This window comes from Aulonocara sp. 'chitande type north' Nkhata Bay, linkage group LG16, assembly GCF_057382095.1.
Source record: "Aulonocara sp. 'chitande type north' Nkhata Bay isolate Kocher_YH1m ecotype deep benthic linkage group LG16, A_spYH_male_GT1.1, whole genome shotgun sequence".
Lineage (NCBI taxonomy): Eukaryota > Metazoa > Chordata > Actinopteri > Cichliformes > Cichlidae > Aulonocara > Aulonocara sp. 'chitande type north' Nkhata Bay.
In genome coordinates, this window is record NC_141359.1 from 15248241 (window position 1) to 15518388 (window position 270148).

General features: G+C 41.8%; 21 protein-coding genes across 35 annotated transcripts; 9 read left to right on the forward strand and 12 right to left on the reverse strand.

Annotated features, from left to right (window-relative positions):
• Positions 1 to 657: 657 nt before the first annotated feature.
• LOC147311178 (gamma-crystallin M3-like) lies at positions 658 to 1463 on the forward strand. The gene is made up of 3 exons (XM_086267728.1): positions 658 to 716; positions 809 to 1051; positions 1142 to 1463. The coding sequence occupies exons 1-3, from the start codon at positions 684 to 686 to the stop codon at positions 1418 to 1420; spliced, it is 555 nt and encodes a 184-aa protein (XP_086123854.1). The 5' UTR covers positions 658 to 683; the 3' UTR covers positions 1421 to 1463.
• A 14623-nt stretch (positions 1464 to 16086) lies between these two features.
• Positions 16087 to 16976, forward strand: LOC147311179 (gamma-crystallin M3-like). Its single transcript, XM_086267727.1, has 3 exons — positions 16087 to 16229; positions 16322 to 16564; positions 16655 to 16976. The coding sequence occupies exons 1-3, from the start codon at positions 16197 to 16199 to the stop codon at positions 16931 to 16933; spliced, it is 555 nt and encodes a 184-aa protein (XP_086123853.1). The 5' UTR covers positions 16087 to 16196; the 3' UTR covers positions 16934 to 16976.
• Positions 16977 to 18604: 1628 nt separating this feature from the next.
• Positions 18605 to 19427, forward strand: LOC147311180 (gamma-crystallin M3-like). The gene is made up of 3 exons (XM_086265453.1): positions 18605 to 18674; positions 18788 to 19030; positions 19113 to 19427. The coding sequence occupies exons 1-3, from the start codon at positions 18645 to 18647 to the stop codon at positions 19386 to 19388; spliced, it is 549 nt and encodes a 182-aa protein (XP_086121579.1). The 5' UTR covers positions 18605 to 18644; the 3' UTR covers positions 19389 to 19427.
• An 867-nt stretch (positions 19428 to 20294) lies between these two features.
• LOC147311181 (gamma-crystallin M3-like) lies at positions 20295 to 21634 on the forward strand. Its single transcript, XM_086265454.1, has 3 exons — positions 20295 to 20411; positions 20518 to 20760; positions 21201 to 21634. Exons 1-3 carry the CDS (start codon positions 20400 to 20402, stop codon positions 21474 to 21476), a joined length of 531 nt encoding a protein of 176 aa, XP_086121580.1. The 5' UTR covers positions 20295 to 20399; the 3' UTR covers positions 21477 to 21634.
• A 2354-nt stretch (positions 21635 to 23988) lies between these two features.
• Positions 23989 to 24875, forward strand: LOC147311182 (gamma-crystallin M3-like). Its single transcript, XM_086265861.1, has 3 exons — positions 23989 to 24057; positions 24187 to 24426; positions 24542 to 24875. Exons 1-3 carry the CDS (start codon positions 24043 to 24045, stop codon positions 24818 to 24820), a joined length of 534 nt encoding a protein of 177 aa, XP_086121987.1. The 5' UTR covers positions 23989 to 24042; the 3' UTR covers positions 24821 to 24875.
• A 2307-nt stretch (positions 24876 to 27182) lies between these two features.
• Positions 27183 to 28044, reverse strand: LOC147311183 (gamma-crystallin M1). Its single transcript, XM_086265860.1, has 3 exons — positions 27943 to 28044; positions 27608 to 27859; positions 27183 to 27505 (listed from the first exon to the last, which is right to left on the reverse strand). The coding sequence occupies exons 1-3, from the start codon at positions 28042 to 28044 to the stop codon at positions 27230 to 27232; spliced, it is 630 nt and encodes a 209-aa protein (XP_086121986.1). The 3' UTR covers positions 27183 to 27229.
• Positions 28045 to 29859: 1815 nt separating this feature from the next.
• On the reverse strand, positions 29860 to 30717 carry LOC147311184 (gamma-crystallin M2). Its single transcript, XM_086266505.1, has 3 exons — positions 30675 to 30717; positions 30298 to 30540; positions 29860 to 30196 (listed from the first exon to the last, which is right to left on the reverse strand). Exons 1-3 carry the CDS (start codon positions 30681 to 30683, stop codon positions 29924 to 29926), a joined length of 525 nt encoding a protein of 174 aa, XP_086122631.1. The 5' UTR covers positions 30684 to 30717; the 3' UTR covers positions 29860 to 29923.
• A 1379-nt stretch (positions 30718 to 32096) lies between these two features.
• LOC147311185 (gamma-crystallin M2-like) lies at positions 32097 to 33244 on the reverse strand. The gene is made up of 3 exons (XM_086265497.1): positions 33099 to 33244; positions 32756 to 32998; positions 32097 to 32437 (listed from the first exon to the last, which is right to left on the reverse strand). The coding sequence occupies exons 1-3, from the start codon at positions 33105 to 33107 to the stop codon at positions 32162 to 32164; spliced, it is 528 nt and encodes a 175-aa protein (XP_086121623.1). The 5' UTR covers positions 33108 to 33244; the 3' UTR covers positions 32097 to 32161.
• A 447-nt stretch (positions 33245 to 33691) lies between these two features.
• On the reverse strand, positions 33692 to 35810 carry LOC147311186 (gamma-crystallin S-1-like). Its single transcript, XM_086265496.1, has 3 exons — positions 35688 to 35810; positions 35247 to 35489; positions 33692 to 34155 (listed from the first exon to the last, which is right to left on the reverse strand). Exons 1-3 carry the CDS (start codon positions 35808 to 35810, stop codon positions 33883 to 33885), a joined length of 639 nt encoding a protein of 212 aa, XP_086121622.1. The 3' UTR covers positions 33692 to 33882.
• Positions 35811 to 36443: 633 nt separating this feature from the next.
• On the reverse strand, positions 36444 to 38197 carry LOC147311187 (gamma-crystallin M2-like). Its single transcript, XM_086267965.1, has 3 exons — positions 38010 to 38197; positions 37690 to 37932; positions 36444 to 36789 (listed from the first exon to the last, which is right to left on the reverse strand). The coding sequence occupies exons 1-3, from the start codon at positions 38016 to 38018 to the stop codon at positions 36517 to 36519; spliced, it is 525 nt and encodes a 174-aa protein (XP_086124091.1). The 5' UTR covers positions 38019 to 38197; the 3' UTR covers positions 36444 to 36516.
• A 645-nt stretch (positions 38198 to 38842) lies between these two features.
• Positions 38843 to 40659, reverse strand: LOC147311188 (gamma-crystallin M2-like). The gene is made up of 3 exons (XM_086267964.1): positions 40504 to 40659; positions 39995 to 40237; positions 38843 to 39229 (listed from the first exon to the last, which is right to left on the reverse strand). The coding sequence occupies exons 1-3, from the start codon at positions 40513 to 40515 to the stop codon at positions 38954 to 38956; spliced, it is 531 nt and encodes a 176-aa protein (XP_086124090.1). The 5' UTR covers positions 40516 to 40659; the 3' UTR covers positions 38843 to 38953.
• A 1779-nt stretch (positions 40660 to 42438) lies between these two features.
• Positions 42439 to 49604, reverse strand: c9h2orf80 (chromosome 9 C2orf80 homolog). Of its 2 annotated transcripts, none has more exons than XM_086267962.1 (9): positions 49538 to 49604; positions 47025 to 47096; positions 46856 to 46937; positions 46684 to 46766; positions 46363 to 46453; positions 46147 to 46224; positions 45953 to 46040; positions 44901 to 45001; positions 42439 to 42941 (listed from the first exon to the last, which is right to left on the reverse strand). In XM_086267962.1, the coding sequence occupies exons 2-9, from the start codon at positions 47063 to 47065 to the stop codon at positions 42873 to 42875; spliced, it is 633 nt and encodes a 210-aa protein (XP_086124088.1). In that variant the 5' UTR covers positions 47066 to 47096; positions 49538 to 49604; the 3' UTR covers positions 42439 to 42872. The 2 variants fall into 2 exon arrangements, with proteins under 2 accessions (XP_086124088.1, XP_086124089.1); XM_086267963.1 differs by lacking the exon at positions 49538 to 49604 and adding an exon at positions 47403 to 47476.
• Positions 49605 to 51230: 1626 nt separating this feature from the next.
• Positions 51231 to 66380, reverse strand: sgo2 (shugoshin 2). Of its 3 annotated transcripts, none has more exons than XM_086265840.1 (9): positions 66008 to 66380; positions 58779 to 58895; positions 58509 to 58684; positions 58292 to 58366; positions 57123 to 57196; positions 54709 to 54851; positions 52794 to 54620; positions 51575 to 51695; positions 51231 to 51491 (listed from the first exon to the last, which is right to left on the reverse strand). In XM_086265840.1, exons 2-9 carry the CDS (start codon positions 58861 to 58863, stop codon positions 51389 to 51391), a joined length of 2604 nt encoding a protein of 867 aa, XP_086121966.1. In that variant the 5' UTR covers positions 58864 to 58895; positions 66008 to 66380; the 3' UTR covers positions 51231 to 51388. The 3 variants fall into 3 exon arrangements, with proteins under 3 accessions (XP_086121966.1, XP_086121964.1, XP_086121965.1); XM_086265838.1 differs by lacking the exon at positions 66008 to 66380 and adding an exon at positions 62969 to 63218; XM_086265839.1 differs by lacking the exon at positions 66008 to 66380 and adding an exon at positions 62834 to 62972.
• Positions 66067 to 99055, forward strand: pikfyve (phosphoinositide kinase, FYVE finger containing). Of its 8 annotated transcripts, none has more exons than XM_086265828.1 (43): positions 66067 to 66210; positions 68624 to 68820; positions 70382 to 70537; positions 72614 to 72723; positions 73605 to 73776; positions 74013 to 74220; positions 75584 to 75610; positions 75834 to 75923; positions 77136 to 77292; positions 77395 to 77552; positions 78061 to 78172; positions 78410 to 78557; positions 78798 to 78962; positions 79358 to 79417; positions 79501 to 79630; positions 80992 to 81172; positions 81302 to 81376; positions 81508 to 81615; positions 81701 to 81841; positions 82883 to 83009; positions 83090 to 83967; positions 84068 to 84475; positions 86451 to 86551; positions 86638 to 86709; positions 86810 to 86981; positions 87217 to 87395; positions 88622 to 88735; positions 88999 to 89107; positions 89179 to 89333; positions 89448 to 89544; positions 90062 to 90119; positions 91397 to 91528; positions 91611 to 91731; positions 92202 to 92297; positions 92393 to 92473; positions 93204 to 93298; positions 93397 to 93456; positions 93712 to 93888; positions 95594 to 95697; positions 95772 to 95900; positions 96141 to 96402; positions 96484 to 96558; positions 97986 to 99054. In XM_086265828.1, the coding sequence occupies exons 1-43, from the start codon at positions 66071 to 66073 to the stop codon at positions 98099 to 98101; spliced, it is 6453 nt and encodes a 2150-aa protein (XP_086121954.1). In that variant the 5' UTR covers positions 66067 to 66070; the 3' UTR covers positions 98102 to 99054. The 8 variants fall into 8 exon arrangements, with proteins under 8 accessions (XP_086121954.1, XP_086121961.1, XP_086121956.1 ...); XM_086265829.1 differs by having other exon boundaries at positions 66069 to 66210; positions 84068 to 84466; XM_086265836.1 differs by having other exon boundaries at positions 66085 to 66232.
• Positions 99056 to 100963: 1908 nt separating this feature from the next.
• On the reverse strand, positions 100964 to 133507 carry ankrd44 (ankyrin repeat domain 44). Of its 3 annotated transcripts, none has more exons than XM_086265822.1 (28): positions 132948 to 133507; positions 125942 to 126025; positions 124689 to 124767; positions 124215 to 124285; positions 121087 to 121287; positions 120508 to 120595; positions 120157 to 120299; positions 119219 to 119431; positions 118188 to 118266; positions 117982 to 118096; positions 117807 to 117889; positions 114864 to 114927; positions 114341 to 114409; positions 113827 to 113967; positions 112673 to 112738; positions 111939 to 112050; positions 111017 to 111088; positions 110725 to 110926; positions 109815 to 109902; positions 109600 to 109717; positions 109131 to 109353; positions 108868 to 108955; positions 108671 to 108754; positions 108437 to 108582; positions 108267 to 108349; positions 108017 to 108099; positions 107665 to 107756; positions 100964 to 105181 (listed from the first exon to the last, which is right to left on the reverse strand). In XM_086265822.1, the coding sequence occupies exons 1-28, from the start codon at positions 132972 to 132974 to the stop codon at positions 104922 to 104924; spliced, it is 3174 nt and encodes a 1057-aa protein (XP_086121948.1). In that variant the 5' UTR covers positions 132975 to 133507; the 3' UTR covers positions 100964 to 104921. The 3 variants fall into 3 exon arrangements, with proteins under 3 accessions (XP_086121948.1, XP_086121947.1, XP_086121949.1); XM_086265821.1 differs by having other exon boundaries at positions 114864 to 114972; XM_086265823.1 differs by lacking the exon at positions 132948 to 133507 and adding an exon at positions 126751 to 126984 and having other exon boundaries at positions 114864 to 114972.
• Positions 133508 to 138495: 4988 nt separating this feature from the next.
• sf3b1 (splicing factor 3b, subunit 1) lies at positions 138496 to 156387 on the reverse strand. Of its 3 annotated transcripts, XM_086266751.1 has the most exons (24): positions 156255 to 156387; positions 154733 to 154905; positions 154418 to 154519; positions 154177 to 154291; positions 150813 to 150892; positions 149295 to 149480; positions 148746 to 149208; positions 148550 to 148662; positions 148257 to 148454; positions 148064 to 148165; positions 147345 to 147524; positions 147159 to 147245; positions 146546 to 146816; positions 146130 to 146275; positions 145727 to 145873; positions 145365 to 145490; positions 143516 to 143737; positions 143246 to 143428; positions 143050 to 143161; positions 140959 to 141079; positions 140750 to 140881; positions 140358 to 140630; positions 139976 to 140192; positions 138496 to 139118 (listed from the first exon to the last, which is right to left on the reverse strand). In XM_086266751.1, exons 1-24 carry the CDS (start codon positions 156280 to 156282, stop codon positions 138960 to 138962), a joined length of 3936 nt encoding a protein of 1311 aa, XP_086122877.1. In that variant the 5' UTR covers positions 156283 to 156387; the 3' UTR covers positions 138496 to 138959. The 3 variants fall into 3 exon arrangements, with proteins under 3 accessions (XP_086122877.1, XP_086122878.1, XP_086122879.1); XM_086266752.1 differs by lacking the exons at positions 154733 to 154905; positions 156255 to 156387 and having other exon boundaries at positions 151238 to 154291; positions 154418 to 154453; XM_086266753.1 differs by lacking the exons at positions 154418 to 154519; positions 154733 to 154905; positions 156255 to 156387 and adding an exon at positions 151238 to 151292 and having other exon boundaries at positions 154177 to 154192.
• Positions 156388 to 158384: 1997 nt separating this feature from the next.
• Positions 158385 to 170880, forward strand: coq10b (coenzyme Q10B). The gene is made up of 5 exons (XM_086265952.1): positions 158385 to 158591; positions 163220 to 163375; positions 164625 to 164817; positions 166665 to 166766; positions 166904 to 170880. Exons 1-5 carry the CDS (start codon positions 158494 to 158496, stop codon positions 167069 to 167071), a joined length of 717 nt encoding a protein of 238 aa, XP_086122078.1. The 5' UTR covers positions 158385 to 158493; the 3' UTR covers positions 167072 to 170880.
• A 7218-nt stretch (positions 170881 to 178098) lies between these two features.
• hspd1 (heat shock 60 protein 1) lies at positions 178099 to 187082 on the reverse strand. The gene is made up of 11 exons (XM_086265890.1): positions 186936 to 187082; positions 185116 to 185291; positions 183060 to 183395; positions 182885 to 182980; positions 182680 to 182773; positions 180699 to 180867; positions 180481 to 180580; positions 180149 to 180394; positions 179896 to 180070; positions 179625 to 179803; positions 178099 to 179507 (listed from the first exon to the last, which is right to left on the reverse strand). The coding sequence occupies exons 2-11, from the start codon at positions 185287 to 185289 to the stop codon at positions 179349 to 179351; spliced, it is 1728 nt and encodes a 575-aa protein (XP_086122016.1). The 5' UTR covers positions 185290 to 185291; positions 186936 to 187082; the 3' UTR covers positions 178099 to 179348.
• Positions 187083 to 187476: 394 nt separating this feature from the next.
• Positions 187477 to 191160, forward strand: hspe1 (heat shock 10 protein 1). The gene is made up of 4 exons (XM_086265891.1): positions 187477 to 187627; positions 189549 to 189704; positions 190794 to 190883; positions 190964 to 191160. The coding sequence occupies exons 1-4, from the start codon at positions 187508 to 187510 to the stop codon at positions 191012 to 191014; spliced, it is 417 nt and encodes a 138-aa protein (XP_086122017.1). The 5' UTR covers positions 187477 to 187507; the 3' UTR covers positions 191015 to 191160.
• A 1266-nt stretch (positions 191161 to 192426) lies between these two features.
• Positions 192427 to 204340, forward strand: mob4 (MOB family member 4, phocein). The gene is made up of 8 exons (XM_086265481.1): positions 192427 to 192572; positions 193245 to 193307; positions 198451 to 198551; positions 199007 to 199049; positions 199347 to 199433; positions 199530 to 199609; positions 200279 to 200390; positions 202553 to 204340. Exons 1-8 carry the CDS (start codon positions 192513 to 192515, stop codon positions 202685 to 202687), a joined length of 681 nt encoding a protein of 226 aa, XP_086121607.1. The 5' UTR covers positions 192427 to 192512; the 3' UTR covers positions 202688 to 204340.
• On the reverse strand, positions 202922 to 230799 carry rftn2 (raftlin family member 2). The gene is made up of 9 exons (XM_086265479.1): positions 230188 to 230799; positions 215936 to 216116; positions 213687 to 213795; positions 213283 to 213457; positions 212869 to 213087; positions 209774 to 209880; positions 208470 to 208573; positions 208301 to 208382; positions 202922 to 207393 (listed from the first exon to the last, which is right to left on the reverse strand). The coding sequence occupies exons 1-9, from the start codon at positions 230324 to 230326 to the stop codon at positions 207208 to 207210; spliced, it is 1302 nt and encodes a 433-aa protein (XP_086121605.1). The 5' UTR covers positions 230327 to 230799; the 3' UTR covers positions 202922 to 207207.
• Positions 230800 to 270148: the final 39349 nt, after the last annotated feature.

Below are 270148 nucleotides of genomic sequence, written 5' to 3' on the forward strand. Positions count from 1 at the left end.
CATCACACATTGTACAGTTAGAGTTAGTGTTAAGGTGGGGTCATCACCTACCCAAAGGTCAAACGATCAAAAACATCAAACAAACACTCTGTAATTAACACTAATCTCACAGTTACATGATATCATACTTGCATTTGTCTAACACAGTCAATATTTTGTTGATGTATTCTTCCTCCTCTTTATCCGTTTGAGGATTTATAACCAAAATACAATATAAACAATTTCTGATGGAGTACGATGTAGTTGTATGTAAATGTATCAGCAACTAATTTAAAATGTCTTGTTGCTACAGTCAATTTATTTTTCATATTCTACAGTGGAAACAAGCATGTTCACCGTGAAAAACAATTCAAACACCCAGTTTTGACAGTTTATGTGTGACACGGGTCATAAACACAATTCTTAACAATTACATGGGCCAACCTATTCACATTTCACAAGCACGGTTGAAAATGCATTCTGTAAAAAGAGAAAAGGCCTTTCTAAAGACTGCTGGTGCCCAGTGTCTATAAAAAAAATGGACCTAACCTTTGCTTTCTGTGGGCCTCACTAGCAAGTTGCTGAGTAATGGGTTCTCTGGTGTAGGGGAGGGGTTTCTTTACGTTTGGTCAGGTATAAAAGAAAAGGGTTAAACCAGGTAGAGAACAGGACAGAACAGGAGTAACTACTCACTGGCAGGCAACATGAGCAACACTGGCATGAACATGAGGGGCAAGGTACAGATTTCTTTCTTTTTTAATCAACAGTGATTACTGCTTCCAAATAACTGCTGCTTTTTAAAGAAGGATTTTATTTTGCTGTTTTTCAGATCATCTTCTACGAGGACAGGAACTTCCAGGGTCGCTCCTATGAGTGCATGAGCGACTGCTCTGACATGACCTCCTACCTGAGCAGGTGTCACTCCTGCAGGGTGGAGAGCGGCTGCTTCATGGTCTATGACCGCCCCAACTACATGGGAAACCAGTATTTCATGAGGAGGGGCGAGTACGCTGACTACATGAGCATGATGGGCATGTCAGACTGCATCAGGTCTTGCCGTATGATCCACATGGTAGGAAAGCTGTGCTGTGGATATCATTTTCCTCCAGATAGGCTTGAATTATATATTCAAATTCTTTGTTGTGAACTGTTTCCCCTACAGTACAGAGGCCAGTTCAGGATGAGGATCTATGAGAGGGAGAACTTCGGTGGTCAGATGTACGAGCTGATGGACGACTGCGACAACATCATGGACCGCTACCGCATGTCCGACTGCATGTCCTGCAACGTGATGGATGGCCACTGGCTGATGTACGAGCAGCCCCACTACAGAGGCAGGATGATGTACATGAGGCCCGGAGAGTACAGGAGCTTCAGGGAGATGGGAATGAGCGGGATGAGGTTCATGAGCATGAGGCGCATCATGGACTCCTGTTACTAAATGTTCACTGTCCAATGCCACTAAATAAAATAATTTTACAGTACTTTGACCTTTGTCGAGATTATTAATTAACTCATCATGAAAAAAATGATACATTGTTGTGATACATATATATACTGAAAATATTTGAAGTTTTATAATTTTATCTGCAACAAACACAATAGCAAGCAAATATTGATTCTAAATTGTATTCAGCTGATGATACCTGATAATATAAAGTGTGATCTTGAATAGAATACCAATTAGCATTTTCAAAAACTGAAAGATAAAATCAAAATAAGGGAATTTTCAAACAATTGTCAAAGTAACATGTTTTCTGTTTATGTACAAAAGGCCAGCCAGTTCGCAGAACTCACGAACGGAGCCGCATCTGCGGAGTAAGATATCAGCATACGGCTGCCGTTTAGCCAATGAGCGGTGAGGCAACCCATTCTCTTCACCAATCAGAAGACACAATTCTACCTCATCATTACGCACATGTCGACGCAGAGAGTTCGGTCAGAGCTGCAGGTGGGAAGAGTCAGCAGAGTTTTACTCACCGTGTGGATTTTCATTCCTCTAATGCTGTTAGCGGTGTGCGTCCATGAGACTGTAAGTTTCTGTGTTTTATCGTGTTTGTTCTTTGCTGCGGCCATTATCCTCCCTTGTTTAATCCTTGGCGCACACTTTGTTTACCGATTGTTACTGCCGTTTACTGCGAAGCAGCCTCTGCCGTGCGGTCATTAAGGGACCGTCACTAATTTCTCATGTTAGCTCTAATGTAAAGTGCCTAGTTAGGATTTATGTAAATAGTAAAATTAGCATTTGTTGACACTCCCTTATTTTGGTTGAATGTTCCACTATCCAGTATTGTTTGTATTGTTGTATTACACATTTAATTCACTCTGTTCACCTAATTATGGAAGACTTTTATGTTCTTTCCAACAGAAACCACACCATCACTCACCACACGGCATATAGCATTTTACAGTCTGTTAAATCCCCTCACTCACATTATGGATGTGTGCTTCGGATTCTTGCTAAATAAATGAGTGAACGACAGATACCTGAGTGGCAGTGGATTTTGTGGATATGCCATCTGTTCTTATCGGACAACCCTGTTGAGATTGTGGATTCTTAGAGTCAGCACCTTATCATCTACATCAGTCATAGTCAGGAGGTCAAGTCCATCCCACTTACAGTGACCTCCTCCATTACATGGTCCTTCGAGCCGGATTTACAGTTTCACAGGCAAGATGGCTTTCTCATCCACTCCTCGTCCTCGTCGCGATGGTCATCGGCCTCGTTACCTCGATGACTTCTTGGTGCAGTTGCCAAGGAGATCACTACCACAGGTGCATGTGTCGCACAACCAGTCCCCTGATGACCATGGGGCACATCCCAACACCTCAGCCACTCCAGCTGACCAGACTTCTCAGCATGGCACCTCAGACGTGGTATTATCAGCACTGAGAGAAATGCAGGAAGATAATAATCAGCTCAGACGAGAGGTTCAGACTCTGCTTGGTGCCCTCTCTCTCCGGTCCTCAGCCCTCCAGACGTCACCAGCTCCCCAACCTTCTGCATTAAGCCCCAGTACCCAGGACCAGAGGCAGTCCTTGTGGACTGATTCCATGCCTCAGTCTCCTCATCCTGACCATGCCTCCAGACACTACCCACACACGGTACGTTCCTTTCACATACCAGAGGATGACATACAGGATTTACCTTGGCCAGAGGCATCACTTCCACTTGATCCTCAGAGTGCTGAGCCATTCCCTGTTCCACCACCTCCGGTATCAGAAATTCCTGCTAGTGCAGCAGCCTCAGGTCCTTTCAGATGTACGTCACCTTATCAGTACAGTCAACTTCCTGTGACTGAACAGGTCGGGAAAATTAACGTGAAGGACGAGTATGGGCCTGGAGCATGTGTGAAGAGGCAGGTCACCCCTGAATATGCAGAGCCATACACCTTTCAGCGCCAACAACCAGAAAGCTTCCGGGAGATGACTGGGGACCCGCCTCGCTGGCCGCCAACTGATTCCAAAGCCTGGAGGAAATATGGTCAGCACGAACCTCTACCAAGTACAGAGACCGTGTACCGGGGACCAACACCACACATTCCATACTTCACGTCTGATGACCCCAGCCAGTTCGCTCGTTTGCGAATGGCCCTTGACAATATCCTGCCTCACGATGCAACTGAACGTTTCAAGTACCAGATCCTAGTCGATCACCTCAAGTTGGAAGACGCCCTCCTTATTGCCGATTCCTACAGCAATAGTCGCTATCCATACAGCCAGACCATGTCATCCCTGATAGAGCTGTATGGTCAACCTCACAAACTTGCCCTGCAGCGGATCACTGACGTGTTGTCAGAATCTCCGGTGCGAAGTGGTGACAGCCGAGCGTTCCGTCTTTTCGCCCTGAAAGTGAGGGCTCTCGTGGGAATGTTAGAACAGCTTGGGAAAGAGGGGAGAGCAGAACTAGAGTGTGGGTCACACGTCACCAGACTGCTGTCCAAACTGCCACACAGTCTTCGAGCGCAGTTTAAGCGGTTCATCAGTCCTCTTCAGACACCCATCCCAACCTTAGCAGATTTGGCAGAGTGGCTTGAATATGAAGTCCGCATCCAAGATGATGATGTGTATTTCCATCATCATCAGCAACCTCGAGAGCCACGTGTGGATCGTGGGAAGGGTGCCAGACCCAAGCAGAGATCTGCAGCGGCAACCACAACCGTCTTATTGGGCTACAACCCTCCTGCTAAAGGCCCAGAGCCTCCAAAACAGGCATCACGTCCAGTTTCCCAAATTGGGGAAGCCAAAGAAATTCTGCCCCTTCTGTAATAATCTTCAGCACTATTTCAATCAGTGCACAGATTTCAAGAAGCTCAATATAGAGCAGAAGTTGTCTTGGATTCAGACAGGCAAGCGGTGCTGGAGATGTGGAAGGGACCATCCAGAGGCGCAATGCTACCTGAAAGCTAGATGCCAGCAATGCAATCAGGTGCATTTGGAGACACTCCATGAGATTAATGCATCGCGATCCACTAGTTCTGACAGACCGGCGGAGGAAGCTGTCCAACCCGTCACGTACTACGTTGATCCAACATGGGGGACCAGCTGTGTGCTACTGAAAATGGTCAGGGTGTGCCTCTATAATGGCAAAATGAAGCTAGAGACATATGCCATCCTAGATGATGGGTCAGAGCGCACAATCCTTCTTCACAGTGCTGGGCCTTCAGGGAAAGAGGGAGGAGTTGGCGCTCCGAACCATCCGACAAGATATTAGAACGGTGGAAGGACATTCCGTTTCCTTCTCTATAGCCTCCGCCACTGACCCTCGGAGACGGTTCCGGATCCAAAGAGCATTCACTGCCACTGAGCTTGGGCTTGCCAAACACTCACATCCAGCTGATGCACTGCAAAGGTCCTACCGCCACCTGCGAAGTCTTCCACTTCATTCGTTCCACCAAGCTCAACCATTATTGCTGATTGGCTCTGACTACCCACATCTCCTGACTCCAATAGAGCCTGTCCATCTGGGTCCACGGGGAGGACCAGCTGCACTCAAGACACGGCTGGGTTGGACTCTGCAGGGTCCAGCCAAGGTTCTTCTACATCAAGCCTCCACTCCTCAGTGTCTACTCACAAGCACCCTGACTCCCAGTGCTGAACTTCTCAGTAATGTAGCCAAGCTCTGGCAGATGGATGTTCTCCCATACCAGAATGAGAAGGTGGCCACACGTTCAAAACAGGATACCATGGCTGTCAAGATGCTAGAGGAGAAGACCATTAGAGTGGAGGTGGATGGTATCAACCGGTATGCCACCCCGTTGCTGTGGAAAGAAGAACCAGTCCCGCTTCATTCCACTAAGGACTCTGTCTTGGGTCACCTGCGAGCTACGGAGAAGCGCCTCCTGAAGACGCCTGTACAAGCAGCCACCTATAACCAGGAAATTCAGAAGCTGGTGGATGCAAGCTATGTGAGTAAACTGACCATCGCAGACATGGAGATGGATGGTAGCACCTGGTACATACCACACCACATGGTTCAGCATAATGGCAAGGATCGCGTTGTCTTCAACTGTTCTTTCGTGCACAATGGTAACAGCCTGAATCAGCATCTCCTACCTGGTCCTACCCTGGGCTCGACGCTCCTGGGTGTGTTACTTCGCTTCCGGGAGTATCCCATTGCAGTGAGCAGTGACATCAAGGGGATGTTTCATCAGGTCCACCTCTTGACTCAGGACAAGCCCTTCCTCCGGTTCCTCTGGAGAGATATGGATCGCACGAGGCAACCAGAGGTTTACGAATGGCAAGTGTTGCCTTTCGGGACGACATGCAGTCCCTGCTGTGCCACCTATGCTCTGCAGCGGCACGTTCTGGATCACAGCAGCCCCAGCGAGGATACCCGTCACACAGTGGAGAAATGTTTCTATGTTGACAATCTCCTCCAGAGCTTCGCATCATTTCCCGAAGCCCAGCAACTGGTTAACAAAATCCAGCAGTTGCTGCTCACCGGTGGCTTCGAATTACGACAGTGGGCTTCCAACTACCCAGAACTCATCAGTCATATGCCACCTGGATCAGTCTCACAGAGCAGTGAACTGTGGTTTTCCCCCGATGGGACTGATGTACCAGAGCGGACTCTGGGCCTGCAATGGCACTGTCAGTCTGACGAACTCAGATATCAGATTCGGCACACTGAGCAGTTGGTGGAGCCCACAATGCGCAACATCTATCGGGTTCTGGCCAAGCAGTATGATCCGCTTGGCCTTCTCATTCCTTACACCACTCGGGCCAAAATCCTGGTGCAGCATCTCTGGAGGAAAAGGAGAGACTGGGATGATCCAAATCTGCCAATCGACCTGCTGCAGCTGTGGCATGCATGGGAAAGTGAATTGATTCAGCTCCCTGATGTCTCCCTGCCACGTTGTTACGTGCAGCCAGAGACAGACCCATCCCTTTGCAAGCAGAGCATCCACATCTTCTCCGATGCATCTGAGAAGGCATATGGAGCTGTAGCCTACCTTCGGACAGAAGATCATATGGGGGGAATCCAGGTAGCCTTCCTAGCTGCCCGATCTCGAGTTGCTCCCGTCCGTCAACAGTCCATTCCGAGGTTGGAGCTCTGTGCTGCTCATGTGGGAGCCCAGCTTGCTGCCGTCCTCAAGAGGGAACTCACCCTTCATATCTCAAGCATTGTCTATTGGACCGACTCCACTACAGTCCTGAACTGGCTCCAGTCCCAATCCTGCCGCTACAAGATCTTTGTGGGCTCTAGAGTTGCAGATATTCAAGAGCTAACTGAAGGGAGCCTGTGGAGATATGTCAGATCAGGCGACAATCCTGCCGACGACATCACTCGAGGATTACGGCTCTCACAGCTCACCTCTCATCATCGGTGGCGCCGGGGCCCACCTTTTCTCTGGCAGGCGGCATCATACTGCCCGGAGCTCCCGAACCACGTTTCCCTTGATGATTCATCAGAGCTGCGGAAGGAGAGCTTCTGTGGGAACATCACCAGAATACCTGATCCACATCTACCTGATGTTGGTTCTTTCAGTGGCTACCAGATCTTGCTGGAAGCTTACGTTCGAGCTGTCCATGGGACAGCTGCTGACTCGATACCCACGGCAGAGGATTACAGGCAAGCGGAGTTAGCACTCCTCCGGAAGGTACAGGAAGACAGTTTCCCTGAAGATTTTGTTCGGCTGTCATCTCACAAACCGGTAGCTGCCAGCAGTCGCCTACTTGCCTTAGCTCCTGAGTATGACCCAGAGGCTCAACTGATTCGGGTAGGGGGGCGGCTTCGCAGATGTGAAACCCTCAGTCAAGACATCTTGCATCCTGTCGTTCTTGACCCTCAGCATCCTATCACAAAGCTCATCGTCCAGGATTGCGATCGCCAGCTTGCTCACCCGGGCTCCGAGAGGGTCTTTGCTGAGCTCCGGCGCAGATTCTGGATACTTCGAGGACGAGAGGCCGTCCGGAAGCACCAGTACAACTGTCCTGAATGCAGGAGGTGGCGCAGCCAGCCGGTCATTCCCAAGATGGCTGACCTTCCATTATCCAGTTTAAGACTTCATCGCCCAGCCTTCTATTCAACTGGGGTGGATTGCTTTGGCCCATACCTTGTCAAGATGGGGCGGCGTACAGAGAAACGGTGGGGGATCATCTTCAAATGCCTAACGACCCACGCAGTCTACCTTGATCTGCTTGCCAGCATGGACACTGACTCATTCCTGATGGGACTGCGTCGTTTCATCTCGAGACGTGGGAAGCCCTTCGAACTGCTGTCGGATCAAGGTACCAACTTCAGAGGTGGTAGCTCTGAACTCCAGGAGGCTTTCAACGCACTCGGCCCAGCTCTGAAGTCACAGTTGGCCAGCCAGCAGATTCATTTTCGTTTCAACCGTCCACAGGCTCCACATTTTGGTGGTTCCTGGGAACGGGAGATTCGTTCCATCAAGTCTGCGCTGCATACCATTCTCGGCTCGCAGCATGTCACCGAGGAAGTCTTTAGGACGATACTCAGCGAGGTAGAGAGCATCATCAACTCTAAGCCGCTAGGTTATGTCTCCTCAGACGTAGCAGACGTTGATCCGATCACTCCCAACATGTTGTTGATGGGGCGGCCTGATTCCGGTATGCCACAGGTCGTCTACCCAGAAGCCGAACTCCTGAGCCGTCGTAGGTGGAGACAATGTCAAGCCTTGGCGGATCAATTCTGGATCCACTACATCCGGAATTATCTACCTTCACTCCAGATGCGGCACAAATGGCAGCAGGAAAGAGATGAGTTGACTGTTGGCACTATCGTTCTCATTGTGGACCAGCAGCTCCCTCGTGCCCTATGGCCAGTTGGTAAGGTCAGCCAAGTAATCCCTGGAGCAGATGGCAGGGTTCGAACCGTTCAGATACAGGTTGGAGACAAGACATATACACGATCAGTGGGACGACTTATCAGACTTCCAGCTCTTCCACCGGAGTCTACTGCCTGACCTTCCTAAGTGAAGTGCACCTTTGCTCCGCAAAGTTGGGGGCGGCTGTACAAAAGGCCAGCCAGTTCGCAGAACTCACGAACGGAGCCGCATCTGCGGAGTAAGATATCAGCATACGGCTGCCGTTTAGCCAATGAGCGGTGAGGCAACCCATTCTCTTCACCAATCAGAAGACACAATTCTACCTCATCATTACGCACATGTCGACGCAGAGAGTTCGGTCAGAGCTGCAGGTGGGAAGAGTCAGCAGAGTTTTACTCACCGTGTGGATTTTCATTCCTCTAATGCTGTTAGCGGTGTGCGTCCATGAGACTGTAAGTTTCTGTGTTTTATCGTGTTTGTTCTTTGCTGCGGCCATTATCCTCCCTTGTTTAATCCTTGGCGCACACTTTGTTTACCGATTGTTACTGCCGTTTACTGCGAAGCAGCCTCTGCCGTGCGGTCATTAAGGGACCGTCACTAATTTCTCATGTTAGCTCTAATGTAAAGTGCCTAGTTAGGATTTATGTAAATAGTAAAATTAGCATTTGTTGACACTCCCTTATTTTGGTTGAATGTTCCACTATCCAGTATTGTTTGTATTGTTGTATTACACATTTAATTCACTCTGTTCACCTAATTATGGAAGACTTTTATGTTCTTTCCAACAGAAACCACACCATCACTCACCACACGGCATATAGCATTTTACAGTCTGTTAAATCCCCTCACTCACATTATGGATGTGTGCTTCGGATTCTTGCTAAATAAATGAGTGAACGACAGATACCTGAGTGGCAGTGGATTTTGTGGATATGCCATCTGTTCTTATCGGACAACCCTGTTGAGATTGTGGATTCTTAGAGTCAGCACCTTATCATCTACATCAGTCATAGTCAGGAGGTCAAGTCCATCCCACTTACAGTGACCTCCTCCATTACAGTTTATGTCATGTGTAAGTGTCATCTGACTGACACTAACTTGGTCATAAAAACATCTGATGATGCTAATCTATGTTAAATTTTTTAGCTTAAAATTTGGTTTTATGCATCATTAATAGTTTAAGTTTCTTTTATTCTTATTTTCTTATTTTTAATCACTAAATGAATTCTGAAACTATCTGTCCAGTATTTAGCTACAAGCTACAAGTGCTTAAAAATTGCTTGAGGATACGGTTGAAGTGACTCAGACCTACACCCTATAATGAAGTTGTAAATACTGTGACATGTTGTATATTTCTTAATAAAAAATTTGTTGCCATCATATACATGTATTGGGGTTTGTTTGTTTTTTCGTTTTAAAGGTGATGTGTCTAATATAAACAATCCCAGAAATTATTCAGTTTTTAACAATGACTCTGTTTGCATCAGGAACAATACAGACAGTGAGTCATTATTTACTGTGTTTGGATAATTGGTCATTGTGGTTTTACTCCTGAAGTTAAAAACAAGACACTTAAAAAAAATCAGACATTTATTTAGATTGTTGTACTGTGAAAGTTAATTCTAACATGTTGCATATTAAGAAAATACTGATTGTGCCATCTGTTTCCACTTGTATTATTATTTTTATTTATTATTTGGTGCAAGAAAAGACAATGGTTGCCATAAGCTCAATTCATAAATAAAGAGCCAAAAGGTTCTAAAAGGCTAAATCTAAATACAGAGTATTTATACAATTATCAATTTGAGAAATATTTATATTATTTAAGAAGGCAATCAAATCAGATACTACAAGAATCGAACACTGCAAAATTATGCAAACATAATGTTAAAAACAGACACATAAACCATGCTAAAACTGAATATATCTATAATCCTCCAAATAAATGATCATGATGATGACAATTAATAGTGCAAATTCTACAAAATGTTTTTCAGTTTCTGAGTTGCTGATTTTAACTTATGTCCAGAAAAAAATGTGCAATAAACATCTACATTCCATTAGCATGCACTGTGAGTTCTTTCTACTTTACAAAACCTTAATCAATTATTTTTATGTTACTCTGATTGAAGGTCTCTGGTTTAATGCATCTAAATGGGCACGACAACCTTAGAGCTGAGAATAGAGGCTTTGTGTTACTCGTCAAAAGGTTTTGATTGATTGATTGATTGAATCTTTATTTTGAACATGTTGAAAAAGTATAAAAAAATAGAATTAAAAGAGACAAATGAACAAAGCAAACAAAAGGAAAACGAGCAACCACAACTCCAAATAACGTCCATGTTCAAAAAGGAGCAGGAAGAAGCATAAGCTCATTTAATCCCACCCCTTTTCCACTATCTAGTATCAATAGACTACAGAAATACCTCCTTGTAATTACATTATATGTTATGTGTAATTTTTTTTTTTTTTTTTTAATATATACACATATATGTTTCTATCTATCCATACCTACGTATATACACACATACGCACATATACACATTTTCAATAACCCTATTAACACCTGAAGGATACACAACCTACAATTTTATATATATTTAATATATATATATATATATATATACATATATATATATATATACATATATACATATATATATATATATACATATATATATACACACATACATACACACACATACACATATATATATATACATATATATACATATACATATATACATATACACATATATATATATACACATGCATACATACATACATATACATACATATACACATACATATATACCCATACCAACAAACCCGTGCATGCGCACACACATGAAAATATTAGACAAGAACACCCTATCAAATCTCTACCTTTTCCCTGTACCCTGTAAAAACCATATCCTTAAACCGCTTTTTAAACTGCGCCATGCTTGGACATTGCTTCATATCTTTACTTAGTCTGTTCCACAGCTTCACTCCACACACAGAGATGCAAAAACTTTTTAATGTTGTACGGATACGAGGATGTTTTAAATTTAATTCCCCCCTCAAATTGTATCCCCGTTCCCTTTTAGAAAACATTTTTAGAATATTGTCAGGAAGCAGGTTATTTATTGCTTTATATATAATTTGTGCTGTGAGAAAATGAACCAGATCTGTGAATTTTAGAATTTTTGATTTTAAGAATAGTGGATTTGTATGATCTCTGTAACCAGTTTTATGGATTATCCTTATGGCCCTTTTTTGTAATATAAAGATTGATGATAGCGAACATTTGTAAGTATTGCCCCAAACCTCTGCACAGTAATTCAAATACGGTGCAATCAGGGAACAATAGAGAATGTGGAGTGATTTGTGGTCCAGAATGTGTTTTACTTTACTCAAGATTGAGACACTTCTTGAAATTTTGTTATGTATATGATTTATATGAGACTTCCAGTTTAATTTATCATCTATAATCACACCAAGAAACTTATGTTCAAGTACTCTTTCAATTTCCACACCATCTACATGAATCTGCACTTGTGCATTTCTAAGGGAATTCCCAAATAAGATAATTTTAGTTTTACTTAGATTTAGCGATAGTTTGTTCCTGTTAAACCATTTTTTAATTTTGCACATTTCTGAAGTAATTGTATCCAGCAGCTCCTTTAGATTCCCCCCAGAACAAAAAATATTTGTGTCATCTGCAAATAATACTAATTTTAATATATCAGATGCCTTACAAATATCATTTATATAAATAATAAATAATTTTGGACCCAGTACAGAGCCTTGTGGAACACCACAAGCAATGTCCAAGCATGATGAGGAATGGACACCCAGCTTCACAAATTGTTTCCGGTCACTTAAATAATTTTTCACCCATTGCAGTACAACCCCCCTAATCCCATACCGTTCCAGTTTATTAATTAATATGTCATGATTGATTGTGTCGAATGCTTTCTTGAGATCCAGAAATACTCCAGCTGCATACTGTTTCTGATCTATAGCATTCGTAATCTCCTCAATTGATTCGATTAATGCCAGAGATGTTGATCTTTTTGATCTGAATCCATATTGACTGTCAGAGAGTAATTTATATTTATCTAAGAATTTGTCTAATCGTTTATTAAACAGGTTTTCTAGGATTTTGGAGAATTGTGGTAGTAAAGAAACAGGCCTGTAATTTGTGAAGTGGCGTCTATCCCCGGTTTTATACAGCGGCACAACTTTAGCTATTTTCATTTTGTTTGGCACTTTTCCCGTCTGAAATGATAAGTTGCAAATATATGTTAGAGGTCCTACAATTCCTTCAATCACCTTCTTGACGATTTTCATGTCAATATCATTACAATCAGTGGATGTTTTATATTTACACATGTGTACAATGTCAATTATTTCTTTTTCCTCCACTGATGTGAGGAACATTGAGTTAGGGTTCCTATCAATCAGGTTTTCACTACATTCTACTGATGGCAGTGACTCAGGAATTTGTTCTGCCAGTTTTGGTCCAATATTTACAAAATAATGATTAAAGCTGTTGACCTTATCAGCAGTGTTTTCCATAATATTGCCATTATCGATAAAGTATTGTGGATAACTTTGTTGTCCAGAATTATTTTTAATGATACCGTTTAAAACATCCCATATTCCTTTCATATTATGTTTATTGTTGTTCAATATTTTACTATAATACTCCTTTCTACATACACGTATAATATTGGTCAACTTATTTTTGTATTTTTTATATTTATTTTCAGCTTCTTTTGTTCTTTGTTTTAGGTATTCCCTATAGAGTGTATTTTTCTTTTTACATGCATTTTGTAAACCCTTAGTGAGCCATGGTCTATCTGAATATTTGTGCTTTCTGTTGTATTTTATTGTTGGACAGTTTTTATCGTACAACTCCATGAATATTCTTAAAAATATGCCATATGCAATATCAATATCAGCTTCTTTGTACACCTTGTCCCAGTCCTGATTTAATAGATCGTTCTTAAATGCAGTCATCGTTTCTTCCGTCCTTACACGTCTGTATCTCAGTTGTTCTTCATGCTGATTTTTCTTATAATTAGTGTCATAAACTGCAAAAACTGGTAGGTGATCACTGATGTCATTAATTAATATTCCGCTCACAATGTTGTTTTCCATATTGTTAGTGAAAATATTGTCAAGTAAGGTGGCACAATGTGGTGTAATTCTGCTAGGCCTGGTTATTTTAGGATGTAAACTCAAACTGTACATAGTGTTTAGGAATTCGTCGGTCATTTTATGCTTTTTTGGATTCAACAGGTCAATATTAAAATCACCACAGATAAACATAACTTTTTGATTTGTTTTAGAGAATATTTCCTCTATGAAGTCATTAAATACTTGAATACTAGAGCCAGGTGTTCTATATATACAGCTAATTATTACATTTTTTTCTTTTTCCTTATAAATTTCAATTGTTATACATTCTAGTAAATTATCAATTACAGTTGTCATACTTTCTACCACCTTGTAGTTTAGGTTTTTATCCACATACACAGCTACTCCCCCTCCACTCTTGTTCCTTCTATTTACAAAATTCACTTCATATCCCTCCAGTCCAAAGTCCATTCCTTTCTCCGCATTGATCCATGTTTCAGAAATGGCAATAATTCCAAATGGATTTGTCAACTCATTTAGATATTCCTTTATATTGTTGAAGTTGGCATACAGACTTCTGCTATTAAAATGGATTATTGATAATTAGCTTTCCGTGTTGATGGTGTGCTTAAACTGTTCATCAGTGAAGTAGCAGCAGTTACAGCTGATGTTGTAGAAGAAATTATTTTCCGGGTCTATATCCTTTTCTAAGTCTAGAACATTATGGTCTGTGTATCGAAATGTTCTCAGTTCCAGATTATCATAAAGAGAATTCCAATGAGTTATGTTGATATTGTTGCCGGATGCAGATGAAGTTCTTTTGGACTGTGCCATGTGTTGTGTTGTGTGTCACGTCACATGTGTATTCATACCTCCAGAGTAAGTTGACCTCAGTATTTGTCCAGCTCTTCCATATTTCTGATGACCAACACTTTGGCTTGTTCCGGTGTTCCATTGAGTTTAATGAATACTTTGCAGTTGGTGGTCCATGTATTTTGAATTTTTCCCTGTTTCTTCAAGTAACGTGCTTTCCTGGCAATGTCCGCATTTCTTTTTATCAGATGTTCGTTCATGAAGACATCGGATCCTTTCAGTTTCCTTCCTTGTTTTAACAGTGCTGTTTTCTGTTTTCTGATTGCAAATCTCACAATGATGGCTGGTTTGTTACTGTCATTTTTTCGGGGTAGAGGGTGGCAAGCCTCAATGTTGTTATAATCCACTTCCACACCTTTGGACCGTAGAAAGGTAACCACTTGATGCTCCGTGGAGTTGACATCTTCCTCTCCTGACATCTTCCTTATGTTACTCTGATTGAAGGTCTCTGGTTTAATGCATCTAAATGGGCACGACAACCTTAGAGCTGAGAATAGAGGCTTTGTGTTACTCGTCAAAAGATACTACAAGAATCGAACACTGCAAAATTATGCAAACATAATGTTAAAAACAGACACATAAACCATGCTAAAACTGAATATATCTATAATCCTCCAAATAAATGATCATGATGATGACAATTAATAGTGCAAATTCTACAAAATGTTTTTCAGTTTCTGAGTTGCTGATTTTAACTTATGTCCAGAAAAAAATGTGCAATAAACATCTACATTCCATTAGCATGCACTGTGAGTTCTTTCTACTTTACAAAACCTTAATCAATTATTTTTATGTTACTCTGATTGAAGGTCTCTGGTTTAATGCATCTAAATGGGCACGACAACCTTAGAGCTGAGAATAGAGGCTTTGTGTTACTCGTCAAAAGGTTTTGATTGATTGATTGATTGAATCTTTATTTTGAACATGTTGAAAAAGTATAAAAAAATAGAATTAAAAGAGACAAATGAACAAAGCAAACAAAAGGAAAACGAGCAACCACAACTCCAAATAACGTCCATGTTGTTATAAGTGAGGGATAAAACAGCTTCAGTTTTTACAGAATGAAGGCAAAATTGTACACGGCTTCTTTAGTTATGGTAAGGGTATAACAAACATTAAGCCATAGGTAAAAAATCTCTCCTTTATTTTGGAGAAAGCCAAAACTGACTTTTTGGGGGTAAAGTTTGTGGTGTTTTCTTTGTGCCCTTGACTAAGACTGGGAGAATAATTTAATAAAAAGAAACATCACACATTGTACAGTTAGAGTTAGTGTTAAGGTGGGGTCATCACCTACCCAAAGGTCAAACGATCAAAAACATCAAACAAACACTCTGTAATTAACACTAATCTCACAGTTACATGATATCATACTTGCATTTGTCTAACACAGTCAATATTTTGTTGATGTATTCTTCCTCCTCTTTATCCGTTTGAGGATTTATAACCAAAATACAATATAAACAATTTCTGATGGAGTACGATGTAGTTGTATGTAAATGTATCAGCAACTAATTTAAAATGTCTTGTTGCTACAGTCAATTTATTTTTCATATTCTACAGTGGAAACAAGCATGTTCACCGTGAAAAACAATTCAAACACCCAGTTTTGACAGTTTATGTGTGACACGGGTCATAAACACAATTCTTAACAATTACATGGGCCAACCTATTCACATTTCACAAGCACGGTTGAAAATGCATTCTGTAAAAAGAGAAAAGGCCTTTCTAAAGACTGCTGGTGCCCAGTGTCTATAAAAAAAATGGACCTAACCTTTGCTTTCTGTGGGCCTCACTAGCAAGTTGCTGAGTAATGGGTTCTCTGGTGTAGGGGAGGGGTTTCTTTACGTTTGGTCAGGTATAAAAGAAAAGGGTTAAACCAGGTAGAGAACAGGACAGAACAGGAGTAACTACTCACTTGCAGGCAACATGAGCAACACTGGCATGAACATGAGGGGCAAGGTACAGATTTCTTTCTTTTTTAATCAACAGTGATTACTGCTTCCAAATAACTGCTGCTTTTTAAAGAAGGATTTTATTTTGCTGTTTTTCAGATCATCTTCTACGAGGACAGGAACTTCCAGGGTCGCTCCTATGAGTGCATGAGCGACTGCTCTGACATGACCTCCTACCTGAGCAGGTGTCACTCCTGCAGGGTGGAGAGCGGCTGCTTCATGGTCTATGACCGCCCCAACTACATGGGAAACCAGTATTTCATGAGGAGGGGCGAGTACGCTGACTACATGAGCATGATGGGCATGTCAGACTGCATCAGGTCTTGCCGTATGATCCACATGGTAGGAAAGCTGTGCTGTGGATATCATTTTCCTCCAGATAGGCTTGAATTATATATTCAAATTCTTTGTTGTGAACTGTTTCCCCTACAGTACAGAGGCCAGTTCAGGATGAGGATCTATGAGAGGGAGAACTTCGGTGGTCAGATGTACGAGCTGATGGACGACTGCGACAGCATCATGGACCGCTACCGCATGTCCGACTGCATGTCCTGCAACGTGATGGATGGCCACTGGCTGATGTACGAGCAGCCCCACTACAGAGGCAGGATGATGTACATGAGGCCCGGAGAGTACAGGAGCTTCAGGGAGATGGGAATGAGCGGGATGAGGTTCATGAGCATGAGGCGCATCATGGACTCCTGTTACTAAATGTTCACTGTCCAATGCCACTAAATAAAATAATTTTACAGTACTTTGACCTTTGTCGAGATTATTAATTAACTCATCATGAAAAAAATGATACATTGTTGTGATACATATATATACTGAAAATATTTGAAGTTTTATAATTTTATCTGCAACAAACACAATAGCAAGCAAATATTGATTCTAAATTGTATTCAGCTGATGATACCTGATAATATAAAGTGTGATCTTGAATAGAATACCAATTAGCATTTTCAAAAACTGAAAGATAAAATCAAAATAAGGGAATTTTCAAACAATTGTCAAAGTAACATGTTTTCTGTTTATGTCATGTGTAAGTGTCATCTGACTGACACTAACTTGGTCATAAAAACATCTGATGATGCTAATCTAGGTTAAATTTTTTAGCTTAAAATTTGGTTTTATGCATCATTAATAGTTTACGTTTCTTTTATTCTTATTTTCTTATTTTTAATCACTAAATGAATTCTGAAACTATCTGTCCAGTATTTAGCTACAAGCTACAAGTGCTTAAAAATTGCTTGAGGATACGGTTGAAGTGACTCAGACCTACACCCTATAATGAAGTTGTAAATACTGTGACATGTTGTATATTTCTTAATAAAAAATTTGTTGCCATCATATACATGTATTGGGGTTTGTTTGTTTTTTCGTTTTAAAGGTGATGTGTCTAATATAAACAATCCCAGAAATTATTCAGTTTTTAACAATGACTCTGTTTGCATCAGGAACAATACAGACAGTGAGTCATTATTTACTGTGTTTGGATAATTGGTCATTGTGGTTTTACTCCTGAAGTTAAAAACAAGACACTTAAAAAAAATCAGACATTTATTTAGATTGTTGTACTGTGAAAGTTAATTCTAACATGTTGCATATTAAGAAAATACTGATTGTGCCATCTGTTTCCACTTGTATTATTATTTTTATTTATTATTTGGTGCAAGAAAAGACAATGGTTGCCATAAGCTCAATTCATAAATAAAGAGCCAAAAGGTTCTAAAAGGCTAAATCTAAATACAGAGTATTTAGATTTAGCCTTTTTACAGAGTAAAATACAATTATCAATTTGAGAAATATTTATATTATTTAAGAAGGCAATCAAATCAGATACTACAAGAATCGAACACTGCAAAATTATGCAAACATAATGTTAAAAACAGACACATAAACCATGCTAAAACTGAATATATCTATAATCCTCCAAATAAATGATCATGATGATGACAATTAATAGTGCAAATTCTACAAAATGTTTTTCAGTTTCTGAGTTGCTGATTTTAACTTATGTCCAGAAAAAAATGTGCAATAAACATCTACATTCCATTAGCATGCACTGTGAGTTCTTTCTACTTTACAAAACCTTAATCAATTATTTTTATGTTACTCTGATTGAAGGTCTCTGGTTTAATGCATCTAAATGGGCACGACAACCTTAGAGCTGAGAATAGAGGCTTTGTGTTACTCGTCAAAAGGTCAAATTTCTAAAGTCTTCGCTTGCCCAATCATGTGATTATATGACACAGTACCGCATGCTGGTACAGCTCTCTATACCATGTTGCTGGGTCAGGGGTTTAAACAATGGGGGCCCACTGACTCTGTAGGGTTTGGTCAGGTATAAAAGCAAGGGTTAAACCAAAGAGGACAGCAGTGCAGCAGTAGCAGTAGCAACAGCAGCAGCTCATCATTAAGTATGTCCACCACTGACATGAGCATGGGCAAGGTGAGCTTATGAACGTCATGAACGTCATATGCACTGATGTTGTAGAGCATACAGAATATAGATCGTATTATTTCGGTGAACTCTAAATGAACTAATGCACTCCTTTTTTCCAGATCATCTTCTACGAGGACAGGAACTTCCAGGGTCGCTCCTATGAGTGCATGAGCGATTGCGCCGACATGTCCTCCTACCTGAGCAGGTGTCACTCCTGCAGGGTGGAGAGCGGCTGCTTCATGGTCTATGACCGCCCCAACTACATGGGAAACCAGTATTTCATGAGGAGGGGCGAGTACGCTGACTACATGAGCATGATGGGCATGAGCGGTGGTATCAGGTCTTGCCGTATGATCCCCATGGTAGGTAGAATGCAGCATGAAATCCTGTTTCTAGTACAAGTGCAAACTCCATAACACATTATTTTTCCATTCTCTCTAACAGTACAGAGGCCAGTTCAGGATGAGGATCTATGAGAGGGAGAACTTTGGTGGTCAGATGTACGAGCTGATGGACGACTGCGACAGCATCATGGACCGCTACCGCATGTCCGACTGCCAGTCGTGCCACGTGATGGATGGCCACTGGCTGATGTACGAGCAAGCCCACTACAGAGGCAGGATGATGTACATGAGGCCCGGAGAGTACAGGAGCTTCAGGGAGATGGGAATGAGCGGGATGAGGTTCATGAGCATGAGGCGCATCATGGACATGTGCTAAACAAATTCACAAAAAATAAAAGATAAAGACAAAATCTTACATCAGTGACTTTTTCTGTTGTTCTTTATTATCTCCTCTAATATAGTGAATAAACGATCATTAAAGGGGTTTGAAAGGGGAAAAACACAATGAAATGGTTACATTATTCTCTAGAGACACACACCATCACCATCAACTTAATAAAATAATAAATACACCACATGAACTTGGGGGAAAAATTTAATTCTCTATAAATAATCAAAAAGTGTGCCACAGTTTTATAAACTAATCCCAGTATTATACACAGCACACATTAAATATTGTTGTTCTATTAAACCACGTCAAAGTCTAGTTTTGATTAAAAACCTCTTTATTGCAGATCAGTAAGTTATTAAGCAGTGTTAACTTAAAACCCCAAACAAAGTAAATATAATATTTAATTTAATCGTTTTTTCCACTTAAACTTTCACTGAAATGTTATATTATAGTATGCCACATAATACCTTCAGATTACGCCTGAAATGAATGTTAAATACAAACCAAAGAAAAGCACCACCTTGTTATAAGTAAGCATGTGTGTATGTGTCTAACATCAACCAATTATTTGCTACAGTATAGATAAAAAAAAAAAAAACATGAACCTTTATAAATTAGCTTAAGCACCATTGCATTACCATTTACATACATTCAGGGTGTAGTATCAGTTTAACAACAGCATTTGTGGTACTAGCACAAATAACTACATTTAAATACGGCTCTACTACTTTTTGAGTATATCACCACAAAATAAAAACACTAAATCATTTTCAAGGTAATCACAAAGAAACTCTTTTGATCTAGAATAATAGAGCCTGTCAGAGGATGCATAACAACCCTTTGCCATCAGCATTCACAGAGGGACTAACATTGGATGCTGCTGACTCATGGTTTCCATACAATGGTGACATCAACTGTCTGGATGTCACGTTAGCTATAAAAAAGGCTTAAATCTGGGATAGGATTGCTATAGCGTCATTCAGTCTATCAGCCACGATGCACGGCAAGGTACGTGTATTAGAGAAAATAGATCAAAATTTTTATCTTTCTGACCTAAAACAAAAGCTATGATTTTAAAATGTTTACTGAATTCTGCCTCGTCTGTTGGATCCAGATCATCTTCTACGAGGACAAGAACTTCCAGGGTCGCTCCTATGAGACCAGCAGCGACTGTGCTGATATGTCCTCTCACCTGAGCAGGTGTCACTCCTGCAGGGTGGAGAGCGGCTGCTTCATGGTCTACGACCGCCCAAACTTCATCGGAAACCAGTATTTCATGAGGAGGGGCGAGTACTCAGACTACCAACGTATGATAGGTTTCAGCGATTGCATCAGATCCTGTCGTATGATCCCCATGGTACAGTACCGAGATTGCTAAACTTTCATATATAAACTAATACGGCCTAATAATAATAATAACATATGTGTCATATGTGATATGGCTTTTGCAAAATGTCCATCAACATAGTTCACAGAATGAATAGTATATCAAAACCTTCGTCTCTTACATACGCTGGTCTGGGTTCCTTAAATTGGTAATAAGGCTTAGCTGGTTTGGGGCCTCTGTCATTAACTCTCTCACACTGTGGGACAGTTCGTCCATTGAAATCAGAATAGCAACTTAAATATTTTCTTGAAGCACTATTTTAAAACTTTTAGGAAATTTTTTTATGTCTCTCTTTTCAATTTCTTTCTTTGAAGCACTTTGTAACTTGGTTTAAAGAATACTTTATAAATAAGGTTTATTGCTAAGATTATTATATAAAATAATTCATCCTTACATTGTAATATTAACAGCACAAAGGGTCCTACAGAGTAAGGATATATGAGAGGGAGAACTTCGGAGGTCAGATGTATGAGCTCATGGACGACTGCGACAACTTCCAAGACCGCTACCGCATGTCCGACTGCCAGTCCTGCAACGTGATGGATGGCCACTGGCTGATGTACGAGCAGCCCCACTACAGAGGCAGGATGATGTACCTGAGGCCCGGAGAGTACAGGAGCTTCAGGGACATGGGATATGACGGAATGAGATTCAGCTCCATCAGACGCATCAATGAATCCTGTTAACAACAAATACATTTTAATCTCGTAAAGAAATAAAAGAATTTTCATGCACCAGATGGCATACACAATTTGTAATAGTGGTAATCAATTAATGTGATTTAACTATCCTTTTACATTGTGTTATGTGATTCCAAAATTGAAATAAACAGTAGAAAATAAGATTTGGTAAAGTCTTGCTCCCCATCATTATTTTCTCCTAGGCATTATTCAAATATACATACATCTTCCAGGTTTTCCAGGCGACCTCGTCTCTTCTGAAGATTATTGTAAATATGGTTGGAGTTATTGATGATTTTTAAAAAGTGATTAAGAATATTTTCAAGTATCTTTGAACATTTTCAGTTAGACTCATATAGTTATTTAATTATGCCTGATTTGTTTTGTAGCATATAATGTAGTGACTGATCAGTTCTTAAAGGCACAGTCCATGAAGCGTTCATTCTACCTTAACATAACGGACTCCATCAACATGTGCTAACACAGATTTGTGGCATGTGAAAAAAATGTCCTTCTCTTTCCTTGTACTGCACTTTTAATATAATGGCAATATTCAAGTCTGTACACATATTCATTTGATAGCATCAGTTGACTCAGAAGTTAGTTATTTGTTTTGACGTGACCATCAAAAAGGAAACTTGGTCTTTGTGACTCCAATTAAAAGCCAAAGGTTGTTGCACGAAAGTATTTTTCACATCAAAAAATGAAAGATGTTTTTCTTGCGACTTGCGACATCAGATTTCTTCCAATAAATATTCACAGTAAGAGCACTGTTTCGGTCATTCTTGTCACTTTCAGAAGAAAATACAATCTAGTTCTGATCCAGTTATATGGCCATGTATCACCATTGGCCTTATAACAAACCTTGTTTTTCACATCATATCCGAGAGCGAACACTTATATCTGACCCATCTGTATCAGACTGCCTGAAAAAGGCAAACAATGCTTGTTGTTGTCTAAAAATTATTATTATAAGTCAGAAATAATCTCATAAGAAAACAGCAGCTGGAAATGTGTTAAACTGTAAAGAAAACTAAAATATGTAGAATTTAAAGCTAGGAAACCTTAAAAGAAGAAAGCAATAGTTACTCTACCTCACCGAGGATCTTACTATCTTACTTTGATTTTTAGAGATTTTGATTTATTGTTTTAATGGCTTAAGTCAAAGAGTATAACTCCAGATCGTAACAACCTACATCTATACCCAGTGTATTGTTTTTATGTGAGAAATTACAGTAATATAGAAAAAGTCTTTTTTTTCTCATACAAACATATGAAGGAAAGTCATGGGAGGACTGCATGGACATCCACTGTTAATTTGTCAATGACAATTTCATTAACAAATAAAACATTTCATCAGCTATAAAACATTAACATTTCCACTTTGAGGTCACCCACTGGTTTTGGAACACATTTTAAGACGTTAGTGCTAATGTTTTGGCCAATGTTTGTTTGTTTGTTTGTTTGCTTGCTTGCTTGCTTGGGGAGCCAAAAGTGACCAGGTTTGGATGACAGAGTGGAATCCTAAGCCAGGTAGAAATGTGGAAAAGCCTGGTTAGCATGCTGTACAAATAATTCAATTTCAGTTCAGTTCAATTTTATTTATATAGCTCCAAGTCACAGCAGCAGTTATCTGCTACTCAGTGCTAACAGCCTAATAAAGCACTATAACTTCCCTCATCAAAATGCCCACATTTAATGGAAGTGAGACCATACTGTACATCACATGAAAACATTTGCCAAGTAATTCCATTAAAAAAGCTCCAGAAGACACCAACAAAACAAATGCAGTTGAGAGGTCCAGTTCAGACAACAGCCATTGTCTACAGCTAATAGTGTCAAGAGACATGTCAATCACACAGCCATGCATATAACTCCAGTATTCAAGTTAATGGGTTAAAAAAGAAGAAATCACCTGCAGTACACTTGTTATGAAAGGGCTTGAATATCATCTACAAATTATGTAAGGATTAGCTTCATGAATAAATCACCATGATATCCATGAAATTCATTGGCAACATCTCATTCATTACATTAAACTAAATGAGGGCCAAAAAATACTTGATGGAGACATATTTAGACTAACATATCAGTAGATTATCTGTCCCTTATAGGTTTTATAGGTTTACTCAGTTTTAATGAATTGATTCAATCCTCTATTGAGTCCAATTAAATTTTAACAGATTTTAAAGATTTGGTTTTTGGCTAATTTTGGCAAAAAGAACAAAAAAACAGAATGTTCTTTCACCTGTGAAACATTAGAGATGAAAACTTTAATGAGGCCTTCAAAGAATGCTATGTTTGTGGAAAACACGCTCTCTCTGTTATTCAGCTGCAAAGACAATACACAGCGGGGCCTCTTCTCACAAATGCAACCCCTGCAAATCACGATCCGTTGAAGGTCCCTTTGAATTGAAACGTACACGGGGGGCCTCTGCTCCATGTTGCTCTGTCAGGAATTTGAACAATGGGGTCATGTATCTTTCGGCGTGAGGTCAGGTATAAAAGCAACTCGTGGGATGTCGTGAAAACTGTGCAGTCCTTCTGAGCCTAAAGAGTCCTAACTGAAACCATGACCATGGGAAAGGTGTGTGCAGCTTTGGCTATTTCATTGTTCGGATTTTTTGCATTTGATTGGATGCTGAACAAATGTGGATGCGATGCAAAAAGTACGATATCAAATAGTCCTTGTTTTTTCTCTTTTTTTCAATTTCAGATCATCTTCTATGAGGACAGGAACTTCCAGGGTCGTTCCTATGAGACCAGCAGCGACTGTGCTGACATGTCCTCCTACCTGAGCAGGTGCCACTCCTGCAGGGTGGAGAGCGGCTGCTTCATGGTCTACGACCGTACCAACTACATGGGAAATCAGTTCTTTGTCAGGAGGGGAGAGTACTCTGACTACCAGCGTATGGGCATGAGTGATTGCATTAGGTCCTGCCGCATGATCCCCATGGTACTGTAAATTGAAAACTCCTTCTAATATTTGACATATGGTGTAAGATGCTGAACCTGGCGAAAGCATATTAACGAGATCTCTTTGATTCATTGTTATTCATTTCAATTTACAGCACAGAGGCCAGTTCAGGATGAGGATCTATGAGAGGGAGAACTTCGGAGGTCAGATGTACGAACTGATGGACGACTGCGAGAACATGATGGATCGCTACCGCATGTCCGACTGCCAGTCGTGCAACGTGATGGATGGCCACTGGCTGATGTACGAGCAGCCCCACTACAGAGGCAGGATGATGTACCTGAGGCCCGGAGAGTACAGGAGCTTCAGGGAGATGGGAATGAGCGGGATGAGGTTCAATAGCATGAGGCGCATCATGGATTCCTGTTATTAGAGCACCAGTGTATAAAAGCATGATTTTAAATAAAAATCTAATAATTCTCTTTTAATTGAATTTGTCACTGAGTGATCGGAAACTTGCACAACAAACCAAAATAAGACACGCAAATATAGGCTACATTTTTGTATAAATTAGCAACAGCTAACTTTTAAGTGCTATGCTGTGTATTCAGTTTAACAGCAAACCTTTAGGGTCACTATGCTGCACACCACCAGATGACAGCATATCACCATTTTTATTGATATCTGTAAATGTAACCACAGTAAATGGTTACATTTAGGCAAATTATAAATACATTAAATACACCGCAATATTAGAAATGCAGAATATGTGAATGCAGTCCTTCTGTTCTGCAACATTTGCCTTTTTATTCATGCAACGACCTGTAAAAAGGCACAACAATTTAAATTACACATAATTTATTAATTGTGCCAATGTAATTTTGAATATGAGGAAATGTATGCATAAAAAGCAGCATACAGAATAAATGGCAACTAATTCTTTAATATTTTTCAATAGCATATGCTGTTTCCCTTCTAGTTAGAATAATTACAATTTAATTAAATTAAAGCTGGCAGGTTATAACACATAGTCACATATATAGGACATGCTATTCATAAAATGCATTTACGGGTTCAGCAGAGTTGAGTATATGAGTTTTTAATATGTCATCGTGATGTGCAGTATATCATCAAAAGGTTGTGTGTAGTTGTGCAACGTGTGACCTTCAGGCAGCTTCATGGAAATGCACTGTATGGGCTCAGGAACTCTTCCAGAAATCATTGTCTCTGAGCACAGTTTGCTGTGCCATCCGCAAATATAGGTTAATGAAACATATCATCAGGAAAAACACTGAAAGCTGATTAAAATGGACTGAAGCAAATTGAAAATTTCCTCTGTTAGAGGTCAGATAAATCAAAATTTGAAATTATTTTTGCATTACAAAAAGATCTTCGTTTGATGTTACTGTCATGTTCCCTTTGTCCTCTCCAGTTGGCTCACTACTTTCTATCTATCTCTCTCTTATAAGCACTCTACCTCTCCTCTGTCTATGTGTGTGTGTGTGTGCGTCTGTGTGTGTGTGTGTGTGTGTGTCTCACTCAGTCTCACAGTTGCTCCTGATGTCGTTGTTGTGACAACTTTTTAAGGCAGTGGTGGCTGACCTTCAGTCCTCGCTGGTTTGTTTTACAGCTTCTGTACATGTTCCTACTTTCCTCCAAGGAAGAATCTCACTCATTGTTTCCCTGTGAACTTGTGATCCTCCCAGAGAAACCTGTGTTGGTGATCTGTAGAGAGAATCTGTGGGAAAGTGTGGCTCTGTGGAAAACCTTGCCTGAGGGGACTGGGACCATCGCTACTGTTGATCTTCTGTGTTACGCATTATTCACTGTAAATAAATGCACTGAACTTGATATTGAGTCCTGTGTTTGAGTCGACCTAGATCTGTGATATTCCTTGTTTGTTTGTTTGTTTGTTTTCATTTTACCAAATTAAACAATTAAAGAAAAGCTATTGAATTTACTTTTTTATTAGATCATTTTTATTTTTTTATTTTAATAAAATAAAACGTAAATATTAATATAGTTTATTTTGCTAAATTAGGCTAATTAGGCAAATAATTATTTTGGTGTTTTTCAATAGGAAAAAAACGGGGGAAAAAATCGAAAATCGAAAAAAATTTGTTTATTCTCAATAGACCTCTATATATTTCTATCTATATATTTCTTCTCCTCCTCCTCCTTTGTGTGTGTGTGTTCAATGAAAAATGGGTAAATTAGGTGTATTTTTCTTTGGTGCTACAAACAAGAGTGTAGATATTTTGATTAGTTGTTTAGTTGTTCAGTTTTTAATTAAATATAATATTTATAATCCAAAAAAGTACATTTTTGGAAAAATATTGACAATGCATGATGAAGTGAAATATTAAGTCACGTTCTGGGCTAATACATCAGTTTTAACAACATTACTGTATCTGAGCTTCGTAGGTCAGTTATTGCAGATTTGAATGCTTATGCTGTTGTTGTATTTACAGTCTTATTTGTCCTAGTTGTTATAGTCTTTAGTTCCAGAATAAAAGTTCGTATGCTAACTGAGGATGGCTAAACGCAAAAGCCTAGGGTTGTTCTATAGACTTAGCCTCATCATTTACTGAATGGAAGCTGTCTTGACTTTGCTATGAAACTGCTGATCGTTCTTATTATTTTTTAAGTTGAACCTGATAATTATGTATATATTTAGTTATTGAGTAACACGGAATTTGGGGTATAGTTAGGGAATGCTTTCTTGCAGTTAGGTACATAGATGTAGCTACATAAAAAATGTAGCAAGATAAAGAAAGTGCATGTGACAAATGTGGTTATGAAGTACACATTGCTTTTATTTACTGAAGTCAAATACAGAAGTCTAGCACATATCAGTGATACGCCTCATGCTCATGAACCTCATCCCGCTCATGCCCATGTCCCTGAAGCTCCTGTACTCTCCGGGCCTCATGTACATCATCCTGCCTCTGTAGTGGGCTTGCTCGTACATCAGCCAGTGGCCATCCATCACGTTGCAGGACATGCAGTCGGACATGCGGTAGCGGTCCATGATGCTGTCGCAGTCGTCCATCAGCTCGTACATCTGACCACCGAAGTTCTCCCTCTCATAGATCCTCATCCTGAACTGGCCTCTGTGCTGTAATTAAATGTAGAGAAAATGTAAGTATGATTACTAAGGCGCATTTTAAAAGTTAATAATGAATCAAAATTATAGTAGCAAAAGTGAAGCACGTCTTACAAAGGGGATCATTCTGCAGGATCTGATGGAATCAAACATCATTCCCATGCTCATCATGCGCTGCATGTCATGGTACTCGCCCCTCCTAAGGAAGAACTGCATGCCCATGTAGTTGGGACGCTCATAGACCATGAAGCAGCCGCTCTCCACCCTGCAGGACTGGCACCTGCTCAGGTAGGAGGACATGTCAGAGCAGTCGCTCGTGCACTCATAGGAGCGACCCTGGAAGTTCCTGTCCTCGTAGAAGACGATCTGAAAAAACAAAATGATAAATCAGTAAATCGATTAAAGAAGATTATTTTTGCTTCCTTTTACAGTAAAAATCATCCCATTACCTTGCCCATGATGGTGGTTAAGGTTGTTCCCAGTGGATGGTTCAACTTGCTCTGCCAACTCCATGATTCCAGGGCCTTTTTATACAAAATCCCAGGGGCCATGATGTGTTGTTATTCAAATGTGCAAAGCTGATGAATTAGCAGTATTACTTTTGCTGAACGGGGCCTATAAATGACTAACAATGGTTCTCCATCCATACATTTCTGGCAGCAGTCATCCGTATTGTCTATTATAAGCATATGCTTTGTGTGTGTTCCATTTTGAGTCAGAAGGCTCTTCACATACAGTTAGTAATCAGGGATGGAAAGAACATGACATCAAGCTACATCTGTGGTAAACTTCTGACAAACTGTGGAAAGATTCCGTTAATACAAAGAAATAAATATACTAACTGCCGGCTTTCAGGACTCTCGATAATAAGAAATATGTTCCGTAACTTAAAAGACTGAGCTTCATTTAAAGGACAATCTGCATGTTTTATTAAGTTCTTACGGATGTTATTATACTATAAGATTAAAGTGGGATAAATAATCATGAGATGAAAGGCCATACACAAGCTACAGTAAGATACACAGACACAGCTATCAACATTCTAATCTCATAAAATATAGTAACTAATTATTCAGTATTCTTACTTTTGATGAGTTACTAAAAAAGTTTAAAAAGTAGGTTAGCAGTAGATGGATTTATGCAATATTAAAAGTTCAGACAGTTTATGTACATATACCTATGGAGAATACTTTAATTTGCATTCACACAGCTTAATTCTAAAGAAATTAAAATTAAAAATGTGTCACTCCTCTAATTCCATCATGCAACATCTGGTTGTTCCTTTTTTGCAATACTTTAACAGCAGCTGGCTGGAGAAAAAGCATTAGCAATATGGTGATATTGCACCAATTCATTTCAGTTGCATTAATTTACTTTTTCATTTGCAGGCATTTGTTTAAACGTTTTTGCAAATTTGGATCAGAAACACTCATTTCTATCACTGATCTGCCTCTTCTTCTTGCACTGTAACTAAAATTATATAAAGACACTCAGTTCCCTTATTTTGAAAAGTTGAGTTTATTAGGAAGTCCTGAAAAAAGACTCTGTTGTTATGATTGGGTTCTAGGCTATATAATAACTATACAGTTGTTCAAGTGAGACGTATATATTAGACGGTTCTTCCAAATTCAATTCAACTAGTTTGTCGTAAGTAGAAATACTGATGAGCCATCGTGAACATCGTGAGCTGGGATTTTGAAGAAGGATTGCTCCATGTGGTCTACAACTTTGATAAGAAAAATCTAAAAGAAAATCACATCTGGAAACATATATCTCCTGACTGACATTAGGGCTTTGTTTAACTTTGACCTAAAGAGTGGAATTTGGGCGATTTCAAAAGAAATTACAATATTAAGTTAATAATATTAATATAAAAATTCAAACATAAGAAAAGAAGTTATTTTATTAAGTTTATAAATACTTATGATTACCAACATAATAAGGGATTCAGCAATGTCGATAAGAAATAATGGTACAAATACCTAGTATTAGTATGTAGAATATGACAGATAGTCATGAAATTAATGTATCATTGTGTTATACACAGATTCTTTCTTTTATTCCAGAAAGTACAACAAGTGAGTCCAAACAATAATGCTGTAGATGATTTTGTTGTTGCCTACTTGATGTATAGTTTATTTGTTTAAGATCAGCTGGACTGGCCAGGGTGTTTTTTTTAATTACATCTAATTTAATAAACAAAAGTAGGTATTGTTCTTCACAGTACCTACAGAGTAAGTACAGGATCTGCAGACCAAACAGTCAACATGTTACCAGTCTTTTGATGGGTCCCGTTATGTACCCGCAACAAAGCAATCACAGTTTCAAAGCTGAACAACTCAATCAAAACAAATTCACAAGACGAGTTAAAAATTCAACATCTTTAATAAACAAAGTGCTTTATATTTACAGCAAGGTTTCAGTTGATGGCTAAAATTCGGTGACTCTCCTGAAGGAGCCGACAATGGCGCAGGTGGCGCACCAATCGCGGTACCTCCTGTACTCCCCGGGTCTTAGGAAGTACTGTCTGCCTCGGTAGTTGGGGTACTCGTAGAAGATCCAGTAGCCATTCATAACATTACTGGAGTAGACATGGCGGTGATGGAAACGGTCAGACACACAGGGACAGTCATCCATGAACTCCATCATGTGACCACTGAAGTCAGGCTTCTCATAGATACGCAATCTGTAGGAACCTCGATACTGTGGGGCCAGAAGAGAATCAGCAACATGTTCAAACCTTTGCCATATTTCAGTGAAACCATTATGTCTAGGTGTATTTTTCAGCGTTATGTCTGTCTTACCACTGGAATCATCCTACAGGAGCGGATACAGCTGCTGAAGCCCATCCACCTCTGGTAGTCAGGATACTCTCCCCTCCTCATGAAATACTGGTGGCCCATGAAGTTAGGGCGCTCATAGATCATAAAGCAGCCACTCTCTACCCTGATGGAGTTGCAGCGGCTGAAGTACAAGTGAAGGTCTGTGCAGTCATTACTGCACTCATAGGAGCGACCCTGGAAGTTCTTGTCCTCGTAAAAGATAATCTAATGAAAAATAAAAGAGTCGTAGCTTCAACTGCTCAGTTAAGACTTTCCAGCAAAAAAAAAAAGTGTAAAAGACCACCAACAAATTTAACTAACATTCAATGTGAGCAGAGAGAGACAAAACCAGTACTTACCTTGCCCATGGTCTCCGTTGGAGAGATTCCCCATGTTTTCAGGGCTTTTTATACTACCTTGCGACAAACAAATGCATTGTTATTCAAATTATCTCATAGTTATAATTGAAGGCTACTAGCACATGTTTACCTTTTTGTTAGAGCCCAACATTGGGTGAGAAATATGGATCTGTATTTGAAAAAAAGGATAAATTAACTGGTTTGGTTTTGACATGCATGGACAAAGGAAAAGACTAGTATGGTATCCACACATCCAGTGGACAATAGCTGCAGAACAATATGGAACAGGGCTTTGGCATTAAATATGTTGTGTAACAGAGCAGGAAGCCATTTACTCTCCCTCTACCTGAGCAACCCTACCATATGCAAATAAACAAGCGTGTGTATACTGTGCTGCCAGTCTTCATGTGACATAGAAGATAACAGAAGTTTTGTATATACTTTTACAGTTTACTGTATGTTAAGCAATGTAAAATTCACTATTTTTAAATGATTTAGGACTTTCACGATTACTTACTCACAGTAATTTGACTTTCTGAAGACTCCCCCTACAGGAGAAATGGACCTGGACACATAACTCCTATTATTTTTATTTCTTGGTATTACCACCAGCCACTAGTCAAATATAATTAATTACTTATAACATTTTGTTATGCTGAAAACTGTGCAATAGTAAATTTCACCTTGATTTGAGCCTTTTTTTCCTCTCCCTCTCTCTTCAAATGTAAGACTTATGTGAAAATGTTACGGTTTCTGTATTTAATATCACTTAGCAGTGTAGTTTATCAATCACTAAAAAAGTTAAAGTTTATATTATACTTATTTTCCAGATAAATTTTGTTTAACTTTTACGTTTTTTGTTGTTTGTTTAAAATCTTTAAGACAATCTTTAGCATAATGAATGTTTTTGGTCCTTGTGAGCTGTTTCAAAGCAACTGTCAATCATAACAGTGTAATGTGTCTGACATTATATTTAAACTGTTTAAAAAACATGTGCTTATGTTACCATCTTTGCCAGATCAATCTCATTCTTACATTGTTTATTCCATATTTTGTCATTTGTTGTCAGAGGTGTCCAGGATCAGTTTCCTCTCCTACACCGTGCAGCGTAGTGTTTAACACTAATCGTATGGATAAATTCTCCCACCGCAGACCAGCTAATCCTATCGAGCCAACCAACTGGGAGAGGTATTGTTTGCCATGGTATGCCTAAGCATAGAGGAGATTAAACTATAGTGCCCAGTTACCCAGAAGCTGGTAGATAAATTGTTTCACCACTGGCCCCAAAGAGTACTTATTTTCCATTCTGTAACATTTGATTGCAAGAAAAAACTCATCTGCCATCTTAAGGGTCCTTTGCAAAATATTAATGAAGTTTTGTAGTGATACATGGAAATAAAAGATGCTTGTTTTATTAAGCAGTTAAAGTTTATTGGGAATACAGACAATTCAAGTCACTGAAAGATGCATTTAAATGAAGCTTGACTTCAGTTGAAGTCAGTGATTCTTCTGATGGAGCCGATCCTTGGGCTGATGCCTCCCCAGTCACTGTACCTCCGATACTCTCCAGGCCTCAGGTAGTACACTCTGCCCTTGTAGTTAGGTTGGTCGTACAGTAGCCAGTGGCCGTCCATCACATTGCAGGAGTTGAAATCAGACATGCTGAGTTGGTCTTGGACATTTGGACAGTCATCGACCAGCTCATGCATCTGCCCGGTCATGTCAGCACGCTCGTAAAGCCTCATCCTGTAGGAACCCTGGTGCTAGCAAAGAAATTAAAAAAAAACTCTTATAATCTCCCCAATCAGGCCCTTCTTTACATGCATTTAATTACTTAAAACATTTTTGAAAAGCAAGAGTTGACCGGGTAACCTATAAGGATTTAAAAACTAGTCCCTTAATATAATATTTTTGTCTATTAACATCTTGCAAAAGAGCTTTCAGTAAACTCTATGGTGCTAAAATTAATTTATAGTTTCTGAATATCTGCCCATTTAGCAGTAACCCAATATGGGTTTCTGGTAACCTGATGGATATTATGGGGTTATAACAGAGTCTTAAAGCAAGTCATTATGACCTACCTGTGGGATCATACGGCAAGATCTGACACAGTCATTAATGCCAATCATACGCTGGTTATCAGAGTACTCTCCTCTCCTCAGATAGTACTGATTGCCCATGTAGTTGGGCCTCTCATACACCATGAAGCAGCCACTCTCCACCCTGATGGAGTTGCATCTGTTGAAGTAGGTGTGAAGATCGGCACAGTCGCTGCTGCACTCATGAGAGCGCCCTTGGAAGTTTCTGTCTTCGTAAAAAATGATCTGCAAAAGCAACAGGCACACACGGACACTTTTTTACAGAGTGCTGTTAGAAGCCACAAAAACAGGAGTTTTGTAAAACCACAACATTTAGTTTCTTTACCTTTCCCATGGTTGTGTTGGCATCAGACTCTATTACCAGTGCTGTCCCTGAGCCAAGCTACTGTGCTTTATAAAAAAGAAAGAAAGAAAGGACTGCTGTGTGATTGCACAGCATAAAGTATTGTCATTTAAATATATCCCCACAGTGATGATGGATCACAAGTGGGGGTGGGCAGATAGGAAAATCTGTTTATGTATAGATGACTCTTGGTGTGTGTCGTTATTGTTCTTTCCTCCATGTTCATCACAATTTCTTCCCGAAAATGCTGTTGTACAATAGGATGATAGTCACATAGTCCTGCACAACATCAGCAGAATAATACTGATATTTAATAGAGCCAGCACATAATTTGCACAAGCTGCCAGCTGTTTGCTTGTTGGGGTTTTTTTTTTATGTGAGTCAACATTTCTAAAGTATCAAACATGTTGGCTATGACTTCATATGAAGGACTTACAAAAATGTCTTACTCAGATCAGGTTACCACCATGGACTAATCTGTTTGTTTGAAACGTTACAGTACTAACAAATCATGCTTTGATAAATGAGGTCCTCCTCACAACTGAATGGACTATGACGACTCCATTTTGCAATTGCTTTATTACAATGGTGAGTCCAATGGTGAGCCCAAGCTTTACATAAGGGAATGTTCTGATGCAGGACAGTAGTATTTTGATTAAGTGACAAAAACTGTTTTCTGTTTCTTTCTTTAGTGTTGCAAGCATAATTATCTGAGTATGAAGGCTCTCTAAAATGTTCATGTAGCTCTGGCAACTACCAAAAGTGGTCAATAGTCCATGATGCGTTTGATGGATCCGACTCTGGCACTCCTGCCACCCCACTCACTGAACCTCTTATACTCTCCAGGCCTTATCAGGTACATCTTGCCCCGGTAGTTTGGGTGCTCGTAGAAGAGCCAGTTGCCATTTTTCACGTTGCAGGAGAAGATGTCATTAACGTGGAAGCGATCCATGACACTGGGACAGTCATCCACAAGGTCCATCACCTGACCCCCAAACTCGATCCGCTCATACAGGCGCATGTTGAACATCCCAGGGTCCTAGTTTTGAATCAAAGATGGTCATCATTTACTCAGCTGCACCTTCAGGAACTACCTCTACAAAAAAAAAGTTGTTATATTTGTAATGACTCTCGAATGTAATTATGGAATCTTCTATTTTGCTACAAGGAAATAATACTGAATGAGTTTGGGAAACTGATTTTTTGAACGACAATGAAATAATATGTTTTTAGCTTGCTAGCTAACCTAGCTAAACATGCTAATGTACCTACTTTGGTCAAAATGAAAGACACAGTTCCACTTCCTCAGATTGCACAAAAAGTGAAGGCAAAAAATACTTAAAGTGGACTTTAAAACATGTGTTAATGGCTCATTTACAACTAGAGTCTGCAAAACCTGTGAGTGGAAATCCAGTACCTGGGCCAGCCCATCTTCAAGACTCTAAAAACTGTGGTACAGATTGACTGGATGGATATTTTCATTATAAAGTGTTTTGATAGGCATTAGATTTGTGTCAGCATTTATTCACCTTTATAGAGCAGATTAATTCTGTAGTTATTTAAATAAAGTTATAATTAGCAAAACGTCATGTATTCATATCTGATTTGACCATTTTCATGGTAAAAGTTACCCTCTTTTTACATTTTCTTCAAAGAAAATCCAAAGTAAAATTAAATTCAAATACTGATTTAGCCTTTCTTTAAGGTGAAAGAACAGTGAAATCATGCTAACATTTAAAATATATTACACCAAAGGCAAAATTAGTCCTACAACAGTTGTTTTTGGAAGATCAATAGCAACAATTAAGATGCACCCTCTTGTATAAAGATCCATTTGATTTATATAACAGCTTGGAATAAGTAAATTAGACATAATATGCTATTACTTAGAAAATATTAAAAACAGAACGGCAGCTAAGATTATAAATGAGTCTATAATGGAGACTGTTTTTAAACCTGTAGGTTAAAAAGTGTTTGCAAAATCTTGAAATACATTTTAAAAACAAAGGTTTAAAAATTGTTTCAATAAAAGTTAGGTCTGGTTAGTTTACATTCTCACAATCTATCAAGAGGCAGTGTGAACTCTAGCGAATGTATAAGGCTGGGTTTGGCCAACTAACAGTAGCTCACCGTAGGGATGTGACGACAGGAGCTGACAGACTCGTTGACACCCATCCAGTGATGGAAGTCCGGATACTCTCCTCTCTTCAGGTAGTACTGGTTACCAGAGTAATTGGGTTTTTCATAGATCATGAAGCAACCACTCTCCACCTTGATTGAGTTGCAGCGGCTGAGTCGGCTTAACAAGTCCTCACAGTCATTACAGCACTCAAAATGGTGCCCAGAGAAGTTGTTGTCCTCATAGAAGATAATCTAAACATACAAATCATATATTTTTCAGTGTTTGCACTGCAAATATGTTCATTGGAAACAAATATTATCATATTTGCTTGAGTATTACAAGCATTTTCATGGTTTTAATGGACATCTCGGTACAAGTTGTGAACACTCAGGAAGCCTATTAGCATTTCGTACCCCACCTGCTTGTTTGCCCAAAACTGTCATTTTTACCTTCCCCATGTTGGCTGCTTCTCCTGCCCTGTGCCTAGTCTCTGTATGATCCATCCAGCTCTTTGAAGACTCAAACCTGTTACATATATAGTGAATGTGAAATGCAGACTCTGCACGTGTCATTCATATTGTAATGCCAGGAATCTTTGGCATTTGTGCCGTTGTGTTATCCTGAAGAGATGTTTGGGGATTATGTATGTACAGGTGAGCGCTGACTGGTCCAATGTCAACTCTGAATGGGTGCTGTTTGTTGTTGCACTGCTAAAATTTACCTCAGACTGAGGGTTTATGCTCCACCCACATTCACCAAGATATCTTCTAAATGTTTACATTCATAAAAACCTCCAGTTTTTTGTTTGGAGCTACTTGATTAGAATATTTTTTCCCATGGTAGAAATGAGTCTGTCTGTGTTTTTGTCAACAGAATGATAGTTTGTGTTTTATGTAATTTTTATTCTACCACTGCCATCTGGTGGTGAGCTTTATTTCTGACCAAAATAGAAACAATGTTTACATTTTTACTGACAACCTTTCAAAATGCTTGTGTTAATTTGTAGGATATTTGCTCATGTCTAAACAAACACAAAGGTCCAATAGATAACACTTGAGCCTGGGTGAGAAAAGTGTTAGTGCTTGAATGATTTTATTCAATCCTCTTATGAGAGTTAGGATGTCAGGCCACAAGCCCAGCACATTCTCCTGGGGAAAGATGCCCTCTAGATGCAGAGAGCAAAAACAAAACGGAGTACACTTGAGCACTGATGCCATTTTATTCAGTGTGTAAAACAAGGCAAAGAGTAGACATTTCACAAGAACTGTCCTTCCGTCTTTATAAATCCATGAGACGTCGGATGGACCCAACCCTGGAGCTAATGGCGTTCCAGTTGCTGAAGCTCCTATAATGGCCAGGTGAGAGGTAGTAGTGGCGCCCCCTGTAGTGGTGTTGCTCATACATCAGCCAGTGGCCATCTATCACATTGCAGGAGTTGAAGTTGGAGAGGCGGAAACGGTCCATGAGATTAGGACAGTCATCCGTCAGTTCCATCATTCCACCTTCCATGTCGAAATGCTCATACAGCCTCATCCTGAAGCTGCCACTGTGCTGCAGAGGTCAGGAAAGTCAAACGGTCACATTAGGTTTGTTTTTTGTGAAATCTGTTCATGTGCATAGCTGTGAGTTAGATGATGCACCACATACCTAATAAAATATCTGCAATAAGCTGCTTAGCCTAGCTTAGCATAGATACTGGCACTAAAAGAAGAGAGTAAACACTGATGCCTGTTTCTAGGCCATTTCTACTCTACACCACTGGTAGGCATGGTACGTGTTAATTAATGTTAACATACCAGTACCACCATACTTTTTAAAAATGAAATATTAATATCAAGTATTATGTATTACAAGTATCACAAGTATCTGATAATGTAAACCAGTGCAATTAACAGACTGATTTTCACTCTAATACATCTTAACAATTTACCCAGCTTGCCACTGTCCATAAAACGGGAGAAAAAAGACAGTAACAAGCTAGCGTGTGGCTACTATGGTTGACGAAAAGGATATTACATCATGGTCCTCTACCCAGAAAACAAAAGTTCTCTGGTGGGATAGGATAGTTTATATTTTTTAAACCAAAAACACCTCTGAACACAGATTGCTGTAGCAAAATTAGCCCATTTATTGGCTGATGCTACATGCTAAAAGTCAAGTATACAGTCTGCTGCTTGGCAGTTATGTTGGAGGACAAGCAAGCAAAATTTAAAACATTAGAATTAACAGAAGAGCACAAAAGCAGCACTTTATCAGCTTTGGAGCAGTCAGCAGTGACCTCTTTAGTTTAAGTGAAATCACCTTCATTTCTAATTTCAGAGTAGTTACTTTTTTAATCGAAAAAGAAAATCATTGAATAGTTTGTGTATGTTTTTCTGTGCGCTGAATCTATTATTGTAAGAGGTTAAGATGCAGTATGACACAGTGATGGTATTTTACTGAGGTTCTTACCGAGGGGATCATGCGACAAGATCTGACACAGTCATTCATGCCGGTCATGCCCATGTAGTCAGAGTACTCTCCCCTCCTCATGAAGTATTGGTTTCCCGCGTAGCCCGGACGGTCATAGATCATAAACATGCCACTTTCCACTCTAATGGAGCGGCAGTGGTCAAACATAGAGTGCAAGTTGGCACAGTCGCTCATGCACTCATAGTAACGGCCTCCAAAGTTCTTGTCCTCATAGAAGATGATCTGACCGAGGGACAGAAAAAGGCATGTAAGCTCATTTTTGATCTACAGATATCCGTCATGTAAAACGACATACAAACCTTTCCCATAATGCCTGCTGTTGTTGGTCAAACTTCTTCCTGCGTTTTTAAATCCTAAAATTAGCTTCCATCTTTATATACAATACCCTTTTAGGAGCAGTTGGTGTTATTTAAATGAGGCGTGGTGTCAGCAGAAATATTACAAGAGTCTTCCCACTCCTGTTTGTCATGTCCTGTGTTCAGGTTAACAGATGCCATACAGCTTCCAGCAAGAGCTACAACATGTGCAGGCGCTGGAACAGTCACAGGTCTTTCAATCTTCATGTGTTTGCTTTAAATGGGCTGGATTCAGAGTATGAAGGGTGAGTAAATGCCTATAAAACGTTTCTTTTTGCTGGTGTGTGTTGATATTGATTTATAATTTTCTGTAGGAGTGAGACTGACTACTAGAAAAACTAAAAACCGTACTTCCAACAAACATTACACCAAAAATTAGCCCTTTTTTTAATCAGGAGAATTCAGAAAGTAAATAATTACCTTATTACAAAGAGTTAGAGACACTCGTGCCAGTGAGTGTGTTCTAAAACTCTCTGCTGCAATTTCACTAAATTTTATGCAGTAAAAATTAAGCAGAACAATGCCATGTTCATTTTAATTATATTAATGCCACATGGCAACCTCCTTATTGAATGTGCAAGTATGTCAAAATGAGATAAAGGCTCATTCTGGCACAGGAAACTATTAAGGTTTCAAATAAATGTGTCAATGTGTGGAATGTCCATATAATAAATGATGATACTTAAATGCTGGAAATGTTTCCACAAAATTTATGTGTCATTTCATGTGATGTTAGTTAAATCAGTCAGTAACAAAGAAAGCACAGAAAGTAGTTTAACAACAGCTCCATTTATTTAGGAAGTTATATCTTAATAATGCCAAGTCAATCGCTGAGACACGTTACCATTTTTATTTCGTTTTGTTTTTCTATAGCGATTCAATCCAGATTAGAACTCTGTGATTCTGCGGAAGGAGCCAGTGGTGGCGCAGGTGGCCCCCCAGTCACTGAACTTGCGGTACTCCCCGGGCTTCATGAAGTACTGCCTGCCACGGTAGTTTGGGTGCTCGTAGAGGGTCCAGTAGCCGTCCATGACATTGCAGGAATAGATGTCACGGCTCCGAAAATGATCCTGCACCGACTCGCAGTCCTCACTGAACTCCATCATCTGACCCTGGAAGTTGGGTCGCTCGTAGATGCGCATGCGGTAGGGCCCCTCGCTGGTCTGGATGAACATAGCAGTAAGGTAAAACACAAAATTAGAGTAGCATCAGTACCTCTGCAGCTCTGTATGGGTGTGTGTGAGGGGAAGATTTATTGGAAATTGACATAGCTTACTCTTAAAAAATAAATGTGTCTAAAAAAAAAAAAAATGTCAAAACCATTGGGGTTTTTTTTATTTTAAATTTGTAGGACTGCATTAATATATCATCTAAATGTTGGCCTACATTGGCCTTGTTCAGTGATATCTGCATGTGAGCAAATAAAATTTCATTAAGTAATGTCAGAGGCTGGTATTTATTTGTCGTGCCACATCAAAAGAATAGTTAAACATAGACGTGCTTAAAATAAAAAATAATAATATACAGATAATACATGGAACCTGATTTAATACAGTTTTACAATGTGTCATAATTATGAGAAAACAGCAACAACAACTTATTTGACATTTATAATTGACTTTTATTTACTTGTTTGCCAAACATTACCTTCTCCTACACCTGACCTTGAACTATTTCATGTAGATTCTTTACAGGGAAAGCACTTTTCAGCAACTAAATCTAAACTCTTATTAAAGTGCAACTTTAGTTGGAAGGAAAAAATATCTAATATTTTAATCATGTTATTTGGCTTGTGCACATAGAAAACAGTAAAAATCAGTGGTTTAATCATCTAAATAATGACATAAAACCACTTCTAAGTCAGAAAATGTAATTCTCAAATGACATTTTTCATAGTATTAACTGCACATAGTTTCCTGTTCACTCACATAGGAGAAGGTACGGCAGGAGCGGATGGTGTCGTTGTAGCCCATCCAGCGCTGGTAGTCTGGGTACTCGCCTCTGGTCAGAACATACTGGTAGCCAGTGTAGTTGGGCTTCTCATACAGCACCCAGCAACCACTTTCCACCTTGATAGAGTTGCAGCGGCTGAAGTGGGGGTGCATGTCAGGGCAGTCGGTGTCGCACTCATACGAGCGACCCTGGAAGTTTCTGTCCTCATAGAATATGATCTAAAGCCAGGGGAGGAGGAGGAGGGTGGACAGAGGCAGTCACAGCCAAGTCTGGTGATGCTGTACTACAGATTTCAGTCGAGCCTGTATGTGTGATTCTGGTAGTGTTGATCATGTCATGGGTTGTTAAAGTCAGTTAAAGGCACTGTCAGTTTGTCGGTGTGTCTGGCAGTTTAGTTTTTAGAACCTAATCATTATTTGAGAAGCTGCAACACAACTTGTCAGCTTGAAGAAGCCCACTTCTAAACAAAATGAATCTCTCTTACCTTACTACTCATCCTGCAGTGTGCTGGAGCCAGTCACCTACAGAAAAATGGTGGTCTCACAAAGCGGCACCAGAGCCCCGCTATATAAACCTCAATCAAAGGGTTAGTAGATCCCACTTTAGCTGTTTTTTCAATGAGTGGGGATTTAACGTACTGGCATCGTTGCCAAGAGTCTTGATCCTGCGCATACAGCGAAAATCCCTGAATCATCAATGTAAAAGTCCTACCAGGCAAATTACTGACCCACTGTGCCCTCTTTATTGATATGGACATTAGAGACACATTTTATCCACTCATCAAGGAGATTAATCTTTGCTCGCAGAATGTCAGAGGTAATCACAAAATGAATCAGCCTCTATAAACATTTGCAGAAATTCCAAAAAAGAAAAATGTGGATTTGTGTGTTTTATTTGTATGAGGAAAATGGGACCAGGCACCTTCAGTGTAAAGTCAATATCAGTACCAAAGTGATATTTAGGTGCTTTTACTTTGTGTCACTTTGGAGTTTGTATTCAGGTACACTTATTTGACAGTTTTAGTAACTCTACAAACAATCTGATATGTAATTGTAAAGAGATACCAAATATCCAGTTTTTCTCTTACAATGGTAACGAATGCTTCTAAATATTACTGGGCATGGATTAGGACTGATTCTAAAAGTCAATCATTTGAGATTTTCTTACATTTCTATAACAATTCAATTGTATTTATATAGCCGCAACAACAGTTGCATCAGGGTAGTTTATACTGCAAGGTAACAAACCTACAATAATCATTTATCCACAAACTGATTCTCTAAATTAATAACATAACCCGAGGTAACAAAAATGATTTCATTGTTTTCATCAAAGACAAAACTGGAATGTTTAACAGGTAATAAGTGAATCTTGTCAAAAGCATAAACTTATATTGCTGTATGCTATGAGGAGTGCCTAGACTTGTACATGGGAGAAACCAAACAGCCACTCCACAAACGCATGCCACCTCGACGGGACAAGGCTCAGCTGTATATCTGCACCTAAAGGATAGAGTTCACTCTTTTAAAGGTTCCCGGCGTTCACATTTTGGACAGAGAAGAAAGATGGTTTGAAAAAGGACTGAAACAGGCCTCTATGTCTACTGTGAATGACCGTCATTGAACAGAGGCCTACGACACACTGTCTGCCACCTACAATCCAGTTTTGAGATCCCTTCCCAGGCGCCTCAACCCCAACTCATCAGGTGACTTCAATAGGTACATGAGAGGTTGAGGTTGTCACACAGGTGTCTCCCGAAACCTCTGTTGGTAATGACCCACGCCTTTTTTTCACACCCTGGACCTTTTGATGACATACATGATCAATAGTGTTTCAACGACCCTTCACAGAATCGATCCTGAGGGTGGCTGTAGCTCAGGTGGTAGAGCAGGTCACCTACTAACTAACTGGGAGGTTTGCGGTTTGATCGCAGTCTACATGCCAAATATCCTTGGGCAAGATACTAACCCCATGTTGCTCTCTGATGCATCCATCGGGGTATGTAGGAATGTTAGATAGTAAGTGCTTAGGGGGGAAAAGTACTGGTGTGACAAGTTGTGTAAAGCACTTTGAGTGCTCAGATAGAGTAGAAAATTGCTATATAAGGATCAGTCCATTTACCAATCCCTACTAGGGTTTAAATATCCAGGACTCTCCACCTTTTGGTTTTAGAACTGAAGAAACCTCTTGGATGAGAAATAAAAACGTCTTCAAACAACTTAAAGAAGTCCAGTCCAGATAGATACCAGTGACAGGTTGAGCCAATTTAATTTTGATGAAAATTAGGTCAAGGTCATATCAAATATGAAAATCAGTAAACCCTGACCTTGTGTATGAGCTGTGTCTTTCTTGGTGAGGACAAGCCATTTTTAACTCCAAGAGTTGTATTTTTCCTGGGTAAATAATATATTTTTAAAAATCTCTGACTCCAGTGAGACCATCAGTAGTTTGAGTCATTGCACATCTCCAGCATCACCAAAGGCTGTTTGACCAAGAAGCATGGAGTTGTGCTTCAGGTCATCAGACCTCCATAATCGCATAAACTCCACCAACACAGTCTGGTATGGCACTTTGCGAGGAGTACAGAGTGAAGGAAACACATTAAAGCATGACATTGAATGTAGTAACAACTTATTCATATAATGCATTATCAAATAACACAGAGCCCAGTTGACAGAAAATACTTCTCTGTTTATGTCTCTTTTATTTCTGAGTACTTCAAGTGCATTTTTGAGTTTAAGTGACATTTTTAGTTGAGTACGTTAACATTCAACTGAGCAGTTTTACCATTTCATGTTAGTATTATTGCTCCAGCTCAATGTCTCTACTTCTGGCAGCTGCTGGAGGTTGACGTCAGTTGTGCAGAGACTCTTGCGAGCTTTCATAGTGCTCAGTCCTTTCCTGGTGAACATCACTGCTTTTCTAAAAGTGAAGCAGAGCGTATGGGAGGTCTTTTTAGATCCACAGGGTGGCAGCAGAGGATTTTCAATGCAGACGTTGGAAAAAGAAATTACTGTTCAAATATTTCCTTCTTGGCTTTGGCCATTTCAAAGCCTAGTCTTTTCTCTGAAATATTTCTGGACTGATGTTGAACATTTCAAAATTACTTCCTATCGCTTTTCCTAATCACTTTTCCTTAACTTAGACTGAAAATGCCATGAGGTCAGGGAAATGTGGGAATACTAAGAAAAAAAGAACCGCATTACCCAAACTGTATTTACAGGAGACTAAGAGGGCCTACAACAGTGGCACTGAGGACCACCTGACATGTAACAACTCAAGAAAGGTCTGATGAAGACTACAACAACAAAGGGAACATCTGCAACATCTGAATGGCAACACGGAGGAACTAAATTGTTTCTTCTTCCAATTTGAGGCCAAAAGATTTCATAGATTCACTCTGCAGGAATAGGATGTGCGTTCAGGTCAGTCAGCTCTAGAAATGCATAAAGTCAGCTACATTTACCTAACTGATTAAGAGGTGATTTGAGACACTGGTCCTGCATCATATCAAAACCAGCCTCTCTTCCACATTTAGCTCACATCAGTTTGCACACAAAGCTAACAGACCCACCGAAGAGGCCATCACCATCCACACAGCACTAAACCACCTGGAACACAGAGCTGGACATCCTGTGGACATGCTAATCAGCATGCTACATGACTTGGCCTCTCGATCCCCATCAGCAACAGGACCAAAGACTTCCTCACCAGCCGTTCACAGACAGTCAAACTAGGTCCTCACCTCTACTACTCCATCACCGCGTACCTGTCCGCTCCTATAACACCATAATTAAATTAGACACAACCATCATTAAGCTTATCACAAGAAATGAGTCAGCATACAGAGAAGAGCTATGAAGACTATCTGAGTGATTCTTGGTGAATAACCAGAGACTCATCACCACAAAGACAACTGCATTATTAGTGGAGGAAATATGACACAGTTCTGCCCCTCTCTGTATAAATGGAGCACGCGTAGGAAGGGTGCAGACATCCTGGGGGTTTCATATACGAGGACCTCTCCTGGTCGGCCAACACCACTGCAACTTCCAAAAGAAAGTGCAGGAATGAGCGATAAGAACTGCACAGAAAAGAACTGACTGCTTGTTTCTGGAGGAGAGTGCCATATCACGCTACCTCAGCAGAAATACCAAAATTGTCCAGGACTTCACTCACCCGGGCCATCATCTATGGCAGGTGTTATAGGCCAAGACTCACACGTCCAGATTTAGCAAAAGGTTGTTTCAGCAGGCGGTGCGGATGTTAAATAAGAAAAAAACCTAAAAGGTGTGATTTTATTTATTCTACGTGCTACCGTCTCGTGTTTTAGTCAACATCTTGTCTTATACCATGGCACCATAGAGTATTATTTTAATTTGGCTCTATGTACAATAAAGGCAGTCTTTAATAATCTGCTTGATGTCAGATTATTAAATATCGAGGTGTGTCTGATGTGCTGAAGCTACTGTCTCTTGAAGATGCAACCTTCACTTTACTTTCATCATTGAAATAAAGCTGCTTGTCTTTATTTGTAATTGGGGGGGGAGGTGGGGGTTGCACACAACGAGACTTAGTAAGCAGCAGGTGTTAATAAAACAGAGTATGCAGCTGAGTTTAGCAAGTGGTTAAAAGTTTAAAACATATCTGCATGTTGTATATGGTATATGATGGGAAACACAGGAGCCATTTACATGATTTGTACTGACTACTGAAGTATTTTTCCTTGGTATTTAGAGATCTTTTAGAGTTCTTATTTTGCCTACCACACATATCGTTAGCTTCATAGCATAATTGCCTAAGTCATTTGACTAAGTCAATGACTTAGGCACTTATGCTATGAAGCTAACGATATGGTGATTGCTCAGATACGGTACTCACACTGATGAAGGACTGAGATGAAGTGGAAAACGAAGATGAAACTTGCTTCGGTGGAGCACTTGCCTTTGTCTGCCCGGACAGCCATCGTTTCAGCTTCTGATCTGCAAGAGTTTCGTTTTGGGGTTTTCAAAAAACAAAACAAAAAACAGTCCTTCAGAATATTAATGGCTCAGTCACACTAGATTGAAAAACCTCCCAGGATGATTGGAATGAATTTTCTTTCACATTTGGCATTTGAAGCAACCAACTGGTTTGAAACCATTTTTGCTCACTGGTCACCTGGTAGGAGCAAACCTGCCTCCCAGCAAATAACTGCTGTCAATTGCAGTCAGCCTGAGTCTGCAGAATAGCTTTACTCAGTCACTACTGAACTGAAGTACATGTTTGAGTGCTTCTGTTTTGTATTCCTTATATTTCTACTTGGCTCAAAAATCAAACATTCTGCAAACTGATAAATACTTTTAAAGAATAACGTTTGGCAAAAGAGCACTTTTTGCAAAAAATCAAAGAAAAAACAAAACAGAAGTCATAAAAGTTCATGTAGACAGAATAGTACATTGTTGATGATGTTGTCTATATTGTTTAAAGAAACAAAACACAGATCAAAGAAGATTAAAACTCAAAAGAAGGAAAAGTTCTTGCTTTTGTTTTTTTTGTTTTGTTTTTTTACTTAAAGTTTCCCAGGAAACTCAAGATAAATACTGCTGAGTACACTACTAAGAGGTCAGAGAGGTTTTGCTATACTCATTTATCTGTTGAGGAGTGTGTCTCCAGAAAGAGTAAAAAAAAGAAAAGAAAATCTTATTTTAAGTTGCTTATATTTTATATGTACTCATAAAATCTAAATATTCTTGCCAAGCACCAGACGCACTCCGTTTTGAGACTTGTTTCAAGTATAGACTGTATTAAAGTTGCCAGCAACTCGCGCCCGCTTTGGTTGTACAAAGCAGTTTAATTGTATAGAAATCTATTTGATTCCCATTTGAGAAACAATTTGTATCTTTATTCTCTTGTCACTACCATAAAGGCTAAACCAGACAACACACACTTACTGTGTTTCTTGGAGTGGTACACGGCCTTGTAGGATCCAAGTATTGCAAAAGGATGATAGGACAGAGTGATGGGATAGACAATTGAGCCCTTGGGTTAAGAAAAAGAAAAAGGAATGAAATGTTTTTAGGCAAAATTATGTTTCAAAAAGGATAAAACAGTTGCAGCCACTTTCCTAACTAGGACACTTTTGTACCTTGGACTTCTGGTTGGGGTATGAAGCGGCTGGTTTACACCTGTACAGAGTCAAGATTTCCTCCACTGGCAGGCTACTCTAAACAGAAACACACAACAGCTAAAATAAGCAGTTTAGGCATTAAGTGCATCAAAGTACTTTCAGGAAGGTTTTTCGAGAGTTTACCTTCAGCTTTTAGATTTATTAAAAGTTGCATTTACATGTAAAAATCCTTACCATAATAATCCCAGCAAAGGATGACAAGATCATAGCCTCCCGCTCTAAGCGATTAGGATACTGGGCACTTCCTAAACTGCATGTTGCTCCACTGTGGTGCAGGAGGAAGGTGATGAAAGGCAACCAATCCACCAACTGACTCTATTCATTTGCCTTTGTAAAAGCACTGTACGGCATCATGTGTTATTACAGCTGCTTTTACCAAAGTTTTGTTTATTTTTATACTTGTTATTTAATTTTTACTAAATTTTGTGAGCATAATAAACATAATTCAGGATTATCAATGATAGAACGTTTAACTTTAAAAAACAGAAAACGTACATGATCTCTCTGTCGAGCACATGTCGTCCTTCCTTCTTCTCCAGCCACCAAAGGGCAACACTGATTGCAAGATCATAGTGAGCCTACAACATGTCACACAGAAGTTGCCAGCTCTACTTAGTTATACATTAAAACATTATTTTAGCATTGGTTGCTTCTGCTGAGTTTTTACCAAGTCATCCAGCGCTGTGAAAGTTCCCTTGCCCTTCGGATCAAAGGCGTCTTCCCTAAGTTTCTGTCCAATGTAGTTGTCTCTGTTTGGGAACAGGAGAAAATGAACCAGTTGCCAGTTTACTTACCGACTGCACGGTATGCTTTGTAACATTTTAGCATCCACTCACATAAGGGCCTCAACATCTCTTTTGAGCTTGTTTGCCTCCATTTTCTGAATGAAATCCTTTCATCTAGGACTCCTGCAGAGAAATCAACACATGTAGAGTCCACAGTACATCTTCTACATCTTAACTAGTCACCTCAGAGTTTTGTGCAATTTGTTGTTTTATTCATTTTTGAATGATTAAAGTGTAATTTTCCTAACAACATGTAACCTAACTGAATGTGAAACCATGCTTTTAATGTTTCAGTTAACATATTCAGACCCTTTGATGTGCCTCCTGTTCATTTTTATTGAATTCTCCAGTCACTGGGAGACTTCATAGAGATGGGCATCTGGCCAGTTTGAGCAGAAATAGTGCACACCAGGGAAAGGACCAACTTACCAGGAACCAATCCTCGATAAACAGAAGACTGTGCAAGAAAGTTATAGAATTCGATGTTGCATGCATGATGGCTTCTCTATGTGTGCGGCTGCTGAGTTCTACACCTGCAAGTTATTGAATTTATACACAAAGAATGTAATTGATTGAGTGGCAATGAATATCTGCACCCATGAAATGAAATTATTTGCTCCTGGCTGCGTTTTTTCTCACCTGCAGTTTTTGACATGAATATAATTCCTTAACAGGGTACCGTATCAGCTTTTGTGTTTGTCAGAAAGCTCTGAAAGGCCTCTGTGAGCACATGGAAAAGGATTACAAAAAATATAAACTCTTTGCACTAATAAACTAGAGGCAGTGTGTGTGCTGATACCATCCTTAGAGTGAAGCAAGGTAGTGGTAGTATAACGCCAATGCTTTAAACCAGGGGTGTGTAACTCCAGGCCTCGAGGGCTGGTGTCTTGCAGCTTTTAGATAGCACCCTGGGTCAACACACCTTAATCAAATGATTAGTTCATTACCAGGCTTCTGGAGAACTTCATGACATGTTGAGGAGGTAGTTTAGCCATTTGAATCAGCTGTGTTGGATTGGATCAAGGACACATCGAAAACCTGCAGCACACTGGCCCTTTAACACCTGTGCTTTAAACCTACAGACCACGTTAGAGCAGGGGTCTCAAACTCCACTCCTCGAGGGCCGGTATCCTGAAACTTCATGTGTTCCTGTTGCAACACACCTGAATACAGTTAATAGGTCATTACCAGGACTCTATAGAAGTATAGAGCATGCTGAGGTGGCAGTTCAGTCAAGTTCTAGACTCTTGCTAATGACCTACTAATTGTATTCAGGTGTGTTGCAACAGGGACATGTGGAAAGGTTTCAGAACACCAGCCCTCGAGGACTGGAGTTTGAGACCCCTGCGTTAGAGAGACTTATGATGCCAGTTTACTGACACCACCCATCCTATGTGAAGGAGCTCAAGAAGTTTTGTCATGGGAAATAAGATATACTGTCCGCAACCAGGCGTGCAAATCCTCTAGACAACTTAAGGTCTTGGTCTATAGGCAGTCACCATTCTGCCGGCACTCAAAGCCATCATGGCTCAAGTTTGCACTGTCGTCTTCCTGCAGGACTGCTCACTGATGTGCCCAACCAGCCTCTGCATTGGTTAAGTTCCCAGAATGATCTATGCAAACAGGCAACACAAGACCAAAACGCAAAGTGGCTTCCAAAAATTTCTCAACTAAAGGTCTAAATACCTTTATAAATTAGATATTTTAGTTGTTGATTTTTAATACATTTGCAACATTTTGTTATTAACGATTAGTATGCAAAAACTGACGTGGGACAAATAGCCATTTCAATCCTTTAAAATTAATACCAAAACATACTTTAGTGGAACAAAGCAAGTAGATGTGAATTCTATCAGATGAGATTGGATAGTTTATCTCTTAATCCAGTGGTCCCCAAGGAAAGGCTTAATCTCAGACAGTATTTCCGCGGACCGGCCTTAAAGGTGTCGCAGACAAATACAACAAAATAAAATGTTACGACCAAGCAAAAACTGTGGTATTTTGTAAATATAATGATAAACGCGAGTTCACTGTGTCACTTTATTATCAGCTTCCCCCTGAGATGCGCCAACTCTCAATGTTGTTGGCGCATTTCAGGAGGAGCATTTCCTCTCTGCCCCATAATGGTCTCTAGTCGCTATGGTAACGTGTAAACATTTCTTTCAGAATAATACACACAACTACACGGGTAAAGAACCAGGGAAACCGAGCTAACGATAAAAAAACCACGAAAACCATAAATATCACAGCCTCAACTCTCGCGGCCCAGTACCAAACGACTCATGGACCGGTACTGGTCCGTGGCCCGGGTGGTGGAGACCGCTGTCTTAATCTATCAGGGTGGCAATGAGCTTGCATCAGGCAGTTCACTTAAAATACAGGATTGATTAACTGATGATCTCACAGACAACCTGACACCCTTACTGGGCTCACTTCCTCTCTAATCAATGATTTCCGAATCCAAACTAGAATTCCTTTTCCCCGTGTAGCACATTTTAGATAAAGACAAAGAACAAACAGCAACACATTAAACACATGCACGTGTTTTCAAGAAAGATACTCACTCAACTGGTCAAAAGGAGATTACAGTACTTCACCTGACACGATCATACAAAATCCTAAACATAGACGACTGCAGTCATGCGACACTGAATGCTTTAACCTTTCTAGGTGGGACACAAGCTTTTAACATCAACGTCCAGCAGACTTCTCAGATGAACAGCATAGCCTGAATAATTTACAACAGACCTGTCAGTCTGATCATTACCAAACCAGACATCCCAAGGAAACAAGTGAAGCAGGGTAGGTAGAAACACAGAGAGCAGTGACGTGCATAAATGTGCCTATTGCAATCAATATAGGAGCAAGGGGAGAAAAACAACATAATAGCATATTGTAACTTTGGTACAAGGCTAAATTAGTACTTACACAAATGTATGTATGTATGTATAAGGAGGAAAATATCAGAATACTACAAACCAGTACTGAAGTAGGACCTGGCATCCAGATATGTGGACATCACATTTTGGGTTGTCTAGACCAAAATACAAAATTTTGCTCTACAAGGGCCTGATATCCACTTGCAAGGACAGTATACTGCCACTGCTCTATCGAAATTTAAAACGGATGTCCTCATATGTGGATCTCATTTTTCTCAGAACCAAAAATCTGGTTTAAAAAAATCTGGTAATTATTTGTTTCTACATTCATCAGGTCCCAATCAGCCCAAATAGCAAAGAGAAATTAAAAATGCATGCTGTGGAAGAGTTCAGGTCTTAGGAGGTTAAGGAAACCTATATATTGTATATATATTTATTAGTTTCAGATGTAGCCATTCTTGTATTTTGCTTGTTTACATTATTGTATTTTGCACAACTCTGTTGCTTGTGAAGCTCGCACACAAGAACTTCACTCACATGTGCTGTACCAATGTACCTGCACATGTGATGTGACAATAAAAGTGATTTGATTTGATTTGAAACCGCAGCATTTTAGCAATGTAGTGACTGAGGTAAACCTTATTGTCTCTGCATGTCATCATTCTGTCTGTAAACATGATAGATCAAGAAGTTTTGAATGAATTCTAATAAAACTTTATAGGAGTGTAGATCATGTTAACAATCCATTAAAATCTGTCAACTTAATGACTCAGCTGTTGTCATAAACAAAGCCTTGTAACTTTGTACTTGTGTTAAACATTCTCAACACAAGTACTGTAAAAGGATTCAAACTATTATTTCATATTTGATCCCCGACCTCTCCTTCAAGGTCACTCGACTGTTCTGAATGTCAACGATAGCGCAGAGCTATTTATCAAAACAATGTTTCTTACTGCTGTTGTTTGTATTACCAACATACAGCAATGATACATGGCGATTCTAAATATCAGATTACTTTATTATGACTTTGACTGTCGATTACAGTAACAGGTTCTAATTATTTGAACATTTAACAATATGACAATGTCCCTGAGGTATATATTTTTTCCTTTTTGATGCCAGTTTGACATTACTAAAAATTACACAAATTTTACTAAATGCTATACATGTGATATATGTGCATAAACAAAAAACCCAAATCCCTAAAAGTCCATCAACTGAGCTGTGCTAGCATTAAAGATAAGATATACATTTTAAACCAGATTTGGGAAATTCTCTTTACAGAAGTTAACAATAATGACTATAATAGTTTTTTAGTGACACTTTGTCTTGTTGAGTGTCAGCAGAACACAGCTTGAAGAAAAGACTCAAGAACAAATACTTCAAATTTCTACTTTAATGTGAAATGTAAAGCACTTAAAGACACACAATACTTTCTGGTCGAATCTGTAGAAAAATGATTTTAGCAAACAACTTTAATAAGAAAACAGCTTAAAATCACTTTTAAAAACAGTAAAATGGAAAAAAGACAAATTATCATTTGGCAGTCGTCGTCATCTTCTTCTTCTTCCGGCCATCCTTAAACACAGGAGAACTCAGGAATGTGGTGTCAGTGAATTTATCTCCACGCCTTATTTTGCTGATAGAAAACATAAATGAGGTTAATACTGTGCTGTTCTGGGTTTTCGCAGGGCCACAGATTTTAGACAGAAACATCCTCACCTGTTGAGAGGCGGCTCCTTGTAACTCACGGCACCCTTCCCAGGTCTCCGTCTCCTGCTTCTCTCTCCATTTTCACAGTCTGGTGTTGTCAAAGTGTTGGTTACTGTCGATAAGACTCTGCCTGCGGGGACAAACAGGTACTGCTAAGCACAGCATCATAGCATGCTGCATGCATATTACTCTGTGCTTTGCTTCTCAGCTACCCTCTACATTTACTCATACTGCATTAGGGCTGTTCGATATAACGATATATATCGGATGACGATATAAAAACGTCTATCGTTTCATTTTACACTATCGTTCGTTTTGTGGTGTCGCAAAATAAACTGTTTACGGCAATATTTTTTCATGGATTTGATGGTCACTGTAGTGGCTATATTAATTTGTTAAAGTTCTCTCTTTCTCTTATATTTTATATAACCACACTACGGACGGACAAGAGCCTGTTTTTATGCGTTGTCATTAGCAACAACGACGGTAAAACCATCGCGTGTCCGCTTGTTTATTTTCCACATAAACCTTTCACAATAAAGCTCAAGATCCTGTTGAGACTTTTCAAAATAAACTGGATCATGTGAAAGAGTATGCAGAGTGTTTACGGATGAGAAGCAAAAAAGAGCCGTCAGGTGCTAAAAAATAAACCTTAGACTCAAACGTTAGAACAGGCTTTTCCCCGCAGCACGCCGTGTAATAAATACTCACAAAGAAAATGGCGGCCGTTACAACTTATGTCTAAAAATGTATCGTTTCATACATTGGTTAAAACACTCGACTCCAGGTACGCGACGCCCAGCTGGAAACACTTCACGCAAGTCGAGCTGCCCGAGATTCACAGAATTTACAGAAAATGTTACATTTTTGTGATTTATATCGTTATTGGGACGATAGATGGATATGAGGATATGAGATTTTGATCATATCGCACAGCCCTATACTGCATTATGATAGCCAAATTCACAATCTGTCCTTATGTATATACTTTTCTGTTCAGATAAATGTTTTGGGGACATTTGCCATTTGGGGACATTAATGTCTTAAAGTGACAGGGTATTGAACCTTTGACCTTTGTCTGCTATGACCTCAGTGATAAACAAAGTACAATTATTACCCATCTGTCACAAATGAAAGCTAAAAATGTACAAACTCAGTAACATAAGAGCTGATGACAGAGCTGTGCTTGCATTAGACTGCACTGCTGTAAATAAAGACTGTTCCACACCTGGAGAGGCTTCAGCCGTTCCAATTGTCGCGAGCCTGCCTGGTGTTTCCCTGCTTGGAGTGGCGGGTAGAGAGTCCACATCGAAGTGAGCTGTGCTGTTATCCACGTCCAGCCACGGCGGCAGCTCATCCATCAGCAGGTCGCCCACATTCTGATGAACTGCCTGGTCGCTGGTGTCCACCGTGTGACTGCAGGTGTCCGATGCATTCGACATCCTGGTGATGTTTTCAGAACTACATCCACTTCTGTTCTTAGTTTTTCGTCTGTAGACAACAAAAGTCTTCCTGGGATATCTGGTTTCCGTGGCTGTGTTCAGCATGAATACATTTCTAGATGATGTGGGACTCGAATCCCTCCTGGACTGCGAATCATTCAGATGTTCAAAGATTTCATGCTTTTCGCTGATGACAGACTGTGAGTCGAGCATTTGTAAATCATGTAATTGATCTTTAGCAATTTCAGAATCAAGGCAGAGAGCGGAGGCGTCTCTAGGGTCAGGAAGATAACATGTTTCACTCTCAGATCTTAAGTCTTTGTTGTCTTTTTTCTTCGTCTTGTCATCTAACAAGTCATCACCCTCTTCTCGCTGCACCACTTTGTTCCTGCTGGGCTGCCCTGTTTTGTCTCTCCTGGATTTTTTAGGTTTTTGAAACTGTGATCCTAAAGCCGCCTGCCAGTCTAGTGGCAGTGCTTCACCACTGTCACCGCTACTTGAGTCTTCTTGACAGTTCCCAGAGTCCTGAGTGGCCACCCAGGATCGCTTCCCAGAGCGCCGAGTCTTTGAACGATTGCTTGATTCTAAACGTCCAACAACGCTTTTCCTCATGACTGCTTCTTCTGCCTGAAAACTGGATCCTGTAGGAGGCGCCACATCATGCTCTGGTGAGTCACTGTCGCCGGTTATTGAGATAACAAATGTCTCCCTGCATCTTGATTTGTGACCTCCCCTAGAATTAGTCACAGTATTAGTTTTGCTAAAGGACAGACGCTCCGCATGCTCTGACTCTGGTTGTGCACAAAGCAGAGCGTCCTCAGAGACTTGAGACTGTAAGCTTTCGTCTCCCGCTTTAGGTTTTTGGACTTTCTCCTGGTGGGATTGGCTGCCCTCACTTTCACCAGACGGCACAGTGAAAAAACTTTTCCTGGTTACTGAAGAGGCCCACTTTCCTTTAGCTCTGGACTTCCTGCATGTTATTTTGGAACTTGTTTCTTCAGCCACACTTCTGCTGGTGCTTGAAAACCTCATTTTAGGATCAGAGAAGTAATCTTCCACATCCATTTGGTCTACATTTGAGATGTTAGTGCGGTCAGAAGATTTGACTTTATCCTTTGATACTTTCTGATGCTTGCCCAGTTTAGGAATGCGAGTGACAGTGGCAGTACTTTGATCCTTCAGCGGCTTTTTATGTGCTTGTAACAAAGATGCAGACTTCTGCACTTCTATACTTGAGCTGCAGCTTTGCTCCTTGTCCTTTCTGCCAGAGCTGACTTTTTTTTTCGCTTTGGTTTCCACAGTGACTATCTCAGTGGCTTCACTTAAGGTCATCTCCATGGTTGCATTGAGCAAAACAGTTTTCTCTTGATTTTTGCCAAGCTGTGTTTCACTTTCCATGGTGGAGACACTGGGAAGATTCTGATCTCCAGAAAGGGATGGTGTGGATTTTTCACAAGTCTGACTGTTCTGAACAGAGACGACGGAATGAATATCAGCCTGGGACTGAGAGGGATTCTCCACATCTTCCCTCGGAGTATTAGCCATGCCAGACGCTTCTATGTGGGCAGCCTGTGCACACTGGGTGGACAGCCTTTTTTCAGCTTCTGTGTTATCTGCACAAAAAGCAGAGTACATCAGCATTTCACATCATCAACATTTTACAGTTAACACTAAAACTTTCAATGCTTAAATCACGCCTACCGTTGCAAACATCAGTCGACTTTTCACATGTATTCGGAAAAGTGGAGACGTCCTCGTTGATGGTTTTTTCAAGCAGGGCAGATGTTGTGATTTTGCTGGTACACCACAAATTCCTTGAAACATCTGTCTGCAGCGGTAACTGACTAAAATGGGACAAAAAGGCAAGATATTAAAAAATATATATAATTTTTTTTTCTTTCAACTCACTAGTGAATGCAGGTGCCACCCTTTCAGCCTCCTGGTAGACTCGAACTTGTCTGAGATTTTTAGGAGATGCATCTGTGGAATCAACTGTGAAATCCTACATTGCATTCACAAGCTTGGGTCCACCTGACAGGGCGATGACAACACTCCATCAGCTCTTTTGCAGCTGAGAGGTAAAAAAAAATTTCACACTCTGGTTTAGTGACAGCAGTCTGACACTGTTATTTTTATTATTATTATCATCATTTCTCACAGCTTCTCTCCACACTGTTAATGGAAGTAGTAGAGCAACTTTTCACAGTGCATCAGGTAACATATATTGAGATGTCTTGCAGCTATATTTTGGGGGACCCTATGCAACTATAAGAATGTCTCCCAAACTTGACAAATATTACCGTAACCTACAGTATACAGTAGGTTAGCATAAACAGAACGTGTGATAATCCACTTGTCACTTGTTGTTATAGAGCAAGATCTCGCTCTATGTCGAGGCTAAGGTATTTTAAGTAAATGCTAAATTGACCACTGTTAGGCCGTGTGCATGCGCAAACATTTCTGTCACTGAAAACAGAATTTTACAGTCAAGTCCTAAAGTATTTGGACAATGACACACTTTGCACAGGCTCAAAAGTAATTTGACAAGCTACCAATTATAAGATTGCTTTTAATACTCAAATTTGTTGAAAATCCTTTTTAGTTAATGACCGCCTAAAGTCTAGAACTGGCAGACATCACCAAATGCTGTGTTTCCTTTTTGGAGTTGAAAAGTTAAATGCTCCATATTCCTCAAGCAAAATGAAGGTAGCACATAGCTCACACGTTTGATCTAAACGCAAACTCAATGGCATGACGCTGCAGGATGCTGTGGTAGCCATGCTGTTTCAGTGTGGCTTCAGTTTTGAATGAATCCCTAACAGTGTCACCAGCAAAGCACCATCACACCTCCTCCTCTATGCTTCACAGTGGGAACCATGAATGTAAAGAACATCCATTCATCTTTTCTGCACAAAGACACAGGTGGAACCAAAGATCTCACATTTGGACTCATCAGACCAAAGCACAGATATCCACTGGTCTAATGTCCATTCCTTGTGTTTCTTGGCCCAAACAAATCTGTTCTGCTTGTTGCTTTTCCTTAGTTGTGGTTTCTTAGCAGCTGTTTGACCATAAAGACCTGATTCACACAGTCTCCTCTGAACAGCTGATGTAGAGATGTGTCTTCTACTGCAACTCTGTGTGGCATCTATCTGGGCTCTAATCCAAGGTTCAACACAACTTCTGCACAACACAACTGATGGTCCCAACCTCATTAAGAATCAACTCTGACAGGCACACCTGTGAGGTGAAACCATTTCAGGTGACTACATAATGAAGCGCACTGAGAGAAGGCCGAGGGTTTGCAGCGCTGTCAACAAAACAAAGAGTGTATACTTTGAGGAATCTAAAAAATAAGACATATTTAGATGTTTTTTTAAGATTTTTTGCTAAATAATTCCACATATCTTGCTTGGTATATTTGATGTCTTCAGTTTTTATCTACAATATTATTTTTACTACAAAAAGTAGTAAAAATAAAGACAAACCATTAAATGAGGTAGTGTATAACACTAAAATGGGTCTTAAAGTGTGAAAAATAAAACCCTGGTTTTTCCCCTTGTACCATTAAGGCCATTCTCCCAACACTTAATCTCGATTTAACGGGTGGGTTGAGGCTGATACTTTTTCACATAAATCTGGGTGGGTTTGGATAGTTTCCCTGAATAAATCATCATTTAGAAACTGCATTTTTTATTTACTTTGCCCAACATTAAAATTTGTTTGATGACCTGAAAAATGTTTTTTTGGTTTTTTATTTTTGCAAATATGCAAAAAACAGGGAGGGGCAAATACGTTCTCACAGCACTGTGTAAGAAAAGCAACTGAAGCTGTCAGTAAGATATAAACATTGTATTCTTGTCCGTGTCTATTCAATAATGTGCTGTTTTTAAAAGTGATAAATGTTACTAAGTCTGTCACTGACTTTTATGGAAACATGACCAGGCTACACATTCTGACACACTTAGGTGGCGTCACTGAAGTGACCTTAATAAAAAAGGAGTGCAAGTCTGAAAAGTGTAAAAGAAATGTCAATGCCATTCAGAGATGCCTAAGCTAAATCAGTGGTTCTCATTGCAAAGAGCCGATCACTGTGAACTCAGTTCATTTCTGACCTTCCAGCTGCAAGATTTTCCATTCTGATGTCACCAGATGAGATCCGGGAATCTCCTGAAAGGCTCTGAGAATCCTGTGAGAAGCAAATGTTAGTATGGTTTGATATTGCAATGCATTTTCTTCTACTTTTGTTCAAACTTAAGTGGCTTTCCGTCTAAACTTTTCCTAGGATCCAAGAAATGTTCACACAGGAAGCGATTCACTTGTACCGCATCATTTCATAGCTGACAGTTGGTCACTCGTTGACATTCCAGGCTTAGTTGTCCAGATAATCCTCCAATGCAATTACCAATCAATCTTAAAGTCTCACTGTGAAATTAAGTATAGTTCAAGTTGGGACCCAAACACTGCACACCAGCAGCAGTTATTTCATGCTGTTTCTGAATGTCACTGACTGTCTATGGTCTCCAGTTGCCAAGTCACTGCTAATCTTTTCCTTGGTGCATCATTAACCCCTCAGAGGATGAATGTTTGACTGCCAGCGCTACATTACAGAGTGTGTGTGATGCTAAATTGCAGAAGTGCAGCCAATATTTCATTACAATCACTGCAAGCCAGCACACATCATGCGCAGCTTCTTACACATCTGAAGTAGCTATGGGAAACTTTTAGAGCCCGACCGATATATCAGCCAATATTAGCAATCTGTTGATAATCATTTTCATTTATCTGCTGATAAATTAAAATGTATAATAACCGTTCAACCAGTTATAGTAGTGACACTGAATAGTTTGTCCGTCAGCGGTCAGGCAGAACTCAAACAAGTAATCCACGACTTGTTGTGCATACTATCGTCATAAGGACTCATAATTAGCTACAAAGGATCAGTTTAGGGAAATTTGTTTTCTGTGCCTGAAATTAAAAAACAAATATGGATTTTTAAATAATCAAATATCAGTATCATTACATGTCTTTCAAATCCTGTATTGGTGAGGCTCTAAAAAAAAAATCATCTGTCAGCTGACAAGTTGTAAAGATTAAAGATAAGTTGTAGAGTTGTAGAAGTTAAGAGTTTGTCAGCCTTGAACAGTTCTGAAGTTATGTGCATCAGTAGGAAACCCTGCATTGTGCCAGTTTTAAGTAAATTTTTCAGCAGCGCTCACCAAAATGTCACAAATATGTCAATATGCCGCAGAAACTGTAAATATGTATTGAATGAAATCCTTACGCTGTCAGAGAACAGGTCTGCCACCATGTCCAGGTGCTGCAAAGCATTACTACGGAAGTTGTTCAAGATAAGGAGCTGCAAGAGGAAAACAAGACGCTCTGCAGTCAATGCAATCAATCCAGCGGAGCATCGCTGCACTCTTCTTTGCATCATGACCAGTAACTGTCTACTCAGAATTTTAGTGCTGTAGAAGAACACAAGCAAACGACAAACGCACCAGTTTTCTGTGCTTGTATTTCTTGGTGGCTAATTCAAAGCAGAGAGCGTCCACTTGTTTCTGCAGGTACATGACCTCCATCTCCAGCTGGCTGCTTCTCCTCCTCTGAGCTTGCAAGGCCAGAGCTAAGGCTTTGTTGTTGGTCTTCAAAGAGACCTTGAAGAAGGACGAGGTATCTGGTGCGGAAACACGACAGTATTTGTGTTTGGCATTTACATGAACTCTTCTTTCAGCAAATTTCTGAGATCCAAAAAAAGCAAACAGACTCACTGAGAAGCTTATTTTTTATCTTGGATGCTGCAGTTGAAGTCTGCTTGGTAGCCTTCGAGGCCATCATAGTCTTCAAAGAAAACATTATCAGATGAACAGGAAGACTCGATCAAAAACCTGAAAAAGATACACACGTTAGTCATTGTACACAGTAATTAAGAACACCCAGCAGCATGCATGTGTTTGTCTTTCCTGTGATGCTGTCAAGTCACCAGAAACCTGATCATCTTGGCATTTTCAAATCGGACATGACAGTGGATCTATGGAGGGAAATTAGGCTACGTTCACACTGCAGGTCTTAATGCTCAATTCCGATTTTTTGATCAAATCTGATTTTTTTGTCTGCTTGTTCACACTACAAATAAAATGTGACAGCAAACGCGCTCTAGTGTGAACGCTCAAAGCAGCCCGCATGCACAAAAGAAGACGTCACACACAACGCGCTCTGTTTAGACCCAGACCAAACAGGATTGTTTGACTGATGGACCTTAATATAAAGACGTGTTTCAGACTTTACGTTTCCCAATTTAGCTTTAAGTTGTAAAGTTATTTTGTTATTTACATAATAATGTAAATAACCTAATAATGATCCTTATTGCTGTTTTAGAGGAGCGGTGCTTCAAAGGATGCAGATTTCTGTCAGAATCTGCAGATTATACAGTATAAATAAAATGTTCACATTTCTCCAACGTTGTCTTCCCAACAGTTTCACTGGTTGGCCAGGAAGCGTTCGCGAGGGCGCTGATAATTGGCGTCTGTCTTGTGTCAGTGACGTAAAAGACGGATTTAATGCGACATGACCGTTCAAACAGCAGTCGCTTTCTAAAACATCAGATATGTATCGGACTCAGCACCACATACGAAAGTGACCCAGGTCGGATTTGAAAATATCGGATTTGTGCCGTTCACACTGTCAAACCATGATCGGATATGGGTCGCACAGGGTCAAAAAAGTCAGAATTGATGCGCTTTCGCCTGCAGTGTGAACATAGCCTTAGTCTCAAAAGTGTTACAGCCATGTAAGATATGATCCACAAGCATAAACACAGATTTGTGTGTAACTTTGAGTACCCACAAATCCCACACACAAATACAGAGCAATTTGAACGCACAAAACTATTGTACAAACGCATGTATCAAACCCTTAATAAACAGTGACCATTTATGCACACATTTTCAAGTTCAACTTATCAAAACTGATTGTTTTTGTTTACTACAAATATTTGCAATGTTCATTTCCTTTGCTTACAGATCGCTAAATACACGTGCAAGAAACACCTGATGTGTACAAGTCACGCTGCATGTGCATGTGGAGTTTTGAGACATATTTCACACTGCCAGCTTGCACGTCCAAAAGTGAAAGCTGGATTCAAGTGCTATTGGAAAACTGGGACATCTGGGCTTCCAGCGGATTCTTGTTGTTTCAAATAAAACACATATTTATTTCTAAATAAGCAAAACAGTTCATTACCCCTCATCCACTTTACCAATTTACCAGTTAAATGTGCCATACGTTAGCATGTATGGCATATGTCTTAACTAACCTATCGCCACTTAGTGGACGATCTTCTGCTGGGAAAAGGGTCAGAGCACAGCTGAAGATGGGAGAGCACCCTGGTTGAACATTCCTGTGGCTCATCCTCTGAAGTGAATATGTGCTAGCTAAGCTGTTGTATATTTTGAATATAGAAATGATCCCAGTGATGTGAGATAACACTTTCATATTCATCCAATCATTCCTCAATAACAGCAGATTAATGTTAACATTATCTGAATGCGTAATAAACAGTCGTGATGTTCTATGTGTATCATGCAATATGTGCATTCATATTTTTGTGAGCAAAAATCCCAAAGCAAATAACTTTAGGCATTTTACATGCAGGGAGTTTTCCGAAAGAGAAAATGATTAGATTTGTGGAGCTAAACTTAAATGTGTGCGTAAATATCACTCAGGTTTTGCATTTGTAAAATAGTTTTCTGTGTGTTCACACTGCCCTACATTTGTGTGTGGATTGGACCATTTTTTGTGAGTATTCAGAATTACAACCAAATCTTTACAGACATTTGTAACTTAATGCATGCTTGCCAATCATATCACATACATTTGTCAACCTTTTGAGACTAATTTCACACAATATTGCTCTGAGAAACTAACATTGGTTTTGATAGGTTATTGGCTAAAAGTTGCTTCACTCTGTTTTATCTTCTCTTCTGACTCAAATGGGATAAAAATAGTAGAAAATGAAAAACATACTGTATTTAATATGACGTAAAACTAGTGACTGAGACAATAAACTCAACAAAAAATGTTTATAGATGTCATAAATCAGTGAAATTCTAGAATCCGACCAATATATTAAATATTAGTCTAACTTAGCTCTTATAACAGCATTTATAACAGCTATGAAATTAAACTGTTAAGAGTGTTGACGTTGTACAATGTGTAGAACACCACAAAGACAACAACCAGCTGATCCAAGCAGAGTCGGACAGAATGCAGACGCATAATTCACAGCTAGTTGTGACAGTAAACAAAACTATTTTTAAAATGCACTGTTATATTATCTTAGTAAGGATTCATAAGGAATATTAGGGAAACTTGTTTATATTTTGTGTGTCTGGATGAAAGAAAGCTTTTTAAATCATCAAACATTAATATCAGTATTGATCTTTAAAAATCCTATATCAGTCAGGCTCTGCTGTCTTCAAGTCAATTTCTCTGAAACCAGACTTCTTTTTTTTTTTTTTTTTACAAAAATAGTGGTCACCTTTTGATGGCTAATAGAAAAAACATGCAGGTTTCTGACTTGCTAACTGGATATCACCAGTTAAGTCATATCATAAGGGACATCCACACAGGAAAAGGTGATTCGAATTTTATTGAAATAATAATAATAATAATAATAATAATAATAATAATAATGGATTGCATTTATATAGTGCTTTTCGGGGCCCTCAAAGCGCTTTACAATACCACTATTCATTCACTCTCACATTCACACACTGGTGGAGGCAAGCTACAGTTGTAGCCACAGCTGCTCTGGGGCAGACTATTTGTGGCCATCTAAATAGGTGTGGGCAATGAATTATCCAAAGGGGACACATGACAGACTGGGACTGTTTTGGAGGCCCACAGCAATAAGATTAACTCGGTTCTGCTCAAAATTGATTTTATCTCTTTATAGGCTTATTGCTGCAGTCTACCACAACAGTGCCAAATTTTTATGTGGTCCTTTGGGAAAACTAATTACCCACCGCTGCCGTATAAAGTATAGAGAAATGATGGTGACTTAATAATGGGGGCAAATCACGAGTTAAACTTTTCTCAGCTTTAAAACGACCCACTGAGGCAGGCAGCAATGAGGGTAAAAGGTACTGTTGACTGGTATGTGAGGGAGTGCATATGCCAGATGGTTACCTAGGCAACCAGAGGATGGTATAGCCACTAACAACCAAACGTTATCTTAAAAAAATGACTATAAAATTTGAAAAGTGCTTGTCATTAACAGTTTGGGGTTTCTTTTCATAAGAATAACTTATTAATACTCTGTATCTACTACATTAACCATCACAAACAAACGGGTCACAATATAAAGGAAAAACGAGGCGAATCTTATAAAGATGTAGCCCACCGCATGCCACCACAGCAGCTTGTAGTGTCCCCTCCCTCTGCTTGAAGGATGAAACAATTCTTCCAAAATGTATTCTGTCATTAGATCTTTCATCCCATCACTGTCAAACTTCCCATAAGCGAAGTTATCATATAAGTTATAGTATATAACTTATTCAATATGTACCTCTCAATGGGTGAAGATTTGCAGTGACTCTTCTCTATTACAAGACACGTCGACCCAAATCATGCAGTAGCATAACTAAACCGACACATTCTTTCATTGTACGTTGTCAAGGATTCATGTTTTCCTTAAACTGTCTGGATATCTTTTTTCTTACATAACTCGTCTTGTACCTGCTTTCAACAATAAAAAAATACCCATGTAACCCACTGTGATTAAGTAATAGTTTTTAAATAAAACAATCATAAGATATGTGATTACCTCAGCTCACAATCCGGAAGTTTTTTATAATTTGTCTGCACTGCGCTTCTGTTAACATTAGCTTAGCTTACTTAGGCTAAATCTGCTAGCACGTTCGTGTAACCGGCGTATTCTTGCAATTTGGTCAAAACTTACGGTAACTTCAGCCACTGGTAAGACTTGCCTCTGGAAAATCTTAGTAACTACCCTTCATAGCCACGTAAACTGACGTTCAAATCGATTCAAACAAGGCTAATCGTGACTTTACTGAATAAAAATGTTACGCTGCTGATTGCATTTTAAACATAAACAAAAAGTCAGCCGGGCTTCCACGCAAGCGTTACAGGGCGTGTCCAACAATCTGAAAACCAATCAGAAACGATGTATGCTGTTCCCCGAACTTGTTTTGTCAGGCAGCTCAAAGCTAAAAGTCACCAGGTTTTAGCGCAGATGTTTAACTTTACTGACAAACTTAAGTTAAGAGCAGAGGCGGAGCCAGACATTTGAAACACCCAGGGCTTAGCCCTAAAGGATAGTATGCATGTGGGATTTTTTTTTTTTTTTTTTTTTTTGGGGGGGGGGGGGGGGGGTAGAAATGACTGAAAGATTAATAGGCTCTGTTTTGAGTTTTGTTCAAAAAAGAATGACTTCATATAGGGAAAAAAAATATATCACATATGCAGGACACCTTAAACTAGTTTTTTAATTAAGCAAGGCAGAACAAGGCCAGGGCTGTATCAAGGCACGAGGACTAAACCCCAATTCAACCAGACCCAGAACTGATCCGGAATTAAAACAGGACTACAACAGTTCAAAATCAGGACTACTGAGGACTTAACCAAGACAGAACCAGAATCAGAACTAGATGATAGTAGCACTAAAAATCATCATAGACCTGCACTACACTTATTTTTTAATTCTACCAAAGTCCACTATTTAGATTGAGAAAAGTTTATATAATTATTTAGCCTTGTTGTGCAAACAAGCCTGCATAACTTAATAAATGTATAACTTGAAAAATAACAAACCTAAAAAGAAACACTAGGTACGAGATACATGAGTACCTATGATACGGTGATACTTTTGGTAAACGACCATTTGACTAACATGTGTGTCTCATCTGCTCTTGTTCCATCTCTGTTCTGTCCTCATTCTCTCTCTCCCTCTCTGTTCCTCTCTCTCCATCTCTGTTCCTCTCTCTCCCTCTTTGTGCTGACAATCATCAAATATACAGTTGAAACCAGATATTTACAAACTCTTCAGATCAAAACACAAACACTTTTTTAATTGTAACATCAAATCAGACTAAATGTTTATTTTTTTAGATTGATAAATATAAAAAACGTATTTGTTAACTTTAAGAGTAAAGAGAGAAACTATCTGTATTTCTTAATGGCACCAAATTGTATTCAAAACTGAGCCACACTTATGGAGCTCCACAATTCTTTTCCTGTTGTTTTGGTTGATAGCTCTTGATTTTCCCATTTCAAAGAAACAGGTTCTGTGTTTTGCCTTATATGCATCCACAGCTGTGCCACCAATTTACTCACATGGACTCTACTAACCTATCAGAAGCTTCTTCAGTTCAGAATGGAACGTCTGGAGTTTCTAATTAATTAACAATAAACTTAGTGTATATGTACTCCTAAATTTGATATAAGTGATAAAAATAGAGAGCTCTGTCTCTCTTTATTCTGACATTTAACTAATTCAAAAGATATTTCAATATTTATTTATCCAAAACAAAACAAGTTTACTCTAAATTGATGTTGTACAGTAAAAAAATGTTCTTGTGTCTTCCATAAAGTGTATGTAAATATCTGGTTTAAACTGTGAATATACTGCTGTGTATTGAAATTCCTCTTGTTTTCAATACATGAAATATACTGAACAACATACAAAGCATAATATATAAAATACTACCAGAGTTTTTTCTTTGAAAGACGCTCCTTATGTCCATTCTTGTATATCAGTACATTACTGAAACCGATTTATTTAGCCGTGGAGGGTAACAACTGAAAATATGAAATAAACACACATGTAAGCTAAGACTCTCTAAAGAAACAGCATTGTTGTTTTTCAGCTTTTCATTTCACCATTTGTTGATTCACTTGAAGAGCAAGTAAGTAATATGGGTCAAGTGCAGTATAAATGATTTGCTTTGGAACCTGGTCAAACTTCAGTTCTTGTCTGTCTGCCTAGCTCCGTTTCTCCAACAGCGCACTGGCAGGCAGCAGCTGTCTGAGCTCGGATCATACCAATATTAGGGGGGATTTACACACAGTCCTAAATTCCCACAGTGTGCACTATGTGCTTCGAATATTGTGTGTAGTTTTTTGTTTTATACAGTTGTCAGCCAGGCATCTAACTATGAAAAAATTACACTCCAAAAGACCCCGGGCTTCTGAAAAAACAACCCGGGCTTAAGCCCAGTAAGCCACCCCCCCGCTCCGCCACTGGTTAAGAGTGAACTAATATTAAAAATAAACCGATAACAACTTATTTCATATAAAAGACTAAATTCAGAGGTTTAGTCTTCGAACAGTTTGGCTACACAAAGTTTGTCTGACAAAGCTGAATGTAGGAAAAGACAAAAATGATAAAATTGAAAGTTTTAGCTCACAGAAGAGACACTTTTGTGACATTAAATAAATAAAAATAGAAATAATCCACAAAATGTTCCCCTTTTCACTCAAAAAATGCAATTTTACATTGTATGAGTTATCCATTTACAAAAGGAAAAACAAAAGAAGAAATTACATGAAGAACAATAAGAATAAGTACAGCGGCATTTTTTAACAACATAAATACCACAACATTTTTAGTAAAAGTTGGTCAGACTTTGTAGTTTTCTACAAAAACCTCTTATTTGGTTGTACTGACTTTAGCGAGAAGCGTTTTACCTTATCAGCTTGACTGCTGTTGTGGTTTAGACTGTTGTAGACTTTTTTTCTTTCCCCTATTTGTATGTGTGTTTATATACATCTCTTAATTGTAATTATTTTGTAATTTGCTTATTTTGCTTACTGTCTTTCATATAGCTATGTGACTCAGTCTGCTACCCTGTGTATCTGTTACTGTTTATTTGTATGGAGAATCAAATAGCCATAAAAATGTAATAGAAGTAAGGTAATGGCTGAATGTGTTTAGCTGCACTTGAGACATCCCTGTTCAAACAACATTGCTTTTAGTCACCGCTAAAGTAGGAGACTGCCGCCTGGCTGCCATCCTCTAATGAACGCCTCCATCGCCGTCTCTATGTTCGGCTTTTGCGCCTGGCTGGTCACAACCAGTGGTGGGAGTCGATTGGATAGGTCTGTCTGGTGTTTCAAAGGAGTCGGGGTTTCCTCCAGGTGTTTTACAGCTGCCTTGAAAGCGGAGGTGCTCCATACAGTGATGTCAGTCTCCTATAGTGAACGGGTAATTCATAGTTTTTGCTGTCACGGCAGTTACCCAGATTTTACGACCAGTAGAGCCTACCGGCTAGTTAGCATACGAAGCTAGTACTAACTAGCTTGGCTAAAAACAGTTGTAGCTGCTTCTGTACTGTTCGTCAAGCTAGTTGATCAGCACGGCTTGAGTTGAGTCATAGTTTCCGCCTACAAAAAACAACTAATTCGTTAAAAGACATTTCAAGATACTTGTAATTATAAAGTCAATATGCTACAATTAAAATCTGGTGATATAAGATACGTAAAAGGTATTAGTTTAGGTAGTTAATAGCGAGCTAGTGGCTAACTTTGACGACTAGTGAAAAAAAATGTGGAAAATGGTGATGGATATCTGTGCAGTCTATGAGCGTATCCAAACGACAGCAATCTTTAGCTCTTTGATGGGGCTGAGGGCTTGGTCGTGTCAGGACACTGTAGTGACGCTTCGGCCTATTTTGATCACATGATAAGGTGGTGGATGTGGTGCCTCTGCTACTTCTGCTTTCACTACTAGTATCTAAAATGGCTTGTATTGCAAACTCAAAGTCCGTGGCCTTCTTGAGTAGGTAAGTAAAAAAGAGATTGGTATCGGCTTTTAAGCTTTGATCACGGAGAATTTTAAGAAGCGGATGCGGACCAGCCGAGAGTCTTTCTTGTCACGAGGTCGAGTTCATGTGTGGGACCGTCAGCGATCAAATGTTAGATATGTCAGCTTTAGGTTGCAACAGCAGTGTGTGAAAGGAGATACAAAGATGTTGTTCCCGTTGATGAAAAAAAAGAAATTTCAGAATTACAGAAAAAAAATCAAAGTAAAAAACCTGATAATTTCTTCTTTTTTTTTTCTTTTTTTTTTTTTTTCTTCTTTTTTGGAAGTGATAATTTCTTCTTTATTAGCAGACTCTTTTCCAAATATACTATTTGAAAGAAATTAAACAGGTTGCCCTAAAATGTGGACTTCCTTGTTCACTGTGGTATACATTGAAATGGTTGCTGGAGTTGAGTGGTTACACCACAGAGTGAGGATCTGAGCTCTTGTTTTGAAGTTTGCAGTCACAAGGTTGTGTGTCATCAGTTTCAACATTGGTGGTGATGGTGTTGGGCATACAGACTTCCTGTCACCACTATTACAATTGTTGGTCACGCTGAGCCTATTTCAACAGGTTTACTGGGTACAATCTGAGGGGACCCAGCATGGACAGATTATCCTATAACACAGACTCAGTTCAGACTCAGCTACCAGGTCATGCAAATTGTATACACTGCACATACCCTCCCTAAGCAAAGACTTTGGTTGCACAATAACACAAGGATTTAAAGTCACCACTAAGGATGGAAAAGTCAGAAAATGAATAGAAGGAGACACAAAAGCATAAAGCTCAACAGTTTTCATCTTGTTTTCAATGTCAGGCTGTAATTGTAGTTTTTAATGCCCTAAAGTTGGGCATTTTGACATTGGAGTCTTTGGATTTGACTTGCTTATGGTGAGTAGCTACGTGAGGAACTACCATTCTGGCAGGTCTGTCTTGGCTTCATTTTCAGCCTGGAGTTTGCCACTTGGCATATTCCTGCTATTTCTTGTCATTCAATAAATAAACATATATGTTATGCTTGAGGAAATGAAAAGCAAAAACAAATGGCTAAAATACTTTTATTACCATGGTCATCATTTTTTCCTTTTTCCTGGGTAGCTTATCCCTGTTAGCATCCACTAATATGTGGTTAAATATCTCATACCAAGTTTTAACTTTTGATAACCATCAGCAAGCTTCTGGTATAATTCTGGCTGAATATTTAACCACTCTTCTTGACAGAATTCATTTAAATTTGTTGGCTTCCTGCCACAGAACTGGCTTTTAAGCATAGTTTTAAGTATAGGACTTTGAGAAGGCAATTCCAGCAGCTCAATATTAACCTCCTTTGTCCATGGTAAAATCAGCTTTGATGTATGTTTTGGATCATTTTCCTGTTGGAACACCCAGCTGTGTCTAAGTTTAAACTGTCAGAAGCCCTCGGACAGTTAGACCCTTTCAACCAGTCCGAAGATGTTAATTGTAAACTGAGAGGAGCTTAAACAGCTTGTTTCAGAAAGTGGACAAACTGTAAGATATATAAGGATTATTTTGAACTTTGAATCATGCAAAACTGCTCTCGTAGAAAAACAGTGTAGTCCTTGAAATGTGTAATGTGTATTAGATGACAGAGCGTGCAATTTGATTGTTTTTAGGCAGGGTAGGTGCAAGAATCTTGGAATTAAAATAGTCAGCAGTTACTGATATTTTTGCAGGTAAGTTTCTAGGAACTGACTAAAGACTGAATAAGCTAAATGTGTTCTTGCTTACATGTGCATTCTTCAGTGCATACCTTTTTCCCTCTATGGCAGGAGGAACAGTGACATGGCTACAGATGACAAGTCCTCGTCCTCATCCTCAACGGACTGGAGCGTGGAGCCAGCTGGCATCTCACCCACCAGCCCCTCCCACCTGACTCACTTCAAGCCACTGACTCCAGAGCAGGATGAACCTCCCCTCCGCTCTGCATACAGCTCCTTTGTCAACCTGTTTCGGTTTAACAACAAAGGTGAGGAAATGCACAATATAATCAAATAGAAGCCCAAGAATTTCACTTGAGTTAGTCCAAAAGCTACACTCTGTATTGATTTTTATTTCTTTAATGTTTGAAAGTTAGAGAAAAGTGAGACCGCTCACTGATTAACAGAGATTACATATAGATATTTTGCCTACCACTGTAAACACAGTGTGATAAATCTGTAGTGGAAATTACATCTTACAGTATTTTTGACTCGACACAGTATTTTATAGAAGATGTTTATCTGAACCGGAGCCAGGACCCAGTTAGCTGCACAAGTCATGAATTAAAATTCTCCAATAAGTCTGGTCCCCTAATTTTAGTCATGTGATGCAGTCATGTGACCAGTTGTTTTGTTTGCTCTGAGTTTTGACAGCCCTATTAAAGATCAATATGAGTGTGTACATGCTCCAGATAGCTTTTCTTCAAATTCTTTAATTCTCACTCACTTTTGCAACTTTGTACTTTTTTTTTTTTTTGTTACTCACAGCAACAACTCCACCTCATTGTTACGGTAGTCCATTTAAAAAACTCGGTGCTTTTCCTCGACATTTTGCCGCGACGTTTCAAAGAGCCGGAAAGTAAATAAACGGCAGTCGAATCGTCTTGCGTCTCACGCATGCGCAGTACTGGAACGTAAGCGTTTTCGGCTGTTTCAATGTGGACACGCAACTCTGTGAAAACAACTGAAAACGATAGTGTGGACGTGGAGCGTTTTCAGATGAAAACGCTGTTTTCAAACGTATATTTGATCATTTTGAATTGGCTGCCAGCAACATATATAACAAAACAAGGGCAACAAACTGGAGAAGTTGTGTAATATTGAACACATCAGTAATATTGCATTTCAGAAAAGCTGATGCGTTCACTACTCTTGTTAACCGGTACATAATTTGATTACAGATTCAGAAATTTCCACACAAAGAAGAGTTTTTATACATAAGGGACAGTGAAAGTCCCGTGACGGCTGTGATCTGTGTGACTGTTGTAGAAATCACAGCACAGACTCAGGGGTACTCCTCTAAGCCGCTGTCAGTAAAAGAACTTCAGCACTGCATATGCAAATGTCTCATGTTAAGATTTTACCATGCAAAGAGTTTAGTTAAAAACTTTTTGCATGGTTTAGTTAAAATGGAGCTATTAAACTACCCTGTCATCTGACCAGTTGAAATCCGTTTTTTGTTGTTGTTGTTGTTGTTGTTTTTTTGCATCATTCTGTTTGTTATCAGCACACAGTTAAAGAGTGAATCCGATAGAGTGCCTTATTGCACCCGGCCCATCTGTGAAGGCGCCTCTATTGCTCAACAAAATATGCAGATTTTGGAGTCACATGAGTCTGTAGTAAAAGAGGTTGGATTCACTCACATTAGAGAGAAACCTTTTTGTGGTTGCATTTAATGCATTTAATTTTCTAATATCCTGATCTTTAGACTGAACAACAGTCCTTTACTGTCAGATTTCTTATCTTGAAATTGATGACTTTTTACAATTGGCTTTGATTTAACTGCAAACTACTGGACTTAATTATTCAGCACATTCTCTGTGTGTTCAGATGAGGGACGCCCTCCTTCAACAGCCTCAGAGAAGCCAGACATTCCAGCCCCTTCTCCTCAATCAGAGAGGAGAAGCTGGTCCACCAGTCCCTCTCACTCGAGGACGCATCGAAAGCAACATCCCGACCACTACAGACGCACCTCAACAGCCTCAGGTAAAAGTCACACACTGGACACTTCCTGATATTCGAGACAGGTTTGGTTTTTTTATGCTTACAAATTAGTCAAACTCTTTGAAAGCTTTCAAATTCAGCTCCACACTCTGTTGAAAATGAACAGATAGCTGTGAGACGAGAAGAACAGGATCATTTCCAGTGCTGCAAACCTCTTAAACATTTTGATCTTGTGCAAAACCAATAAAACATGTTTTATTGTCACAAGATCATAAAATGCATTTCACAATATTGAATTGAACTGCATCCTGCATTTGGTTCCAGTTTTTGATGGGGAAGAATAATAAGAGTCGTCTCATCCAATAAAGCAACAGAAGCAACAACCATATTGCATATTATAACATAAGAATACAAACAAGTCATTTGCCTGTCACGGGCTATAGTGTCTGCACGTGTTGTGGTTGTGATGATCAGTACAACTGATAAGGTTTTTGTCTTCTCAACTAAAATGCTGAGTAAATATTATTGTGTGGTCTGTTCTGGTAAGACTGCTTGGCTGTCATCTGTGAAGAAACACTGCACACTCCTTAAACACTGTTAGTTTTGTACATGCCAACAATGACACTTAAATGACAACAAAACACTGATTCAAACAAAGGAAATTTATAAAGAATTCATAGAAGTGGTCAGGAAAGTGGAGCAAAAATAAAGCTCATGGCAGGAAAAAAGTGTCTGTCTTGTTGTTTTTTGTGATTAAGTTAAAATGTCTTCTGCCTGACGACACCACCAAACTCCCCTAATTACAGTTTCAGAGGCAAAAAACATGTTCTGTGTAAACCTTTATTAGTGTTAACTCAGTAGAGAAACAGGTGTCTGACTAGAAATGTCTTTGTTAATGAAGCACCAGCTTCTGTGTTTCTTTTTTTGAACGAAAACCTGCAGATTTGAATGTGAGTTGATCACAGAAACAATTCTGTGAGCGTTTGTGTAACTGTCTTGATGCATGCTCAATCATCCAGGTAAGTAAGTGCCAAAAAGTTGATTCTGTTCATCTGGACGTAGTGTTTTCAGACGAAGTGACTTCTTCATCCAAGGACTGAAGAAGTCACTTGGATGAGTGACCAAACGTTTCTCCCACTGAAAACGTTACATCCAGAAGAACAGAATCAACTTTTTGGTGTTTGTGTAACTGGTTGTGTTTGAAATCATTCCCTGCTGCTTGTGTCAGGGGTTCTGTGTAGCAGACGAGATATGAACTCATTGGCAAAATGACACAAACACTTTTGGAAACTTGTCGAGTCACTTTGAATCATGTCACTGTCATGCAGTGAAGTTGTGACAAATCAGCATCAACAAGTTCCTTCTTCCTCACAGTGCGTGATGGTATACAATCCCTGGATAGTGACCTGCTCAGAAGAGCTTTCAGAGCACCGTATTTACACTTACTGTACGATCAGACGGCAATACAAAATATCTAATGGAAGTGAGTGATTTGGGACACAGCCATTGTTATGTTGGAAAGAGAAAACAAAAAAATGATGCACATGAGCGCTGTAACATCCATTCTCGTGTCTTTTCTGATTGCAGTGGATTGGCCAGGTGAGGGCTCTTCTGCACTGTGTGGTTTTACTAAAGCTATTTTGTCTGGACTGTAGCTGCTCAGTCTGAAAAAATAGCCTGTGTGTGTGTGTGTGTGTGTGTGTGTGAGATTTGCCTTTTAAAACAAAGCGCTTCCTTTTAGTGTTTGGTTTGCCTCTCAGGTACTAATAATTGGAATGTAATTTGTTATGATTGATTTTTAAGCTAACATTTCTAGTCATCATGCTTTTTTGCCAAGTTATTTATTTTTTGTTTTTTTATTTTTTTATTAACTTGGATTGTGTCATGTCACATTTGCAACTTTAAAGGTAGTTGTTCATTGTCAAATGTTTCTCATTTAGCTGTGTAATTACATTACCTAAGAGAAGCCAATGTAGCATTTATTCAGATTAAATATATATATATGTATTTTCTTTTTTAAAAGAGGAATATTTGACAATGCGGCAGGACTTATTTATAGACTTATTTATTGTGCTCACTTGTTCTGTTTGTTCATTTGTTTGCATGGATGATTTTTAGAGGGAAGCGGGAAATCTGTTGCATCTCTAAGTAATCATGACCCTCGTACTGCTGTGCAACTTCGCACTGCACTGAAGCGGCTGAAGGAGATCATGGAGGGAAAGAGCCAGGTAAAACAAACTCCTCTATATTTGGAAACATTTGTTTACCTTTGGTATTTCATTATAATATGCCTTTTCTAGGAAAAGTGTGAATGTTCAGTCCAGTTCAAAGGTTTTGAGCGCTAAAAGTGAACTGAGTTTGTCTGTTTTTAATCAACAATGTCATAAATATGGCCCAAGCCATGCAATACCTCTCTAGGGCTGTGCCATATCATCCTCGATAATACAGTAAGCATCTTTACCCGATGCAAAAACAGCATATTGCAAAGTTTTTGTTGTAGCGATGCCATGCATTTATCTTCCCCATTGTGCACAACAATAAGATAACCCTGGTGTACATAAAACAGAGCACACTACTACAAATGATGTCACTGAAGCACTTGGTAGTATGACCAAACACTGGATGGAAATGACTGCAGTTACATGGTGGGAAAGCAGGGCCCAAGATATGACATTATGTCACAATCTTGCACAACTCCTGAAGACAGGGTTAGCTTATTTTAGTTATTATTGAACTACAGTGTTCAGTAGTAATTTTGTACTTTTACTGCTGCATAATGCTGCTGCATTTTTACTTAAATACAAAGGTGGTAAAGCTTCTGGGCTGCTATCCCTCAAGACTTTCTCCTTTGAAGCAATGTACTATCTGGGATTGTAACATCTAGTTCTTTTATTGAATGAGAATGCTGCTGGGACTTTTTTTTTTTTTTTTTTTTTTTTTTTTTTTTTAAGAGAATTAGGAAGTGAATTAGGAACTCAATTTTTCCCTATATTATCAAAAATGTGGTTCTTGCAAATTTCCTTGGACTATCGTGATGTCATCTTAAGGTCATATCACCCATACGTCTCTGTGGATGAAAGCAGCATGCTGTGATGTTGTCCCCCTTCAGGACAGCGATCTGAAGCAGTACTGGATGCCAGATAGCCAGTGTAAGGAGTGCTATGACTGCAACGAGAAGTTTACCACCTTTCGCCGCAGACATCACTGCAGGCTGTGTGGGCAGATCTTCTGCAGCCGCTGCTGCAACCAGGAAATTCCCGGAAAGTTCATGGGCTACACAGGTAGGGTCCAGATATTACTTGGTTACGAATGTATCAGAAAACTGTTTGTAATCCACCAGAATATCTTGCATTGTCATTTTACATCATCCTACATTAATGTTAACCTTGGTGGAAACGTTCCTCTATCTAAGCACTCGTGACACTTTTGTGAGAATAATTCCTCCCATTTCTATTATCTGTCACTCTTTCCTTCTTTACGCCTCTTCCTGTCTTGGTCGGCCTCTCTGTGTTGCCAGGAGACCTGCGGGCGTGTACATACTGCCGTAAATTAGCATTAAACTACGCTCACTCAGCTGACTCGGGCTCCATCGGCGAGGATCTGAGCGCCTTGTCTGACTCTCCCTCCTCTGTGTGTGTGCTGGAGCCCAGTGAACCACGGACGCCATTGGGTGGGCGCAAGTCCAGCAGGAACATCTTCCTTGAGGAGGACCTGACCTGGCAGAGGTGACACAAATGCACACTTGGTGGCAAGTTATATCTGAGAAATTTTAATTTACATACCCAGATGGAATTGAGCTTGTAATATACTGTATGTAAAACCTGATTTCTGGCACTTATGTTTGAATGATTTCCAGTTGAGTTTGAACAAACGCAGGTAGAATACAGGCTTTCTGCATGATTCCTTCACTATCAGCTCTGAACTGATGGTTACAGTCAAAGAGTCAAAAAAGTGTCCTCCTGTCTTTTCCTGACCACTCTTATAAAAATACTTCATGTTGTAAAGTTTGAGTACTCACAGGGACATAAAAGAAGAGACACGCACTGCTCAGAGAATCAGACTGGGCAGTCATGTGACACCTGTTTTTAATGCTGCTCTGATGAGGGCTACTGGAACAAGGCTTTACATAGACATGGGAACATGGAAGTGTTGGAATGCTACTATGCCAGCCAACTCAGAGACTTGGCTGGCACAGGTAGTAACTATGAATGAGAACAAGTCTGTAATGACTATGAAGTACCTGGTAGCTCATTAGAAGAAACCTGCTGTCAAAGCAGGAGATTCAGGGGAATAATAGTGGTCAGTATGGACATAATGACCCAACCCTGGTTAGAAGAGAGCAGTGTGGCTGAGAGAGATGATGCTTAACCACCTGCAGCAACAGATGTATCTATTGAGGGCGCAGCTCCCCCAGCTCACCGACAAGGCCCTGTCAGAGGAGATGCTTCAATCCAATTCAGTTTTATTTATATAGCACCAAATCACAACAACAGTCGCCTCAAGACACTTTATATTGTCAAGTAAAGACCCTACAATGGCAATCGGACACTGTTTGACTGTAGCCCAGTTCCTCCTGCCTCCACGCTGCACCTCCAGCCGTCATACTTCTTCCTGTTCACTAAAGCCTGTCATGAAGGGTCCGTCTCTTAGTGGAATCATGCTGTTTGATGTCTGCTCATCTTTTCCTTGCTGGATTTTCTGCTTCAATGTGAAGTTTGTAGATTCTGTACTATGTGCTTGGTTAAGACCCATCAAGCTGAATCATATTGCACATGCCTTTAACATGTGATTCTAATTATTTAAGAATCTGCTTAAAGCATAACTAATCTCAACTTTCCTTTTGAAAAATGGTTGACGATCTTTTTTTTTTTTTTTTAAAAGATATCTTTAGCGTGCACAGAACAGACCAGACAAATTGTTAAATGAGTCTTCAAAGACTTATCTGTTTCAAACTTTCTCCAAGCATATGTGCATTTTACAACTTGTGCTTGTTTGGTTGCAGTTTTAAGCCTGTGTGCTCCCCTGCTTTTTCTCTGTCAACTTCCTTCAAAGAAAATCTGTTTCCTCTCTCTCTCTCTTCTGGCATAGAAAAACTCCTATTGGGATGAGAAAGACGTGAGTCTTGCTGTTTGTTTCATTCTTTTTCTTTTCGTTTCTTCTTTTTTTCCACATGTGTCTCAGCTTTAGCGGTCAGTTAGCAGAGGCTAATGCTTTCTAGCTCTGTAAAGAAAATAGTCTTCTGCATTCTGAAATCTACTGATCATAAATGTGGGCGGAGAACAGAAAGGAAATGCAAGGACTGCAGGAAGAGTCTAAATCCAAGTTTGTGTGTTGTTAGTATGATTCACCAGGAGCCTCAGAACAGCGGCCTCACTTCAAGGCTGACCACACTGCAGGAAGACGTAGGAAAATCACCTGTGAGGAAGAGGTCAGTCGCTGCTTTTTGTTTGCTTGTACAAATTACATTATGCACAGTGTGTTCCAGCCTCGTTCTGCACAGGTAAAGAAGAATTTTGGTTTTCTCCGTGTTTTCTTCATGCCAGCAGGGTCTGAAGTTTTTTTTTTTTTTTTTTTTAGATCACCTCAATCTTTATCCAAAAACAACAAGCTATCCAGATCATTGCCACATCGAATAATTCTGTTTCCTACTTCATTCCTACATTTCTCTGTCTCCATTTGTTACTGTTATTTTTGTTATTATCGTTCAGTCTTCATTTAGTAAGGTCATCTAATGGAAATTGAGTTCTAGGACTGGATTTTCCAAAGCTGCAGTCACACTGGGGGAAACGGTTATTGTAGACTGTGGCACAAACAGAATTGCTGTGACTGAGTGCGAAGAGCTTGTGATCTTGTTGCATTTTAAATGGTTGCTTTGAAGCCAAGGGTCAGGGCTGCGACCACTCTGAGACAGTTGCTGTCTTCAAAGAAACTTTGGTGCATCAAGAGGACAATAAAATATCAATAAGTCTGAGTCAGACTGCTGTCAGTTTGAGATTGAATTGAGTTAATTTGGTAATTCCACGCATCTGTTTGTGGTAACAATTGTAATACACTGGTGAAAAGCATAGTAGTATTTCTGTCTATTGCAAATCTGTTGCCACGTACATGCACATAAATTCACACTAAACATAAATCCACACGAGTCCTGCCAGAACCTCCGAGATTTGAAATCAAATTTTCTCCACCAATAGTGACGTTGCTGCAGGACAGCAGCTGAACTGCAAAAACACACATGCTCAGCAACCTATACGAGTATTACGAGAATGCAAGCAGTTGAACTGAGTCGTTTGTTGCGACTGAAGTTGGGCTCGTCGGTGCAGACTGACTCAGAGTGATTTCAGGGAGTCAGTGTTTCTAAATAAGACAGGAATTATTTTTGATAACTGTCACCAGTTTGTCTGAGAGTGTTTCCACTCACTGCAACATGAAATATTGAGATCATGACCAGAGAAGTAATTTTCCAGAGGCAACACAGTTAATTGTATCTTCTGTTCTTAGCAGTAGAAGTTTATAAAAAAAGATTATTGAGCTCAGTTTTTCAGCTTATTTGTGTCTCAGTCCAGAACAACCTTGGGTAAAAACATCTGTACAGTTTAAATAGCTAGAAGCCATGAATGTGAGTGGTTCCCGTTTCTCTCAGATCTGCCAGTGTGACCACCATGACGCTGGATCGCTCTGTATCCTCTATGGTGCCTTCCTACGACAGCTCAGTCAGCCCGCCAACCAGTCGATCCATGTCGGGGACCAAGAGCGGCACCAAGCTGGACCACAGTGAGGAGGAGCGAAAGATCCTGCTGGTAGCTGATTTTTCCTTTCTCTTCTTCTGATTTCATGGTTCACGGTTCCTCGTTGTTGTAACACCATCTGAGTGATGCCAACCAGTACAACATGTCTTGTAGGATTCATCTCAGCTGAAGGATCTGTGGAAGAAAATCTGCCACAATAGCACAGGAATGGAGTTTCAGGACCACAGATACTGGCTCAGGACTTACCCAAACTGCATTGTGGGAAAGGAGCTTGTCAACTGGCTGCTGAGAAATGGAACCATCTCCACCAGGTACGATTGCATTGGAGCAGGGCTGAGGAACTCGAGGCCTCGAGGGCCAGTGTCCTGCAGGTTTTAGATCTCACCCTGGGTAGACACACCTTAATCAAATGATTAGTTCATTACCAGGCCTCTGGAGAACTTCAAGACATGTTGAGGAGGTCATTTAGCCATCTAAATCAGCTGTGTTGGATCAAGGACACATCTAAAACCTGCAGGACACCGGCCCTCGAGGCCTGGAGTTGGACACCCCTGCCCTGGAGAAACAACAATGCTTATTTTCTTCTAGTGCGTTAAAGGTGTGTGTTTCATAAACATCGTTGGACAGGTCTTTGGCATCTGCATCTGCATGCACATGATTAGGAATTCTTCTAAAAGTTTCTAATAGTTTGGTAAATTACTTTTTATGTGTACATGCATGAACGGTTGACTGACTTCCCCTGCTCATTTTGATAAAAATATATTAACATGTTAAAAGCTGCTCTCTCTCATGTTTTACTCCGGTTTTTCCATGTTGCAGGGCACAGGCTATTGCAATAGGCCAGGCATTAGTAGACGGTCGCTGGATCGACTGCGTCACACACCACGACCAGCTGTTCAGGGACGAGTATGCACTCTACCGACCTCTTCAGGTGAGAGCTGCTTCCTGCTGATACGCAAAGCCTGCAGATAGTGAGGGAAAGCCGAATTACAGAAATATTTTAGGATACCGTCTAAGTTGTTTTACATTTGCTGTAATCCGCATTGACTCATTGCAGCAGTGATATTGATTCAATGGGGTGGGCTTGATTGCTCAAGGGGGTCATACCACTGATTATTTCAGTGAAGGTTAATGTGCAGACTTTGACGTCACGCTGTTTGATCTTTAGAGCACAGAGTTCTCAGAAACCCCATCTCCAGACAGCGATAGTGTCAACTCACTGGAGGGACATTCAGAGCCATCTTGGTTTAAAGACATCAAGTTTGATGACAGCGACACAGAGCAGCTTGCAGATGAGACTGAGTACGCCATGCCCAGTACGTATCTGTGTGACACTTTATTCAGTGTTTTATCTTTGCAACTGAAGCCTCTTTGCATGGGGTTTGGTTTTAATGAATGTAAATATGTTGCAAACTGTGGGAGATTTTTGTATTTCTACTAATTTTTTAATTGACACATGTCATCTACAAGCTCTCACATTTTACACCGTATTTACCTTCATATCGTTTCTCTGCATTCCAATCTGTGTGTGTGTGTGTGTGTATGCATGCATCTAGACTCTGCCAGCCCCAGCAAGAGGACGTCAGTTAGCAGTTCCCATTCTGTGGTGGATAGTGACTCCGCCGCCTCTATAAACCTTAACATGGAGCAAAACAATGTCAACTTTCATGTTAAGAAGCAGTCCAAATATCCACACGTGCCTCCTGCTGCTGAGCAGAAAGGTAAATATTCCCTGCTGCGATATGACCTGTACGTGAGGATCCTTGGCCACAGTGACATCGTCTGTCATTAGGAGTTTGTAAATTGGCCATAGGTGTGAATATGAGTGTGAATGGTTGTCTGTCTCTTTGTGTTAGCCCTGCGACAGTCTCTGCAATGAAATTGTTTTGTGAAGCAAAGTATTTATGCTGGGTCTGTGGTAGAAGCAGGGCCTATTTTCTTCCACAGAAGTGCAGATAACATGCAGGTAATTCCACGTGCTGTCTCAGTTTTTTGTGCTGATGGATTTCATTTCCTGTTTTTTAGATTTTTTAACAAAAGGAAATGCCTGAGTGAAAATCTAATAGTTGTTTGGGAGTGTTTAAAAATAACACTTTCTTTTTGTTTTTTTAAACAGAATTTCTTTTGTCCGAGGATGGAGTGCAGAACATTGTCATAACTGATGCATTCATCAAAGGTACGAACTCTGCAGATCCTCACTGATTTAATTAGTAACTCACTGGCATATCTGACCAGGCAAACTTATTATTCTTGCCACAGAGTCTCTGTTCAACCGTCGTGTGGAGGAAAAGGCTAAAGAGATGATGTTCACCCCACTGGGTTGGCACCACAGCTCTTTGGATCAGCTCAGAGAGGAAAACGGGGAGAAGAAGGCCATGGAGAGGCTGCTGTGAGTGGATATGGCACCACTGTGATTATAGAGCAATAGTGTCAAAACTAGGGCTGCAAACCACAAACTACCAGTTTGCATTCACTATTTACTTGCTATAGAATAGTCATTTGATATTGGCATGTAATAGATATAGACATATAACATTAACTCACAAGAAGAGGTACAAATAGATAAATAAATATAAACAAAAACACAAGCGTATCAAATTAAATCAGATGTAATTTAGGACACCATGTTCGAACCTAAGGGTGTCCATAAGTGGACATGGCACCAGGACACCCTAGGCTGCAGGTCGATGATCGATTTTGTCGATGACCAGACCTGCGGCCATATGTGCTGATAAAGAGAGGGGCTGAGCTGTCAACTGATCGCCACCTGGTGGTGAGTTGGATCAGGTGGATGCTAAACGTATAGTGAGAGTGCGCTGGGAATGCCTGGCAGAGGCCCCGGTCCGAGAGATCTTCGATACGCACTTTCGGCAGAGCTTCAACAGCTTTCCGAGGGAGACTGGGGACATTGAGCCCCAATAGGCCATGTTCTGCACCTCCATCGTCGAAGCCCCTGCACGGAGCTTGGGTCGTAAGGTGGTTGGTGCCTGTCGTGGTGGTATTCCCCGAACTAAATGGTGGACACCAGAGGTGAAGGGAGCCACCAAGCTGAAGAAGGAGTCCTATCGGGCTTAGTTAGCCTGCGGGACTGTAGACAGCCAAACAGAACGCAGCTCAGGCAGTGACTGAATCCAAAACTCGGGCGTGGGAGGAGTTCGGGGAGGCCATGGAAAAAGACTTTCGGACTGCCTTGATGAGATTCTGGCAAACCGTTAGGTGACTCACGAGGAGAACTGCTGCTGACTTAGACTGAGAACATTGTTGGGCGGTGGAAGGAAAGCTTCGAGGACCTCCACTGGCACGTCTTCCATAGTCTGGGGACAATGAGGAGAACTCGTCTATCTCTGGGGACGAGGTCACTGAGGCAGTTAAACAACTCCTTTTATGGCAGGGCCCCTGGCGTGGATGAGGTTCGCCCTGAGTTCCTGAAGGCTCTGGATATAGTAGGGCTGTCTTGGTTTATATGCCTCTACAATGTTGTGTGGACATCAGGGGCGGTACCTCTGGATTGGCAGAGACTGGGGTGGTGGTTCCCATGTTTAAGGAGGGGGAAGTGTTCCAACTGTTCGGGGATCACAGTAGTCGGCAATAAGTCAGACTTTCAGGTGGGTGATGGATTCCAGAGAAGAATTCGGTAAAAATAAGGTAAAAAGCTCCAAAAAATGGTTTGAAGATGACAGTAACTTAGAAGGTAAGCTGCTGGCATTTCTACATGGTAGAAGGTTTCTAACCACCTGCCTGTCTGTTTAGTTCAGCCAACCACAGCCACATGATGGCGCTGCTGCAGCAGCTGCTCTATAGTGAGTCGCTATCTCTGTCCTGGCGGGATATCATCGTACCCGTGGTCCGGCAGGTCGTGCAGACGGTGCGGCCCGACGTTCGCAACTGCGATGACGACATGGACATCCGGCAGCTGGTCCACATCAAGAAGGTTGAAGCCAAACTTTAGCCGCAACCACTGTATTCATATTTTGTCTAATTAACTAAATAAACAGTATAGTCAGCTCTATGAGTAGCTGAGTTACATACAGTTATAACTGAATCTTTATTTGTGGTTCAGATTCCTGGAGGCAAGAAGTTTGACTCAATGGTCGTAAATGGCTTTGTGTGCACAAAAAACATCGCCCACAAGAAGGTAGGGTCAACTATTGTGATCATATGAATCTGCAGTTATATCAAGAAATACAGTAAAGGAATGTACCAGTTGTTGAATGAAATATGTGAAGAATAGCTGATAGTAAACTAATCCGTCTGACCTGCAACCAGATGAACCCCTACATCAAGAACCCCAGGATCCTGATGCTCAAGTGTTCCATAGAGTACCTGTACAGAGAGGAGACCAAGTTTACCTCCATTGACCCCATCGTCCTACAAGTGAGTCACTCCAGCAGTGAAACAGCAGAGGAAACGAGCCTTTTCTGTGCTTTTCTGAAAGAAGCTTTCTTTGTCTCTACCTCAGGAGCGAGAGTTTTTGAAGAACTATGTGCAGCGCATCGTGGATGTCCGTCCAAACCTGGTGTTGGTGGAGAAGACGGTTTCTCGTATTGCTCAAGACATGCTGTTAGAGCATGGCATCACACTGGTCATCAACGTCAAACCGGTCAGTTTAACGTCAGTGTTCCACTCGAAATATATAGTTTACTTTCTCTAGTTTTACCTTTACCAACAACAGTTTCACCATTAATGCCACTGTCACAGTGGCATTAATGGTGAACTGAGAAAAAAGTATTCATATAACATGTTGTATGCACATTTAATACACCGAGAAATAAAATTCTTTCAGTTGGTAAGATTATAAAATTTCTGTCACCTGCTCATTTTTATCACAGTTTTGGGTTTTGAGTGCAGCCAAAATCACAGCAGATTGGTAGAGGCATCACATCCTGCCTTGATAAATGTTGTGGAAAGGTGCTGGACATGCAGGTCTGAAATAAATAAATCACTGTGATGCACTTAGGTGGGCATTAAGTTAAATTTGTCAACTTTGAGATGTAATCTGCATGTAAAAAATGGATGTAGTCATGACGACTGACCAAATCACAACAACAGTCGCCTTGAGCTGCTTTATATTGTAAGGTAAAGACCCTACGATGACGCAAAACCCCATTAATCACATGACCTCTGTGATCCAGCACTTGGCGACACTGGATCTGAGAGGGAGATGCCTGTGACCATGTAAACGTTGGCAGTGTAACACATAACTTGTCGATCACAAGGTGGGACAGCCCCAAAGAATGCCATGTATCCCGTCTTCCTGTACTCTAAGCGGAAAGTGTTTACCGAGGTCATGGATCAAAGGAGCCGAAGGGTCATTTTCTCATAGACGTCGGTATAACCAGATTTCTCTTCGCAACCAGAGAAATTACCCTCTACTGTCTTTTTCTTAACTTTTGAGACTCATTTTTCTCCATCTTTAGTAAAAAGTCTGTGCTGTGAGATGAAACAATTGCTAGTGTATAATGTACGTGGTCACCTCATTGCTTCTTGACTTTTCTTGTGTGTATGCTCTTTTACTCTGATTCATACATTTTAAAGAAACAAAGCTTGGTCTGGAACATCATCATCATCTAATGGACCTGCTAGAAATGTCTTTGAGGAGATGTCTTTGCTCAAGTGTTCATTTTTTTCCCCTCCTTTTTAGCAAGTTTTGGACAGAGTGAGTCATATGACTCAGGGAGACCTGGTAATGTCCATGGACCAGCTCCTCACCAAACCTCGTCTGGGGACCTGCCACAAGTTCTACATGCAGCCCTTTATACTGGCAAACAGTAAGAAGCACACACTCCTCTCAGTGGACCCTGCTGCAATGATAGGTCATTGCTGTCATTCTCTCTCTTTGTCCTTCCAGGTGAGGTGAAGACATTGATGTTCTTTGAGGGCTGCCCTCCTCATCTTGGATGCTCCATAAAACTGCGTGGTGCTTCAGAGTACGAGCTGGCCAGGGTGAAGGAGATCATCATGCTGATGGTATGCGTGGCCTACCACTCCCAGCTGGAGATCTCGTTCCTCATGGATGAGTTCGCCATGCCGCCCAGCTTGGCACAAAGCACTTCGTTCCCCTGTCTGCTGGAAGGCGCCGCTGCTTCAGAGGAAGAGGAAGATGGAGAGAGTCCAGGGAGCGAGAACAATGAAGAGAGCCCAGGGAAAACTGCAGGAAGTGAAGATTCTGCATCTGCAGCACAGACTGAGGATGAAGGGCTTCTCTTAGACTCTTCATCTAAAAATGGAGACCTAGAAGCTCTCCAAGACAAATTGAACCCAAAATCACCTACCCCATCTGTCCGAAAGGATGAGGCTCCTGCAGAGACGAGGACCTCCTCTCCATTTTCCAACCCTCCTGCACCGCCCTTTTCTGTGTCCCCTCCATTCCTCATGGAAGAAGACCAAGAGATGACAGGCTCCGACACGCTGATCGCAGCATCTGATGGGGATATGGGGGGAGAGGCAACGCTGCTGAAGCAGGAGTCGTTAGGTTTAGAGGATGGTGATGGATCAGAGACACCAACTCCTAAGTTGTTCAGAGACCCCCTGCAGGATGACACGGGGATGTTTTTCGCAGAGCAGGTGGCTTCATCTGACGACCGCCTGAAGTCCATCTCTGCAGTGTTCAAGCAGGAGCTCAAGGACGTCATCCTGTGCATTTCCCCCTTCATCACATTTAAAGAACCATTCCTTCTCACACCAGCTGGCATGCACTGCCCCAGCAGGGACTACTTTCCTGAGCAGGTACCTTAGTTTACTTAGTTTCCTGCCTGCACTTTGGCGCTGTTTCCGAATTTTTCCCTGATTCACAGACCACTAATTTGAGTTTTTCCACGCCTTGTAGGTCTACCTTTCTCCTCTCCTCAACAAGGACCTGAAGGAACTGGACGTGCGCAGAAAACGGCAGCTCCTTAAAGACTCAGCCCCCTCCTCACTGGTTGGAGGACAGACCAACGGCGTTGTGCAACCGAGGCCCATTGAGTTCCTGCCTTGCCACAGTCTGACCAGCACCCGCATTGTAGAGCAGCTGAGCAATAGTCAGAATTTGGCCGAGATGTTGGCGGACTACAGAGCAAAGGGGGGTCGCATCCGGCAGAAAGAAACCCATGACCCCTTCAACTCTGCCGCAGCTGCTGCCAGTAGCCAGAGCCGGGGGGCTGATATACCAGGCAAACCATCAGTGAAGAGCGAAGGAGAAGAGGAGAGGCCGAGCAAACAGAGCGAGATGAACTGGGCCCCCAAGGTGAGCAACGTAAGGCCGATCATTCTTCACCAGAACAGAATTTCAAACCATCAAAATGTTTTAATCTGACACTGCCAAGCACAGTGAGACACTATTTGTTTAGCCTCCATATATTTGTAACTTCTGATAAATGATGTATGCTTGTGTGATGTGTATTTACTGCCTGAACATGAGTTCCAGCCTTGAGGTTTCAATTTCTCAATCGTTATCTGGTGAATTCAGCTGAGGAACAGAATCTAAACGGATACTAAAAGTCTGATGTTGTTCCTTTGTGAAGTTGTCTATTGTTTGTTTATTTCCTTGTCATTATTTCTCAGAGGTTTGTTGAGGTGAACTAGGTTTAAATCTTCAAAAAGAGTATTTACTTGTAGATATTTAAAAACAACAGTTTGAAGGACGCAGCCTACTAGGGTCTATTTAGGGCAAAAACATGTCCATATATGGAGCTATATTGATACAAATGCTCTTATCATTTAAAATATTTTCTCACCACACACCAAATTTCAATCAGAGGAAATGCAGAGGAAAAGGTGGGTTTAGTGCACAAGATTCTGTATTTGCCGTATTTGGGAATATCTTTCTTTGTGAAATTTTAGTGAATTGACTGTTGGAGGTTTAAATGAACTGCAGTAATGCAAACACACACTATGTGCTCAAAAGTCGGGCTGTGCGATATGACCAAATTCTCATATCCCGCTATAAGACATTTACCGTCTCGACAACGATATCTATTACAAAATTTTACATTTTGTGTAAATTCTGTGAATCTCAGGCAACTCGACTGTGTGAAGTGTTTTGAGCTGGGCTCGTGTACCTGGAGTCGAGTGTTACATAAGTTGAAACAGCCGCAGTTTTCTTTGTATTTATTACACAGCGTGCTGTGGGGAAAAGCCTGTTCTAAGGTTTATTTTTTAGCACCTGACGGCTCTTTTTAGCTTCTCTGTAAACACTGCATAGTATTTCGCGTGATTCGGTTTATTTTGAAAAATCTCAACAGGATCTACAGCTTTATGTGGAAAATAAGCAAGCGGACGGCGGAGCCACTCAATGGTTTTACCGTCGTTGTTGTTAATGACAAGGCATGAAAACAGTCGCTTGTCTGTCCGTAGTGTGGTTATATTAAATATAAGAGAAAGAGAGAAACTTAAGAAATTCTACAGTGACCCATCAAAACCATGAAAACATATTACCGTAAACAAACGATAGCGTAATATGAAACGATAGATGTTTTCATATCGTCATCCGATATATATCTTTATGTGGAACAGCCCTACTCAAAAGTACTGGGCGAGACCTTTGAATTCAGGTTTTTGCAGTTCAATTTAGGTATTTAAAATCAAGCAGCTGGCAACAGTGTCTGTCATTACAAGCATTAATAAAGAATGGGTGATTCTAAAGAGTTCACTGAATTAGAGTGCGATACTGTAACAGGATGCTTCTGTTGCCACAGGTCAGTTTGTGAAATGCCTTTTTTTTTCTAGATATTTTACAATCAATGCTTTGAGTGGTATTGCAGACTGGATGCATGTAGGAACCAAAGCAACGCTGCCATGAAGTGGCAGACTCTATAAAGATACAGATGTTGTCACTGAGCGCTGACATCATAGTAAAAGTAAAATTTGTGTTTCAAACCGCTTCCGACATTAACATCAGCACAAAACCGCTTCATGTCATGGGTTTTCATGGCTGAGCAGCATCTGTAGACGTCACGTGTAGGTGTCCCAGTACTTTTGACCGTATAGTATATTTGTAGTACAAATTGCTCAGCATTATGCTTGATGCTGTCACTGGTTCGTGTGTTTAGCTGCCTGTCTGTAGGGGTATTAAAAACGGCTGAACTAATGTGCAAAAGCACATTCAAGAGAACCTTTTAGTAGAAAGTGCCTTTGCATCCTAGTTGCACTGCTGAGCCAGGACTCCTCAGCTTTGATTTAAGAAGTGTATCGAGGTGTTTGAACTTATTCTTTACTTTTCTCATCCTCAGCTGGACTGCCTGAATCCCATCAACCATCAGAGGTTGTGTGTGCTTTTCAGTAGTTCATCTATTCAGTCCAACAATGCACCCAACCCCTGTGTCAGCCCATGGTAAACCGGTCATACAGAGATAACCTGTAAATATGATCCGAAATAAAAGAGAGAACCTGGAGTCACTGCCCTGTGTTTGTCAACAGGATTGTCACGATGGAGTTTTATGGCAAGAACGACCTCTCTCTGGGTGTTTTCCTGGAACGATATTGTTTCAGGTACGACAACAAAGACGTGCCTTAGATTAATGAGATGAGATTTAAAAAGTTGGATTCTTGGAACATGTTGTAATGTGTTTGTGTGGATGTTCACCTGCAGGCCATCCTACCAGTGCCCCAGCATGTTCTGTGAGACTCCCATGGTGCATCACGTCCGTCGGTTTGTGCACGGCAACGGCTGTGTGCAGATTGTGTTGAAGGAGTTGGACTCCCCTGTGCCTGGTTATCAGCACACAATTCTCAACTACTCCTGGTGCCGAATCTGCAAGCAGGTCAGTAACAGTTCAGATAGACCATCTGGGGCCTTACTGTATGGTGTGTGTGTTCGTTTTCTATGGTCGAGCAATTAATCAGTCAAAAGCAGCTTAAAGTGTCCTCTGCTGTGTTTGTATCTTAGGTGTACTCTGCCAAATGTGATGCCACTGAAAATTCCACTATTTGTATGAATGAATGAATGAAAGTGGTGACCCGGTCTTCTCACCATGCTTCTCTTCTCTCTGTCTGTAGGTGACACCGGTGGTTCCTCTCTCCAATGACTCGTGGTGTATGTCTTTTGCCAAATACCTGGAACTTCGCTTCTATGGTCACCAGTACTCCAGACGGGCTAATGCAGAGCCCTGCGGGCACTCCATCCACAAAGACTACCACCAGTACTTCTCATATAACCAGATGGTGGCTTCCTTCAGGTAGTCATTCACACTACTGCATTATAGCCATTATAGTGTCAAACAACAAATGGGTCAGAGAACAGAATGCAATGATCTCATGAATCTCATAAAACCTGTATTTTATTCACAGTTTACATGACGTTTACACCGGGAAAATGTTGCATTTTAAATTTGATGTCAGCAACAAGTCTGAAAAAAGTGGGGACAGGGCCATGTTTGACATCCACTCTTGTTTTAACAGTTCTTAAATGTTTGGTAACTGAGGCGAACAGTTGCTCAGCAGCCTTCTTTTGCCTATTTTTCATTTCATGATGAGCCAAATGTTTTCAGTATGTGAAGGTTCTGGACTGCAGGCAAGTTCAGCACCCGGACTCTTTACTACAAAACTATACTGTTGTAATACATGCAGTATGCAGTTCACTATTGTCTCGCTGCAATATGCCAGCAATTCCCTGCAGAAGACCTGCTCTCTAAAACTTGTATATACCCTTCCCAATGTGAAAGCTGCCAATTCCAGGTTACCTTTTGGATTTGTCTGACTCCAGAACAGTTTTCATTTTCTCCCGAGTCATTTTGAAACAAGCTTTGAGCTCTGGCTTCTGTTTAGCTTCTTCATTGCATGATAGAGTTGCGTTTGTGGATGGCATGGTGAGTTCACAGACGTGCAGTGACAGAATCATGCCTGTTTTTAACGCAGGGCCTCTGAGGACCTGAAGATCACAGGCATCCAGTATTGATTCTCTTAATAAAACAATGACGAAACACACACGTTTGACAATAATATACATTACACCACATCTCATGATAGACAGTACAGCTACTAAAGTACACAGACACACAAAAACACACATTTCAGTAATTTGTTGTTCACTCCCTTTTAAATCCAGTTTACAGGTTAATTGTGTTGTCCACCTTCTATACTCCATGGCCCAATAAATGTTTGTTTGCATGATTTGATTACTTCTTTGTAGCAATAGTAATTCTGATAAACACATAATACATAAATAGCACCAGAAACTGTACATATCCTTACCTTATAATTACCAAATTCCATCATAACTATTTATTGATAATATCTATGATAATAACCAGGAGTTTGGCCTTAATGTAGTAATTATTTACACATGGCTATTCATTTAAGTTAAAGTGTATTTGTATAAATGGTTCACAACAATACTTGTCTTAAAGCACTTTTAATGACAACAGTTTCAAATATGGGACTCTGTTTTTTCCTGTTTCTTCAGCTACACGTCTATAAAGTTGTTGGAGATTTGTCTTCCTCGGCCCAAGATCTTCATCAGGAACCTGGGACCATCCAAAACCAACCTGCAGCAGGACCTGAAGGACTTCACTCAGAAGTAAATACCACTGACCTAGCTTCAGCTCAAGAAATTAGTGTATTTCTACCACTACATCCTATGTAACAGCTGTAATGTTAAGAGAATTGCAGATATGAGATCTGATATACCTCAACTTCAGATAATTGATATGACTATTATGGAGGGTACCCTTTAGATTGTTACGGTTTTTACTTACTTAAACACTGGAACAAGGTCTCAGTGCATGAGGTAGGGGTGTAGTAGCATGTTTACAGTAACCTGCAAATATCCCCCCCCCCTAGAGTCACACAGGTGTACTTGGCCATCGATGACCGCCTCACATCCCTGAAAACTGAAACCTTCAGTAAGACACGTGAAGAAAAGATGGAGGACATTTTCGCTCAGAAAGATGTAGGTTCTCCCCACATCAGCGTCTCTTGTTGCAGGGGGTGTCTTGGGCTCATGTTGGTATTTATGTGCAGATGGAAGAGGCAGAGCTGCGGAGCTGGATCGAAAAGCTTCAGGTTCGACTGCAGGTGTGCGGCTCAGATTCTCCTCAGCAGCTGCAGGCTGTTCTCGAGTCGCTGGTGGTGAAGAAACAGAGTCTGTGCGAGATGCTGCAGTCCTGGAACAGCAGGTGAGAGTCGGAGAATATCTGACACGTGCTTTATTACATCATCCATGCAATATAAATGTCATGTCACCATAGCAACACCAACACTTGGTTTTAATCCTGATTTCATACTTTCAGACTTCAGGATTTGTTCCAGCAGGAGAAAGGCAAGAAGCGCTTGTCTGTACCCCCCAGCCCAGGCAGACACAGGCCAAACACCACTGACGACAGCAAGGTCTGTAGCATCATTCAGTGAATGTTTGCATGCACTTCACTCAGTCACCCGTTTGCTTTACACGCTGTGTAGTCAGAGACCTGGGCTGTTTGTGTTTCTTAACCATGTAGTCTTGTCCTTACGACATAATGTTTTATAACTATGATGTAATATTATTGACTATAGTGACAGGAGTCAGCATCAGTATTGGGACACTGTGGATGGGTGGTGCATCCAAAACTCAACCTAAAAATCTGAGTTTACATCACTTTTCACAGAACAAAGGTTTTCAAGGTGTGAGGGACGCGTGAAAGGGACGTTCATGAAGGTTAATGTTAATGATCCGGTTTCTATTGAAGGCTCCTAAAGGGAATTCTTCTCCACATCTTCTTCCTCACTGTGTAACTTGACAACAAACCAATTAGAAAGAATTTGAGACGTTCTTTCTGTTTTGTTTGTGGGTTTGAACAAAGCTTAGATTGTAGCTTCATGGTCCCCGTACATGCGATATAACAATAATCTTTTTGTGTTTTAATAGAGTGCTGTGGAGTCCTCCCCTCGTAACCCATCACCGGTGGTACAAAATGGTGAGAAAGGTGAGTTACTGCTTTACTGAGTGTGCTTTTGTGACTTCTCATTTAAAGTATTAATGTGAAGTCTTCACTTTACAATGTAAATCACCTCGAGGTGACTGTTGTTGTGTTTTGGCGCTATAAAAATAAAACAGAATTGAATTCAATTGTTTGGATTTCAGATTTTTGTGTGTTTGTTTAGATTTGACAATTTTATTTTAAAAAAAGAACCAGTGGGATACTTGGTGCATATTGTCCCAGGAGTCCCAAGCATTTACGTTATAAGAAGGTAGTATCCCAAAAGGTTGATTCTGTTCCTCTGGACGCAGCGTTTTCATTGGGAGAAACGTTTCGTCACTCATCTCAGCTGAGCGTTTCTCCCACTGAAAGTGCTACGTCCAGATGAACTAACCCTTTACTTACCTGGATGATTGAGCCTGCATCAAGATGAAAAGGCAGTGTCCTCTTGAGGGGAGGTGTAGGCAATCCATTTCTTCCACTTTTGTAAAAAGTTATTTCCTTTCTCAGCGACAGAGTCATCTTCTCCATTAAAAAGAGGTCCCTCCCTCGCTAGACTTGGAAGGTTAGGTTTATACCAGAGCAGCCAATCAAAATAGATCTACTAGAAAGGGAGTGGAAAGTGACAAAGAAGCCAGGGCACAGTAGGAATGTTTTTAAATTGTCAGTCGTGAAAAGCTGCTCTTGTAAAGCTTTAAGATAAACATGAAGCTGGAAATAATAATAGGTCTCGTTTGAAGTAGAGTTGAGATAAAGAGTTAAAACAACAGTAAAGAAAAAAGCATGTAAATATAAAAGTCAAGGATCATCGTGGTAAAAGCTCTGTTTCATTTTAACTCTTCGCCCCATAAAGACGACATTTGACGATCTCGTTGTAATGACGGAGTTTGACACCACGGTACATATCAATAAAGATGTGCTTTGGCGACCATTAGAATATTTTTTGCGTTTTTTTTTTTTTCCCCCCCCCCAAGGGTAACTGTGTAGGCAGAGACCACCCTCACTAACTTCTGATGCAAAGCAGCCATCGCGTTATGTAGACGAGCCTAGAATATGAAAAACGCTCAGTTCCGAAAAGAACTTCAAGAGACAGCAACTGTTTTTATTCATGTCAGAAAGCGGGGAGCTTTGAGATTTCAGAAGATAAAAGCATAAATAATTTTTTCTACAATTTCCAGGTTAGGGTGAGATCTGCTCAATCAGTAATATCCCTCCATGTTAAACCTTACTCAATGAAGCTGTTTGCGACACTTTGTTTTTTCTTCCCCTCTCTTGTCTGGCAGAGGACCGTCACCTCAGTACGCTGTCCTCCTCCACTGTTTCCTCCTTGCTGCCATCACCAGGAGATCCTGGAGCCGAGCCGGTCACACCTGTCCCCTCCTTTATCGAGCAGGACTCTGTCAGCATGTCAGAAGGTTCGCACTCCTCCTCTAATCTTTATCGTATTTCGTGCACCGTTACCCCTGCTCTACATGCCGTGTGCGTGCTCACTTTCAGACGTCTTTGACGGACACCTGCTGGGCTCCACTGACAGCCAGGTGAAGGAAAAATCCACCATGAAAGCAATCCTCGCCAACTTCCTCCCAGGAAACAGCTACAATCCCATCCCTTTCCCATTGTAAGTACTGTGCTCTAGGTCTGCGGGACGTTCACTTAGTCACTGATCACATATTGGCTGAAGTGGTAGATATATTTGATACTAAATAGAGAATTAGATACTTGTATAGTAAACAATACCATTAGGAAAAATAGTGTACTGTACTTAAAAGATGGACAAGGCCACTATGACATAAGCCATTTGTGTTTGGACTAGACTCAGCGTTAGCATTTTAGCTTCCACTATGTTGCTTTTTGATCCAGAAGTGATCCAGTTTAGATGAGAGGGTGGAGCGCTAGATTATCATCTAAGGCTAGGAAGCTATTGCTAAAGGGTGGGGTGTTATTATAAATGAAGAAAATGTGATTGTTGAAGCCAGTTAAAATAATTCCCAACTTTGCTTTAGCCATCCAAAATAAAACCCCAAAGAGGCGTGGACCACCTCACGTTCAGCAGGCGTTGTTTCTGACTGCTGTGTCACATGTTTACAGTGATCCAGATAAGCACTACCTCATGTACGAACATGAGCGGGTTCCCATCGCAGTGTGCGAGAGAGAGCCAAGCTCCATCATCGCCTTCGCCCTCAGGTGACCACCTGCTTCCCTCCTCTCTGTTTTTAAATTGGCACTATTGATGTCACGTTTGGAAAAATATGCTAAAATATACGATTGTCACCATTCAGCTGCAAGGAGTACAAAACAGCACTGGATGATCTGTCTAAGGTGTCGAACGCAGGAGGAGAGGAGACTTCACAGCCCAGCAGGTACGCTGCATTCCCACCGGAGCTTCAACTCTGTGCCTCAAAATCCACTGTGCAGCTGTTAGCTTATTTCTGTTATCTATTAATTATGTTTGCACTTAATTAATGAACACAATACATCAGAATATGGTGAATAATTAAAGGTAACGTCCTTATTGTTAACAATCATTTAAAATGCTAAGGTACTTTAATTTCATATATCCTCTTTAACCCCAGTTTAATTACGGAGCATCTCTCGCAGCTTTCCAATCCCATTATTTTCGTTTGTGACGAAGTGGCATCATCACACAAATCAAAAGAGAATAATCTGGCTGTTGGCTCTCTTCTTCCAGCCAACAGCCCAAGTGCCAATTTCTCACAATCTACATTTTTAAAATAGTTATTTTTATATATGTATTGATTGTGGTTAAATAGGAGCATTTAGCACCTTTAGACCCTCGGGAGATGGGGGAGACCAAAATTGATACTGGACTCTAAGTGAATGTTGGATAATAAAGTGATGACGATAAGCCAAGCATATCAACTGAAGTCATTAACATGACTCTTCAGGACTTGTTTCTGCTGCCCCCAAGTGGCCAAACCAGCCACACCAGAGTTGTGTTGTGTTAGAGGATAGTAATGGTTTGAAAAGCCCAGCAGTGTAAGAGCAAAACGTACTCTAAAACTCAAATGATTCAAATTTTAAACAAATGAATTCAAATGTGAGTCGAGTTTTCTACTGTCTGGTCCTCAGTGGTGGAGAGAGCCGGGTTAAGAGCAGCCCTGCCAGGCCCACCGAGACGACAGCATCACAGCAGAGTCGCAGCAGCACAGACACAGATTCTCTCAGTAAGTGTTCACATACAACACAAAGTCAGTGAAAGAGCAAAGGCTGTAGAGGCGTACCTGGAGGTGCAATGTTTCAATTCTGTCTCTGTTTTGTGCAGAAGAGGCCGACTCAGCAGATAAGCAGAAGAAACAGGCCCTAAATCCACACGTTGAGCTGCGTGAGTGTTTTATTATTACTGTTTTCTTAACTGCTTTTCCAGTCGGGGGCTGAGAGTGGTGCACACTGGACAGGTCACCTCACGGCTTCACGCTTACTGTGGCAGAACGTGCAGACGTCAAACCAAACCTTGTTGGTTAGGACACAATGCTAACCACTGCATTACTGTGTTGCACACTCTTTGGTTCAAGCTGAATGCTATCCCTCTGATAAATGTGTCTAAGCCTGCTGTTCCTGACTGCCTTCTTATTTTCAGAGTTCTCCGATGCCAACGCCAAGTTCTACTGTCGGGTCTACTACGCCAAGGAGTTTCACAAGATGCGAGAGGAGATCATGGAGAGCAGTGAGGAGGATTTCGTCCGCTCGCTGTCCCACTGCGTTAACTGGCAGGCTCGTGGGGGGAAATCTGGAGCTGTGTTCTACGCAACAGAAGGTTGGGGCTGATATCCTCACAGATACAACATAGATATAAAAGGGGCACATGAGCTTGCACAAGTATGTATGTGCACATGTGTAAAAGGAAGCGTGCTTGTGCTTTTCTAAATAAAATAGTAAGTACAAAATGGATGCAAAACATCGTGACACTTGTGAATATGGCAAATAATAAAGTAAACACTATATCTGTGTGTGGCAGGCACTGAGGTGTCCTGCTTTATTAGGACTGTGTAATGATGGTGGCTGTAGCTCAGGTGTAGAGCAGGTCATCTACTAACCAGAAACACAGCCGCTGTGCACAAAGCAGACTTTCCTGTAAACGCCTGGCTGAGAGCTAGAAGCACACTGGACCTTGTAAATCTTTAAGAATGGTGCAGGCTAAATCCTGACAGACAGCAGTGTCATTCCAGCAGAGCCAGCACTCTGCATCCGTGGCATTATGAAAACAGTCTAGAACATTCAGTTTTATCCCAGTATAATCAGGTTCTAATGACTAACCCTCTGGATTCCTCTTATTTTATAATTAGTGCCATGAGTGGAGCCACTGACGGTAGTCGCTGTGGCAGTTTTAGTTTGTTAAAAAGACTCATTCATGTAATTTAAAATTTGTAAATGTAAAGAGATTATGTAACTATTAAAAGGTTCTTATCAATATCTTCTGTTTCCACTGATGTTAATGAAGATAGATGCACGAATATAGAATAGAATAAACCTTTATTATCCCCCAGATGAGAAATGTCGGAGTTACAGAGCTCTTACAGCAAGGGAAAAATGAAAAATAAAAGGAAGACACAAGGTGGTCCTATAAACATAAGCAACCGAAGTTTGTTTAAACATGTTGTCACCTCAGCCCTCAACATACATCTATGTTGCAATGGCTCGTCTTAACTGCACTCTTTATCAGACAGAGAACTGAAAGACAATCAAAAATACTTCCGGCTTCTTGCTGGGGATCATTTTCTGTTTTTAATATTATTTCATTCATTTCACAGGATCGAAAACAGGGTTTAACCAATCATGAGAGTTTCAGTTACACTGGATGCTGTTAAAGGATGAGTGATGAATGAATGGGACCGTTAAAGTACTTTACTTGAGAGTCCTCACCCAGTTCTTCTCAGCACTGTGGAACTTTTTCGTGTCTTTCAGCTTGTTTTGGGGTTTTGGGGTTGGTGGTTTCATCCCTGGCTACCGTGTTATGGACAAGTTGTTGGTCAGTGAGTGTGCGGCGTCCCTCGGGTTCCCCCACGCTCGTAATGTTCAATTTGAAAGTCACCAAGATGGCAACAGTGAAAACCCTACGGCTACTTACTAACCACAAAAGCCATGTCACGGTGGCTGTGCCCATTGTTTATATACAGTCTGTTTATGCCCCACACGTTGAGTCACCTCTCCCACATTTTGATTGGCTCTAATGGGCCTGATTAGAAATATGCTCCCACCTATGAATGCAGCCCTACCAAACCTACGGATCAGCTAAAGGCAAAGTTAAAAAGAATACGAAAATGAATACAAGGACCATAAAATAACCTTTATTTGTTTTAAAAACACGTCTGGTATGCTCCACACCTGCTCTCCGATTTAGGGACCTGGTCACTAACTATTTTGATAATGGAAACGACGCCAAACCTCTGCTAGCTTCAGACACTTCAGGATGCATGTTTTGTTCTTTCCTCTGATGTAAGTCCTGCTGTGTGTCTTGTCAGACGACCGCTTCATCCTGAAGCAGATGCCCAGACTGGAGGTCCAGTCCTTCCTGGACTTTGCACCCCACTACTTTACCTACATCACAGGAGCTGTGCAGCAGAAAGTATGCATCATAAACACTCGCACCGTTTCTAACCATCTGATTGCAAATGAGTAACGAGCGTGTTTGCACCACAGCGGCCGACGGCGTTGGCGAAGATCCTGGGTGTGTACAGGATTGGCTACAAGAACTCTCAGAACAACACGGAGAAGAAGCTGGACCTCCTTGTTATGGAAAACCTGTTTTATGGACGCAAGATGGCTCAGGTCAGAGATGTGGTGTCACTCTGCCTCTCAGTGCAGATAGGACAGGACACACTGTTTATTCTTGATGTAGAACATGGAAAGGACAATACTTGTAACATGTTTGTCCATAATTCATCAAAGTGTGAACAAACGTGTTTACAGGTCTAACACAAATCTTAGATCCATCACAGTTTCCTCAGTAGTGGCTGTTCGGATCATGAGGACCTTTTGACCTCTGTTGATGCTGTGCCGTCCCTGCAGGTATTCGACCTCAAAGGCTCGCTGAGAAACCGCAATGTGAAGACAGAATCGGGCAAGGAAAGCTGCGAGGTGGTTCTACTGGACGAGAACTTGCTGAAGCTGATCCACGACAACCCGCTCTACATCCGCTCCCACTGCAAGTCCATCTTACGAGCTGCCATTCACAGCGACGCCTACTTCCTGTCTAGCCACCTCATCATCGACTACTCCCTGCTGGTTGGGCGGGACGACGCCACCGAGCAGCTGGTCGTTGGGATTATAGGTGAGAGGAGGAGGAGAAGTGTTTTTTGGAGACTTTTGTTGGGGTTTTGTTTTAATTTGTTCCCCTCTCTCGTTTCTGCAGATTACATCAGGACGTTCACCTGGGACAAGAGACTGGAAATGGTTGTTAAATCCACTGGAATCCTCGGAGGCCAAGGTAAATGTCATAAAGCCCACAGAAAGTATGGCTGCATATGGAGGGATGGATTACTTAGGCTACGTTCACACTGCAGGCGAAAGCACATCAAATCTGACTTTTCTGACCCTGTGCGACCCATATCCCATCATGGTATGACAGTGTGAACGGCACAAATCCGATATTTTCAAATCCGATCTGGGTCACTTTCATATGTGGTGCTGAGTCCGATACATATCTGATGTTTTAGAAAGCGACTGCTGTTTGAACGGTCAAGTCGCATTAAATCCGTCTTTTACGTCACTGACACAAGACAGACGCCAATTATCAGCGCCCGAGAAGACATCGTGAACGCTTCCTGGCCATCCAGTGTAGATGTCAGTGAAACTGTTGGGAAGACAACGTTGGAGAAACGTGAACATTTTATTTGTACTGTATAATCTGCAGATTCTGACAGAAATCTGCAGCTATCCTTTGAAGCACCGCTCCTCTAAAACAGCAATAAGGATCATTATTAGGCCATTTGTAAATAACAAAATAACTTTACAACTTGAAGCTAAATTGGGAAACGGTAAATGGTAAATGGCCTGTATTTGTGTAGCGCTTTGCTAGTCCCTAAGGATCCCAAAGCGCTTTACACAACCAGTCATCCACCCATGCACACACACATTCACACACTGGTGATGGCAAGCTACATTGTAGCCACAGCCACCCTGGGGCGCACTGACAGGGGCGAGGCTGCCGGACACTGGCGCCACCGGGCCCTCTGACCACCACCAGTAGGCAACGGATGAAGTGTCTCACCCAAGGACACAACGACCGAGACTGTCCAAGCCGGGGCTCGAACCGGCAACCTTCCAATTTCAAGGCAAATACTGTTTGTTCTGGGTCTAAACAGAGCGCGTTGTGTGTGACGTCTTCTTTTGCACATGCGGGCCGCTTTGAGGGTTCACACTAGAGCGCGTCTGCTGTCACATTTTAATTGTAGTGTGAACACGCAGACAAAAAAAATCGGAATTGAGCATTAAGACCTGCAGTGTGAACGTAGCCTTAGATATTTGTGTCCAGCTCGTGTAGGGGCTGTGAAACGTCAAGTCACCCTTAGTGTTAAAGCTCGGTGTCAAATCTGAGCACATAGACGTGAAACCTAAGATAAATAAACTTTAACACAAAGCCAATGAGAACAACAGAGAGAAAGTGGCAATAGTGGAGTTACTCTCCAACATATGAAGCCTGAGCTTTTAGCTCACAGGAGGTTCATGTGTTGGCTTCAATAATTTAAACTTCAGCCAGTTTTATAAAACACTTTGAGTGCTTAGGTAGAGTTGAATATAAATGTATATGTGTATATATGACAGAATGCTTTTGTTTTTCTTCTTCATCGGTGTACTTCCAGCTGAATTACAATCCTCCTTCTCCTCTGACGTGTTGCTATGCTTTGTTTCCAGGGAAGATGCCCACTGTGGTTTCTCCGGAGCTGTACAGAGCTCGCTTCTGCGAAGCCATGGACAAATACTTCCTGATGGTCCCTGACCACTGGACTGGTCTGGGAACTAACTGCTGAGACTGAGTACTGATCAACAGAAACACAGCCGCTGTGCACAAAGCAGACTTTCCTGTAAACGCCTGGCTGAGAGCTAGAAGCACACTGGACCTTGTAAATCTTTAAGAATGGTGCAGGCTAAATCCTGACAGACAGCAGTGTCATTCCAGCAGAGCCAGCACTCTGCATCCGTGGCATTATGAAAACAGTCTAGAACATTCAGTTTTATCCCAGTATAATCAGGTTCTAATGACTAACCCTCTGGATTCCTCTTATTTTATAATTAGTGCCATGAGTGGAGCCACTGACGGTAGTCGCTGTGGCAGTTTTAGTTTGTTAAAAAGACTCATTCATGTAATTTAAAATTTGTAAATGTAAAGAGATTATGTAACTATTAAAAGGTTCTTATCAATATCTTCTGTTTCCACTGATGTTAATGAAGATAGATGCACGAATATAGAATAGAATAAACCTTTATTATCCCCCAGATGAGAAATGTCGGAGTTACAGAGCTCTTACAGCAAGGGAAAAATGAAAAATAAAAGGAAGACACAAGGTGGTCCTATAAACATAAGCAAGTTTGTATATACATGTTGTCACCTCAGCCCTCAACATACATCTATGTTGCAATGGCTCGTCTTAACTGCACTCTTTATCAGACAGAGAACTGAAAGACAATCAAAAATACTTCCGGCTTCTTGCTGGGGATCATTTTCTGTTTTTAATATTATTTCATTCATTTCACAGGATCGAAAACAGGGTTTAACCAATCATGAGAGTTTCAGTTACACTGGATGCTGTTAAAGGATGAGTGATGAATGAATGGGACCGTTAAAGTACTTTACTTGAGAGTCCTCACCCAGTTCTTCTCAGCACTGTGGAACTTTTTCGTGTCTTTCAGCTTGTTTTGGGGTTTTCAGGCTTTCCCAAACCACTTCATCACATTAATTGACCTGTTTCTAATAATTAAATCTGACAATAAGCACACTGTCAGACATTTCTGTTTTCTTCTGTGGGAAATGAGAAACAAGTGTTTTTGTGTTGTTTTTAAATAGTCCATACATTAATCCTCTTAATGCCCCTTTACTTGTGATTGGCTAACATCTGGGAGCCTAGTGAGAGGTAGCAAGCATTGCAACCTGTCTGTACTTCATGGGTGTGCTGTGCCTGTAGCATTGACCATATAAAGCATATGCTCTGAGAAACATGAACACGGACAGTGTAACGCAGGTGTCAAACCTAAAGCCCAGGGACCAGAATCAGCCCAACAATCAGACCAATGAGGAGCACGACGTCCGAGCAGCATTGAGGAGAATTGAGGCAGACGGCATCACTGGCTGTCTGCTGCGCTGACCAGCTAGCAGGTGTGTTCTCTTCCATCGTCAATGAGTCCCTGGCGAAGTCTGTGGTCCCCACATGCTTCAAAAGATCCACCATCATCCCTGTGCCCAAGAACAGCAAACCCTCATCCCTGAACGATTACCGGCCAGTTGCACTGACCTCGGTAGTAATGAAGGTGTTCGAGAGGCTGCTGAAGAACATCATCTCCTCCTCCATCCCAGACACCACAGATCTGCTCCAGTTCGCCTACCGACCCAACAGATCCACAGAGGACGCCATCGCCCACGACCTGCACACCACCCTCAGCCACGTGGACAAGAAACAGGGTAACTATGTGCGAATGCTGTTTGTTGATTACAGTTCAGCGTTTAACACAATAGTGCCCTGCAGACTGTTCACAAAGCTGAGGGATCTGGGACTCAACAGCCGTCTGTGTGCATGGGTGTTGGACTTCCCCACTGGCAGAACTCAGGTGGTGAGGGTGGGTAGATGTGTCTCTGACAGCATCACCATGAACACAGGAGCACCACAGTGGGGTGTGTCCTCTCGCCACTGCTCTACTCCCTCTACACTTCAGACTGTGTGGCCACCCACGGCTACAACACCATTGTGAAGTTTGGTGACGACACAGTGGTGTTGGGCACCATCTCCAACAATGATGAGGCGGCCTACATGGATGAAGTGAAGAATCTGGCATCGTGGTGCCAGGACAACCACCTCCAGCTGAACGTCAGCAAGACCAAGGAGCTGGTGGTGGACTTCAGAAGGAGTCAGCACAGAGACTACAAGCCCATTATCATCAATGGAGCTCCAGTGGAGAGGGTGCAGTCCTTCAAGTATCTCGGTGTCCACATCTCCTCAGACCTGACATGGTCTGCCCACATTCAGGTCCAGACCAAAAAGGCCAGGCAGCGCCTGTATCACCTACGACAACTGAGGAAGGTCAGGGTGTCTCCAGAGATCCTCAGGACTTTCTATGCAGGTGCTGTGGAGAGCATCCTCACACAGAACATCACATCCTGGTCAAGGAGTGTGTCAGGTTACATTTCACTCTGTGTTATACTTGTATAACTATGCATGTGACGAATAAAGAACCATTAACCTCCAATCAGGCCCGCTAGGGAGCTCTGGAAAATGTGAAGGACAGAAATGTCGGACTTTTAACTGTATTTTCAGCTTTTCCTACTGATAAAGACCCCACGGTCACTTACAGTATACTGAAGTAATTCAGTTACACACATCTGTAATTTTACACATTTAAAATCTGTAAGCACAACTTGTGCTTTCTTTCATTTACTACAGCAGCATTTCTTTATCATGTAGAGACATATTGTTGAAATTACTCTTCTCTACTCATGTAATCTAATCATTGATTACATGAGTAGTTAGGTTTCTTTACACTGACAGAAACTGGGTTTTCACTGGTCTGGCCAGATCAAAACAGGTTGTATGTGACCCACAATGTAAGATGAGTCTGACATCTCTGGTGTAATGAGTCTCCTCACAGATTGATGGAAAAAGAAAAGAATTGGCATGTTTTTAACTCCAAACAGATTTTTATTGTTGTACAGTTAATATAAAACAAAGTGGAGGTGACAAACAGCCCTCAGCATGCCGTACTGCATCAGGAACTGCTATGAAAATCACACGACGATTGTCAGGCCTGCTGAAGCTCATTTTCTGGTTGAATACTGGCGGACAGGCTCTGTCTCTCAGGGACAGCGGAGGCAGTAAAGACTGTGCTTGCTAACAATATGTGTGCTTATCTGGCAGCTAACAGGATTCACAACTCATTACATTTTAAATCCAAAGTCAAACAAAACCATCTGGGATGGAGATTTCTTCATACAAAGCTTTCCCTTACAGTACATAATGTAAAAAGCAGGTGGATTTCATATCAGTACCTAAGCTAGTGCGCACACACACACACGCACACACACACGGCTGGAGATATTGTCTTTTTTTCTTATTGTCAACAAATGACTGATAACTAAGTCCTTGCTCTGAGCCGCAGGCCTCGACTGTTGTTGCAAAGTTGAAATCGATCTTGCTGTAGTAAGACTCACTCGTGTAACAATAACAGAAGACTAAAAGGCTTTCCACTCGGAATACGTTGGAAATCAAAGGCTTCCAAATACTCACTCAACTGGGTGAGTATTACGAGTTAATCATCTAGCAGGAAGAGTATGAGGTCTGACGGTAAAACCTCCTTAATTTATTGCATGAGGAACAAAAGGATTTATGGAGCAGTGGATTTGTTGACAATAAAATTAGGGGGATTAAATCTCCAGCCTTTAACTCTCTCGGGTCTAAGTTGTCACAGGTGGTGACCCCGACCCTACCCTAGGCAAGCAAACATCATTTTTTCCTTTTTATTACTTTGTTCTCCAAAATCTTGGCAATCAGGGGCCAAAGAAAAAATCAGTTCAACTGACAACACGAAAAACAATTCACATTTTTTGCAAAAACTCAAAAGCAAAATGATGACTTAGACCTCAGAGGTTTAAGGTGACAAAACAACCAAAACTGTGTCAAACACTGTCATTCAATACAACATAACCACTCATATTTAGCTCAACGCATTAAAGAATAATTTCACACAATTTCAAAAAAACTGGTGGTACCTGGTGGTGCTCAGCCACGCCTAGTTTTCGTTTGTCCAGGTTTTAAGATTTGCACCTCCACAGAGAGGAGAAAGAGCTCGCTGTTTTCACGGTTTCAGTCATTTCCCAACTTAAACGATGAATCAAGTATTCCTTCTTTCTTCTTGCAGTGAGATTTATATTTATAGGTCCATTCAGTAACTGTGCTTTCAGTCACATCATATGACCACAGCAGCACATCAAGTCTGGTTTTACAAGTTTGACCTTCAAATCCATTTAGCAGCTCCTCATAACTGACGGCTGGTTTGGAACTTTCTTCTCACTTTTAAAAGTGTCTGGTGTGTACAAAAGGCGAAAAACCTACACAAACAATAAAACGGTAGAGGTCTGAGGTAAATCTCTCAAAGCATGGCTAAAATCTGCACCACTGTACCACCAACACTTTTCCTATTTTGCAATAATAGTGAACTCATCCTTTCCAACTACTAGCACAGGATATGTCATAAAAGAAAAAAAGACTCATCAAGGCACTGGACACATTCGAAACAATGGCACATAGCTGGCAGAGCGACAAACAGTGGGGAGGAATGTGAGGAAAGTGGTCAAAGCCCTGTGTTAATTTACATTTAAGTGCTGGCATTGTTTGTACCATCGTGTAATGGATCATATATAGCACAACAGAGCTAAACAGAGCTTTTCATTGCCTCAGAAATTTGGTCTTTGTTGAGAATCTGGGCATTTACGATTAAACATTAAAGTACAAAAAAAGAAGCTTTGCCTGGAAGTGTGCAAGCATGCACAACACAACAGGTAGGGATGCAAATGGAGTGAAAACAGTGCAGATGGCCATTCAAGGCCAGAGGACAAAATGCATAAATCTTAGTCATAATCTCATCTTTCAATCTGATCTCCACAGACCTTATATTCATCACTAGGTACATCCCCATTACCTTATCACATCACTCCATTAAAAGTACAGATGGTGCTTCAAAGAATCAAGAGAACAGCCTTTGTTTCATGGCCACAGGAAGTCATTCAAGTGGTGGACACAAGCGTCTTTATCTCTTCAGTCTGGTTTTAAACTGGAAGAACCCCCAGGCTGGTTTTAGCATAGCAGCAATGCTAACCCCCATGGTTGATATCTACAACTCCACCTGTGATACATTAGTTCTTGACTTTACACCACATACTGACAATACTGAATGTTTTCAAAAATGTCCCGAACAACAACATTAGATACCACTAGCTTTGATCTAATATAGTAAAAACACTTTGTGCTAATGTAGCAGCTATTTTCTTTAGGCTAACAGCACTGCTAATGCAATCCTTTTTTTAATTGAACTAGGATTTTGACTTATCTGTGTAGCTACTATACTACCATAAAATGTACCACGCTTTGATTAATATAAAATTAAATCAGATATAAATGCATCCTTCAACATGAAACATGAAATGGCTAACATAGCAAAAGATTTGTCAGGATTATGCTAACGTAGCATGTATCTATGTCCTCTTGAGGCTAACGTTAACTTATTTAACATTAACAGACTATCATTATTACTGTTCAGCTCTTCTGAACACAGCTTTGTGCCTCAGTGTTTGCATTAGCATTTAAATTTATGCTGAAACACGTGACTGTGGAACTGAAACGAACTTGGGATATTTATTTATTAATTGACGTGAGGGAATGTGGAAAGAAGTGGAAAAACTTCAGGGACAAATATGTTTACCCAGGATGTTTCCATCAGCTGGAAACATCAGTGGACATACCCACTTGGTAATTAACATGTAATGAACCAGCACAAGCATAAATGCTGACGGCCACTTACGTGGGTTACACATGGTAAGCTCTACCATGATTTACCACAGAACTCTAAATCAGGCTTGAGGAATCTTTCGTCAGGGCTGTGTCATCTGGATTTCTCGATGTAAAGGTCATTGAGATGTACCTAGTGTTTCGTATCCTCTATTCTGGTCCACAGTTGAACTAGGAACGTCTTTCGGAGAGGCCACACAATTCCCATTCTATCCAAACGTCATCCAAACCAAACAAAAACCTACAAATTTGTGCTTCAGCTGTTAAACAGTTACCGTAAAAACAAGCTCTATGTACCTGTTTATGTGACCTTTTGTCACATGTTCATTATTTACTCGTGGAAGTCAAATATTTGGTACAACAAGCCTAAAATCATAAAAAGTTTAAAATTACACTCTGATTTCTTAATAGTCTCCTTCGTTTTGTACAAACAGTTAAAAATGGCTTTTTTTAAAAAGACAACACGAGTCTCCGCAGCGAGCTGCTGTGCCGTGCAGAGACTAAGTACCGAGGTCGTTTGGATTTAAGCACCCGTGAGTAGAAAGAATGAACCGTGGTGTAAATTAACACAAGCATGCAGACCCAAACTGGTCCAGATCGAGTTCTTGTTCACGGAGCGACTCGTTGGGCTCCAGTCAGTCAGTCCTGGGCAGTGCAGCTGCTCCCATCTTGGTTTTTCTTTTAAAAAAAGAGCATTACAAAAAAAGAAGCTGCAGGGTCTCCAGCCTGGCGTCAAAGCAGAGCGATTCAGTTCGTGTTCATGTTCCCAACATGGGGAACAGAAGATATAGACACTGCATGTGGAGCACCAAAGGTTCAATATTAAACAAACAGAAGACATGAGAAATATGAATATTATTTAACCATCTATTAGAAAATATTCCAACTCATCTTACGATTAATTATTGTCCACAAGTTATTTATTTAATATTGAACTTTTATGGGCTCTATGAATGACCAAGTCTCTATCCTTCTCCCTCAGTTGTGCACTCAAACACTGCATCATTCCTCGCCGAGGAGAGAGGTAAGACGTTCACGTGCACTCTTGGAGGTAGGAAGCTAGAGAGTCGGTTTAGAGGGGTCAGAAAGTTTCGGAATCCTCTGAGTCGTTCTCTGTGGTTCCCTCGCTGGATGGTCCCGAGGGGTTCCTGGGGCTGCGTGTCGCCCGAGGGCCAGTGGATAGGCCTTTACCCCCCTGGTGGGGTATATGCCTCAACAAGGACCCTGGGGAGGGAGCTCCAGAGCTGCAAGGTGAGCAGAAAGGCATCATGGTAGCCAGAATGAGAGCCAAACAGTCAGCCACCTCTCTACTAGGAGCACAAGCCAGAGCAGGCGTCAGACCTGAGGTAGAGCGACAGAGAGAAAGAATGGAGACAGAGGGAGGGAGGACGACAAAAACGGACAAAAAGGAGGAACAGAGCGAGACGTGGACAAGGAGGAAGCGGAGGAAGGCAAAGCAGCATCGGAGCAGCATCCCGTTAGAGTTCAGCCAGTTGACAGTGTGAGCAGACAGAAGGGGACAGCGACAACAACAGCAGCCCGACACCAAAGTGGACAATAAATAAACAAAGCGCAGTATAGTCACAAAATAAAATAAAAACTGGAGACCTCATCTCATCTAGCTGCAAAACAGACTCCCATATTAAAAATATGACTTTATATCAAAAAATGATGTGTTTACTTGCAGGAAAAGATGTTGGTTTTTCATTTCCATTGTATTTATACAGCACCAAATCACAACAGTCACCTCAAGGCATTTTATATTGTGAGGTAAAGACTCCACCATGACAGAAAGAAAACCCCGATAATTAGACAAAACCTTATGAACAAGCACTTGGCAACAGTGGAGAGGAAAAACTCCCTTTTAACAGGAAGTAACCTCTGGCAGAGAGCGCATCCACCTGCTGTGATTGGTTGGGGATGAGCAGAAGGAACTGTACAGGAGGTTTGTATTCTGTGTTTTTATATTTTAAAGTTTAAGTTTCATTACAACTTTACCAATCTCATCCGAGCCTTGTTTTCCCACAGGTTTCTTCCTGTTAAAAGAGTGTTCTTCCTTCCCACTGTCGCAAAGTGCTTGTTTATAGGGGGTCAGCTGATTGTCGGGGTTTCTCTCTGATATTAAAGAGTTTTTAAACATTTTAAACATATGATTTGGTGTCATATAAATTAGGGCTGTTCGATATAACGATATATATCGGATGACGATATAAAAACATCTGTCATTTCATTTTACACTATCGTTCGTTTTGTGGTGTCGCAAAATAAACTGTCTACGGCAATATTTTTCATGGTTTTGATGGTCACTGTAGTGGCTATATTAATTTGTTAAAGTTCTCTCTTTCTCTTATATTTTATATAACCACACTACGGACGGACAAGCGCCTGTTTTTATGCGTTGTCATTAGCAACAACGATGGTAAAACCATTGTTTATTTTCCACATAAACCTTTCACAATAAAGCTCAAGATCCTGTTGAGACTTTTCAAAATAAACTGAATCACGTGAAAGAGTATGCAGAGTATTTACGGATGAGAAGCAAAAAAGAGCCGCCAGGTGCTAAAAAATAAACCTTAGACTCAAACGTTAGAACAGGCTTTTCCCCGCCGCACGCCGTGTAATAAATACAAAGAAAATGGCGGCCATTTCAACTTATGTCTAAAAATGTATCGTTTCATGCATCGGTTAAAACACTCGACTCCAGGTACGCGACGCCCAGCTGGAAACACTTCACGCAAGTCGAGCTGCCCGAGATTCACAGAATTTACAGAAAATGTTCAATTTTGTGATTTATATCGTTATCGGGACGATAGATGTCTCATATTGGGATATGAGATTTTAGTCATATTGCACAGCCCTAATATAAATACAATTTTATTCATTCAGGGTATGGAGACACTATTTTTTCAGTGACATTAGCAAAAAGCTGTCCACGTGTAGCTCTACGAACAGCGTGTATTATTATATTCAGTGAAAATGAATCTTTTGTTTTTATAGCTTAACTATTTTTGTTCTTACAATTACCCTTAATAAAACAAATCCTTAGGCCATAGTAGTGAAAAGAAATGGGGTTACAACTTAATCTAAAACTCCAGTAACTGAATATATACAAAAGTACTTCATCCAGTATTGCTGATCTAAGCTAATCAATTATGGACTTTCAGGTTTAAATTGATCTATAGCCAACAAAACAAAGAACAAAGAACAAAGAAAGCTCACAAAAAACACATGAACAGCTTTAATCCGGGTTTCCACAGCTTCATATAAAAACTACTGGCCCCCAGTCGCCTGGTATCAAACACCTGTGGTATCACAGTCCTATGTATCGCATTCACATGATTTTCCTGGCCTCTGACCTTCCCGTAGAGCTCAGATTTGAACTTGTGATTTTTAGTAGATACACCTGAAGTATCAATTTCTAAATCTTATGTCAATTCATGCTCTTCTTTCATTTCCTGCCATCAAATAAAAGCCAAAAAATATCACTCCATCAAAGATTTACTTTGATCATTACGTTTTCCTAGATATGGGTGGACTAGTTATTGTGCCGACCTCGAACAGTAACAGGCCTGCTTTCTATACCCATCCTGTCTGTCTGTTGCTATGTAACAAACCCCAAATTCACTTGAAAACCCTTCCTGCACTCTATAAAACTCACCTAACTCTACAACGAGTGGTAACCCTTTTAAAAACTGTTTTGTCTGCAGCAAACGTGGAAAACAGCATTAAAGCTTTTCAGTAGACAAGCTGAGTCCATGCTGAGAGAAGGAAGACATTCATGCAGGTGTGCAGTCAGGCCCTGATAAGTACTGAGTTTACCGTACCGTTCTCATCCACCGTCTGAACGTTGGCTCCTCTGGACAGCAGCTCCTGGACCACCTGCTTAAGACCGCTACGAGCCGCCAGGTGCAGAGGACTGACAGAAAGTTACACATAATGTCACTCATGGTTACACAAGTACTCTTGTTTAACTGAACTACATCACCTCTAGTGAAACAGGTTTTCAAATTTGTTTAATAAAATGTTCACAGTATCTGAAAAACTAATTTTATTTATTTTACTTGGACTGATCCTGGACCAAATCTTTACATACATCATTTCAAAAGCTCTTGTTTACAGTGACACATGTGTTTCCTATATGTACAGACATGAGGGCCAAAGTATTTTCACACTCACGTTTGCAGCGCTGCATTCGTGGCATTAATGAGCGCAGTGTCAGACAGCTTCTCGAGGATCAGCAACACACAGTCTTCCTTCCCCTGGAAGAAGAAGGACTCAAGTTAAAAAGTCCTCCAGAGTTCTGCATAAGTAAACAGCACTGAGGTCTCATCTGTGAGCCTTCCTTTCAGTAAAACAGGTAAACAAAGGTCCCACAAAACTGGGCCAAACACTAATGCTGGAGCGTGGTGCCCCCTTGTAGACGTACATTACTGCAAGCCAGGTGCAGGGCGGTGTTGCCGTCCTTGTCAGTCAGACTGAGGTTGGCACTGGCGCTGGTCAACAGCACCTCTGTACGAGACAGAATACAGAGCACGTATAAAAAACAAAATCACTGCTCATTTTCTGAACATAAGCACATGTAAAACAACCCCGTACCAAGAGCCCCGACCCTGCCCCTCTGAGCCGCCATCATCAGCGCAGTGCGACCCGACTGTTCTGCGACGTCCACAGGTGCATCGTGGGAAAGGAGCAACTGGACACAATCGACATGACCGGCAAATGCTGCAGCATGAAGAGGAGTCCTGAAAGAGAGAGGATGGAATGAGAACATATGGTGCTCGGCAGCGTGGGAGGAGCTGCGCTGGCGACATGTCCACACTCGCTTCTTACCTGCTCTTAGCATCGCAGCAGCCAGCAATGTCTGAACCCATCGCCTCCAGCAACAGCGATGCACATGGCTCGTGATCATTGGTTCTGAAAGACAAAACACAAACAGGAGTTCAGCGACTGAAATCGGCCTCTGAAAAGCAGGAAAAACACTATTCCAGTAGCAAAAAAGACGACTCCGGGATATCAGTGTGACTTACACAGCGCAGTGCAGAGGGGTGAAGGGGTTCCCATCAATACAGCGGCAGCCTTTCTGTTCTAGCAGGACCTCCACACACCCTTCATGACCTACACACAAACACACACTTTAGGGAAAAGTTTCCTAACTGGAGGTCTCGTCCTGTTAAATGGGAGTTCTTCCTCCCCACTATCACCAAGTGCTGCTCACAAAGGATTGTCTGTTTTGAACTGAATTTACTTTTTTTTTTTTAAATTTAAAAACGTGTCGGCAGGTGCCACTAACCATAATAACAGGCCCAGTGCAGCGGTGTGTACCCGCTGTGGTCTCTCAGCGGGGGCAAGGATGGCGCCTCAGAGCAGGCGATGCTCAACAGCTCACTCAGCCAGGAAGCGTGGCCTCGGGCAGCGGCCAAGTGGATGGCTGTACGACCGCGCGAGTCGCCGAGCAAAACCGAAGCCTCCTGCTCCAGCAGACACTGGATGCACTCCTCCTGACCACACAGCAGCTGAGACAACAGAGCAGAAGCTATATAAGAATCTATAATACAAATCTGAAAGAACATTTCCTGTTTGTCTCTTTTTACAAGTCTTCTAATGAATAAAGCACATTTCCAAGAAGGTCCCTCCTAAAAATGTTAATGGGAGTCTAATAGGCCCTAATATAAAACTTATTGCTTCTTTCTTGTCACAAATGAAAGAAATTATAAATAGAGACTGCACTAAATCCACACAAACACAAGTTCCGCGCTCACCCCAAGGTGCAGCGCTGTGAGGCCGTGGTTATCGGCCACATTGACATTGGCTTCCCTTTCCAGCAGCAGTGACACGGCGTCGACGTGACCTCCGGCCACCGCGAGCATTAGAGGAGTCCTGCAGACGAGGACAACATATTTAAGAGGGAAAACGGAAAGGGACAAATCGCACGAAGCAAACAGGATGTGTGGGGGCGGGAGCGAGGGTCACTCACTGTCCCTGAGAGTCAGCAACATCCACGAGGTCTGAATTATCCGATTCATCCAGCAGGAGGCGCACACACGTAGTATGACCATTCATCACTGCAAAGAGAACAAAACACAAGGTGTCACAAACGTACAAATCAGCTCTGTGACACAAAGGTTGTGATGACTTCTGTCGCCACAGTAGAAAAAAAAGTATTTAACCACCTGTTTTTTCAGCCACATGGGGAACAAACTCTAAATTTAGTTCATCTGAACTGTAGTTATAGGCAACCCAGGCTCGTGAGCGGCACATACATGTGCTTCAAATGAACAATAAGGACTCTTCCATTCTAAGACTGCAGATATCTGAAGCTACAGAGAGCTACATTCAGTCCAAAGGTTAGGCATCTCAAGTATGTTCAAATGATGCTCACATTGCTGGAATAAGAGGACACAATAACTAAGATGACCTTTGATACACTAAAGAATCCTGCCCAGAGGTGCACGAAAAACAAGTGTTTCCTATGATTCTGAAGTAATGAGTTAAGGCTGGAGGAAGAGGCCAAAGCAATTTCAAACATAAGAGACCCAATAAAGCTTTTCCACATAAATAACACATCTTATACTTGGATTTCCATCTAAATAAACAACCATCCCAGGGTTTGGTAATCAGCTGTTTGTAGTTTCACAGTCCACATGTGTTTAAAAAAGCTTTGGCAGAGGGATTAAAGTGTTATATACACCGACCATATGCTGATTTCACTACAAATTTTCACATATAGAAATTATATTTTTGATTAATTTTTTTATCTTTTGGAACAAAATAACAACATCCTTGCTCTTGTTTTGAAAATTCAGTCTCCCAGACCAGCTATCTTATTTCTATTCCTGTTTTTCTACAAATTGCCAAATTGCATGCTTCCATGTTTCTAAGCTCACCTGCAAGGTGCACCGGGGTGCGTCCATACTGCTTATCAGTAGTGCGTGGCGATGCTCCCTGGCTGAGGAGGGTGTGAACGCAGTCAGAGTGACCACGGAGAGCAGCCAGCGCCAGAGCTGTCCTCCCCATCTCGTCCCCTTGGTCTACCTCTCTCTCCCCCTGCAGCAGCACCTCCAGGGCCTGAGCATGGCCATGGTACGCCTGAAGAGAGAAATTACTGTTTAAAAATGTAAATTAAAAAAATAAAATAGGATAACCTACTACAAATCCTTTTATCCGTTTAATACTGACAGCGAGGTGCAGCGGGCTCCTGGCATGTGGAGATTCAGAGTCATCTTGGTGACCGCCATCTCTGTCCAGCAGCTGGAGGTCAAAACAAAAACAACGTGAACACAGTCACAGTCTGTTCATGTGCTTTATCAAATTTAAGTAGCTCTGTTTTTCAGGGATTTACTCAGAGCTCTTTTTTGTTTGTTTGTTACATAAAAGACTTGATGCTCTAACTTAAAACACCCAGATTTCTGGCATGTGGTGAAAAAGTGATAGGCCATGATAGGCCAGCAGAGAAAGAAACTCCCTCCAGACACTCCCCAACAGTACAAGCATTTCCTCAGTAAGGCTTCAACCATATTCAACAACATGTGACAGGAGTGTGAGCATCTGTGTGAGGACTTTAGTCTGGAGACATCCTGTTTGTGCAGAGTGAAGGCAGTTTGATTCAGTCAGGGTTCAGAAATAGGGTCCAATCGAAATGACTTCATTACTGACCATTACCTTTTTATACTTTTGCTACCCATTTAAACCATTGTTTTTAGTCAGCTGTTTTTAGCAAATTATATTAAACTAATCAGTAAATTTGTTGTTTTTAGCCTGCTACTTTTTCAAAGACAATTAGTTTGTTGGCAAATTGTAACAAGCTAACTTACATTTAGCTAGCTGTTAGCTTACCTGTTACTGTCAGCTAGCTAATACTATGTCAGATTTGTTTCGGGGCTCTTTGGTTTTTATTAGATTTGACTGACTGAGAGAGCTAGGAAAGGGGGGCAGAGAGCGGGGACAATATAAAGCAAATTTTCAGTGACTCTCAGAGGCTACGGTGACCACCGGTCTATCCCTAGCTGATGCTACTCTTTCCCCATTAATAGCCCTGGTTGGGGCACACTGGGGTAAGGGGCTAAGGTGTGCTATGTGTCACACGTTTGTGTAAACTGACCAGTTCTAGACAGTGCCTGTGTCCATAGGCTGCGGCGTAGTGGACAGGGTTGTAACCCTGTTTGTCTTTCAGTGAGGCCGTAGCACCGCTCTGAAGCAGGAACTCCAAACATCTGCAACACAAACATGTCATTTCAGAAGGCAGCTCGAACCACAGAGAACATGCTTAAAGCACACAAGCTTATGACATCAAGATAACACCGTTTTAAATGTTTTATGTGTTTTAAATGTATAGTGGTGAGTCTTGACTGGAGCTAAATGTCAGTTACACATCACACATGTATGCTATAGACTTTGTGTTTAATGATAGTCTTTTATCGCCATTTGTTCTTTTTATTTATCCAATTTTGTTTTCTTTTTTTTACTTTTTTGTTTCTTTTTTTCATTAATAAACTTTGAGAAAACTGTGAAAATCACCTGTTATATTTCCTGTTCCATTTTTTAACATTACTATTTACTTTGATATAATCACATTTGGCTACATAGTAATAGAATTTATTAATTTTCTATACTACTATATGCTAATCATTTATTCATTACCTTCAGTGAATCAGTTTTTTTTTTAATCTAAGTATTCAGTCTATTTCATCTCTTTTTGGAGATGTCTCAAAAATGTCGTTTTTGTTGTTTACAATTTCATTTAAACAGATGCGGTTCTACCTTTCAGTTTTTGGCATGTATTGTAGATTTGTGCATAGCTTTGGTCAAATTTCAGTAGATTTTGTTCCCACTCACAGTGCTGCCTCCTTCTCCCTTTCTGCCTGAACGCCTTCACTCTCTGGCTCCAGAGCAACACGACGTCTATGAGGGAGGAGACAAACAGAGGATCAGGGTAAAAATCAGATGGGCGCAGAGATAGGATGACATTAAGTATCAATATACTACATACATACAACACGCATTAACAAAACAAAAACAAAACAGCCTAACTATGTGCTAACACGCTAACTGAACTAATACTGAACGTAAACCTGCAGACCATGCATGACTCAGTGACAGCATCACCTCTGGTTACCATGGAAACAGTAGGTATGGCTCAGCAGGTTTCTTTATGTGGTAACATAGGACAGCTAGCCAGATTTGTGATGCACCATGGAGGGGGTGTGAAGAGCTCAGCTCAGCTCCCAGCCAGGCGCTGGATAACCTGTTAACGTCTGTCTCCACTCATTTTTGTGACTGAGGTAAACGTGGAGGACTCTGCTCAACACATCTACTGAGATGCACTGATAACTTCTTCCACCTTGTGGAAACCCAACAGTGAAATGCTGCTTATACACTGATCAGCATTAGTATTTATCATTGTAATATAGTAACCAGACGTATACTGTTTCTACACAAATGCATGCAGCGTCTTTGAATGCTTGTATTGGTGCATTTATTTCTTCAGCGTTACCGTGACAGTATTAGCCAATGTGCTCATTTTAAACTAGTTGGCCTTCTCCTTTAAATGTTAAATTAACTTTTAAACCAGATGTAGTGAAGATGGTTTAATGTCAATGCAATACTTTAAAGAAATGTGTGAATACAATGTGAAAAAAGGATCATTGCCTGAAGCTTTATTTTAGCAGTACATCCAGCTGCAAACTCAGGCTCTCAAAGGAGCATTCTGCTGTTTTAAAAGCCACAGTGTGCTCAGTACAAAGATCAGAGCAGCTAATAAACAGAGTGAAGCAACAAGAGAGTCACATAGTCCCCCAAGGAACTGTCTACAACACAGCATTTTAGACTTAAACTCAAAATCAAACCGAAATAAAAAAATAATATGAATATAAATATAATTAGATAACTTTGGATTGAAAATGCCAACAACTTGACCAAGTTCAGCATATAAGAAGAAAAAAGAAAGAAGTGACTGCAGCTTTATGTAAAGTTTTTGAATGCTTGCTCACCTTCTATCCAGATCTGAGGCAGCAGCATAGTGCAGGGCGGAGCGCCCCCACTGGTCTGTGGCATTTATGGCAGTGCCACATGCCAACAGAGTCTCCAGACACTGATAGTGACGGCTGGCAGCCGCATAGTGAAGAGGAGTCCTGGAAGTGAGAGAAATTCAAATGAAGACAACAAAAGTAACTTCATTCAAAATGCAATCAAAGGGAAACAGATAAGATAAGATAAGATAAGATAAGATAAGATAACCTTTATTAGTCCCACACGTGGGAAATTTGTTTTGTCACAGCAGGAAGTGGACAGTGCAAAAGTTATGTATCAAAAATTAGAATATAATCAGAATAAATAAAGTACACAACTGTACAGAATAGAATAAAATACTATATACAGTAGAATAAAATAGAACAAAATATACCATACACAAGAATTTGAAGACCTGCTTTTTTTCTTTCCTTTTTATTTTGACGTTTCTTAAAAAGTTTAGAAAGCTGTTCTCCACACAGCAACATGAAGTACCTGCCACACTTATCTCTCCTGTTGTGGTCTCCTCCACTGCTCAGGAGCAACTTGACACAATCCACATTACTGCACAAAAACACAGAGACGGCAGTTATTACTCAAAATGACGCTTACAGGTGAAGGATTTATGATCCTTAGGCAAAAGGAAAATGTTTGGTTACTGAAAAACATGCAGCATAACACTGAACTGCTGAGCCAGGTTCTGGCAGAGGCTCCTGCCCATAGGGGGCCATGTGATTGTTGTAAGGTCTTAACATAATCAATAAATAAAACATAATCAAATTAATGCCATTAACACCATGACTTGTTCTCATATTTAGACCATCATGCCGAGGCTAACACAGGCACTGGTTTTATTCCGTTACCACAGCAGCTAATGTTATCATGTCCTGGCTGATGTCAGAACACAAATGATTTTCCATTTCTGGAAGATTTTATCATATTTGTTCCACCTGGCAATTTCTCCTCAGACCTTTGCTGCACTGACTATATTCTCATATCTGGAAAGTAATGGACTCACCCTCCGGCAGCAGCAGCGTGGAGGCAGGTCCTCCCCAGCGTATCTGGAGTGTCTATCTGAAAGCCTGCAGACAGGACCGAGTCGTTACACATTATGCTAAACCTCCGACCTGATGGGAGCAGCGCAGGGAAACGAAGGAGGGCCAGACAAGACAGCAGCAGCCATCACAGAGAGAGAGGAAGAGAAGGAGGCGGAGAGGGAGACAGGGGTTAGTGTGACAGGTGGGGAAACGAGGGTTACACAGACGATCATGCACATAGAGGAAAATACAAGGACAGGTTACACACAGAGAGAGCCACACATTTTATCTTCAGGTCAGAGACACATTCAGACAGCCTCACAGGATAAAGTGCAACAAGACAAACGGCGCAACGCAACACAGCTTGAATTAAATGGACGTTTGACACTGTAGGGTGATTAGGATTTTTACAGATACGCAGATAAATAAAGTCATCATCAAATTAATCCATTATTATGGTTCTGCAATGTTTACATGGGACGTTTTAATCAGAGGAAACGTACATTTATTTAGAGGTAAAGCTCGTTTACATTTATAGGGTTCACCTTTTGTCTGCTAATAATCCAGCAGATTACTCTGATTGTTCATCTATAGACATATTCTGCCTTTGCATTAAATATAATGGAATGAAGTAAGCACCACAAAAACTGAACAAAACTCAACAGTCATTTCTTTTTTGAAACATTGTGATTACTTAGTAGTTTCATGTAGGAACTGGGATTTCTTTTGGCACACCACCCCGTGCTAAAGTCACCACGGCACCATGAAAACACCAAAGTCACCCAGTAAAGATGGCGTCCACCATGAAACTGCTCACAACTACGTTTTTTGGAGTAACCTAGTTATTATTCCTGGAGGAGAAATTACTAGTAAATTTTTGGATGCATTTCCGAGAAGGCATTTTCTCTAAAACTGGTGGACTCGTGCTAAAGTCGTGCACATTTCTTTCCATCCTGAAACATTTACTCAGTTTAGCTTCTTAAATATGATCATTTTCAGTTTCTCCTCCGAACTGCTCATTTTAATGTTATTCTTTAGACAAAACAAGCCATGCAAAGTCATAATTTGAAAGAAATTGTGGAAATGAACAAAAAGGCCTTTAAAGAATATTTGAAACTTGTAACGGGCTGTTTCTATAGCACTGAATTATAAGTCTTACCGAGTCCAGGCTCAGATTGGCACAGGCTGCACGTACACGTGTACGCTTTCTTTCACATCCACATGATTATCAGAGTTAGACCTACAATTGCATAGCTGACAGGAAATCACTCTTGAGATCCACGGTATGAAGGATTTTGAAATCCAAGATTTAGCTGTGGGTGCAGCAAACACAGCATTCCTGACCAAACCCAGTACTGCAGCTGCACAACACACAAACACATGTAAATGACTTCTTTGTTGTTCGCTGCAGCAGCTCAGCAGAGCCATGTGAGGAGCCCAGTTTCATCCACACACAAGCGCTGGCGCCTTGTTAAATCATCAAGTTAACTGGAAGCACGAAGAAGTCGGGTCTTTTCTCAACTTTTGTTTAATGCAAAGTTTCTTCGTCTGTTTTCAGAAATAAAAGTTTAGCAGATGATATGAGAAGAAAATTATTTTACAGCACAACCAGCAGATTACTCTGATTGTTCATCTATAGACATATAGATATAAAGCAACACGGAAACTTTCTGATGTAAACAAGATAACTGCTGATAGAGGAGAATTCACAGGGATGCACTGTGTCCGGAGGGAAAATGAGTAATGAGACTGAGGCCTTGTCTTTTCAGGAGCATTGTGACCTGAATTTGGCTGGAGCTGAACGTGCCTGTGCAGAACAACAGCTGGACTCAACGCTCACTGAAGTTACACTCCAAGATGAAATTAAGACAACAGAAGTCCTCAGTCAGCACACTGAGGGCAACGTGCACATACGTAGAAATGCTGACTCGGCGTTCTTGGAACAACAAACAATAGCAAATAATTTCACTTTTTTAGACAAAAGCACATAAAACACTGTTTGTGTTTGATTGACTCAAAATGCTGTTAATGAAAATAGCATCCGTTCATGCATTTTTCATCAGCTGTTGCTAGCTAGTTATTTTTTTTTTTCAGAAACAACCAGTTCACCCTCCTCTGCTCTGTAGGCGCTTGTTGAGCAGCTACACTCTGTGCTCGTGAACTCGACTTCCTGTTCTCTGTGGACACGCTGTGATGTAGCTGACGAGTACATATAAAGAATGCTTCCTGTGACACCAGGAAAAAAAGGACCACGTAGTGCAGGCTAAAGACCAACCAATGTATCAGCTGATGTTATCTATATGCCAGTCTATCAATGTCTGCATTTATTTTTTTTAATAAATAAGAGATGGGAGAAACCTTCTTCAGGGAACTTATGAGTGTTGAAGTTGGATAGTTTGTCCACCAGAGGATGTGCCACATGTTGCCCACACCTGTTTGAAGTCCCACAAACACAACAGCCAGCTGATCGTATCAGGTCAGGCAGACAAATATTAGAGAGATCTTTTTATGTTTTGTACGTCTCAATAAGACAGGAAACATCATAGGACAATATATCTGAATTTTGAATTTTAAATCAGCTAATTTTGTTACTAATGTTAGAAAATACTGGCAATCACCAAGGTCACCACTCAGGTATCAATTTCAGAATACTAGCTGACTTCCTTCTTGTGTTATTGCATTCAGAAAATGTTCAGAAAACATGACCTCTGACATTGAGGTCAAACTCGTCCGAGATTATTATTAGACACACTTATGGTATCAATTTGAGCTTCTACATTGCCTCATTCTCAACTTTTCGCATTTACAAACATTTACTTTATTTCAAGCTTTGACTAACTTTGAAACTGTAGCACCACAGGGCAGAAAATAAGGCAAAGCTAAGTTTAACTAAATCCATCATGCACCATTTCCCAGTTAGCTACCTGACGACAGCAGCTTCCGGCAGCAGTCAGAGTGCGCATTCAAGGCAGCCAGGTGAAGAGGAAACATCCCGTGGACTCCTCGCCTTTGGAGAAAGACATGGGTATCTCTTTATCTGCATAACACGTCATTGTAACCAATAAAATTCTCAACAAGTCAACAAATAAACAAACAAACCTGGTGCAGTCGGCTCCGCTGGTGATAAGCGTGTTGATGAGGAGCTCGTGGCCATAGCGAGCAGCAATGTGAAGGGGAGTGTTGCCATCCTTGTCCACACTGTCGATCTCTCCGCCTGAAACAAAACGCAAAAAAAATAATGACCCAGTGGAGTTAAGGCAGCTTTAAGACACCGCGAGACAAACACAAGCATAAAGAAGTCTCACCGTTCTGGATGAGGGTCTGGGAGCGAGTGAACCGTCCGTGAACCGCAGTCATGTGGAGAGGACTCTTTCCATCCCGACTCTAACGTGGACAGAGAAGAAAAAAAGCTTTCAAATGAAACACGGACTTCAGACTTCAGTGTTTTTAATGAGCACCCTTAGCAGAAGAACACCCCCAAAGCGTAATGTTGCCACTTCTGTGCTCGACTCTGGGGACGGTGTTCTTTGGGTCACATTCAGTATTTTCTAGAATATTTTTACATTTCGTAATCCTCTCATTCGACATTCTAGAATCCTGGTAATATTTATCATTTAACATTCTGCAACTTCCCTGTTGCCTTTGGTGGACAAATTATGCAACATCAGCACTCATAAGATAACTGAAGGGTATTTCTCCTGTCTCTGCTTTACTTTGCAAAATTTAATTAATCAGCAAATAGCCACAGTTCATTTATTTAAACACTTTAAAATCATTTTCAAGAAAGCCCAAAATATTGACTAAAAAAGTTTTTAGCTTTAGCATTTAGCATGTTGTACCAACTAGCATGTCCACAGCATGTCTTTATCCTGTCTTCCTGCTCTCACCCCAACCGGTTGCAGCAGATGGCCCCGCCCCTCCCTGAGCCTGGTTCTGCCGGAGGTTTCTTCCTGTTAAAAGGGAGTTTTTCCTTCCCACTTTCGCCAAAGTGCTTGCTCACAGGGGGTCATATGATTGTTGGGTTTTTCTCTGTACGTATTATTGTAGGGTCTACCTTACAATATAAAGCGCCTTGAGGCGACTGTCGCTGTGATTTGGCGCTGTATAGATAAAATGAAATTGAACTGAGCTGAACTACTCGAACTGTCGACACAGACACTTCAGGTTCAATTGCAGCAGCACTCGTTTACCACAGAATACTAAAACACCTCTTAATGTGTCTAAACTTAAGTCTGTATTTTTTTGTTCCATAAAAATAAAAATAAACATCACCATTACCCTCGATATACAATAATAGCTGGGCTCCAGTCTTGCCAGTAACTATATTTCTCTGTACCTGTACATTGACTTCGGCCCCATTGTTGACCAGGAACTCCAGGCAGAGCGCTCCGTGTGTGGAGGCAGCAGCAAAGTGCAGCGGGGTGAAGCCTTTGTTGTTGGCCTGGCTGACATTGGCCCCATAATCAATCAGCTCACTGACAACAGCGTCCTGACCATTGAAACAGGCCACGTGGAGAGGCGTGTTTCCAAATGCATTGGGCTCATCTATCTGTGGTCAGAGAAAACAGAAACATATAAAGACTAGGTAAACTCTTTCAAGGTGCAAAGGGAAAACGGCACAATCAGCTCAACGTGACTAGTACTTGTCAAATCAGTTATAACGCCATTAAAAAGCAATAAAGCTAGTAAAAATATTTAGGGCATATTTGGGTTAGATAATAGTTTATGTTTAGATAAAAGTAATAGACTGTATGCTTATGCTATATGCTAGCTAAAAGAAGTGAACGAAATGGTTCACTTACTGAGGTCAGCAGCATATTTCTGAGGTATATAAGAATGAGCTGGCTCTAACTTGTGAACGATGCAATGAATGCTGGTCATGTTAGGATTGGTCTGTTCACTCAAGAAGGGACTGTCTGTCTATCTCTGTAGGGCATTCTGAAGTAAACAAGCAGGCGTATGAGTGACACGCAGAAGGAATGTTTTGAGGATTTCTTTTTAGATTCAAGGAAAATCTGACTCTATGTATCCTTTTTTTCCCTCTTTTATTTAGTTAGTGGTAGTTTTCACATTGAAACAGCAGAGCTACAGTGATGGCATTTTGAAAAGCTGGAGTGGGATCTAACTACTCTCCACAACATCCTCTCTACTGTGAGGGATCACTCGAAGCACTCGGAGTGAAAGTAAACTTCTGAATGTATTTTTGTTTGCAATGTGGACTGTTTGAAAATTAGGGACAAAAGCGTGTGTTTACGTGGGTGTATGTGTCCTGACCTCAACAGATAGGTTGAGCAGGTGTTTGACGACGGCAATCTGTCCACTGGAGGCTGCCGTGTGAAGCGGAGTGTATCCTCGTTTGTCTTTGCAGCTGATCTCTGCGCCTTTGTTTACCAGCAGGCACACCACATCCAAGTGACCTGAAGGGGGATTATAAGAAACACTGACACTCAGCTGATTGGTCGTCCTTTTCACCGAAGCACTGCTCCGATGAACCGCTGATGTCTTTGTAGACCTTAGAGGTTGTTGTTATGTTTTTGTTGGTAGGTTTTTGTTATGTTTGGACTGGTTTTCCATTTCCTTTATCTCTGTGACATGTGCTTAACAACCTTCACTTCTGTCTCTTACCCATGAAAGCTGCCCAGTGCAGAGCTCGGCCATCCTTTTTATCAAAGGCATTGATGTTGGCTCCTTTAGTGAGGAGAAGGTTTACCATCTAACAAATAAACAGAAAGGACATGAGAAGGAAATATTAGAGGGAGGTGTGCGCAACAGGATGTGTGAGCGGGCGGGTCTTTTTATAACAGCATTGTAAATCCATCTCATCTCTCAGCCCAGTCGCCGCATAAACACACCGGAGGGCCTATCGAGCAGAAATGAAGGCACCGTCCATTCAGCTCCGCTCCACAAATCTGCCGCCTCTCATTGTTAATTTTAGATCTGGCACGCTGGTGAATGATTCTGTCTAAGATGAGGAGTGCTTCAAAATGCACAGCCCACTTAATAATCCCAGTGACACAGCTGCACTCGCCCACCTGTTTCCTTCAACCAAGCTATTCAACCAGAACAGCACAAAGGACGGTTACGTCACAGCCTGTTTATTTGTGAACTGCAGTGTGAAGTGCAACCGAATGCGGCCCCACTCTGCAGCTTACGTGCTGATCATTTACTTCCAGTGCTTAAAAAGACGGCTCCAGGCTGCTTTACCTCAGTGTGGCCGTTGAGGGCAGCGTGGTGGAGAGCAGTGCGTCCACCACGATCTGACACGTTGACGCTGCTCAGCAGTGGGATGATGATCTCAGCGCATCGCAGCGCGTTATTCGCTGCTGCGACATGCAGCGGCGTCTGCCAGTTCTTGTCCCGCGCGTTCACGTCAGCAGAGTGGCGGATCAAGACTCGAACAGCCTCCTGAGGAAGAATTTGGAATTTTGCACATACCTGAATCATGTGACACCTGAATAAATGCAGTCCAAGCCTGCAGATAAACTGATCAGTCAACTGATATCTCAGAACATTATTTAACTAATGAAAGTAACGCCATTAAAACAGGGTAAGCTTCCTCTTTGTAAATCCCCTCCTGACTAACGTACTGAGACAGTTTTTACTTCAGCTCTTTTCTTTAGCTAGCGCTATCTAAGTGGTGCTAATCTTTGAAATGGGAGGAATTTTTTTAAAGTGGCTTTGAAACAAATAAATAAAGAGTTTTCTTGTAATGATGTGAGTTTATAGGTTTTTTAACGGAAGACACTCCCACTGAGATGTCACATGAAGCTCCGCATAGGCATCAATGATTTTACAATTAGCCTTAATGTTCTAATTAATATTAAAATTATCAGATATTATTTATTCTAATCTTTTTAGTATATTCACCTCATTTAGGGATTTCCTCATACTTCATGCTGTTGTTCCTACAACAGTATTTATTCTCAGTAATCAGCACATCAGTGAGAACACAGTTAAACCTGTAACACGTCCTAGGACTGTTTAACATTAACTGAGCAACATATTTTCTGTATATACAGCTGTGCAAAAGTCTTGAACCACAACTTATTTCCTTATATTTTGCTTTCAGGGAACCAGACTTGGACTACTTAATCGAATTAGAAGAAAGTACATGATAAATGGACCGATTCTTACATAGCGCTTTTCTACTCTACTGGTCTGCAGTACGGGGGCCCCACAGGGAACTGTGCTGGCACCGTTCCTCTTCACCCTGTACACTGCAGACTTCTCCATCAACTCCCCACGCTGCCACCTACAGAAGTTCTCTGATGACTCTGCCATAGTCGGCCTCATCACAGGTGAGGACGACTCAGAGTACAGACAGTGGACTGTGGACTTTGTGGACTGGTGTCAGCAGAACCACCTGCTGATCAACGCCGGGAAAACCAAGGAGTTGGTGGTGGACTACCGGAGACGCAGACCCACCACACTGACACCGGTGAACATCCAGGGAGTGGACATTGAGATAGTGGACTCTTATAGGTACCTGGGTGTTCACCTGAATAATAAACTGGACTGGAGCCACAACACTGATGCTCTTTACAGGAAGGGTCAGAGCAGACTCCACCTGCTGAGGCGGCTGAGGTCATTTGGAGTCCAGGGAGCGCTTTTAAAGACCTTCTATGACTCTGTGGTGGCATCTGTCATTTTTTTACAGTGTGGTATGTTGGAGCAGCAGTTTATCGGCAGCTGAGAGGAAGGGGTTGGATAAACTCATCAGGAAGGTCAGCTCTGTTCTGGGATGCACCTGGATCCAGTGCAGGTGGTGGGAGACAGAAGGACTCTGGCCAAAATAACATCTCTGATGGACAGAGTCTCCCACCCCATGCATGTTGCTGAACTGCAGAGCTCCTTCAGTGACAGACCGCTGCATCCTCGATGCATGAAGGAGCGTTTCCGCAGGTCCTTCCTCCCTGCAGCTGTCAGACTGTACAATCAGAACTGCTCCCAACAAACAGATGTTTACATCTGCGCTGTAACTGCAATAATTTAATCAACCAATTCGCACTACAACCTGCTTTGCCTCTTATCTGTAGTTATTTTTATTTCACTTAATAATAGTACAGTACTCTGTTTATAGTAACCATTATCCTTAATCTAAATATGTAAGAAAAATTGTGTATGTTTCTGTTCTGTGTCCTGTGTACTGTTTGTTTGTATATGTGTCTTTCTGGCTGCTGTTACAGCCAAATTTCCCCTTGTGGGACAATTAAAGGATTATTCTGTTCTACTCTGAGTACTCAAAGCACTTTACACAACTTGTACATTCACTTGAGTACTTTTGGTGTCGAACTCCTCGAGGGCCGGCGTCCTGTAACTTTTCCATGTGTCCCTGCTGCAACACAGCTAAATAATATTAGTTGGTCATTAGAAAGACTGTATAGAACTGGACTGCAGGTGGCAATTCAGCCATTTGATTCATGTCACAGCAGCTCCTGAGTGAATGAATAAGGTGCAATAAAAGTACTTTTAGAAATACATTTTTTCTTTAAAACTTGCACTTTTATTTAAATATACTTGAGTAGGGTTAGGTGTCAGGTGTGTTGCAGCAGGGACACATGGAAACACTTCAGGATACCGGCCCTCGTCATTGTCATTCCTGTGCTTACTATCTAACATTCATATGCATTCATACTCCGATGGATGCATCGGCGTTAGCATCTTGCTCAGGGATATTTGGCATGCAGACTGGAGCAGACTGAGATCGAACCCCTGACCTGCTCTACCACCTGAGCTACAGCCAACCCCAGAAGCTTGCCAAAGAGAGCTCAGGCTATGTTGGTGAATTAGGATGTTCATTCCAGACATTGACTTTCAGCCTTGTAAGAATTGTACAAACTCTGCTTTATCCTTACAAACTATATTTCCCTGGTTGTTTGGTCATGTTTCAACTTCCCATTTCCCTGGCAAAGAAATGAGGGGTGGATCAAGACTTCTGAACAGTTGGAATATCTTGCACTTAAATGTAAAGACAGTGATCAGAATTTGAAAATAAAGTTAATCTGTCACATAAATACATACAGTCTAATAAGCAAGAGCTTGCTAAAACTCTAACCACTCTTAACGTGTACATATAAACCCATGATACTTGGTATCTATAAATGGGCACACAGCCAGTGGATCCTTCAGCTAGTCCTGCTATGATGAATTACCAGTATGGATACTGGGAGTTATGCAGCCAATGAACTGCTGTAACCCAGATTCCTTAAGATGGAGAACAGCGTGAGTTCTGGTTGAGACCTGAAAAGAAAAGTCATCTGTCTGCTTTCATGTAAAACACACCGAGGTTCCCTGACTGCACTGCCTGTGTGTGTGTGTGTGTGTGTTTTCACCTCACTCCGAGATGCAACAGCGCGATGGAGAGGGGTCAGCCACATGTTATCTTTGGCGTTGACACGTGCCCCTGCAGAGCAGAAACACAGCATGGCAAACACGGAAAAGATGTAACTTCACGTTTACAAAGCACTCTGGAAATTTCCTCACAGCTCCAGGAAACACCAGCCTTCCACTTCCATCAACTAACATGAGCCTTAGATGCATCCATACGGTGATTACTTTCACCAGAAAATGATGAAGCATATTGAGGGCGACAGTCAGGACGCTAGTGGCCGGGCTACGTAAAGTTTTAGCCAATTTAATATTATCAAAACAATGTAGGGGTTTGTTTGTGTGTTTGTTTTTAAATTGGACACGAGCTAACTGTATTTTATCTGGGATGCTTTAAATGTCATAAAGCTCCACATCTACATTCATTCAATAAAAAACAACAACAAAAACAGCTGAAATCTGCAAGAAAGACGTTTTACCCGAGAGGATGAGGAGTTCGGTGATCTCGCCATCGCCCAGGAAGGCTGCTGCATGCAGCGGAGTGCGCTTCTCTGCATCCTGATGGAGGAACAGTGGTGCGTTATGAGACAAGTGACCCTCCCACATATGAGCACATGTCACACAGTTACAGTCCTAATTGTCTTCTGGCAATTTTCCCTCTGTGATGGTTTCTGTTATCTGCTTGTATGACTTTGCGGCTGTTTGATCGAGTCTCTGTGGTTGTTGTCGTGGGGGGGGTTGCCCCTTTGTGGTCGTTTCTGTGTCTCTGTGTGGCAGTTATATGTGTCTTTATGTTTCTTTGGGGGTGTTTTTTGTCTATGTGTGGCTCTTTTGTACATGCTTGCAGTTGTTCTGCATTTTTCTCGAAGGCAAAGCCAGTCTGCACAGCAACATTTAGAGCGCTCTGTGGAGTTTTCCTGTAAACACAAAAGCCTCTGTTTACATTTACCAAACATACAGCGTACCATCAACAGATGGATCTGATAACGAAATCTATAAGTATTTAAATCCAGTGCTATTTCCATTCATGCAGCTGGTATGAAGTCACAGATGAGTAGAGGATCAGTGACCTCGTGCTCAGAGCGTCTCATTGAATAAATGCCCATCACACTGGCTGAGTGGGCTGACATAAGCAGAGAGGACAGCCCCGACATGTGTTGTGTATTTATACCCATATGAGCAGATGTGTAAATAAACACTCACCCTGAACTCTGGTTTTACTGATTCTTAACTCGGAGCCCTAATTCCCTCATTCTAAAACAGGAAGTGGGGGTTGGAACGAAGAAAAAGGTGGTTGCCACCGAGTCCAGTTTTATTTCCCTAAAAGCTGACTTTGGGCAAAGGAAACTTTTTCTGCACTAAAACATGCACGCTTACAGACGATGGCGAGAACACAAGTGCTTTGTGTGAATATTTGTGTCCTGGATGAACAGAGTTATGGTGAAACCACTTAAATTAGATTGATATTCTTTATAAATTCAGCACATGCAGGGTGAACTTTTTATCATGTGTCACTTATACACATCTGTCATGTTTATAAATGTAGAAACCAAGAGCTAAAAAAAAAAAAAGAGCTCACTCTTCCTCCACTTCACAGCAGCAGCCAGTGAGGTAAATACCTGCATACAGTTTATTTGTGAATACAAACCATCTGCTCTGTGGAAAATATGAATAGGTGAGTGTTTCACATGCACAGAGACAGAATGCCTGTTTGGTGTACATGTGACCATACCAGAGCGTTGATGTCTTCAGACTTGTATATGAGCATACGGATCTCTTCAGAATCTCCACTGAAGATTGCCTGGATGAGAGGAGGCTGTGGGGACGAGAAAGAACAGTCACGTGACCACTACGGCCGTTACAAAAGGCTATGATCCTTCCCACGGTATGAAGTGCTGCCTATGTGTGCAGTACTTAAAGCTGCAGCGTGTACAAAAACTGCAGACTGTACACAAAAGAAATGCAAGCCTTCCCTTACTTCTTATATCTCCCGTTTCTCTGTGAGACAGAGAAACTACTGTGGAAAATTTTTGGTAGATACACATCACAAAAATAAAAAAGGGCTCAGTGTCTCCGATGCCCCTATTATTCTTTTCAGGATGAGAGAGGTGAGGTAAATACAGGCCCAAACAGCAGATATCAGAGGCTTTTGAGGAATGCAAAAACACAGAAAACTGGGACAACATGTGGCGGACTTAAAGGCCAGTTTTTAGGTTCAGGTTCATGCAGGTTTTGCTAAACAGTATTAAAGCCAAATATGTTCTTTAAATGTTTGTATTAAATAAATAAATAAATTTAACAATCAAAATTGTCACGAGTGAAACAGCAGCCAATGTCCAAAGGCAAACCCTGAAAAGGAAGATTCTGACAAATTAGAACAAGTTCTGGTTCTTTGGAAGCAAAGTATGGGAATATCATTTTTCCTGATTACATTTCTGTTAACGATTAACCTGTTTTGAAACAAGCATGGATTAAATTCTGAAACACAATCATGATCTATGCACTGACATTATATAAACTCATGACTTTTTAAAACTGTACCTCTATTTTCTACTTTAGCCTATGAGGATTGCAGGTAATGTACCCAGTTTAGGTTCAGTTTATCTCATTCTGCTTAATCTATTAAATTATCAGCTAGCTTTATTTTGTTTAGGTTATTGTATCTAATGTACAATAACCTAAACAAAATAAAGTCATTATCACTGGTGTTATACTATTTGGGCTAAAATAGCAGGTGATGTTAGCTTGTTCAGGCTAGCAAAGGAGCTAACTATTCTTTTTTTTAGGCTAGTATGTTATGTTGCTATGATATCATTGTCATAGCAACATCAGTAGCAGGTTAATATCATTACAAAAAATTTTAAGCATTAATATCTAAATATGTTTCTTTATTGTTATTTTTATAAATTATTAATATTCTGAAGGCGGCAAATTTGTATTGGAGAACAAGAGTAACAGGATGCTAAGGACTACCAGTTTTTAGAAAATGATTTTTTTAAAGACAACAGCAAATGCTCCCATTTGAAAACGTGAAAAACAAACAGATATAGCTCCTTTACTTAAAAAAATACTAAAAACACAATTACAAATATAGTCAAAATGTCTCAATTTAAAATTTTGCAAAATTGAAACCGAAATGTAGATGATGTGTAGATTGTGCTCATTGTGTTATTTATGAACCAGGCTGAGCAGAGGGAGGCCTCACTTCACTTCCTGTGCGTTTCTGCTACTCCTGCCTCACTTCCTGTTACACAGTCTCTCCTTCTCAGAAACCTGAGAGAGGAACCAACCACAGAGAAGTTTTTCACTTCTGCTTTAAAAAATACAGCACGCCACAACACTTCTTCCTCATCTGACTGTTTCATTCCCCTGAATGTAATTTTGCTGCAGCATCCATCATCTCACTCACTGCTGAGAGTGAAGGCAGACACGTGTGCACAGCATGTCGCAGGACTGTAGCTGTTACTTTTACTTGCAGTACACAGGAGTTGCTTTTCTACCACACTAATGTTTAAAGCTGCTAGTTCAGATCAGATCTAATGTGTAACACTGACAGAGTCACACAATAATGCAAATGAGCTCATCTATGCTCGTTCCCACACTCACAAAGTTGCAGTGATGGAGTCAGGATTATAGGCATATTTAGCTCGATGCTTAGTGGCTGTAACAAAAACACTCAGCTGGCATCTCTCAGGAGTTGGCTGGTACTGCCACAAGAAGGCAACGATTCATAGGATGTGTCAGGGGAATACCTTAGTAGAAAAGCTAGTGTCCTCTGTTGGGAACTCTAGTAAATAAATCCAATAACTCAGAGAAATGCTAAGTGAGAAATGCAGTGAAGCTTGAGGAAGACAGGTTTAGACAGGAAATGACATCAGGACTTGGCTTTCTGCACTAGTCTTCCTGGTATATCATCCCCACAGGCTATTTCAAACACAGGAGCTCATTATTGCAGCTTGCACACATACACGCACGCAAACACAAACACACACACACACACACTTCCCATTAGCCTTAAGGCAGAACCAATGTGACCAACATCCCGTTAGTAACCAATAACAATGAGAAAATGCTCTTCAACGTGCAGTGTCAGCCTGCCGGTAACAGCCAAACATATTTGGCCATAACATATGCCTTTTTGTGTTAAGGATCTAATAATTATATATTTTAAATAAAAAGTCACACTTCTTCTATTCTCAAGTTCAAGTATGTCAACTGTTTAAAAGGCCCAAACTCTATAAATCAGAGAAATCGAACACGTGCTCACACAAGAGCTACTAGAAGAAAATTTTTGCAGTAACTCTGAAAGCTGATGAATATTTTTACTACTTTTTTGGTGGTGACTACAGACCAAAGAAAGTCAGTGACGTTCAGCAGTTTCAAGTGACTACTGGCAAAAAAACAAAACCACTAGTGCCTTGAAGTAGGCATGTCCCAATATAAACCTATCTCAACTTTGAGGTGTGCAACCAATGAGACTGCAGAACACATATGACTCTGTAATAAATACTTTAAAGGTTCTCCATTCACTAAAATTAAAAACAAAAGACAATGTTGATCTCTTTAAATGTTACTGTTTTATGACATCTACACCTGGTGTAATCCTCTACAAAGCCTGGATTTAACAACAGGTTATAGGGATGCGGGAGATGTTTTTAACACTAGTTACTAGTCAGGAGCCATTGTTGTTTGTGGAGTAGCAATGCTTCCAAAGGCTAATGTTAGCTTAACATTTATGAAAGCACCTGACCTTATTTTTCTTTGGTCTAAATCAGTAATTAATAGAACCCTGTTTGGGCCACAAACAGCAGAAGACGTGGAAATTCACTGAGCTTTATTTGTTGGTGCAAAAATGAAGCCAAGATGAAAGTTCCTTAAACCTAAATTCCACGTGAAGGCCAAAGACGTGGTTGCAAGACGACTAATGTTGTCCAGTTTAGATTCATCAATCAGCTACCATTAACATGTTTTGGCTTGTGCTATCCTGTTTAAGCTAATGGAGTGCTGCTTCTAAAAGCAAGCTGGGTCATTAGCATTCAGTACATGTGTTTTTTGGGGGAATTTCTGAACACTGATTTTACTAATCGTGAACAAGAACCGAGTGGAACCAGCTATTAGAACCTGAGGTTCTGGGCCGGTGCAGGACAATCCTCTCTCCACCTTATACTGCACAAACATCCTGCATCTGATTACCAATGTTTTCATTCCACTGGCATCCTCCAAACACACTAGCAGGCTAATCTGAAATATATGTGCTCTGCAACAATGCCTTCATTTCCGCTGATGCCTGAGGTAACAGGCCTCATACTGGCTCAGTCTCTTCTCCTCAGGCTCAGTGGCACACTTCAGACTTCCTCAAACAGTGAAAGCGTAACAAGTTTCGTTTTGTCCTTGTAATTACCTGGAAACGTTCCTTGTAATTTCCTGAACACGATCCACTATTCAGCTTTGTAAAGACAATCCTATGGTTTGGGGCTAATTATAAAGAAAGTTGAGAACGTTTTGAAAGTTGAGTTTAACACGAACAATTACGTATTTGAAAAGGACAAAATCGTTCCCATTTACTTCTGTTTGCAGTCATTTTTAAAGAGGTCTCAATGTTTCACCTGCTTCAAATCGTGTGCAAATCTACAACAGACACATAACTGTGCTTTGGCACAAAGTCAGAAGTCAACGACTTCCTGTACTTCCTTTGTGTTCTGCGATGAGTTTTTTTTTTACCCCACAGAGTCTTTCATTTCCACGCACGCACAAAAAACGAGAGAGAAAAAAAAAGTTGATGTTTATTCACAAACACATCCGAGGAATTTTAGACATGACGTCAACCTCGGAATCAATTCAGCAGATGACAAGTTAAAAGCGACGTTACAGCAGTGGGATTGTTATGGTACCCGCTGTTGATAAGCCCGGGATGAAAAGAAAAAAGTTTGAGGCATCCAGTTATCAGGCATCATCAGCATGTCTGAAAATAACAGGAAGTGCTACACTTCTAGGTCATACACACAGACACACACACACACACTCTGACAGCAGCTCTTGCTTCCCTCAAGACATATCTCACATGGCCACATGAGAGCTCTGCAGAGAGATGCTGAGTCAGTTAACGTTGAAAAAAAATCTTAATGTGAGATTATGAAGGACCTCTGAGGGTCGTGATTCTCAAAGTCCTGTTTTAATAGGTGGTGTTGCTTTTGAATTTTTATTTACAAAATCACGTACTTTTACACTTCCATGCTCACATCTGCTCAGAGAGGTGTGTATCTGTGCTGCTGCCCACAGAGAGATCTTTGTAGTCACTGTGTATCTCTTCATTTTCTGCCCATATGTAGCTGGTTGTCTATGTGCAGCCATCATTTGTCTATTTGTAGCTGTTGTGTGTCTTTGTTATCAACAACTATCTCTTTGTAGCCAGTAAGTGTCTCTTTGTAGCAATATTGTGTCCTGTAGCTGTTACAAGTTTCTTTGTAGCCTTTAAATGTTTCTTTGTCACGTTTGTGATTCTTTTTGTAGCAGTTTGTCTAATTGTACTTTTTAACCAGTGTGTGACTGTAAAGTAACATAACAGTCGCAGACTGTGCCCGAGTTTTAAATGTAAATGTTCAAATTTATATTTCTCTGAACACCTTTAGGGCTGCTTGTTTATGACTTGTTTAAATAAAAATTCTTATTTTTCCACCTCTGCTGAAGAGTACTGTACACATCATGTCAAGTATGTCTCCTTGGGACAATTTAAATTTTTGGAGTTGGAGGTCATTTTGGAGGTCCTTCACAAGGAATCTGAAACATTACAGCACTGCTGATATACAGCCAGTAAGCATTTCTAACATTTTCATTGTGGGGCACAGGTACAGGGACCATACAAATGCACTCTTTGTCAAAATGCAAGCTATTAAATTCCAAGGCTTGGTGCAGCTTAAAACAGTGCAAATAATGTATAAAGTAAGAAATAAATTGCTTCCAAAAGAAATCTGTAAATTGTTCATAGAAAGAGAAAGTGGGTATAACTTAAGAGGGAAATGGAATTTAAAAATACAAAGTGCTAGAACAACTTTAAAAACTACGTCTATCTCAATTGCAGGAGTTAAATTATGGAACAGTCTAACAGAAAAGAAAGTAAAAACATAAACCAGTTTAAATTAAAATATAAAAACCTAATTTTAAATAAGTATAAGAATGAAGAAAACAGGGTTAACCCAGGACGGTAATGTTGCTGGAAATGCTGTTTCAGTTCTTTTTGGGGTTTTTTTTGTTTGTTTGTTTGTTTTTCCATAACTTGTGAATCTGCAAAGTTACACATTCTGTATTTTTCATATGAAAGAAACTATACTGTGGTGGGGTTTGCTTATTTCTTGTTTTTGATTTATGTATGTTTGTTTTGTTTTGCTTTATTTTTGTTTCATATGTTGTTTGTTTAATTTAAGACTAAAAGAATTTGCTCGATTTGTTGATATCTTGAAATTAACAAGAGCCAAACTGATAGCTGTGAATGACTTCAACTAATAATTCAAACCTCAAATTTAGTCTGTGTACTTTAAATTTAAAGAAAAAAGAAAAAAAAGAAACACTGTGGTTGAAAAATTGAGTTTCAAAAAAATGGACAGGTTAAAATCATTTTAATATTATACTGAATAATTCATCAAGTAAATATTTCAGCCAGAATTCTACATAAAAATTGTCTGATTAAATCGCCTTCAAAGTAAAATATTCTCTAAGCTCCTCTTCGACATGTTCAAGGTGAAACAATCAGTCAATAAACAGAAAAAGAATTTCTTTAAGAAAAATTTTAAAACAATACCCACTGAACGAAGATTTTAGCTTTTTCAAAGACAACTTTAAATTTTGCGGTTTAATTACAGAGCACAATAGCTTCTGATTATCAGCTAGTTCATTAATTCACAGTTTACCACTGAACAGATTAGAAAAGCACTATATAAGAAGAAAAGCAGGATCTATAAGAACAAAAGACATACTTGGCTTTTGTTCATTTTTACCAAGAAGCAAGTTTAATAAGTCAGTTACAGATTAATTACACTATACTGTGTGCACCAAAATGCACATTTTATATGAGTGTTTTTAAAAGATTTTAAATGAAATGATGATAAATCATCTCATGGGCAAAAGATGGCCCAGAAGTAGAAGCAATACAATTTACATGGGCTGAGTGTTACTACTCTGCAGGCTTTCAGAAACTGGCCAATGGGTTTGAAGGCGGACTTTTAGGGAGGGGACCTTAAAGAGGAAGGAGCTGAAGCAGCCTGATTCAGACAGGTTGCACTGAGAGGATGCATAAAGAGTCAGTGATCCATACTTACAACTGTGAACTGTGCGAGTCTATTTTAGCAAAGTCCAAGAATACAAAGCTTGAAAGTATTGTTTTCAAACTTAGGGGCCTTCCCTGGGACATACTCGGGTACTTTGACTTCAACACAGTAGTTACTGAAGACATTAACAGCTTACAGGAGGAAACAGAACAGGAAATGTGAGACAGATGAGCTGTCACCATTTTAACGACATTTACAACAAATAATAAGGCCATTTTCTTTTTTTAGTGTTATGCTAATTTATTGATAGAGTCCTGTGCCCAATCTGTAGGGAAGGAATCTATTTTATTATTTTCTAGGCTGTATAAAACTAAATAGCACAACATGTGCTACTGAAACACTTTCCTACCACACAGGAGGAGAAATACTGTGCTTCTGCAGGTCTGGAAGCTAAGCTAACTGGCTAGCTGGTCCTACCTGGTCGGCCAGTTTGAGAACAGCCATCTCTGGGTCAGCTCTGGCTGCACATCCACTCCCTCCGACACCGCAGCACCATGCACGGTGCGATGCTGAGCCCCGCTCCGCCTCTCCTTTCTCCGCTCTTCCCACGGGACTTGAGGCGACTAGGTGTAGCGGTGTGGCTTTGTAGCTCTCTAGGAGTCTCACGGGCAGACGCTGAGGGTGATGGAGGCCGGGCCGAGCACCAGGGCCATCAGCCCCGTTCCACTGACGCTATCTGCGGCTACGCTGCTGAGCACAGTCGGCCGCTCGGAGTCGCTGGGAGGCGGGGAAGCAGGAACGGCTCGACCGACCGGTGTAAACAATCCGCATTTATGGCTGCTGCTGCTGATCTTCTGTTGATGCTTCTGCAAGAATATTCCAAGCGTCTCTGCGAGCTGTACACCGCCCACAGAAGGCTCTCTATCCCCCAGACTGCACAGCCTGTAAGCCTCCCAGAGAGGCAGCCAGGGTGAAGTCAGCTGAACGGAGATCACACAGGAAGTTCGTGCTTGTCTCTTTAGATGCAGAAGTGGAGGAGAAGCTTCCTCAGCATCAACAACAAGCAGAATACCCCTCGCTGCTGCCATCCACTGGATACAGAGAGAGGCCGAAACGCAGTTACACGATCCAAAAATAAGTAACACAAAGCATGAAAAATGAATGCGTGTAAAGAGAGATGGCTGTGATGACTGCAGTGATGTAGGTTATATAAAGACGTAGTGTAATTTTCATTCCAGATATTTGTTCATGAATTAGTCCCACTTCAAGTGACAAATGTAATTTCTGGTAAGATGGGCAGACATCAAGCACCATGTAGACAGAGCAGATTGTTCTTTGTGGACTAAAACCAGTTTAATCCATCCATCCTGCCTGGGAGCTCCATATTCCACATCTGCTATCCATCCTCTGCACATGTTCATACCATCTCAGGCTTGCCTCTAACGCTGTCTCCAAAATGCTCAATCTAAACTGTCCCTCCGATGTACTAATTTCTAATCCTGGTCATACTGAGATGAAAACTTTAACGTCTTCAGCTCTGCCACGTCCAGCTTGACTTCCCATCTTTTTGTTAGTGCTACAGTCTCCAAAACACACTACATGGCAGCAGGTCTCACTACCATCTTGTAAACCTTCCCTTTCACATTCATCTTCACCCACTCCACTTTGTTTGCACTCTCTTCTATACACTTCATTTCACTTTTATTTGTAGAGCACCAAAATCGCAACAGAAGCCACCTCAAAAAGCTGTGGTCTTTAAGGCAAAGACCCTACAATAATACTGAGAAAACCCCAGCAATCAAATTCCTCCTTTGAGAAGCACTTGGCGACAGTGGGAAGGAAAAGTTTTTAACAGGAAGAAAGCTCCGGCAGAACCAGGCACAGGGAGCGGCAGCTATCTGCCCTGACCCAGATCTTTGTGCTTTGTGCTTCTGATGGTTGACCCCGGGTATTTAAACTCATTTACCTTCACTCTCTGTAGTCCTTGCATGTTCATCTTTTCACTGGTCTATCTCTCATTCACACATATGTGTTCTGTCTTGCTTTTACTAACTTTCATTCCTTTTCTCTCCAGTGCATACCTCCACCTCTCCATACTCTCCTCCACCTGCTTCCTACTCTGCAAACATCCTGGCTGCCATCATCATCAACCTGTCCATTGCCGCTGTGAACAAGAAGGGGCTCAGAGCCAATCCCTGATGTAATCCCACCCCCACTTTGAACACCTCCGGCACTCCTTCCAGACATCTCACCACTGTCTTGCTGTCCTGACTTCCTCGTGCATTTCTACAGTTCCTCTTTCTCAAGATCCACAAAGAATTGACAGTCACAGTGCAACTCCCGACCTCTACACTTCTCTATTAACACCCTCAAAGCAAACATCACATCTGTAGTGCACTTTCTTAGCACAAAGCCATTCTGCTGCTCACTGTTCATCACCTCTCTTCTGCTCTACAGTTGTGGTGAACATTTTACACACTCCTGGTGTACAGGGACCTTGGTGGTCCGATCCTGGCTGCTCCAGTCTCAAGTCTGCATCCCTAAGTAACTAACTCATCTCACTTCCTGCCTACATTCTCCGCCGACACCACCTTGCAGTCTCATATGTTTTTCGGATTGCACTTTCTGTAGTAGAAGTACTCCACCTGTGTGCACCTTCCTACTTTCTTATAGATCATCCAACTTACTCCAGATTTCCTTTCTTTTCTACCTGAAACCCAACCTTTAGTGCACTGACCCCCACTGCTCCTGGCTTTGCTTCTCTTACACCTGGTCTGTGCAAGTCATATATCTATCTTTCCTTCTTTCCATCGTGTTATCCAGCTCTCTTCCTTTGCCGATCACAGTCCCTACATTTAAAGACCCAACTCTCAACCCCAAACTCCTGCCTTTCCTTCTCTCTTGTCTCTGAAGATGCCTTTCCCCTTTCTTCTTCTTCCATTGTCTGCAACAAACATAGTTTATGAACAGTGAGTACACTGGCTTGTGGCCCAGCCATGGCTGGGTTAGACTAAACTTTAAACCACATCTTTACCCTAAAACATTGTGATTTAACTCATGTAGACTTTTTTTTGTCCCTACAAGGAAGTTTTAGAGGGCAATACTTAACTTATGACTTACATTGTTATCCTGAATATTTCCAAACCTAAACTTAAGGTAAATATTCCCCCTAAAATATAACCATCTACCTTTTGGGGACTGACTTTTTTGTCCCAGTAAGGAAGTTAAGAAGCCACAGTACAAGTACACAGTCTGTGTGGTTTTCATGCATTTCTGTTAGTTGTGCGTTCTAAAGGTTATAACGGAAGGAAACTGAAGGAAGTACGGTGCTGTGCTGTCTCTTGAACTTTTACTCACAGAGAAATGTCTCAATAGACTCTGGATGGTTCTCATAGGGTAAATAATAACGACACAAGTCTTTTTGTAGTCCAATGAAAAATTTAGCCAAACTGAGACCTTTAATTTATGAACAAATGTGTTAGCAAATCCTGACATTCAGAAGCTGATACAGCAAAATATGTGATCATACCAGTCACTTCCATAACTGTTGCATGAGACAACACAAAAATCAAGCCTATATTATTCTAATTTTAGCCAAATGTAATATTTTTTTAGGTAGAATATAACATGTAAGTTTACATACATGCAGCAATGATTTGCAAATCTCATAAAACCATATTTTTTCACAAAAGAACAGAGAAGATATGTTGGATGTTTAATTGGAGGGGGGGCGGGGGGGATCACTGTGTAGCAACCCCTCTTTGTTTAACAGCAGTCCGATTCTTGTCTCATATTAGATTGTGGCTGCTCAACAGTCCTGACTCTTCTGCTATAAAGTCATTGGAAAAGCTGAAGTATGCAGTTTAGCATTGTCTTTCTGAAATATGTGAGGCCTTCAATGAAAAGTATGTGATATGGATGGGATTATATCTTTCTCTAAAACCAGTATATACCTTTTAGCATTACAGACATCCCCTAAGTTTCCAGATGGAACTGAGCAATGATAACAAGCCAGGTGGTCAGTCTATTCTTTAGTCTGGAGGATGCCCGGTTCATGATTTCCAGAAACGAATTTCAAAGTTCAGTTTATCGTGGGGCGATCGTGGCTCGAGTTGGCAGTTCGTCTTGTAATTGTAAAGTTGCCGGTTCGAGCCCCGGCTCCGACAGTCTCGGTCGTTGTGTCCTTGGGCAAGACACTTCACCCGTTGCCTACTGATGGTGGTCAGAGGGCCCGGTGGCGCCAGTGTCCGGCAGCCTCGCCTCTGTCAGTGCGCCCCAGGGTGGCTGTGGCTACAATGTAGCTTACCATCACCAGTGTGTGAATGGGTGGATGACTGAATGTAGTGTAAAGTGCTTTGGGGTTCTTAGGGACTAAGTAAAGTGCTATACAAATACAGGCCATTTACCATTTTTTACCATTTATCTGAACACAGAAGAGTGTTCCGCTTTACCTTAGTGGATTTTCAATAAGCTTTCACCCAGGTGTTTCGGGATTCCTGATTCCTGAGTCCATGCAGTGATTACCTTAACATAATCATGCCGTCTGAGTGCTTGGAGGTCATGGGCATCCAATATTGATTTTATGGCTTGACCGTTGTGAGATTTCTCCAGATTCTCTGACTCTTTTGTACTGTACATGAGGAGGAGGAGCATCACTGTGAAACTGTTCCATAATTAATAGGCAGTGTTTTGCAGATTGGGGAAGATCTGTCCACTGTTACTTCTGAGAAACGATGCCTCTCTAAGATGCTCCTTTTCACTCAAGCAATGCTACCAGCATGTTGGCACTTACTATACCTCGTCAATGTTTTCCTTAAAAACAAACAGAAGTTTTGCTTGATTTACTCTGCTCTGCAGTAGCGTTGCTTTTCATCCACAGATAAAAATCATTTTTATCTTACCCTGGGTCTTGACACAGCTGTTCCGATTGGGTGCTGTAGCCCCTGGTTTTGATGACATGTGGGATGGTGTGTGGCTATTTACCACAAGAGGGACATCCACACTTAGTGGCATCATCTAGAGCAGGGTTAGGGAACTCCAGGCCTCAAGTGCCGGTGTCCTGCAGGTTTTAGATATCACCCTGTGTCAACACATCTGAATCAAATCATTAGTTCATTCCCAGACCTCTGGAGAACTTCAAGACATGTTGAGGAGGTAATTTAGCCATTTGAATCGGCTGTGTTGGATCAAGGACACATCTAAAACCTGCAGGACACCAGCAATCGAGGCCTGGAGTTACCTACCCCTGATCTAGAGGCAAGAGCAGAAAACCACTGGCTGAAACAGTGTTTAAAGCAGTCTGAAGCCTTTGTCTCACAAGGATTACTTGTATTTACACTGGCCTCATTATTTCAAACACCTTTAATGTGAGCATTGCATGTTTTTTTGTTTTTATATATATATATATATATACCAGTACATTTCCTCAAGTACTCGACTTTTAAAGCACCACATTTATGATACGGGAGCAGATGTCTTATACGATGCTGCTTATAAAAAATGTTTTGCTTTTGATACATTATAAAATTCAAACTAAAGCAGAATAGATGAATTCCAGTGAACAGATAAGAACTCAGTACATCCTCCTCAGCTCAGCAGAGCTTCACTCTTTGTGGAGGAATCTGGGTCAAACAGTCTGGATGAGTAGCAGCAGTGAGTGAATAGAGTACCTACAAGGAGGGGGAGGTGTTTTAAATTGAGAGGCTGAGTGTTCATGCATGTGTGCAGGGAGGTTACGTTTTCAACTCTTTTATTTTTAATGGATTTTATTAATGATATATAATAGAGAGGCAAGGAAGATGGGACAGGTCGTCAGGTGCTGGGAGACTTCTAATTGATATGGAGAGCCGATGAGCTGGAGACTCATGCTGCAGTACTGCTTACAGGTCAGGACCCGGAAACCTCAGTTATGCTGTCAAACATGGTCAGACTACCACCGCTGCTTATCGCTGACCATGTCTGTATTAATCTCCATATTCTGCATTTAAATTATATAAATGAAAAAATCTCACTGAAAGGCAGAAACTGATTTTTATACACAAACATTTTATTCAGTTAAATAAAGCATGGATCTAATAAGAACAGAGGTGGTGTGAAACATGGAAAAAGTGTGGCTGGTACTGAGTCCTATCAATTATCAAGACACAAAGAGAAACAAACCCAGATTTAAAACATTGTAAAGACTGCTCTGCATTTTAAAAAAAAAAAAACATAGCTTGTCTGACTTCAGCTGTTTCTTACAGCACACTAAAAAAAGAAGAAGAAAGAAACGAAAGGGGGGGGGGGGGACACAACAACAAAAACCCCACACATACAGACTCTACAAGATTACTTTTCATGTCCAGTTCAGAGTGAACAGGAGAAGCTGAATGTGACAAACACAGCTGCTAAATAAATGATGGAGAAAAGTATGTATGTGTATGAGTGTGTGATTTTTTTTTTTTGTATTCTTTTTTTTGGGGGGGGGAGAGAATTTTTTTAAATTTTTATTTACAAGGTGTATTCGAGCTCGTAGCGGACGTAGACATTTTTGTCGTCGTTGTAGACCTGTGGGTAGTGAGCAATCAGGGCGTCCTGAGAGCCGATGTAGATGGAGTTGTAGATCTTCCAGTAGACGTCCCTCACTTTCCTGGCTGGATGGAACAGACCCTGCAGAACGCCAGACAGTTTTTGAGTTTACGCTTTATACAAACACAATGATTCAAACTTTTAAAGTTAGGCCCATTTTAACCCCCAGGTGACCAGAACTTAGTCAAAACTGCTTCTGACTCTTTGTCTCTGTTTATCTCTCTCTAAAGAAAGAATTAAATATTCACTCGTGAAAAGCAGCACAGAGAGCAAAGCTGGATTTCCACTGGAACAGCTGTAAATCCCAGCACTGCTGAGGGCTTAAAGAAGCTCTAATCTTCTGTCATGCATACAAGATGCAGCTCTCATTGCTTTACACTTCACACACTCTATACTGCAGGTGATGAGTAGAGTATAACCAGTAAATGATTTAGCCACATGTAGTAACACACAAAGTGTGGATTAAGAGGTCGAGGTAAACAGCATCTACAATGTTGACAGAAGGTTCGAACCTTCTGTCAACATTGGAAAATACTTGCATTTTGTTAGTTTGTAGAAATATGTGGAAGTGTTACTGCTGTATGAAAGCTGAATAGGTTCATGAAAAGGTCTTTATGGAGCCAAGCTTTGTGATGTTTGACTCCTGATAGTGCTGAGTAAAAGAAGAACACATCTCCATGTTTCCACAGCAGAGCTCTATCAAATATCCTCCCTCTATAACTTTACTGTGTAGCTCTTAAGAGACGTGTTTATATTAAAATGCAGCTGTACGAGTAACTCCATTTCTTGTCCCGGTCTGCTCTCTTGTGGTTGTAGCATGTGCATGTTTGAATCTGTGTGACTTTTCTGTATGAATAATCTTTTAGCTGACAGCACTAGTGTGCAGACAAAAATCCTGACACACATCTTTTTTCATAATTCCAATTTCTGGTCCTGACCTGTAAGCAGTACTGCAGCATGCGGCAGGGCCCGAGAGCGACCCTCAGCCCCTCCAAAGCGCCCATCACAGCCTGGATGACGTGAGGTGACGTCTCAAATACGTTGGGCCACACGTAGTTCAACAAGTGGTTGAGGGAGTCCTCGCAGCCAAAACCGTAGACACCGAGGGACATGTGCTGAACCACAGCGCTGGCTGTCTGTCTATGGACCAGGTCTCTGCAGGGGGGGGGGGGGGGGGGCAGAACACAGAAAGACATAAGGTGCAGGATTCACTGATGTCTTTAACCCTCACGTGTGGGTAAAGAGTTTGAAAAGATATGAATACTTCCCCTGCCACAGTTTTTATCAAAACTAATCAGTCAAATTAAACCATGCTGATACCTGTCCATGAGAGCATCCTCCAGCAGCGGCGTGACGGCATAGATGTAGTCTTTGCCCATCTCTCCAATGTACTCGAACAGGAAGGAGAGGGACTTCAGTACACCGTTTTGCACGTTGAGCTCAGGCACGCGGTATTCGTTCATTAGGGCCGGCAGCACCGTGAAGGGTGAACAGGTCTCAGCAACGATGGCGATGGCTACGGTCGTGCAGACCCTGTTCTGTCGCTCCTGGACTTTAAGGTTATTGAGCAGAGTGGCCAAGACATCGTGAGGACTGCAGGGAGGAAGGTCAGAGAGAAAAACATTTTAGATCCACTTTAATGCGTACAGCCGAGACAAAACGAAGATGAAACCTTACATGTAAAAGGTGTGTACGTGACAGAAGGCACTCACCCGATGGCTTTGGCGATATAACCAAACGTGTTGACGGTGGCTCTGCGGATTGCCTTTTTGTGTGCCTTGAGCAACTCTAGCAACTCGAAACAGATCCTCATCCACTCCCTGGCAGACACGTACTCAGCACCCCTAAAAATACACATAAAAGTTAGAAAAGGACACAATCATATCCACAAACCTTGAGGTTGAGGCTTGTCACCACTGACCTGTCAGCGATCCTGCCCACCAGGTCGATGCAGTTCTCCTGGACTTTCTCATGTCTGTTCTTCAGGATGGGAGTCAAACGAGGAAGCAGGTCTTTGATTGGTGGGGTCATCTTGTGCATGCCTAAAAATGAGGTCAGATATCAGCACGGGTCCTTTTCCACACCCTGAGATGGGACTGAGGTGCAGGTAAACTTTGTTACTTAGAACAGAACAAGAGGTGGGAAGATGTTACTGTAGCTGTTGCTACATTTTTATTATCAAACTCTCAAAGGTGCACTGATTGCTATCGAGCTTCAATGACAGTCAAACTCTGTACCAAAGCCTAGTACAGAGTAGAGATGGCACGATACCACTTTTTTATGTCCGATACCGATACCGATATCATAAATTTGGATATCTGCCGATACCGATATGAATCCGATATAGTGTTTTTTAATCAACAAAACTGTTTTTTAAAATATCTTGCTGCATTTTGCAAGTCTGCAAGTTCATACTCAAGTTTAAAACAACAACTACACTAAAGCTATTCTGTTATACCTGTATACAAAAAAAATATTTCATAGTTCAGCAATACTGATCAATCTAATAAACTTAGACCTACACCATCCTCCCTATTCTGGTATTTTAAAGAGTACTTAGCGTAAATATTAAGCAACCTAACTAATAGGGTTCCAACTCCCAGCAACAACAAAAAGAAAGAAATAAAAAATAGGGAACCACCCCTCACGCTCCACCTCATGATGCTTAATCGACGTAATCAACCTTAATTTGATGCAGTGTGAAAAAAAATGCACAGAAATCAATTATTTTTCAAGAAATATTAAATAGATTCAACATCTTTCTTCAACAAAATTGCAGACTGCACAGATGGTACCTTCCCAAAGGAAAAGGTACTATAGCTTACTAGGGTATATATTAGACTTAATAGTCACTATATACAGTAATTGACTTCTATTCATTTTACATCAAATTAAAACTTTGGGTGTCAGATAATTATTTATTAAAAGCTCGACATTTTAAATGAGAATAAGAAAGAAAAGTATGTCTTTGTGCCCCCTTTTCCCTGTTCATGCCCTATCGGCCCCCCTGGCTAAACTTTGCTAGATCCGCCCCTGCACAGTTACCAGCGTCAGCTACGTAGAAAAAGATCCTGGTGTAGAAAGAAATATTAAATAAATTCTAACAACAGCTTATCAAGCTTAAACGTGCTGCTGTTGTTCAGCCGCTGGTTTCCTCTTTCTGGTGCAAAGTGGGCCAAAAACAAACAAGAGACACGGACTCGCGACAGAAAAGCCGATCAGCTGATCATTTAAGCAGTTTCACGATTGAAGTAGCAGCAGGAGAGGCAGTCGCTTGTTAAGCTTAACGCAGGAATGCTTTACAAACATTCAGAGATGGACTTACACACTTGCTTTACTTCTCTCGGGGATAACTTTGTCGGAGATGAAATGCCAGGTTGCTAGCGAAGCTCCACATGCTATCCAGACCACCGACAGGTCCGGCATGCCACAGCTGCTCTATCACGTGATGCATACTGCTCCGACTGCTAACGTTCTGAGGTGAGTTACGGCGTGTTGCAAGTTTTGCGAGGTGCTTTCGTGATATTTAATGGATCGGATTACATTTTTTATTTTTCTCCGATATCCGATCCAGTAATTTAGGTCAGTATCGGACCGATACCGATACGTAATATCGGATCGGTCCATCTCTAGTACAGAGCCTAGGGGCTCTACAAATTATTTTTTTATAACTCATCCACCGAGATACAAGAATTAGGAGGGTCGCGGCTGTAACTGCTTGCTAGGCCTTCAGCTCTGTTTCAGTTGTGGTGAGTGTTCTAATACAAATTAGCAGGTATGTGCATCTGTGTGAGACAGCTGTCCACTTTATGAATGCTGCTTGCTAGTGTTAGCTGATAGCTTAGCACTCCACCCTCTTGTGTAACCATGATCACTTTTGGCTCCAAAAGGAAGACGGAAGCAGTCAAAACTAACAACTGCGAAGTTCAGGAACCAAGATGAAACCAAATGTGAAGACGTTTATTTACATCCTATCAATAAAATACACCTGTGATCGGTGAAGGTTACATACCAATGACGTTCACAATGGCCTTCAGCGCTCCAAGGATGCTGCCCAGCACCTCAGGGTACTCCTCTCCCAGATACTCGTACAGCACGACTCCCAAATGACCCATCAGCTTCTCCTGCAGGGACAGGGACAAGCAGAAGAGGTCAGTGTGTGGACTCTGTTACATATTTGTCTCGGATGCTGTATAGGCTGAATGTACCTCCTGGCACGTCTTCATGACCACGGCCGTGCGGGAGATCAGGTCAGCAGCTTGCTGACGGACCTTGGCCGACTTGTTGTTGAGACGCCACAGTACCGTACCACAGATCTGTGGCAGGTAGGGTTTCACGCGCTTCCCAAGAGCATTCACCACTGTACCGAAACCATTCAGCATGACAGAATCCTGCAGACCAAAGAGCATGGAGTATGAAACAAAACAAGAAACAAAATATTGTGAAAAAACCCCCACTTCTCTATAACTCCCTCTCACCTCTGTCGTCTGCTCCTGAAAGGCATACAGAATACCGTCGATCAGCTGCTCCTCCAGCTTGTGGTCGATGTCAGCTGCGCCCAAGTTGCCCATGATTTTTTCAATGGTCTCCATCACCATCTTCCTGTACTGTTCTGCCTCGTCTTTCAGGTCATCAACGATACGTGAGATGATCTCTGCTGCTCCCACTTTGTTAGCCAACTCCACTGTGGTGTCCACCAGCTGGATAAAGAGATAATAACTTGAGACGAGTGTGCAAAGCTTCAGACAACTCTAAGGACACGGTGTGTTTAACTGCCGACTAGATTATAACCTAAATGTCTATTTGAGTTGTGTGATCAGATCTGTTGGTCTATTTTGTGCACACCATTATTTTCCACTAGTAGAGTCACATGACAGGCAGACGACAGAGTCGATTGAAGCAAATACAGGAAACCCCGAAGAAGAAGCTGTGCCCGGTATCGTAGCTGTGTCCAAATTCAGGAACCGCATCCTCCAGTACCCGCATTTGTAGGCCGATTACGTTACAGCGACACGACGAAGACCGCCCAAATTCGAAGACTCCGACAAATGCGCCCTTCATTTCCCCAGATTTGAAGGACGGGTCGGGTGTATACCTGCTCAGTTTCCAACAATGGCGACAGCTAGTTAGTTTTAATATAACTCTTATTATTCTTTCTGGGCACAAAATAAACATTTAACATATTTTCAGGCGGGAATGTAGCTGCGTAAACCTCTGCTCGGTTTATCAAGACACCACATATTTTCAAAAGTGCTCTGACGTTTTCGGAGACATCTGTTACCCACCAGCTGGGGGCAAGGCTCACTAGAGCCTGTGAGAACACCGGACTCCCAGCAAATCGTTTTCAAACCCAACGCCGTCTTTCCCTACTCAGGTTAACATGATACATAAGTCACTTAGATCAGCGGTCCCAACCCCCGGGCCTCGGACCGGTACAGATCCGTGAGTCGTTTGGTACCAGGCCGCGAGAGTTGAAGCTCAGGTGTGAAATGTATGGTTTTCAGGGTTTTTAAATCGGTTTTCAGAGTTATTTTGTTATCGTTTGTACCGTTAACTCGGTTTTCCTGGGTCTTTTCACGTGTGTTATGAATAAATCTTTTTTTCGGTACCGGTACTAGTTTTATTTTGTTGTATTTATCCGCGACACCTTAAAGGCCGGTCCGTGAAAATATTGTCGGGCACAAACCGGTCCGTGGCGCAAAAAAGGTCTGAGACCGCTGACTTAGATAACTTAAAAATGTTATTGTTTGGCTTTTTTCAGTATTTTATTTGTTTCTGAGTAAATCGGTTTGGCTGAGATTAAAGTTATAGTTTTTACACAGCTGAATAAACATCAAGCAGACAACTGATTATCAGAAGTGTGAGATGCTCAATATACTCCGGTCCTGTTATATTTTAGATAGCAAGGAGCAGACGGCTGAGTTTATTAAACTCCACCGAAACAATCTGCAAATTTCATTAAAATTTTAATAAACTATCATCTTGTCTTTATTTTTAGTTAGCACATACCTTAAACACTTCTAGCTGTAAGCTAATGATAGTTATATAAGAGCAGATGCTGCTGGTGCAATAAGCTGTACGTTTTACGTCCAATGGACATGATCTGATTAGTCGACTAAACGCAAAAATAATCAGTGACTAGGCGACTATCAAAATGATAGTTTGTGGCAGCCCTAATCTCATACATCAAAAACACAAAAAACCCACAAACGGGCTAAGATCAGCAGTTTTAGGAAAAAGAGCCAACCACACATTTCCTTTTCTAAGCTATTTTGACAATATTAGATTTTCAAATATATTTTAAGCTAAAGAATATGTTTCGCGAACCTGTCTGTAGTTGCGTCTGTCCAGAGCCATCCTGTGCTGCCAGAAATGCTTGAAGAAGGGGGGCAGGATTTCAGTCTTGATGTAGTTGGCCTCGACACCATCTGTGCCACAGCACTGCTTCACTACCTATGAGGCAAGACAGAAGGGAAACTGATGAGTTTCTTGTGACATCCAGAAAGATACCTTAATGTAACCAATGGGTGCAGAAAGACAGCAGAGGGGACATGCTAGCAGCTGCTCTGGCAATCCTGGTGCTCATGTAGCAAACAATGTTCATCACCTATGTGGCTGAAGAGGTGAGAACGAGTTACAGGAAGTTAGTTGACAGTTTGGAGGTGCTTCCTCACAGACAGTCTCCTTACCTTGAGCACAATCTTTTTCATCTCCTCGTCAGGGGACTGAAACTCTCTGATGAGGATCAGCATCACCTCTCTGGTGTAGTAGTTTGCATACTCAGCATCCATCAGTGGGATGAGGTAACCAATAGCTTTGAGGAAAGCAGCCAGACCCTGGTGACCAAAGGGGATAACATAAGACACAATCGCAGACATGTTTCACATATTTTCCCTTTACAATAACTGGTAATGTCCGACGCTTCCAGCAGCATATTAATGGTCTCTCATTAGACCTCTGCTGACAGCAGCAGCTCCTTTGAGGAGACTCTATAGCAAGCAAGTATTCACACTGCAGCCACAGGCAGGCTTAGTGCTGGGTGCTGATCTTGCGCTCAATGCTGTGAATGCTTTTTCCAAATTTCCTGCTCACCTTTCCTCTGTGTTGCCTGATGCCTTTCCACAGTGGCTTCAGCACAGAGTCAAAGGACTCGATACCGTATGGTGTGGCAGCTTCAGCCAGGGCAGCTATAGCCAGGGCACTGATGGTCCTCACCTTCTGCTGCTCATCCACAAGCCCTGCAGAGTCGAATAGTCGATGGTCAGAGCTCCAATGCATTTTAACAACAACAGCAAACCACGTATACTCAAAACAAAACACGTCATGTGAATGAAAAATTGGGCAAATTAGCAGTTACGCATTTACTAGTTAGAATAGTTAAAGGTGTACACCTGCATTCTGCTCAAATTCACAAACTGAGAACGTACTCATCCACATAATAAGCCTGTGGATGCCAGTGCTTTGAACTCTGTACTATTTAACGCTACGAACAGTTTAAGTTCACTTACCATGTTCAATAATCTCGACCAAACTGCGAAGGTGAGGCAGAATGGCGCAGCCCATGAGGATGGCGATTTGCTGCACAATCTTGATGCCTGTGTGCCGAGCTTGCCAGGACTTCTTGCTTTTACACACAGCTTTCAGGAAAGGGAGGAGAGAGGGGATCCCGAGGGCGGAGGCTACAACAGCAAAGGCTCGGGCGGTGGTGTTTCTGACATACTCGTCCATGTTGTCAATATCAGGTCGCATCGTGGAGATCATAGTAGCTAAACCAGCAGCCTGAGACACACAGAGGAAAGACACCAAGCTTTCAATCATTTAACCTCACAAACATGTCTCGAGCCAAGTTTAAATGCTGCTACAGATCAGAGATATGCTGAGCAGACATGGTGACAGAACATAAACAGCTAATGATGGCGGATTGTAACCAGCGGGTGCAGGTTGAGAACAGACGAGGCATAAACGTCCCGTCTGCTAGCTCTCATGCTGGTATTAATCTAGCGAACGACTAGCCCTGATCTGACCACGGACTGGCTGAACAGGCGAGAATGGTTCGCACAAACCACAGTCCATATAGTTTATGGGATAAAAAGACAAAAAGAATAAGGTGCTCCATGTTACCTTTGCCAAGTTAGAGATGATCTCTCTGCCTTCCACTCTGGCATAATAGTCTTCATCGATGAGCAGCGGCTCAATAACCACCAGGATCTGCATGCAGAAAAAGGACATTTAGATTGTCAAAGACACTGAGAAACCACTGAACATTTAAACTGAGCTGTCACAGATGATCGTTCACATTGAGCCCACCTTGTGAACATATGGTCGGACCAGGTCATCCAGTTTGTAGAGAATGCGGTCAATGACTTTAACCAAAAGATGGCGCTCCTGATCCTCCAGGGTGGGGGACATGAGCAGGGGCAGGATCTGGTTGAACAGGGGACCTGCTCCGAATTCGCGAGCTTTATCTGTGATCTGACGCAGAGCAGCCTAAGAGGAAAGAGAAGGTCAGCCAGTCAGATAATGGTCAAATTCTGAAGTATATTTGGCAAATCTGTTACTAAACAACACAGGAGAGACTTCATACTCAAAGAAACCTGAAACAAAACCTGTATGAGAACTCTACAAAGATGGTGACAGACTTATAACTTGCAGACAGGAAAAGCTTTTTAAAATCTTATTTTGGGGCAAAATCAGCAAAACCTTTTTAAAAGTCAGATTTGAAGCTGGGGTTTTATTCCGCTGTGAACAGTGATTAAAACTCTAGAGGAACCTGGTACTTGTCATGATAAGATGAGACCGGGTGGTTTCTGTGTGCAGCTCACAGCAGAGCATGAAGGTCTACACTGTGACCTCTGCTGTAAGCAGCAGCTCCTCAGAGAGAACGTTGTGTAGCGAGCAAATATTCACCCTGTAGCCACAAAACCTCGGTGCTGGGTGTTGATCTTGTAACTGGAAACTTTAATGCTGTTCCAAAGCTCAAGTTTGGCCACAAGCAAGAATGATTAATCAAAGTATTAAAACCCAACCTTTCTCATGGGAGGAGTTCCATTTTTAATCTTCAGCAGCAGCTTCATAATCTTCCTTTCTTTCTGCTCCTCGGGGCTCAGAGTGGACTCATCCACCTCCACCTAGCACCAAGACAAAAACCATGAACCTCAGACACAACAAACACCTGGCTCACACTGACTGTGCCATTATTTTATCCCTGCTGATGCTCACCAGCAGTTTGTCAAAGTACTGGATGTCATCAGGTTTGAGGAAAGGGAGATTTCCTGAGGGCTGGTCGTTCATCTGTTTTGTGGTGCGATCCTCTGCCTGCATATGGAAGCCCGTCATGCCTCCAATAGGTGTGGGCGTGGCTGCCAGCTTACGGGCCGGGGTACGGATAGGCACGTAGCCTGCAGGAGGCGGCAACACCTGTGAAGAAAAACACCTGTCAGCACTGCAGTCTAATAAATGACCTTCACTAATGCTTGTTGCTGGAAAATGAAATGCATCAAATAGACGTGGACCTTGTAGCCCTCTGGGAACATGGCATCCAGCTCCTCGTCTGTTAGAGGTCGGTTCCTCTCATCAATTTCTCTCTCCCACCTCCATGCCTGCAGCTGCTCTGGAGTCATGTGTGCTGAAGAAAACAGAAGATTAATTGTTTATAATCAAGTAGAAGAAAGACTAATAATAATAAAAACAAAGAGTAAGGCTGTTTACCTGTAGTTGGGGTTTGCAATTCCATAGCTGGTGTGCCTATGGGAGTTTTTCCTGGGGTAAAAAGTGGTGTTGAGGAGCCCATCTGACTGGCAGGGGTTTCATCCCACCGAGACTTCCTCTTACTGGCTCCTGGAGTCGGAGTTTCGCCCACTGACTCTTCTCCTCTATCTGTTCTTGGGGTCTCAGCCCAGCCGCTCCCATGTCCTGGGGTCTCCCTCTCAGTCTTTGGAGTCTCGTCCCAGCGATTTTTGCGAACGCTTCCTGTGGCTCCCCCGTGACCAGGTGTGGCATGGCCAGGCGTGTCTCTCCCTGGTGTGGCAGCACCGGCAGGCGTGTGGCTAGGAGTCGGGTCCCACATTCGGGAACTGGGAGTGGCCCCTGGGGTTTCACTGCCTTTAGGGCGGCCGGGGGTTTCATCCCATCGGCTGTTTGAAGGTGTGTGTGCAGGGGTATGTCCAGGAGTCTGCAAGGGACCAAAAACATCAGTGAGAAAACTGATATGCAAGACAGATTTATGTTTTATTACTGGGTGATATTCTTTAAGCTTACTTCAGCACTGGCATCAGCTTGGTCCCAGCTGGACATCTTTTTGGGTGTAGCATTGGAGGGGGTTTGGTCAGCTGTCTGGTCCCAGCGACGCTTACGTTTAGGGACAGCTTGGGCAGCAGCAGACCCATTAACAGCTTTCAGGTCCCCTGATTTGGCCTTCTCTGCCAGCTGCTGACGAATCTCTCTCTACATGAACAGATGCACAAATGTCAGGATAAATACAGAGTTCATGGATATGAAAGACTATAAAGATATCTGGTGACTGTGTCTGTTCATTTTATCTAAACAGAGACGGGTCGACAGTTCAGCCAAGGGCATAAAGGCTTAAAGAACTCATTTGAAAATGATGAAATTTCTATGAATCCTGTTACAGCCTCACACCCAAGAGCTCAACTCTACTGAACACCTATGGATCATTTCATACAGATGACAGCAAGTCTCAAAAAGCTTAATTTGATTTGTGCTGCGGTGTTGTTTGCATGTGCACGTGTGTGTGGATATGAATGGCACACACTTTGTTAAAATTAATGATGAAATAATTTAATTTAAATTTTTCTCAGCTGAAAATATTTTTTTGTCAATTACTTTATGACTAATAACTTGGCGACATAAGCACCTTCTCCAACAGGGAGTCTCACATTCTGTGGATTAACTTTGGATTCACTGAACTTCAGCTGGTAACAGTAGTCCTTGTTCTGCAGCCGTACTGAGTTTGAGGGTAGCAGTAAATGAAGTCCTCCATCTGTTGCAGGTTGCAGTTATAGCCCCTTTTCCATTAGTTCCTACTCGGATCGACTCGTCACAGTTTGCCACAGTTTTCAATTAAACCTTAGTGCCTGTACCATTTTTTAGTACCTGCTTGGCAGGGTGTCCAAGTGATCGGAGCAGGTACTAAAATGTGGCGCCGTCACACTGCAGTGGCATCACTCGATGAGTCATGAGTGTCTCCTGCCATTTTTGAAATCCAGGAACGAAGGAATCGGCTGCACAGAAACAACACCGCGGTCCCTGATGATGAGTCTGATGGAAAGCCACAGACCGAGCAGCAGGTATGCCGTCGTCTTGACGTTCACTTTTGTTGTGGTGTTCATTTCGCATACAAATAACATCATGGGACGTACAGCCACGTTGCTATAACAACCCCACACACATTATGCGGTACTCGATTATACTGAAAAACGAGTCGAGCCGATCAGATCAGAGTAGGTATTAATGGAAGAAGCGCTTCAAGAGAAGAAAAGGGACCACTGCAAGTGCAGTTTACAACAGTGGAGATGAGTCTTCACTATACCAGATCATCTTTGTGGCAGTGATCTGATATTTCTACAGACACTGTGTTGGTTTGCCAACCATATAAACACATCAAGCAGGAAAGAAGGATTTACAAGGAGTGTTTATTTTTCCAGGTTCAGTTTTGGTTTGCGGTTTCTCATTTAGGTTTAAATTAGACTTAAAGGACTGTCATCTGACCGTTTCTGATATCTGATGATAATAATGTGTAGATAAACAGCATCTTACCTCCTCTTTGGACAGGTTCTGCTCCAACATGACGTCCACATACGACCTAACCTGCAGCTTGGGATCCGGTGTTTTGCCCCCTGCGCGAAAGAGCATGAACAAGAACATAGGATACTCATCAGCGTACGCTCCACAACCCCGAGTTATTCCAAACACAGCAAGCACAAACACAGCCAGCTAGCCCTGACTCTTGTTACCAACAGTTTAACTTATGTTCCTGCTCTGATAAACAGCTGACTGACAGTCCTAATAAATTACATACAAATGTACATTTGGCTTTCTTACATACAGTCATAGCATTCTAATGAAAAACAAGAAGATACATAGAAAGAAGAGCTGAGGTTGTGGTGTTTTCTTTAAGTGGATTAAGAAGTATAGCCATCACTGATGCAGGGGTCCTGGGCTGTGCTCTTCAGAATACGTACACTTTCAGTGCCAAGGGTCCATCTGCAGTCAGACTTCAACCGGCAGAAAAGAAGCCTAGAAAATTTCTCTTTACCATTAGTAACACTTTGGAAAAGGGTTTGAACTCACACACAACAGTATACCATTGTGATGCATTGATTTAAGGCAAAAAAAAATAAAGCATCTTCTTGGGGTATTAGCACAATCTAGAAAAAAATCCCATGATATTTTGGTCCAGTTTCCCAGGTATTTACAGTAGCAGATAAATATGAAGTCAAGACTTTGAGGCTATGCCTAAGAAGGACATTAGCACAATAAAATCAAATGTGAGTGTTTGCATTCAAAACTAGAAAAAAAATATTGATAATACCAGAGTCACATGGACTCATTATTTAAACATCATACATCAAGATCTTGACTTCCTTTTTGGGACAGAGATAAATTTATGTAATCAAATATTTGGGCAGTCTGCTTCCATTACGGGAATATTTTATGTCAACTTGTTGGAATCCGATAAGCCAAATTCAAAAGAGGCTGCTGGGAGAGCTGAGGTTTGTTGTAGCTGGGTTGCATCTGATTCCCCTCACAGCCTCCCACCAAAACAAGCAGCCAATGGACCCTGACCAAACTGACAAGTGCACCGTTCTCAGTGTTCCCCATAACCTACACAGGATGAGTTGCTGCACCCTTAACAGAGTGCAGTACAGGACTGGCAAAGCAGTACTGCTGTAGGAGAGAAATTAAGGACAGTTAGTATGGGCCTGTGGTATTTTGGTACACAATTTTCTTGATAACATATTTCTATTTTACAGAGAGAGTTGTAAAATAAAACTCTACTGAAACAACAACTTTGTACAAAGAGCCCTCTCTACATGCAGGTTGAATATACCTAGACCAAACCTGAGACATTCAGGCCATTTAAGCTCACAGTGTCAGGGGAAGTGAAGATGCAATAAATATGGAAAGAGGTAAGATAGCTGGCTCACAGCTACAGTTTCTGGTTTTCAGTCCGAGCACTAGTCGTCATGATAAGCTACACAGGCTCAGCCTAAAAGATGAGAAAAATGTGTAGGAAAGCTGGCCACATTGGAAAGAATAACTTGTCATTAGGGCTGTACCCGAATATTCCACTATTTGGAAATGTATGAACTGTGTGTGTATTCAGTTTACCAACATGGATTTATAAGAATGTGACAATAATCTACACTGCAACAATGATCATCTCACCTCACTGTTATAAATAAGCAACTGCCACAACATGCAGAAAGTCAATGGACAGTACTGCTCTATGGCAAAGCACCTTGCTGTCCTGTGGTAGCTGCACCCACGGAGCCTAAACTTCTGACTTAATTACAATGACCCTTTTACATACTACCACAATCCCAGCACAGCCATTATCCTTACATGCGTGTGGTGATTTTGTCTGACTTTGCCACAGTAATAAAAATACTGGCAGCTTCCAGTGCTACCTCTCATCCACCTAGTAGATGCACCTTTGGTATAAATGTACAAATCCCATGTTTGCATTCTCAGGTTATTGCAATCAGAAACTTCGTGGTTCCCACGCTGCCCGCCCACCCACCCTGTAGGGTGACAACAATACCCCATGAGTCTTTTGCAGCAGAAGGGTACAATAAGCCGATTCTCCATGCTTCCTTCCTCAAGACAATCACTGGATGTTTATTATGTGGGGAGAACTGTACCATCTCAGCTCATCTACCCGACATCCCTCTCACTCACAGCAGTGATGATCTTGCTTAGCTTACTTAACCATTTCAAATTCATACCATTTAACATTTTTAGCCTCCTGGCGTCCACATATGTGGACATCACATTTTGGGTTGTCTAGACCAAAATACTAAATTTTGCTCTACAAGGGCCTGATATCCACTTACGAGGACATTATACTGCCACTGTTCTATCAAAATTTAAAGCCAATGTGCTCATATATGGATCTAATTTTTTTCAGAAACAAAAATCAGGTAAAAATAAATAAATAAATAAAAAATCCATGTAATTCTTTGTTTTTACATTCGTCAGGTCCCAATCAGCCCAAACAGCAAAGAGAAATTAAAAATGCATGCCATGGAAGAGTTTGTGTCTTAGGAGGATGAATATGAACGTTCTTGCTGTACTACGCTTCACTCAAATTTCTGACCGATTATGTTTAACACTCATAAAATCTGAAAAACACAAAGTTTGATCAACTCTGAATTGCTGTAGCTCAAAAATATGATATTCGGGACAGCCCTACTTGTTAGGCAGCGCTTTACGCTGAGGCCATAGACAATTTGCAGTTTGACAAGTCTCTCAAGTTTCTCTGTTAACTCTTAAAGAAAATAAAATTATGCTTCTGGTTCAACTACCACCAGAGCATATTAATGATATTCCCCTTATATATTTTATATTCACCTATAAAGCTGTGCCCAGTGTGGTAAAGCACAGGACGTGGGCAGCTAAATGAGCTAACCTTCATCCTCAACTTCTGTGACAAGCGGACACTGCACTTTCCCATCATAAATCACATTGGGTTGTTAACCCTTCGACCCACACACAACCCATCTGCAACCCATGTTTGTTAGGCAATAAACACCTAACCACCTCTCCCCCTGAAAAGCATGGTAACCCTATAATACCTTTAATGCATGCACCAAATTAAAATCCCAACAACACTGTCCCAAACTGCAATTATGGAAATGAATTGTGAGCCCACACTGACATTTGTTGGAAACAGTTGGAAATTTATAGTGGGAGAAAAACAGCGACACAAAATGTACATGAGGAAAGGATTGACCACAGGGAAGGCATTGAGTCTGGGAGGCAAGCTATTGCATTGTGGTCGAAGGGTTGAACAGTAAAAACTATTGGTGCAAAAAACAGAAAAAAAGAAAAAGAAAAAAGGGGGAGGAGGCAAGGAACTTGGGAAGATGTAAAAAGGTCACAAAAGAACAAAATTTACCATCTGCAAAGGGGTCGAGACGCTCAGGAGAGATGATCATCTGTCTGCGCCGAGCCTTGTATTCATCCTCCCGCTCTGCAATCTTCTGTGGACGATGCTCTGCAAATGGGTCGTACTGCAAAGATTAAGCACAAAACATGCGATGATTAGTAAAATAGGATTTTGTACAAGCCTGTTTTTTCATTTAAAAAATTAGATCCCGTTTTAACTGGAATTTAGCCCAAACAGTGAATGAACATACCTGTTCATCTGACTGTGGAATGGCATTAAGTATTGCCACTGGCGCGTGGTACCCTGGCTTCTTTTGTCCCAACAAGCTTGTTGACGTATCATCTTCATCGTCCTGAGGTAAGAAAGAGAATAAATGAGTCTATTCAAATTTTGCCAAACTGGCAAGGTTCTCCTCAAATCCCCAAAGCAAGCAGAGGGGAGCAGTCAAGCTCCTTACAAAACTGACAAAGGACAACCTGTGGCTCACAAAACAGCATTCTTGGAAGAAGCTACTTTGTTTGATTTGGAAAAGGAAAAAAAAAAAAACAAAAAACCAAATACTTGCCTCCTCTTGCTCATTGGCAGCAATGGAAGTAACGTATCCTGCAAAGCGACTGTCGCTGCCTTCATAGATCTCTGGGTCAAAAACGCCAGTGGAGATCAGGCCCACTCCCTGCTCTCCATCCTCCAGCAGGGAGGCCTTCATCCCCTGGATCTCCAGGATCTGGGCCTCGATATCTGTAGGGGCACAAGGAAACGTGGTGAAAAACTACCTGTATAGGTAAGCATGGATGACTGACATACACCCCGATATCAGCAGTGGTGAATGGAATCTATAAATATTATATTTACTGAAATTTATCTGAGGCATGACTTCAGTTTGTGCTGGATAAGGATGTAAAACCAGTGTGATAGAGCGTACTGTAAAATTTGATAACATGCCCATATATATTTTTTTTAAATTTAGTTCATCCCTTGGCACAGGGAAACAAAGGAATGCTTCATAAAAGGAAAAAAGAAAAAAAGCCTTTAGCTCTTCATCGTGGAATTTTTGTACATTTAATTAGAAGGATCTCCAGTGTTTCTTAGCAAAGAGAAAAAACAGATGGGGTATTGTACTTGCAAACGATGCTCTCAAAGAGATTTAGTCGTTAAAAAATGCTTTAACCCCACACAGAGAATTGGACTGATTGGCAAAGACTAGCAAACGGGCCTTTATTTGCACTTTCACACCTTAAATCAAGCTCAAATACTTCCTTACACTCTGCCTGTTAATATCACCGTATATGACTGTAGTTTTTGATGTAACCATGATCTGTTCCAAGACATTGGAACAGTCCCGCACTACAATTAAGTTTGGCTCACTCTGTTTATTTACTTTACTGTGAGGTTGCTTTAATCTTATGCATTTATTTTATTCTATTTTGCAGTACAGGGCTTTATGAATGCACGCCTGTGAACAGCGCTTTAAAAATAAACGTTACTGACATAATTTCTGCTTTCACAAACAAAAACTGGGTCATGTAACTCTCAGTCAAGTCATGTCCAAAAAGTGCATTAGAATATTTTACAGAAAAGGGTTAACTATTACCAATACTTGCTACAGAACACCGACTTTGAAGCTAATATCAGGGTCTGCTGCCGAACACCAATTGCTGTAGGCATGGTAAACGCTTGTTAGAGGTTGCTAATGCTAACTCGGTTAGCCACGAGAATCACTGAGACGTTAAAGAATTACCATCCCTTGGATTACACAGTAACAACAACAAGTAATACTAGCTTAAAGGCGTATCTGACCAAGACAAAAAGCCCAAATGGCGCCTACTATTGCATGCAACTGTGCAATAAGCTGAGAAAAATAGTCCACTCCAGCTAACAAGAAAGCTAAGCACTAACCACCAGCGCCATTATCTAAAGCTCCGCGTTGCGTCGTATAAGGCCTGGTGCTTATCGCCTTTTTCGCAAATAAACAGGAGCATTACCGTCAACAGAAATACCAGAAAATTCACCGCAATATTTACTGACACCATAAAGTAAAATACATGGTAAAACAGAACATATTTATGGAGGTTTTAGCAGTAATTTACCTTCGTGCGTTTTGGCGATCTTCGCCATTTTGGTGGCGGTTGTTCGAGACTGAAAGCGGATGTGACTTAATTCAGAGTTCCGTGTCTTTCCAGCTGTTCTCAGACCAGTTTCCAATCGCTCAGTAGTTATATTGCTAGTAGTAGCATAAGTATTAGACGTAGTATATTGACATACTTATAAAAGTTGTAGATACATTGAAGCAATTAGTATGTAACTTTCCGTCCATGTTTGATGTGTAATGTCCACTAGCCTAATTTTTTTTAAAACCCCATTAAAAAGTCTTAATTGACGCAGCCCTCCAATTGTCCTTCCTCATTTTATTCAGATTTCCCAGGTGTTTTTTAAGACTGCTAGAAGCAGCACTCTGATCCTTTAAGGACAGACGTTTATCAACTGAAATGGAGAATGTCTGCTGACAGAAATCACCTGAGTAATATCTCCTTGCACAGCTCCTTCTTTGTCTCCTGGAGTAGCCTACATTAAATAATTGGTCTACTTTGTAAAAACGTATACCAAAAAGCCTGTAATTTCACTGTGTATGCCACAGAAGTGAAAGGGATAATAAGACAGGTTTGGTTGATTAGAAGACTTGTTTTTCACAGGGGCTATTCTGGCATGCAGCAGTAGGTAAACATAAGACTTTTCTAACACCTGGTTCAGAATTGTAACTTCAACTTAAGGCATTTAACCTCTCGCATTACTAACATCTGTGTTTACCTAGTATTTCACGTGAAACTAGCTTCTTTGAAAGAGATGTATGGTTGGTAAAGTTTCTTCCCCAAATGTCTGCACAAAACACCTGTGATTATAGTTTATGTCCTTTTCTCATAAATGCCCAGGTGTTATTTCTTAGATTTTCTTGTGCCCCTATTGGCTAGAGGACCTATATCTGAAACACTGCATGGGAGGCTGTAGCTCACAAGGTATAGCAGGTCATCCACAAAGGCTGGTGGCTAGATCCCTGGCTACATGAAATATCCTTGGGCAAAATACTGAACACAGAGTTTCTCTCAGATGCATAGGAGTATGAATCTGTGTGAATGTTGGAAAACAGAAAAAAGTGCTTGTATGAATGGCACATGCTGTATAAAGTGCTTTGAGTTTGAGTGCTCCAGCAGAGTAGAAAAGCTATATCCATCTACTACAGACAATACTTGTGGAGCTAATTGTGAAGCTTTTTCCTTTTCACAGAAAATTAAATTTAAGGAACCAGCCGTGCATTTTGGTTATTAGAAAAGGAAGCTACATGACAGAAGGATGAGGAATATAGCTGTGGGGAAAGTGACTGATTAGATTGAAAACAGTTGAGTTTTACCTGGTGGCTCAGCAGAAAGATGCCAGAAGATGCATGTCCTTGCAGGAAAAACTTGTACCACCAGCTGTGAGGTACTTGACACAGAAGGCAAAGTTTGGATAATAATGATGCCGCCAAAGTGTCCACAAACAACCCTGACTGGGGAGAAATGTTTATACAATTGACAGTTTCTGTGTTTAACCTGAAACCACACTGAACTTTTTTTTTTTTTTTTAAACTTTCATGAACTTTACTAAAGTGTATGTTATAACATATATTTTGGATAAGAACACCAGTGCTGATAAGGATATATCATTTCCTTCAATATTTATATAATAAATGCACCTTACATGTTAGTAAAACAAATATAATGTATCACGATAAGCAAAGAAACTTTCATAATTTACCCCTGAATTGATGTATAAGTAAACAGCTCCCCTTTCATTTTTAAAAAGATTTTAAAAAAAAAGCACACAGACAGAAACCTGTTCACTTTCACTTTCAATGTCTTCCTTACTGCAAATAAATTTAAATATTTCTTTCACTTTGTTATTCAAAAATAGTAGAAAATGTATTCTAACAAATTTGCCCAACAGAGCAGGAATAAATGACAACAAAGAAGGTGTAGTGTAGCCGACAGGTCAATACGTTGACCTATTGATAGTTTTGATATACAAAGACAAACAGGTTTCACCCGGTTTTCTCAGTAGTGCAACCCGAGCCAACAACTCGTGACTCTATGCGCGTGCGAGCTCGTGCACACGGACCTGAATACGTTGGCGTGACAAACGGCGGGACCGCCCAATAAAAACATTCGGTGGCCTCAGGTCGTCCAATGGCAAGCGGGTTAGGCCAGTTGAGGGTCGGGCCAAACTGCGCGTTGAGCTCCTTGTCAACTGGTTGATAGCGAGGGAGTGAACAAAGCCGTTAAAGAAGAAGAGAAGATGGCGAGATGCGGTCGGAACTTGAGGAAAGTAGCTGAGTGCATAAAACAGTTACCGTCCACAGCCAACCGGGATATCCAGAACAGAAGCAACGTTAGGTAAAGTGTTTGACTTTTTCAAGTTGTTGTCTGAAACGAGACGGTGTAAAATATGAAGACATAGCTCTAAAACGAGCATTTATACCAAAGTTAAACTTCTGGTACGGGGTAGCTAAACACTGCCGCGGTGTACGATTCACGGCCCTATTTGACTCAAGAATCTCGTTGAATTAGTTAACTACATCTCTGTAGATGATAGAAAGTAGTGAAATGAGGGTCGAGTAAAAGCAGTATTGGTCTATCTTATAGCAAATGTAGTACAGCCACGATGTTGCAGTGATAAGCCGCATAGCACATTACATAATAATTTATATTCACTGAAACATTAAATTGTCGCTCTTTCACTTTCACGCATAGAAAAGTTTCTTTTACTGGACTATATGCATTCTCCTGTGGGGAGCAGCAGTCTTAGCGTAAACTACAAAAATGCGCGATAATTTATGTATTGATTATAAACCAGGCTCATTAATTATTACTATGTCTGCGTAGTGGGTTTTTTTTTTCTTTTACGTCCCACCACTGCTGATAGCACAGCCAAGTTGAAGACTTTACATATTTAAATCCCCACGATAAAAAATTTAGAAGCATCGTAACGATTAGCATCGATTATCTGTGATTTGCAAAACAGTGTAGTAAAAACGACATGCAGGTACAGTCTGAAAATATTCCTAAAACCGTTAAGTCCCATTTGGTAAATGAAACCATCACCAGAACCTGTAGCAGCTTTTCACCAATTATTGTCTCACATGTGATGCATATATTATATTAAGTTTACTGTTTGTCAGTCATTATCTGTTTATACAACAGCCTCTCTTTAACATCAAAAGCTGACTGCGAAAGAGTATATTATAAACCATGCAGATATGTTTAATACTCCGTATTGTCACTAAGCAGAAAGTGTTAGTCTAGGTTCCTTTTTCTATTTCAGCTAGTTATCTCTTATATTGGTCTTAATCCAGTCCCCAGTCCATTCTCTCAGCCATTTTATCTCCCACCCCCCTCCCTTAAGTCATCTTTCCTCTGATTGAACAGCGGGTGGGTGGGGTGTCTCTGCTCACAGCCAGAGCTGTGTGCCTGAGATGACCATAGTAAGGCTATATGAAATTCTAAGTTTAGAGCAGTCTGAAGTCTTAGGTTTTCGGTCACACGGTGTACTTATACATACACCGACCTCATTATTTGAAAATTCGGTCATTTTTAGTATGAGCATCTGCTACTGTATGTGGTCTATATATTTACTCATCACAAGGTAACATTACTTGTTACCTTAGCCTAAACAAGAGCACATTATCTGCTCCCTTAAAATTAAACAAGATAATGCTTTTATCTACATTTTCCTAAAGAAGTGTTAAACAAATCCAAAGTGTGCTACTTTAATTAGTTTCTCAGTGTATTTGTATACTTCCATGAACTCATTGTCCAGCTCGTCTGTTGTTTGGGTTTAATTCTGCTTTGCACCTTTGTGGAGTTTGAGGTGTCTCATTCACCTTTTGCTCTGGGCCATTCTCAGCCTGTACCCAGGATACGTTTAGAGGTCAGGTGTATCATATTTCAGGTAGTAAAACAGGAGTGAATAGGCTCCTGTTTAAGGGCAGTGGGTACATTGGAATTTGATCCAGTGGGGGATGAGTTACTATGGGAATGGAAAACCTGATTCATTTGGGAACAGGTTACAAAACTTCATACCTGTGGGAATTGTATTCCTCTAAGCTCATTGAATGCTTATAATTGCTGGCATATTTTTTCTGACAGTTGTGAGTCAGTCTTGTTGCACACCTGTGCCACAAACAGGCCTTTATGCTTCTTATTTCACAGCCTGTTGCTGTCACATATTTAACTTGTTATATTGTCACACCAAAATGTTTGAAAAAGCATTAAATTTATTGTAATTATCGATGTGTTATTGAATTGCTTCCCGTCATGCTGTGGCAGGGGTACTCTGGAACACAGAGCTACAGTCAGCCACAATGGACAAAAAAACCCCTCTTAGACACACTCCTAAGGAGTGGCCAATGAAAATGCGCCTACAGGCTGCTTATGCCTGAGTAACAGGATCTCTAGTTAAGTTGCTGTGGTGAAGGTTATGAGCCAGTTTAAGTTGTCCCATTCATGGTGTCATGGGAGAGCTGGGGCAGGGCTTTTCACCTGATCCAACCTTCTCTGGAGCTACTGCTACATGTTGCCTTGAGGAAGGATTACATACTTGATTAATTGTAGAGTTGATTAAAGTAGAAAATATATGTGGATTGTGGTTGTCCACAGTCCACATATATTTTACTTATATCAATATAACATTATAAATATAACCTAATCATCACATTGTAGAAGCTGGAAACAAATGCTGATGTGATGTTAAGAGCTTTATAGCGTTCAAGTAATGAATCACCGAACAATGTAGGGCGATTATTTTAAAGGGTACATAGCATTTTTTTCTTCTTTATTTTCCATCTTATGTATCTATCTTAAATATGGTCATTAATTTACAGGTGCTCACTCTTAACAAAAAGAGACCACTCTAAAACATTTACTGTTAAAATATTTATGAGGGTGCAACCAATCATAAGAAAAGAGCTAAACTAAACCAACTCAACTAAAAGGCTTGTGTGAGACAGAGGATGAACTACATGTGTAACTGTACCTGTGAAAGATGTACAGGGATAATTGTGATCTATTCAGTTGTTTAAGAACAAAAAATTGAAGCTGAAAATGTAGGTCCACTTTAAGTATGAACTAATTATCACATTTTTTTCTTATCACCATATAGCAACCCTTTTTATTTTTCCTCAGTTAACATCATGAATTGTTTCACAGATATTTATGACAAGTTGGAACAAGTCGAGCCTTTCTGTCAGTGAGGTGTAAGACAGTCTTAACAGTCTAAGAAAATAGCCTGGAAAAAAAATGTTGAGAAATGAGAAAAGGAGGGAAGTGTATGTAAAGACTTAACTGGTTTTACTAGTTAATGATTTTTTTTTTGTGTGATCAGCTGCCTAGAACTGCTAATCATGTTTAATTTACTGCTAAAACAAACCAAAAAAAAACCACCACAGAAAAATCAAACAAAGAAATCTTTTAGGTCTCAAAAGAGACTTTAAAGATCAGTCATTCAAATAGTTGTAGATTAACTTTCACAGTGAGGAAATCTTGAACGAGTGAGAAAATATTCTAATCTAAGATCTTGATTATTGTAAGATACAGACACAGAGACCTGGAGAGCGAATGGCTGAGTAGTCATTCCTGTTCTATCTCTTTGAAGTCTGCTTGCCGTCTCCCACCTGGGTTACATGGATAGTTGGTCACAAAGGTGTCTGCACAGACCCTCCCCTCCAAAGCTTAAAGTAAAATCAGTGTCCTTGACCTTGTTACGTTACTGCCATCTGTATTTGTGTGACTTGTTTTATTTGAGTGACAAATGCTTGGCAGGCGTGGCGAGTTTCCTCTCCCCAGGCTGGGGCTGGGCTATGTTTACAGGTACTGCAGGATAATCAGCTGGTTATATGCTGGTATAGATCAGGACTTCCTGTCCCGCTTAGCTTGATTATGAAAAATATTACAGCTGTGCACCCTGAGGACAAAACACATTCAAGAGTGGAGGCACAAACATTAAAACGGCTTTTCAACTGACTCCTTCCTGTGACCCAGACAGTTCCTGTCAGAGATCTATTTATGCTGAAGCCTCCAGGAACAGAAACTCCAGGATGCGAGTTCCACCTGGAAGCTTTTGTATTGCAGACAGTGTGATAGTTATATACTACCCTCCCTGTTTAAATGAGCTCTCTTTCAACTAGAATCTCGGACACTGCACGGGTCAGTCAACTGGCCATCATGAGAATGGAAGCACCGAGTTCCTGCAGACTTTATCCCCTGACAGTTGAGTTATTTAAACAGAATGGCTGTTTCCTGGGTGTTGACAGAAAAAGAGAATTTGGGGTGTTTTATAAAACTCAGAGGCTACTCGCTGTCATTAAGCAGCTTTCTGTGGCCTCAGATTGTTTGGGTAAAAACTAGACCTTTTTGGATGAGAAACTGCAGTTTTTTTGAGTAGCTGGCAGAATGTTGATCCAGAAAGGAGTTAAAAACATTCTTGATGTCATAACAGCAGCTACTGGAACATTTTCACAGTACAAAATGGAGAGGAGGAAACAGTTGTCTCTCAGTCTGGCTTTTGAGGCCAGGAGGGGAATTAAAGAAAGGTTTTTCTTAATGTTTCTGGGTGCCTAACATTCTTTATATCGTTTTACGAGGGAGGCCACAGTCTGGTGCAGGAGCATGACATGTGCTTCACTGTGTGCTTTAGCCTGAGCAAGAGTAAAGATGAAGAAGAACCCACAGTGAGAGGCATGAGCTGTGGGTACTTAACAGTCCAGTATTTCCCACTGCAGGAAGCACAGACCAAACACAGTCACACCCTGTTTGTTGTGTTAAAAGGAATTTAAAGAATAATGAAATGTCAATGTTGTGTCAAAACTTGCTTGTGCTGGCCATTCTCTGATCTCTGCTGTTAGACTGGGGTCAAATCACACAAACTTTCCAAACTGAGAACAACAGATCGATGCGCCCTGGTCTCCTCTGCTTTCTGAGAGCTTATTGCGTTGTTGGTGACTTGTTGTTTTTTGTTTGGTCATCAGATACCTTTCATCATGCGGGATCCTGATGATGCGTGCGCACCCACTGCTGAGTGCAGCCGTGCCAGGGCGCCCCATTACACTGCCTTCACGCAGCTTCTTCAACCTCGCAGATTCCTTCTCCAAGAAGAAGGAGTACTCAGAGAGACGCATCATTGGGTTAGTCTGGATCCACTTACAGTGTTTTTGTCATTTTTATTTTTAAATTAATTTATTTTTTGCCTCAAGACACGTTTGGACAGGATTTTTATCTCAGGAGGAGACAGTGTCTGCGGGCAAAAACTTGTATTTTGTATAGAAACAGTTTTTTCAGCTCTCTCCTGCGAGTGTTTTTTTCCCCAGCTTGTATTTAACCACTTAAAGTCCTTAAAATATATCTTTAGCTCCTGTTTGTGTTTGTTTGACTGAAATACTCTGACCCTCCTGAAAACTTAAAAATAGTTTCACAGGCAGCTTTTGAAAAAGGATGGAAAAACATTCATCCATCAGAATGGCTCCAAGCTTTCTAATTCCTCTCATAACTGGCATCGGTTTTTGGCGGTAGCACATTGTTAAACAATGACGTCATGATTTGTAGAATGCCTGAGTCACACGCAAGCCCTTTGACTTCTATTTCTATCCTGTCCTCTGACTCACAGATAAAAAAAACAGCTGAAAAACATGTTTACACACACACAGCAAAATGATCAGAAATCAGTAATGGCACTGATAAAGAACTGGACCTATGAGCACAATCAATAATGCCACCAACAAAGAGAAAATCTTAATCAATATCCATAATTACTTCTCGGTGTCTTTCTGTGATATCTAATCAGACTTTACGTCTGGGTTGTCCTGCTGCTGAGCTTTTATGTCCATTGCAGAAGAGATGAAATGTAACCAAACCACACGGCTACAAGGGCTGAAATTGAAGGTCCAAAATATGATATAATGCACCAATGTCAGTGATCTCCAGTATTAGCAACATGCGGTGCGCTCAGCTGCTCTGAAATGCCCTGTGTAGCAGTGAGTGTTGGGAGTCTGGTCTCTGTATCTGTACCCTACGTGTGTGTGTGACGCACTAAATGTCCTCCTGTGCTCCTCAGAGAGGTCATAATCACTAAATCTGCTTGTATAAATAGACATGGGCACTGGCAGCTATTTTCCCTCAGCTGGACGTCTGGAGTTATGTAACACAGTGTCTGTACGTGTCTGTCATTCAACACCTCCGACTTTTGTTTTGTGTGCTTTACTGCTCTTCTTTTTCCCTTATTCCAACATCCCCCTACTGACCTATTTAAGCCTTTTCTGGGTCAACGCTGTTGTATTATGGTTGGTGTCTTGTCACACAGTTGCTGACCTTCATCTCCTTGGTGATGTGCAGCCTTACGTTAACATATTCGCTCTCTCTGTTTCCATGTCCCTGCAGGTATTCCATGCAGGAGATCTATGAAGTGGTGGCTGAGGTGGAAAACTACCGCCTCTTTGTTCCCTGGTGCAAGAAGTCCGAGGTGGTCTTCAAGAGATCCGGCTTCTGCAAGGCTAAATTAACCGTGGGCTTCCCCCCTGTAGTGGAGAACTACACCTCCCTCGTCACTACAGTACGCCCTCACCTGGTCAAGGTAAGATACTGCTTCAAGCTCATTGTTAAAAAACATCCACTGTTGATGTTAGTACTGTGACATTATTAGGAAAACACAGAGTAGGTAAAGGAAAACACTCAATCTAAAAGAAACAGACTAAAACGGTAAGAATGAAAAATTCATTTAGATGGACGTCACAGATTAAGCTGGTTTCAAGTCAAAGTCAGGATACGGTTTTTGAATGAAGATTGGCACGACAAAGCATGAGCTCCCATTTAGTAACCTTCATAGTAGCTGTATGAAGTCGTCAGCCTATTCAATAAACACTCCATTTTACAATATTTTGAGTTTTCTGGCAGTTATTTCATGGTTCAGGCTTTAAAGTGTTAAGAAAAAGAAAAAGGTCTGCAGCTAGTCAACACAGGCCCGCGGTCTGTGCTGGGGAGACACTCTTGGTGCCTATTCAGCTGGACTCTACTAGGTTACCGTCGTTTTCCATTGCAGTGGAGTACCACCTAATGTGTATGGGAGCATTATAGAAACATGGCAGAAAGTCTGACATCACAGGATGATGGTTGATCACACACACACACACACACACACACACACACACACACACACACACACACACACACACACACACACACACACACACACACACACGTAGAAAAATATTTAGTATACACATCCAGAAATGCATATACTATTATATATTGTACATATATTTATTAGTTTCAGATGTAGCCATTCTTGTATTTTGCACAACTGTTGCTTGTGAAGCTCGCACACAAGAATTTCACTCACATGTGCTGCACCAATGTACCTGCACATGTGATGTGACAATAAAAGTGATTTGATTTAATTTGATTTGATCTATTGCTTTTTGTCAGACTCGGGGACCACTGTGTTGCTTTGTTTTTTTGCAGCTGTTTTTCCTCATTAATGGTGGTATTGATTTTTGTGAAAGAAGTGCTCTAATGATTCAGTGAATGACGCCATTGACTGGCCAATGCGTGGCACACAGTCTGTCATTGTCACCTTTTTGGATCGCCTCAGATTGCTTGAAAGCCCAACCAAGTTGATACTTAAACTGCCCTGTACCAGGTACTATCACCTAATGGAGAATCCTAAAAACCCTGTCGTTTCGAGACAAGTGGGTACTAGTGGAAAAGGGCTGTCTGTGTTAAGTCCTGATTAACGTCTTCCTGCAACGTTGTATATTTTTCTCTCGTTCGTTATTTATCCCTGTTGTCATTACACAACATGTGATGGAAAGTTGGCCACACAAGAAGGGGGTGTAAAAAGCTGGCTGTCACAGAGACGTGAAGGCTGGCACAAATAGCTGAATAACAATTGAAAAAAGAGGAGACAATACCTGCCCCTGTCTCACCTCAGCAAAGCTGAACAAACAAAGGCTGAGGTGAGTGTGAATATCATTAGAAGATAACACTCAGACGGCACCTCTCTGAGGTGTGAAAGGTGCGAGAGACGTTTGCAACACTATCTGCTCTTTTCAGGCAGATCAAGGCAGGGTTATCAGCCTTAAATTCAATGTCTGTAAAATGTAAATAGAACAGACTGCCCTGATTGGTGAACTATCACACTGACTGAAAATCATTCAGGCTGGAGTGAGAAGCACTCCACACATTTTGGGTATGAGAGTGTAAACTGTAAATAGCACCCTAGTCAAAACAGGCCGTCTTTGAAGCTGGGATTAGGTGCAAAGTTCAGCTGGAAATTCTTTTTCCTTTGTTTGGCTGCTCAGAGGGTGTTTGCAGTGTTTTCTGAGGCTGTAAAGTTACAGTTGTTGCTCTAAGCAATTCACAAATGCAATGTCTCTCCTGTTGCTGACTGACCGCAGAAAACCTGTACATGTTGCTTTTCAGGCATCGTGCTCAGAGGGTAAACTGTTCAACCACTTGGAGACGATGTGGCGTTTCAGCCCTGGCCTCCCTGGGTACCCCCGGACCTGCACTGTGGATTTTGCTGTAAGTACAAACAGCTTGTTGCAGGGCAACATACTGGAAAATGTCCACTATGTGAGAATGTGCTCTGTGATCATGTGTTTCATACAGTCACAAAGTTAGAGACTCAGCTGCTAACTTTACCGTCTCCTCCTCCTCAGATCTCCTTTGAATTTCGCTCCCTCATCCACTCCCAGCTCGCTCACGTGTTCTTCGATGAGGTGGTGAAGCAGATGGTTTCTGCGTTCGAGCGGCGTGCCTCCAGTGTTTACGGAGCCGAGACGCCCATCCCGCGCGAGCTCATGTTCCACGAGGTCCACCACACGTAGCGACAACCTCCCTCTGCTGCACAAACACGAACCCACAAACAACAACGTCAGAGAGCCCGAAAAGAGACTGTGTTCCAACTGAAAGTGCCTTTCTCACAACAATGAAACCATTTCCTGTGTCAGATTTTAAAGCTGGTGTGGATCCTCCAGCTGATTTTCACCTTGGTGCTAATGCAGGTTCCTGTATCAGACCTTGATCTGGTAGTGAAACTGAGCCCGCAGGTCAAATGGAGGCCCCACGGTGCGTCAGGCCAGTGCGTCATCACTTCTGTACACATTAGCTATAGGGCTGCAGGCACACAACTGAAAACGGAGACAAAGCAATGATGAGCTGCAACATGCAGAGTTTATTCAGATATTTTAGATATTTACTTTTGCACACAGATTCTCTAACGTTACATTTACCTGCACCTAACAGCCTAAGACATGAAGATATTCAGTTTCACACATGACACAGGAAAGCAAAGAGTTCAGCTGGAGCCAGACAATGACTGAAATTATTCTGGAAGCTGCTGAATAATTTAAACCTTTTTTTTAAGTAAGCTGTGTTTCCATCAGATGGACCAGAGTGTAGGTTATGTTCCAGAGGAAAACGTTTCTGCTTACACTTCTCAAAAGTACAGGAACGTCAGAGGGGAGTGTGGCGTGTGATTGGTGGCGTACTCTGGAGTACTGAATTACCACCAACTACTGGACTTTTTTTTGTGTACAGTCTAATGCTAAACCAGCTGTCACCTATTTATAAATGGACTAATTTGCTGCTAATCTGTATGAAGGAACAGTTTAGTTCCTGGAACTCTGGACACTGAATGGAAAAGCAGCTTTAGAAAGAAAAAAAAACACACAGGCTCCAGCTGCTTGAGTGTGTGTTGTGTTGTGTTTTGTCAAAATGATTGTGAAACTGAAGATTTTTTTGGTCTTGGACTGTTGGTCGCACATTTGAAGACATTGCAGTGCACTGTGTCAAAACACGCAGGGCTTTTCTCAGTATTTACTGACAGAAATTGAGGATTGTGAAAGCAAACATTTATTGTGGCTAGCCTAGTCTGCTGATGAGCACCACTTGAACATTTCTCACCCCGTATGGTTCTTTTAGTGCAATGGAAATGGAAAGGCAGCTTAATTTATATTCCAAACACAGAGGCAAAGAGCATTAGACCAACATCACAATAAAAGCAGAAGAAATTCACTGAATGTACAGCAACGTGACATGTAAAGTATAAAATTTAAAAAATGAAAGACATAAAGAAAGAAGAAAAAAGGTCCCAGTGAGAGACAATACAGGATGTAGTGACGCCAAAACAAAGTGACGCAGTTTCAGGGAAGCACAAAGTTACTAATAATGCCCAAATGCCGGAAAGCTTTCCTGCCTTCCAAAATGCACTTTACTGAAGTACGTAGTGTGCACACAGCTGGGACATACTGTGCCATAACATTGCACCTTGAACTCTGACCCTCTCGCTGTATCTGGCATGGGATTGTAGGTCAGAATGGCCAGAAAAGCGCACACACATACTCCGTACCCCCTCTGGATACTGTAGAACATCCGGGTATTTTGGCATTTATATTAAATCTTTTTTCTTTTCTTTTTTTGTGGCAAACTCCATAATGAGTAATGGAAGTCAGAACCAACACCACTGAAATCCCATATCTTTGTACCAAAGGTAGAGCAGAGTCCTGCCATGTGCCCATGTTGGGGCACAGAGACTGTTATGAATCCCCTGTTTTAACAGAAATTCTGAAAACAAACCAACATGTTGTATCATGGCCAGCAGATTAGACACTCGCTGGATGTCTAACTGCTGACAGACTAAGCTCCTGTTATTTAGCTGCTTTATTTTCAGTGTGGATGGACACTGGACTTCTATCATTACTTAAATGGTTTTTCAATTTCAACAGCAGTGGGTGGAGATATTTGGGCTTAAGTGTGCAATAGCAGCAGTGTGTTGTAGTCATGCTGAATGCAGCCGAGCAAGCATGTAAAACCCACTGCTGATGTCAGGGCCCAAAGCAGCTGCTAGGCAGGAGCTCATTTTATCAAACTAATGAGAATTATTTTTGGTTGTAGTGTTGTTTTTGATTTAACTCCTGCTGTATGCAGATTAGCTAGTTTGAAACTGGGGATTTTTTTTAGATTTAAAGAAAAGCTTTACATTACGTGCTGAAGTGGCTCCATCTTCAGTCACAGTTCTGTTTATTTGTTTTTGGAGAAAGATGTTACCATGTTTGAGGAAGAGCTGGTTTAGTGAGCAAGCTACATTAGTGCTCAGTAACACTCTGTGACTAATCAAAACTACTCTGATGTTTTGGTAAGAGGAAGTCCCTTTCAATGAGATGTAGTGGACCCTGACTGACCACAACTTCTTTCAAAGTAGCCACTCTCTAAGTGAACAAGTCATACACTCATTTAAAGTGTGTCTCTTTTTTTGTACCAGGCTGTAAACATATTTTTGTCCTGCTGTAAAGTTTGTTTTTAGCATTTTTAACATGGAAGTCCACGAGGATTGGCTCACTTCTGGGGCCAGCTTTAAGTGGCCACTACAGAAAATGCACTGTTAGGCAATTCAGCTTTGGCTTCATTCATCATCTCCCACCATGTTATTAGCAGCCTCCATATATGGTCATAAATGTGCTTCATGTTTGACCTCTGACTGATGTCAGAGTGGTTCTCCTTCAGTGTTGACCCCTCACAGCCCAGTAAAAATAAACTAAGAGCTAAGCGAGCTCTATGGAGAATGTAAAGGGGCGTAGCCCTGCACATGCTGGCTCAGTCACCCCTACTGTTGCTTTGCTTCACACTGGCACCTTTCAGTTAATTATGAATGTCAACCGCGTCCCACCAGCCAATTGGAAAAGCGAAGCCTTGACTTCTTAATAGTTTATTCAGTGGTGTCTGGTTCTGCAGGATCACGTGTTTGTGTGCATGTAAGGATTATTTAAAGGTAACTTAGTTTGTGCTGAATTAGCGGTGATATGTTTTGTAGGCAAATACAAATCAATAAAAAGGGAATTGGCTGCAAGGGAATACAACTGTGCGGCAAGACTTTCTGTTGATCATGAAACAAAACCGTGAGAAAATGATACTAACCCTGATAAATGCTAACCTAAGGAAGAGAAATTGAATGTTTAAATGCAACACATTGATTCAGAGAGTGCACTGTGATCATTATTATTAGCAAACAGCTCATTGTTCAGTCAGAAATGGCTTTTACCATCACACAACCAGCATGTTACCTGTAGCGGTTTGATAAAATGGGGCTCAGATCAGGATGTTTCCGTGATGAGTCCGCTGACCTGAAACCTTCCACCTGTCCGACACACAGCACCCACAGAGTGCCTCCAGACCTGCTGGCAACATATTTATCTTCATTTGTAAAGGAACAATAGACTCATTTTATCATATTTATTACTTAGTTTAGGTGTAAATGCAAGCACTTCACTCTGGGAGCCAATGTTAGCATTTAGAAGCAGTATTCCTAATACAATGTCGTTTTACAGCACTGGGGGAACTCCTCCATCAGTGTTGCTGTATCAGTATCGTCATGTTTATACACTGCTCTGCATTTGCCTTTTCTCTGCTTACTATAACCGCTTTACTGCTTATGAATGCTAACTAAGGTGGCTTCATGTGAAGTGTAAGTGTGTGAATACTAGTTTTAAGATCACATTAGAGCTACACACTGCTGTTAAAGAGTATGATTATGGATTTGTGTCAGCTTGTTTCATGCAATGTGGAAAGGACGTTTTGTTTGTGTTGAAAAACATGGACCGACTGCATGATTTATAAAGTATTTTTTCTAAAAAACAAACCTGGGTTCTCTGGTGTGTTTCCTCCCTCTGGGCTGGGACCAGACAGAAATAGGGTCATCATGTGAGCATTGAGAATAGACCTGCTGCAAGTGAAGCGTCTGAACAGTCTGTCATGAGCTTTGGAAATGTCACTGCAGGCAAAGGCCAAAGTAGAATCTGAAATTTCCCTCTGCCCTTTCAAAGCTAACACGGATCACTGGGAACATCTGAAAGCAGACTCACAATTATTACTGTGACATCACTTGATTGGTAGTTGACCTACTCGTACAGTTACAGGACATTTTAAAAGGTGGCTCCTCGTGAACAAAAGCCAGAGATTTGAAAACTGGGGACAGCGTGTGTAGTTCATTCACAATGATGACTGTGACATGTGAAACTGAAACCAAAAACTCCCCAGATTAACTCGTAAAAACACCCCACACAGCTCACATCTCCTAAGTTCAGCATGTAGCTCACTGAATTGTGTAAAATTATTATTTTTTTGCAAAACAGCTCAAACATGCACTGTGAAAAATATCTGAACCTTTTCATGTGTAGTGTGTCACGTCTTATTTATAGCCTAAAGCACATTTAACCAACAGAAGCTGACCCGAAGAGATTCACGGGCAAAACAGCACATGTAGAGAATAAACTGCTTTGGTGTAAAAAGTTAATATTTGAGACAAGTGGTGAGTATTAAAGATTTCTAACTGCTCACCCACTTTGTCACAGGCAGCAGCTAATCAGTGATGCGCTGAGGCCTCTGCCACGTATAGGTGCTGAGGACACCATATATGCCCACACAGCCATGTTCAGTAGCGTTGTAGCTTTAGTGGAAGGCTGTGCAACGTTACAAGATTACTTGCAATACCGGCTGCAACTGAGTACATAATCAAATGTTACATCAGGGTTATGGACAGCCTCATCTTCGTCTCCCTAATTGTGTTACATAATGATTTTGTAACCAGTAAGAGGAGAGATCCACCCAAAGGTGTTTGTTTCCTGCTTTGCATAATTGGTAAACAAAACAAAACCCTATTTGGCTAATAAACAATAAGCTCCTGCTAGAGCTGGGCGATATGAGATTTTTTCATATCACGATATGTTTTTTTCATTTCAGGCGATAACGATATCTATCACGATATAAGCCAAATAACTATATTTGTAAGATTTAAATGGGCCGTTGCTCACAAGTAAAATGTGAAATAATCAGCAGCTTGTTTTTATTTAAATATTTATTTCCCATAATAAGTTCAACAGGGTAGATGTACTTAAGGAACATGAGACTTTTTCAGATAAATAAAGGCAAATATTACAAACTACACAAAAGGCAGCCGCTAAAGCGTTTAAGTTTCAAAATAGAACAAACGAAACAGACTAAATTGTCAATTCCACTTAGAAACAAAATATTAATTCTAAAAATAAATCTTAGTTTGTTTTACAGAAGAACAGACAAAACTGACTAACTTTTGTCAATATCAAATAAACTGAGAACTAAAAGGAAATTCTCAATCTCTCCTTGTTGTATAGCTGAGCTTTTCAAACAGTTTTAACAGTTACTTTAGTCTGACAAAAGCCGAATGACGAATTAGCGCTTCCAGTCAGAGACTGAGGCTACGTTCACACGTACACGGGTATTTTTGAAAACGGAGATTTTCCGTTTTCGTTTTAAAAAATAATCCCGTCCACACATAAAGGCAGAAATGAAGGAAAACGCTGCTATGAACATGCCAAAGCAGCAGGTGGCGCTAGATTCCTAACCGTGCAGAAATGTTGGCCAATCAGAAGCCTCGGTGGGAAAAAGTAAACAAAGCTGGGGCATAGAAGCAGAACCGAGTCGTATGTGTGGACGGACAGTAACTGTGTGTATATGTAAGCATTTAAACACTGCAGAGAGTAGAATTAACAGTAACAGTATTGTAGAAATTCATTTCACCGAAACAATAACGTGCCGCACAGTGTGACGCATGCACCAGTTTATTGTATTTCCAGACTTGCTTTCGGCACAATTTACAGTGCACGCTACTCTGTTTTTTGTCAGACTTGAAATAGCCGAAATACCTTCACACTACGGAACTTCTATGGCTCTTCCGTTCGACAATCTCTCCGGCATTGGAACCATCATCTGTTTTCTCTTTGGTCACGCTCGGTTGATTTTTCTAGTCGGCATGCTCATTTCCTCCATTACGCGCTGGCTGCTTCCCAAACAAACACACGTGCGGCTTGGCACTTGTGCTGTACGTAACAAGTCACGCGACGTGACGCTGCGGCTGTGATTGGTTCGGCTCTGCGCTACTTAATTTGGATTGGCTGACCTGTTTTTTTGTTTTTGTTTTTTAAGAGGACAAGAGCGGCGAAGTCTATCGCGATAGTTTAATTTCTCTATCGAGTAAAAGTTATATCGCGATACATATCGTTATCGTTCTATCGCCCAGCTCTAGCTCCTGCAGATGTTTCATAATAGAAGCATTATTAAGAAATGAAATGTTTTCTGTCTAGGGAAGTGATAGAGGGCTTTTAATGAGTCTACAGTTTATAGTGCAGGAACTTTAACAAAAAGTAATACAATAGTACAAGTAGTGCTTTTAGAAATGAAGTCTCTCACTCTGAATGTCCCTGTTGGACATTCAGAGTGAGAGACCCCCGTCTGTATCACCGTGTCATCTATTTGGACTAAGACTCCTATTAAAGCACATGTCAGTGAAAGGAGCTCCTTTCATGCACTACAGTCTGACCCAGGTGAGTATCTGTGACATAGCTACAGAATAAATATTTACATACAATTTCCTAGAAATAATTCATTAATCATTTGGACTAGAAGTACTTTGATGAAACTCCCCTAACCTGTCACATTGGTTTGCCCCAAACCGTTGGCTGTCAGGCAGGTGATTGAGTACCAGCACTCACTGGTACTCAATCACCAATTCTGCCAAAAACTGATTGCGGCTTCTACCTTGTTACACGAATGTTGTTTGTGGCTCAAGATGACTTTATGTCATCCATAAGGGATGCATTTGACATATGTTTCACATATTATAGGACAAAACTTACTTATAGCAGTTTAAATACGAACAATCAGTTTTTGGCAGACAATCACTTTTTGGCACAACACCTGTTGTGCGATCTAACATTACAACCGACCGCACAGCAAGTACAAACCATGGCTGATGTGGGTGCTTTCACTTGAGCTTAGTTTGGCCCAGGAAGATGGCGCCTCAACCAGAAATCCTGGCCACGCCCCCTCTCGTGACATCATGCTCATCTACCAGTTGGAAGGTTGGTGAACTGATCTGTGGCTCCTCCAGTCTGCACGTCAAAGTATCCTTAGATACTGAATAAATGAATAATAAATTAACTGAATAATAAATAAGTCTCAGTGTGTGTTTGGGTGAACTTGTAGGAGGAAGTGTTTTGAGTGCTTAACTTTAGCAGACAGGTGCTATATAATTACCAGTCCATTCCATCCATCCACCCATCCAGGGCCGCGGGGGCAGCAGCCTAAATCTAAGCAGATAAGCCCAGACCTCCCTGTCCCCAGCCACCTCGGCCAACTTGTCTGGGGGAACACAAAGGTGTTCCCAGGCCCATGTCCTGGGTCTGCACCGGGGCCTCCTCCAGTGGTGGGACATGCCCAGACTCACCCAGGATGCATCCTTGTCAGATGCCCAAACCACTTCAACTGGTTCCTTTCGATGTGGAGGGGCAGCGGCTCTACTCTGAGCCCCTCTCAGATGGCTGATCTTATCCTATCTCTAAGCGAGAGGCCAGCCACTCGGAGGAGGAAGCCCATTTCTGCTGCTTGTATCCGCGATCTCATTCTTTCAGTCACTACCCACAGCTCATGACCACAGGTGAGGGTAGGGACGTAGACTGACCGGTAAATTGAGAGCTTCGCTTAGACCATTTCTGAAATAGTGTGTAGCCAGCATCTACAGAACTTTGGAAGGCCCTGAAAGAAACCCAGAGGATTATTCCTAAATAAAGGTGGCCATACCGAGATGGTCTTTTTAGGATTGTTGTTGCCTTAGAAACTGCATTTCCATGTAGGTTTGCACACTCGAGTAAATCACTGAAATGAGGGGTAACTCAAAACTTTTGCAAAGTGTTGTACTATGATGAGATTCTAAAAAAAATAAAACATCTCATTCGCTTAATAAAGTGATGGTAATATAGCTTTAGGTTTGTAGTTTTGTTTTAAAGGCAAAAAATGCTAAATTGAAACATAGCAATTGTTTAAAGCCTAACTTGTGTCTTCTCAGCCATCACGGCAGACGGACGTCCCTCCCTGAGCCTGGTTCTGACAAACGTTTCTTCCTGTTAAATGTGAGTTTTTCTTTCCCTCTGTCGCCATGTGCTTACTCATAGGAAGTCATCCAATTGTTGGGAAATATCTCTGTATTATTGTAGGGTCTTTACCTTACAATATAAAGCACATTGAGGCAACTGTTGTTGTGATTTGGTGCTATACAAATGTTATATAAAGAAAAGCTTGAATTGAACTGAGTTTTGTTTTTGTTTTGTTTTTACTTTTATTGCCAAAAATAACAAGGCAATTCACATCAACAACATGACCTGAGACCAAATCTGCTGCATATAATGGTGGGGGTTATTCAAAAACTTAAAAGAAAAAACATATATACACATATACATATACATACATACCAATACCTAAGCACAGATTTAACAATGTTAAGGCTTGAGTGTCCTTTCAAGATATTTTATAATTAGTCTCCATTTTTTCTCAAAGGTTGGCACTTTTAGTTGTAGTTGAGCTGTTATCTGTTCCATCGTATAGACATGTCTAGTTTTCAGAAGCCACTGGGCAACCGTGGGTGTTTCTGGTTTGAGCCAGTGAATTGTTATCATTTTTCTTGCAGTCATAAGGAGGAGATGCAGGAGAAAGTGCTGCTCATAGGAGAAACCATCACGAAAGATATCCAACAAAAAGATCAGGGGATCCATTGGGAGGTTGACTGACAATATGTTTTGTATAATGTTCTTGACGTCCATCCAGTACTGTTGTATGTAAACAGAGTCCCAAAAAATATGCGTCTGGTCCCCCACAAACCCACACCCTCTCCAACACTTATCACTGACACTACTTTTGGATAGAAAGGTTTTCAGTGGAGTTCTAAAAAATCTTAATTTAACCTTCCAGTCAAATTCCTTCCACATCTGACTACCCACCCCTCTATGGCAGCCACAACAGACACTCTCCCATGTGACATCATCCAACATTATATTGAGCTCCATTTCCCATTGTTGTTTTATATGATAGGCATTATCAGACATGTCAATCAGCAGCTTCTGGTAAATCAAAGACACTTGGTTTTTCAATGTACCTGACTTTTCAAGCAGTTTTATAAAATGGTTTTCCAACCCGATTGGTTCTCTTCTAATATTGTCCCAGTCTTTATGCTTTGTAATGTAGTCCCTTAACTGTAAGTATCTATAGTGGTCCCTGGGGATAAGGCATATTTAGCCCTTAGCTGGGCAAAACTTTTAAGAGTATTCTTTTCAAACAGCTGATTGACTGTAATCAATCCTTTCTCCACTCACCTTTCAAAACTCCGATCTGACAACGATGGAAGGAACTCAACATTTCCATTTATGGGAACAGCTCGAGACATGGTCAAATTCCCTTTTAGCATTTTTAACACTTGGTTCCAAATATTTACAGTGTGCTTGACCCATGGGTTAGTTATTTTAATCTTTTTCCGTGATTGGGGGTTGAGAAATGGGAGACTCCGAAGGGAGATACCTGGTAATGAATACTCTTCCATAGATACCCACTGCATTTCTGAATCATGAATAATCCAGGCAGCCATTGATTTTAATTGAGCTGCCCAGTAGTACATTCTGAAGTTTTTTTCCTTTCCAGACATTAACATTTTGAGTCTGACCCTTGGTCGTTTATTCTGCCAGATAAATTTGGATGTAATGCGTTCTAATAATTTGAATGCAGACTGTGGGATCAAAATGAGTAGGTGCTGAAATAGGAATAATAGGCGTGGAAGAATATTCATCCTTATACATTCAATGAACTGAGTTTTTAACACAATAAATGGTTCAGCCATAAACTAGGACAGCAGTCTCCAACTTTTTTTGTGCCACGGACCGGTTTATGCCCGACAATATTTTCACGGACCGGCCTTTAAGGTGTCGCGGGTAAATACAACAAAATAAAACTAGTACCGGTACTGAAAAAAATAAGATTTATTCATAACACACGTGAAAAGACCCAGGAAAACAGAGTTAACGATAAAAACGATAACAAAATAACTCTGAAAACCGATAAAAACCCTGAAAACCATACATTTCACACCTGAGCCTCAACTCTCGCGCCCCGGTACCGGTCCGAGGCCCGGGGGCCGCTGAACTAGTACACCTTTTAATCACATGTGGGTGACACAGCTCCAGTCTAGCTGTGCCTCAGGGGTGGGCAATTCCAGGCCTCGAGGGCCGGTGTCCTGCAGGTTTTAGATCTCACCCTGGGTCAACAAACCTGAATCAAATGATTAGTTCATTACCAGGCCTCTGGAGAACTTCAAGACATGTTGAGGAGGTCATTTAGCAATTTGAATCAGCTGTGTTGGATCAAGGACACATCTAAGACCTGCAGGACACCGGCCCTCGAGGCCTGGAGTTCCCCACCCCTGCTGTACATAATGCCATCGGTGGGTCGGAGTCATTTTGCCAAAGCATAAGTAGCTGACAAAAAAAAAAAAAAAGCCCTGTAGTGTATTCTGAGGTCCTCTGGCCTGGTGATGGGGACATACTGGGTTTCTAAATGGTCCTAACAGCTTCATAGAGGCAAAGTGTGCTCACTTTGGTCCCAAAGTTATAGAGCCACTCCTGATTTAGTGTGACGATTATTAACCGTTTACTGAGGTTAAACATTAAAGCCAACTTTGACAGGAACTACTGTAGCAAAACACTCTGGGTACAGTGACCTCTCCGCATTCAATAAGGCCTGAATGGTTTGGAAACAGGTGGGAGCGACTGGACAAACTGTGTATATGCAGAAATCTGTACTTAATCCTCCATCTGCTAATGTTTATGCACAAGTTTCATCTGTATCGTTTTCATGGTTGTACTAGCAAGACATCTTCAGCTTCTGCCTGGATGGTTGAACAAAAGGTGAGCTTTGGTTGAGAAGACAAACTTAACCCCAACCTGCTTTACTAAAGGAAGCAGACTGATTTGTGGAGACTACATAGCAGAAACAAACATGAATCTGCACATCAGAATAAGAGTTTATTAATGAAAATTAAAAAAGAAACCACAATTAACATCTACACGAAAGAGTAGTGGAACCATCACTGCTGTTTGGAATAAAGTAGCAAGACAAAGATCACTCTCCGGTTGCTTTCTGTGAGTGCTGTGCCACGATGGAGGAAACGAGGATTTCACATCTACTCCATAGCAAAGGATCCCGAGCCCCTCACATACAATCAGCTGTACACTCCGATGCAGAAACGCGACTCGGTAAACATTCAGACTACACGGGCTCCTGACGACGCTCCACTTCTGGTCACTTAGGCACTCTTTGTCCAGTTGTAACAAGACAAGATGGAGAAAGGCTCCGTGTATGTACGAAAACTGCTTTAATTCAATCACAGATGAATTCAAGTCAATCACAGACAACACATACAAATAATTAAAAAAAAAGAAAAGAAAAAAGACAAGAGTGAAGGACAGATGCTGAGGCTCTGTGGTCCATTTAAGGATAGTTACAGTTTATTCCACCCTGCTTATTTCCCTTTTGTAGCTCATTGTCAAACTCATTTTGGATTGTGTTGTAGAGGTTCAGGGTAACAAGGAGTTGCAACACTAAACTAAATCTGGGCAAAAATTCAGGCCGTCTACCTTTCAAAGAACATTGGACTTGTGCAAAACCCATACCCTCCATTTATGGAAAGCAATCCCATGTGAACCCAACATGAAACCTGAAACACAGCCTCCCGATGAGCAGGTGAGAGCTGTGCTTCTGAGTACAGCTGGGTCACTGGAAAGCAAAGGCGTGAAGAAGGCCGCTCTCACTCAGAGACAGCCGATGAAGAGACACAAGAGGACGGAGACCCAGATGTTCTGGAGTTTAGAAGTTTTACTCCTTGTTTCCCTACAACAGATGTAGTGAGTACAAAGTTTATGATCTAAAGACCCACACGGGAAATACATCAGGTAGAAATAAACTGGAACCATCCTCAAATATGAACACTGCTGAATTTCCTTCTTCACTGGTATTAGTTTAAGTCTGTTGAGCATTTGACGAGGAGTTAAGTACTAATGGAAAAGGTTTGAGGAGGACTCTAGTGTAGCAGGTGGACTCGTGGGCTCAAGTCTTTTGAGCATTTACCAAACATTTGCATCTCTGACATATTCGTCGTCAGTCCGTCCATCACTGTGGGCAGAGCTCAGTGGGGGCAGTTCTCCAGCTCCACTAAGCTCCTGATTGAGTCTGTACACAAAGATCAGGAGGAGTGGCTCAGAAACCCATTCCACCCCCCATACCGCCCATGCCGCCCATGCCTCCCATGCCCCCTGGCATTTCCTTCTCCTCCTTGGGGAGCTCTGTGACGACAGCCTCAGCAGTGGAGAGCAGAGATGCTACTCCTGCAGCATCCATCAGTGCTGTCCTCACCACCTGTAAGAGGAGGAAATAAAAAGTTAAAGCTCCTCCATAATCTGCCATGAAAAAAACCCAAAACAAAAAGCTATATAGCATCCATCTTGCGAGTGAATGTGATTGGCTGAGCTGTACCTTTGTGGGGTCAATGATGCCCTTCTCCACCATATTGACGTACTCTCCCTGCATGGCATCGTAGCCCGTCCCAGGGGATCCCAGCAGGATCTTTTCCACAACGAGTGAACCCTCCACGCCTGCGTTTTTGGCAATGGTCATGGCAGGAATACGAAGCGCCCGTCTGATGATGTCCACACCTGTTTAGATCGAGGCGCTGGTTAAAACCGAAGCTCGTATGTAACCCTAGGAGTATGGGTGTTACCGAGAAGAGGCTAAAGCACAATCTTACCGATCTTCTGGTCAGAGTTGGCAGTTTTGAGGGCGTCGAGGGCGGGGATGCAGCGCAGCAGGGCACAACCTCCTCCAGGAACAATGCCCTCCTCAACAGCTGCCCTGGTGGCATTCAGAGCATCTGTCACGCGGTCCTTCTTCTCATTCACCTCCACATCACTTGTTCCTCCCACCTGAAATAGAGCAAAGGTGTCACAGCTTTGCCTCTCCACAGGAAAAACCACTCATCCACAAATGGTGCCGAATCCAACCTTGAGCACGGCGACTCCATCCGAAAGCTTTGCCAGCCTCTCGTTGAGCTTCTCCTTCTCGTAGTCACTGGTGGTGCTTTCCAGCTGCTCGGCGATCTCTGCCGCCCGTTTCTCAATCTCAGCCGAGCTGCCTCCTCCCCTCAGCAGCAGGGTGTCGTCTTTAGTGATCTGCACCTCGCCGACCTTGCCGAAGTCATGAGCCTGGATGTCCTCAAGAGCCAGGCCCAGAGCCTCATCCCCAAACACCTACAGATACACAAAGAACGATATACCATCAGATGGCAGTTCAGATTTATAAAGAGTTGCCACACTTAAGACTGATGAGAACCTACAGTCCCCCCGGTGGCGATGGCCATATCCTTCAACTGGTTCTTCCTGTTGTCGCCAAAGCCTGGGGCTTTAACTGCTACCACCTGAAGCCCAACCTTCAGCCTGAAAATAAATAAATAAATAGCTACTACATATTCAAAGTTCCCTCAGTGTAGTTTTCTCTTTTTTCCTTAAGCAGTTAACATGCATCTCAGTCCCCAACTTCACAACAACAATGTACCTGTTGAGAACCAAGGTGCTCAGAGCTTCTCCATCCACGTCCTCTGCCACGATAACCAGAGGTTTACGGTGCTGGTTGGCAATTTCCAGAGCTGGCACAATGCTCTGGACACTGGAGATCTTCTTCTCACTCAGCAGCAGGTAGGCATCCTGGAACTCACACTTCTGGCCTGGTAGAAACAGGAAGAAACAAGACTTGGCACATGAAAACCATTCACAGTTTAATGGTTACAAAACCTGCATGTTTTACTGTTAAATCCAGTCAGCACACAGTATCGATGTTAGACGGATAAGTTTGAAAGCATGCTTCTGTCTTTTTTTTTTACACTTCAAATTTGTCTGTAAAGATTATATTTTGATGCAAGTGAAAACACTAACAATTCAATAAAGCAAACCGTTTCAACACTGTCACAGATAGGGATGGGTACCGTTCTGACATAAACGGTAGTAACCAGACCGAAAAGCAGCGCACATTTCGGTGCTTTATTTTCCTGAGCTGTGATACACTTTAGATTCTAGCCAATCATTTTACGTTTCCGAGGATAGTAGGCGGGGCCAGGTACGTACGTTCTTTTAGAGCAGAGCTACAGATTAAAAATGCCCAAGCTGAAGCGGTCAAAAGTCTGGCTGTACTTCACAGCAAAATATGCAAACTCAGCAGCCTGCAACAAGTGCTTTAAGCTGATACTGTGATACTGTCAAAGGAGGTAACACCAAGAATCCGATGAAACACCTGGCGACGCATAGCGTTTTTTTTAAAAGCCGAAAAAATGCGCCGTATTTGATAGCTTGCTGTGAGACCTCACACCGAGCGCATCTACTGCGGGTGGGTTGCCTGTTATCAGACCCGGAGTTAGCAACATCCCCCAAAAACACGAAGAGGAGAGTCCTGGCCCCTAGCCCTGCCAGTGTAGCAGAAATGATGACGGATGATGATGGCAGCAGCAGCCGTTCTTCTCTGCGTGAGTCGCTTAATGTTGTTCGTGTGCAATTTACGTTGAGTAGGCTAACAACGTTATTACATTAATGCATGTAAGGTGAACTAGCAAACATCATCATAGCTACATGATGCTGTCTTCTTGTGGAAAACAGTTAAACATGAGAGGTTTTTGGACAAAGTTTGTGTTTTTTTTCCATTGTTTAAGCACTGCTTCCAGCCAAGAGTGATACCATATATGCCCCATAGCTGCAGAAAAGGCTAACATTGTTATCTTTTTACAAAAAAACAAACAAACAAACAGCTGAACATGAGAGGTTTTTGGACCAATTTTGTGTTCTCCATTCTTTAAGCACCGGTTTGAGCACCGTTTAAGCACCGGCACCGTTTCAAAAGTACCGGTTTGGCACCGGTATCGGATAAAACCTAAACGATACCCATACCTAGTCACAGATAATGACTTGTGTTTAAAACACTGTCAGATGATCTTCTGGGGTGCTTGCCCTTTCCCTGATTATCAATGCGTTATTTCCAAATACCTTCTGCAAAGCATACACTTTCTCCAGCAGGGGGCAGCACTTAACAAGTCAGTGTGTTGAGATGTTTTTGGAAGCACACTGCTGTTGAACTTTAGACCCCATTACCTCAATGGACTTTGCCTATTTTCCAAGTCACCACTGAATACAAATGCCTTGTCTGGGCTCACTGCCCCACCTGGTGGTGCAAACCAATATTACATGAAATAACACATTTACAAAGTGTCTAACACAGATTCAGACAAAACCTATAAAATAAAAATTTAAGAAACTAACATGTTATGCTGGACATTCTAGTCAGGCAGCTACAAAGAGATAAATGGCAACAACTAAAGAGGATAAATAGTTTAGATACGGTTTGTTTGTTGTGCTCCTGTAGGAGGACAGTGGGACTCTTACAAGCCTTTCACACTAACTGGTCATTTTATAATGAGTGCACAGCACCGGTTTATCAGTTAAAACTTTTAGCGAGTAGTAATGCACAGCTGAAACCTGTTCAGCAGCCTTACCTTTGGCAGTGTTGATGAAGTAAGGGGAGATGTACCCACGGTCAAACTTCATACCCTCAATGATCTCCAGCTCATCATGCAGAGTCTTCCCATCCTGGCAAATTGAACCAAACATTTACAAGCTGTCCTCAAAAATCAGACAGTAAATGTTCATTGGACGAGTAAATGAGGTTTTCTCCAGCAGGAGGAAATCTCTGAAACCAACCTTCACGGTGATGACTCCCTTGCGGCCAACTTTCTTCATGGCATTAGAAATGATGTTGCCAATCTCCACATCTCCATTGGCTGAGATTGTAGCAACCTGAAAGAGCAGACTCATAATTAAAGCTCAAATCCCAAATGCCCGAGGCCCCATGGAGACAGCAGAAACATTACCATACCTGTGCGATCTCCTCGGGGGTTGTGACGGGCTTTGAAAGGTTCTTCAGCTCGTTGATGATGGTTTCTACAGCCATCATGACACCTCGGCGAATCTCCACGGGGTTCGCACCTTTGCTGATGTTGTCGAAACCTTCCTTGGCAATGGCGCGAGCCAGTACAGTGGCGGTGGTCGTGCCGTCGCCGGCCTCCTCGTTGGTGTTGTTGGCCACATCCTGCACCAGCTTGGCACCAATGTTCTTGTACTTGTCCTTCAGATCAATGCTCTTTGCCACCGTCACGCCATCCTTGGTGACCTTTGGACTGCCCCAGCTCTGCTCGATGATGACAGTGCGACCCTGAAATGAGCCAGAAAGTTGTGAGATGAAAAGTTCTGCACATATGTTTCACAAAGACAAATAATCACTTTCATCTCCAGTATTTTCTTAAGTCTATGCCATTTGTTGCATTGCAAGAGGCATTTAGCATAATGATTAATGCATTTTGTTTAACACTTGGCTGATGAAGGACTTAGGCTAGCATATCTGCTTTATTAGTCCAAATACATCTCAATTCTTTGCTGAAATTAAACCTGCTTTTGGCAAGAAATTCAGTGATTTCCCTTCTCTGCCTGTAGAGGGCAGGGTACCCCTTTGTGGCATCAAGTCAAAGTGTACAAATATCTAGCTGTAAGAGCCCCAGTTCTGCCCACCTTTTGTTCAAATATCTGTATTTATTAGTGCCAACCACTCAGTAAAGTTGGCCCAATGCAAGACCAGGAGCTGAAAGCCTACACCAGGGGTCGGCAACCTGCGGCTCTTTAGTCCTTGTACTGCGGCTCCGCGTGGTTTGGGAAAATAAATTAGAAGTATTTAGCTGAAGTGTATTATTTATTATTTATTTATGTTAGTTCTTTTTTTAACTTTTAGTTCTAAATTGGAAGATTATTGTAATATTGAAATGTAAAAATAAAATTATATTCTATTATTTTTTCATCGCTCAAAATAAGCGTCACACTCGCGGAAGCCAGTATACCCGCCGAAACGCTGTGCATTTATCGAGACTTTCAACCCCAGGTAGGCCAATTACGGATCTTCGGAGCCACATTATGTCAGCAGCTGTTCTCCACCGTGAACTATGTTAAAAACAAACACCGCTCACGCCTCACAGATGACAGCTTACAGTCCTGCGTAAAGATGAAAGTGACTTCGTACAGCCCCGATTTGCAGACTCTGTGCGCAGAGGTTCAGGAGCAGAAGTCCCATTGTAAACATACCACAGCAGACCCGACGATGTTTCCGTGAACATGCTTTTCAGCATCTCTTTATTGACCACTTTTCACACACGGTTGCTGTACGCATACAGCCGGCTGTAGCTTTTCAGCTCACAGCCCGACACATACCAACACAACAGCAGAGCGAGCACAGACGTTGAGGTGGCAAGGTGTGATTGCGGGTGCAGCTCAGGTGCGTCTGCCTCCGCTGCAGCGGCGTTTCAGACCACGCCCCGCCACACACATTAACCAGGTAAAATACATATTTAGGCAGAATTTTGCAAATATCTATTTTTCATTTTTCAGCAGCATAATGCTTTTTTTTCCCCAATTAGATTTTAAAAGTCAGGTCAAGGCTCCAACAGCCCAAAGGCAATATAAGGGTGGTGGCTCACAACAGTTTTTGTTTGCTACATGGATCATTTTAGTTCAGCTGGGTGTCTTTCCTTTTGTTATATTTCTTTAAGAGTTAAAAATGTGTTAATTACATTAATAAAATGTGATTTTCTCTGTAGCACTTCGTGGATTTCATAAGCAACACACCTTAGTTGTTCACACAAAGCACAAGGTAAAAAACAATATATACAGTGTTATCTTCATTTTAGATGTCAAAACGTATTAGCGGCTTCCAGTGTTTTCTTTTGTGTGGAAACCGGCTCCAAATGGCTCTTTGGGTCTTAAAGGTTGCTGACCCCTGGCCTACACCAACACTCAGTGTAAGATATTAAGGATCTTTCTGTACAGTCTCCTAGAAAACTGGTCTAATATTCAAGAAAAAAAAAAAAAAAAAGCAAAGGGGGCGTTACCTTTGGGCCCATGGTGACAGCCACGGCATCAGCCAGCAGGTCCACTCCCTGCAGCATGAGGGCACGAGCGTCAGCCCCAAACTTCACATCCTTGGCGTAGGCTCGTGTGAGGTGGGGAGCCAGCGCACGGCTCACAGGCCTCACCTGCCTCATGACTGTGGCTAAACGAAACATGTCTGTGGGAGGAAAACACAGGTTAGGCCATAATGATGACTCCAAGTATCCCAAAGTTTAATTACATTTCTTCGCATATGTAATAAGTACACCCCTAGTGGCCGCAGACGGCATGACATGAGACTTGTGAATGAATGAATAAAGGAACATCTCCAGTTGTACTAAACAACAAGGGGGCAGAGTCCCCTGGACTTATCATTAATCTGCAAGTTTAATGGTTTTAAGTGTTACCAATACTGGTTTTGGCCTGCCTACCTACATATTAAAAGTAAAGAGAGGTGCAGCTGAATACATTTTATTAATAGTTGAACAACACAATCTGACAGCCAGAATATCTGAAAATGTGTCAATTAAGTGGTTGAAACTGGAAGATATTTCATTAACCTCCTAAGACCTGAACTCTTCCACAGCATGCATTTTTAATTTCTCTTTGATATTTGGACATATTGGGGCCCGATGAATGTAAAAACAAAGAATAACTAGTTTTGTTTTTTTTAAACACCTGATTTTTGTTTCTAAGAAAAATGACAGCCACATGAGGATATTCGATTAAAATTTTGATAGAACAGTAGCAGTGTAATGTCCTTGTAACAAACGAACAAACCAAAGAAAGAGCCTGGAACATTCTTTAACATTCATTAAGGGGTTAGTAAAAATGACAAGGTAGCCCCAGAGCCAACCTGTTAAAACCAGTTAGGAAAACCTGTCAGTGACTTCAGTCAGCCAGATCACACCGGCTTAGCGAATAATGACCATATTTTAATCATTGAGTAACATATCAATTATCAAAAAGTAGAAATTGTAAATTATTGTGTACTGCAAGAACAACAAGCTATTACGAGTTTAAACTGTGCAGCAGTAGTATGCAAGAGCCCCTTGTCGGTTATCGGCGATTTTTAAATGGGGTTTACAACCATGGATTGTTATTAAGGTCTAAGGACCACAGGATTGTAACCCCAGATAATCCATGTTTTTAAAAGTCGTGTACAACACCACCCCCGCGACTTTATCCCCAATCTTGTTGTAATTACTTGAGGTTAAGCTGTATTTAAGCTACTGAGCGACCAATAACCATAGTAAATTCAGTGCAGATGAATATAAAAAAATCAATTAAGTGTAACTACTTCAAAATATGTGATAGTTGACTAAAAGATGTTCTAAATGCTTGAGTCTCTTGACTGTTAATTCTATGCGCATTGACCGTGACTGGATTAAGAAACGTCCACCCCACGCGTGCGCTCTTCAGGTCGTGCGTCACAAGGTCAAATTTGTGAAAGCACGTGTGGAAGTGCTTTCTCCATCCCTGCTCAGCTCATACACGGTCTCACTGCGAGGTTTCAACTGCTTTTAATCACTCGCTATCTTCCTCTTACTCCACACGAGCAAAGCACATTTAACAGTCGAGACAATACACTTACGAGGAGAGCACAGAGACAGCTAGCCTGTCGGTTAAAGTCTGTAGTCACACTCGTGTGTCCTTGCAGTTAGAAGGGGAAGAAATATGTTAGCGCGGAGCTATCAAACTCGAGCCTCCTGAGCAGCATGCGCAGAATGTACTCTACATAAAAGCTAGCGCTATTCGCGAGTATTCGGGCTGTAACGTAAACTGAGTAGCTTCAGACACTTGCAGCAGTGTCCACACTTACCTGTGAGTTGAGGTAAAGGCTTGCTGCTAGCCGGTCTGCAAGACGGAATGATATAACGACTGGAGGAGAGAACAGTCGTGTGGAGTAACGGAGACAGAACTGCACATGGCCTAGCACATCCGGGTTATGTACCGGCCCGCCCAGACTGTGTATAAACCATAACTACCTAATAAAAGTGCTCTTCTTTTAAAATTCATAATGACGTGCGGGCACACGATTATTTGAATTATAGTTCTCGATAAAATAAAGTCAAAACAGTGTGTAAAATAGGCTAATTAGGATAGAAATATGTAGAATTATAAATTAATGCTCGTTCCTGGGCAAACGGTTCCAGAATATTCTGGCGTGCCATTGGCGGAAAAAAAAAGGGTCAAAGTTGACATTGTGCAACATTGCCTCAGCTCGGAGTGTTTCAAAGACCGAAAAGTCACTAAAGCAGTTTTAGAAAATGTCCCGTACATGTTTTGCTTTTATTAAATAATGTGTGAGCTTTTAAAAAATATTTTGATGTTGGCCTTGGGTGTACTAGAACTTTCCCTTGCGCCTGACGAGTTCGGGGCAGGTTAGTGCGCATGCGCATTCTGGATATTTCTTCACGTGGAGCTATCCTTCAGCGTACCATATTCACGCTCACCAAGGATTCGGGGTGCAGATTCACGCCGGCTCTCAGACCTCACACACGTCCAGAAATGGTAAGGTGCCTGGTTAATTTAAAAAAGGCGAACAAAAAACGAGCGTCAATCACCGCCGAGTTCTTTGATATAGGTGACGCAGTCAGTAGACGGTTTAAATAAACTGACCAGCTTTTAGTTATTCTTAGCCGCATGTTAGCTAAAGTGAACATCAGTGACAAGGTCACGCTGCAAGGGAGCTAAGAATGAGCTTAAACAAATGCACGTTTGTCTTAATGGCAAGCCACAAAGCCTAAAACTAGATGAGGGATCATAAGACCTGTATACAAGTACAGCTATGAGCGCACTGTTAGCTGAAGTAAAAAGGTAAGTAATTGCTCTTAGTGTAGCCATTTATTCATTCACACACACACACACACACACACACACACACACACACACACACACACACACATAAGGTGCAGCAAGTTTGCGTTTACCGTCAAGCTCAAGGTCACAAACCTCCAGGCATGAGATTTAGTGAGGAGCGACATGCAGTCCCATTGTTCCTGCTGAACTACTACTGACATCATGGCCTCTGAGTCAGGAGCAGCGGAAGTTTCGTTTGCTTGAAAGTAGTTTTTACAGCAGCATCCACTCAGATTGCATTCAGGACAAATGAGGTACTCAAGTACTTTATCCACCGCATTTGAGGAAAATTGAGTGCTTTTTACTGCAGTAAATCTCTTTAAAGGCTTATCAGTGTAGAGGGAGTTATACTTGTCTGTACACATTTGCTTTGGAAAAGTTGCATCACCCCTGTGTAGAAACATTGTCACAAGTAAAGGTAATGCTAATATTTAAAAATGTACGAAATCAAAAGTACTCATTGTATAGAACAGGTTACTACTAGAATTGAGTCTTGCCACTGGTCAGCCATCTTGAAATGTTATGAGACACTTAGGTGGGTAGTTCTTTTGAACCCTTGTTTAAGTAGAAACCATGTCTGCCAAAACTAGATCCTCAACTAGCTTGATACTCAATTTAAATGTAGATGTCTAGTATACATCTGGTTTTCTCGTCAGGTCATAAGCCAATCAAAACACTATCAGTGGCTAAAGTATAAGGAGAAAAGTTGGTGCATCTGACAGAAATGTGGGGCTAATCATAATGAGCTTATGCAACTTGTTAAGAACTTTGTGAAAACTGCTTCGTCTGGCCTTGGATTTTATCTGGTACCAGTGAGCAGGAGGATGTTTGATCCAGGCTCAGGGCTGATTGATGTTGGTTAGTTTGTTTTATCAGTGGAGAGGTGAAGAGTCCTTGGCCTGGACCCCTCAGACATAGTGTGGAAGCTCCGCCTCCTTTCCCTACTTATCAAACTGGGACCAGTCCCACTCCATCACCCTCCTCCATCACAGTCACAAATGACCTTTACTGAAGGTCACTCATGCAGTTGCTTTTAAACAAATGTTGTCCTTAAAGTCGTGACAGAAAAAAGTTGATCAGTGTCTCTTTGAAAGGCTGCACAGCTGCTGTCCTCCCTCGTGATTTCAGACTCAAGTAGATAAGTGAGGAAAAGTTAATTTTCAGTTTAGCGGAAACTGATTGACAAAGGCTGCCTCTGTCGCTGACCTCCACCCGCTTTCTTTAACTCAAACCCAGCAGTTTATTATTCACTCATGCATTATAACCAGCACGTTTCTGTATTAACTTACAGCTTGACTTAACTGTAAGCATGTGAAGCATGTGAAGCACTGAATCTAGTTAATGTTCACATTTTAAAACCTTTGCAGCAAATCTGTGTGTGTACAGATAACACATAAGTCAGGGGAGTGGGGCGTGTTACACAAGAGAGCCAACTTAAAAGTTTGGAGTCAAATTTGTAGGATTTTTCTTTTCCTCCAACTTTTATTTCTAATGATGAATCATTAGCTGCCCAGTTCACCTAAACATAGTGTGATAGTCGTGCTAATATGTCCTGTCTTTGTGTGGTCTCCAGGCTTTCAGAAAATTCCTTCCTCTGTTTGACCGGGTGCTTGTGGAGCGCTTCACAGCAGAGACGGTAACAAAGGGGGGCATCATGCTGCCAGAGAAGTCTCAAGGCAAAGTGCTGCAGGCTACAGTGGTGGCAGTCGGACCTGGCTCTGTCACCCAGGTAAGCATACATGGCATAGCTGCTACAAGAAGAGTGTATGGTTTTTGTTTTATTTTATAAACTAAAGCTTGTTTTAGCAGTTGGTATTAAATTACATGAAAATCTCACAATTCACAATACCATTAATAAAAACAATAATTAAATTAAGAACTCTTAAACAGAAACTTTATTCCCCTCCAAAACAAGACAGTTATGAATCAGTATATCATGCTTGAGATGGGTTTTACTTTGAAAAGATTCCAATATTATAGTTATTGCTTATCCTTCAGTGTCCCTGATTGGGTTTAAAGCAGGGGTGGACAACTCCAGGCCTCGAGGGCTGGTGTCCTGCAGGTTTTAGATCTCACCCTGGGTCAACATACCTGAGTCAAATGATTAGTTCATTACCAGGCCTCTGGAGAAGTACGAGAATTGTTGAGGTCATTTAGCCATTTGAATCAGCTGCGTTGGATCAAGGACGCATCTAAAACCTGCAGGACCCCAATCCTTGAGCCCTGGAGTAACCCACCCCTGCTTTAAAGGGTTAGGCTGATGCAGCATAATTCTTTTTATGCGCACGACTCTTATTTCTGTATACACAGTTGCTCCTGCAAAAGCAAAACTGTTCAAAATAAAGTCTGTTATAGTTTTTACAATTTCTGGTTTTAGTTTTCTGAAGGTGCTGCACCTTTAAATATGATGCATTAAGAGAATAAAATCTGGACTTTACTATTTCCTGAACCCTGGTTACAGAATTGGGTTAGCACTGCTAACATAGTCAGTGTCTGGTTGACCTTCAGACTTGATCTAACCTAACCTAGGATTTTTCTCTCAATGATGCATTTGAAAACTGCAGTAAAAATGTATCTCTAAATACACAGTAGTGAACAGGACTCCTGCTGAAGCACAGATCCTCAGCCATCTGCCCTTTAAAAAGCTGTTAGGATCAGGGAAGCTACGTGTCATGTGACCATCCACTGCATGACTGTATTTTCTTGTAAATTATAGGGTGAAACAAAAATACAGATTTTTATTGATTTTTAAATATAAAAGACTCAGTAACAACTGTGGTGTTACTTCATGCCTAACATGTTTTTCTCCTTCTTTCAGAAGGGAGAAATCCATCCAGTGAGCGTTAAGGTTGGGGAGAAGGTTCTTCTACCAGAGTACGGTGGGACTAAAGTCATTTTGGATGACAAGGTGCGGTGCAGTTTCCTCAGACTCCGTCCACACTTTTGTGCTGAAATTAGTTACATTTTTTCTTGTCTTTTCTCCCATAGGACTATTTCCTGTTCCGTGATGCAGATATCCTCGGTAAATATGTTGAATGAGTCGCCAGTCCTCATGTAAAGTCCCTGACATCCCCGGAGAGAAGAAATTAAGTTCATTCATGCCTGTCTTTTTTTTTTTTTTTCTTCTTTGTTCCTGTAAATAATTCTAATCATGTTTTGTTACAATAATAAAAGTGAAGACTCATTGTTGGGCTTTTCCTTTGACACACCTCCACCTGAAACTGTGTGATACTTGTGTAATCTTGGCAGAAGGAAAGTTTAATAGGCTTTTGTTCACATAAAGAAAAAAATGCAAGCACAGAAAAAGCTAAACACAAAAGGTGCTGCTATAACTTTTAGCTGTAGTTTTAGGTTGGCAGAGGGTGTTGTAGTTTCAGATGGTGTTGCTGCACTTCAAGTGATTGCTTTAAACCTTTGAAATCACAGTAAAACCCCAGCATTTAGTAGTATAACATTTGTAACCATAGGGTTAACGTGGGCTGGAACCAGGAATGATGTAAAGTTTCTGTATTTTCAAAGCAGAGAAGAAACAAAAACGAAACAATGTGCGACGCTGAGAGATGGAGAAAGATTTGCGTAGCTGAAAGGGAAATGAGAAATTATGTTCAAAAGTAAGGACTGCACAATAAGTTACATCTGCTAAAGTGGAACCATACTGTTCTAATTAATGTTTTTAAATCAAATATCGAACTTATATATAATGTACTGATGAATGTGGTTTTGTGGAAAATAATGCAAACCAGAAGTATATTCATTTTTGACTCATTTGAACTTCAGGCAAAACTGGTTAGTTTGTAGTAAAGTATATATTAGACCGGTACAGAGCAGACCAGTTGTTCATGGTTAATACTAGGTTATAGCAAGGGTAGCAGATACCAATCTATATTTAAGGTTATCTATTAGATTCACCCACTAAATTCTCACTTTTATTCTAACTTTCAAGTGTGTTTGGGTTGGGAAATCAGCCACATGCACCCTGAAATACCTGCTTATATCTTAAATGCATATGACTAAACCCACAACGAGCAGTGCATGTGGAAGGAGCAGCACAGATCAGCTGATCAAAACAAATTATTTATTTCTAAGGAATTCTTTTCTCAGCGTTACTAAATTCGATTTTAAGGTTTCCCAACCAGCCAAATCCCACTTGAGCCTGTAACTAAGGGACCCATGACACAGAAAAACATACAGTAAAACGAAAAACTACAGATTCCTAACTAAATCACAGCGCCTCTCTTTGTAGACAAAGTGAGTAAGCTGGGTTTCCTTATAATTCAGACTTTGAGGCAGTGCACCCAGATTTCATGCGTAGCTGTAAAAACATTAAACACTGTTTTTGGTGTTTGTCAGGTTGGTCTGTGTCTTCTCATTGGCACTTTGCAGGTATGCGAACCCCCTGCATATTGGCTAAAGAAGAGTGCCCTATCACTGATACGGGTCTCCTTACATAAGAATGAAGTTTGAGCCTCTTTGTGTTACCGTATCCGCTCAGCAGCTACAACACCGCGGCTGACGAACATCCGGGTATTCTGTCGAGATGGTCATGGCGGAGGGTACTGCAGTTCTCAGGAGGAATCGGCCTGGAACCAAGGCGAAGGTGAGTTGTGGTCTGTAGAACCACTCCAGCATGAGTACAAGAACCCTCTCCGCGGCTGGGAGAAGCTGCGTCTGTGATGCTGTACAGCATTATCGTCCTCATTTTCGCGACAACTTTGTCGCAGACAGCGTATAGGAAGGGCCTGACCTGGAAATAGCCAGCTAGCTAAGATTAGCGGTTGCTCCGTCTAGTTCCTGGAGTAATGTTAGCGACTCTTGGTCCTGCTTTCCCTGTTCTGAATAAGTGTTCGGCTTGAATAATTCCTTCGCCAGTTTGATGATACATTTTTACACATACCTCGATCCACGCGTCCGAGAAAAATTGTTAATTTCGCCGGAGCTTTGCAGGAAATAGTCACATCCCAATAGACGATACATAACTATGTAGCTAGCTATCTGCCTTCGGAGCTCAGAGTAATGTAGGAAAACTATGGCTGTTAACTTAGGTACTAACGTTTTACCCTCCGAAAAACTTCACCTGTCACCGACAGTTTGTCATCCCGTTACCCCCCTCTCCGTGTGTGTCATATATGATTTATAAACTGCCAGGATTGGCAATTTCTTTTCATTTTACGTCAGATGACAGTCACATTATATAGACTAGCTTTTGGATAACTGGCGATACATTCCAAACACTGAGTGCACACTAATACTGTCCTTCTTCATTGTGCAGGATTTCTACAACTGGCCAGATGAATCATTTGAGGAGATGGACAGCACCCTGGCTGTCCAACAGGTGGGTTGACATTTCGTGTGTGTGTGTGTTCCCCACTCAATTTTAGACTGTCTGGTGCTGCTGTCTTATCGCTTGAGCTTAAAGTTGCTCAAATTAGACAAGAATTTGACTACATAGAGCTCGGAAATCGCAAAGCATGTTGATAGGCACCATGTTGTTCACATAAACAAAACAAAGTTAGATCCTAGCAGGCATTAGGGAGGAAAACGGGCTAATGAATTTAATGTTGCACTGTAATAATAACCTTATGTTTACTACGTACTTTAACTAAACTGTACTGTGAGTCTGAAGAATGAGTCATTCAGATGCATAGCAGTTTTGGCTTTTATTATGGCAGGTCGTGTCATTGCAACATTTTGTGCTGTGGTGTAGCACCAGCTGCAGGAGCTTTTTTTTGTTCTCCACTGATACCAGTCATTGATACCACCTTGACTTCTGTGTGTTCACTTTCGTAGCCCGGCCACGATCACACTATCGCAGAATCTGTTTTTCAAAATCAAAGCATGAAGACTTTCTTTGATTCCAGCTATGCTGCCAGGTAGCTACAACCCAGATAACTGACACACCTAGGGTGTGTAGCATAGCAACAGCCCTACAGCATGTAACCACAACAGTTAAATATAGTGTAATTATAACTTTGTGGTATGAAATTCCTGTGATCACACTAACATATTTTTCAAAATGTTGTTGAAGGTGATACGTTTCCTTCTTCCAACTGCTACCCAAGCCAAGCTCCTTGTTGCTGCTTCCTGTCTGGAAAAGGGTTTCCATTCTAGTCACATGTGCTGTTTTGTCATTTTAAAACGTTTTAAATGTTTTAAAACGTTTATATATTCCATTATCAACTCGAACTTGCTTGAAAAACAATCCCATTATGCATTACATTAGTGATGTCACAATCCTGAGCTCTATATTCGGTCAGTGTAAATGTTGTTAAAGGTTTAAAAAACTGTGGGGGGATTTCACACTCAACCTAGTGAAGTGAGTTTATATGTATAGTAGAATTTAAAACCAAACTTTTAACCAAAGAGCTCTCTAGGTGAAACTGGATGAAGTCCTGACACAGAAAAACATTGAACTGAGGGTCAGTGACTTTAATCAGCCGGTTAAATTTGACATTTTTGACTGTGCTTGCAGGCATCATGTGTTGTCTTTACATGCCTTTGTCGGAACATGATTTTGATGGCGCCGGTGAGGTCGGCTGCCGTCACGACTGCTCCGACCACTTTTTCTTTGTCTTTGTTTTTTAAGTTAGTTTTCAGCGTTTCTAAATCGGCAAAATCATCACCATTGGGTACATTAGGTATGACAGTGACACTCTTGTTTCTATTGGTATACAATGTACTCACAATTCGAAGTTTTTAACTCCGGATCCGAGCTGGCCGAGTGAGATCTCGAGGGAGAACAAAGGGAAGCGGCGGCGGCCTAGAGGGAAGCGAGCCGGCGTCAGGAACAGGCTGAGAGCTCGTGCACACCGCACACCTCTGCCTAGCATCCTGCTCGCCAACGTCCAGTCACTGGAGAACAAGCTTGACGACCTCAGGGCCAGGATAAAGTTCCAGAGAGACATTCGGGACTGCAATCTCCTCTGCTTCACCGAGACATGGCTGAACCCAGCGGTGCCGGACCACGCCATCCAGCCGGCCGAGTTCTTCTCGGTTCACCGCATGGACAGGACACGGGACTCGGGGAAGTCAAGGGGAGGCGGCGTGTGTTTAATGGTGAACAACAACTGGTGCAACAGTGCGAACGTTGTTCCTCTCACACGCTCCTGCACACCAAATCTGGAACTACTGTCCATCATGTGTCGTCCTTTTTATCTACCTCGGGAATTTACATCGGTCATTGTAAGTGCCGTTTATATTCCACCACAAGCGGACACGGTCACCGCCTTATGCGAGCTGCATGAGGCACTCACACAGCACCAGACACAACACCGGGACGCTGCGCTTATTGTGACGGGGGACTTTAATAGCGCCAACCTCAAACGCGCAGCGCCGAACTTTTATCAACACATCACCTGCCCCACCAGGGGTGAAAGGACACTGGACCACTGCTACACTACGGTCAAGGACGGCTACAAGGCACAATCCCGCCCCCCGTTTGGCAAATCTGATCACGCCGCCATCTTCCTCATGCCAAAATACAAACAAAGGCTGAAACAGGAAGTTCCGGTTCAGAGGAAGGTCGCGCGCTGGACGGATCAATCGGTGGCCGCGTTACAGGACGCACTCGATGACGCAGACTGGGGCATGTTCAGAAACAGCTCCGACGATGACGTCAACGTGTTTACGGAAGCGGTTGTGGGATTCATCGGGAAACTAGCGGATGATACCGTGGAGACAAAGACTATCACAACGTTTCCCAACCAGAAGCCGTGGGTGGATAAAACCATCCGCGACGCTCTGAGATCCCGCACCGCTGCCTACAACACGGGACTCATGACGGGGGACATGGACCCGTACAAAGCCGCGTCATATAACGTGCGGAGGGCGGTGAAAGAGGCGAAGCAGCGCTACGGGAGGAAACTAGAGTCACAACTCCAACAGAGTGACTCTAGGAGCCTGTGGCGGGGACTAAGGACAATAACGGACTATAAAGCACCAACAACCGGTATGACGAACGTGGCCGTGACTCTGGCAGACGAGCTGAACACTTTCTATGCTCGCTTCGAGGCTGCAGCTAAGGTCTCCAACAATGCTAGTGTTAGCGGCGCTAACGGCTGCAGACAGGAAGATACTGCCAGCACCGGAAACGTGCTCGTCATCTCCGAGCATGAAGTAAGGAGAGCCTTCAAGAGAGTGAACACCAGGAAAGCAGCAGGACCAGACGGCATCCCAGGTCGTATCCTAAGAGACTGCGCATACCAGCTAGCTCCTGTGTTCACTGAGATATTCAACATCTCTTTATCTCAGTCGGTGATCCCCACATGCTTCAAAGAGTCCATCATTGTTCCTGTCCCGAAGAAACCCCACCCTGCTTCTCTCAATGACTATCGCCCTGTAGCCCTCACCTCAGTAGTGATGAAGTGCTTTGAACGCCTGGTCAGAGACTTCATCATTTCTTCACTACCAGACACACTGGACCCACTACAGTTCGCTTACCGTCCAAATCGTTCCACAGACGATGCCATCTCTCATCTCCTCCACACATCACTCACTCACTTGGACACTAGAAGGGGGAATTATGTTAAAATGCTCTTCATAGACTACAGCTCTGCATTTAACACCATAATTCCCTCCACACTCACCACCAAGCTGGAGCATCTGGGACTCAGCTCATCTATGTGTCAGTGGATCTCCAACTTCCTAACTGGCAGACCACAGGCAGTAAGGATGGGCGGACATGTCTCAGCCTCCACCACTCTCAGCACTGGAGCCCCCCAGGGGTGTGTTCTGAGCCCCCTGCTGTACTCTTTGTACACATATGACTGTGTGGCCACTACCAGCTCCACCACCATCATCAAGTTTGCTGACGACACCGTCGTGGTGGGCCTGATCTCTGATAACAACGAGACGGCCTACCTGAAGGAGATTAGGAATCTGGAGAACTGGTGCCAGAGGAACAACCTCCTTCTAAACGTCAGTAAGACAAAGGAGCTGATAGTGGACTTCAGCACTAAGCAGGAGAGGAACTACCAGACCCCCGTCATCAACGAGTGCCCAGTGGAGAGAGTGGACAGCTTCAAATACCTCGGAGTTCACATCACGCAGGACCTGTCATGGTCCTGTCACATCAACACCGTGGTGAAAAAGGCCCGACAGCGTCTCTACCACCTCAGACGCTTGAGAGACTTCCAACTGCCCTCCAAGGTGCTCAGGAACTTTTACTCGTGCACCATAGAGAGCATCCTGGCGGGAAACATCTTAACCTGGTTCGGGAACAGCACCATGCAGGACAGACGAGCTCTACAGAGGGTTGTGCGGTCAGCTGAGCGCACCATCCGCTCCGAGCTCCCTGACCTGCACTCAATCTACAGCAGGCGGTGCTGGACCAAGGCCAGGAAGATCGTGAAGGACCTCAGCCATCCCAACAACAGACTGTTCTCTCTGTTGAGGTCAGGAAAGCGATTCCGCTCCCTGAAGACCAACACAGAGAGAATGAGGAGGAGCTTCTTCCCGCAGGCGATACGGTCTCTCAATCACACCACCACACAGTACTGACCCACACATACAGTTCTTACACACACACTGGACTTTCTGGACTTTGGTTTTGCACAACACTGGTCACTATATTCTTCATTTCCGGTTAATACTTGTACAGCTGCTGTTATTGTGTATATATTTATTTATATTTAGATTTCTTCATACATTCTTATATAGTTCTATATTGTGTATTTTGTTGTACAGTTATTTTATTTTCAACTTTAATTTATATATTTATCTTTATCTTATTCTTCCCAGTTAAATTTACCCTTCATTCTAATTTGTGTTGTACAGTTATTTCATTTTTAACCTTAATTTATATTCTATTCCTTCCTAGTTAAATTTACCCTTTTTAATTTTTCATATTTATTTCCTATCTTATTCATAGCCTTTTCCTTTTTTGTTTTCTTTAGGTCACGAGCAGTTGTCCAAGCATTTCACTACATATCGTACTGTGTATGACTGTGTACGTGACAAATAAAATTTGAATTTGAATTTGAATAAAATTTGAATTTGAATTTGAATTTGAGACAGTTTGCAGTGTTTGCTGCTTTTTCTGACTTTAAGTAACCAAAATCTCTCCAAATTCCTCTGTGCCTTCTTTTAAGCAGTAGGGTTAGCACTGTGAGCTTTGGATTATGAGCTGTGCTTGTTGTGACATCTTGTTTTTAATAATGTTGTCACTCAAGTTTTTCTCAACATTTCTGTTGTTATTTTCTTTTTTTCCATCTGACTCACTCCTAACGTACCGGTGTGGCTGACAGTAGCCCAAACATTTACACATGTGCTGCTCTCTGCTGTGTGTGTCAGCCTACCTGGTGCGGCTCTGACTTTATTCCAAACACATTATTGGTTTGGTGCGGCACTGTTCGCATTGTCATTGGCCTTTCGTGATGTATGAACACATTCACTGTGTGTTCATCATGTGTCAGGTGATGAAAGTCAGACTGGACTGTAAGTGAGAGTCTGTACTAATGTGTGTGTTTTCTCTGTGTCAGTATATTCAGCAGAACATCCGATCAGACTGCTCCAATATCGACAAAATCCTGGAACCTCCTGAGGGTCAGGATGAGGGCGTGTGGAAGTATGAGCACCTCAGGTAAGAAGTCTTGGGGCACATATTTCTAAACAGGATCAGAGCTGCAGACAAGCATTTATAAAATGTCCTTTTATATTCTGGCAGCTCCTACACAGTATAGCAAATATATACTGTACTTTTTGTTTCTAAAACATGAAATGTTTTGCAGGCTTCATTAGTTCTGTGTTCAGTCCTGTGCTTATTTCTACTGCGTGCAATCAGTTTTTAGTAACATCTCTGAAGAAATTATTAAATTAAGTTGAATATGTAGACCAGTGCCGTTTCTAGAGATTCTTTGAACCAGTTCTTTGTTCAGATATGAGGAGCTTTCAGATAAAAAGAAAGTGAAGTATAGGCGATCGCTACTTGCTTAAATCTTGTGCTCACAGTTGGGCTAAAACCTGGCTGCAGAAGAAAAAATCATGTGATCAGAGGATATTTTGTTTTAACTCTGCTTTCATTGGATCCTTTTGTAGGCAGTTCTGCCTGGAGCTCAACGGGCTAGCTGTGAAACTGCAGGTGAGTACACTAAATCACCACAAACTTCCTTTGGTTATTTTGGGGTTTGAGCATTCTTTCGCCCCTAGAAATTCGCCTTAATCCTCTATAGATCCCGAATCAGGTCTCATTTAAGGTTTAAAAAAAATAGTGCAGTCTGCAAAAATGGTCATTGACACATAAGTCAGCAGCATGTAGGCTTGCTACTCTTTGTAAACCAGGAATATTTCTCTCTAGTGCAGAACGGTTCAGGAATATCAAGTAGTTGGTTTAGTAAGAGACTGTTAGCTGCAGTGATTTTGGTGTTTCTGCCTGCAGAGTGAGTGCCATCCAGACACCTGCACCCAGATGACAGCCACGGAGCAGTGGATCTTTTTATGTGCTGCCCACAAGACACCCAAAGAAGTGAGTCAAAGCTTCCAGCTGTCACTCAAGCTTTTCAAGCAGCTGCTCTCACATTGATGGGTTTGTGTTTGTTTTGTGATGCTGCTGCTTCCACAGTGCCCTGCCATCGATTACACCAGGCACACGCTGGACGGAGCTGCCTGCCTTCTTAATAGCAACAAATACTTCCCCAGCAGGTCAGTCGTTTTCCATTAAGCAGCTATAATTTATAGAATAGTATCAAATCAATTTCAGGTCATTGTTTAGCTGCTAAGCTGAATAACCAGACTGTTTCTGTTCACTCTTAATACTCTTGAGGCATCATTTTCAGCAGGCATCCGATTTCAGTATCCAAGCTCCAAAAGTACTCTTCAAGCTTCAAATTGACTCCAATAGGTGCTTCTACTAAAAAATCTCAGATGATTTAAAAAATGTGACCTCGATCTAAAGGTCAGAGGTCAAGTTCTCTAAAAACCCTTGTGAATGTGACAACTTGAGAACGAGGGGGGGATGTAGGATTTTTCAAATTCATACCACAGGTGTGTATTTTATTAAAAGTTATGCACAACTGTATTACTTTAAATTGCTGTTTGACAGGCATCAGCCACCACAGACATGACTTGATTACATGAGAGACGGAATAAAGTGTTGGAGGTGGGGTGGTAGTGGGTTGTAAAGTGGCTTTCATGTGCGCACACTGTAGACAGGCTAAAGCACATTTATTACAATGCCTTAGATGAGGTTGGATTTGTATGGAGAAAGTAATGGGGCACCTATACATTTCACCAGCAGCTGCTCAGCTATGGAAACCCATGCTGTGATGCTCCCAGTGCACAAGCTAAATCACCACTGGTTTGTGTCTACAGGGTGAGCATCAAGGAGTCATCAGTGGCCAAGCTGGGCTCTGTTTGTCGTCGCATCTATAGGATATTCTCTCATGCTTACTTCCATCATCGCCAGATATTTGACAAGTATGAGGTAGGCGTTTACAACCTTTGCTTCCCATCGCTCTCTGGTTGTTGCTGTCAAGCTAGAAATTCTAAAATGTGATTTTATTTTTTCCTTCCTGGTATATGGATTTGTTTTTTCTTTTTGCTGTTACAGAAATCAAACTTGAAGAGGTCATAAAGACTGTTATAGTCTCTCTTGTATTTTTAGTGTGTTCATCATTGGTTTTAAGTAAATGTGCTCTGTTCAAGTTAATTTTTCCCCATTTCATTTCCATTTCAATTGCTAAATTGATTGTAACAAAACATAGAAAAAGTGAGGCATTCCCCATCTTTGAGTGACTTCACACAATAAACTGTGGATCAGTTCTCTGCAGAAATCTAAATGATGCTTACGAACAATCACAGTGCTTTACCTCCACTGTGCTCGGTGGCAGCAAACTACACACAGACTCCACGTCAGTGCATCAAATCAAACTTTTAGCCTTTTAATGGTGACACTGGTGAGCAAGCACGTTAACGTTAGCCAGCTAGCTGCTGCGTGGGATCTAAGCAGTTTGTTCACAATAGCTTAACAAAAGACTATTTATACAAGTCCATAATGTCTAAGGAAAGAGGAATTTGAATGATGTGTCAACTAGTTACCATCAGCAGGGCATCCCATCCAAGGAGGGTTATTTTGAGTTTTTCTTTTCAATTATTTGTCGACATGTCCAAATCACACCACTGCTGTGTCCTCCCTTATTTCCACCTTATCTCCTGAACTCAAGTCACGGCTCCAACATAAGAAAATGTACATAAACATGTCTATTTATTACAATATTGTTACAGTTTTTGTCAGAAGATGAAACATGAGACCCTGCTGTAGCCAGCTGAACAGCTGGTTATAAGCTAACATTATGCTAGCTAATGTTAGGTTCAAGTGTCGTTAAAAAAAGAGAAAGAAATCACTTGTGATAAGCTGTTTGATTATTCTTTATTTATTTATGAAGTGTTTGAAGTGAATTCAGCAGCAATGGCAGTAGGGCTGGGCGATATGGCCTAAAATCCATATCATGGTATACTTTGAAGCATGTGTGGTAACAACATATCGCGATATAGTCTTCTGTATAAAGTATTTTACACACTATAAGGCGCAGTTACAAATCCTTTCATTTCCTCAAAAATCGACAGTGCACCTTATGTATGAATTCTGGTTGTGCTTACTGACCGCAAACCGATTTTATGTGGTACATGGCGTGCAGAAATCTGTCAAAAATGTTTTAGTCTGACTTTGGTAAGCTATGAAGCCACACAGCTTGATGGATTGGTGGAGCATTACGGCTACCGTAGTCAGGAGCCTCTCGGAGTAATCTGGGTCCAAAACTACGTCTACTTCAGGTCCCAAAGTCAAACGAACACTGCGGCATCACTGAGAGTTAAAAACTGTTTCTTTCATCTTTAATAAAATGATCAGCATTGCTGCTTTACCAGGTGCAACAATTAAGTTTAACATCCAGACGTCCATGAAAACAGGATTTATTAAATTTAGTTAGAGTAGAGTTAAAAGTTATCAGGAAGTTAGCTCTCTAGCTTCCACCTAAACATGATATGGCATGTTCTGACAGAGATTTCTGAAAAAATTCAAATGTACAGCTCTGCTATCACTTCCAACATAAATGAAGACAGAAAACTAAACAGCAGTGACATTTGTAGGGTTACTGAAGTTGGGCTAGCTGGTATATAATGATGTGCTACGTGATCGTAGCGTCAGAGCTATGTTAGCATAGCATTAGCACAGTGAAGCTGGAGGATGAACGCTAACTTTTTTCCACTCAATAAAAGTTAACGTGAGGGTTCCTGATGGTTAGGGACAAATGCAATTGCATGGCAGGATGCTGTAAACGGACCAAACTTCTACCGTGTACAGTTTATACCGCCCAGCCCTAAATGGCAGCATGCTTTGTTCTCTGCCATCATGAGGATTAAGGTTCATATATGCTTATTTCTCAGAAAGTAAGAGGAACGTGATCATAGGACAGGAGTGTGTTCTGAATCCATAAAGTAGAAACACACAAATGCCTCTCACCGTTCAGCTTTAGAATAAAACATTTCCAGCAGTGGAGTCTCGTGGTCTGTTTCCAGCCTCTTATAGAACACTGAACTGGTAACACACTGGCTACTGTGATCATTGCTACATATGTCTGTGTGCAGAATGAAACGTTCCTGTGTCACCGGTTCACACGCTTCGTGATGAAGTACAACCTGATGTCCAAGGACAACCTGATCGTTCCCATCCTGGAGGAGGAAGTGCAGAACACCTCTTCAGCTGGGGAGAGCGAAGCCTAAGAGACAGCTCCTGCTGCTGCCACCATAAGGGAGACACATGTAAACATATTTCTACATTACAGAGGAGACTCATTCATTACACACACACACACACACACACACACACACCAGTGTATTGAGGCTCCCGTCTAGTAACACTGTCCATGTCCCTCCTCCCCAGTCACCTGTATCTCTAAAAGGATGTAAGGGTAAAGATGACCAGGAGCAGAGTTCAGTCATGCCTGCAGGACACAATTATTTTTTCTATTTCCACTCAGAGGTTGGGGGTACAGCCCTGCTCTCACTTCTCCTGTAGGGAAACCCTGTTCATAATCCCGCATGTCCACAGGATCCAGCTTGTGTGCTCACGGCTCCGTGGCTGCTTCCCAGCACGCTGGAGGCATTTAGTTTTCCAGCAGATGAAAACACTCATTTAGATCAATTGTGGCTGTACTTGAATTTAATGACCCTCTGTGCCTCTTTACTTCACTCGCCCACCAGTATAGCCCATCTCAGATTTATCTTCACTATATTTAGAATAAAGGGATAAATTTTTTGTTTTTTAGCACACATGAGCACCTATAATCTTATTTTAGATAAGAAATAAAGGAATCATAAATACCGTGTAAATAAGGACAACTTTAACAGCATTAACCATGAAAGCTTAAATACTGATGGGGGAACTGCAGTGTGAAAGGTTTTACCCTCCAGCAGTTCCTGATTAGAGGAGCATTCTTCAGATTTGAAGGAAATATGCAGCAGCTTTAAAGCTTGCAGTCAGTGTTTTGTATGGTTGGCTAACGTTTTAACGTTTGGAGCCCTTTTTAGTTCCCACACACTTTGACTGTCTACGTTATAACACCTTGTACTGAGCATAGAACACGAAGCAGTTCTTGCAGGTATTCATCCATCCTCAGCAGCGATGGAGCCGTGACACCACGCTGCCTCTCGCTCTGGACATCGCAGGCTAATCTTCCTCAGGCAGCTGGATTTGCAGAAAGCCTCTGTAACTATGGTGACCTGTATTGTTGAGAAAGGCCCACACTGACAGCTCTCCCTCCTTCTGTGTATATAAACCCTCTGCCACTCCTCCCCGTTTAAATTCACTCATGTTTTCTGTGCACTTTTCTCCTGACTGCTTCTGTTCTTTTTGCTTGTATTGCCTACCAGTCTGATTTGGGGGTGTCCCATGAGATGGATCACTAAATTAGCCGGCTGACTTAATAATGCTATTAAAACACAATGTAGGTGTGCGGTTCGTGTGGTAGTGAACAAAGAAAACCGTAATCTCTTAGCTCTGTATGTGTACTAGCAGTCAGATAGTCTCTTCGGCCTTTGACGTGTATAGGAAGGCTGTTTGGCTAACTCTGATCCTGCATCGTGACATGTCCCCACTTCATAATACTGTGTCCAGTGTGCCTGATGTTCTCATCTCCTGCAGCAGTGGGCAACGTTTGGCTGCTTTAAGCATTCGATAAGTCATCCAGGAAGGAGAGAACATCGGCCACATTTACATGTCGGAGCACAACCTTCTTTTACCCTCTCCCTCATTAAGTTATTTTGTGGGAGGAGCCTGATCCAACCCACTTTATTTTTTTTTATTGGACTAAAAAAATTTTTTGTTACTGTTGACATTTTCATGTCTGTTAATAAAAACAAAAAGACTATTATTCAGACGTGTGTGGTCGTGTGGTTAATCAGTGAGTCAGACATGGGAAATACTGTTTAATAAAAAATAACAGCCACGATAAAGGAAGGGAAATGTACAACTCTCGGAAAAGGGAAAAGCTAGAATATTAATACTGACAGTGAACACCCATTTAATACATTTCCATTCAAACTAAAACAGCACCTTATTTATAAAAGTCCTCAGATTAACCTGAAAGTTGATCTTTAAGGAGACCTGCTCTGCTTTCCTCATTTCCTGACGCACTGTTCTGATCATCGAGCTCATTAAACAAAGCAAACATTAACATAATGAGTTCAGGGTATGTACACGTTGGCCATTTCTACTGTTTGCTCTAATAAAGCCCCCTCAGGCTGCAAACACAGAAGCCCCACCCACCTGTAAACGCTTAACGAAGGGCAGCCAATCGTAATAAAGTTGGCTTAAAGGAAGCTAAAAGTGGCTTCAGACGGGATGAACTGAAGATCAGCGCTAATAAGAACGGTTCACTGGGAATAGTGCAATGTGACTGTTGAAACCAGTCCAAGATCAAATCTGAAAATGAGAAGAACAGGTCCGCTTAAAAGTCATTCCTGATTCATAAGGTCACTCCATATTTTTGTCCCAATTGTGTCCTATTATAAAGTAACTTCCCTTTATAAAATCCCAGAACAAACAATAGTTTAATCAGGAATTGGCATGGAAGCTCTCCCTCATCCTGAAATCTCAAATCTCCCTTCGAAAAATTAGTTTCCAGGGTCTTTTTTTAAAAACATTTTGATACTATTCACACAACATGGCACCTGTTAGAAATTCATGTTTGTGGCATTTAACTCACATTTCTTGTATTTGTGCATCACAGACTGCAAACAACATCGATCGCTTCTATTTCAAAGCTCAGCTTTAGAAATGTTTTATATAAATGAGACAAATACACTTATCATCTAATATACTTATACACACACATGCACAACAGCAGAAAAAGAGCCCTCCATCCATTTAGGATGTGTGTAACACTGAATGTCTGGAAAGCAGCAGGAATATTAGCAGTACCTTTAAAATGAAGGAGGAAAAATAATACTTTTAAACACGATGAGCTGTATGAATGACTTCCAGAGTAATAGCTGAAAAAGCTGTAACATCTCAGAGAAATAGGCTTTTCTATACAAATATACTGTTTCAGGCACCTCGCTTTCATCATGTACTGGGGAGGTATATAGGTTAACTACATATCCGTACGGTGGCTCAAGTAGTTCAGTGACTTTTCTCTTTTTGTGTGGTTACCTGGTGAAACTACAAAACAATTGTGAAACATCATATGTGACAATAGAAACAAAACTTCAGTGGAGAGCTAAATATCAGATAAATGTATTCCAAAACATGTAAACTGTGTGATGATCTCATCATCAGAACTTGGATGTAATGAGCTGTGGGTGTAGCTCTGACTCAGACCATGTGCTCACCGACTGTATGAGTCGTCCTCTCTGACACTTGGAGTGACCAAACTTTACAAAGCGGAGCGTTTTCATCAGTATGATCCAAAATACGTCACTGAACTGGTGTTTATAGAGGTCCAAGCAGGGGGCTGTTTCCTCATAGACTTGTATAGGACCTGCAACCTTTGGTATCACCCCCTGGTGGCCATTAGAAAGAGTGCAGGTTTAAGGCACTTGTGTGTCTGCTTCACTTTTCAGACAAAGAAGCCACGCCCACCATTTATACCTGGTATGTTTTCAGCACAGAGCCTTCATCACAGCATAAGAGCTACACACTGAAGTGGTGCTCCAGTTGCCCTGTGTCACGCACACCAACATCCCTCACTCTCCTCACGTCACACACCTGACAGACACTTCCAGTTCACCTTTAAACTCCAAATGCTCCCATCTCCTCCTTTCACACGTCAGAGCTGCTGCCCTGCATCGCCACGTTTTAGCGCAACACCTCCACCACCCCGGCATCTTCCTCGAGGCTCCAGGAGTCTTCCTCGTCGATTTTTATGAGCAGCACATTAGCAAAGAGAGAAAAGAACTCCGAGTCCAGACGCTGAACTTCTGCTGCTTTTCTGACTGAAAGTCAGTTATACACACACGCCAGCAGAAAGCGCACACAGCTGGGGCTTTAAACCAGTTATGAAAGAACAAGTCAAATTTTTACTGATCGAGCTCCATCGTGTACGATATTAAACCTAATAGAGCCACTGACACCACACAGTGATCACACAGGACGATGGCAGCCGCACCGAGCAGCTACATCCACACACTTCAAGCTGAGGTCACCGGTCATATGTCAAAGTCTGGAATGTGCTACTTTCTTTTTCCTTCCACAGTTTCTGGAATACATTTATTACTGACAACTGATTACTTGACTGAAGGATGTTGTCTCACTGATATATAAATCTAAAGCTGACATTCATGAACTTTCTCAGGAAACATGGATTTTAGAGGGCTGAAGTAAGAACAAGTAGGCCCTTTTAACCCAAACTGCCTGTGACTTTTTCCTATTATGTTTAGTTATAGTTCCACATCACTTTTTGTACTCTTTCTAAATAACTATAAACTAAACTAGATTTCTTCCTGCTTCAGTATGTTTCTGAGCTGTGAAGGAGCATAACTCCAGACTGTAAGCAGAAAGCAGAGCCCCGCTCCTTCAAGTTCTCACAATAACATTAACATATTTCCTGTGCTTTATAATACTGGGAGCACCTGTTATTAGGCGTGCATCACTCTGCACATCTAAGTCCAACCGTTTTCTCGTTATGGCTTCGTTAACAACATTTTCAAAGTGCAGAGCTCCTCTACATTAAAGTCTCTGTCAGATGGTGAATAGTCTGAACCTTCCACAGTTCATATCTCTTTGCTTGGGTACTTCCACCTGCTTACATACAGGTGACCTCAGCTTTCCCCTCGTCCTGCTCAAAGCCACCTTCCTCCATGTGGGATAGGGAGCTGGGGTACCCTCCTCCGAACACTGGGAATCCCCCGATGCCTCCCGCAGGCAGAGCAAGGGTGTCTGGAGGGTCGGGGCTGCTGGCTGCCCGACTCACAGAGTGACTGGACACAGACTGGAGACAGAGAGGGACACCAGTCAGAACCCATAACAGACCATGAAATGACACAGATGGACTACGATTTAAAATAAAAATCTAAAGACAGATTTTCTTGAGGGCGGCTCTGCAGACTGGCGACTGGAATAAATAAAGCAGCTTCATGAAAACTACACCTGGAATAGTTTGCAGGTAACTGCTGTTTTGTTTTTCTGCCCTCCTACGAGTTTGCAGTACTACTGCAGTGAACTCCGAGTAGTACCGACTTTCTCCACCAAGGGGGACTTTAGCCACACAGAGGATATTCCTGCTTATCCAACAGAGCCATTTTTCATTCATCTTCATCGGGGTGATGCTGGTAATACAGGTCAGCTCTTTACTTCCACTAAACACTGCTGCTGTTCTCCAGTCACAACATTAAATAAAAGCAATGTATACTTTCTAAAGAAAACTAGCATGTTTAGAAGTGCTTTCTTGAAAATCCCAAAGAAAAAACTCTTCAGCTTAATGTGAGGAAGCTACGCTGAGAGGTGGAATTATGAAATGTTGGCATGGGTAAGGAAATTAAAGGGAAATTTGCATCCCTGCTGGCGTCTGAATTTACAACCTCCTCATACACACTGTAAACCAAACTGACTTTGGGAAAGCAGGAGCACAACACTGACATCGCTGAGTGCAGTGATGTCTATTCTAGCTCTGTTTCGGGTCTCCACCTGCACCTGACAGACTTATTAGCAACTGAAGTTGCTTAACATCCCAACGTGTTCACCAGCTCGCCTCTTTCACTGCTGCACAAGGCTTTTGTAGGTCTATCCAACAGAGAACGCTGATGCCAGATGCAGATTAAAGACCATTTAAACATTTGCTTAACGTTCAGCTGCCTCATCATGTTTCTTGGCCACAGCGAATGTGGAAAAGGTCTCACCTGGTTCCTCGGCTGTCCGGCTGTCTCACCTCTGACCGGCCTCTGGAGGAATACAACATGCTTTGTGGCCAGATTCCCGTCACTGCACACATCAACGGGAGCATGGTCAGAAATGAAACTGAAAAACATGTTTCAGGAGAGAAAACATCTTCAAAGCATCTTCTTCTACCTGTCGTGCCGGATGATGGGTGTGGGCAGCACGCACGTGAGCAGCCAGCCAAACTCAGCCAGAGTGTGGAGGAGTGGCCCGTAATCTGTTTTCACATTGGAGTCCTGCAGGAGAGCAACGTGTCCAGATATAACAGAAGGGCTCAGAAAAAGCAACCTCTCTGGCTAAGAGCCAGCCGTGAGTCTCAGTAAACACCACTTCTGGCTTGATTCCATGTTAACATTTGATTATTTTAGAGCCGGTCATTAAGGGGAGCCTTTGAGAGCCGGTTGCTCCAAAGCACACCTGCTTTAGGGGGCCAGGATCTGGTCTCTCAGGAGTTCCTTGGAAATGCGATGTAGTTATGATGATTGGTCTATACTGAGGAATGAAAAGCTGGCAATGATATTGTTTAGAAATGCTGTGGGGGTTTTCTCTCTCCATGGAGACACTGATAAAGTGGACAGCTGAGCTCAGAGAGCTGTGAAAGAACGACTGGATTGTGCTTAGTAAACAAAGAGTGTTTGGGAGTATTTTAGAGCCAACAAACATGGAAGAAGCCGCACAATTCTTTGCCTCTAGTCACATCCTAAGTGTATAACACTTCACACTGGACCTCAGCTCTGCTCTAAGGTGTCATGTCAGGGTCCTCAACCAATAAGCACAGCAAAGGTCTCAAACCTGTGGCTCCTGAAACGATTTTATTTAACCAGTTACTAACCTATGGAATAAAAATGAAATCAGTGGAAGAAACTACAGAATTTAACAAAAGTTGATTTCAGTTTCCAGACCGGATTTGCTGTGATGCTTTTTCTTCACTTTCATGCCTAAATATGTTTTGTGGCTCTGTGCTTTGCTCTTAACCGATCCCTGGTGTAACTACACGGTGAGTTGTGCATTAATGGCATTATAAGTTTACCAAACGAATATTTGTAAAGACAGACAGCAAAAGTAACAACGTGGAATTATCGAGTCAGCCAATCCATCACTACAATGATTTCTATTGATTAGATAAATACTGTCATATGGTGTATAATGTGAGGAGGTATGAAGGTATAAAAAAAACCAGATGCCTCACCAGCCGACCAGCTTCAAACTCTTCAAACCGTCTATTTGACTTTCTAATTCTGTCCCAGGTGCTCACAATGTTAACCACACGTACACATACGGGTCATTTTTTATCTCAAACTGTGTTAAAAGCTACTAATGTTCAAAAAGAACTTTTTTTTGTCTTGTTTAAGCCTCACAGTTTAACCTAAGCTTGCTCTTAAAGAGTGGATAAAACATCTCTGTTCCACAAACATCTCTCCAAAAATCTCACTGACCTCGATGACGGTCCACTGCTCGACAACAATTGTGTCATTGGCAGGAGGAGACGTGCTTCTCTCCTCGTACACGAACAATCCCTCCAGCGATCGAGGCACCGGCTCGCCTGAAACACACAAACAGTGGCAGTGACACAAACGTCTGTTTGGAAGACACACGGTCACGTTTTTGTGGTGAAAACAGAAAAATTCATCTTCATATTTTTGTGTGGCATGGTTCTTATTGATAAAGTCACAGTTGTGGAACTCAAACTGCTCAGAGGGCGCTGGATGACATTACGCAAGTCAGCTTTGTGAATCAAGTGGTCTAACTGTGCAGTTTCACAGCTAAAAAGAGCAAACAACTAAATGCTGCTATGAAAACGTACAGAACAACAATCAAACATTTACCAGATTCTTGACCTTGTCTGGCAGCACATACATGATTCACACCGCTGCAGCTAGCCAAGTTTCAGCTGCTGGGGAAATGAGAGCGTCGCTGGGTTGATAATGACCCAGTTATTAGAAATAGGTTGAGAGTTCCCACGTGTTCATGTGTGAGAGGACAGCAGCGCGGAGGGTTCGTGTTGTAGTCCGTCTGTACAAACCTCTCCATCACCCTGCACCATCAGCGAGCTGCCTAATGCTCCCCGATTCATTAGGAAGAAGGATAACAAACCCAAGTTATCTGATTCTATGCACGCAGTAAAACGACTTAAAATAAATTCATAAAAGACTAGAAAGTATGACTCGAGTTTGCACAAAATAAACTGTGGCCAAAATGAAACACATGAAAAACATATGCGATCCATTTCTATCTCATAAAAAACCCAAAAACCAAAGACTGACATAAACACAAAAAAGTCACTTCCTGTTTTGGTTCCTTTCTCCCACTGCATCTATATTTGGAGCAGTCTTCCCGACTTTGGCGACCTCGCTTCCTGTTCATCTGCAGAGCACAGCTCTGCAGCTTCACTTGGACTTATTCAAGGTTATTGGGAGGCTCGTTGTTCCAGCGTTTTGGACAACGGGGGGTAGAGCAAGTCATCTACTGATCGGAAGGTTGGTGGTTCGATCCTGTGCTCTTCCTAGTCTGCATAACCCCAAGTTGCTCTCCGATGCATCCATCGGAGTATGAATGTGTGTGAATGTGGTTAGTAAGCACTTAAAAGCATAGAAGAATGGATGCCTGTGGCATGTTGTACAGAAAGCTTTGAGTACTCTGGGAGAGCAGAAAAGCTCTATACAAGAATCAGTCCACTTACAACGTGACACAGGTGGCTTTAGATCAGTGTGACACATTTCAAACTTGTTTTAGTCTTTTTAACATTTTTTTGACAACTCTGGTTTCATTTGTGGATTTCAAGCTGACGTCAGACTAGTTAAACATTTGGAACAGGTTCTGACTTTGGGCCCATTTTACAGTGTTGTTGGGCTGGACGTTAGAATCACAATCGTGTTTATTGGCCATGCAAACGCGCAGACACATACAAGTTACGTTAGATGGTGACTCAAGCACAGCAATGTCAATCACAACAATAAGTACACAACACACACACACACACACACACACCCACACGTGTGTGTGTGTATTGTGTATACATACACAAAGCTGTGTAAAGTTTAAGATTGGGTCTGAACTTGGTTTTGGACCATCTTATAACTTGTATTGGGCTGTGATGTTAAACAAATTGCTACACTTGTTTTGGACAAGGATGTGGAATGTTTTTATACCTAATCTTTGACTTGGTTTAGACTTGGATTGGCTTCTAGCTGTGGCTCTGGTTTGGGGTAGGGCTGGGCGATTTGACCCAAAATTCATATCTCGATATTTTTTAGCTGGGTGGCGATATAAGATATATATCTCGATATTTTTTTAAAGCCATAAGTTAAGAACAAAAAGAGTTCTTAGTCACACTGTGTCCCAGATGTCACACAGGCATTTTTATTTACATACAGCATAGATTTACATGAAGAAATTACTCAAAAATAAATTATCAGCATTTATTAAACAATCATGCTCCATAAATAAAAGAAAACGATGTTGTTTTTGTGCATAACAAAAAGCTCATAATTGTGCAGTCAAAATGTAAACTAACAGACGCTGAGCATAATAACAAAGACAGATTTCACAGCTGCTCTGTTCCCAACTTCTACTGCATGACTGACAGCCTTGAGTTTGAAATCCTCTTTGTAACCATGTCTCCGAACATGTGCCATTTATGGCCCTTATACACACACAATACAGTAATATTACGTCGAAGCACAGTACGTATCACTCCGCGAGGCTCCAGACTACAGTAGCCGCAATGCTCCGACAATCCATCAAGCGCTGCAGCTCCGTAGCTTACCAAAGTCGTAAAACATTTTTGACAGATTGCCGTCACCTAAAATCGGTTCGCGGTCAGTAAGCACAACCAGAATTCATACATAAGGTGCGCTGTCGATTTTTGAGAAAATGAAAGGATTTTAGGCCGTGCAGCCCCTGTGGGCTGCATGTCGTTAGCGTGGTTAGCTCGCTAACACGTTGACGCCGTCCAGCCCCACAACTCGCTAACGGAGATTTGCCGTGTCCATCTGGTCGCTGCCTGCAGGTGAAGCTATGGGCGAGGGGGAGTTGTATTCAGTGAAGGAGAGGCGAGGCCGAGTAACGTTGCGTAGAGACAAAAGTGGACGAAAGAGAGGCAAACTTGTGGCTCCACAAGTATAATTATAACGTAACATAGACTATATCAAGGATATTGTCACATCTTATATCTTGTATGAAAATATATCGATATTTTTTAAAAACTCGGTATATCGCCCAGCCCTAGTTTGGGGCATAGTAGAATGGTTTGAAACTTGGTTTTGAACCTGACTTTTGGCTTGTTTCAAACTTGGCTTTGGTCTGGATGAGATTTTGCAATGACTTTGAAAGTTGGTGTTGGTTCTGAATCTGAATGGGTTTTAGACCATTTTCAAACTGTTTGAACAATACCTGTTGTCACCGGACAGCTGAGGTTTCTTCAGTCTTTTAGTTTTGGAATCATGACTAATGTTTTTAAGTGCTCAAGCCTGCAGAGGACAAACATACATGCACCGCTCCGTGCTTGTTTAACATCCACCATCAGACCAACCTTTAGGTGTGTCCCAGTAAACAAAGGAGTCTACCAGAGACCAGCCTTTGCGATAGTAGGCGGCAGTCAGCTCCAACCAATCAGCCTCCAGAGCACTGACCACGTGGCCTTTCCTGGAAACACGCATGGAGAGTGCCCCCTGGTGGTACTGACAGCCCAGAGAGTCCAGAGGAGCACAGCCAGGAGCCCATGAGTGGAAGAAGACCAGCAACCTCAAATCTGGAAGGAGAAGGAGCAAAAGTATGACTCATTTTACCATTTTTCTTAAAAAAATAACATAAAATACAAGGTTCAAGGGTGAAATCTTCTCGACCATTTGACAGTCTAACACATAACACCATTATTGTCACCATGGATGTGAACCTGAGGTCACACAACCAGTCAGAAAGTCCCCACATGAATATCTTGTCTTACCGGGACTGTAGGTGTTGTCATCCAGCTCTCTGTCTCCAGGCAGTGTTTCAGGAGGTGTACGTGGAGGCGAGCGACAGGCCCTCTTTGGACTGTGCACCCGGCCATTGGTGATCCCACTCACCTGCTGGAGGACGGAGCCAATGAATCGAACCCCTCCCCGTGCACTGCTGTTCACCTACAGCAAAGATAAATACAGATTAAGAAGTTTAGATGAGGTGAATGCATTTTCCAACATTGCTTTCAAACATTTTTCAGCCATTAAAAGTATTTATTTATTGCTTTTATCATACATTGACCACTCATTTATCTTGAATCCATTGAGGATGTCTTGATCGTAACATATATACTAAAAATCCCTTCTTTGATACTTTGATCTGACTAATGCACCGGTAAAGATGGCTGACCCTATCGATGAGTGCTCTGACAGTGTCAGCCGTCAGCGAGTCTCCAGGTAAAGGCCACTCCTCCACCCTCAGCACCGGCACGCTGTGATACATGGATGCTGTCTGCTTACTGAAATCACATAACAAAGATAAGTGTTAGACCCCAGGGAGACTTGTTCAGCAGAGTCCAGCTGTCACAGAGCTGCAGACACAAACAAATAAATCATTTACATGCTCAGCAGGCTGCTGCTACTGTAGTGATAAGAGTACGCACAGACCGTTGTAGCACCGTTTCAACATGAAGGTAAACGTTTCACTTTGTTCTCATCAGTATGAGGAGACAGCGACTCGATACGAGCATAACACCACAGTCTGCAGGAAAAAATCCCCCCACACAACTAACAGAAAAAAAACAACACAACGCTCCACAAACCTATGTATTTTTCGGACCATAAGGCACATTAAGTGAAACAAAGCAGTCAGATAAGTCAAACTTTACTCAACTCATTCTTCTTGCTTCCTCCACTTCCGTACCATTGATTCATTAATGTTGAATTCTCTCCAGCTGCTCTATTCCCATGTTGTTGCAGTATATTAATGACTAACCTCGTATTGTGGATGGATTATCTCAGTTGTTCTCGAGTGGAAAAAAGTTAGCGTTCATCCTCCAGCTTCACTGTGCTAATGTTATGCTAACATAGCTTTGTCGCTACGATCACGTAGCACATCCTTATATACCAGCTAGCCCAACTTCAGTAACGGACTAAAACATTTTTGACAGATTTTTGAGCGTCGTGTACCACATAAAATCGGTTCGAGGTCAGTAAGCACAACCAGAATTCATACATAGGTGCACCGGATTATAAGGCGCACTGTCAATTTTTGACAAAATTAAAGGATTTTAAGTGTGTCTTATAGTGCGGAAAACACGGCAATACAGTGGTCCCTCGCTATAATGTGGTTCACCTTTTGCGGCCTCACTGATTCGCAGATTTTTTTGGTGCAATTTTGCATTTTGTTTTTTGTTTTGTTTTACAGCACATTGTGTTCTGTGTCCCGATCAGCTGTAGACCATTGTCAATTAACCTCGTGCTGTGTCTCCTGTACAGTACAGAATGCGTTCAGCTTGTCAAATTTACATAAATCTTAGATCGCTACAGTGTGACTCTGAAGTGCTGCACTTTTTAAGTTTTCTCTCCAACAAACAACAATGTCGATGAAGCGTTTTGCACCGTCAAAGGCTCCTGCGGTAGCACCTAAAAGGCAGAAGAAGATGCTAACCATTGCACATAAACTGGGACTTCTGGACATGCCAAAGGAAGGTAGAAGTTACCATTCTACTTGCTTCCTCCACTTCTGTACCATTGATTCATTAATGTTGAATTCTCTGGCAGCTGCTCTATTCCCATGTTGTGGACCTGAAAACAGGGTTTGATCTTTGGTTTCATTCTATAATACTGGACTTATTTTTCTACGAAGGTTTGAACTTTGAGAGTGTTTAAACAAGAGAGAAAAGTGCGAAAATGTTCGTGCCTCGTATTGGTTGATTTGTGCAACTTTACCGTCATGTTGCTAATAATCATGTTTATTTCCTCTGTGGTTGATTTTAGTCTCCTGGTATTTAGTCTGTTCGTGGTTGTTTTGTGTTGCTGGTAATCATTTTTAGACTCTTCTGGTTAGTTTGGCTTCCTTGGTGGCTGTTTTATGTTTCTCGGTTTCATGTTTAGTTTCTTTGTAGTTTTTTTCCGAATGGTAGTCATGTTTAGTCTTGGAGGTTTTATTTCTCTTTGTAGTCAAGTCATGTTTATTCTGTTTGCGGTTGTTTCAGCTGTGTATGGTGATTCTGGGTCCCTTTGCGACTGTTGTGTGGGTATTGTGGTTTTGACCTTCCTGGCAGTGGGTTTTATATCTCTTTGTGGTGGTTTTGTCGCCCCCTTGGGTCCCTCAGCAGAGCCCAGTAGGCTTGAGAGATCAGACATACTCCATCCTCACTGGCTGCTGAGAGATCCCTGTTGTCAGGTGAATTTTAGCCAACAGAAACTGAACAGTAGTCAAACCAAAACACCGTCTCCTCTCTCTGCTAGCACGCAAGTCAGACCTCCTATCAGCAATCTGCATTAAATATGCAGCTGACTTCATTTATCTTTCATATACCTACTAGACAACATCATGGCAAAAGCTTTCTTTGACCATGACATACAAGAAAAAAAAAATCAATAATAGGCCAGTTTTAAGATAAATTTGATGACGTTGGACTAGGACTGGCGTACCTGGGTCTAGGACGGGCCAGGATGGCGCGGTAGAGCAGGCTGAAGGGAAGCGAGCGAGTCCGACCCACAGACAGGATGATGGGGTGAAGTGCAGCCAAGAGGTAGCCTTGGGTGTAGTATGGCTGTAGGGCCTGAGGCAACTCAGACAGCGAGGACACATACTGGACTGTCGGACGGCTACCTGCACACACAGACATCATCTGCTCAGTTTTCAAACCTGCGCTCAGAGTTGAATGACACATCCGAAGACTTTGACACACAAACCATTTATTGATTATTCATAAATCAATCCAACTTTTATGACGTCTGAAAATGACATGTGACCACCGGCTCCATCAATCACCTTCCATGATCTACCATCAAATAAACACCTTTCCCCTTACGACTCTAAAGCCTTAAGGGGAAGAGATCCTTTCTGTTTTCATTTTATCCATTTGTGAGCCATCAGAGGTGTGAAGTGAGCAGAGAGAGCTGGAGAGTTTGTGAATGGCGGAGTCTTGTGCCATTTTTCCTAAAGTCCTGGCTGGAAATCCATGCGGCTATCACCATACTTCCTGTGTCCACAAAGAGCAACTGTTCAGAGGGGTTTGGCTACACGCCGTTTGTGCGCGCGCGCACACACACACACACACACACACACACACACACACACACACACACACACACACACACACACACACACACACAATGCATTCCAAGACTTTAAAGAACAATTTGTACATTTTGGACAAAGGATGATTAAAAACAAGGAAAGAAAAAGGACACAAATGATAAAGAGCAAGAGCCTTCAGAGCCTTACTCCTGTTTATACAGTCACATTGTGGAGATTCATTGTTTGTTCTGACAAAACTTCCACTAATTGAGCTTGACTGAGGGTTAGGGCATGTCAGCATCAACACAGCTTTGTGTGTTCTTCTCATTATTCTGTGTACAACTCATGTTGTGGGTGGGTACTGATGTTTAGGTAGAAAATTAATGTGGTTACAGTCTCCTGATGTCAACTCATCTTGTGTGTAACAGTATTACTAATCTTGCGAGATACAAGTTTACACAAACAATGTGGGGAATTCCCGTCTCCCTTACTGGGACAAACTCTGGATAAGACTTAAATTTAGGGAACAGAGTGAAAGACTGTACAGCAGCCTGTGAAGCGATGAAAACAAGACTGTGTGTGTGTGTGTGTGTAAAAGATGGCAAAAAAAGCATTCACCCCACATTCTCGTGAACAAACACCCAAGAGACCTGGGAGACCAGCATGCAGCTGACATCACTGCAGCCTCTGAATGAGCTGTCTGGCTGGCTCCCTTCATGAGAATGAAGACCACCAGAACCTCAATAAAACCAGTAAACACCAGGGTCGGGCGACTGCTGCAACAGTTTACAGGCATTCCTGTGGGCTTAAACCCCGCTTTCAATGCTTGAGGTGAATTTAAATTTAACACATGTTGCAGCTGCTGGAAAACAGTGATGCAGCTCTAAAGAGAACTTGTGCACAGGACAGCAGTCATGAAATGAAGTGAATCCAAGTACCTCAACACAGAGAAACTCCCATAAAAAGTGGTAGTTTTCCTGGAATTTATGAACTTTTTTTTTTTTTTTTTGGAAAAACTTTTTGAACTTTAAAATATAAAAAAAAAAAGAAAGAAAAAAATCAGACGTACATGATAAAAGTTAAATATCGCTGTTGTAGCGAGTAAATCCTATATTTTGATGCTACTGGTTGCTACTTGTTTGTTAGTAGGCGTTGCTTTTACGTGCACTCAGTCACAGTTCACCGTGCCAAATCTTTGTTTTCATTTATATTCACGATATTTATATTCAGTCATTTATTTCTAGGGGTGGGTTTTGATAATTGATTTATCAATTAAAATCGATTCTGGCTTGGATAACGTGATATTGATTCATTAAAATCCTGAATCGATTTTTTAATATAAATTTATTTTGCCCGAAACGCCAGAATCTCAGGTTAAACCTCACAACAGTTCAACAACCAGCAAACAGCTAAAACAGTAAATGAGAGCAGAAACACGGATTCTGCACAAAGACGTAAACACAAAGCGTGGACCCGCCGATGGATCAGAATCAGTGAGATGTCGCCTTTCTCTCACCCGATGGCACGACACGGTCGGGGCTGAATGCCGACAGCTCGCTGATTCTGATCTGTCGGCAGGTCCGCGCTTTGTGTTTACGCCCTTTTTGCGCTGATTCTAAAGCTGTTAGTTTGATCTCTCTCCAAACAATATTGACCGAACCAGCAGCAAAAGAAGATCCAAACTACGCTTCACATAAACATCGTCATGGATTCCCTCCGACTTTTGCTGTTTTGCTTCCACCACACTTCATGCACAGCTCTCTCTCTCTCTGTACTTCAAGAACAGTTTCCCGTCTAAAAATCTGTTTTCTACATTATTCGCTTGCTTGTTACGCACAAGTCTACCGTTGTTTACAGCGCTGTCGGCCACTGTTTTTTTTTTTCCTTTTTCTTACTTCTGAAAAGAAAACCTAATTTCTGCGTTCAACAGGCTTCTGAACAAATGTCAACTTTTTAAAATTATGCAAAATGCAAAACGCTCAGCTGTGTCTCTAATAAAACAGCTGTAACGTCAGAGGTAATGTTCATATGTTGATTAATGGTTTTCTTTCGTTTTTGATGTACTGCAGAATATTTTTATAAAATCCCAGGCCAGGAAAATCACCTTCATGTTTTTCTGTGTTTTATCTTCAGTTACTTTGACACAAAGGCCTCTGCTGTGACGCTCACACCTTTGATAAAGTCTTGCGAGTGTCAGCTTCCTTTTTATAGATAGAAAAATATGTTAATGTACTGATCTGAATTATAATATTTCTGACTGTCTGAGGCAAAATTCTCCAGATTTAAATCAAATTGAATCGAATCTAATCGAATTGAATCGTGGATCGAATCGATTCGGGACCTTGTGATCGGAATCGAATTGATTCTAGAAATCAGTGACGATACCCAGCCCTATTTATTTCCTTTGCAATGCCCGTTTATCTTTCCATTTAAACAAAGACAATATTTAACCAGACTGAGCACAGCAGAAAACCGTTTGCCCCGTCTCATCAGCAAGACCTGAACAGAATTAACCTTGACCCTACATAACCTCATACCTGCCTGTCATAACAAGTGCATAAAATGAAATACAACCCCCTAGTGGTGATAAAGATAGGGGCACAAGAAAAATGACTCCTACACCAGTTATCTTCCTATACTACTGTTTTTATTAGCTCGTGGTTTGTTTGTTTTTTTAGACAAATATGAAATTGTAGCAGCTTTTGTTAATGCTTTTATTTAAAGGTAGCAATTTATCTTCGGTTCTTTAGGCTAATGTAGCAGCTAATGTTCAAAGGATTAGGCTAGTATATCAGCTAAAATTAACTTGTTTTACATGCTGTTAAATTGTTTAGGCTAACATAGCAGCTAATGTTATCTTGTTTAACATAATGTAGTACTTTATATTAGTGCCTTTATTTTAAGCTAGGAATGTGTCTTGTTTAAGCTAATTTTAGCTTGTTTAGGATCATGTCACATCTTATGTTAGCTTGTGTAGCGGAACATAGTGGTTTACATAGTTTGTTTAGGCTAATGACGCAGCTACTGTATCATGAAATGAGGCCTGTGATATAGAGTGGCCACATCAGAAAAACAGACCACCACAACTGGAGTTCAGTGCTCCCAGGACGTCTGTGTTAGCATCCAAATACACCTCTAAACAAGGCTTTTGTGACAGCCTTTTGCTCGTCTCCTCCCCCGTTTCAATCCTCACACCCCCTCCCATTCTGCTGCCACTTGGCCCATGGACCCGCACACTGAGGCCTCTGTTCAGTGGGGTATGGGAGAAAAAGGAGGAGGTGGTGGAGGGGATGAAGAAGGGAAGCTTAGAAAGGACGTGGTAAAAATGTAGAAGCCGTTCAAGAGGAGTTGAATAACAGGAGGGCACACAGAGGGGTGACAGAGCTGAGAGAAAGGGAGGTAAAGCCAAAGGGAGATGGAGGGGGGAGCGGGTTACAAGACGGATTTCACAAACCCATGTGTGAAGGTGTGAAAAAGGGAAAGCTGCCTAGCAACGAGGAGCAAATAAATGAAGAGCGACATCCACACTACGAACCTCAACACGTCTGTTTTTTCAAGTCCTTGTATCGTTTGTAGTCGAGGAATGAAAACGATCAGCAGGGAGAAAATCTAAGGTTCTGGAATTACAGAGCCAAAGCAAGTTACACTTTCTGCATTAATTTTAGAGAAATCTATAATACTGTAAAAGCAACAAATTAAGGTCACTTGAAGACTGTGTGCGTGTGATGGGGATTAACAAAGAGTTTGTTCCTTTATTAAAATGCCCATTTAATGGTATGCAACAATTCAACAAAATCAGCTGCCTCTGCGGTGAGTCGTCCACCCCGTGGATGAAGTTTCTTTCTCAGACCGTTGTCTGATGTCCATGTCAGTGGGGAGTCTGTCTGACTGAGACACTCCCAGAGGAGACAGTGAATGACACCGAGGACCACCACATTAATGCTTTTGGCACATAAATACCACACAGGGAGAACAGGGACTAGTATGTTTTGAACTTTATTCTTATGTGAAGTTATTGTCCTCTATTAAACAGGGTTGGAGGGAATAAAAAAGACCCAGCATAGCATCACAATATGGCAAATAGGGATACCAAAATACTTAAAATACTCTGGGGCACTACAAACGAGAGGGTCACCTCATGCTCAGGGCTCATCATGAGCTGAGCCCAGCCAACACTGGGCACACTTAGCTGACAAAACTACCTCATGACTTCACACAAGTGAAGAAAGGAGAGCAACCTTTAGGTTAACTGCAGTCGCTCAGAGAGATTGTTGAAGGTTTGGACTTGGATAATAGTTTAACATGAATTTCTTTGTAGACAGACGACTGCTGTGTGATTTTTAATGATTTATCACAGTTAATTGATGTATTTCCAAAAACAGATTGCATGTTAACTTGACCCCATCCAGTTGCAGACTGATAGCAGACTGACTCCAAGTTATGGCAGGTTTTAGTAACAATGTTGGTGTGATTGATTGATCTCACTTTGAACCCCCCAAAAAAAAGAAATAGAAAAAAAAAAGAAAAAGAAATGTCATAACTTATTATTGAATAAAACTGATACTGACAGTTTAACTTTCAGGACATTATTAACCTTTTTTTTTTTTAAAGATGATAAATTGCACGTGTTATTGAAAGATACTAAAAATCACAACAATATCATATTGTGAGCAAAGTATTGTCAAATGGTATCTTGGCTTGTCTGGTGATTCCCTCTTTTAAATGGATCGTAGATAGAGTCATTATACTTAACGTATCTTTTTTTTTTTTTTTTTTTTTAATACCAGCGTAGTCTCACAATTAATCTGTGTAGAAATGTCGGCCCCAAAAAAGGATGCTATTACAAAACAGTAATAGTAAAACACACATGCACAGAAGTCTCTATCGCTACATGTTTATTAATTAATTATTAACGCAAACAATATTAATTGACACATTTTAGTTTTCAAAGCCACTATCAGCTCATCTGCTTCAAATACGAATGCTGCTGGTGAGGAACAGTAACTGATCAGCAGGATCAAGAGGTGAATGCAAACCTCTAAGCTGTGATTATGGTACAAACAGTGTGTGTGTGTGTGTGTGTGTGTGTGTGTGTGTGTGTGCAGTCTCCTGCAGCAGACCTCATACCAGAAAAAAAGCGATCCAGGGCGTGTCTGAAATCAGTGGGTGCTGCACAAGTCCTGACATGATCACTGTTTGCCTAAAATCAGATCTGGATAAAAATGAGGAAAAGCCAAAACAGCTTGAATGAGCTCTTTAGTTGTTAACTCGCTTCATCAATTATAGGAAACAAATACCTCCAAACTGCTGAGCATTTGATGTCAGCTTCCTACACCATGTAATGTCTCCCGCTGGAGAGACCAGTCCACTGCTTCAAACACATCATGTAATAAAATGAGGCCCACAGATGGTTTCCTGTCATCATCTCCAGCTTTTTGAGTCAGGGGCAGATCTGAATACTAGAAAAGCAGCTTTCTGTTTCTCAGTTGACCAGTAAGCATGACTGCTGACTGTTGGCTGTTAACGTGCTCAATGCTAATGTTAGCTTTCCTAACATCAACCCCCCCCCCCCCCAAACAAACAAAAACAAAAAACACCAACAACACATGTACTTTCAATATGTATCATTTCAGATTATTCATGTCATTCATGGTTACATTTTTAGGTCTGCATTACCTTTCAGTGTCCTTGAAATCTCCTTCAAATTTAATACCTAAAACACAAACTTTAATCTGAAAGGATCTGTCGTGGACCTTTAAATACTAGGATTAGACTGAGATTACAGACAACTGCGCTACCCTCTGGAGATAATAAATAGACCTGGCAGGCAGAAACAGTAAACGCCTCATCACAACTGGGACAGTCATCTAAGGCTGAGGTCAGTCAAACCACTTCACAACCCAATCCTCTCTCAGAGGAAGGCGATTGAAATCACCGTCAGTCATGAATAAACATCACTCCAACCATCCTCCAGTTTATTGATGTGGTCCTCACGTCACCTTACATCACCATCTACTCCCTGATTTCCCTCAGTCCTGTTCAGTTGTTGCACAAAGCTAGTCCATGAGCAGGGAAATACAGGACAAGGCTATTCTTCTGTCAACACTGCTTCTAGCCTGTACAGGAGTAACTCACTTGTTACAAGAACAAACAGGAGTTTGAAGGAGCATGCTACACAGGAACCTATAAAGCTACCTGGCATTTTTATATGAGACAAACAAACATAAGAAAACAAACTGCGCGGAAAACTGCTTCAAAAAGCGAAGGTAACACCAGCAATCTGTTGGGACGTTTACCGTGTAGCTGATATGAGCCCATTTAAGTCCACTATTACAACAGGCTACATCATCCATCACTTTATGTGACAGGCTGAGTTAAGCTTAATGACGCTCTGTTTCTGGAAGACTAATAATTTTCTCTTCATTCAGGAAGTCGTAAACAAGCTCTCAGGTCTTAAGAATATGTTGATTTTTTTAAAATAAAGAGCTATATATAATTTTTGTAATTATTATTATTTTTAATTATTATTATTTTTCTGTGCACCTTCTTGATTCGCAGAATCTCTACAGCTGAGGTAAACAGTGCAAAGGAAAGATGACCCATGGACAAAGTGTAAACACATGCCTAAACAAAGAGGAATCATTTAGAGATGATTTAGCCATCATTTAAAACGTTTTTAGAAAGTTTCATTTACAGATGGAAATTCTGCATTTTAGTGTGAAAGCTACCAAAAACAGACGGGAGATGCTGCAAGTTTGTTGGCATAACATGATCAGGATGCTCAGCGCTGTCCGGATGTAAGATGCACTGTGAGCAGTTTGCTATGAAAAGATCAATAACTACAAAGACTCAGCTCGACATGCTTTCTTTCCCCTACAGAAACAGAATATGCATACCATATATGAGATATATATATATATATATATCCCTCCGCTAGTGATAACCTCAGGAAGCATTAGCCATTAGGCACTTTGATGTACTGCCTCGGGCTCCAGGCCCCAAGTCCAGTCTCCTCTCAAAGTGGAATCAGGCCAAGCTGACTGGGAGCACTGGGAGATACATGATGGGTGTGTGAGTGTGTGATCGCCACTACGTGTCCCAGAAATGCTTCACTGCTTCAAGGAGAGGTGATGATGTCCTTGAACAAGGGGTAGAATTTCATTTATTTATTTAACACACACCAATTAGTTAAACTGCAGGAATGTCTTAAAGACATAAAGACCTGGATGGCCGCTAACTTTCTGCTTCTTAATTCAGATAAAACTGAGGTTATTGTACTCGGCCCTGAAAATCTTAGAAATATGGTATCTAAGCAGATTCTTAATCTGGATGGCATTACCTTGGCCTCCAGTAACGCTGTGAGGAAACTTGGAGTCATTTTTGACCAGGACATGTCCTTCAACGCACATATTAAACAAATATGTAAGACTGCTTTCTTCCATTTGCGCAACATCTCTAAAATTAGAAATATCCTGTCTCAGAGTGACGCTGAAAAACTAGTTCATGCATTTATTACGTCCAGGCTGGACTACTGTAATTCATTATTATCAGGATGTCCAAAAAACCCACTGAAAAGCCTTCAACTAATCCAAAATGCTGCAGCAAGAGTGCTGACAGGGACTAGAAAGAGAGAGCATATTTCTCCTGTTTTGGCTTCCCTTCATTGGCTTCCTGTTAAGTCCAGAATTGAATTCAAAATCCTGCTCCTCACATACAAGGTCTTAAATAATCAGGCCCCATCTTATCTTAATGACCTTGTAGTACCATATCACCCTATTAGAGCACTTCGCTCTCACACTGCAGGCTTACTTGTTGTTCCTAGAGTATTTAAAAGTAGAATGGGAGGGAGAGCCTTCAGTTTTCAGGCCCCTCTTCTGTGGAACCAGCTTCCAGTTTGGATTCGGGAGACAGACACTATCTCTACTTTTAAGATCAGGCTTAAAACTTTCCTTTTTGCTAAAGCATATAGTTAGGGCTGGACCAGGTGACCCTGAATCCTCCCTTAGTTATGCTGCAATAGACGTAGGCTGCCGGGGGATTCCCATGATGCATTGAGTTTTTCCTTTCCAGTCAAATTTCTCACTCACTATGTATTAATAGACCTCTCTGCATTGAATCATATCTGTTATTAACCTCTGTCTCTCGTCCACAGCATGTCTTTTATCCTGTCTTCCTTCTCTCACCCCAACCGGTCGCAGCAGATGGCCCCGCCCCTCCCTGAGCCTGGTTCTGCCGGAGGTTTCTTCCTGTTAAAAGGGAGTTTTTCCTTCCCACTGTCGCCAAAGTGCTTGCTCATAGGGGGTCATATGATTGTTGGGTTTTTCTCTGTATCTATGAAGCTCCTTGAGGCGACTTTTGTTGTGATTTGGCGCTATATAAATTAAATTGAATTGAATTTATGAAATCCAGTTGTGATCCTACTTAAAAAAATAATAATCTAAAGATTTTCATACATATTTAGTGGATTTTGTTTCCCTCAAAAAGGCCCTCTGAGCCAAGGACAGGACCCTTTAACAATGAGGTCTTGTTTTCCCAGCACAGGCACCACACTCACCCTCTCTGCTCTGTTCAGTGAGAAAGTAGTGAGGCTGAGCTAACAACAACGAGCAAAGCTCTTAAACCCAAAATGTGACATTTGGGTTGTTCAGAGTACTGTTGAGTCAGTTCAGTTTTACTTATATAGCACCAGTTCAGGACAACAGCTGTGTCAAGGTGATTTTACATAGTAAGGACCCAACTACCCGCCTCCACCATACAGCTTTGTAATGTGTCACTTCCTGTTTGCCAGTGAGACACCAATGTCCAGTGTAACTCATCCTTATTCAGGATGAGCCAAATTACTGACAAACTAATTAAATGAATAAACAGTATTCTGGGCAAAATGAGAAATGTTACATTTAAATATTTTTATAACTGGATGAGAGCCGACTTGCTCACTGCCCCACAATCTCACTAGTGCACTTCACTGTGGGATGTTTCCTATGTTTGCATATTACATTTCCCAACATTTGGCATAATACTGGACAAACAACACAATTTTTAGAGGTACTAACAAAAATCTACCTAAATATTAAACAAACATAAAGATACCCAGCGATTCAACTGCTTACCTCTGTATATTGTGTATTTTATTTTATATATATGCACACACACACACACACACACACACACACGTATATATATACACATATTTGGTATACATATTCAGTAAAGCGCATACATTCTTATATTTGTACATATATTTATCCTCATAATTCTCAGATTCTTATTGTATTTTGCACACCTCTGTTGCTTGTGAAGCTTGCACACAAGAATTTCACTCACATGTGCTGTCCCAGTGTACCAGCACATGTGATGTGACAATAGAAGTGATTTGATTTGATGTGTTTCATAAATAAATATGCACAGGCATACAGTTCAACCTGACCTCTGGTGGCTGTAAGACATCTGCAGGCCAGGTGCTCATCAGGAATGTTAGTCATGCTCTCAAACATTAAACCTACATAAAATCTGTCCTTAAAAACAATCCAACTGAAATCTGATCACCAGCCAGTAAATGTGGTGCACATTTGGTGGCACAGATTGGCTTTTTGAGGATCATTTTCGTGGCTCATTTGGCAAGAAAAAATCCAACTGACTAAACCACTACAGACCCCCCACACCCCCCCCCCCCTTTTTTTTTTAATACACAAAATCATAAAATGGGGAGATTAACAGTCTGTACTAGACCTTCACAGACTGGAATCATTCCAGTTTATCTTTAGCTGTGCCAATTATGGAGCTTCACACTCAGCAAGAGATATTTGCACATTTCAAGTGAGATTCCATGACACGGATCCAAGAATACAGGAAGCCTGAACATTAATGTGCTATTCTCACACTTAACTCACAAAAGAAAAGAAGCCCCCTTCAGACAAACAGTCATAAACATGCAGCGCTTCTGAGCCTCGTGTCGAGGTTTGATAGAGATATAAGTGACCGAGATTTACAGGATAACTTCAGATTGTTTATTAATACTCTTATTGTCATTTAAGCCCACTAGCCCTGGTGTGATCCATCACTTTGCTGCTGAGCACAAATTAATTTTGTGTTACAGAAATGAATCCACTGTGAAGCAAGGACTCCTCACAAAGCTCATTATTGTTGTAACTCGTGTGAACCAGAGTTTGTCTAAAGTAGATCTATGACTCACACACACTCTGTCTAAAATACTGTATTTATAAGTGTGTCTGAGGGCAAAACCCATGACTGCCCGCTCATGACTGGCTCAGAGAACCAGAAGATTTAAAATAATTTTCCACAGTGGGTCATGAACCCACTGCTGGTGGGTCATACACAGAGCTGTCAACAAGAAAAATTCCCATGGCAACATTAAAGATTCCACAGAACATATAGAACAATCCAACGAACCTGTTACTTTTATTCACCCATATGTTATGTAGTATCTAAAGTATACTAATAAAGTTAATCACCATCTGAACTACTTTTTAGAACCGTTCCTTAAATACAAGTACCAATAACATGCTACGAAAACACCTCACTACAAGTCAGACTGTGTATTATTAGTAAAGTGCAGTTAACCCTTTAAAGCCGGTCAGAGCGGACACGCTCCATTTTGCGTAACTATTTTTAAATCCCGGTAGTACTGCAGCCACGTAAGCTAGCGCAATAATTTTTTTTGCATATGAAACCGGAGGAGTTGTACTTACATCTTATGCCATCAGCTTGTCCTAGGTCACAGTTTCCTTCCACATATAGCTTTGCAAAAACTGCATAAAAATCACTTGCAGCAACAAAAACATAATATTCCAGAAACACGCTTTGCCGATCCGATCAGCTGTTTGTAACACTTCCTACGTCCATCAGCGTGAACTATCGCATGTCCGCCATTACCTGCCCGAAACCGGAAGTGATGTCATTTTGCGGAAATGTACGGTAGTTTTTTTTTTACCATCGGGGCCTCATGAGCCTATACTTGTGTTTTTAAGAGTTATGTTTGACTTTATGACTTTCTGTGTCGTTTCTGGGATGCTTAGGACTCATATTGCACTGCTGGAAATAGTTTATTTTGATGCATATGCTGTTATTTTGCAAATTTGCAGTATAATATTTATTTTCGTTTTTCCTGCAGTATATGAAAATTGGTATATTTCAAAAATAAAACTATGAAGACACTTAAAATAAATTTCCTGTGGTGGGAAACTAGTTTGTACAACTTTTTTGTATTTACAGTTTTGAGGGATAAGCCTCTTAAATTTCTCTAACTAGAAATATATGTTAAAAAAACAAAAACGATTTTAAATTTTTTTGTAGTTTATTGCACTTTTTTGCAATTTATGTGATTACTATGCACTTAATGCATGCATATTATTAAAATTCGGGCTATAATGGTTGTATTGATGTATAGCAACTTGAAATGATCCCAAAAATGGCTCCACAGCATGTAAAAATATAATATAAGCTCTGGCAGACTTGGTTCTATGGTAGGTCTTAAAGGGTTAAAGTAAAAGTAATGATTCTGATGAACAAATGTTCAATCAGTGTTATACGGATCAATATTACTGCTGCAGATGTTTAAGGCTGTGTTCAGATATTATGGTTAACTGTCACTATCTAAGGCAGGAGTTAAAATCTTAATGAAACATTAAGGTGGCATATTAGCAAAAAACAAAACAAAAAAAATCCTATACTTAGCCACTAATTTTATAATACATTTCACCAAAACTACTACTGTTACTACTACTACAAAAATAACAAAGATTATAATAGTAACTATAATAGTGCAGAGAAATCTGCAGCTTTATCAGTCAATAATGACAGCTCAGACAATGGTAGCTTCTACTGCTACCTTCTTGCAGACAGCACAACAGGAGCACTTTGCTCCCCTGACCTCCTCTAACTTTGGCCGCAGTACTTCCCCCCCAATTCATCATTGTGCTGGCCTGACGTTAACGTGCTCAGCTCCCATTCAGAACTTAATCACCATTTCCTTCCAAATAGGTCACAGTGAAAACAGCCAGTCGGGAGACCAGATGAAGGGATTAGCCTTGAAAAACAGCAACCTTCGCATATGTTCAAATGAAACTCCACATCAGAGCAGGTGGTGTTGTTTACTCTGGAAGGATGCTGCATTTAACTGCATAAGAAGGTACGTCAATCTGTGTGTCCGTGTGTTTGCTGAGGTAACAAGTGACTAGCAAAGGCAGGGAGGAGGGCACAAAAACAAAAAACCTTTGGTGACCTATTTCATGATAGGCTAGGCAAACAGCCCTGTTACCAGGAGAAACCAAGAGTTAGATGCTAACTCATTACATGTATGCTAAACACTTGAAAGTAAACTAACAGGTCATTTCCTTTTTTTCTAAAACAGTGATCTGGACATCAGATGCTTCCTGTCTGGCTGTAAGGTGCTTTTATTACACTTTTCCCCGGGGAATAACAAACTACAGTATCATAACGTTTGCTATTTATGGTTATTTTAGGGCCAAATAAACAAGAGGAATGCTTGAATTAGAAAAAGGAACACTTTCAGGCTTTTGTTAAGAGGAAACGGGAAAGAACCTGAACTATTTGTTCAGCTGAAGGGTCCATTAAAATTAGCAACAATGGTTTACTTTGAGGCCAGTGTAAGAGGTACCAGAAGCAAACTAGAGATGCAACTGCAACTGAATTAGGTGCACTTGTCTTATCTAAGCAACAGCCCCAAAAATATGCACTTTATACATTTATAAAACAGAGGAGAATACAAAAAACAGCCAAATGTTTAGTCCTTTTAATTTGAAAAACTGACAACAAGCCTACAGCTACAACAGCTGACCAAAAATGTTCAATCAACATTTTGAATAATCAAATCACTGCCTCAGAACATCTCACAGCATACTTGATTGTAAGGCTGGGAGATTAGCTAAAAATTAACCTCTTCAGATCCTCTAACCGATATAATCTGCCCGTGTTGATTGCTGTTATTGGTTTTAAATTCTGTTAATACTTCCCCATTGTATCTTGTCACATGACTCTGCCCTGTCCAGCCTGTGACATGGTGACAGGAGGAAAAGTCAATCACCGAGCAGACACTAATACTACTACTACTACTAATAATAATAATAATAATAATGATAATAATAATAATAATAAAAAACAATAATAATACAATGATATTTTTGTTTGTTTTTAAGTTGCTTCATTTGTTCTGAGCATCAGGTTAAGAATCCACCAAAACTGTTGCCATCCATTTGCTGTCAATCAATTGATTAATCAACTAATCGTTTTAACTTTGAAGCACTTGGAAAATGTTAAAAGTTAAATGTAAAATTTTTCTCATGAATCATTTGCTGTATAAAACAGTAAACATGTTCCAATATCAGTATAAACAATAAGATTACGCAAATAGATTTCTGATAAGACAAAGAAAACCTGCTATGTGCTCATGAATATGATGTTGCAACACAAAAAGCGACGGACTATCAGAAACTGTTAGTGGGTCATTTTCTGTCAGTCCGTTTATCTTTGCTGTAGTTTGTATTCAGAGTGTGAAGCAACAGAGGATGAATATCATCGTTATAAGAAATATGTGCAGCTCTAAAACACTGATGGGACATCTTCAAACAAGACATTTTCTGTCAGCTAATCGATTGATGGATTAAATATGCCACACGCCTACCTTCCAAGCTGAAGTCTAGCAGTACATACTCGTACACGGTGTCTGTTTTGGTCTCCACCTGCGGTCTCTTCAAGGTGGAGTAGATTTTCCCGGGGCTGCTATCCTCCGGGTCTTCTAGTTTTCGCAAGCCGCAGCCCATGGCCTCCAAGGCGGGGACTGGCGTTACTGTGGTGGGAGCACCGGAGGAGACTCAGCCTGTCTTTAGCTCGCAACTTCAACTGGACCGCCCCATCCCGCCTCGGTCCACGCTGTTGATTCCTTGGAATTTATTTTGAATTTCCACTGAAAAATAGCAGGAAAGGCTTTTGCTCGGTGGTTTTAAGAAAAGAAGTGAAAAAAGCCCGAGAGATGACTTCGTAAAGCGGCTAATGCTTAAAGAGTACGCCGCTGAAGTGGCTGCACGTCAGGAGCGTGAAGAGGAGGAGCGCGAACCTTGGAGAAAAGTTTCCCTCTACAAACAAGTTAGCAAAAAGGCACCAAGAACACAACTTCCGCTAAGATTTCAAAATAAAATAAGAAAAACAGGAAACGGCTCATTTCAATTACATTTGAATGCACGCTGGGGTTTGAGGATTCTACAAACACTACTGCTTTGCTTTATTAAGTGGTTCACTTTCATACCGTCGCCATTTTTGGTGAATAAAAAAAACAATAAAATATTTAAATTATAAAAAGTATCAATATAAAAGCTGCCATAAAAACTTATACTTGTTGCTCATGTGTCGTCTGAGATCATAACATTAGTAAATATCAAAACTTAAAAGCACAAGGAAATGCAAAATATTACTATTATATGCTATACTATTATAAGAAAACTAAATGAACCAATTACTTCTCAGAACCAAACAGAACAAAAACCTAGACCCAAGCACCCAAGAACCGACGACCATGACTAAAAGGGTATGTTTCCTGCTTTCTTGTGTTTTCTGTTTTGCTGTTGTGTTGCTTTCAAAGACTGTGCGGGTGTTAAAGCCTCTTTTTAGTTTACTTTGGTCTGTTTGCTTCATGGAGGCCATTATGTGTCTCTCTGTGTTGTTCTGCACGTTTTTATTGAAGGTTTTCTTTCTGTTTGTTGTCGTTTTCACTGTTGGGGTCCGTAGTCGAAAATATAAAGCATTACACTTTACTTTTCTTAAAAGTCACGCAATGCATTACTTTCTTACTCTCCGAAGAAAGTAATTTATTACACTACTCATTACGTCACGATTGTTTTACTCACTAACATAACCTGAAGTGTGCAGTCACATACCATTACAGTCTTCCACGCCAACGCATACACTCTTTCTTTTATTGTTTAAGTTTGAACACAATGCTGCTAACATAAAGCAAAAAGTGGTTTAAAGCCAGTCCAAAGAGACTTCAGTGTCCCCACGGTGATTCCACCGTAGAGACATGTAAAGGTAGAAATGAAGTCTACAATGCTACAAGCCTGACTCCTCGTCCCTCAGCAGATGTTTGCAAACAGTCGATGTTGTGTTAGCAGTATAATACTTTGATGCATTTTGCACTTTACCGTTGCACTTTGTCCTTTGCTGATATAAAAATCTGCAAATCTCTGCTTCTCAAAAGTTAGATACCGCTCCACCACTGTCCTCCTCACTGCACACAAACCACAATCAGCTGACTGTAGCACAACTGAGCAGGAAGAAAAGGACACATTCGATGCTGGTGTGTAGACAACTCAACAACCTTTGTGATGCAAGCAACAAGATAATTGTAACCATAAAGTGATTACTGACTTCAGTACAATAACTTGTTGCACTGCAGTGACAAATGTTACACTGAAACATGTTTTTCCTCCCTCCTTTGGCCATAACGATGAAAGCATGTTTACAGCATTTTGAGCCCCTTATGATAGTTATTCTGACTCGGAGATATTGACTAAAGATACTTAAAAAAAGAATTGTTGGGTAACTTTTAGTACTCAAAGACACTCATCCTTTCTAAATAATGAAACGACAGCAAAATAACTAAAGAGAGTCTGAGTTAGAAGTTTTTGTCGTCATAAAAATAATAACAAGTAGAGCGGAAACCAGAGAGAAATTCAGGTGTTGGAGACGTGTGACCCAGCTTAAACTGTCGAACACATTATTAAGGAGCAGTTCTTTGGAAAAATGTCATGTGTGTCGTTCCGTCACTAATGAGGGCGCCTCCTGTGCATCAGCCTGCTGTTCTGACTCCTAATAGTCTTCAGTGGAAATCACAGAGTGACAGAGGTCTAAGGTCAGCATTGTGAAGGTGTGTGCAGGGGTCACTGGCTCAGTCTTGCAGTTTGATGCCACATGTTCTGCTGCCCTCCAGCTCTGCTCCAGATGTTTTTAATTAGCACCCAAAGATGAAGCGACAGCAGTCAGCCTCTCAGTTCCAGATAGCTTAAAGAGTGTGAATCCATACAGTGTGACACGAGCATGCTGGTAAAAAGGGCTCTGATTAAATTACGCACTGGCAGCTATGTCAGTGAAAGCAGATGGGCAGATGGCTGACAGCGGGACAGGGAGGCGGAGGTGCGACAAACTGTTCAGTGATTGTGCGTGTGGCTCTGGGAACTACACAGTGTCTTGGATACATTAGTGAAGAGCAGGTGATGTGGAGTATTTCCCTCACTCGATGTTTCCTCTGTTAATGTTGACTGATTATTGAGAGTTTGGTGCACTGAAACCCTAAACTGTTGCCAGACAGACTGTGAGACAGCTGGCCTTTTAGTCTGTGTTAAAAGCTTGGTAATAGTTTTCATATTAGTGCCACTTCCTCAGAGCTCTGGCGCAGCTGTAAGAAAAACCCCAACTTATATCTCCTGAGTCTGGGACCCCAACTCTGTTCCTAAGTTAACTCTCCAACCCCCACCACCCCATGCAATATGATCTTCTAACACATGAATAAAGTGTTATTTTTTTATCTGTGTCTCAAGTAGGTGTTTTACATTTCGGGTACCTCCTTAAGTGTATCATTGGCAACAATCAATGCAGAGGACTCTAGAAGAGAGTTTTCACCATATGTATATGAAAGAGTAGACACTGTGGAAAGGCTGTGCAGTGTAGGAGATGCTTTTTTTTTGAGACAGCCATAATACAAACTGACATAATTTGGAAATCTTAGTTTTCTATAAAACGTTTATTAAAGTGACTACAGACCACAGTAAGATTATATTAGCAGGCACCTATTAATATATAAAATAATTATGGTGTAATTTAACCTACTAAGCCCCGAACTCTTCCACAGCATGCATTTTTAATTTCTCTTTGATATTTGGGCATATTGGGGCCCGATGAATGTAAAAACAAAGAATTACCAGATTTTTTTTTTACCATATTTTTGTTTTTAAGAAAAATAAGAGCCACATATGAGGATATTAAAATTTTCATAGAACAGTAGCAGTATAATGTCCTCGTAAGTGGATATCAGGCCCATGTAGAGCAAAATTGAGTATTTTAGTCTAAATAACCCAAAATGTGATGTCCACATATGTGGACACAGGGTCCTAGGAGGTTGAATTGATATCGTGCCTGTTTTTGCTTCGTTAATGATGTTTTCACTCATGTTAACTATTGTTTGGTCTGAAGGAACGAAAGGAAGGAGACAAAGGAAGGAAGCAGCTTGATGGATGAAGGGCATTATGAGAGGAAAGGAAGACAGCTGCAGAAATCACAAATATACACAGATATTTGACATTTATAAACTGTGTGTAAAAATATGTTTGTTATAATTGTCCTCCAACTGTCTGTGTGATCTTATTTTTGGGTCACGCTTGCTCCATGTGGGTTTTTTTTTTCTTTTCATTTTTACCCAATGCACTGCATACATAGAGCTGCATAATACTGATTAATTAGAATGCTTGACTCAATTAGGGGTCAAGTTCAGTGTTACCTGGCTTTATGTTCAAAATTAAAACAAACAGCTTGCAAATGACTACCACTTCAGCCTCTCCGTTAAAGGGAAATGTACCAGAATGACATGAAAATAATGTGAGCACAGAAAAAACCCTGCCAGACACATGATGACCAAACCCACAGGGATTTGGGATGAAACTTCTAAAATAACTCTGAATAGTTTAGGCCTGTCTGAGCCTCAAGCAGGAAAACCACTGTCATCCAGGAGCTCCACCCAGTCAGGATGTGCTGAGAAGGAAACCCGGGGCCTCCTCCACTAAACACAGACTGGAATACAGGAAGGAAGGAGACAGTTTATACGGCAGTACATTAAACGTTTATGGCATTAATGTCTTCCTCCTAATAATCCCATAATTACTACAGACATTATTTTTATGTAGTGAAAAAACAGCACACAAATGAATGCTATGTGGCTTATTAGTAATATGGTTTTGTATAGAATAACAATTTTATGAAACGGGCTTCTTTACTTCAGTGATACAGTACAGGTATAGCATCAAAATGCACTTAAAGTACTAATGTAAAAGTACTCAGTTCCAGATTCAGAGGCATCCCCTGCCCCATATCTATGTATCTTTAATTCTTTTCTCTGCCTTTTTTAAACATTTAATTTGAAATTTTTTAATTCTATCAGACTTAAAATGAAAATATATTTAGCGTATAACTCATTGCAATCTTTTTTTTAAACAGGGTTTCTTGAGATTTACAGTAAAGCAACAGATGCCACAAAGTATACTGTCAAGGTACAAATAATTGAATTTTGTATCATTGCCCTAAAGATGAAGAGGCTGAGTCGCTCAGAGCTGATGGTTGGGTTGATGGCGCCATCTAGTGTTAAAAACACACACATATGCATTTTAAACTGCTGATCATGTGTTGCTTTAGCTTATTTTAGAGACCAGTGGACTTCTGTATTTCTGTGGGCTTTTTCAGCTATATTTATTTGTTTATTTACATATTTATCTGATTATTTTACTTCCTAACTTTTCAGAAGAAGAAGAAGAGGCAGGTGTACAGCCTCTCTGTATTCTTGATAAACTTTACTTCTCACCATCATTTAAGAAAATGTTTTCTTTATTTTATTTCTTTAGTTTCACACTACTTTTTTATTCCTTTGTAATCCCTGCCCTAACTCCTGCCATCAAACACAAAGTGACAGATCATAAGACATCATGCATCATATATTGTCATGGTCTGTGTGCAGCAGGCAGGAACGGAGGACCCAAGTGCAGGACTCAAGATGGCAAAACTAAACTCAGAACAGCTTTATTTGGTGGACGCCAAAAAGAACAGAAAACTAACTAGACTGGGAATCATGACAAGGCTTAACAGGCAGACAGAACACACAGCCAAGTATGAGGGTAGAACACAACGCAGAGCAAGGAAAATTGTGTGTGTAAGGTGTGCAGCAACATCTCCTCAGATGGACAGGGATGCTCAGAATGGAAGTGCTGTTTGTGTAAATAAAAGCAGTTGGTGGTGGTGTAAAGTATTACCTTACTAACTTCTGACAGGCTGCACAATGAGCAGACGTCCAGGACAGCTTCCTGTTGTCTGTGCATTATTGTTTAAAGAAAAACATTCGGTCTCAGCGTGATGCTGAAAAATGAGTTCATACATTTGTTATGTCTAGACTGGATATTACCAAGTTGTTCTAAAAGGCCCATGAAAGCCTTCAGCTTCTCTTCATATTAGCTGCCCTCTTAAATCCAACATTGAATTTAATCCCAAATGATCTAAAAGACCTTGTCGTTAGTCCCAGTAGAGAGCTTCGCCATCACACTGCCAGCTTACTTGTGTTTCCTGTAGTATTTAGCATTATAATGGGAGGCAGTGCCTTCAAGTTTTAGACCCCTCTCATCTAGATCCACCCTGGTTTCGGGAGACAGACACTGTCTTTACTTTTAAGAATAGGCAGTAAACTTTATAGTTAGGGCTGGATCAGGTGACCCTGAACCTTGTGGTTATCCTGCTATAAGGTCAAGCTGCTGGAGTCTTCTTTAACTTGTGAATTTACATGTCACTATTGCATGTCATTAACTTTTGTCTGCTATTTTGTGTACCTTGTATTTTGGCCTGTTTTTCCTACTAAATAAAACTGAAGTAGTTATTTTTGAGAATCAGAGAGAATGCTTAAAGTTCAGTTCCCAGGTTTACTCTAAAATGAATGACCACTAACCGAGCCAGAAATCTTGTAGACGTGGGTGAAAACCTGAATTTTACCAGTCACAGAAAGACTGACATTTAGCCTACTATCACCTTAACATTCTGAGAAATAATTGCCATGATCAGAAGAAGTTTGGTTGACTCAGAAGTGAACTTGGAGTTGGGACACGTTTAACAGGTTTATCTACAGAAAGTGTGAAGGGTTTGGTGATGGGGCTCACAGAGCAAGGGCAGCTGGGCTGATGATGGAACAGGCAGACAGTGATGGCTTCCATCGGTGTTTCAGAGCTGTGACAAAAGAGAAAACATGAACTAAAATAAAGAAAGGAACTATCAGTGCTACCTCTAACAAAGCTGTTTAATCAGCAGAGGTGGGAAGTAACAAAGTACAAACACTAATTTACTTGAGTAGTTTTTTTCTGACTACTTTTTACTTTTAGTTCCTACATTTCAAACAAGTATCTGAACTTTCTACTCCTTAAATTTTCTTTTACTTACTTACTTTAATTACTTTTGGTTTAAGTGGGAGCTATTATTCCTCGTCTCTGCAACACTGGAACGACTGCAGGTATGTATGGTTAGGCTACTTCAGCATCTAGCTAGCTGTACAGAAGACGAGTGAGCATTTATGCTTTGAAGTGACCTGAAACAACATGTTAAAGGGAATAACATGTTGTTTCAGGTCATTTCAAATGCAGCATTTCTATGAGTTCAACAAACATCAGCAACACACAAACTGTTTGTGTTCAGTTTGTTGCAGAGTGTGTTGCTAGCTCAAGGTTCAGAGAGCTAACTTCACTCAGAGATGGAGTGTCATGGTCCTGGGTCGGTGACCCAGCGCTTTTAGTTTGTTATCATTTTCTAGATGATTGTTTAAGTTCTGTGTTATTTTCGATCTGCCTCTGAGTCTGCGTCTGTATCTGTCTGTCTATGGTGTCTCCCCATCTGTTTGTGAATCTGTCTGTTTAGTTCAATGTCTTGTCTGGTTCCATGTATCTGAGTTTCCTGTTTTATTGTGAAGGTCCGTGTCATATGTGAGTGTGATCAGTTTACGTTTCCCCTGTCCCGTCAGCCCAGATTCCTCCCAGCTGTGTTGCCCTCCTGTCTCTCATCCCCTGATTACTGGTGTGTGTATTTAAGCCCTGTGTGTTCTCCTGCCTGTTGCCGGTTCGTTTGTGTTCCTCCGTGTCAGTCTGTGTTCCTCCGTGTCAGTCTGTTACCCTGTGTTCCTCGTCTGCGTCTCTCTGCTATTCATCATCCGTTGTCATATGCTCCCAGGTCTGTTATTTTTAGTTCTCCCAGTTTAGGTTTCTTTAGTTGTTTGTTATGCCCCACTGTTTGTTTGCCACTACACCTCTGTAAATAAAACCACCGGTATCTCATCCACTGCCTGCATCTTGGGTCCTCCTTCTAAATCCACACGGCTCGCCTCGGCAGCCGTGACAGTACGAACCGGCCACTATGGACCCAGCAGCATTCAACCCGCCCAAGGAGCTCCGGGAGGACATTGTTTACTCCGTGGACAAATTAATCAACGCGTGGCTGGAGCACGAGGGGAGAGAATTTCGCCAAGCCGTGGCTAATCGGCTACAGCGCTTGGTTTCTGGTCTCCCCTGGCTGCTCAGCTCACTTCACCCGCTCGCACAGAATTTCATTCTGAATGGACTCCGTCTTCACCCCCCGGCTGCTACCACCCACCCTGCAGCTCATGCTTCACTGCCCAGTCCGACAGAGGATGTTCTGCCCGGCCCATCAACCCAGCCTTCGAGGGGGAAACGGCGCTCACGCTGCCGACGCTCCTCGCCACAGTCGGACCTGGGGATTTCCGAGCAGCCAGCTGTGGTGAGTGGACAGGACAGTATTATTGGTCTGAACTGTGGGACCGTTTACTCAGGGGTGATGTTCTGTACGGCGCAGGACAAAAACTGTTTATCGCCAGAAGCTCAGTTAGCCGCCCGGCCAGAAGCTCAGTTAGCCGCCCGGCCAGAAGCCCAGTCGCCACCTCCGCCACATTCAGCCTCACAATCCATAGCTCGATTAGTCACAGCCAGACTTATTACAAACCCTGTTACAATCCATGGCCCAGTCAGTAGCCCGGTTAGCAGAAGAATCATTAGCTTTATCCTCAGTTCAGCCTCCTGTTCAGCAGTCACCAGCCCTGCATCCTGTGTCAGTTGCTCCACCACCTGTTCAGCCATCACCTTCACCTACTCCTCCTGTACAGCAAGCCATGTCAGTCCAACCCATAACGGACAGTTCAACAACTCCGTACTCTAAGCAGAGAGACAAACCCAAGAACAATGTCGACATTCCTCAAAGGCTGGCCAGTTCTGAGACTGAGATGCACTCCAGGGCCTCCCCAGAGGCTGGGTTTCAGCCCCCATCAGACTCTGGACCCCTGGAGTTTAAGAAGCCAGCTGAGGACTGCACCCAGCTGTCGCTGCCTGAGCAGGGTCAATGCTCTGCGCAGCTGCAGGCCGCTATGTGTTTGCCAGAGGCCCGTGTGCCTGCTGGTTCTGTTGCGTTCCTGCCAGAGGTCTCCGCACCTGCTGGTTCTGTTCTGTGTGTGCCAGGGGCTCCAGTGCCCACTGGTTCTGAGACTGTTTTTGCTGGGGGGCCCGAGGAGCCCGTCCAGCCATCTGCCTCGTCAGCTGGGGGGCCCGAGGAGCCCGTCCAGCCACCAGCTGCAGTCTCATCGCCTGCTGCAGTCTCATCGCCTGCTGCAGTCTCATCGCCCTCGCCTGCTGCAGTCTCTTCACCCTCGCCTGCTGCAGCTTCATTATCCTCGCCTGCTGCAGCTTCATCATCCTCGCTTGCTGCGGCCTCAGAGTCTTCGGCCTCGCCTGGTCCGGTTCCTGCTTCAGCATCGCCTGGTCCGGCTCCAGCATCCTCAGCCGCTTCGCCTGGTCCGGCCTCCGCTTCAGCTTCCTCATCAGCCGCTTCGCCTGGTCCGGCCTCCCCTTCTGCTTCAGCCTCGTCTGGTCAAGCCTCCTTGTCTTCATCCTCATCAGCATCGCCTAGTCCAGCTTCCGCTTCAGCGTCCTCATCAACTTCGTCTGGTCCAGCCTCCGCTTCCGCCCCGTCTGGTCCAGCCTCCGCTTCCGCCCCGTCTGGTCCAGCCTCCGCTTCGCCTGGGGTTGCAGGGGCCACGCAGCCTTCAGGTCCCCTACTACCACCTCCACATCGTCGGTCATCTGCCAGGCCGCTTGTTGGGCATCTCCGCCACCGTGGACGCCCTCCTGAACGCCGCCACTGCCTTCCGCGTGGCCGGCCTCCGGACTTGTTTCCACGCCACCGTTGCCGTCCGCACGGTCGGCCCCCAGAACTGTTTCCACGCCGCCGTTGCCGTCCGCACGGTCGGCCCCCAGAACTGTTTCCACGCCACTGCCTACTGCGTGGCCGGCATCCGGACCTACCCCGTTGCCATTCGCATGGTCGGCCTCCTGAACTTGACCATCTGGGTCTTTTTGGACTCTGTCCCTCCGTCCTGGGCCCCCTCCGCCCGCCCTGGTCGGGTTGTTTTCTGTTTTATTTTGGTCCGTTTTTTCGTTTCTGCTGGGCTGTCTGGTGCCAGCCCTTGAGGGGGGGGTACTGTCATGGTCCTGGGTCGGTGACCCAGCGCTTTTGGTTTGTTATCATTTTCTAGATGATTGTTTAAGTTCTGTGTTATTTTCGATCTGCCTCTGAGTCTGCGTCTGTATCTGTCTGTCTATGGTGTCTCCCCATCTGTTTGTGAATCTGTCTGTTTAGTTCAATGTCTTGTCTGGTTCCATGTATCTGAGTTTCCTGTTTTATTGTGAAGGTCCGTGTCATATGTGAGTGTGATCAGTTTACGTTTTCCCCTGTCCCGTCAGCCCAGATTCCTCCCAGCTGTGTTGCCCTCCTGTCTCTCATCCCCTGATTACTGGTGTGTGTATTTAAGCCCTGTGTGTTCTCCTGCCTGTTGCCGGTTCGTCTGTGTAACTCCGTGTCAGTCTGTGTTCCTCCGTGTCAGTCTGTTACCCTGTGTTCCTCGTCTGCGTCTCTCTGCTATTCATCATCCGTTGTCATATGCTCCCAGGTCTGTTATTTTTAGTTCTCCCAGTTTAGGTTTCTTTAGTTGTTTGTTATGCCCCACCGTTTGTTTGCCACTACACCTCTGTAAATAAAACCACCGGTATCTCATCCACTGCCTGCATCTTGGGTCCTCCTTCTAAATCCACACGGCTCGCCTCGGCAGCCGTGACATGGAGAAAGATAAGAAAGACAGGACAGGAGAGGAAGAAGAGAGGTTAGATTTAAAGGACCGCTCAGTGGGGTTGGATAAACTGTATATTTAAAGCTTACATGTAAGTCCTCATGTTTGAAACCAGATATCAGGTCTGTACACGTGACATGATGTTTTTTTTTTTCATATCATGAAACCTGCTGCAAAACAAACTTATTTAAAGTCTGAAAATCATGTAGTGCGAGCAGAATCATCTGAAGCTCAACGTGGCACAGAACAAAGTTTGGATTGTGGACTTTAGGAACACCAGGAAAACTTTGACCCCTGTTTCAACCCAGGGGGTCAATGTGGATTTTGTGGAGGACCATAAATACCTCGGATTATATGTAGATAATAAACTGGACTGGGTTAAAAACACCACTGCACTTGTTGCACCCTCAGAGAGACATGACTCAATTCTCCTTTTTCTTGCAACTTTATTCCCCTCAGTTCAGGTTTGGAGTTTACAGGCAGGAGAGCGTATCATCAGCAAAACATCGCTCCCTCACGTCTCAGACACTGTTTACTTTTTTTCTGCGCTCACTGATGACATCACACATCTGACCTCTGACCTCCTGGAGCCAGTAAACTACAAAAAATAACTAGAAATGTGTCCAAAAACAAAACACAATTAAATAAGAATAGTCTTTAAAGATTTTCCCAACAGTTCAGAAAAATTTAAGTTTTATAACTACTTTTAGAGCGCAACACCCTCCCCCACAAAAAAAAATGTTGCCACACATTTTCTTTCTAATCTCTGACAATTTACCAAAAATAGAACATTTAACCAAAGATGAGTGAGCAAACAAGTATTTCCCCACATATTACACATTACTGGGTGAGAGGCTATACCATCTCTTAGTATCTCAGGACAAGTCTCTCTCATGGTCACGATACAAAACTAAATGTTCATAGTCCTTTTGTACTGAAGGGTGGGTTGTCCCTCGAAGCATTGGTGGGCCCGCCAAATCTTCGCAGTGGGACAAGGAAAATACCATTTACACCCCAACATCATGTGATTACACACTTCAAAACCATGAGTTCATTAAACCCATATTGCACTTACCACTGTCTTAACTCTCTGACGCTAGAATGATAAACCTTCCCTCTATTTATTATAGTAATAATGCTCAGAGTACCTGTTTCTCTTTTAACTGTAACATGTGTCAATACCACATCAACATGAACTACAACTGTAATGTTACGCTTAGATTAAACTCTCTTGTGAAGTTGACTCTGTGTTTTTTTTTGTTATATCTATTCATACTGTGAAGGATACATGAATGATGGTGGGACAGAGGAATGATGGATGCCACTTGAAGGGCTGTTCACACTGACAGGGCATGTGCTCCATTGCTGGACGGTTGGCTGGCCTAGTTTTTCATATGTGTAGACACGCCGGGGCTGTCTCATTCTCTTTGGCTTGTGCCTCCATGTCTCAGCATCGCTCTGCTCACTCTCGGGTCCGACAGCTGGAACTTCAACCTCCTCCTCCAAACTGTGTCTCTCCTCCACCTGTTCCTCTTCAGGATGCCCCTCTGCTCTGAAAGCAGGCTCAGACTTCTCTCCGAGTGCGTCACTCCGGGGGCAGAAATCCCCCGTTTCTGGATTGAGGGGTGGATCAGCATATCTGAGTGCTGTCCACATGTGACAGTCGTCTTCACTAGAACTGCCTGTGTCTGTTTGGTCAGTATCGGGCTTGGTCTGATGTCTTCTTGCTGACTGTCTCTGTTTGTTTCCACGGCTTTTCTCTTTCAGGCTGCTTTCACACACCCCAGACTCTTCAACCAGGTAAGGACACGGCAACAGTAGGTTACGGTGTAACACTCGTCTTCTTCCTGTTCCCTGCAATGGCTCAACCACATACACTGGACTATCAGGACCTTTCCTCTCGGTGATGACATGAATCATATCCTCCCAATAGCTGCGCAGTTTCCCAGGACCTCCTCTGGGTGTGAGATTTCTCACCAAGACATGGTCACCTGGCTGAAGCACAGAGCTCCATGCACGTCGATTGTAGTTTTTCTGTCCCCTTCTTGCACTCTTTCTCATGTTCTGCCTCGCAATTGTATATGCCTCTTGCATAACTCCTCTCCATTTCTCTGCATAGCCACTGTGTGACTGACTCTTCTCTTCTTCTCTTTTTGGGAAGAGCAGGTCGATAGGCAATGTTGGTTCACGGCCAAAGAGAAGGAAGAATGGAGAAAATCCTGTTGCTTCGTGCACAGTCGAGTTGTAGGCGTGAACTACTTTGTTCAGATAGTCTTTCCATCTTGACTTCTGAGATTCCTCAAGTGTCCGGAGCATACCTAGGAGTGTCCTATTGAAGCGCTCTGCAGGATTGGCCTGTGGGTGGTACGGGGAGGTACGAGAATGGCTGATACCGCAGTAGCCTTGAAGCTTGCGGAAAAGGCTGTTCTCAAATTCTTTCCCCTGGTCATGGTGTATTTTGGATGGGAAACCGAAGCGCATGATAAAGTCATCAAAGAGCTTTCTTGCCGCAGTCTTCCCAGACTTGTCCCTTGTCGCATTGCCTGGGCACATTTGGTGAAATGATCCACAACTACGAGTATGTATTCTTCACCTCCTGTGCACTTGTCCAAATGCAGATAGTCAATGGATATCATCTCAAACGGCGCAGAGGTTTCAATGCTCTGAATTGGTGTTCTGGTTATTCTGTTAGGCTTCTTCTTCTTTATACAGCGACACACCTGAGTGACATAGTGCTCCATTTCCTGCCACATTTTAGGCCAGAAGAAGCGCTCCCTGGCGAGAGCAACCATCCTGTCTGCTCCTAAATGTCCCATCTCCTCATGTAGATGTTTATAGACCATGGGCTTTAATGAGTCAGGAACAACAAACTGTTTTCTCCTGGTGGTCTCACGCCTCAGAATGCCATCTCCATCGATCTGCAAATGGGGCCACTGCCGAAGAAGGTACCTAACTGCCTCACTCTCCGCCATCTTTTCTTTATGCTTCAGGTAGGTGTGTGTTCTTTTCAGGGACAAAACTCTGTTTATGGTTATGTCTGCATCCTGGGCGTCCCTGATGTCGTCAACTGCAAACGGCTGTATTGGTTCTGAGACGATGCATCCCTCTGGCAGCGCGTTGACATTACAGGTGACAGCTGAGATCCAGTTCACTTCCCCTGTTTTCTCTCTCTCTAGGGCTTTCCCAACACATTCAATGTCATCTTGCTGACACTCCTCTGTGCATTCCTGCATGATATCTTCAATGGGCTTTCCTCTTCTTGATAAGAAATCTGCATCTCGATTCGCTGCCCCTGGCCTGTACTTAAGAGTGAACCGATAATCTGCCAACTCCGCCACCCAGCGGTGTCCAGCTGCATTCAGTTTCGCTGACTTCATGACGTATGTCAGCGGGTTATTGTCACTGTACACAGTAAAATGAGGCGCATGAAACAGATAATCACGAAAGCGTTCTGTTATGGCCCATTTCAGTGCCAGGAATTCCAGCTTGCCTGAATGTAGCTTGTAGTTTTTTTCTGCAGCTGTCAGTGTCCGTGATCCATAGCCTATGACTCTCAGGGCAGTCCCTTGACGCTGGTACAAGACTGCACCCAAACCATCCTCAGAGGCATCTACATGAAGAACAAATGGCTTCTCTAGATCTGGATATGCCATGATTGGTGGGTTTGTCAGCTGGTTTACCATTTTGTCCAATGTCTCTTGGTGAACTGTCATCCACTGGATTGGATGGGATGGTGGCAGCTGGGCAGATTTGCGGTGGCACTCCTTACTCTTCCCATGCTGCTTGTGTTCAGACTTAGGCTTTGCTAAGAGTTCATAGAGGGGTTTGGCTGTCCTTGAGAAGTCCTGTATGTAGGGTCTGTAGTAGCTGAGGAAACCCATCAACTTTCTCACCTCTCTCACGGTCGATGGTTTCTCCTGTTTCAGTGCTTGCACTGCTTCAGCTTCTTTGGGGTTCATCTTGTATCCCTCTGCTGAAACCACTCGCCCCACATAGCAGACTTCACGTTTGAAAAAGTCACACTTCTGTGGCCTTAATTTGATACCACATTCTCTTTGGCGCTGCAGCACTCTCCTCACATTTTGGATGTGTTGTTCGAAGCTTGAGCTAAAGACGAGTACATCATCCAAATATGGGACACACATTTCATCCCTGAGGTCTCCCAGGCATCCCTCCATGTAGCGCTGGAATGCTGCTGGGGCATTAGTAAGGCCGAATGGGACCCTAACCCACTCATAGAGTCCCCATGGTGTTATAAATGCAGTACAGGGTCTGCTGTTCTCACTCATGAAACCCTGGTGATAAGCCTTTCCCTGGTCCAATACTGTGAACCAGGAGTTGCCCCCAAGGTTTTCCAGGATCTCCTGTATTCTCGGGATGGGATGTCTGTCAGGCAGTGTCTTTGCATTCAGGAGCCTATAGTCTACACACAAGCGAAGGCCACCATCTTTCTTCCTGACACATACCACAGGCGAAGAATATGAAGAACAAGATTTTTGGATCCAGCCCCGATTGAGTAAGTCTTGTATGTGTGCTTTTACCTCCTGATAAAGGTGTCTGGGGATTGCATTATATGTCTTTTGCACAGGCACTTTGTCTTTTAGCTGTATCTCCAGCTCTAGATCTTTAATGCATCCCGTGTCCCAGTCATCTTTTGCAAAAACATTGCATTCCTCCCTCAGCATCTGTTTTACCTGCTGCTGTTGGTCACTTGTCAGATGGCTCAAATCCGCTGGTGGGTCCCAGGGCTCAGTTTTTGTTGTCTGACTGGACTGCACTGTGGGTAAGGAAGTACTTGCGTCTGATGTCTTAGAAAGCTCACCCTCCATACATTTTACATGTGGCATGTAGATAGCATCAACATTGTGCAGCCACCCCAGTGTAGTGCGACCACAGAGGGTGATATCATGGTCAGTCATGTTTTCCACAGTCACTGCAACTTTAGCATCACCTTCTGAGGGGAGCTGAATTAGCTGTTCTCTAACAACTAGGCCTGCTGGCCATGGTGTCTCACAGTTCGGCTCCAACACTGCATGTGACCCACTCAACACACTCTTATTTAGCCAACCACATTGCACTGTCATCATGTTACGCTTCGGGATGGTCACAGGTCGCCTTCCTACTCGGGCTATGTGGGGATGGCTGTCAGGCATTTGTTTCTTTAGGACAGACAGGACAGCTCTTGCAGTTTTGCGCCCCACCTCGAATGCTGAGCACAATCTGTCCAGCATATGCCCTGGGGGGATACAGTCTTTGCTGGTGTCATTTCTCAAAGCTAATTCTTCTATCACATTAAAGCCGATGATGGGGCATTCAATGTCACCACTGGCGACTAGGATTGGAACTTGGACGGGCCTGTTGGTCATCCCAGCAACAGCATTTTTGGATAGGCTGAACTCAGTCTCTATCCATCCCTCATATGGAATACTGGTCCCATTAGCAGCTGAGAGCTCTAAAGCTCCCTCTTCGAGCAGCTCTTCCACTGACCTCATTTCAGCATCAGGCAGGTGTTTCTTTCTCCAGTTCGTCCCCACTATCGATACTTGTGAGCCGGTGTCCCACAATATTGTGGTGTCCACACCTCCTAAGAAGCCACGGACCTGGCATCTTTTGCCTACCAGCTTCGCCATTTGTTGCTGTTTACCAGTGAGGGGTGCCTTGAGGCTGAATGGGTCGGTTTGGTGCTTCTCCCCTTCAGGGTTAAGTATGATTTCGATCTTACTTGAATTAGCTGAGCACTTTTTCCTACGACAACCTGCCGCCCAGTGTTCCGTACTGCCACATTTGTAACAGTGGTCACATTTGTTTCCTGTATTGGATGATTGACACTGCTGGCACTGTCTAATGTTTGTGCTCCTAGGCTGTGATTGGTATTTCCGGTCAGGTGGTTCGGCCATTCTCATGTGCTGAGGCTTAACGGTCTGCTGGAGGCTGGCAATGTGAGTGGTGAGGTTCTGCAGAGCCTCACATATAGCCTTGTTGCCTTGATCAACTTTATCCATTAATGTGTCTCGTTTGACCGCTCCACCTTGCCTGTTCTTACTGTCTGATGTGTGCATACTGCTTTCTTTCTCCACCTCTTGATCTTCCCCACTTACTGCTGCAACTTTGATCATCTTTGCTCTTGATGCAGCTGACAGCTTATTCTTTCTTTCCATTTCCAGACTGTATGCCGCAGTCATTTTTTCCAGAAGAACCTCATCTGTGATTTTAGGATTTTGCAGGTATAGCTTCACATCAGCTCGGATGGTGTCATCATGGAGGCCAGTGAGTACTGTCTGGAGAAACTGATTTTGGATGAGCTCCGAACTGTACTTTAAACCAGACTTAACTCTCTCTGAAGCAAGAACAAGTTGTCTCAAATCCATTGCTCGCATCAAAAACTGGATTGGAGTTTCTTTTGGCTCCTGTACAGCACGTGTGAGCGAATGATACAACTCTGTGGCATCTTTCTCAATGTAATGAGTCCGTAATATTTGCCTGAGAGCTTGCAAAGTCAAATCTACTCTACTCTCAAGGTAGCTTTTCAGTTTTGTTCCTGGGGTTATAGCTTGAATGATGGCTTCAACAATGTCTCCTTCATCATATCCCCTCTTCAATGCCCTCTGGATTTGTCTTTCCAAGCTAGTGTATGTTAATTTGTCCTTTTGGTTTGGTTCTCCAATTTGTCCCATTATTTTCAGATCCCGTCAGTACAGTGGGTGTACAAAAGGGACACTTTGAGTGGCGACCGGGGTGACTCGTGTAGCATTCAGATGAGAAACACTTTCTCTCTGCTCGTCTGAATTACTGGGTGTTATCACATTTTCAGCCACAGGGTGGTGCTCTTGTACCACTTGTTGAGACAACGGGGCATTACTTTCGCATCTCTTTTGCTTCACTTCATTAATTTTGTCATCTAATTCCAACAACAGAGACATTCCTTCATCTTCTCGTGCAGTAACATCCTCTCCCTCTAAGTACTGGAGAATACGCCGCCTCAGTTTACGAGGTAAGTCTTTTTCACTTTCATCCACGGCTAAACTGAGGGCAGCACAAATCTCATTCAAATCCGGTGCTAGCAGTGTAAGTAATTTTTCCTCTATCTCCTCAAGAAGTTGCTCCCAATCAGGAGACATCTGCTGTACTTTAGACATGACGAAAAACTTTTACCTTCACTGCCTTTTCTTGGAGGGATGGCACTGCCTTACGAGTTCAGGTGGGGGGTAGTGAGCGAGGCTAGTCACATGTAGCTCGTCCTTCTTTGCGGTATAAACTCCAAACCGGGCGGAAACACCAAGATTATGTTGCACCCTCAGAGAGACATGACTCAATTCTCCTTTTTCTTGCAACTTTATTCCCCTCAGTTCAGGTTTGGAGTTTACAGGCAGGAGAGCGTATCATCAGCAAAACATCGCTGCCTCACGTCTCAGACACTGTTTACTTTTTTTCTGCGCTCACTGATGACATCACACATCTGACCTCTGACCTCCTGGAGCCAGTAAACTACAAAAAATAACTAGAAATGTGTCCAAAAACAAAACACAATTAAATAAGAATAGTCTTTAAAGATTTTCCCAACAGTTCAGAAAAATTTAAGTTTTATAACTACTTTTAGAGCGCAACACACTTTACAGGAAGGGCCAGAGTTGTCTCTACTTTCTGAGGCAACTGAGGTCCTTCAACATCTGACAATGCTCAGGATTTTCTGTGAGTCTGTTGTGGTCAGTGCTATCCTCTTTGCTGCTGCATGCTGGGGTAACAGGTTGAGGGTCGTTGATGCCAACAGACTCAATAAACTGATCTGCAAGGCCAGTAATGTGGAAGATGGAGCTGGACTCCCTTAGGGTGGTGTCTGGGAGGTGGATGTCGTCCAAGGTACGGACAATGTTGGATAATACCTCCCACCCACTCCATGGCATGCTGGCGTGAAGAAGTCACAGGTGAAGAAGTCACAGGAGCACGTTCAGTGATAGACTGAGATTATTAAAAAGCACCATTGAACGACACAGGAAGTCATTCCTGTCTGTGGCCATCTCCCTGCACAACTCCTCCATCTAACACACTGTAAACTCTGCAATAGTTACATCCTTTCTGCACATGCCCTGTAGTAAAATAGCAAATGACAAAGTTCACAGGTTAGAGTCAAATGTCAGTCATTTATATTTATTAGGGATTAATAAAGTATTGTGATTCTGCAGACAGGACAAACCGTGTACTTAGAGCTGGGCGATATAACGATAACGATATGTATTGCGAAATAACTTTTTCTCGATAGAAAAATTAAACTATTGCGATAGACCTCACCGCTCTTGTCCTCTTAAAAAAAAAAAGAACAGCCAATCCAAATAAAGTAGCGCAGAGCCGAACCAATCACAGCGCACACGTCACGTCACGTGACTTGTTACGTACAGCACAAGAGCCAAGCCTCACATGTGTATTTGTTTGGGAAGCAGCCAGCCACCGTGCCGCCCGGGTAATGGAGGAAACGAGTGTGCTGACTAGAGAAAAATCAACCGAGAGCTTGGGTGACCAGGTTACCAAAGAGAAAACAGATGATGGTTCCAATGCCGGAGAGACTGTCGAACGGAAGAGCCATAGAAGTTCCGTAGTGTGAAGGTATTTCGCTTATCAAGTCTGACAAAAAACAGAGTAGTGCGCACTGTAAATTGTGCCGAAAGCAAGTCTGGAAATACAATAAACCGGTGCATGCTCAATCTCTGACTGGAAGCGCTAATTCGTCATTCGGCTTTTGTCAGACTAAAGTAATTGTTAAAACTGTTTGAAAAGCTAAGCTATACAACAAGGAGAGATTGAGAATTTCCTTTTAGTTCTCAGTTTATTTGATATTGACAAAAGTTAGTCAATTTTGTCTGTTCTTCTGTAAAACAAACTAAGATTTATTTTTAGAATTAATATTTTGTTTCTAAGTGGAATTGACAATTTAGTCTGTTTCGTTTGTTCTATTTTGAAACTTAAACGCTTTAGCGGCTGCCTTTTGTGTAGTTTGCAATATTTGCCTTTATTTATCTGAAAAAGTCTCATGTTCCTTAAGTACATCTACCCTGTTGAACTTATTATGGGAAATAAATATTTAAATAAAAACAAGCTGCTGATTATTTCACATTTTACTTGTGAGCAACGGCACATTTAAATCTTACAAATATAGTTATTTGGCTTATATCGTGATATATATCGTTATCGCCTGAAATGAAAAAAACATATCGTGATATGAAAAAAATCACGCCCAGCTCTATGTGTACTGTCAGTATAGAGGATGGAAATCAGCCAGGACACGTTATGAAACATCTGCTGACATCTTATTGAATTCAGCCGTGTACATCCACAGAGAGCAGCAGTAGCCCAGATCAGCTGATCACAGCCTGTACATATGGAAAATCTACTGAAGCTCTGATTAGAAATTACTGAGTTGTGATTCTTTTCCTCACATTGAGCCAATAAAACCGAATTTAGGGTCCCACCACCTGCTGAATCCCTCTGTTTAGACGAAAAGTCAACCTCTGCAATGTTGGCAGTACAAGTAGGATTAAAAATTAGACGAAAATAAAGTTTGTATTCCCATCTACTGATTTTATTTTATTATTACATTAATATAGCAAGAGGTCCAGTTAGCTTTGCCCTAAATATCTGGTAGAAACCAGATTCCAAAGAGCTGCTTTTTACTTTCTTACTTTGAGTACAGAGCCTGTTTTTTTTTTTTTTTTTTTAACTTTTCCTTGAGTAAAGAAGTTGAATCAGTACTGTAACTTTTACTAGACTAGTAAACTGCAGACTAGTAGAATACAGACATCACTAGTATCTATACTTCTACTTAAGTACAGAATGTGTGTACTTATTGACGCCTCTGATAATCGGGTGCAGAGCGGAAGGCTTCCTTATATACACAGATGGGTAATGAGCTTAAGGAGAGCAGGTGCAGCAGACAGAGATCTATTGAGAACTGGAAAGACGACATGATTCCAGGAGGACCTCACAGAGACAGTAAGACCTGCTCACTCACACACATTCACAGCAAAGGAATGAGCGGGAGAAGGAGAAACAAAGGAGAGAGGAAGAAAGGAGGAAGGAAAGGAAAATATGGGGACCAGGGACATTAGACACTTGGAGGATGTTCATTCAGCCTTTTTTACTTTGTGGTAAATAAACAAACCACAGATATGACCCCAAACCATTTTATGTTACATAGCTGGACATTCTTGCTTGATAAAAAAGAAAAATTATTCAGATTAAAGACATTTTTTCCCAGATCGAGTAAATGAAAAAATATGGAATTATCTTTTTAAAACAAATACCTACATAAATCTGAATATGCAAATTAGTCTGCAGTTAAAAAGTGAAATTTTGCAGAGCTATTGCACCTGGCTGATTGAAAGGAAGCATGGCAAGAGAGCTGTCGGTTAATACAGTGGAAAAGATTAAAGAACGAATTTAAGCCGTAAACCCAACATGGAGTGTGCAAATACAAATAAAGCAGGAAGATTAAGAAAATAATAATATACCAGTAGATAGGACACTGCAATATGCCTTTGATATCTGAAAAATGCACAACAAAATAAATGAAAAATAACTGTCAGCAGTCAGTGTGACAGAAGTGAAGAAGGTGGATTTATGTCCATAAAAGCCAAGAAAACCCAGCATTGATAGCTAAACAGAAGAAAACAAGGTTAAAGGGTGCAGAGAGAAGCAGTGGTGGATTGTGGATGACTGGTGCAAAGTGATGTTCACTGATAAATCTGTATTAGCTAAGGAGATGATGCTGGAACCTTTGTGTGGTGCCATTCCAGTGACACGTGGAACAGGCATGACTACTGGAAGAAAAGAATGAATTCACCCACTCATTTGTGATATGGGTTTGCATGTCAGGGAAAAGCCCAGGGGAGCCATTACCTCAACTGTAAGTGCACAGCTTACAGATTTTGGACACTTTTGTCATCCCACTGACAGAATTTAGGCTCACTGGAGATGCATTAATTTTTTAGGATGATAATGCATTTTGCCAGACATCAGTTCTAAAGCTTTTCTCGGGAAAGGCCTCAATGAAATGGCCCACAAACAGTCTAGATCTCAGTCCAAATGAACATTTATGTTGGAATTGGAGGAAATGATCCATGATAAAACTGCATCCTTCCTGTGACCTCTATTTCAGAAAGTTGGAACCAGCATGATGGAGAATATCGTTTTTAATTAGCATAGCCCAAAGAGTTCAGGCTGTTATAAAAGCCAGACGAGATGGAAGAAAGTGCTAACAGTATTTACTTAAGTTTCATTTATGATTCTATTCTTTTTTTTATGTTCCACAACCAGGTCACCGTGTCCATTTCACCCTTTTCCGTGTGAAAGAGACGCATGCAGAAGTTGCAGTAAGCTGCAGTACCAGCAGAGGGAGATATTTTATTTCAAGCCAGCAGGAAAAGCATTGAAAGAGAGATTACTACATGTTTACATCAAAGGTCGTGTCCAAATTCATGGGCTGCATCCTCCTCAGGACCCGGCCTTCGCGGTCTACGTGGGCCGGGTCCTCAGAAGGTCGGGTAGGCCGGAAGTAAACGGCCGTGAAATTGGACGGTCTAGCCTTCTGATTAGCGTCACCGCTGTCTCGGTGGAGTTTAATAAACTCAGCCGTCTGCTCCTTGCTATCTAAAATATAACGGGACACTGGCGTAAATTCTCGACTGTCTCATACTTCTGTTTAATCAGTTTTCTGTTTGACGTTTAGTCAGCTGTGTAAAAACCAAGGAGGAACCCACCCGGGGGGTTAGTAAAGTTTTATTTTATCTAATCTAATCTACTAACTTTAATCTCAGCCAAACCGATTTACTCACGAACAAACAAAACACTGAAAAAAGCCCAACAATAACATTTTTAGGTTGTCTAAGTGACTTATATATTACGTTTAACCCGAGCAGCGAAAGTCCGTGGTGATCTGAAAATGATGTGCCGGGAGTTGTGCCGGGAGTTGTGCCGTTCTCGGCCGCATCAGTAACCCTCGAGCTCCCGGCTAGCTATCGAGCTGGTGGGTAGCAGACGCCTCCGAAAACGTCGAAGCACTTTTGCAAATATGCGATATCTTGATAAACCGAGCAGATATTTGATGTTTACACAACTACTTTCTCGCCTGAAAATATGTTAAAAGTTTATTTTGTGACCCAGAAAGATTAGTATGAGTAATTTTAAAACTTAGTAGCGGCCACCATTGTTGGAAACTGGAGTTTGGCTTGGCTATGAATTCTGGGATATGGTAGACCACGAAGGACACACCCGACCCATCCTTCAAATTCGGGGAAAAGGAGGACGAATTTGTCGGCTGCATTCGGAGGAGTCTACGAATTTGGACAGCCTTCGGCGCGTCGCTGTGACGTAATCGGTCTACAAATGCGGCCTCAGGAGGATGCAGCCCATGAATTTGGACACGACAAAAGACTGTAGAAAACTCGACAGCTCCCCAAAAATGAAGCCAAAACGTCTCTATCGCCCCCTGGTGTCTGGCTGTGGTATAGGTCATAAACCCCGCCTCCTCCATGTTAGCGGATGGGACTAAAATAAATTAATTCTCCTCAGATAAATTTTTTCCAAAGACTCTTTCTTTTGTTATCAGTAGTTCTCATCACACTGATTTTGTCACGGTTTAGCATGGCAAACCGTGGGAGGTGTGGGGAAGGAGGACCCAGGCGCGGTGCTCTATGTACAAACAGTGCGTTTATTTACAGTGTATGGTACAAAACAACAATAAATCCCCCGTGCTCTTTCCCTGACTCCCGTGTCGTGTCTCTCTGTGAATAGTCCGTGTCTCAGTGCTCTCTGCTCCCGTGTCTCAGCACCCCTCGTGCTGGCTGCTGTCTGGCGCTCCACACTTCTCCTGGGGACACAATAGGGCTTTGGAGCGTGATATCACGGGAGCTGGGCCACGCCCCCTCCCGCCATGACAGTAGGCCAAAGAAAGTACACGGAAGCGTCAGCTATGGTTCGTACGTGCTGTGTTGTCGGTTGCAACGTTAGATCACACGATAGGGAAGGCAAGAAGCTGGAAAATGGGCTCACTTTTAATCGTTTCCTCTCCTGGAGGCAACGGGAGGGATTTCATGTATCTGATATTACTAAACGAAGATGTCAGGCTTGGATTGCAGCGGTCAGATGAGCGGATATCGAGTTCTCTGCCATCCCCAATTTTTTGTTGGTTTGCTCGCAGCATTTTCTTTCCGGTGAGTTCTAAATAAATTCATATCTCTCTTAATAGGCTTTTAGTGTATTTCGAATGCGCTGAGGTCATAGATAATTAGATAAAACATCGTAATGTGTGATGCTATAGAATCACGTCATGTTGACGGAGTAGCTTAATATTTGACATTATTGCAGGCAAACCAGCATATGAAATATGAAACAGAAAAGAAAATTATGTTTATTTTTTTTATTCAAGATCTGTTCACCTGTACTTAGCAAGTACATACACATGAAATGCAAACTATTTACATGGCAACGCACAGCTGGCAACCTGGCTGTATCTTGGTCATATGGTCAACGTACTCACAACGTGGAGGCTTAAAAACGGCCAAATCTTGTACCCAACTAGAACTAGATGTGTGTCTCCAGGAATTTATAATTCCGAAAATGATTCGCCGTGTATGCGCTGACTCCACAGACAGGGTAAGCGAAGATATCGGGATAGGACAACGGCGGTAGGCTGTCTGGGTTTCCACTCCACTGCCTTATTTCATACGGGTCCACATTACCGATGCACGCTATTTTTTTTCAAGTATCATCTCTTGGTGTCTGGGCACAATCGGTCGCGATACAGCCCTTTGTCTTTTGCGTTGATTTTAAGCAAGGTTCTGGCAGTCCCGCTTCCAACACAGTGTGTTTGATTTGAGGCCTTCTGACATGGTGCCACGATCCCACAATGCACTGCGGCGTGACGTCAACTCCAAAGCCCTATAGACGCAGCCGTCAGGACACATATAACCGCGGGCATACACACTAACTCAGTTCAACTGGATGACTAACGTAGAGTCTCATGGAATGATCCCATGTCGGTGGGAGCTCCAAGACTCTCCTAAGTAGCTCCCCTGACGAGGCCTGATCAGCAGCAGGTGTGTGGCTTTGGGTGTGGCCCTGCTGACGGTCTGGCCACACCCACCAGGCCTGAAGGCGCCCACCGAAACACAAACACATACACACGCAAACAGGGAGAAGGGCAGCAACACCAAATATAATAATAATAATAATAATAATAATAATAATAATAATAATAATAATAATAATAATTCATAACTGCTCAGGGATCCTGGGTCGCTCAGACCCAGGATCCCTGACAGATAAGTTTGATTCTAATTCCTACCGTGGCGATGTTAAATTGGGGTGTAATGTCATCATAACAGCTTTGACTGGCAGCTGCAGTCATGGAGAAACTTATGTTGTTAGGATGCCTGGGTCGTCGACCCAGGGTTTTTGAGTTTTTGATATTATTTATACTTCCTAGTTTTTGGTTTCTTTGAGTTCTGTCTTATGGCTTATGTCTCTGTCTTCTTTTGTTGCTCTGTCTCCCCTATCACCTGCATCCCCTTGTCTAGTTCGCGTCTATGTGTATCCTAAGTTCCTATATCCCCGTGTTCAGTCAGTGTTTGTGTCTGCCCTGTTCCTGCGTCTCTGTTCCCTTTGTAGTGCCTGCATATGAGTCTGTGTCTTTGTTCAGTCTGTGTTATGTGTTTCCTGTTTTACTTTGAAAGTCCATGTCTGATGTTAATGTGTCTGGTTTTGCTTCCTCTTGTCTCGTTAGGCCTGATTTGCCCCAGCTGTGTTTCCCTCCTGTTACCCATTCCCTGATTGCTCCCTCTGTGTATTTAAGCCCAGTGTTTCTCTGTGTCTGTGTCGTGATCTGCCGTTTACGTTGCTGTGTGTTTTGCTCATCCACCGGTGTAAGTTTATTTTGAGTTTTTTCTAGTTATATGATGTTTGCGTTCAGCATTAAAGCTGTTTTGTAGTGATGGCCAAATGAAGCTTTCCGAAGCACTGAAGCTTGTATTGAAAAACGGTTCATTACTCGAAGCTTTTCAACACAGTCCTCTCCGGTGACATCTGGTGGTGAAAACTTTGAAGAGCAGCTTGAATCTGCAAAATAAAACGGACTGCTCAATTATCACTGCTCACTCAAGAGTGGAGTCCTCTCCGATATTGGGCCACCGTTCCGTTGCTTTGAACATGTAATTGGTTTTGTTTTCTCGATTGGGGGGCTGAAAAAATGTAATGCGTATTTGCGTAATACATTTTGATCAATAAACTTTCCCTATTTAAACATGCACTATGGTGTGACCTTTCTTTGCTCATAACTCCTTGATGTTGGTAAATACAATAAGTGAGCAATATATATAATATACATATGAGAATGCACAGCACATTATGGAGTATGCCCCTGCTGTGAAGTCCTGCCTCCATCTACTTGTCGTTTAATCACTGGACAGCTGGACAGGTTCATACAAAATATTAGATTAGGCCAATTGTCCTATACATATTTTTGACCTAGGGGTGGGATTGATTGTGAACTGGAAAGGGAAAATGCTTAGGAAGCTGAGTACGGCTGCATCGTTACTGATTTGTAGAATCATTTTGATTCGATACAGGATCCGATTCAATTTGATTAGAATCTGGAAAGTTTTGCCTCAGTCAGAAATATTACAATTCTGATCATTTAACAGTATATATCCATAATTTCGTATCTATTAAAAGAAAGCTGACACATGTGAGACTTAATTAGAGATGTAAACAGAGAGTTATGAAACCTGCAGCTGCAGAAGCCAGTGAAGAAAAAAGAGGCAAACACAGCGCGGACCCGACGACGCACCAAAATCTGATTCTGACGCGTCGGGTCCGCGCTCTGTGTTCACGTTTGTATGCAGAATCCGTAAACCTGCTCCCAGTTACTGTTTTAGCTGCATGGTGTTTGACGACATGTTGTGAGGTTTAACCTGAGATGCTGGCGTTTCAGGCATAATAACGTTAATTTACAAATCGACACGGGATTGTAATGAATCAATATCACTTTATTCAATTTAGCATGGATTGTAATCAGAAAAGCGATAATCAAAACCCACCCCTAATCAAGAACTTGCAAAGTAAAAACATGATCTATGTAAGGTAGCCCTTTTGTTATTTACATTTAAAAAGAGGATTAGTGTTACTGTGCACTGGCTGAGTCTGTTTCTTTTCTTAGAAATAGTTTCTCCTGCCCTGGAGAAAATCCACTTGCATGGAACAGAAGAGGCTGTGGAGTGCAGGAACTACACTGCAAGCTGGTAGATATGCAGGTATTCCTGGGTCCTGCAGACTATCACCTAAAAACAATAAACAAAATGATTTTCTAAACTGTAGCAATGTAATGTACGTATAGTGTCAAATACATTTTTGTAGTCTTCATTAGCTTTAATTCACATGGAAGTGTTCCTAAAGTCAAATGCTGTAATGATATTTACATTATGAAAACATGATTTTGGACATTTCAAGTTTTTCACTTCGGCAGATAAAATGAATTGAGCAAAATCAACTCAAAATATTCCCACACGCCAGAACGTCCTCTCTTCCTCGCTGGCTCCATATCTGTCAGTGGAATGATCACCTCGTCGCTATCTGTCACCATCAACACACTCCACGAATCCCGTGGATGATTCACTTCCTTATATCCGTTTGAATCAGGTACCGAAGCAGTTACGTGCGTAATGAAGCTTCGGACGTCACTGGTCACGTGACTTTTGCCAAACGAAGCAAGCCTCGACACAGTGCTTCTGAACCAGTGTGTTGTTTTTTTCGACACACGCTCCGGAGCGTCAGCTTCAAGCGGGCCATCACTACTGTTTTGGTTTAAGTTCTGTCTCCGGAGTCTGCACCTTGGGTCCTATTCCTGTCTGCACACAGCCACACCTAACAGAAGATCGCGACCATACTATGGACCCAGCAGACTTTGAACTCCAGGAGCGACGCCGAGCAGCCTTTGCCCAGCTGGAGGAGGAACTCCGCTGGAAGCCATGGCTCACCCCTGACGTCGGGCGCATTTTCCATGGCACTCGGTTGGCTCTCGGCGGTCCCCGGAGCTGCCAGAAGACTCCACTTGTTGCTCCGCTAGCACGCAAGATGCGGCCGTTTCAGTTGGGAGTCCTCCGGGTGGCTTCAGGCACTCACGCTCCGGCCTCAGCGTCACCATTCTGTGCACCGGAGGCTCAGTTGCTCACGCCGCCAGCTACCTCTGCCCGAAGGAAACGGCGCTCACGTCGCCGTCATATGGACACGTTTGAGCAACCTCCGGTGGTGAGTCAAAAGGACTACACTTTCCAAACTCCACATGAGCCAGTTTTCAGTGAGCCTGCTCCTTTGCCTTCCGGTGCTCCTTCGCCCAGGGCAACTGCGGTCCAGCCATCTCCTGCACCTGTATCAGTTCCTCAGGTGAGGGGGGCTAGGGCCCAGTTTGTCCCTGCTCCAGTTTCCAGGCCAGCTGAGGCTCCGCTAGTCTCTGCGCCCATGTCTATTCCGCGGGTGGGAGCGGCTACTGCCCAGCAGGCCACTGCACCGGTTTTTGTCCTCGCTGGAGGCTCGGGTGAGCCCGTCCAGCAGTTTTCCGTAGGCTCTGAAGCCATAGCTCAGCTTAGTGCTCATCCACCACCTCACCTGCCATTACTACCATCTTTACAACAGTCGATACATATTAGACTTCTCTCCATAGCTCAGACATTAGCTCACCTATCAGCTCAGTCACCTGCTCAGTTTCTGCCTCAGTTGTTTGCTCAGCCTCCTGTCTCCGCTGGAGGGTCCGAGGGGCCCGTTCAGCCTCCTGTCTCCGCTGGAGGGTCCGAGGGGCCCGTTCAGCCTCCTGTCTCTGCTGGAGGGTCCGAGGGGCCGCTTCAGCCCCCTGTCTCCACTGGAGGGTCCGAGGAATCGCTTCAGCCACCTGTCTCCGCTGGAGGGTCCGAGGAATCGCTTCAGCCACCTGTCTCCGCTGGAGGGTCCGAGGAATCGCTTCAGCCGTCTCTTCCTGCTGGAGGATCCGAGGGGCCAGTTCAGCCTCCTGTTTCCGCTGGAGGGTCCGAGGAATTGCTACAGCCGTCTCTTCCTGCTGGAGGATCTGATGGGCCAGTTCAGCCTCCTGTTTCCGCTGGAGGGTCCGAGGAATCGCTTCATGGCCTCCTTGACTCCGCGCTCAAACCAGCGTTCCTCCCTGTCCAGGATGTGTACATCCTTATCCTTGAAAGAGTGTCCACTGGCCTGCAGGTGTAAATAGACTGCAGAGTCCTGGCCTGACCTGTTGGCTGTTGATCCGAGGGGCCAGTTCAGCCTCCTGTTTCCGCTGGAGGGTCCGAGGAATTGCTACAGCCGTCTCTTCCTGCTGGAGGATCTGATGGGCCAGTTCAGCCTCCTGTTTCTGCTGGAGGGTCCGAGGAATCGCTTCAGCCGTCTCTTCCTGCTGGAGGATCCGAGGGGCCCGTTCAGCCACCTGTCTCCGCTGGAGGGTCCGAGGGGCCCGTTCAGCCACCTGTCTCCGCTGGAGGGTCCGAGGGGCCCGTTCAGCCTCTTGCCTCGTCAGCTGGGGGTCCGGGAGGACCCAGCCAGCACGTCCCAGTGTCTGCTGATGGTTCTGGCGAGGCCGTTCAGCCACCACCGGCTCCACCGCCTGGTCCGGCCTCCGGGTCTGCAGCTCCGCCTGGTCCGGCCTCCGAGCCTGCACGTCCTGTCCGGCCCGCTCGTCCTGTCCGGCCTGCTCGTCCTGCACGTTCTGTCCGGCCGATGACTGGACGTCGTTGCCGTCATGGACGGCCCTCTGACCTACACCGCCGTCATGGACGGCCCCCTGAACTACTCCGCCACCAGTGCCTCCCGCCCGGCCGGCCTCCTGATCTGCTCGGTCGCCGTCGGTGCCTCCCGCCCGGCCGGCCTCCTGACCTGTTTTCTGGGCTCTTGGACCATCAGCCTCCGGGCCGGCCCCCCTGAACTTTTTTGGGACTATTGCCTGGGCCTCTGCGCCTTTCGTGAGCTCTTTTGTTTGTTTGCTTTTGGACTTTGCCTGGGCCTTGGGGCTGTTGTTTTGGACTTTGCACTTTTTTTTTTGTTGTTTCTGGCTCCTTGTTTTGTTTCAAGCCCTCCATCCTGTTTCCCCCGCCACCCACCCTGGTTGGGTTGTTTTTGTTTTTTTTGATTTTGATGTTTTGGTTTGGGCTGTCTGGGAGCCAGCCCTTAAGGGGGGGGGTACTATTAGGATGCCTGGGTCGTCGACCCAGGGTTTTTGGGTTTTTGATATTATTTATACTTCCTAGTTTTTGGTTTCTTTGAGTTCTGTCTTATGGCTTATGTCTCTGTCTTCTTTTGTTGCTCTGTCTCCCCTATCACCTGCATCCCCTTGTCTAGTTCGCGTCTATGTGTATCCTAAGTTCCTATATCCCCGTGTTCAGTCAGTGTTTGTGTCTGCCCTGTTCCTGCGTCTCTGTTCCCTTTGTAGTGCCTGCATATGAGTCTGTCTTTGTTCAGTCTGTGTTATGTGTTTCCTGTTTTACTTTGAAAGTCCATGTCTGATGTTAATGTGTCTGGTTTTGCTTCCTCTTGTCTCGTTAGGCCTGATTTGCCCCAGCTGTGTTTCCCTCCTGTTACCCATTCCCTGATTGCTCCCTCTGTGTATTTAAGCCCAGTGTTTCTCTGTGTCTGTGTCGCGATCTACCGTTTACGTTGCTGTGTGTTTTGCTCATCCACCGGTGTAAGTTTATTTTGAGTTTTTTCTAGTTATATGATGTTTGCGTTCAGCATTAAAGCTGTTTTGGTTTAAGTTCTGTCTCCGGAGTCTGCACCTTGGGTCCTATTCCTGTCTGCACACAGCCACACCTAACATGTGTATCTCTGTTCGGGAATAGCAGATAGAGCGTAGGCTCTGAGAGGAGGGCCAGCGTTTACGTTACAAAGACACGAACGACTGTTTTAACCTGACATCCTGAGCGTCTTGATGCATGCTCAATAATCCAGGTAAGTAAATCTCCAAAAGTTGATTCTGTTCATCTGGACGTAGCGTTTTCAGTGGGAGAAATGTTTCGTCACTCATCCAAGTGACTTCTTCAGTCTCAGCTGACTGCAGGTTTCCCTGATCTTATAAACACTACATTTGCCTAATGACTGAAACCAGCCCAGTGAAGGAACAATGGGCTGGGAGGTCAGTTCCTTCATCATAATTATGCAAATTCTCATAACCATTGATCAAGGCCCGCTGATCAATGGCCACTGATCAATGTCCATTAGTCCCATTCACAGAGAGTTGGGGAATGGCTGCAATCACAGCATTGTAAGATGGTGACAGATGTACCCATAGGCCCCCTCCTCGATTCAGAGATGGTCTTTTCCTTTTCACGTAAATGGCCTCCTTGACTCCGCGCTCAAACCAGCGTTCCTCCCTGTCCAGGATGTGTACATCCTCATCCTTGAAAGAGTGTCCACTGGCCTGCAGGTGTAAATAGACTGCAGAGTCCTGGCCTGACCTGGTGGCTCTTCTGTGTTGTGCCATCCGCTTTGCCAGAGGTTGTTAGGTTTCCCCAATGTATAAATCCTGGCAATCCTCCTGGCACTTAACAGCGTACACTATGTTACTCTGTTACTCTGCGGGAGCGTGACACAGTCGCTCCACCTCAAGACACTACTGCGCAGACTCCAAAAATGCAAGATGGCAGCCTCCACAAGCGGGATATTTTGGCTTCATTTTTGCACAATGTCGCGTCGTCCATGTTTTCTACAGTCATTGGTTTACATATACATACATATTAGCCACCTAGCTTAATCCTTTTTGGTGATTAAGGACCCTGGAATGTACGTCATGCCTTCCTCTGCTCTGCTGGTAATGCAAATTCTCTCCACTCTGGTTTTTTCCTGCTGTGGAGAGGTGAAGAGTGAAACAGACACGCTGAATTGGCCTATCTATTACACACTTTGCTGTGATATTGGATTGTGCTTGGTTTTTTCCTTTAACGAGGGAGTTCTTTCTCCCCGCTGTTGCCAAGTGTTGTTCACAGGGTTTTCTCCTTGATGACTGGATGAATTCCATGAATTCTAAGCTAACTTGTTCCTTAATTCTGTAACAGTTACACAGGTGTAATTAATTTTGAGAGATGTTTGACTTAAGAGGTAAGAAAAGGATTTCAAAGTACTTGTTATTAATCTCTGTCTGTCTTCCACAGCATGTCTTTATCCCGTCTTCCTTCTCTCACAACCAACCAGTCACAGCAGATGGCCCCTCCCCTCCCTGAGCCTGGTTCTGTCTGAGGTTTCTTCCTGTTAAAAGGGAGTTTTTCCTTCCCAATGTCGCCAAAGTGCTTGCTCATAGGGGGTCATATGATTGTTGGGATTTTCTCAGTATGTATTACTGTAGGGCCTACCTTACCATATAAAGCACCTTGAGGCACCAAATCACAACAACAGCTGTGATTTGGCGCCGTATACATAAAATTGAATTGAACTGAAAAGCTGCCACAGAAATGTACTTCTTCTGAGCAAAGGAACCAGAACACAACATGAAGACATTTGAAAAGGGAGATTCGTGTTATGAAGAAAGAAAACTCCTTCATTCTGTGTACAGCAATTTGGTGAACAACAGTTGCTCTGTAGTGCAGGTGTAGGAAGCTTTTGTCACTCAGACCCAGGAGACAGAGAGAGACAGATTTGCAAAACACCCTGGGATATGTAGAAGTTCAGTTCTCAACACCTGTTCTTCTTTCTCTTCTTCACAGGTGAGTACTCCCTGTGGAGCATTCGGAACACTTTGACATACAGATCCTCCCCCACACACCTGGCAGCATACACAGCACAAGGGAATATTCGAGAAAACTTGGAAAATTGTTGTTTTTTTTTTTCAGAAGTAAAGCACCAAAGCCCAGTTTAGCAACAAAAAAAAGTATATTATTTACCAGGCTTGATTTGATGGTCTTAACACGTACAGAAATAGCTGTTCTGTGTCAATGCTTCCACCTTAAGCTGTATAAAAGTGGGTTATCTGCTGACTGATAGGTGGAGTAGTGTTTCAGGCAGATTTCTTTTCATCTACTGAGATTATAACTGGAGCCAGAAGGCAACATGAAGAGCAAGGAACTAGCAGGAGAAGAATTTGCCTGAAAGAAGACGAGAACAGAGCAGAAAATAGATGTGCCAAGTACAGCAGCAGGGAAAAAAAAGAAGGAACCACGGGACAGGTCACGCATGGAAACCTGCTGGATGTGATAGCAGAAAAATATTTTGATCAAGGCCAATGCAGACAGAAGAGAAGGGTAAACATCAGACATGTAGAGGGTGTACTGTAGGATTTAAATCTCTCATCAACAGCAGTGCAGAGAGGTAGTGGAGATGAGACCAGTTTGAAAAATGACAAAAAGGGAAAGGAAGTGTGTTCCAAACTGTAGTAGCTCATCAGACCAAGCATGCAGGGTGTTATATGTGATGGCCTGGGTGCTACCTCTGGACCTGGCTTAGTCATCTTCATGGATGATGGTGCAGGTGATGACAGCAGCAGGATTTTGCACACAAACAGTCCTTGTTATGTACTCACTGTCACTGCTATGCACCAACTCACACCATAGACTGTATAAAGATAGTCAGCCATACAGCTCTCCAAAAGCCAAACCAAGATATGAATAGCTATTGTACACATAAGTGTATCTCCAAAATGAGTCAGTCACCATATGTTTTGGTAAAATGCCCAACTTTCAGCATCTTAGTTGGGTTTAGATTTTAAAGGACTAATTTGAAATCATGATTGTTTTTTCTATTTCAAAGATCCTCCATCTGTGATGTAGCTCACTGCTTTCTGCTTATTGAATCCTCAATGTTAGCATTTCAGCTGCTGCCGTGCTGGTTTTCTGAAGCCAGAATTGACCATATTTAGACCCCAGAGTAGCTTTCTTTATCAGCTAATGCTAACAAGCACGGTTAGCTATCTGTTCCTGTAAACTGTATGGGTGCACTGACACACAGACGTGGATGCAAATAAGAGACCAGTAATGCATTAATAAACCAGAATTTTCACCACACAAAACTTAATGGGCAGGCTGCACCTCACAGCAAGCTGTGTTCCTTAATCAGGCACTAATAGCAAAGGCATGGTTGAGAGTTCGAGTCCAGTTTTAATGGGAGGCCTAGTAGACAGGTGCCATTAGAGGAACTCCAGCTGTTTGGCAGTTTAGCATCAGCTTGATTTTCTAGCTCCAGAGGCTGTGGCCTGTGCATCACCTAATGCCTCCTACTCTTCAGGTGTATTGCTGCCCTCAAATTCTCTTGTCAAAAAGCTTCATGTTTTCCACCATCAATGATTGCATCCAGGCTCTGAGGAGGCAAAGCAACTGCAAACCCTGATGCCACCTCCATCGTGCTTTAGTGCAATTTTAAAGATATTTCAGAGTCCTTTAATTCACACCATTTTTTACCCAGTGTCACGGTGTGTGATGGCAGACCGTGGGGATGTGGGGAAGGAGGACCCAAGTGCTGGACTCTTTATGATGAACAGTGCGTTTATTTACAGTGAAGTAAATATAACACAACAAATCCCAGTGCGCTCCCCTGACTCCTGTGACTTTTCCCAAAACTCCGTGTTTAGTGCTCTCCGCTCCCGTGTCACCACACTCCCCGTGCTCGCTGCTCTCTGCTGTTCCACGCTCCTCTGGGGGAAACAATAGAAGCAGCCGCCAGGACACTATAAAACTGCGGGCATACACACACTGAACTTGTTACACTAAGACACTGACATGGAGTCTCACACAACGATCCCACGTCAGTGGGAGCTCAATCACACTCTTAGATAGCTCCCCCGACGAGGCTGATCAGCTGCGTGGCAAACAAAGGGAGAGTAGCGACTCATAGCATGTTAAATAAGATCTGATAAAGCACAAAAGGAACGTGAGACACTGCAGAGAGCGAATGTATCTAAAGACAGAGTTTCCATGACACAGAGAAGGAGCTTGTAGGATCACATGAGCTGTTTCTCAGCATCGGGAGTTTGTTTTTCAAGGTCCTGACGAGAACAGCACGCACCCTTATGCTAGGGTTGCCAACTCCCTGAAAAATAAATAAGGGACACCTCGTGGCCAGGGCCGGGCAACCCAGTTGTCTTCACCCTTCCCAGTGTGGTAGCTCTTTTTTTTGTGTGTGAAATTATTTTTTTAACCATTTGACTTGAATTTGATTTAAGCAGATGCATATTCTTTGTGATATGACCATATGGGAAACAAATGATCATTTAGCCATTTATTTTTAGCTCAAAATGACAACATTAACACAGTAAAACAGGTCTCTTTCTTAAACAGAAGCCTGTCATGCTTAACTTTTGAGAATATAAGTAAATCTTTCTTTAAAAGAACTCTGTCCTGCTTAACTTAAAATTATATAAATTAATAGAAAGCAATAGAACAAAAATATTCTTGTAACAGTGCACATATAGTGCATTTAGTACAATTGGCTTCAGTTGAGGTATTATTTCAGCTTTTCTAAAGCTAATCAGCTGCTCCTGTTTGTAAACCCGCTTGTTCCCATGATTACGCATCTTAACTCATCATCATTATTCATCTATGTATTACTTTTATGTATTAGTGATCTATTTGTTGTAATCATCTATCCTTGCAGTTGTTTATTACACAAAATAAGTTATATTATCACACTTCTGGCCACATAGCGCTGATATTCACTGCACATGCCCATATTAACCTTAACCAGAGGGTTTAAAAAAACAAACCAGTGTTTACATGCCATATCTGCTTCTGCCGTGGCCTGGTGGACCAAAAATTGGTTAAGTGCCCACCACTAGAAGCATGCCTATGGAAAAAGTGCTCCGGCACAGTGCAGTGCGCTTTATAGGCGTTATCGTGCATTTTCCCAGCCCAGTGTTTTCCTTTTCCCATTCCTCCCTGTACTTTCGCAGCCTTTTTTTCTTTCTCTGGGCGAACAAACATTGCTGCTCTAATGCTGGGCTCACACTGTGCGATTTTTGGCCCATTTTGAGACGATTTTTGAGTCATGCGACCGATTTGGTGATCGGCCCGATTTTGGTCTTCATCGTGCGTCGTGTAGTATACGTGGGGTAACGAGAAGCGATTAACACCTCGAGCAGCTCCCGATCATCAATCGCTCGTGAGCCGCTCACACTGCTCACGCGCAAACAGGTAAACGTCGGTGAAAAAGGTGGAGCAGCACAGCTGTGCAGCTTGTGATCTGGACACAAGCGATGGAGGCACAACTTGTAGAACTTTGGAAAGCTCATCCGAGCCTTTTCGATGTGGCCTCACAAAATTATCACGACCACAACAACCGTGAAAATAGTTGGATTTACACTGCTGCTCATTCACAGCTGCCTGATCAATGTTTTTCATTAGAAATTTAGCAAAGTTGATGGTGGTGGTGTGTCTGTGTGAATGAAAGACAGAGAGAGAGAGCGACAGATTTTCTGTTATAACCTTCATGTTATGGAGGCACAGTGTGAGCACTCAGGTCGCATCATATGGAACGCCAGGACTGCCATAATGAATTAATTAAATACACCATTAAATAATTAATTAAATGTGGCAATAATTAATTAAAATTGGAATTAATTAATTAAATAAATAGTTATGACACATGTAATTAATTAATTATTGACACATTTAATTAATTATTTATGTATTTCACATTTTAATTAATTATTGACACATTTAATTAATTAATTATTGACACATTTAATTAATTATTTATGTATTTCACATTTTAATTAATTATTGACACATTTCATTAATTATTGACACATTTAATTAATTATTTAATGATATATTTATTTATTTCATTTTGGCAGTCCCGGCGCCTGGCTCTCATCATGAAATAATTTTATCTGTCAGCCTCACCCATCAAACTCAGGGGGCGGGGTTAACGCTGATCGAGTCAAAACCATTGCTTTGGCCTGGTGGCCATTGTTTCTAGCACACAACAACCGGCATGTGGAAGCTAACAGAACTGAGCTTTGAAAAACCCTGTTTGTGTGTTACCAAATACCGTTTTAATATTTTTTTAGCCGAGAATGTAGTGGTTTAATCTTCATGTGTCTGGTCGGTTTGTCAAGATACAGCCTCTTTGCAAAAGTGTTTCGATGATTTCGGAGATGTCTGCCCAGTCTCACGGCAAAGCGTGGGATAGACCCGCTCGCCTCGCAAGCAATCCCACCGACAAAGCGCAGGCCCCGGTACACAGCTGTAGTAACCCCCGCTGACTTCTTTTACTGAGGTTATATTTATCGATGTTTTATTTCCTGATGTTCTTATGTGTCCTACGTGTTTCAGTCGCCAATTCTGAATTATAACTAACATTAAAAACATGTTTAAGGAGGAGAGAGAGCAAATAAATCTGTTTAACATCTGATCTTTGGGTTTTTGTTCAGTAATCAGCGTGACCTGTGTATAAACACATAAAAGAGATAACGTTGGTGTTTCCGTCATGTAGTAACTGCTGGCTTTAACTGTACAAAGGTTGTTCGACACTATGAAACACATACAGACTTCATGATGTTCGGCTAATATTTTTATTGTGAATATTAATCATGCTGACCTCGCTCTGTACACCACGCAGCGAGGTCAGCATATCCACGATATCCTCAGCTCCATGAGTTAACACAAAGTTTCCCAGCTGACTATCTAACTGCCAACTATTCCAGAGACGTGAAAATATACAGCATAAAGAAAAGTGTAAGAGACTCAGCAGCAGATTAGAATAACAGTTATACATTTAATAAATCACCAAATGAATCCAAGAAACGAGCAAACCTGTTCCGACAATTTGAATTTGTATTCCCTCAGCTGCAGACTCGCTGCTGTTTAAATGTTTGAAAAGGAAGATTAGATATAAAAAACGTCAAACATAGACTCAGTCTGCCTTCACATTTGATATGAGGCCAGCACGTATAGTGGCCTCAGCAGGCTATTACTGAAATACACGTGCTATATCATAAACTATGATATAAACAGGGAGGTCCTATTAACATGTTTAGTTTTAAAGGACACCTTCCTGCCTTTAGTCTCATTCATGAGCAGTATTCGTTTTCTTCTAACATCCAGAAGTCTGCACGATGTGTTTCATAGTTTGTAACAAGCCTTTGACAGGTAAACATAACATGACCGAAAAAGCAAAAAAAAAGAAAAAAAAAAGAGAGAGAGTGTTGACATAAGAAGAGAAAATTCTCTCAATTATGGAGACAGACAAATGGTTCATTTATGTTTGATGTGTGTTTATTCCTCCCTAAATATCGTCGGTGAAGTTCGCCATGCATGTCAGATTTTCCTGCGCATTTTTATACCTCTGCCAACAGAGAGAGAAAAAATATCACATTCTAACAGACAGCTGGTGCTTAGAATACAGTTGAATAACTATTAAAAAACAGATGATATTTAGATGATAGTTCAGTCTAACACATGTGCCAGTGAACCATTAAACGTCTGTGAAACTATGCAGTTATGAAACGTAACTTTAACCTCAGCCAAACCGATTTGCTCAGTTGTAAATAAAACAGCGAAGTAAACGTGACCCGACAGACAGAACCTGAGTGAATGAAGTCCAGCGTTTAACCACTGAGAGCTAAAACTCAGCTGAGGTTTGAAAGCTGTGTGCTGGTGATTGGACATCAGCCGCTGATAAAGCTGTTCGCCTATAAAGTGCTCTGTAAGGAAACGAGCTCCAGCAGCTCTGCGCTCGGGGAAAACACTATATTTACTTATCTTGTGCAGAAAAATGCGCTGACATTGCGTTATATCGAGCACCGGCTGCCCAGTTAAACTGTGACTATCACCAGGTAACTAGGCGTGTTTCTTGAATTAGCAGCAGGTGTTAAACAGCTGACAGATGAGGAGGAGGATGCATGCAGGTAAACTGAGGGTCTGCTGAGCTGATCGCTGGTTTCGTGAGAAAAATGTCAGCTCGTTCTTTATGTTACAGAAGCACAGAGACACAAGACCAGGCGGAAAGAGACGATCGTTCGGTGAAAATGAGAATCTGCGAATGCAACATGTGGAACACGGAGAGTGGAATATGTAAACAAACCGGTTAACGTAACCCCCTCGGTGCACTCTGCATGCTAACTGTTAGCAGAGCTAGTGAAATCTCTGAGCACTTTTGCAAACATGTTCTATGTTGACAACCTGACCAGACATACGTCGCGACATTCGCGGCTAAAACACTGTTAAAAGTGTAGCTGGTGACAGAAAAACGGGGTATTTTAAAACTACACCACCACCATTGCTGCTTGTGATTTGATCTGCATTCTGGGATAACTGGCTGCCCCAAGTCTACACAAGCAATCGATTTTCTAGGATCGACCTGTTTTGACTTACTTTGCACGGCAACCAATCAAATGTTAGAGAAGCTGCATGGGCAGCGTTAACCCCGCCCCCTGAGTTTGATGGGTGAGGCTGACAGATAAAATTATTTCATGACGAGAGCCAGGCGTCAGGACTGCCAAAATGAAATAAATAAATATATCATTAAATAATTAATTAAATGTGTCAATAATTAATTAAATGTGTCAATAATTAATTAAAATGTGAAATACATAAATAATTAATTAAATGTGTCAATAATTAATTAATTACATGTGTCAATAATTAATTAAAATGTGAAATACATAAATAATTAATTAAATGTGTCAATAATTAATTAATTACATGTGTCATAACTATTTATTTAATTAATTAATTCCAATTTTAATTAATTATTGCCACATTTAATTAATTATTTAATGGTGTATTTAATTAATTCATTATGGCAGTCCTGGCGTTCCATAGCATCAGAGCATCGGGCGGTATAGTGTGAGACTCTGCATCGTGACCTACCAACTTCTAACCCCTGCGAGTCAATCGTGCAGTTTGAGCAGGAGCTGAATAACGTGACTGAAAAAATCGCACAGTGTCTGCCCAGCTTTAGGTGTACTGTCGTCCGAGACTTGCACCGCAGTGTCGGCGTTTGTTTCCCTGTTGGCCATGCTTCTTGTTGTGGTCATCTGTTGTCTTCCGGTATTTTCTCCATAAGCGACCTTTCCTCGACCAATGAGATGAGCGGTAATCTGAATTGTCATACTCGAATTGTCATAAGTGTGCTGTCAGCTCATTGGTCACAAAGCAGGAGAGGGGCTGGGAATTATGTTTTCAAACAAAGCGTTAATTCCATAAACATTTATAGACTACTTTTGATTCTCACTGTATTACGGGACAAAGTGCGTCCCTTATTAGCTCAATACGGGACGTGTACTTTTGTTTCTAAATACGGGACGATTCCGTTTTTTAAGGGACGGTTGGCAACCCTACCTTATGCTGACCAACATTTTACACACCTGCAAGAAGCCTTTACTCTGACTTTCTCACACTGCGGTGGCAGCATAGCATGAAGGCACGAGTTTCAGCAGAGGGACACTCTGGAGCAAAGTCATGTTCCCGTTTTTATCCTTTGCAAAGTGTCACCCAGGAGTCAAAGCACAAACTTAGCTGGCACCTCTTCTCAAAACTGGTTTGTCAAGTCGCAGCAGCAGTGAGCGTGCTCACATTTGAATGTCAGTCATAAGCCTGGAATTCCAAGTTTCAGCAAACGGGAAGCTGAATGAATCTCCACTTTGGAGAGAAGTGGCCTCGTATCATCTTCTAGCTCTTTTTGCATGAATTAAAAGCCTCACATTAAAAGATCA

Excerpts from the sequence above, each read along its gene's own strand:
- hspe1 (XM_086265891.1), top strand. The coding sequence starts at position 187,508 with ATGCGCATTCTGGATATTTCTTCACGTGGAGCTATCCTTCAGCGTACC. Across the intron at positions 189,705-190,793 it reads GACCTGGCTCTGTCACCCAG|AAGGGAGAAATCCATCCAGT; the intron begins GTAAGCATACAT and ends TCCTTCTTTCAG. Across the intron at positions 190,884-190,963 it reads AAGTCATTTTGGATGACAAG|GACTATTTCCTGTTCCGTGA; the intron begins GTGCGGTGCAGT and ends TTTCTCCCATAG.
- hspd1 (XM_086265890.1), bottom strand. The coding sequence starts at position 185,289 with ATGTTTCGTTTAGCCACAGTCATGAGGCAGGTGAGGCCTGTGAGCCGT. Across the intron at positions 180,395-180,480 it reads CCATCGCCACCGGGGGGACT|GTGTTTGGGGATGAGGCTCT; the intron begins GTAGGTTCTCAT and ends GTGTATCTGTAG. Across the intron at positions 179,804-179,895 it reads CAACTCTGACCAGAAGATCG|GTGTGGACATCATCAGACGG; the intron begins GTAAGATTGTGC and ends CGATCTAAACAG.
- LOC147311181 (XM_086265454.1), top strand. Across the intron at positions 20,761-21,200 it reads CCTGTCGTATGATCCCCATG|CACAAAGGGTCCTACAGAGT; the intron begins GTACAGTACCGA and ends TAATATTAACAG.
- rftn2 (XM_086265479.1), bottom strand. The coding sequence starts at position 230,326 with ATGGGCTGCGGCTTGCGAAAACTAGAAGACCCGGAGGATAGCAGCCCC. Across the intron at positions 208,383-208,469 it reads CCCATCATCCGGCACGACAG|TGACGGGAATCTGGCCACAA; the intron begins GTAGAAGAAGAT and ends TGATGTGTGCAG. Across the intron at positions 207,394-208,300 it reads CCGGACAGCCGAGGAACCAG|TCTGTGTCCAGTCACTCTGT; the intron begins GTGAGACCTTTT and ends CTCTGTCTCCAG.
- mob4 (XM_086265481.1), top strand. The coding sequence starts at position 192,513 with ATGGTCATGGCGGAGGGTACTGCAGTTCTCAGGAGGAATCGGCCTGGA. Across the intron at positions 192,573-193,244 it reads GGCCTGGAACCAAGGCGAAG|GATTTCTACAACTGGCCAGA; the intron begins GTGAGTTGTGGT and ends TTCATTGTGCAG. Across the intron at positions 198,552-199,006 it reads TGGAAGTATGAGCACCTCAG|GCAGTTCTGCCTGGAGCTCA; the intron begins GTAAGAAGTCTT and ends ATCCTTTTGTAG.
- c9h2orf80 (XM_086267962.1), bottom strand. The coding sequence starts at position 47,065 with ATGGAGGCAAACAAGCTCAAAAGAGATGTTGAGGCCCTTAT. Across the intron at positions 46,938-47,024 it reads AGAGATGTTGAGGCCCTTAT|AGACAACTACATTGGACAGA; the intron begins GTGAGTGGATGC and ends GTTCCCAAACAG. Across the intron at positions 46,041-46,146 it reads ACCCCAACCAGAAGTCCAAG|GGCTCAATTGTCTATCCCAT; the intron begins GTACAAAAGTGT and ends TCTTAACCCAAG.
- LOC147311182 (XM_086265861.1), top strand. Across the intron at positions 24,427-24,541 it reads CCTGCCGCATGATCCCCATG|CACAGAGGCCAGTTCAGGAT; the intron begins GTACTGTAAATT and ends TTCAATTTACAG.
- sf3b1 (XM_086266751.1), bottom strand. The coding sequence starts at position 156,282 with ATGGCGAAGATCGCCAAAACGCACGAAG. Across the intron at positions 154,520-154,732 it reads CTGCCAATGAGCAAGAGGAG|GACGATGAAGATGATACGTC; the intron begins GCAAGTATTTGG and ends TTCTTACCTCAG. Across the intron at positions 140,631-140,749 it reads TATATCGCCAAAGCCATCGG|TCCTCACGATGTCTTGGCCA; the intron begins GTGAGTGCCTTC and ends TCCTCCCTGCAG.
- pikfyve (XM_086265828.1), top strand. The coding sequence starts at position 66,071 with ATGTTCGGCTTTTGCGCCTGGCTGGTCACAACCAGTGGTGGGAGTCGA. Across the intron at positions 78,173-78,409 it reads CACTCTACCGACCTCTTCAG|AGCACAGAGTTCTCAGAAAC; the intron begins GTGAGAGCTGCT and ends TTTGATCTTTAG. Across the intron at positions 81,377-81,507 it reads AAAACATCGCCCACAAGAAG|ATGAACCCCTACATCAAGAA; the intron begins GTAGGGTCAACT and ends ACCTGCAACCAG.
- LOC147311188 (XM_086267964.1), bottom strand. Across the intron at positions 39,230-39,994 it reads CCTGCCGTACCTTCTCCTAT|ACCAGCGAGGGGCCCTACCG; the intron begins GTGAGTGAACAG and ends ATGTTCATCCAG.
- LOC147311179 (XM_086267727.1), top strand. The coding sequence starts at position 16,197 with ATGAGCAACACTGGCATGAACATGAGGGGCAAG. Across the intron at positions 16,230-16,321 it reads GCATGAACATGAGGGGCAAG|ATCATCTTCTACGAGGACAG; the intron begins GTACAGATTTCT and ends GCTGTTTTTCAG. Across the intron at positions 16,565-16,654 it reads CTTGCCGTATGATCCACATG|TACAGAGGCCAGTTCAGGAT; the intron begins GTAGGAAAGCTG and ends TTTCCCCTACAG.
- LOC147311187 (XM_086267965.1), bottom strand. Across the intron at positions 36,790-37,689 it reads CTTGTCGCATGATCCCCTCG|CACAGTGGCAGCTTCAGGAT; the intron begins GTAAGAACCTCA and ends TGACCTCTGCAG.
- coq10b (XM_086265952.1), top strand. The coding sequence starts at position 158,494 with ATGGCGAGATGCGGTCGGAACTTGAGGAAAGTAGCTGAGTGCATAAAA. Across the intron at positions 158,592-163,219 it reads CAGAACAGAAGCAACGTTAG|ATACCTTTCATCATGCGGGA; the intron begins GTAAAGTGTTTG and ends TTTGGTCATCAG. Across the intron at positions 166,767-166,903 it reads CCTGCACTGTGGATTTTGCT|ATCTCCTTTGAATTTCGCTC; the intron begins GTAAGTACAAAC and ends CCTCCTCCTCAG.
- LOC147311184 (XM_086266505.1), bottom strand. Across the intron at positions 30,197-30,297 it reads CCTGTAGGATGATTCCAGTG|TATCGAGGTTCCTACAGATT; the intron begins GTAAGACAGACA and ends CTGGCCCCACAG.
- LOC147311178 (XM_086267728.1), top strand. The coding sequence starts at position 684 with ATGAGCAACACTGGCATGAACATGAGGGGCAAG. Across the intron at positions 717-808 it reads GCATGAACATGAGGGGCAAG|ATCATCTTCTACGAGGACAG; the intron begins GTACAGATTTCT and ends GCTGTTTTTCAG. Across the intron at positions 1,052-1,141 it reads CTTGCCGTATGATCCACATG|TACAGAGGCCAGTTCAGGAT; the intron begins GTAGGAAAGCTG and ends TTTCCCCTACAG.
- LOC147311183 (XM_086265860.1), bottom strand. The coding sequence starts at position 28,044 with ATGGCCCCTGGGATTTTGTATAAAAAGGCCCTGGAATCATGGAGTTGG. Across the intron at positions 27,860-27,942 it reads TAACCACCATCATGGGCAAG|ATCGTCTTCTACGAGGACAG; the intron begins GTAATGGGATGA and ends TTGTTTTTTCAG. Across the intron at positions 27,506-27,607 it reads CCTGCAGAATGATCCCCTTT|CACAGAGGCCAGTTCAGGAT; the intron begins GTAAGACGTGCT and ends ATTTAATTACAG.
- ankrd44 (XM_086265821.1), bottom strand. The coding sequence starts at position 132,974 with ATGGCTGTTCTCAAACTGGCCGACCAG. Across the intron at positions 108,755-108,867 it reads ACCCCTCTGCACTGCGCTGT|AACCAATGATCACGAGCCAT; the intron begins GTAAGTCACACT and ends TTTGTCTTTCAG. Across the intron at positions 107,757-108,016 it reads ACGAATGCAGCGCTGCAAAC|TCCTCTGCACCTGGCGGCTC; the intron begins GTGAGTGTGAAA and ends ACTTTCTGTCAG.
- LOC147311186 (XM_086265496.1), bottom strand. The coding sequence starts at position 35,810 with ATGACACGTGCAGAGTCTGCATTTCACATTCACTATATATGTAACAGG. Across the intron at positions 35,490-35,687 it reads AAGCAGCCAACATGGGGAAG|ATTATCTTCTATGAGGACAA; the intron begins GTAAAAATGACA and ends TTGTATGTTTAG. Across the intron at positions 34,156-35,246 it reads CCTGTCGTCACATCCCTACG|GACCCTGGGATGTTCAACAT; the intron begins GTGAGCTACTGT and ends ATTCAAAACTAG.
- sgo2 (XM_086265840.1), bottom strand. The coding sequence starts at position 58,863 with ATGTTTTCTTTGAAGACTATGATGGCCTCGAAGGCTACCAAGCAGACT. Across the intron at positions 54,621-54,708 it reads GTCGACTGATGTTTGCAACG|ATAACACAGAAGCTGAAAAA; the intron begins GTAGGCGTGATT and ends CTTTTTGTGCAG. Across the intron at positions 51,696-52,793 it reads AACGGCTGAAGCCTCTCCAG|GCAGAGTCTTATCGACAGTA; the intron begins GTGTGGAACAGT and ends TTGTCCCCGCAG.
- LOC147311180 (XM_086265453.1), top strand. The coding sequence starts at position 18,645 with ATGTCCACCACTGACATGAGCATGGGCAAG. Across the intron at positions 18,675-18,787 it reads CTGACATGAGCATGGGCAAG|ATCATCTTCTACGAGGACAG; the intron begins GTGAGCTTATGA and ends CCTTTTTTCCAG. Across the intron at positions 19,031-19,112 it reads CTTGCCGTATGATCCCCATG|TACAGAGGCCAGTTCAGGAT; the intron begins GTAGGTAGAATG and ends TCTCTCTAACAG.
- LOC147311185 (XM_086265497.1), bottom strand. Across the intron at positions 32,438-32,755 it reads CTTGCCGTATGATCCCACAG|CACCAGGGTTCCTACAGGAT; the intron begins GTAGGTCATAAT and ends TTTCTTTGCTAG.